This window comes from Haliotis rufescens, unplaced genomic scaffold, assembly GCF_023055435.1.
Source record: "Haliotis rufescens isolate VD_foot unplaced genomic scaffold, xgHalRufe1.0.p SCAF_3, whole genome shotgun sequence".
NCBI lineage: Eukaryota > Metazoa > Mollusca > Gastropoda > Lepetellida > Haliotidae > Haliotis > Haliotis rufescens.
This window is the reverse complement of record NW_025964001.1, coordinates 67,389,191-67,655,625: the sequence shown is the minus strand read 5'-3', so window position 1 is coordinate 67,655,625 and position 266,435 is coordinate 67,389,191. Positions and strand designations below refer to the sequence as shown.

Genomic DNA, 266,435 nt, shown 5'->3' with positions numbered 1-266,435 from the left:
TGTCCGTCAGATGATCTCAGTGAGGTTTACAGTGTGAAATGACAACCAACTGTGACCAGATGTGATCACCAAAATTTGAGTTTAGATCTTGACACATAGGAAAGCGGCAATGTTTCCCACCTCGCGCATTCGTATTTGCATTTCCTACGTAGGATACGGTTTTCCTCACAACTATTAGATATCTTGGCAGTGAAGATGACATCTATTGAAAATTAATAGTGTGAATAGGCGAAACAGAAGTTTATGGCCATGATGTAATAGAGGTAGGGTATTTGAAGGAATAATGTGCTTCACACATTGTACCATTCGGGGGAATCGAACCCGGTCTTCGGCAAGACGAGCGAATGCTTTAAATATGAAGCAACCGCACCGCCCTGAGAAGAGAAAGTCAAATAAACATGATGTATCGTTTATTAATAAAAGCATGGGATTACAAACCAGTATTTACAGCTCATAACATAAAGTAAGTCAGTTATTGTCTGCTACCTGTTTACATTATTTTTTCAGGGGGCAGTATTCATCAAGGATAATACTCAACCACCATTCATGATGACAACAATGCCATGACAATGAATAGATTGTTACTGGAAACAAAACAGTATAAGAACAGATGAAATCTGGAAGAAACAATTAAACACTTCATGTCCCCAAACGTCTGGGCCTGGTCACATTTGAAGTTGGTTAAAAACTTCATCTAAATCACTATAAGGTTAAAAAGGGATCATTGTGGACCAGATAAACAACCGAAAACTTCCATGAAATAAATGAAAACAAAACAAAAGGTTTCCCGTGGAAGACGTGCGAGGTGATCATCACACAGACGCAAAATAAATGTTATTAACAGTTCACATAAAAACACTGTACAAGAATATTACTGTATTCAACATAATTAGCACTCACTTCTTATTACAATTCCTCAGGGCATCTAAATGCAGGGTGAGTGAATAAGTGTTGTTGTTGTCCTCGTTTTGTAACGCCTTACTCCGCCACATTCCAGTTATATTACGGCGGTCTATAAATAGTCGAGTCTGGACAAGACAATCCAGTGATTGATATCATGAGCATTGATAATCAAAATTGGGATACGATCAACCAAGTCAGCGACCCTGACCACCTGATCCCGTTAGTCACCTCTTACGACAAGCATAGTCGCCTCTTACGGCAAGCATGGGTTGCTGAAGACCTATTCTAACCTGGTTCTTCACAGGTCTGAGTGTGAATGTAAGGTGAATGAGCTCTGCAGGTGGTTGGTGAGTGAATGCCACAAGATGCTCAAGAGCTGCAGAGGCAGCATGTACAATTCCGGCTACATCATGAGCATGTGTTTATGAAACACATGTGATGGTACAAGGTGTTCGTGGTGATACAAGGTGTTCATGGCACCTGTCACAAACACATGCAAAGGCAAACCAATTGTTCACCTGGAAAAACACACAACCCCATGTGAATGAAGGTTGTAAACCCCTTTACTGTCAATGGTGGGGACCAAATTCATCCTTTTGCTTTTAGTTGTCTCCTGGTTGACTTGGACTGTAGAATAATAAGCGGAAACAAAACGCTTGTCAATCGGAGTCAGTGAGTTGGGTTTAACGCTGCTTTTAACCGTATTCCAGTTATATCACGGCGTGTCAGCTTACCGTGGGAGGAAAGCTCGAAGTGATGCTGGTCTCAGACGTTTACCACTTTGGTGAAACCCATAAGCACGGGTATGGTGCTAACAAACCAAGAAACAAAATTAGGATGAACCAGGATTCGAATCCTCGATCACGGGTTTCTGGTGTACCCAAGGGACTCAACTCTGCATAGTGAATCTCATGAGTGAAGAAGGGGTTAATTAAACATGTCATAGTTAACCTTTTATTAATCTTACTGTCATATTTTACACATTTATGTGCAGGTTTGTCACTAATTACATTGAATACGGTAATACCAAGCGACTAGATAGTCAAGTAATAGTGGCAATAGTCCATCATGAAAACAGCTATTAAGAAAGGCATGTACAGACTTAGAAATGGCAGTATGCAATAAAGATATGTACAAGAAATAAAATTATCAATGTAAGCCTTGAACTGTTTTTCACATTATAAACATGATTACATTTCCTAATGAAGTTAGAATTAAATTCATCTTCCTCCAATCACCTAATCAATATTTGGTGAACCTGAAAATCAGTATTCCAGGCCAATAATCTGTCCCGAAGACCAATAGCTAATGTTCCATTGTCCCTATAGACCATTAATTAGTAATTCTTTCTGTCCAGGGACCATTCGTTAATATTGTCTCTCCCATGTACAGTTAGTTCGTAATATTGTCTCACTGGGATCGTTCATTGGCTACATCTTATATTGTGTGAAGGTACCGGTCAGGTGTAGCAAACACAAGGCTTCTCCATGACAAAACTGCTTTTCTTCCTCAACTTTAAGTCATGAAGGAATCACAAATGTGATCACAATGGAGACCGCCTTGTAGGATATACACCTAAATATATAAAGATGCTTATATCTGGGAAATATATTATATGGACTGCGCAAATACCACCAAAACACTTCCAGTGTTACCATATCAGATATTGAGCAGTTATGCTTGACGTCAGTCAAACAACACATTTATTACTTGCTAAATGCAAATAGTTGAAAATTGGCAGGAAAACGTGCATGCAATATTCACATAACACAGTGCACCGCTATGATGCAACAAGAACCAGTCATTTCATCAAGCAAAATCTGTTACCATGGTAACATGGGCTGAAATAGACATAAATGTGGTTGAACCTATTTTACAAGAGACAACAAGAACATCTCTAGACTGTTCAAGACTGGGCCGAATGTGGGCTTCAAATGTCTCAACAGGTCATTGAACACATCTACATGACTGAATATTTGTCCTTGACACTGAATCTTGATGGAATGTTTCACTCCAGGAAACACATAGGGGTGAAACGATACAGCAAGGTCACGATATGATACATATCATGATACATAGGTTATGATACGATACATATCATGATACGCAGGTCATGATAGTATATGTATCGCGATACACATATTTATGTCAAATCACATGGAAACTTCTTGACGATAAATATTTCAGAGCTGCAGACACATGTTCGTAGTGGCTCTTTTTAGTAGTGAACTTGAAAAGCTAATTACAACACATTTTGCAATATTGAAGCACAAATGTTGGGGCAAGGGTCATTACACGAGTTGTAAGTAATTTATTTCAGCAAGTGCATCGTCTTGTATCGATAAAATTATAAATGTATCGTGTATCGTATCGTCACATGAAAACCCACGATGCACCAGTACACTGATGTATCATTTCCCCCCTAGAAACACATGCACTAGTCATTAAAGCACGATATACACTCAACATTGGACACCCTTCACGACAGTGTGAAAGATGTCAGTGCATGCCATTACATATGACCACATTCCTGAAAGCACGGATGAAGCTGTGGCAACTGCCTCCATCTTCTCTTTCGATCTCACAGGTACAAATAATACTGATAAAAAGCCAACATGCCAACATGCCAACAAGCCAACATGCCAACAAGCCAACATGCTAACATGCCAACAAGCCAACATGCCCCAGCCCACCAAGCAAGAAAACACAAATAGAATGAAGTGCTCCAGATAACTTTTCAATCATATAATCACAGTTCTTGTAATTATCAGAACTGATGAATACAAGACATATTTTTTTAAAACCAAAAAGTCCAGTACTGCTTGTTTGTAGAATTGATGTACCAGTATGATATTAGCGCCCCATCAACCAAGGACCTTGTGTTGTACAATCGGAATTTGGTGCCGAACTAACGTAACATAACCAAATTAAGTGTGTTATTTTTAGCCAATGACAATGCAGGATTGGGAGGAGATCCATTTGCTGCTGACAGGAAAAGACGTATTCCTGTTTACGTAGACGATATGCCCGATAAGAAAACAAAAGTTTAACGATGTTTTGAAGAAATTCTTTGAGAGAGTGAGTATGGTTTTACCCCGCTTTAAGCAATATTCCAGCAATATCACGGTGGGCTTCAAACATTGTACCAATGTGGGGAATTGAACCATGGTCCTCGGTGTGATGAGCGAACGCTTTAACCACTAGGCTACCCCACCGTCCCAGAAAGTCTTTGAGAAAAAATAGACAAGGTAGGTAACAGTTAATCACGAGAGTGTAAAGAATTGTCTGCCCACGTATTGATATGATTGTAATTTACAATCTGTCAATATTTGACTTAGTTTTCATCCTTAAAATACACCAATTTGGACTCCATCTGGAGCATTGGTAATGAGTGGGTGAGTGAGTATGGTTTTACGCCGCGTTTAGCCGTATTCGAACAATATCACCGCGGGAGCACCAGAAATGGGCTTCACACATTGTACCCATGAAGGGAATTGAACCATGGTCTTTGGCGTGACGAGCGAACGCTCTAACCACTAGGCCACTGGCCACCCCAGCACTGGTAATGAAAGATTAACGAAGCAAATAGGCCATGAAAGCTCTACTTAATTAGAAAGCATCTTGCATCAGCACCTGCTGTAAAAGAAGAGTTAAAACTCAAAGTATATCAGATTCAAGCAGTCCTGACACTTTCTCCGTCACAGAGTCAGATAAACATATTCAACACAAACATATTTACACAATCATGAGCATACAACATATAAAAGCAATGCAAAACGAATCTGTAAAGTCTTGTATTTCTATCAGAACCTATAAATGGTACCACTACCACGGTCACCATGATGAAAGGAGAGGTCAATGAGTGCACTCACCATGGCCGTGCATACACAGGCATACCAAAGAAAACCAGCAGAACGCTTCCAAACTATGGAATATGCACACACTTTAAATAGCAATAGCCACACAAATACTCACAGACACACAATCCCAATAAAGTTTGCATTGCAATGATAAGAATCGGGCAAATTTTCAAAAGAAACTGACACAGTAAATTATGCAGATTGTAACCATCAGCCATGTAACTTTATGGGGATAGTGTCTCTCTTGGTAATTTGTGTGGCTGTTTCTATTCAAGGCGTGTTCATATTCCCAAGTTTGGGAGCCTTCTGGTTTTCTTTGGTAGGCATGCTACAGCAGCTGTCTCTGCTGCGTTCACCATTACTCCTCCATACAAATAAATAGGGGTGGCCGGGTAGCCTAGTGGTTAAAGCGTTCGCTCATCACGCCGAAGACCCGGGTTTGAATCTCCACATGGGTACACTGTGTGAAGCCCATTTCTGGTGTTCCCCGCCGTGATATTACTGGAATATTTCTAAAAGCGGCGTAAAACCATACTCACTCACTCACTCACACAAATAAATGTCCCATGTCACCTGCCCAGTACATTTGTACTGACATATTTATTGATTCTGTGAGAGTACCACTCTTTTACCTACTCAAAGTCTGATTACTCTACACTCATTGAGGACTCCTGGTGTGTGAAACACAACCTGATTTTGGCAGGAAACAAGCACTCTGCTGAAATATTATCTAGTCATAGACTATCGGACTAGTGGTCATGTCTAACACTACAAATCAAACTAATAGGATGAATTGATTCACCGGGTGTTCAAATTGTCTTGACAACTTCCATTTATGAAATAGAAGATGAAATTACAGCCAGGTACTATCACACTGAAATGACTGCAGAGTAGGACCTTTACATAAACCTTCCCTCGCCACAAGTGCCATGAGACAGGAAGAGTTACCTGCCTTGAAAAGCCATGTGTGCCAGGAGACAGGAAGAGTTACCTGCCTTGAAAAGCCATGTGTGCCAAGAGACAGGAAGAGTTACCTGCCTTGAAAAGCCACAAGTGGCTGTAGATACGAATAGTTACCTGACTTGGTTAACACGGAAGCTGGCAAAACTATGATCTAATCTTTACGGTTTACCCTATTTCATGACTGCACAAGCCTTTAGCAAGCAAAATATACAAAATTCTAATGCTACAATAATTTTAAAGTCGACCAGTGAGTTTTACGCCATTGAACCTCTAAGCTACCCCAGTGCCACTTAAATCAACAAGACAAATTGAAAGTGTTTCAAACCTACAGAAATTATTTACTTATGCGCCAATCTCATTAAAATAAGATATTAGTTCTCCCTGCCGCTAAACAAAGATCTGAGGACAAACCTTTACGGGTCCCATCAGACCGAAATTTCGCGAACTTTGCCCAACCAATGGAATGACGACAAAAAGCCAATATTAGCCAATCAGAAGGCAGCTTTCTCATGCCTTCGTTTCAAACTGGCGACTACCCTTGGAAATATATTTTGACAAATCCTCGATTAAAACTTTGAAAACTGAACAAAAGAAAATTCTGGAATGGCTGATACATGGCCTAGATTGTATGGATTCAGTCATAAAGCCTGTAATTGTTGTTAGGAATACCCTGTGTCAATTTTTCGATGGTTGCATGATTCTAAAACACATTCCAACTGTCACTTTCATGATCTAATAAGCTACGCTCTGATTGGTCAGTGAAAGGTCGTGCTGACATGACCTGTAATGGGTTGTCCTCACATCTTTGTTTATCAGTAGCAAGAACTAAGATCTGATTTAAATGACTGCTCATGCGCCTATATATTGTCAGCCATTTGGCAAACACTTCTAGACCCATGTTATCTTGGTCAGATGCAATATCAATACAACACAGAGCAGTTTAGTCCTGTACAGGGCATGTCGCCATGTAACGGAAGGACACAGTAGCGTACAGTCTACACAATGTACACACAACACACATATGATATATACTGAGGGAAACAAATAAGGGAACACCACTTCATCGCATTGTTCCTTTATTTATTTCCAGATTTTCACCAACGGAGCAACTCAAAGCATGCTAAGAAACCTGGAAAAGAATACAGGAATGTGTACTTTCATGTGTTCCCTTATTTGTTTCCCTCAGTATATGATACATGTCTTGATACATTGTCAGCTGAGAACAGAACCTTGCTGGCTATTAATTAACATTAAACAGTATTCATATGTCAGCTACAAACATGGATTCAGGGTTTGGACTATTTGATGCCATTTGTATATCTTAATAACAGATAATTTCCCCTATGAAATTAAATCTAAAAATGATTCAAACAGATCCAAACTTATTGCATATCGAACTGTCAGGTAAAATATGATGGCATCCCAATGAATCATTGCATCCCATTGAATCACTGCATCCCAATGAATCACTGCATCCCATGTTCAGCATATGATTCCTCCTCTCCCTGCTGCTGCTGTTGCTGATGATGGTGCTGCTGATGCTGCTGATGGTGCTGGTGCTGCTGATGGTGCTGGTGCTGGTGGTGCTGATGGTGCTGCTGCTGCTGCTAGCTCTGCTCCCCCTCACTCTCCTCATACAGAGGCTCCAGTGGGTCCCCAGTGATCAGAAGTCCTCTCTCGTACAGGTCCCGGGCAATGTCAATCTGGAAGTTAACACAGACTAATGTAAGTAACGCCAGAGATACCTCCTGAAGCGGTTGGTACCTGACATGTCCTGAAAGAGGAGAGCGGCTGTGCATGTGGATATTGATAGAAACATCAACCAGCCTACAAGGACCCAGCTGATACAAAGTAATAAACTGTTTGATGAGTTTGAAGCTGAAGCAAGGTGAGGTGAGGTGAGGTGAGGTGAGGTGAGGTGAGGTGAGGTGAAATCGGGTTTAAAGTCACATTCAACGTTGCGTAGCACTTATATGTAGAAAATGTAGGCCTAAACCCATGGATTTCATTAAGAATAAATCATATCACTGAACATGTGAAACACCATTTACAAACTGGTTTCAAACTACAAAATCAATCCAATTCAAACCGCCACTTGGCACACATAGTGAACTCCAACAAAACAGAAGTGAACCTACTTTTCTATGTTTACCGCTTCCTGGAAAGTGAGTTGTTTAGTAAAGGATAAACACTGACTCCGACGTCTTGACTGAGAATGTAAGCCCGGGGCAGAGGGATATTGGGGAGGCCCGAAGGCCGAAGGCCCGAACCAATATCCCGATGCCCTTGGATTACATTTTTAGTCAAGGCTGAGGAAGAGGCTTGTATTGAACTTCTACCCGTCAAAATGAAAGAAATACTAGAAAAAATAGGAGGAATTCTGGGAATGCCTGGGGTTTCCTGGTCAATGACTACATTCACAGTTTATCAACATGTTAAAGAACCTACTCACACAGTAGAGTTACGTCACAAAAGGTTTATATATAAGCTTACCCGGTCCTGCAGATTGTCGAGCGGGAGACTGTCGATGGAGATATATTCGGGATACGCATGGATGAGGTATTCCACCGCTGGAGCAGCCTAACAATGGAAGAAAATATCATAAAAATATGGATACAAAATGGTTATTATTAATTTTACAGTACTCACTACCAACCATCCAAGTACTGCCCACATTCAAACATCCAAGTACTGCCCACATTCAACCATTCTAGTACTGCCCACATTCAACCATCCAAGTACCGCCCACATTCAACCGTCCAAGTACCGCCAACATTCAACCATCCAAGTAATGCCAACATTCAAACAGCCAAGTACTGCCCACATTCAACCATCCAAGTACCGCCAACATTCAACCATCCAAGTACTGTCCACATTCAACCATCCAAGTACTGTCCACATTCAACCATCCAAGTACCGCCAACATTCAACCATCCAAGTACTGTTCACATTCAACCATCCAAGTACTGTCCACATTCAACCATCCAAGTACTGTTCACATTCAACCATCCAAGTACCGCAAACATTCAACCATTCTAGTACTGCCAACATTCAACCATCCAAGTACTGTCCACATTCAACCATCCAAGTACTGTTCACATTCAACCAGCCAAGTACCGCAAACATTCAACCATCCAAGTACCGCCAACATTCAACCATCCAAGTACTGTCCACATTCAACCATCCAAGTACTGCCCACATTCAACCATCCAAGTACTGTTCACATTCAACCATCCAAGTACCGCAAACATTCAACCATCCAAGTAATGCCAACATTCAAACACCCAAGTACCACCCACATTCAACCATCCAAGTACTGTCCACATTCAACCATCCAAGTACTGCCCACATTCAACCATTCTAGTACTGCCAACATTCAACCATCCAAGTACCGCCAACATTCAACCATTCTAGTACTGCCCACATTCAACCATTATAGTACTGCCAACATTCAACCATCCAAGTACCGCCAACATTCAACCATTCGAGTACTGCCCACATTCAACCATTCTAGTACTGCCAACATTCAACCATTCTAGTACTGCCAACATTCAACCATTCTAGTACCGCCAACATTCAACCATTATAGTACTGCCATCATTCAACCATTCTAGTACTGCCAACATTCAACCATCCAAGTACCACCAACATTCAACCATCCAAGTACTGCCCACATTCAACCATTCTAGTACTGCCAACATTCAACCATCCAAGTACTGCCAACATTCAACCATTCTAGTACTGCCCACATTCAACCATTCTAGTACTGCCAACATTCAACCATCCAAGTACCGCCAACATTCAACCATCCAAGTACTGCCCACATTCAACCATTCTAGTACTGCCAACATTCAACCATCCAAGTACCGCCAACATTCAACCATCCAAGTACTACCCATATTCAACTTCATTTACATTACCTCTGCAAGTATCTCTATGAACTGTGGTTCGTTTCCATGGTAAACACGGCTGTTCTCAAGGCAGTGGTAGATTCGAACCTGGTCCTCTTCCGTCACCAGTCTGCAATTTAAAACAAGAGTCATCAGAAGATGACAAATTTCCCCCACCCCCAAAAATTTGAAAGAACAAATCATTTGACTGTTACTTTAAGTCCAACTTCGATGTAATCTATCTGTCTGTATACAAGACCTTTTCAGCTATCAAGACAATACCATGGAATTGGGATTCAAAACTTTGTATTTCTATGTCAGGTTTACAAACCAAAATGAACTTGTTGGCATGGAAATGGAAAAATAATATATAAATTCTAAAAATCCCTAAATAGCAAAAGGCACTGGTTGACAACCTGGTCTTTGTGTGTGCAGTTTCATGAAAGAAAACCTGTTACTTTCAGTGAGTGAATGAGTGAGTTGGGTTCAAGGCTGCTTTTAACAGTATTCCAGTTACATCACGGTGTGTCAGCTTAATGTGGGAGGAAAGCCCAAAGTTATGCAGGTCTCAGACGTTTACCACTTCGGTGAAACCCGCGAGCATGGGTAAGGTGCTGACAAACCTAGAAACATAATCGGGGCGAACCGGGATTCGAACCCACAATCATATGTTTCTGGTGTGCCCAAGGGACGCAACTCTGCACAGCGAATCACGGCACCTTAGACAACTGGGCCACCCTTGCCCCCTTAAATCTGCTGTAATTATTTTACATCTGTGAATGAAGCCTGACCTGATGACGCCTCTGCGGATGATCTTGATGTGTGTATCGGGGTCGAGCTCCACCGTACACACGACACGCTGCTGCCCCTTGTCCCATCTCTCCCCCGTCCCATGGATGCTGCACGCCTTCTCCTCTAGCAACAGAACACATTCGTGTCAGAACATTTTTTTAAAGTATTTTTTAAAATTATTTATTTCCCCTATACATGTACACATGCAGCAATAAGCAAGAGTCGTATGCATCACAGAGTGTTCATACCACCATAAACATTTTCATTTTGATAAGAGACCAACGTACCAATAATGTTTCTATACACATACAAGATTATCAGAATGTTCACGTCACAACATGGTGACAAGTTGTCAGGATTTAATCAAGCAAAGTCTCAGGTGTTTACAAGTAAGTAGTTTCACAAAAGCTTCAACCATTAGTCCGACTGAGATAATGTGTCTCATGGGCCAGTAAAATCTGTGTGGTAGGATAGCTTTGGGCTTGTAGTACTACAAGTGTTATAGCACCACTGTAATGGTAAGCAAGACTAGCTTTATTACAGGCGACAGTCAGGGTCCAGACTTGATTATCTACACAAAGCCATCATATAGCTGGAATATTGCGGAGTGCCACTTAAACAACAACAAAACAAACAAAAAATAGGTCTTCAGCAACCTATGCTTGCTGTAAAAAGTGACTTTGCTTGTCATAAGAGGCGACAAGCGGGATCGGGTCGTCATGCTCGCTGACTTGGTTGATGCATGCCATCGTATCCCAATTACGTGGATCGATGCTCATGTCACTGGGTTGTCCAGACTCGATTATTTACACACCGCCGTCATAACGCTGGAATATTGCTGAGTGCGACTTAAACAACAACAACAAAACAAACAAAAAATATTACAGGCTCTTGAAACACATTGAACCCAGAAGAGATAAACCATTGTTAGAATTAGGCTACAGGCAAAAGTCCAACAATTTGCCATCGCTCCATAGCATTCATAGTGATCTAACTGTTGTAATTATGGTAGTTACGATCGTCTTAGCATAACAATTGCTTTGTCAAATGGTGCCGTCTCAAATCTGAGATATGGTCTCCAATGGTGATGTTCCGTTACAATCCACACTATGGAGCAGTTGTTATCCCAAAGTCACTTGTCTGATGGTTGGTGGGGAAATATTTGGTTTTGGAATCTCTACATGGATTAGCAAACCTTCTGACAGCAGAGGGGGCAGGGCGTCATGGATGGCCTTCTTCCCCATCTGATCGCAGGAGGCGTCGACGGGGGCGTACTTGAACATGGACATCATCAGCTGCTCCATCTTCTTCAGGAAGTCCTTCCTCTCGGGACTCTCCTGGTGAGAGGCAATAATCATCACATCATCACTGATATCGTGCCAAGAATACTACTACGAAACAAAGTAGTCCTTCCTCTCGGGACTCTCCTGGTGACGATGCAATAATCATCACATCATCACTGATATTGTGCCAAGAATACTACTGCGTATCAAATTTAACGACCTGAAATTTCAGCCCGTGATCACTACGTCATAGGGTATTGAGACGTGATTGTAAACTTTGTTGTGCAGGGACCTTTTCCACAAGGCGACCGTAGCGCCACGACAGTCGTAAGTCTATGTTAAAGTATGGGAGTTACGATTACTTAAGCACTATGATAGCTTAGTGGTACGGACCACTGAATTCCTAAGGCAGGCAGTTGTGTGGTATTAAATAATACATGTCGTTAACTTTTGACGCGTTTGAATTATTATTCATTAAAACTCAATCAGATTATGCTGTGATTGCATAGATGCCTGCCTATTCACACACAACAGTGAAATTAAAAAAAGAAGAAGTTATAAATGGCAAGTAAAAAAACAAATACTAAACTCCCTTGTAATACTAAATTTATGAAACGAGCCAACAGTTCTGGTATCTGACAAGCGAAAGTATCTTGGGATCCTTGATATTTTTAATTATCCCATGACAAGAACCTATGATGTTCACACTGAATTTCGAACACTGTACGTTTTCACATATACTCTGAGTTTGAGGGGTGGTTTAATAACTCGTCAACAGATAATTACTCACCTTATCAGAGTTGGCCACGCCCATATAGCTGAGGTATTCCCTTGGCAGTCCCTTCCTAAACTCTACATTATCTTCAATCGCCATCTGGAGTGCCTGTGGCATCAGCTGCAATCAAAGATGATGATGGTGGTGAAATGGGGTTTAATGTCGCGTCAAAAATTATTGCACTTATATAGCGACGTGCATGTACATGTGTGTGTTTGTGTGGCTGCTTGTACTAGTCCGGACTGATGCCGATTTATAGTGCTAGCTCACTGAGATACCATGTTACAGTTTAACATGAATACCCCACTCAGGCACATTATACTGACTCCGAGCCGACCAGTCCTTGTTTTAGCCCCTTAATGCCGAGAACCAGACAGGGTAACAACTAGTACCATCTTTTAACGTCTTTTGGTATGACGCGGCCGGGGATCGAACCGTGGACCTTCCGCTCTCCGGGCGGACGCTCTACCATTTGACCACGGAGGTGGTTGCAATCAAAGACATGGAATTCATGACAGGGTCTCGTACCTCAGTCTTGAATAGACTGCTGAGCAAAGTGTTTTCAACTCTTAGTATTAGTTAATGTAATCCTGTTATTACGGAGCTAACAGTCCACCGTCTGGGGTAACCATTGTGAACACCAAATTACTCATCATTGGCTTAACAGAAGATTGTGCTTGTCGCAAGAAGCAACAAACTGGATCGGGTAGTCAGACTTGCTGACTTGATTCATGCATGTCATCGATCCCAATTGCGTAGATCGATGCTCATGATGTCAATCACTGGATTGTCTCGTCCAGAGATGATTATTTACAGGCCGCCATCTCTGGAATATTGCTGAGTGCAGCGTTAAACAACACACAAACAAACTAAACATTATTGGCTTTTTGTCCGGGTGATGACACACATCCACAAGTGGGCTTCACTGTACCAGTACTGAACACACAATCTGCAGCTGTGTTTTTCTGAAGAATGCAAACATTTAGTAGCACCCACCCACTACACACACAACCATGACCCCCCACTACAAGTGTGTCACACAAACCTTCTCCATGAGGTCCCCCCACGTGTTCTTCTGGTAGCTTGACACAGTGATATGCAGGGAGTGCTCGTCGTCCGTGGTGCGGCCCTGAAACAAGGGCAAGGTCACATCACAACAGCATTAACCTAGTCACATACTACTTGAGGAGGATGTTGGTTTTCTACATTGAAAAACAAAGGAATCGCCTAAAGGGAGTGAGATTTGGGTGTAATGCCGTTTTGAATAGTATGTCACTTATTTACTACTCAAAAGAAGTTAAGGACCAGCCAATTCTTTCGCATAGTAGTCATGTATCAGGCCAGGTCTATTCCCCTCCCTTTGCCCTTGACCCACCTGGTGTATGCTGCCCCTGTCTTACCTGTTGTATGGTGCCCCTGACCCACCTGATGTATGGTGCCCCTGACCCACCTGATGTATGGTGCCCCTGTCTTACCTGGTGTATGGTGCCCCTGACCCACCTGATGTATGGTGCCCCTGACCCACCTGGTGTATGGTGCCCCTGACCCACCTGATGTATGGTGCCCCTGTCTTACCTGGTGCATGGTGCCCCTGACCCACCTGGTGTATGGTGCCCCTGACCCACCTGATGTATGGTGCCCCTGACCCACCTGATGTATGGTGCCCCTGACCCACCTGATGTATGGTGCCCCTGACCCACCTGGTGTATGGTGCCCCTGACCCACCTGATGTATGGTGCCCCTGACCCACCTGATGTATGGTGCCCCTGAACCACCTGGTGTATGGTGCCCCTGACTCACCTGATATATGGTGCCCCTGACCCACCTGATGTATGGTGCCCCTGACCCACCTGATGTATGGTGCCCCTGACTCACCTGGTGTATGGTGCCCCTGAACCACCTGGTGTATGGTGCCCCTGTCTTACCTGGTGTATGGTGCCCCTGACCCACCTGATGTATGGTGCCCCTGTCTTACCTGGTGTATGGTGCCCCTGTCTTACCTGGTGTATGGTGCCCCTGACCCACCTGGTGTATGGTGCCCCTGACCCACCTGGTGTATGGTGCCCCTGACCCACCTGATGTATGGTGCCCCTGTCTTACCTGGTGTATGGTGCCCCTGACCCACATGGTGCATGGTGCCCCTGACCCACTTGGTGTATGGTGCCCCTGACCCACATGGTGCATGGTGCCCCTGACCCACCTGGTGTATGGTGCCCCTGACCCACATGGTGCATGGTGCCCCTGACCCACCTGGTGTATGGTGCCCCTGACCCACCTGATGTATGGTGCCTCTGACTCACCTGATGTATGGTGCCCCTGACTTACCTGGTGTATGGTGCCCCTGACCCACATGGTGCATGGTGCCCCTGACCCACCTGATGTATGGTGCCCCTGACCCACCTGGTGTATGGTGCCCCTGACCCACCTGATGTATGGTGCCCCTGACCCACCTGGTGTATGGTGCCCCTGACCCACCTGGTGTATGGTGCCCCTGACCCACCTGGTGTATGGTGCCCCTGACCTACCTGGTGTATAGTGCCCCTGACCCACCTGATGTATGGTGCCCCTGACCCACCTGGTGTATGGTGCCCCTGACTCACCTGGTGTATGGTGCCCCTGGGGAAGTACAGCATGTCCCCCGCCTCCAGCAACACGTCCAGGATGGGCTCCCCTACATCCTCCTCCTTCAGATTGACTGCAAGCAGCAGACACAGCATCAGTACAGGACATCATGTTAAGAGTCCAATTGCACAACACGACCATCGTAAGTCTATGTTAAAGTATGGAAGTTAAGATCATCTTAGTGCTACGACCATCGTAAATCTATGTTAAACTATGGAGTTAAGGTCATCTTAGTGCTACGACCATCGTAAGTCTATGTAAAAGTATGGAGTTAAGGTCATCTTAGTGCTACGACCATCTTAAGTCTATGTTAAACTATGGAGTTCAGATCATCTTAGTGCTACGACCATCGTAAATCTATGTTAAACTATGGAGTTAAGGTCATCTTAGTGCTACGACCATCGTAAGTCTATGTTAAAGTATGGAGTTCAGATCATCTTAGTGCTACGACCATCGTAAGTCCATGCTAAAGTATGGGAGTTAGGATTGACGTAGCACTAAGATTGTTTGTGGACCCAGCTCAGAAACGAACAAATTATGAGACAAGTAAACAAGACAAGGTTTCTCATTCTCATCTGATACACTGAAAGACATGGCAGCCATTGTGACATCTTATTGTCATCTATGACAACTAATACAACAAGGAATGCAGCACCCTCTCACCCAGACAACAAGTTGGTAGCATAGCCTAAATCATTATCTTTAAATTTGTCACAAGTCTTGGGACTCATTTACTATATGTGTTTAGCTCTGGGGTGGCCATCTATATAGGATAGAACTGTATGTTGGAATTCAGAGGTTTACCATATATCATAGTCTTTGGTCATAAGGGGTTGTGCAATATTTAAATACAGTTATTGTTACCCTGTATACATACAAATATCTCTATGATCTCTATTCTTTGTTGTTGTCCTAAGCAAAGATCATCAAAGGAATTTAGTATGGTCTAGCATATCCAGGGGTAATCGAGTTGGTACAATTTTCATTCTTCTAAGACACATAAGTCGACAATGAGATTAGACCAGTAAAGGCCAGGGTAGAATAGGTCTTCAACAACCCATGCTTGTCGTAAGAGGTGACTAATAGGATCGGTTGGTCAGATTCGCTGACTTGGTTGTTGCATGTCATCGTATCCCAATTGCGTGGATTGATGCTCATCATGTCAATCACTGGATTGTCTGGTCTAGACTCAACTACTTACAGACTGCTGCCATATAGCTGGAATATTGCTGAGTGCGGCATTAAACAACAAACAAACCACAAACAAAAGACAATGAGATTGTATTATCATTTTGAACTTAATTAAAATTCTACTTAAAACCAGCTTGAGTAGATACTATAACTTACAACTTGAAAGCCTTGGCAGCACTTCTGACTTGTTTCTGAAAGAGAAAATTTAATAAACTTAATGCTACATGTTAGGAACTATTACCATGACGATAACTGAAGTTACCTACTGATTTCATGAATAGATTCTTCACATGAAGAGGACCTTACAGACACTGGTTTCTACTGTGAATTACTGTAAGATTAAATGCCAGTGTCTAACAGCTGAGTTACCATGACTCATGAGTCATCAGTATTCTACCAGCTGTGTAACCATGGTGTCCTGGAACTGGTGAGTTGCCAGTGTTTCTACCATCTGAGTAGCCATGGTTATCTTGGACTGGTAAATCGCCAGTATTTCCCAGAATAATGTAGGACATTCCCCAATAATTTCCCCACAATTCTGTCTCAGCAAACAAGCACCTTCGCCAGTATTTCTACCATCTGAGTAACCATGGTTACCTGGGACTGTAGCTGCCAGTGTTTCTACCACAAGAGTTGTCATGGTAACCTGGAACTGGTGAGTTGCGAGTGTTTCTAGCCTCTGAGTTACATTACCACCTGAGTTGCCGTGGTTACCTGGGACTGTAGAGCCGCCAGTGTTTCTTCCCCTCCAGCTGCAGAATAAAGGCTTCTATATCATCGTAGTGAGGAGCAAAGCCCTGTGTCCCTGGGGGGGTCAGATACCTGCATCAAAGCAAGCAGTTTTTTATTATTGCAAAAAAACAATCAAGATGTGAATGTGTTCTCCATTCAAGAAGTCCTTGCCTGAACTAGTCTAACATTAACATCGCCCAAAGTTCAGTCCGTGTACAATATGGTTACCATAGAAACAGTGCCTGCTGAAGACATAATGTACCTTGGTGCAAAACAACCTAAGCACCATGACTGTCGTCAGTCTGTGTTAAGGTATGGGAGTTATGACCACCTTAGTGCTAAGATTGCTTTGTACAATGGCACCCTGATCTATGTCCTGCTAAGTCCATGCAGGATATCTGTTTGTATTGTAAGTGCATGTGTGTGATGTTGCGTAGTAGAAGTTTCATAATGTGAGCAGAAAATTCTGTCTCAATAATGGGGTCATGCGAGAAGTCCAAGTTTGCTTTGGTCACCATGGCAATGAAACATTATAGGGTATGGTTGGCAAGGCAGAAATAAAACCAAGATCATCAACCGTGGCAAGTGACACTAAAAAGTTGGTCAACAATTGCCCCGTGCCCTTCAGATATGTTCTTCACCCCTGAGATCGTAGCCATAGATCAGGCATCTTCTTGAGGTAAGAGAGTTAACTGGCTTTAAAAGTCCAGTTTCCACCCTTGCCGAACTAGGCTGGAATTCCTGGGCTCGATCAGAGCGCCGCCAGTGGCTATTACGAGTTATGTCCCGTCTATGCCTCTCCTATGGACCAATCAGATTCCACATCTCGTATCACTTGCATTTGTTTCAAACAAAACGGCGGCGCCCAGTCAAGACAATCTGATTGATAATCAAGATCTATATTGTGATAAAACGAGTCTTACATCGCAAAATGCATCAAATCACGTGAGCACCTTGATTAAAAACATGAAAAGATTTCGAAAATATATGTTGACAACGAGTTAGCAGTGCACATGCTTTGCAAATCCTGCAATCGACCGAAATCTGCTTGTCAGTATACGAACCGGATTTTGATTTCGGTGCGCGATTTTGATTGGACTATGCATAGACTCGTCAGTCCAGCCAAAATGTAACTCCATAATACCAGCCTAGTTCGGCAAGGGTGGTAACTGGACTTTTATAGTCAGTTAACTCCCTTGCCTCGGGAAGATGTAGATCAGGTAGAAGACAGTCCACCACACCAGCTCTCTCATCTAACACTTGACTGAATCAATACTCACACATTAGCCCCCACACAGCAACCGAAGTACTCCTGCAATATGGCCAGGAGTTTCCACACATTCCGGGAATAGGACTGGGGATTTAGCAGCCTCACGGAACAGCCATTCTGCAATACAAGTGAGAAAGTCAATACGGATTTACGCCATTTTTAGCAATATCATGACGGGGGACACCAGAAATGGGCTTCACACATCGTACCCATGTCAGGAATTGAACCCGGTTCTTTGGTGTGACGAGCAAATGCTTTAACCACTAGGATAAGCGCCCACCCCTGTGCAACAGCTGGTTAGTTATCACAAACACTGTATCACCTTCAAATGACAATTCAAACATACATTGTCATAATGATATAGATACATGGTCTAACAGGATTGGGTGGTGAGGCTCGCTGACTTGGTTGATGCATGTCATTGTATCCCAACTGCGTAGATCGATGCTCATGATGTCAATCACTGGATTGTTGGGCCATACTGGATAATTTACAGACTGCCATCATACAGCTGTAATAATGGTTAGTGTGGCGTCAAAAAAACAAACAAACAATATGAGAGCATCACTCACCTGGTAGTAGTCCCACACAACCGGGGCGTACGCTCGTCCAGCAATGTTGTGTGTTTCTCGTACCCCTTTCTCAAAAGTTGTCACATCTAGATTCACACCAAACTGGATATTTTCCTGCAGAATAGAAAAAGTTTACTTGGATTTTGAAAAGAATATTTACAGGAGTGACAAATTCAAGTGTATGCCTTCAAACTAGGCTCCTGATCCCCTGTCTGTACATCCCACACTACCATGCATGTGCAACATGAGGCAGTAACCGTGGCCAATCTCTTCATTTTTCACAGGACACTGATGCTACATCCCTAACAACAACCATCTTTACGAGGCAAGGGCGTCAACTGACTGAAAAGTCAAGTTTCCACCCTTGACGAACTAGGTTGGAATTATGGAGCTATATTTCAGCTGACTGAGTCAATGCATAGTGTACCGCCAACTGGGCGTCGATAGATATTTTCCTAGCCTTTTCATGTTTATATTCAAGGTGCTCACGTGATCTGATGCACTTCACAAGGTAAGACCTGTTTTATTACAATATAGATCTTGATCATCGATCAGATTGTCTTGACTGGGCAACGCCATTTTGTTTGAAGAAAATGCAAGTGACATGAGAGGTGGAATCTGATTGAGCAAAATGGCAGAATTATACCCCCATGGAAAGTGTGGCAAATTCTAAGTTGTCTGCATGTTTAAATTCACAAGAATTTCTAAAAAATATTGCACTGTTACCAGACAAACTGACTGACCTCACGTAGTATCCTGTCAAGTTCGGACGTGGTGAACCAGCCGTCATTATAATGTGGAATGTGGCGCTTCACCAGCAACGGCTTCCTCTCCCACAACTCACTGCAGGATAGAACGGTGTGAAGGACATGATACAAGAGTAGGAAGGTATGCAATCTTTGTGTTGATGTTTACTGGGAACAGTAAACAGAGCATGCGTGAAACATTTGGCTACAACATGTAAGCTCTGCAAGAAACAAGACAGAATCACATCTGTCTATCACGGCCAAAACCTGAATGAGTGAGTGAATGATTGTTGCTGAAGTGAGTTAGGTGGGTTAAGATTTTAACCTTGAACAGCAAACTTTCATATAAATAGTGACAGATGTTGTTTAAGCAACATTTCAGCTTTATAACCAAGTTTGTGACGGACAAGTGAGTGAGTTGGGTTTAACGCTGCTTTCAACAGTATTCCAGTTATATCTCGGAGTGTCAGCTTAATGTGGGTGGAAAGTCCGAAGTGATACCACTTCGGTGAAACCCACGAGCACGGGTATGGTGCTGACAAACCTAGAAATATAATCAGGGCGAACCGGGATTCGAACCCACAATCATAGGTTTCTGGGTGTGCCCAAGGGACGCAACTCTGCACAACCATGTGACAAACTATTTTCACTGTTGGCTTTTAATCAATAAGGTCACAACCACCATCCATTTTCTTAATCTCTAAACAATCATGGTGACCTACCAAACAGAAAGTTAAGGATGACACAGATTGTGTATGATGACACAGCAGAACAAGCATGTCGCTTTCTGAAAGGATGAATCACACCATCCACTCAGGAGGTACACGGACACCAGGCAACACTGGAGTCCTGGAGATATATTCTGCTTCAAGTCGAGGAAAAATCTCACCTAAAGAACCTGTCTGTGGTGAGGGGATGGATGAGACATTCGAATGTTTTCTTGGCCTGCTCGCCACTGTCGTACATGTATGGCAGGCGCCGTGCTGCAGGCTCCTCGTCCTCAGTGCCGTCTGCCTCCTGCAGGGGAAGACTATCTACATCAGACGGGCCAAACAGGAATACAAAGCACCGAGCCCAAAGGTCAAGGATTGTCTACCAGGGTTTTACGCAACGCACAAATGTAGAGAACGGAAACAGTGATGCTCAATCATATTCATTGTACTTACAGCAATTCAACTAAGAGCAGTTATGGGTGTCTGTTATTTCATCCATCAATCATGACCACTGCCCGCATGATCATTGATTCATTCCAGGCTCTTAGTCTAAAGTAACAAGAGTTTGCCACTAACATGGCTATATCCCCCGCCCCTGTTGCAGAATTTATGACATAATTAAATCTAAACAAACCTTAACCTTTTTTAACCGAGGTGGAACTTGTCATGGAAATTGTAAAAAAAAAAAGAGTTTGGAACCTAAGTCCATCTTGCTGCCATGGAAACATATAAAAAAGTTTCTAAATAGCAAAAGGCACCAGTTCAGCATGTACCTGACAAACCTTCAAAGTTTGATGAAAAAATATTGAACGGTTTATCAGTTATGCTCCGGAAACGAAACAAAGCGTGACGGATGGACAGACAGACGGAGCCCGTTTCTATATCCCCCGCCAACTTTGTTGGGCGGGGGATAATTACCGGGGTATCAAAAAGTACAGTACACTACATCATTTCTTTACTTTACAAGACCCCCATATTGCCTGAAGGGACCCTTACAGTTAATTATTGGGGGTCCCCCTTGAGGCCTACTTTGTAAATCAAGGAAAAACCCTGTGTCTACCTTTAAAAGTCACCAGTTTCATTTGTTTAATTATACATTCTGGAATATAGTTCAAATTGATAAACTCATAAAATATCAGGCAAGGTGAGGGACACTGTAATTTGATAACGACCTCACGTTGCCTAACGACACTTATCAACTAAAATGAGGTTTTACTCAAAAACATCTCTGCCCCTAAATGTTTTTTAACACTAATTTGTGGTTGTTATCGCAATTGTGTTTGCAAATCCCCAAAATAATAACGGCAAATTTTAGACTGGAAAGATAATAGTTTCATGCATAAATATTCATTGGCTGTGGAGATTTGGCGGGAAACAAACACTACTTGTTTGAGGCTAAGTCCCAATTGTTTCCATGGAAACACAAGATATTTTAAAAAAATAATTGAAAAATATGAAAAGGCAATCGTTGAGTATATGACCATTGAACATGTATTGTTTCATGCAAAAATATTTATTAGTCTGAGAGTCTGAATTGTTTAAGAACCGTTTGAAAAGGAAATGTAACAAAATAAAATTTAGAAAGATTTGATGACAGCAAAAGGCACAAGTTAAGCTGATGAAGTTTTGGTGAAAAATGTTGAAAGGTTTTGAAGTTATGGTCGGACACAAACCCTGCACTTTTTTTAGACTAAGCCTAAATTGTTTCCATGGAAACGTAAAAAATTAAATTTGGATAAAATTCAAAATAGCAAAAGGCACCAGTTCAGCTGATGAGTAATGCATATGCCAAGTTTGATTGAAAAACATTGAAAGGTTTTCGAATTATGGCTCAGAATAACATAATCTGGTTGTAAAATGATGTCAGCTAAGTTGTTTACTAATCATTCTAAATAACTACTTGATTACAAATACTAAATATATATATAGGGGTTGATTAACTCCAGTGTAGAGATTTAGATCATGTAGAATGACATCCTTGCATTTCGGTAAACCAACACTAACCCCGGATACATTCCCATGGTTCTCGCAATCTCAAATTACCCGCCCTTGATTTCCAATTTGCCAATTTGATTGGCTACACTACAAGGTCTAACTTAGCAACCAGAATGGGAATTACTAACCACAAACCAGTATCAACGTTAGGTTGGCCAATCCCATTGATGATGATCGTGTTTGCAACAAATTTCAACATTGAAACACTGACTGACATGCAAGAGAAAGCCCCCCAAAATCTTTTTGATGGAAAGGATGTCTTCAGAGGTGTGTTCAGGAGGGGGAGCGACCGTGCGAGAGTACAGTGAGGCAATATCACGCCTTTCTGAACGGAAGGCGAGTACTCGCGAATTACCTCTCTGGCTCGATCGCAAGTACATGCATGCGCTCGCGCGGTTAGCCCTCCCTCCTGAACACGCCTCTGGTCTATTAAAAATGGCGGTGGCTTTGGTTTCTAGGTAATACAAGTTACCTCCCTTACCCATATGTCGCTGTTTGATTAGGTAAAATGTTAATAAAAAATCAAGGGCGGGTAATTTGCGATCACAAGAACCACGGGAATGGATCTAGGGGTTAGTGAAGTTCTAGCGAAATGTGAACCATGTAGACATAGAGGATATAAGAGAGACTGAGTTTAAATTAACATCACATCAGCAATATTTCAGCCAAAGAGTGACACAACTCACCAGAAAACGCTAAAAATGTCTTACTGGCAAAGCGGTCACTCCTGAGATTTGTGATGTGTCTGCAGAATCCAGATGACTGCTCTCCATTCTCTTTTTCTTTTTCTCCACATGTTCTGGGGAGCTCATTTTACGTTTTGTTGCCTGCTTGGCCTGAGTGTTCTGTTTGGGGGGTTTTGGGGGCAGGCTGACCCCTTTGACAGGGGAGGTAATCACAGGCTTCGGCAACTGTCCCTTGCTGTTGGTCTTACATTTACCAGCTGATGTTTTCTCTGAAACAAAACAGACAGGGTTGAAATGACGAATGAAAGAATAATCTGTAACACAGATGCCATCAATTGAATGATCAACAGTGAGTAAACGCTATTATATATCAGGGTGACATTTATTAAGTAATCTCCGGTATTTACCTAGACCTGATTAAAGGCTAATATTCAGCCCAAAGTCTGCCACAAATGTCAGTCAACACCCCCAAATTGGAATTACATAAATTCCCAATTCATGTTATGGCTGGGTGGAGAGGGAATGCATTTTACTGAAAACAGGACCAATGTCATAGGGTTTGTTTGTTATTTAACACCGCACTCAGCAATATTCCAGCTATATGACGACGGTCTATAAATAATCGAGTCTTTACGAGACAATCCAGTGATTGATATCATGAGCATCGATTCACACATTTGGAATCGATGACATGCATCAACCAAGTCAGCGAGCCTGACAATCCGATCCTGTTTGTCACCTCTTACAACAAGCATAGTCGCCTGTTACGGCAAGCATGGATTGTTGAAGACCTATTCTTCACTGGATCTTCACTGGTCCAATGTCATACGGGTTTGTTTTACATTACTGCATTGAAAATACTGTAAATCTTGAAATTAACGCAAGTTTGAATTAAATGCGAAAAATGTGTGTGGTCTTGTTCGCATAAATGAAACTTCGCATTTATGTCTACAAAATGACTTTCAACAATCACCACACTTTGGATAGCAGAAATACCAACTTGACTATATACACAAACACAGTTTATTGAGCAGCAGTTGTAACAAGTATATAACAATGCCATTTAAAGAATAAGAATTACACCATAGGCATCCGGTGAGTTATCACTGCTGGGGTCAAGAGTTCTACCAACTTTTGTCAAACTAGGCATCATTGACCTAGTTCGGCAAGGGTAAAAACAGGACTTTTACAGTCAGATAACTCCCTTGCCTCGGGAAGATGGGGTGTCTCACCAGGTGAAGATTTCTTTGTCCTGCTGCTGATGCTGCCAATGCTGTCGATACTGAGAGTGCTCCCACCTGATGCGACGGGCATGCTGTGTTTCATCGCCGTCAGTTCACAGCCATCGTTGTTGGCCACGTATGGGCTGTCGTTCAGTGGGTCCCGGAGAATGGAGGGTCTTCTCTTGCCAGCAGACCTGATACTGCCCCTCAAACTTCCACCCTTCAGGACTTTCTGGAAAGTGAATTGATGTCCGTCCATAATAATCAACCCTAAGCATGGTAAGCAGGACAGTGAATCACCCACACATGACACACTCCGGCGCAGTGGTGACTCAGCATAACACCACTGCCACAGACTAATCTGCATATCACGTGACCGGATTTTTCTCTTGTTGGAAAACAAACACGCTTTTTCAGAAATCAGAATAGAACAGACTAATGCAAGTATTTAGGGGCGCTTTACATGTTGTTTTGCAGAATTATATAAATCTGCTACTACAACTGCGACAGTGAGTTGCATGACAATACATATTTACACATCAAAGTTACCGTATCGCTAGCTCTCCGTATGGCTGCGATGACAGCACGTGGAGCTGTACAACCAATGTAAACAAAGGATAACTATGCAAATGGAAAACGCTTTTCATGATTTAGGATATTTTCTCAATGAAAGTTAACAATTATATGACATATGTTTATCTAGATATGTAGACTTGTCAAAAATGAAACAGATTAGCCAATCAGAAGGCAGCTTTCTTGTGTTTTAAGGCACTAGTTTCAAACTGGCGACTATGTCTAAAACATATTTTGACAAATGCTCAATTAAAAACTTGAAAACCGAACACTCTGGAATGGCTAATAGATGGCCTAGATTGTATGGATTTAGTCGTAAAGCATGTAACTGTCGTTCAGATTACCCTGTGTTAAATATTTTGAGGTTGCATGATTAGAAAACACATTCTGTCTGTCACTTTCCTGATCTGGTAAGCGACGCTCTGATTGGTCTAATGAAAGGTCGTTCTGAAGTGACCCTTAATGGGATGTCCTCAGATCTAAGATTCTGATTTGAATGAGATTAGGACACAACAGTGACACCTGGCCAGTTTCAGCATGAAATCACTTTATTTGTACTGTAGACAATGATCAGATAAACAGCTCGTACAACATAGCAATAAAACCAACAGATATGATGACAGATACAGAGCTACAGATAAGCAGCATATTTGCGGAAAATATCCACAAAAATATTCAAAATACTTTCAATTAACTTGCGTACAGAAACGCATGCATTAAATGAAAAACCCAAATGTATAAAAACAGCATGTGTAAATACCCAATGAAGCTTTTTCGGCATACGTACAACAGAGCTAATTTCCGAGCTATTTAAAACAGTATTTCATATTTTTTTTAAATCTTAAAATGTTCACTAATTTTGGGGAAAAACCCAATAGATGAGTTAAAAAATATTGATTACCCAATGAAAAATGTAATAACCCAATTAAAATAGAAACCCTCGAGTTAAAACTCATTAGTTCAAAAAGTTCTGGAGCTCTGCATATACATTCAAATATATACCATGAATTCAAACAATACAAATGACTAATTCTTAGTCTTACAACACAAATTCCATGGTAATAATGTAAACATTTCTTTACATACAAAGTTAGAGATTAGTAAAGTTCATGATAAGGAATTGAAACGAGCTGACATACCAGGAACTTTTTTCCCTTGGTGGCACTGTCCTTCTTCTGGTCGTCGAGGGAGACGGGTGTGCTGGCGGCTCTTCTCAGTGACATCTTCCTGTCCTCGTCACCATTCACCACGGGGCTTGGCTCCACATCCTCCAACACACTCTTCGTCTACAACAGTGAGCATGCTTAGCACAAGAGCATACAAGCCGTAGACCTTATGTTTAACATGTGATGCTCTCCTAATGTCTGGTCACGTAGACACCAAACCATAGCAAATAATGTTCCGTATTTGACGTAATAAGCGCCCCGCTCTAATAAGCGCTCACAACGATATTTACTAATATATTGGCTAGTGAACAATCTCAATTAGTACCCCTTCCGACTGATCAATGTACACAAGACTAATTTATTCGCGTATAATACGCACTAGTGTGCTATATGCACCCTTAATTATCGGCAATCAAATTCTGGATAAATATATCTGTCGTACATAAACATTTCAGACTGTCAGCATAAACCATGAAATTTATCTTTCAACTCTGTTTTTTTCACCAAAATTATATTCTAATAAGAGCCCCTTATTTCTAATTTTGAGAGTGCATTGGGTGCTTATTACGTCGAATACGGTAATAATTTCCACAGAGTAAACCAAATCATCTAATGGACAGGATGGAACTAGAAGTAGGTTGCACGTAGAAGACTATCACATAATAAAACAAACTGAGCTGTTATATATATATATATATATATCGTTAACTGATTTTTATATTACAAATATTTGTGACATACTTCTCACATTTTCACTTTTGAATATTTCCTAAGGGTAAGTGTTTCTCTGCCAAATTGTCAAGTGCAAAATGTCTCCAAAACTTCAAAAATATAATTTTTTTAACATCCATGCAGAATTTAAACTTTAAAAAATGAACTCATGGGTGGGCGTAACACGTATCATAGTCGCAGGTGTAATTTGATATACAACTAGTCTGCAACCTTATTCACTAGTCCACAGTTTAGTAAACTTCTTTTTGTTCTAGGAATAACATTTGAATAACATGTAAATAAAAAACCATAAAATAACACTACAAATGAAGCCAATTTCAGGCTAGTAGGTTCAAACATTTTTGGCATAGTCTGCAACTACATATGCTGCAGGTTTAAATAAAGAAACGTTGCCATGGTCATGATGTTCACTGGCTCAGTTTCAGTACCTTTACAAAATTGGTACATGTTTAGTATGCTAAGCCTAAACAGCTGCTAAACGTGCTCAATTTTGTATGGCAATTTATCTCTCACCCATGAAGAGATAACCCGTTCAATAAAAATACAGGTTTATTAAACAGTGTTAAGTGACATCATGTGCGAACAGGACTGTTTTTGAACACCTGATTGGTTTGGTACTTTCATGACTTTAGCAGGGTTTCCACGAATGAACATGCAAATGTGTTTTGGCGCTGTTCTCAACATAAATCTTGCTGGTTGGCATCAAAACTACAATAATAATTGAAAGTTTGAAACCGATTAACAAAATATGAATATTTGTCAAATTAGAGTGTTCACACTATTTTACATGTTTACTCTTCCTCATGACATGTGCACCAAAATATTGAATGATGTTGGACTGTTCTCAATCTCATTAAAATCAGATCTTAGTTCTCGCTACCGCTAAACAAAGATCTGAGGACATCCCATTACGGGTCACGTCAGAACGACCTTGGGAGAACTTTGACCAACCAATGGAATGACCAATCAGAAGGCAGCTTTCTCGTGCGTTACAGCACTTATTTCAAATTGGCGACTAAACATATTTTGACGGATTCTTGATTACCAATTTTAAACCTGAACAAAAGAACATTCTGTAATGGCTCATAGATGGTCTAGATTGTATGGATTCAGTCGTTAAACCCGTAACTATCGTTCGGAATACACCATGTTTAAGTTTTCGAGGATGCCTGAGTAGAATTCACATTGATATATTCTGACTGTCACTTTCATAATCTGGTTAGCGATGCTCTGATTGGTCGGACGATAGGTCGTTCTGACGTGACCCCTAATGGGATGTCCTTAGATCTTTGTTCAGCGGTAGCGAGAACTAAGGTCTGATTTTAATGAGATTGGACTGTTCTAAAAAGTATACATGCAGTACTTCACATGAACACAATGTTGGACATGTGCACTGTCAAGTCGGAAGCTGGGATTATGTCACACCTCACAGTATAAAGTGATAAATCACTATCAATATAGCTGTTCGAAAATAGGGTACTCAAGAATGTATTTACAGAAATCAAGTTCCTTTAATGCAACATCTTGACAGTGTCAGATTTCAATGCTTCCCCATTCATTGTAAAGTGCAGAATCTGATATTCTTTGCTTGGAAATTAAATTCTTCATTTGCCTCATAGTCTAAAACATGTACAATACATACACACACAAGTTTAGATGTAAACATGTCAATTGTCATCAGCGGCCATGGAAAATTACAAGATCGCGATTTTTGCTATAAAATGCAGAAATCTTACCTTTTTTCCTTTCGCATGAAACATGGAAAATGCAGACACTTTCTTCATGGTTTATGTTTTATGTCTTCCGTGGGAGAACTGTTACACCGCCGTTATCGATTTTCAGTCATCGCCATCGGCGAGGGAAATTTCAAATATTTTTTTACCTCGCCTCGCTCAGCAAAGTTGACTCACTACTCCTCGACGGTTTTCAAATTTACCACAACTTTCACCTTCCGCGGAATGCAAAAAATCTGTGTTAGAAAAAAATAATGTTTGGCCTCTATTGTTTGCTACTTTTGCTAGCAATCTACCGTTAAAATTGTCAACAGGTGCGTAAGTTGACCTCAGACACCACATGGATGAACGTCCCCTGACCCGGAAACGCTTTAACCGGAAGACGTAAAGCAGTAAATATTGAACTCGTAAATGAAATATGCATTGCCCTTTACCTGTTATTAACTTTATCCTAGTTATCAAACCACTCTAATGTTATAAAGGGCATATATTTGATATTACTATAAAAATCCGTTCAGGATTTAAGGACGACCCCCCATACAGTCGATGATGTTTCGAGTTGTCGGTGCATTCCAAGTTTTTAAATAACCTGAGAATTCCAAAATGGCCGTCTTCCAAACTATAACAACATAGTTTACGTTCTGGATATACTCACAGTTTCATGATGATCAAGTTCTAATTAATGAAATATTACACGAAGAGGAACAGCAACAGTACATCGTCATTCTAGTGTAGCAGGACAGGAATCTAATTCAAACAACGTGCAGATATCTACGGATAGATGTGCCATTGCTATGGAAATTAGGTAAACAATGTCCCCATTGACTGTTGACTTTTGGAATTTTCAACATTATATAATGAAAACAAGTACTTTAAAAATGAAAGATAGCATTAAATTTGATTCAAATGACCAAACTAGAAAAATGGAGAGAAAGGCCTTAGACTGACAGATAGGGCTTATAACGTGCAGGATTTAGTCATTATAGAGACAATGGCCTCAGTTTTGTTTCTTCAAAATGCTTGGTCCATTTTATCCAAATTGTTTGGCTCCATTATTGCAAAAGAACATTTCCTCCTGCACCTAGTGAATAGGGCCCAGAAATTGTGAAGGAAAAGACGGGGTGGTAAAGGGGCATTTTGAAATTTTGAAGTAAAAAACAGGTAAAGGGGGTTGGATTTGCTCAAATAAATCGCACTACAGTAAGTTTATTCATTATTGCAAATGAATATTCATAGAATATTTCCTTACGCAATCAAAGAGATCCCTTGAGCCGTTGAATTCAGGTTCCAATTCATCAAAGAGATCTGCTGATCCTTCTGGGCCTGAACAAAATCTTTTTTCGGATTTTATATTATTTGGTCAGTAAACACAGCTGATGAACTTAAAGGGGCACTGATCTAAAGCAATTCCTTGGGACTAGACTAGTTCGCAACCTGTGCTGCACCATTCGTAAGCCCATTTGTCACATTGATAGTATAAGGGTGTATGGTCACATTGATCAACATAATGAAATACAATTTTGGAAATAATAAGGAAATGTAGGTATCTTTGTGGGTAGCATCAGTAATGCTGACGAAGTTTTGATAAGTCACTTGCTTGGTAATTGTGTGATTTTTATTTACACTATTTTGACTTGCAACACAAAGTAAATATTTCACCTAAGCATTGCTTATTTTTATCGTGTGTTTATTTTTACAGTCAAAATGTGTAAAATTTTCACTTAGGATATTTATCATATGCCTAAATGTTCCGTTTTTCTACAAATTGACTGAAAAATATGTCAATCTGTATTATTATGCTGGGCTGCCACATGTATATTACATAACACACATTTCACCTCACCTCTAACCTGCATTTAGATTGAATAATTACCCCAGACACAGGAAATGCCAAATTGGAACCTTTATTAGGTAATCTGAGTGGTGCTACAACTAATTTATTATACCTGTAATAAATTAATTAACTGAGCATCAAGTGAATGATGACAAATACACAAGTGTAGGGTTATACTAGAAAACATGGATTGCAACAAGGGAGTAGTAATCGTATTATCCATGCAATCCGAGATCCGAAAATGTTTTCACTGCAGGTTTTTTTTATTATTATTAAACTATAACCATCAGGGGTATCTCCAAATAATGACATCTGATGAGCTTCCGCCGTTCTTTATGTCTTTTTGTTAAGGCTAAAGAAATTAATTAACATGCCTTAGTCGAAATCTTCATAGATCACGTGTAACCAATCAGTGTTCAAAAATGCATAAAACAAATATTGTCTCCAAGTTTGTGTAGCTGTCCTTGCAGACGGTAGCCCAGTCTCTTGCCACGCTCAGTTGCGTTTGGCGACTCATGGCAGCTAGTGAGCCCTAGCAGGCAGTGTCAGACAGCCGAGAAGACGCCAGAGATTAGTGACACTTTAAGAAACTGAATAAAAGGATAAACTGAACAACTGTAATATTTTCTTTTGATAATGTACTCAACACAACTATTATACATTCCTTTATTTGTTCCATACGTGGGCAAAGATGCCTTCACTGCTCTCCAAGTTGATTCTATTTTATTTTGTACATGCCCCTGTTTCTGAATTTACAAATTCTACGCTGTGGTTAACTTTCTTATGAATGTACCCCACCCCCTACCAATGATTCCAAACAGTCATAAGCCTTCCAACAGTCCGATGAATGATTATCCCGGTTTAATCCATCTTTTAATATTTGGGATCAATGTTTCGCAATTTTGTTTCTCAACAGCAGAATCTTTTTCAATCCCACCATGCACCCAAACACTCTTCTCACATGCCTCCCTGTGTGAAACTTCTTTTCCCCAAATTTGGACTCTTCTTTTACCTCAGGTCCCCCGATAGCCCATCTTCCAGAGGCAAGAGAGTTGATTGACTTTAAAAGTCCAGTTTGAACCCTTGCCGAACTAGGCTGGTACTACTAGGCTCGATGGTAGCGCCACCAGTGGCTGTTATGAGTTATGTCCCTTCTAAGCCTCCCCTATGGACCAATCAGATTCAACCTCTCATATCACTTGCGTTTGCTTCACACAAAATGGCGGCGCCCATTCAGGACGATCTGATCGATAATCAAGATCTATATTGTGTCTTACATCGCGAAATGCATCTAATCACGTGAGCACCTTGATTAAAAACATGAAAAGATTTGGAAAATATCTGCTAACAATGAGTTGGCCGTGCACATGCTTTGCAAATCCTGCAATCGACTGAAATCTGCATGGCATTTTACGGATCAGATTTCGATTTCGTTGCACAATTATGATTAGACTATACATAGACTCGTTTGTCCAGCCAAAATGTAACTCCATAATACCAGCCTAGTTTGGCAAGGGTGACAACTGAACTTTTATAGTCAGTCAACTCTCTTGCCTCGGGAAGATGCCAATAGCCTCATTCTCTCTTTCCAAAATTTCCAAACAAACCTCCATGCCAAAATTGTATCAATCAACCAAAGTGTGATCAGAACCAAGTTTCAATTGAACTTTAACCAAATTCTCTCCTGTAACCCAATAAAAAGTAATTTTCAAAATGTCAGGAATGGACAAATTAGAACTGTAAACCCAGGAAGAATGCTTCACTGAAATCTTACGATGACACCGCTTGTTGCTACACCTCCACACATACCCCTCACTCCTACTGCTGTCCCTCCTCCTGTTCATCAAGCCATTCCCACACTTACAGCAAGGCCCTCGACTGTCCTATCACACCTACATCCTCTAACCAGTCCAACAGTCTCCCCTTATCCCTGCACAGTTCATACAAATCATCATACACAATCCTACTGTCAGACATTCTTATAAAGTAATAAAAATTACTGAGAAAAGTGACAAATAATGAAAGACTTACCAGCCGTGAAAAGTACTACGGGCGTATTGGCGATTGTAGTAACAAGTCCATATAAGGAATGTCACATGATCAGACATGTGACATCTGATGTCATTTATGTCCCGCCCACAAACACCACGAAGTCGACACCACAAGAAAACGCTAAAGCGCTCGGTTCAAAATAATAATAAAGAGGTATCTACTCTACAGTGGGACTACATCAAATTTCAAAACACAGTAGGTTTATCTCCTAATTGTAAAACTCTCGGCGCCCACAGGGCAGAGTTGTAGACCATAATTTTCGCGTCCAGCTCCTTATTGGGGTCCTCTTTGCTAAAAAATGCCTCCTAATAGATTCTGGCACGATGCCATGTGCATGTCCTTATGGAAACTGCCAAAATTGGGACCCAAACACTGCAGTTGACACCAATTTTCTTATCATAAAAAATCTTGTGAATTGTGACCATTATGCAAAATACAGCTGTATCCCTCATTATAACAAGTCTCACAACCTTCCGTCATGTTCCCTAGATAAAGTACCTCGCTTATTTTCGGTCATTTCTTTGATACCCTTTCATCATGTTTATGATATCATAACTTAATCAGAAGCTATTTCATTTGTCATTAGTTCCTGATAGTTCTCATTTGTTATCAGTATCAATATATGTACCGTTATACCATGTGTACCATTTATCATTTATTCGAAATACATGTGCATGTCATCATGTTTATCATTTGTTCTGGGGCGGTCGGGTAGCCTAGTGGTTAAAGCGTTCGCTCGTCACGCCAAAGACCCGAGTTCGATTCCCAACATTGGTACAGTGTGTGAAGCCCATTTCTGGTGTCCCCCGTCGTGATATTCCTGGAATATTGCTTAAAGCGGCGTAAAATCATACTCACTCGCTATCATTTGTTCCATCCTGCGGCAAGCATGTCCACAAGTCTATATCAAAGCCTAGTTACTACCCTTGCCACATCAAGACCACTTTTCTTGGCTCGACCCTGGCGCCACCCCGTGTAGATAATGAGTTGTGCCCCTTGTAATGAAAACGCCATGTCCAATCAGATCGCTGTTCTTATCTCGTATAGCTTCATAAAGATGACTACTACCACAGGCGATGACCTGGTCGATCAGATAACAAAAAGATTCGCAATTTCATCCTTGACATAAAAACATAGGCAATCGTTGGGGGGTTTAAAAGATGAAAAAGACATAGTCCTGACAACAAAGACGAGCAGCGGTAAATGACTTTCAAAGGAAGGTGAACCATTCGTGGATGTTGATTTTGGGAAACATTCTCTGATTGGACTATCGGTGTGTGCAATAGACCAATCATATTTAGCCCAGGAAAGTGGGCTTGATGTGGCAAAGGTGGACACAAGACTTTGATGAAAAGGCTAGTGGACGCTCATGCCTCGATTGTCGATGTGACGTTAGATATTAACTCACTCACTCACTCTTGCCTCAGGAAAAGTGAGTTGTGAGTTGTGAGTTGGGTTTAACACCGCTTTTAACAGTATTCCAGTCATATCACGGCGTGTCAGCTTAATATGGGAGGAAAGCCCGAAGTGATGCAGGTCTCAGACGTTTACCACTATGGTGAAACCCACGAGCATGGGTATGGTGCTGACAAACCTAGAAACATAATCAGGGTGAACCAGGATTCGAACCCACAATCATAGGTTTCTGGCGTGCCCAAGGGACGCAACTCTGCACAGCGAATCGCGGCGCCTTAGACGACTGGGCCACCCGTGCCCCCGCCTCAGGAAGATGTATTTGTGCCCAATATGTTTATCATTTGTTCCAAATGTATGTGCTATAACCAGGGTATTTTGGGAAAAGGTTTTAATATTAACTTAAAATGTTGTTTAGGAAATTCTGTAAAGTTCTAATTTAAAATACGAAATGGACATAAGAAGGGTGATTGTACTGGGAGGAGGCATCGACCCACGAGGTCAATAGATTTTTGATTCTCTAGGTGACAGAAATAGCTTTGTTATCTGCTCTCAACAAAACTGCACAATACTGGATTGAAATAAAAATTGACAACAAAGATAGTTCTCAGGACTAATCTTATTTTACGTTATGAATATACAGGTATATACACAGTAAACTATGGATATAACAAACTCAAAGGGACTACTAATTTTATTTTTTATATCCGAAGTTTGTTAAACGCATTTCGACTATCAAACATCTTTTATCAGGCCATGTGACATCATGTTACTCGAAAAATAAAAGTGTGCACTGTACATATACAGAATATATCCACTTCAATCACTGTGTTACTATTGTTAACTGAGGGTGTAATTTGAGGACAAGGTGTCAGTGTTTAAGGGTAAATCAATTGCCTCCAGTTGTTTATTGACACAGATGTTTTGATAGGCAGATTGGTGGCACGTGAGGAGCTTAGCTCAGGGATTAACAGTTTGTTAGACACTTAAACATTATCGTTGACAGAGTACACACAGGGCCACAAGGTGAATTTCGCTATATCTGTTATATCGTTATAAGCGTGTTTGTTATATCCATCAACTTTATATGATAAAATATATGGCAAATGGCTGGGGCCAAAAGAACAGTTTGTTATATCCGTCAGTTTGTTATTAGTGTGTTCGTTATAAACATAGTTTACTGTATATAGGTATTGAACAAAGTTTGTTAGAACGATATTTCTCCCAGACTATATTATCTTCTTTGGTCATTTTTCAGAACAAACGGTATGGATAGTAGAAACGATGCAGTAGAATCTCAAGTATCTGAGATTATGAATGGTAACACACCTAGTCAGTCCCCGGACTACGACATCCTCGCTGAACGACTTGCATCGCTTGGAGTCTCCACAGATGCTTCTATGTCCGAAGTAAGTTGATTTTTATCATGCTGTTTGTCAGTTAATAAAAATGAATTTCTCATTCTAGTATTTAACTGAAGTTCATAAGGTAATCAATAAGAGAACACAAGAAAGAACCATTGAAAGATTCACAGTATTAATGCCATGCTCAGCAATATTCCAGCTGTCTGTAAATAATCAGGTCAGGACCAGACAATCCAGTGATCGATATCATGAGCATCGATCCACGCAATTGGGATACGATGACATGCATCAACCAAGTCAGCGAGTCTGACCACCCGATCCTGTTAGTCGCCTCTTATGACAAGCATGGGTTGCTGAAGACCAATTCTAACCCAGATCTACTGGTTACGTAATCTTTAGACAACTGCCGCACTTCTCAACTTCTTTTTTTTTTCTTTTTATATTTTTTTCATACGGATTATATTAAGAAATAGCTTATTTTCCCCGTTAAATTTTGTTTACCCCTGTGGTGATTCTGAGTTAAATTTGGTGCCCTTATATTTATACTAGCCACATTAAGAAACTGTGCACGGAGAAAAGGGCACACCGTCCATATAAGAAATATAGGTTTAAACACAGCAATTATTGGAGACATTCAAACGCTCTTGCACGTGCCATGAGATATGACATCATTGATGGAGGCCTATGGACGTGCAATGTGTTACTGCACGTGCATCCTGTGCAGCTGTACACAGCATGTGCAACTTAAAATTTGCTGTCACTTTGGAAAGCATGATCTGTGGTCATTCAAAAATTCAAAACTTCTCAGGCGCAGACACAAGCATATCACAAGCAAATCATGCCAAGATTGACAGCTGCACAGCGTCATGAAGCCATTGGAATGATCCGAGCGGGAATGATGCAACAACAGGTGGCAACACATTTCCAATGCCATCGAAACATGATATCGGCATTGGTGAGGCGTTATCAGAACACAAATGACGTTGCCGACCACCCACGTTCAGGACGTCCCCGAGTAACAACGCCAAGACAGGACAGATGGATTCGAGTTACACATCTCCGACACAGGTTCCAAACGGCAGTAACGACGTTCCAGACAATTCCTGGACTGCGCCGTATCCATCCTAACACTGTCAGGAATCGTTTACGTCAGTACAGGATTCGACCACGACGCCCTGCCATACGTCCAATCCTGACACACCGTCATCGAGTCAACCGTCTAAGATGGTGTCGAAATCATGTTCGCCAACCTCGAATATGGTGGAGAAATGTTGTCTTTACAGATGAATCGAGGTTCAACATTTCCCACAGTGACGGGCGCCAACGTGTCTACCGGCGTTTGGCAGAGAACGTTATGCACGCAACTGTATTGTGGAGAGGAATCGTTTTGGAGGTGGCTCTGTGATGATTTTGGGTGGGATAACAGCACGGCACCGAACCCCTTTGGTGGTTGTTCAGGGCAATCTCACCGGTGTTGGCTACAGAGATCAGATTCTGAGGCCTGTGGTCATTCCTTTCCTGCAACGTCATGGCCCGGGATTGACATTTCAACAGGACAACGCTCGTCCTCACACGGCTAGGGTCGCAATGGATTTCCTTCACCATAACAATGTCATGTTACTGCCATGGCCTGCAGTTTCTCCAGATCTCTCCCCAATAGAGCATGTGTGGGATGAAATGGAGCGCCGTCTGCGTCGTCTTCCACATCCTCCAGATAACGACCGTGACTTGGCACAGGATTTGAGGAGGATATGGCAGGCCATTCCCCAGGCCTTCCATGCCCATTTGGTGGACTCCATGCGTCGCCGATGCACTGCTGTGATTCACGCACAGGGTGGTCATACCCGTTATTGACTTTGTGACTTTGTCGTATGACCCCCTACTCCATTTTGATCTTCCGACGTCATCGTAACAGATGTTGTTCAGGTCCCGTTGACATTTTCAGCTGCTACAGCATCTGCATCATTTTGTTCTTGCTGTGTTGTATTTCAATCCAGAATATATTTTCTGGATTATGACTTGGCTGAATGTCTCATGGTATCCAGACAGTGTTGGACATAATACCAATCACTGGATTGTCTGGTCCCGATTTTACTTACAGGCTGCTATCATACAGGGGGAATATTGCTAAATGTGGCATTTGACAACAAACAAACCTTTAGTAGTGCAGTGATAATGTCACAATAGCTTACATGAATGAAATATTGACAAATTGGATTGAGTTCACTGGGTCTTTCCTTGGTGTTGTAGGCAGCCAATGTTTTCAGTGCCAATTGTCAATTTACATGTTGATCATCTAAAGATATGCTGAAGGATAATGCAATTTGACTACAGATTTCTGCTTTAGCAATACCAGATCTAGTGTTCATCATTGCATAAATAGGCCTGTCAACAACAGACAGTAAAATAACTAGACTTATGACAGATTACTATTTAAAACCATAAAAATGCTGACCCGTGAAGATTCGGGGTAGAATAGGTCTTCAGCAACCCATGCTTGCCATAAAAGGCAACTATGCTTGTTGTAAGAGACGACTAAAGGGAACGGGTGGTCAGGCTCGCTGACTTGGTTGATGCATGTCCAAATTGCGTGGATCGATGCTCATGATATCAATCAAATGGATTGTCTGGTCGATTATTGTACAGACTGCCGTCATATAGCTGGAATATTGCTGAGTGCAGTGTTAAACAACAAAGAAACAAACAAACATTACATAAATAAGATGTGCATAAGTTGTCACTAGTTAATTTTTTTGTAACATGTTCTATTTGGGATAACACTTTCTGAGTAAAATACAGATTCTCACACTTTTTTTGGAAGTGTGGGTTCGAATTCCAGACGGGACTCAACTCCAAAGAAGTACGCGAATCTGTACTTTACTTAGAAAGTGTTATCCCAAATATAACATGTTACATTTGACCACTTTCTAAATGGCGTTGTGTTTTCATAGATAATTTTTGCCTGTAGGATTGGGATTTTGATTTGGAACTTCAAGACTTCTCAGATGACAGTGAATCTGAATATACATTTGATGAAGAAGACGAAGTGAATGAGAGAGGCACTGACTCCAATGAAAGGTCCCCTGAAAATGTTGCCACTGTCAATACGAACGATGAAAAGAAGGGAGCACATGGCACCATGGATCTTGTCCCTCTAGGTGAGTTTTATCATGGACAATATTTTTGATATGTTTGTAAACGGTAATGGCACAGAACACTATTGCCTGTTATAAGTGGCTGGTAAGTTGGATCGGGTAGTTAGACTGCCACGATTTGGCAGGAATATTGGTGACATATAGAATACTAAACTGTTAAACTCACTCCCATGTAATACCAATTTTATAAAACTTTTGAATAGTTCTGTTATCTCAGCGATAGAAACTAATCGGTGCATGAATAAAAAATCTGTCTATTTAGCTATCACAATATTTCTTCAACAACCAGACCTGTTCGTCACGGGTGGAACGAGCATTCATTGAAACAGCCATCTGCATAATGCTGCTACCCCTGCCTCACAGGGCCATATGACACAGTTAAAACAATCAACTCAACTCGAAAGGGTGCACGGGAATCACGCAAGTTGAGACACCCAACGCTAACACCGTATTCGTGCGTGCGTGATACCCGTGCCCCCTTTCGAGTTGAGTTGATTGGTTTAACTGTGTCATATGGCCCTGTGACGCATGGGTAGCATTATGCAGATGGCTGTTACAATGAATGCTCGTTCCACCCGTGACGAACAGGTCTGGTTGTTGATGAAATATAGTGATAGCTAAATAGACAGATTTTTTATTCATGCACCGATTGTCTTTAAATGTCATATCCAGTTATGTATGACTGTTTAATAATCTCATACCAACTTTGACTGGAGTAGGTCCGATAGTTTTTCAGATATTGTAGTAAACGTCGGTACCTTAAATTACCTTCCAGACTATAGGATACCTTAACTATCGGGCAGTTTGGCATGGACTACAGGACTAGTGCCAATTTCTAATACTGTATCTGACGGCTTTAATAGAACATAAAACATAAAAAATAAAAAGTCTCCCTCCCCACTTTTTAAAAAAAAAGCGTATGATAATTTAGCAGTTAATGTATTATGGCCTTAAGCAACTTCCACTCACTCACTCACTCACTCACTCACTCACTCACTCACTCACCGAACTCCTGTTTGATTCTGCAGAGGATGATGGAGAAGAGATTGACAGTGAGGAAGAGAGAGACCTCCTGAAGGAAATAAGAGAAGAAATCCAGAATAAAGTAAAAGAAGAAATGAAGGAAGAGCTCCAGATGTACAAGGCCAAGCTCAAGGCCATCGAAGGCGGCCGGTTGCCGGGAGACCAGGAGAGGGAGGACCAGAAGAAGGAGGAGGAGGAGGAGGAGGAGGAGAATCTGGACCCCAAGATAAAGGAAGCACTGATGAAGATGAGGAAGCTGGATCGGATTCTGAACAAGAAACTGAAGCGCGAGAGGGAGGTGAAGAGAGACAGAATCCTCTTGGAGAGAAGGTACTTTCATGACATTTATATTGCCTGGCTTATGTCATAATCAGGTTGACGCGGGTGAAAGGGAGTTCATATAGTAATTGCTGATGTTTATTGTTTTTCATTGGGTCAGTCATGGAGAAAGGATGGTTGGGTTCTGGTTACCTGACTAATGATGTGTTTTGGTCAGATGACTGGTAATGCTGTGTTTTTGTCTCACATGATCAGGCCAGACCAATATATTTACTCTTTCTCAAGGATTTTGTCTAGGTTGATTTGATGATAATGTATTAAAAAGAAATACAATCTTAAAAGTGTTAATATTTTTATTTTTTGCTGTACCTAACTTTAGGGTGATCTCTCCCTAAACTCCTAAGGTCCATTTTTCACCTTTTTTAGTCTCATTAAATTTTCATCTAAAAGATCTTTTTAGGTAAAGATTCATTTCATAAGAAATAGTTCTACTTAAAGATTTGTCAGCTGTCCAGTTGTTAACAGGAGTTGGCCATGTGCCCAATAGTGATAACCTTTTTGACCACAAAGATTTAATGCAGATGTACATATAAACTTGATGTACGTGAAGTCGCTTTCTGTTGTAGGATCCGAGAAGAAATACAAAACTTGAAACCAGAAGGGCGTGAACACAAAGATGTGAAGGTGAACACAGAGAGGTTTGTGGCTCTAGCTCTGCCCTCGAGTCACAATGAAGGTAACAGACACTCACTTCATTGTCTTTATTATACCCCGCCATGAAGTCGAAGGGGGATATAGTTATGGGTGCTGTCCGTCCCTCTGTCCATCCGTCATGTTTCTTTTCCGGAGCAGAACTTAAAATCCATGAGAGATATCTTCACCAAACTTGGTACATAGATAGGTCTAGTGGTGAACTGGTGCCTTTTAATAGTTTGGGATTTTTGAAAAAATAAATCAAGTTTCATGGCAACGACTTTGACTTAGACTGAAAATGGTGGTTGTGCTCGTTTCTGGGAGGGCTAACGTCTTGCACACAACCAGACATGTCATATTGGCGTGGAATATGAGTATTTCATGCTTGTTTGTCTGTACATCTAATCCAGAGTGGGGGGGGGGGGGGGGGGGAGGGGGAGGGGGGCACGGGTGGCACTGTCTAAGGCGTCGCAATTCACTGTCCAGAGTTGCGGCCCTTGGGCACGCCAGAAACCTATGATTGTTGGTTCGAATCCCGGTTCGTCCCGATTATGTTTCTAGGTTTGTCAGCACCATAACCGTGCTTGTGGGTTTCACCAAAGTGGTAAACATCTGAGACCTGCATCTCTTGGGGCTTTCCTCCCTCATTGAGCTGACACGCCGCGATATAACTGGAATACTGTTAGAGGCGGCGTTAAACCCAACTCACTCACTCACTAATCCTGAGCGGCAACACTCATCCAAATCAAATAATTTTGAAAACCTCAGAAGTGTAGTCCTACCAATTGTAAGTCAGCTTGTATGAAATAAGAAGTTGTGTGCAAATAAAGCAGATAGTTCATTATGTAAAATTATTTAAGAATTGCCTTTCACTTTATGTGAGTTCATTGGAGTACAGGCAAAGTTGTGACTAAAACGGTCGCCAATGCTTCCTAAGTTTCAATTTGTCTACTGTCTAAAATTCAGAGGTAGCCAAATGACTACCTTGAAAAATATCTTAATTCTATTGCTACACATATGTAGACACAAAAATAAACATGTCTGCTACTAATTGTACTCGCAGATAATTACTCCTAAAGTCAACAACGAACCGAAATACTTAAATATTTATGTAATCAGTATTTTATTTTAGTTGATAGTTTATTGGATAAGCAAGGATATACCTATATAACCTAGTAACATAAATTGCATCATTGTTCGAGTCACAAATAACAAAACTCAAGTACTGTTTCCACTAATATACAATTCCAAGACTAGTGCTATGACTTGTACATATTATAATAGTTATTTAATAAAGATAATTTCAGGTGCTTTTGATTACCTACAATATTGGCTTGACTTCTTGATTTTACCACTGGCTACCTGGAAAAAACTAGTTGTAGTCATATGGCTACTTGGTAAAAATTTAAACTTTGAGGCCTGGAGTATGAACCTTTATAGAGTGAGGGCCTTTCTGTATGAACGTCTGAGCTTGCGACAGTCAGTGTTTACGTCATTTCAAGAACATGGTCATGTGAAAAATGTATGAACATCAAATTGTGTCATATATACACTTTTGAACGTCAATTTCACGGTCATGTGACCGTCCTCTCGTCCAATGGAAAAGCTAAATTAAAACATTAAAGAGAAATTAACCATATTATGGTTGAAGTTGGAGAAATCAGTTGAATCAGTTGATTCTGGAAGTAGAATAAACCCCCTCCTTCAGGGTTTGGTTATTCTACTTCTGGAACCAACAGATTCTCATAATTTTTGTGAAGATTCCGGGGTAGAATAGGTCTTCAGCAACCCATGCTTGCCGTAAAAGGTGACTATGCTTGTCGTAAGAGGCGACTAACTGGATCCGGTGGTCAGGCTCGCTGACTTGGTTGATGCATGTCATCAATCCAAATTGGATGGATCGATGCTCATGATGTCAATCACTGGATTGTCTGGTCCAGACTGGATTATTTACAGACCGCCGTCATATAGCTGGAATATTGCTGAGTGCGGCGTTAAACAACAAACAAACCAAGCAAATCATGATTTCCCCTTCACATATTGTTCTGTCTCAGGTGTGCCAGTGGAGACAGAACCCGCCACCCCCGTGTTTCAAACTCAGCTGAACGAGAATGAGTTTCAGGAGATGAAAGACAAGGCAAGAAGGAACGCAAGACCTAATGGAGGTGGGAATTTAGGGAAACTACCATATCCTGTTTTTAGCGTTGGTATTGTCATCATACATATGTTAGTATATTGACAGTTCTCTTGTGATTGTGTATCAATGAGATGTAAAATATTAATAGAGCAGGGTGTGCACATAATGGTCTTAATTTATAAAACTGTTTAACTTATTATTATTGAACGTGTGACTAATAGCAAAGTCACAGGTCAGGGACATAATACCAAATCAGACTCTCAGGAAAATTTAATGAATTTTAGAAATCTCAATCTGTTTAAAAATGTTTATTGTGTTTTCAGTACTCTGTGTAATGGCACAGGTTATCTTCTGATTTTGCACGATGACCTCCGTTGATATAAATAGTTTTGTCTGGTTTATTGTCCTATCAATAAGTTTATAAGCTTTCAAAAAAATAAAGAAGTTTTTTTCAAAGGTGTAACATGATAACTTAGAGGCTGTTGTGTTTGAGTGTTAAGTAGAGTGTGATGGAATCAGATAACTTTAGTGTATAAATTTTTTAACTTATCCTACCTCACACTATGCATTTCTTCCTTCTTATTTTGATCCTGTGTGGAAACATGCTCGGACCAAGTTTCCATCTTCCAAAAAACAATTCATCCGAACACATCCAAGCATCCCCCTGGTTACCACCCAAAGAAATGATTCATGCACTATAATCCCGTTCATAGTGACCTACACAATACAATCTTGTGATTGCCTCTGCCACAACATTCTCTTTCTCATCGCCACATATTGGAGACGTGCACTGAGATTTGAGCGATTCTAGTTTTTTTACTCCTTTCAACATCATCTAGATCATGTACATAATCTGACTGATAATGGACAAGGACAGTTCTGTTTGCGACGACTTTCTACACAGTGGAGGACCACGATCTGTAGAATCTTGATGACACTCAACATCCAGTTCATTGGGGCCATCTTTGATCCCTGCCTCGGCAAGATGTTCGTTCCTCCGGACCGATGGCTGAAAAAACAGCGTCTCGTGCCGTTTGGTTCTCAGAGAGCCGCTCCTTCTAGGTCAATGGCAACAGCTCCTTGGTCTTCTCTCATCAGCGCATGCCCCCACTTTGAGGGGTCAACTTTAATATCGGCTGCTTGAGTACTTCTTCAGTCCTACATCCAGGGCGACATGCCAGGTCCCAATCTCCCTCCCTCATCTGCCGTCCTGACCCTACATCTCTTCATCCATGCCTCCACAGTGGGTTGGGGAGTGCACTTAAACAATCTGCAGGTGGCAGGGCGTTGGTCAGGCGAAGACAAGCGACTCCATTTCAGCAACCTCAAGTTGAAAGTGATCATTCTGGCAGTGTCCCATTGGGCAGAGCTCCTTCGTGCATCTCATCTCATGATCCAGTAGACAACATCCCGATCTTCAGGTATATCAACAACATAGACACCACCAAGTCGATGTCGCTCCTGTCATTCTTGATCAATTTCTTCTGGCTGATGGACTCAACATTCAGGTTTGAGCGGGACATATTCCCGGGATCTCCAACGTTATAGCAGACTCCCTATCCCAACAGACAGACCATCTCCAACAGAATGGCACCTCCACCTGTTGATCTTCGGGTGGATCTGCCAACTTTACCCATGCCAAGACTTTACCCATGTCCACCTGTTTGCAACCGAGTTCAACGCTAAGCTATCCCAGTTTGTCCCTCCCATCTAGCCATCTCATGGGAAGGCCTCAACACTTATGCCTACCCCCAACCGGTGCATAAAGTGGCATCCACCCGTCTCCTCACTCTGCTTTTGGTTGTGCGCTTTTAGCCAACTTTTAAAGAAGGTTCCATCATCTTCCACTACAGGACAATCTTTCTTCAGCCTCACTCCCATCTGCTCCATCCGTTGCTCGAATGCTCCACCTTTGCATTCGGCGCATCCACAGAGGTCACTCGTCACCAAAGGGTATTCCCCGAGAGTAGCAAAGACCATCACGGAAGCTCAACGTTCCTCTACTAAGACCCTCTACGACCACCCTCTACAACTGGATCATAATTATCTACAGTTGCTGGGCTTCAGTCCTACAAGTTGCCGAACCAGTCATCTTGTTTCTAGCCACCTCCTTGGGGTCTCAATGTCATCCTCTGCCATTTGACTTTGGCAGAATATGAACCGCCTGCTGACAAGCCTGAGTTAAGTTGATCACCTTCAAGACCATTTTCCTCCTGGCCCTTGTGACTGCTGCATGAGCTAGCAAAATCCATGCTCTGGGGTCCAGGTGGAGAGTCTACAGAATGGGAAGCTTTTTCTGGGACTATTGCGAAAAATCAGCTTCCAGGCCAATCAAATTTTTTTGTTTTCCGTACCGTTGCTCGTGTCCATCCTCATCCCTGCTCACCTGAGGATTTCCCTTTATGGCCAGTTCGAGAGCTTTGGATCTACCTTGAGGCTGCCTGACCACTTCCTGAAGTGACTCTTCATTCCACTTTCTGTGGCGGCCACAATGAAGTTTCCCTTAGTGCGATCTCATTTTGGCTTTGCTCGACCATCTTACAGGCCTACACCATTGCTGGATTGCCTCCGCCTGTCTCGTCCAATCCTCACGAGACCTGAGCAGTCGCTTCTACCATGGCCCTACATAGCAACTGCTCCCTCTCCACCATTATGGCAGTCTGATACGGTCTCTGTTTCCCGCTACTTTCATGACCTGTTACTGACGTCCAGGGTCTTCACCAATTCGGCCCCTTAGTCCTGCTACAATAGCTGACGACTACACAACAGCGCAGATAGTTGATGCGATTACCCACTCTGGTTTTCGTATCATGTACATACTGAATACATCCTGGAACTTTACTTCCAGTGTTTATTATTTGTCATTATCAGGTTCTCAGACTGAGTACCCAATTAGATGGTTGATTATCCCGTCTGTAGAGACTTGGGTTTTTAATATCAAAGTCGCCGCAGGGAGTGGCCATTTGACGGTGTCACGAATCTTTAACCCGCTAACCTCTGCTTAATGCATTTGTTTATTGGTATTGATTTGAAGATCCTGATTTTTAGAAGCTGGAAACTTTCTTGAAGCATGTTTTCACAAAGGATCGAAAGAAGAAGGAAGAAATGCATAGTGTGAGATAGGATAAGTATTACAAATGTACAATAATTGTAAAATTTACAAACCTGAAGGAGCCTGGAGTAGACCTGGGAATTAACCTGAAAGTATTACTGATGAGACTTTTCGTGATGATGTGCTTGAAATGCAATCACCAGAAGGTACATGATCCAATGTGGTGTTCCTTCAGACATGGCTGGATCAGAGACATCGTCAGTGGCTGGAGATTCCTCAAGTCAACTTGGCCAGGATGGAAAGAAAAGCAAGAGAAAAAAGAAGAGGAAAGATTTCATAAAAAGGAATAAAGAAGTATGTAATTTGAGTGATAACTATTGATTAATGACTTGAGTGTTTATAAGGTTATTCATACTGTCTATGTGATATAAGTTAGTTGCCAATAATCACTCTAAAATAGAAATTATCCTTAATGTGATGAAATGGACTGATGGTTTTCATTACATATTTGTCAAATTATGCAGCATCATGGATGACAAGTTCACCATAAGGATGTGGCTACTCTCATCAAAAGCTTCAAACCGTGCTCCATGGCCCTCGGACCAATTCTAGGCTAGGTTTAGACATTGTGTTAGTTTGTTTGTTGTTTAACTCCACACTCAGCAATATTCCAGCTATATGACGGCGGGCTGTAAATAATCCAGTCTGGACCAGACAATCCAGTGATTGATATCATGAGCATTGATCCACGCAATTGGGATCGATGACATGCTTCAACCAAGTCAGCGAGCCTGACCACCCGATCCCGTTAGTCGCCTCTTGTGACAAGCATAGTTGCCTTTTACGGCAAACATGGATTGCCGAAGACCTATTCTACCCCGGATCTTCACGGGTCCTACTCAATTGGGATAAGATGACATGCTTCAACCAAGTCAGCGAGCCTGACCACCCAATCCCATTAGTCACCTCTTACGACAAGCACGGGTTGCTGAAGACCTATTCTTCTCTAGATCTTCATTGGTATGACGTTGTAATAAGTGACTTGTTGCAAACTGTGCAAAGTAGAATATTAAGTACCTGCTGAATAATGTGCATGTATATGTTCATTTTAAAATTTGAGTTTGCAGACATACAAAGTGGGGTTTGAATAGCTTGAATCCAACTTGCTGGGCTGCCAAGTTGCTGAACCTAGCTGTGCTTTAATGCCTGACCTATTTCAGTTGGCTGCTAATGCTGACGAGATGATTGCTATGACGGAGGAGGAGAGGGAGAGAGTGGGGGCATTGCTGACTGACCTGGACTCGCTGCCTGACCTCCCCGAGGAATTAGACAGCATGAGAGAGGTGAGCCAGGACCCACTTGCACAAAGCGATCTTAGCGCTAAGATGATCGTAACTCCCATACTTTAACATAGGCTTACAATAGTCTTAGCGCTAAGATCGTTTTGTGCAAGTGGGCCCAGGACTTGCTGGAGAGACACACAACAGAAACACCCAAACACAACAACGAGTATCCTCCTACTTAAGAAATAAAAGACGAGTGGGAGTTGTTTATCCTACAATAAAACACTGCAGGGAGAATAGACCATGAGGGGACCACGACAGGTTTTACTTATGTGAGATACTGACATTATTTACAGTCTTTTTAAAGAAGATGATGAAATGTACAAGCTTTTAAAATTATGGATCTTAAAAATGATGACTCCCTCAATAGAATCCAACCTCGGCCATGTAGGACAATAGATTTTCCCCCAATACCGATTGTCATAACTCTCCCGCGATCACTGGATGCGATCGTTTGACTATCGCATTTATCTCTGCTGCTTTACTCCATCTATGTGGAACACTCTCTAAAATAACGTTGTCCAATATACAACGTCATCAAGTTTCAAGCGCATGTTCAAATCTCCAGAAATGACATCATGATAGAACAATGTTTTATCATGAAATACACTACGCTTCATTCTTCATTGTTCTTTGCGATTTATCGCGTAGCTATCTTATATTCATCAATAAATATCTATGATTGCATACTTTATGAGATGGATGAGTGTGCATGTGTCTTAGTAAGGAGTGTATGGACTCTGCCATGGCCTGCAGTGTGTCATGAGGCTAGATAGTTTGTTTGTTGCTTAACGGCGCACACAGCAATATTCCAGCTATATGACAGCGGTCTGTAAATAATCAAATCTGGACTAGACAATCCAGTGATATCATGAGCATCTATCCACGCAATTGGGATCGATGACATGCATCAACCAAGTCAGCGAGCCTGACCACCTGATCCCATTAGTTGCCTCTTACGACAAGCATAGTCGCCTTTTACGGCAAGCATGGGTTGCTGAAGACCTATTCTACCCCGGATCTTCAGGGATCTCATGGGGCTAGAGCCTCAGTAAGGTGTCTCTCAGCAATACCATTTACCGTATTCGACGTAATAAGCGCCCAGCTCTAATAAGCGCCCACGGCGACATTTGCTAAGCTATTGGCTAGTGAACAATCCCAATTAGCACCCCTCCCGATTGATCAATGTACACAAGACTTATTTATTCGTGTATAATACGCACTCGTGTGTTATATGCATCCTTCATTATAGGCAATTATATTCTGGAAAAACATATCTGTCGTACATACACACTTCAGCATAAACCACGAAATATGTCATTCAACTCTGTTTTTCTCACCAAAATAATGTTCTAATAAGAGCCCCCTATTTCTAATTTTGAGAGCGCCCTGGGTGCTTATTACGTAGAATACGGTATGTGTATTTTTGATATTTAGTTTTCCCAACTTCAGGATCCAAGTGGAGGCAACCCATTCCAGATGCTTCCCCTGAGACCAGGCGAGGGCTACTGTGGGGACGAGGGGGAGGTGAAGTCGATGGCCCAGATCGATGGACAACTCAAGGGGCTCCTACCTGAGGAGGAGTTCAACTCGTTAGTGTGTGGCACACCTTTCAGCACTGCCCGAGAACCACAGGTAGATGTAACACTTGAATCACTATGTTGACATACCAGTCAGTGGAGACTCGCATGCCAAAGAGACCATGAAGTAGACTTTTGAAAAATACATGAAAAAGTGATTTGTCAATTTGATGAAACAATAACGGAATTCTGGTTTTCCGTTTTGTCATACAGAATTTGCAGATGCGTTTATCGGCTAAATGTAGATGATGCATGTTGCATGTAGTTTATCTCCGCGTTAAATACCCAGACTGCCTGGAGTCTCCACATAGGGCTGATCTATCACTGTCTTGATAATCTATGAACTCTCTATCATTGTGTTGATTCCATTTTATTTTATTACTTTCCAACGAAGCAAGCGAATACTCAAGGACACGTCAGCCATTCCTAATGTTTTTCATGTAATTTTGGATAGCTGCTATGAAAACAAGAGAGAAAAAAAGTTTTAAAAAAAAGATCAACTGTTTATCTAAACATAACTGTTTCTGATTATTATCATTTTATTGGCATGGCGTCTTGTATATTCCTTTCGACTTATTTTTATTAGAAATTGGGAATAAATGTTTTGGGAAATGATGACATCCTCAGTATAAATGAAAGAAGTTCTGAGGGAAAATATCTTAGCAATTCCTTTGTTTGAACACATTTCACATGAACTTTTGAGAACAAAGTTGGAATCTGTAGCACTCTTTAAATGTTATAGATTTTATCGAATTATTTAATTTATTTGAATGATTCTTCTGTCCTGTCTCTCTCATGATCAGCTTTTTATATAGTTTGTTATGTTTATTATTTCACAAGACATACCATTCACAGGCTCACATCTTTCCCCATCAAGTGTTAGGCAGTGTTACCATGGTTACCATGGTAACAAGCAGAAACTGCAGTTCCTTATAACTTTAGGAATCATTAGAAATATGAATTTTTTAGAGATATTGAATAAATAGGAAAGAATAATTTAATTTCCTGTTTTAGGGCAAAATGAGAAAAAGAAAGTGGCAATTATTTTTATAAAAATATGTTGACAAGGTTATCGTGAAATATAAGTTATGTTTAAAACTACATTATTAGTTGTAGCAGGATCACGAGAGGTACATGGGGTTTTATGCATCCCGGTTAGGTTTTATACCACTAGCCAGACATTGTAAAAGTATTGAAACAAATTCAAAATTAATAGCAAACAGCTGTTCGATTGAGCTGAGGTTAGTTTGCGCTATGTCACATGACTTCCATTGACTCGGGGGGAAAAGCGTGTGGCTTTTTGCTTTGAAGCGGGGAATAAGGGATATATTCTGCCTCTCAGAAATCCATGTTCAGCTCGTCGGGGGTATAAGAGATTTATTCACCCGCTGAGAAATTTATTCCCCTCCATGCCGGGATACACAGTATTTTATCAAGATCATGTGGACCAATCAGATCTCATCATTCTGACATGGAGGTATAATAAACTCATTTCAGCCAAACAGCATTTCTGATAACTTTGCCAAATATGCAGATGGCTGTTCCATAAAACAACCCAATATTTTTATGTGTATTGACCATTAACTCTTAACACATGTAACCAAGGCTCAGTACATGGATATGGTATAACTGTTTAACACATGTGGTGGGAAATCAGTATGACCTGTGTATGGTATGACACTGATCACTGCTAGGTTTTGCTCACTCAGCAAGTTTTCTTCACAGCACAAATTGTTCACTCGTGTGGACATTAGATCTGTTGGTGAAATAGAGCGCTATGGTGAACGAGCTCTCATAGAAACCAAAGAACAGAGAGAAATGCAGGCCAGGTTACAGAGGATAGAAGAAGATCTAGCCAGATTCAAAAACCCTGAAGAAATGGAGGTATTTTGTACCCAGCAGTTAACCTTGAACTAACCATGACCTTTACCCTTTAACCTTGAACCAACACATTCCTTCGCCTATGACCTTAGCAAGTGACCTACAGCTTTAATCCTAACCTTGACATTCCAATAACCCTTCATCATTGCTCTTAAATGACCTTCTATTATGTATGACCTTGACCTATTTTTTCCATGACCTATTTGTTTTGCAACAAGTAGATTTTTAACAAATATTAGTAGAAGCTTGCTCTTGTGTTACACCCTTCATGGACAACATGCATATGACTTATGAAGTAAACACCATTCCTTCATTTGGAGCTGGGAACTGAAATCGTTCAGGTAGAAATAACCAGACACTATCTGGGCCTACTGAGTCACTTGACAAGTAGGGGCGTTGGGGTAGCCTAATGGTTAAAGTGTTCCCTCGTCTCGCCGAACACCTGGGTTCGATTCCCCATATGGGTACAATGTGTGAAGCCCATTTCTGGAGTCCCCCGCCATGCTATTACTGGAAAATTGCTAAAAGCGGTGTAAAACCTCACTCACTCACCAATTTTACCATTTGACCATTACCTCCAAGAGTCACCTGTATTGGGAAATGGAAAACAGAAATTTTACAATGCTAATAGTGCCTTTGTGTTTGGTCCATTGATCAATTCCCCTCTTTTTCCTTTCCTGGGATGTTTTGCTCCTCTTCAAATGTGAAATACTTTCAGAGCAGATTCTTGATGAGAGTCTGCCTTATGTGGTTGTATCGTCTTTAATGTATTCATGGTATTACTGTGAATAGAACCATAAACAAGCCATTGCTTCTGCCAGTGTGTAACACAACGCACATCACTGTTTACAGGTAAGTAGCCTTGTAGCGATTCCAGGTCCAATAGGTCCCCAGCAACCCATGCTTGTCGTAAGAGGCAACTACATATATATTGAGTGGTAAGGCTTGGTTGACTATCACAGTATCTCCAATCTCATTAAAATCAGATCTTAGTTCTCGCTATCGCTGAGCAAAGATCTGAAGATATCCCATTAAGGGTCACGTCAGAAAGACCTTTCATCCAACCAATCAGAGCGTCGCTTACCAGATCATGAAAGTGACAGTCGGAATGTGTTTTCTGATCATGCAACCACGAAATATTTAACAGAGGGTATTCCGAACGACAGTTACAGGTTTTATGATTATACCGATACAATCTAGGCCATCTATAAGAAATTCCAGAATGTTCTTTTTATCAGTTTTAATTGTTTTAATCGAGAATACGTCAAAATATGTTTTGAAGCGTAGTCGCCAGTCTGAAACTAGTGTCGTGAAGCTCGAGAAAGCTCAACAAACCAAACAAGGCAGAAACTCCTAAAGACCTTGCATAACTGTAAATCTGAAAATTAATGCATTTCAAAATTAATACAACTGCACAAAAATGTGACTCAATATCAATGCAACTCCCCCCACCCAATCCCCAGTTAAATAATGCATATCCTTACCTTAATCCGATCAAGCAGCAAATGGCACCACTTATTGACACTAAGTAGAGCACATCCGTTTTCCTAAAAGCAGCACACAGTTTATATGTTTACTCGGTTGACTGGCATTAAGGAAGTTCAAAGGTAATTGAACCAAGAACAGTTCACTGATTGGTAAGCGGAGAAGGTGTCAACAAACTTGAACTGGAGTGGTCAATGATGCCTAGTTTGACATGAGTGGGTAGAACTCTTGACCCCAGCAGTGATAACTCACCAGATGCTCATTGTGTAATTCCTATTCATTAACTGACGTTGTTATATACTTGTTATAACTGCTGCTCAATAAACCATGTTTGTGTTTATATTCAAGTTGGTATTTCCGCTATCTAAAGTGTGGAGTGAGGCCGTATTATTGTTGATAGTCATTTGGTGACATAAATGTGAAGTTTCATTCATGCGAACAAAGAGCACTCGCATTTTTTCGCATTTAATTCATGTTCGCGTTAATTTCAAGATATAGTATTTGGAGCTTTGTATGTCTTTCTATCATTTTAATGGGTTGAGGATGGATTCTGCATTGTTCTAGATGCTGAAATGTTATTTCCCCAGATTGAGACGCCAAGGTTATCGGATGATGCATTGAAAGGCCTGATAGACCAGTGTGTTCGGTCTTTGTCTCGCTCATCGTATGCTGACGACATGTCTGTCAACGAGTCAACACCAAGGTCAGTGTTACAGCTCACTGGAAGAACAACCTCATCCAGACATCAGCAGACACTATTGGAGTTTTTACATATTTACTTTGCTGCTGTGGAATACGTTTCCAGTACTCGTTGAGGTAGCGTAGTGGTTGAAGTGTTCGCTTGTCAAGCTGAAGACCCGGGTTTGATTCCCCACATCAGCACAATGTGTGAAGCCCATAATTGGTGTCGCCTGCCGTGATATTGCTGGAATATTGCTAAAAGCAGCGTTAAACCATACTTACTCACTCACGCACTCCAGTTCTCAGTGTACTTGATAGCTTGAGCTTGGATCCATAATTGTACAATGACATTTATCAGACGGAGACCTGTTTCACAAAAAAAATGTAGTGCTAGGGATGAAATTGGATGATTGTCCATATTTGAAGACAGTTGCTATAACTGACTATCGCTGACATGATAAAGCCTGCTATTGCTGTAAGATTCTATTGGTTATTTATTTAGTCAATGCATTTCAAAATTTACAGGACACCAAAAATAGATTTAGTTCTTGCCACTTCCCTCTTGATATATAAGACCCATGAAGATCCGGGGTAGAATAGGTCTTCAGCAACCCATGCTTGCCGTAAAAGGAAACTATGCTTGTCGTAAGAGGCCAAGAACGGGATTGGGTGGTCAGGCTCGCTGACTTGGTTGATGCATGTCATCGTATCCCTATTGCGTGGATCGATGCTTATGGTATTAATCACTGGATTGTCTGGTCCAGACTCGATTATTTACAGACCGCCGTCATATAGCTGGAATATTGCTGAGTGCAGTGTTAAACAACAAACCATTTCTTTTACACAAATCAGTTCTGACTATGCAGATAGCAATATGTTGTAGCTCTTGGCCAGTGATTCTGTTTGACCTGTATCCTGGTTCACCAATGGGCACACTGTAGGGTGAGAAGGTAATAAGAATGCAAACCTTAGGTTGTGTACTCCCCAGGGAGCTGAGAATGCAGTTTGAATACACACTCATCCTTTGAGCGTTTGAATACACACTCATCCTTTGAGCATTTGAATACACACTCATCCTTCGGGCAATAAATTTGTACACAATGAGCATGCTTTAGTCCATTGATATTGTGCATAAATATGCAATAATTAATAGTATGATTTTCAATGCTGCCCAGGTCGGAAGTATCGTCAGTGGTGAGCGTCCTGCAAAACCCCCCACACCTAACGGACGAGGTTCTGCAGAGGCTGCTGGCGGAGGCTCACTTCCCACTCAGCTCCCACCTGGAGGCTCTCCAGGAGGACGAGGATGGAGAGGAGGATACAGAGGAGGAGGAGATGGAGGAGAGGAGAGAAGGTGGCAGGGAAGCAGGTATGTTGACAGTGTTGTACCAGTCATGTAGCTGTCACTGGAGGTTTGGAGGTGATAACTAGTCGCTAGTGAAGTCAGTGATGGGTCATGTCAGGTTTTTAAGAAATGGGGGTTGCACTTTGCCCAAGTCACCAGGTGAACACATGGGTACCGACACAAGTTGACCTGTAAGGTTGCTGAACAAGCGATGCTGGCATCCCAGCTCTTGATCCTCAAGTATATATGTAATACATTTTGGTTAGGATGAAACAATATTTGTGTCCCACCAGGAGAAAAAGGACCTTGTCGATGCTAGGATACAATTGTGTTATGAGTGAAGATTGCCATGTGTGATGTCATATATCTCTATTAGAAATATGAATTGAAGCTTGTGAATATTATTTTTGTGTTCCGATGATGCTTCAGTTTCAATATATAATGAAGAATCAAAATGTGATTTTTTACTCATGATGTTCCTTATCTCAAGGTTGGTCACATGGTATTTGGAGGCATTCTGCACATACCCAAAATATGATTCATTATTTGGACGTGAACTCTTGGTCTCACAGGTGATTCAGTATCAAATAAGCAGGCCAACATGCACTGCTTCCATTCTGTCAGTCTATCTTGTTTGTAAATGTTTATTTTTCTGTGCATTTTAATGTATAAATAGACCCGTGAATATCTGGGGTAGAATAGGTCTTCAGCAACCCATGCTTGTCGTAAAAGGCGACTAACTGGATCGGGTGGCCAGGCTCACTGACTTGGATGATGCATGTCATCGTATCCCAATTGTGTTGATCAATGCTCATGATGTCAATCACTGGATTGTCTGGTCCAGACTTGATTATTTACAGACCGCCGTCATATAGCTGGAATATTGCTGAGTGCAGCGTTAAACAATAAACAAACAGAAATGTATAAATGTTCTGCACATAATTCTTATCTCCTCCAGGTACATGGACAAGACAAATCCGTGCCGAGACCTGGAAAGCAATAGCAGAGTCAGATATTTATGAAAACGGACATGAGGATGACCTGGATATAGAGTCTGTTTCCCGAACCTCCTCGAGGAGCACACTTAGATCAAGTGCTGTGCTGGAGAGACAGAGTTCAGACATGTCAAGGTTCAGTAATTTTTCTGAACCTGAAGAAAAGCGGCTCATTTTGCCAGAAATTAGCCAAAGCCCTTATCTTGTGAGCCAGGGTTTGAACAATCAGGTGTCCAAAAATGAAACGCATTATCGTCGAAACCATGACCGACCACTGAGCAGAGATAGTATTGACATTGTGAGGAATAATTTGAACGGTGATGATTATGTAATGGACAGAGATACTGAGGGAATGATTGTACCTCGACCACCAAGTAGTGACCGCCGGTCAAATACTGACCTCTCCTCAAGCAAATGTCGGACGGTGACCCCTCTGCTGCAGTCATGATGGAGCATTTGTGTATGTTATAGAGCCAGTGATTGTATGTGTGTGTCTTACAGTCATAAATATTACTGGATAGTAAACTGGCTTCTCTTCAGGATTGACCAGTTGCTCTTCAGGATTGACTGGCTGCCCTTCAGGATTGACCAGTTGCTCTTCAGGATTGACTGGCTGCCCTTCAGGATTGACCAGTTGCTCTTCAGGATTGACTGGCTGTTCTTTAGGAATGACCAGTTGCTCTTCAGGATTGACTGGCTGCCCTTCAGTGTTGACTGGCTGCCCTTCAGGAATGACTAGTTGCCCTTCAGGATTGACTTGTTGCTCTTCAGGATTGACTGGCTGCCCCTCGGGATTGACTGGCTGCCCTTCAGGATTGACTGGTTGCTCTTCAACATATTGAAGTTGTGTTTTAACATAGACTTTTTATAGATTGACTGACTGGCTGCCCTTCAGGAATGACTGGCTGCCCTTCAGGAATGACTAGTTGCCCTTCAGGATTGACTGGCTGTTCTTTAGGGTTGACTGGCTGCCCTGCAGGATTGACTGGCTGCCCTTCAGGATTGACCAGTTGCCCTTCAGGATTGACTGGCTGTTCTTTAGGGTTGACTGGCTGCCCTTCAGGATTGACTGGCTGCCTTTCAGGATTGACCAGTTGCCCTTCAGGATTGACTAGTTGCCTTTCAGGATTGACTAGTTGCCTTTCAGGATTGACCAGTTGCCCTTCAGGATTGACCAGTTGCCCTTCAGGATTGACTGGCTGCCCTTCAGGATTGACTAGTTGCTCTTCAGGATTGACTGGTTGCCCTTCAGGATTGACTGGTTGCCCTTCAGGATTGACTGTTGCCCTTCAGGATTGACTGGTTGCCCTTCAGGATTGACTGTTTGCTCTTCAGGATTGACTGGCTGCTCTTCAGGATTGACTGGTTGCCCTTCAGGATTGACTTGTTGCTCTTCAGGATTGACTGGCTGCCCCTCGGGATTGACTGGCTGCCCTTCAGGATTGACTGGTTGCTCTTCAACATATTGAAGTTGTGTTTTAACATAGACTTTTTATAGATTGACTGACTGGTTGCACTTCAAGACAAAGTGGTTGCTCCTCAAAATGGACTTAATGCTCAATGTAAAATCAGTTGTTTGTCTGTTGTTATTTCCGTGTGTATTGTGATATGTTTCGTGGAAGTGTAACCGATGGTATGATCACCAAACATCTCACAAAACCCAAGCAACAAACATGGTGGCCCTGGGATCAGTTTGGTTCTTGTATTCTGGAACATTACATACAGCATTTACAAACATGAATCCTTCCAATGATCCTACAGGACCACAATACAGGAGGCAGATCTTGTTATATTGATGATGATACAAACTTTACATACATCAGTATTCATGTTTAATGCTTCTGTCAGTATTCTTCATATTGTACATAAAAACATATTGTTTCACATCGAAATGATTTCATGTTCAATGTCACATTTCCGCCCGTAGTTAATATGAAAATGACACATATGTCTTACCAAATTACTATCATCATCATCATTGTTCATCATCAGAGTTTCTAGGGCCTTGGTCTGACCCACACTGGTGCACATGTTGTGTCTCCTGAGTAGGGCTGGGACGGGTAACTCGGGTACTCGGGTCGGGTGGGTATGAGTAGGACCCGGGTACCCACAGGACTACTGGACCCGTGGTTAGTCACATGATATATTGTTTTATGACAAAAAGTATCTAAAACTCTATGTTTTAACTACAAGTCACTAATGTTTGCAATTTTTCCTGACTACTTCGCCGATTCCTTCTGACTTTTATATGTTTGAATAGAAATAAGACTTCAGTCAACTTCAGTGTATACACCAGATCGTTTCATACATGTATCTAAACACATTTTACCAGAGCTATGGTCAAACTTTTCCCAATCGGACAGTTTGTACCAACCTCTTGATACCTACAGCGGGTACCCGGGAAGTAAATTTAGACTCGTCCCGGCCCTACAGCAAGCAACTTTGTTTAAAATATGCCTTGAATGGGTACCTGGTAGGATGAGATTGTAATATGACTGTTAACCTTGTGCCTCATATGGCAAATTGGGTTGTATACTCCCTAGGGAGCTGAGAATGAACTTTTTTTAAATATGCCCCTCTTCACCCAGCAGTGAATGGGTACCCGGTAGGATGAGATTGAAATGTGACTGTTAACCTTGCACCTCATATGGCAGCTTGGGTTGTATACTCCCCAGGGAGCTGAGTATAAAATTCGAGTGCACACTGGTCCATTGACTGGGGGTAATAATAAGACGCATTAAGCATGCTTGAGGGTGTGGATTTGGTTTTGTAAATATAATCATATGCACATTATTAATATTAAATGTTGAATATCAGATTTATGGTGGTTATACATGATGATGCATTGAATCATACCCTTGTTTTTAATTATGTTGATTACAATGTAATCTATCAAATGACAGTTATCAAAAATAAATTATCACTGCTTCTCTGTTGTTTTGTATAGTACTGTATATGGCCGTTGGCTTGTACATCATGACTCAAGATTGATGTCATTGTGTTGATGACATGAATCCCATCATGGCAATGACAATGCAATATAATACATATAATTCAAAAATTCAAAATTTGGACAAACTTAACCATTCCTCAAGGGCGGATCCAGCATTTTAAAAAGGGAGGGGTCCAATAACAAAATCCTCTCTCAGTTGGGGCGGGGTTGTCTACAACATACTACCTTTGGTTTTGAAAAGAGTGTTTGTGTGTGGGGACCCCTCTCTGGATCCGCCTATGATTTCCTAATGTCATAGCAATACTAAAATACTTAGGGATTAAATAAATGTTATGGCAGCTACATTTAAAATCATATTACCATACCAACTGAAAAGAGTCACAATATTCTCTCTCATCTATCAGATCCTTGAGGGAAGTCCTCGGTTGTTTTGACAACCAAAGAAAACCAACAGGGTTCTGCATGTTAGAGTCAGAGCGAGATGGATTGTGATGTGTATTCCAGTCATGCAACCTTATACAGTATGACCACTTTGGTCTGAGGGGTGAAACGATACAGCAAAGTCACATTGCAACATGCATCATGATACATAGGTCACGATATGTATCACGATACGCGTATTTATGTCAAATCAAGTGAAAACTTCTTACCATAAAGATTTCAGAGCAGGTTCAAAAGAAAAAGCTAGCTGTAACCACAGTTTTGACAAACTCTGAGGTCAAATGAGTAACAAGTAATATATTTTAGCAACTGTATCATATTGTGTATCGTATTGTCGCATAGAAACCGATGTATCAATTCACCCTTTATACCAACAGAACAAGCTGGGTGTATTGTTGGGGTAGATCTGGGATTCAAACCCACCTCCAGGTGGCGCTGATATGACTTACTAAGGGACATAACTCTACATCCTAACACTACTGGATCACCCCTGCCCGTGAGATGTTGATTATTATTATGTTCATGGTCAAGATGGTGATAATGACAACATCATTAACATGTTATAAATAAACAATCTGTATAATCAAACATTTATTTTATGAAGTGGATGGTACAATATAAGAATACATGTACACACATATATACATTGTATACTTGAAGTCAGTTCAGTGTATTAATGATAACATATGTAAACTCATCTAAGCATGAAAGTCATTAAAAGAACGAATGTTGGTTTTGACCACAGGCAGCAATATTCCAGAGCTAGCAGCGGGTTGTACACAATCTGGACAAGGCAAACCAGTGGTTGACAGCATGAGTAACAATCCAAGCGATGACAATCAGCCAGGACAAAAGCTGTAACCAACCCATTGTAGTCTGCGCTTGCGACCAACAGTGCATACCTGTCAACTCTCACGCATTTATCACCCATGTCACGCTCACACGCAAGGTCGGAAATTCTCACGCATTCATATAAAATGTAGATAAAAATATAATTTTTCAGAATACATGCTCCCTAAGGCAATTAAAATGGTCTTAAAATCATTCAAAACCAGTTTTCGCCCCCTTACGCTCCCCCCCCCCCCCCCCCCCCCCCTTAGCCCTGGACCCAGCGTGGCTTGCAGCCCCTGCATCCTGGCTTCTCACTCATTTAGACATCCAGGGGTTGACAGCTATGACAGTGGACACTGTGATCTGACCAATCCGGGGTCAAGATGACCAGTGTACACTACAATCCAAAGCTGTACACAAATAGCACTATTCTTTTAAAGCCAGGCTCTGGCATTTATAGGATACTTGGGTCACAAAAAAGATAGTTATATTTGTGCACAGCTATGAATTGCTGTGCCTTATGAAAACAAATGATTGACCATATAGCACCTTCAATAAACACATTGCACAAATACTGACAAGGTAGCTGTGGATCCCCTGGATCGGTTACAGTTAGTGAGTGAGTGAGTTGGGTTTAACACCGCTTTAACAGTATTCCAGTTATATCACGGTGTGTCAGCTTGATGTGGGGGGAAAGCCCGAAGTGATGCAGGTCTCAGACGTTTACCACTTCGGTGAAACCCACGAGCAGGGTATGGTGCTGACAAACCTAGAAACATAATTGGGGCGAACCGGGATTGGTACCCGCAATCATAGGTTTCTGGCGTGCCCAAGGGACGCAACTCTGCACAGCGAATCGCGGCGCCTTAGACGACTGGGCCAGCCGTGCCCCCGGATCGGTTACATGAATCCATGGCTCAACAACTCGAAATATAACATCTTTGGCAATGCACCTCACCAACACAGACGCTAAATTCTAACAGCAATGCGTTTCTCTCCTAACAAAATCGAAATATTTTCCTTGATGTGCTCGCCTTGGAGACCGTTTCACTGCCGACTGGGTCTCTACTCTCTAGTAATTGCACCTTTAGTTTCAATATAATGTTTTTAGTTGAAAATGTCAAAATAGTTTTGGGTGTTGGTGCTTGAAAATATATGTTCTGGTCGTTGCACACCTCATATCATTAGGTTTTATATTAGAAGTAAATTAAAGTATCAACACATCAAAAGATGATTTTCTCGAGTGACCATTGTTTGTAGTATATGTAGTAATGTCAGTGGCAGCAAGTCATTGAAGGACTAGTAGAATGTGGAGCGCTGTCATGGTTCCATTTTTGAGGCAGTCCTGACATTTATAATTTCTGTTTGTTTGTTGTTTAACTCCACACTCAGCAATATTCCAGCTATATGACGTCAGTCTGTAAATAATCGAGTCGGGACCAGACAATCCAGTGATTGACATCATGAGCATCGATCCACGCAATTGGGATATGATGACATGTATCAACCAAGTCAGCGAGCCTGACCACCCGATCCCGTTAGTCTTACGACAAGCATTGTCGCCTTTTACGGCAAGCAACGGTTGCTGAAGACCTATTCTACCCCGGATCTTCACGGGCCGCTGCCGCTATAGATTATTAATCACTGTATAAATGAAGGGATGGTTTCGTTCCTATGATAATGTACTGTTTTGCAGTTCGGGTTATAATTCAAACAAATATCAAATATTGAGTATGACTATCGTTATTTAAAAAAAGTCAAGCTCTTTGTGTAGGTCCAAATAACACAAATTGCTGAGGTTGAATCCGATAAACGTTTACTTCGATCTCCAGTTAATTTGTTTTCAACACTTTGAATGATTATAAATTGATATTAAATCCCATTGAATCAAATCAGCGAACAAACAACGTATCTTCACGTCTGATTTGTCATACAATTAGAGGACTTTGTGGAATGTTTTGCAATGTTCATACAATACCATGAAACATGCGACGGCCCTCAACAATTAATGAACTTAAAACATATGCATATATGGAGCTGAACCCGTGGCAAGCGAGTGCTTTAACCTCTTGGCTACCTCGCCGCCTCTACATTACAGTGTGATATTTGCCAGATAAAATAAATTAATTTTATGCAGTGAAATGAAATACACTTATAATGGCCTCGATTCAATCATTAAACATTAGCTAAAATAAAACACCCCTCTCACACAAGTTACGTTATCAAGTAACATAATGTTAACATAATAAAACAAGATAATGGTCAAACAAGGCAGCATGCAATCAACAAAATATATTTGTATTAAATAAATATATATAATCGGAATCACGACACAGCAAATATCACATTTGTTAAAAGACAACAATACACAAACCATTAAATATTTAACGTTACAAATCATCGTTCAAATTACAGAAATAAATCACGAAAAAAGTTGTTTAGTGGATTGCTCAAGAATGGACATCTGATATAACAGCACGCAGATTCATTCCCAAACTAGTCATATTTAAAGGTTTCTAATGTATACATGGAACTCGGCCAATGATCCCGGCAGTGTGACATTCACGTAAAGGTTAAAGAAGTATATTGATCTTCAATTTGTTTTTTTGTTTGTTGTTTAACGCCGCACTCAGCAATATTCCAGCTATATGACGGCGGTCTGTAAATAATCGAGTCTGGACCAGACAATCCAGTGATTGATATCATGAGCATCTTACGACATAGTCGCCTTTTTACGGCAAGCTTGGGTTGCTGAAGACCTATTCTACCCCGGATCTTCACGGGTCAGCTAACATCTAGTCGGTTGATAGACTACGTCACATGGTCAGAAGTACACAGGTTTTGTAAATACTGTAAAACATTGACAATTTATCCGGCACTGTGACCATTAACACCGCCCAGATTGAGAAATGTTTGGATGAGCGTATCATGATATACAGAGTTATGGCCCTTTGTATATATTGTCGGTCATTCGTCACCACTCGCCCCTTTCCGTAACCTGCAAGAAGGCTTGTCCAGGAATAACACGAGTTGGTCACGAATGATATGTAGGTGTGTATACCCGTTAGTTCTGAATTTCTAAATTACGGGAGCTTATTTTTTTTATGTAATACTGTTTGGATTGTGGAGGTTTGATGAACTATATCTTTTGTGGAAGATATGTAAGTGTGTGAGTGAGTGACTTCACATCATGTACGAAATTGCATCTTCCCGAGGCAAGGGAGTTAACTGTCTTTACAGTCAGTTAACTCCCTTGCTCCGGGAAGATGACAAAAATGTGAATCGAACAAGGTCTTCAGTGAATGCGTGCCAATAAGGCTATTTCCCTAACGTTAAGATCATAACAACACTCATTCCAGCTCAGAATGTAACAAAATAATTAAAAGCAAATAAAACTGCTAAATGCACAGAACACTGGTATAGTAGTCGCTAAATACCTGAAACAATACCCATACGACTCACAGATGTCTTCGTTACTGGGTCTGGTTTCACAAAGCGACTGTAGCGCTAAGCCTGTCGTAAGTCCAAGTTTGTGAAAGTTGAGCCAGACAGTTATTGTGAAATCCGGAACACCACTACATCTATGTCTTCTAGGCACTCAAGGTAGAGGTAGGGATAACACACACATACATCAAGATTCAGGCGATATGAGAAAACTGCCATTTTGTCAAATAAATAGAGAATCTCACCCAAGTGTCTTTGGATATCAAATATATGAACGAGTGTGAGATTTTATTTGTAGACAGTAATAAGCAGTGTCTTAGTGTAAAAAGTACTGCTAACAGCTTCAGAAGGCGAGCCATTAGTGATGTCATTTGATAGTGGCGTCATGGCAACCAGTGACGTCACAATGGTCTGCAAAGCACTGTGATACAATTTCATTGCAGCGATATCTACAATGTAGATATATAGAATACTAAACGAGCTCCCGTGTATTACCAATTTTATGAAACGAGTAAATATTTGTGGTATCTGACGAGCGAAAGCGAGTTAGATACCACAACTATTCACGAGTTTCATAAAATTGGTTTTACACGGGAGCGAGTTTAGTATTTTATTTATTACTTGCCATTTATAACGTTTTTAGAATTATACTGTTGAGTATGAATAGGCTGACACCTACACGATCCACGGCATAGTCCAATTGAGTTTAACAGAATAATACTTCAAACACGTCAAAAGTTGAAACGTATTAATTTAATACCATACAACGGTCCACCTTTAGAATTCAGGCGTCCGTTCCACAAAATTATCGTAGGGCTAATCGCAACTCACATATTTTAACTTAGACTAACGACTGTCGTTGCGCTACAATACGATCGCCTTGTGGAACGGGTCTTGCACCTCAAAGTTTACAATCACGTCACAATACCCGATGACGTAAATTGTGGAATTTTGTTGCAAGGTCCATCGGCGAAACAATGCCATGTGACGTCAGCCTATCAACAAGGTTGCTGGGGTCATCGAGTGTGCATAAGCTCCTCTCAGTGATCTATCAACTCCATACGCAATGTCGTTGAATAAGCCAAGGGATGTTGAGAGCTTTCAATATTTGTTCGTGAAACGTGTTCAGAGAGTACATAAGCACGCGTTTTGGTATTACACAATGTGTAATACAGCTGTATGTTTATTAAACGGGTGATCTCTTCACGGGCAAGTAATAAATCGCATGATCACACCCAAGCCGTATCTCCTGTGGGAGCCAGGCAATGTCTTCTTCCCGTGGCAAGGGAGTTAACTGATAGTAAAGGTGGAAACTAAAGCCAGTTAACTCCCTTTCCTGGAAAGACGGGACAATGTCAGCACCCTGATTGTTTGTGATATATAACATTCAGAACATTATTTTAGTTATGCAGCACCGTGTCTGAAGGCCGTACTGTTAGATCAAGATTTTTAATCGAGACAACACTAGGATTCGAACCATAACAAATATTTTTTTGTCTGAGTTTGTTAGTAATTCTACAAATTAAACCAGACACTCACAGCCGTTTCTGTTTGCAGCCTTCTAATGCCCAGTAATGCATGGCTTAGAATCAATGATGTTTTGATTTAGTCGTTTCATTGAATTAGTCCTGAATGGCTAGTGAAATATATTTAAAATCTGTATTTGTTTGTAATTTTTGATTATGAGTTATACAGTTGAACTCCGATATTCAGTTAACGGGTTGGGTCAAATGACTTGGAATTTGTACAGATTGTCAAGACTAGGGCTTAACAAATAATTGACACTCTAACCCTTCAACGCAGTTTGGCTTAAATGGAAAGTCTTGTATCACGTGTACGGCTGCCATAGGTCACAGGTGTCCATACCAGTCGATGAACCATGACCTAATTACAAACATTGTACAGGTCTCTTCAGGCCACAATCCTCCTCAGTCAATAGCCATTGCAGAAGGAACAGCTTAAGCAGCATTGATGTTGAAGGTATAGGCCTTGTCATCAGAGTCTAGTCAGAACTTCAACCTCGTATGGCTTTGGGGTCATGGTCATCCCAAACTCGGGGTCAATGTCAGGGTCAATGTTGCCGACCTTGGAGAAGTGGAAACTCTGCAGCAAGTTGGAGAAGAACAGAAACAGCTCCATCCTCGCCAGAATCTCACCTGCACACATCCGAGGACCTAGCAGGAACATAACAGTTTGCAAGTAGTATGACTATCTAGTGTGAGTGAGTGAGTTTGGTTTTACGCCGCTTTTAGCAATATTCCAGCAATATCACGGCAGGGGACACCAGAAATGGGCTTCACACATTGTACCCATGTCGGGAATCAAACCCGGGTCTTCGGCGTGACGAGCGAACGCTTTAACCACAAGGCTACCCGACCACCCCTTATCTATCTAAAATGATATACATTGATCGTTTAAAATCCACTGAAGCGCATGCACCAAACGTTTGTGACAAGTATAACAAGTATCTAGTAATGGGGACACTTCCGTGGGAATTCCGACTTAGAGTTGCTTAGAGGCGAGGCACACACACAACACAATCTACACCGACCAACGATATCATATTACGATAAATACAATGCCATTCGTATCAGAGCCTAAACGAATCTTAACGAAGGAATCAAGGGTATTATTATTTCAGAATGGAGATATTATGCCCTGGACAATCGAGGATGTACCGACCTCCACCAAAAGGAATCCATGGACCAGGGTAAATTATCTCCCTTTCGGGGGTAATGAATCTCTCCGGCTTGAAGATATGGGGGTCCCCCCACAGCTCCGGGTCGTGCAGCACGGAGTAGATGCTGGTGTACACCAGGGTGTTCCGGGGGATGCGGTATCCCCCTACCCAGGTATCCCAGGGGCTTGTGCGGAGTACGGCGGCAGAAGCTGAAAGTAGATCAAGTGTACAGGATAATGTCAAGAATGATGACCATGCATACTATATACTAACTCTGAATTATAAAAATACACAAATTATAAAGAAAACAACAAAAAGAACCAAACAAAAAAGCTCTGAATTATTCATGAGGATTCCTAACCCTTTAATCAAAACTACTGTCACCTCCTGAAACACGGACGGTGGGCTTGGACTATTTTTTAAGGCGTTCGCTCGTCACGTACCCGCTTTCGATTCCCCGCAATGTGAAAAGCGCATTTCTTGTGTTCCCCTAACCTGATATTGTTGGAATTTTGTTAAAAGCGGCATAAGATCATACACACTAACAACGTAAGGATCTTGGTGAGAAAGTAAGTGATGTTTTACACAGTGTTAGGTATGCAGAAATCCTCTACGTATGGGCTTTAACATTATAAACTTGTCTGGAATCGAACCCGTGTCATATGGCGCTCGAAGTTATCATTAAGCCATGACTGATATCTTGTTTTGGTTTTACAATGGTAACAAGAAAGAAGTGAGCAGAGCTCACATACCCCCGTTATCCCCGCTGGTCAAACTAAGATTGAGTTCCTTCCAGTGACAATTGCCCCCCCCCCCCCCCCCCCCCCCCCCCCCCCCCCCCCCACACACACACACACACACACACACACATAAAAAATGGAACAATATCATATAAGAAAATCAATAAATTAATAATTTCCATCTAGCCAGATATGGTAAAGAATTCATAAATTCAAACTAACACAAAGCACAGATACTTATGATGATCTACATGTGTGGAAACAATTTTGGAAAATATATTAGCTTTACAAAACCAGTCATCAAAATTTCTAAGTTCCATCATGTTTCCATGAAAACAGCAAAAGAGAAAACTTTCAGAATCTTATAAAAGATAAAAAACAATCAAAGTGGTTAATGTAACAAGTTTGCTGAAGCTAGGATAGATGATATTGTAAACATGGATCGTACAAAAACTCTAACCAAAATTTATGTTTCACCATGATTCCATGGAAACGGCAAAAATAAAAAAAATCAGAATCTTCAAACTAGCAAAAGGCACAAGTACTCATTGTGGTAAATGTGTGTAGCAAGCTCGATGAAGCTAGGATGCATAGTTAAAAAGATATGGGCCGTACAAAACACCCATCCTAAAAGTTTAAGTTTCTTAATGTGTCCATGGAAACGGCAAAAATTAAAAAGTTCAGAATCTTCAAACTAGCAAAAGGCACAGGTACTCATTGTGGTAAATGTGTGTAGCAAGTTTGGTGAAGCTAGGGTGCATGGTTAAAAAGTTATAGGCCGTACAACAGCTCGGACGGAAGGACGGACGAACGGAACGCTGTATACCCCCGATTTACTTCGTAAACGGGGGTATAATGAGGTGAAATGGGGTTTAACGTCGCACTTATATAGCGACGTGTGCGTGTGCTTGTGCGTGGTTGTACTAGTCTGGACTAATTTATAGTGTTCATATTGCTAGCCCACTGAGACGACATGCCGACCAGTCCTTGTTTTAGTCCCTTAATGCCGAGCGCCAGACAGGGTAACAACAAGTACCATATTTTAACGTCTTTTGGTATGACGCTGCTAGGGATCGAACCCCGGACCTTCCGCTCTCCGGACGGACGCTCTACCACTAGACAACGGAGGCGGTCCACACTGGGAACGAGCTACCAAGTTCTTCAGAATTCAAATAAATGTGAGCTTCATGCAAATTTTAGCGATATTCTAGCAATATCAAGGCAGGGACAAACATGTTTGCTTCATATATCGTATCCATGTTGGGCTCGAACCCGGTACTTGGTGTGACGAGCGAACACCTAAACAACTTGGCTAACTCCAAAACAATCTGAGACTGACCAATAGACGACATGCGCTGTATCTCCATCATCGTGGCTTCAGTGTAGATGAGGGAAGGTCTGTCGGAGACTCGCACTGTCCGCCCGCATCCCACCACCTGGAGGCAACACCATACAGTACGTTACCTTTCTTTCAACCCAAACAATTGTCAAGTCTTTATCAAGTTCTTTAGATCTAAACATGCATTTGATCACTTGTCTACATATTATATTTATTACTTTGTTTGCACACTCAGCAATATTCTAGCAAAATGGTGGCGGTCTGTAAATAATCGAGTCAGGATCAGATAATTCAGTGATTGATATCATGACACCATGATCATCAATCTACGCAATGGGGATACGATGACATGCATCAACCAAGTCAGCGAACCTGACCACCCGATCCCGTTAGTTCCCTTTTACGACAAGCATAGGTGCCGTTTACGGCAAGGATGGGTTGCTGAAGACCTTTTCTACCCCGGATGTTCACGGGTTTAAAGACTTTGAGACTTCGAGATCTATTAGGCAACTGACTAAACTTATTTATGTCGAGTTGTGTTGCATTTAATTTTTAACGACCGAAATAAAACATACACTTTAAATAACTATAATAATAGTCCTGGGTTCAAATCCAAGGTTCTTGGTGTGTCAGCTCCATGACCGTGCTCTTGGGTCACACCAGAGTAAACATCTACTACTACTTATTTTTGAATTTCGTCTACAATTATCCATCAACCTTCAAAGCGGCGTAAGACGCCTCCGTGGTCTAGTGGTAGAGCGTCCGCCCGGAGCGCGGAAGGTCCGGGGCTCGATCCCCGGCCGAGTCATACCAAAAGACGTTAAAAGATGGTATTTGTTACCCTGTCTGGCGCTCGGCATTAAGGGGCTAAAACAAGTACTGGTCGACTCGGAGTCAGTATACTGTGTCTGAGTGAGGTATTCGTGTTAAACTGCGACATGGTATCTCATGAGCTTGCACTATAAATCGGCATCAGTCCGGATTAGTACAAGCAGCCACACACAAGTTAACGCCCTTGCCTTGGGAAGATGATTGCCTGGAGTGAGTGAGTGAGTAGGGTTTTACGCCGCTTTTAGCAATATTCCAGCTATATCATGGCGTGGGACACCAGAAATGGGCTTCACACATTGTACTCATATCGGGAATCGAACCCGGGTCTTCGGCGTGACGAGCGAACGCTTTAACCATGAGGCCACCCGACCGCCCCTGATTGCCTGGAGATAGTTGTAGCACTATAGTATTCCATTGCCGATGGACCAGCGACTTTTTACGCCTCTTCGAGGCGAGGTGAAATTGGGTTTAACGTCTTGACTGGGCGCCGCGATTTGTCTGAAGCAAATGCAGGTAATATGAGAGGTAGAATCTGATTGGTCAATAGGAGGGACTTAGAAGGGACATAACTTGTAATAGCCACTGGAGACGCTGCGATCGAGCCCCGAAATTCCAACCTAGTTCTGCAAGGGTGGAAACTGGACTTTTACAGTAAGTTAACTCCCTTGTCTCGGGACCCGTGAAGATTCTGGGGTAGAATAGGTCTTCAGCAACCGATGCTTGCCGTAAAAGGTGACTATGCTTGTCGTAAAAGGCGACTGATGGGATCGGGTGGTCAGGCTCGCTGACGTGGTTGATGCATGTCATCGATCCCAATTGCGTTGATCGATGCGCATGACATTAATCACTGGATTGTCTGGTCCAGACTCGATTATTTACAGACCACCGTATATAGCTGGAATATTGGAGTGCGGCGTTAAACAACAAACCAACCAACCATTGCCTAGGGAAGATGCCAGACAATCAGTCACATACATGTATTATCTGTTTGGACACTCAGAATACCCCTATCAAAGTGAGTGAGTGAGTGAGTCTGGTTTTACGCCGCTTTTAGCAATATTCCAGCAATATCACGGCGGGGAACACCAGAAATGGGCTTCACACATTGTACCCATGTCGGGAATCGAACCCGGGTCTTCAGCGTGACGAGCGAACGCTTTAACCACTAGGCTACCCGACCGCCCCTTCACCTATCAAAAGGTGAGTAGAACAGACATATTGTCATGAGAATCGGAGGCATTATTACCCTGTCTATTTCTCTCTGGCACTTGTGTTGAACATCCGGGTACTTTATCATGTATAGGATTCCGAAATCTAATGTTCCGGAAGTTGTCTCGGTCCCCGCGAGGATTAGATCCATGATGCACCGCGTCATGTTCCCAGCTGCAGAGAAAATAGGTCATATGATGCAGTGTACAGCTGCGATATATTACAACACAATACCACGTGCGCCACTGCCTCATCAACAGTTCGATTACAATATCTTTACCTACTGGGGGAAACCCTTGACGAAATTATAGTAGTTTGATGCTGTGGCGATTCGTTCATAGTAGTTTCTTGGAATATTCAATTCAATTCACTATTTAGACTATTTTAATTAGGATCCAATCAGCTTGTCAGTCAATCTTATTAAAATCAGATCTTTGTTCTCGCTATCGCTAAACAAAGCTCTGAGGACATCCCATTACGGGTCACGTCAGAGCGACCTTTCATCCGACCAATCAAAGCGTCGCTTACCAGATTATGAAAGTGACAGTCGGAATGTGTTAACGAATGACAGTTACGGCCCGTACGACTGAGTCTGTCAAAATTATCTCGCACTTCCGTGGGATAAACGTTTGAACGGAGGAGGCGTTGCACAGTACGTGGGAAGCACTGCCATACAATCTCAAATATATATATTAGACATTCCGGAATGTTCGTTTGTTCAGTTTTCAAAATTTTAATCGAGAACTGTGTCAACATATTTTTCAAGCGTAGTCTGAAATGGAAGTCGCTAGGTTAAAACGAGTGCCGTGAAGCTCGAGAAAGCTGCTTTTTAATTGGCTGATGTCGACTTCTTGCTAGTCATTTCAGTGGTCGGTCAAAGTTCGCGAAAGGTCGTTCTGACGTGACCCAGAACTCCAGATAAGCTGCGTATCCGCGTAAAATACGCATCAGAAATGTAGAAATACGCAGTAAAATAAAATCCAAGCGTATCAAATACGCAACGAACATTACAGATACGCTACAAAAATAAAACTTGCGCGTATCATCAAAATATCGTGAAGTAACCCTGCGTATTCGATTAGCAAATCAGCAACTTATTTTGAAATTATAAACGGGCATTCCGTCAACCTTGCCAAACTCCACGATGACAGTTACATCATGATCATTTGCCATCACACTTTCTCGTGGAAATATCGTGGTATTTTTGAGTCCTTTAAAGCTCTCGAACCCACACGAAACCAGTTTGCAGGGACTAGATGAATAGTGTTTTGAAATATTTAACTTAAATACCCACATGTGTAAAAACTAGTGGGTAACAGAAATTTGAGTACCCAGATAGAATTACTGATACCCAATGATTTTAAAAATGCATGGGTAAAATACCCACAACACCAAAAGCTTATCTGGAGCTCTGGTGACCCGTAATATGGGATGTCCTCAGATCTTTGTTTAGCGGCAGCGAGAACTTAGATCTGATTTTAATGAGATTGCTTGTCAGTTATCACAACTGTATAATCCCCTCAATCCTTATCGTTAGTGTATATCTGGCTTCACTCACCATGTGCTTCATTACCCGTGTGCTATTTGTTATTCTTACTGTACATCTGGCTTCATCCAATTATGTGTATGCTACTTGTTATCTAGTACCTGTTGTTGTCAAGGTTAATCTGCTGCTTATCACAATGCTATGCATACATACCTCGCATCACTTGGTTGTTGTCACTCCAGCTTGATAACGGTGTAAGAATCTACATCGAAACGTTGCTATATGCAATAAACCTGAAGTTGTTATCAATAAAGTTGTACCTTTTTCTTACTTATTTGCCAACTTCTAGAATGACAATCAAACAGTTAACAACATGGTACGTTTGTTTTGTGTTTGAACATTTCGGCTGACCACACCTGTATAGACCGTGGAGTGGGGATTCTCAGCCTCGTATTTAAGGAAGGTGTCGACATAGTCCCGTTCAACGCCTTCCTGATAGGTCTGTCGATGTTCTTCAATGCGTGAGTCAGCGTACGCAGAGATCTTGTTGGAGCCTTCAATGTACGGCCGCAGCAACTGTCGTAGAAATGATGAAGATGTCAAGGGAAATTATGAGACATACTGCTCCAGCAACGTTAACGCAAGTTTGCCAATTGTTGCGGTCGTTTTGGAACTTTTAAAAGTAAAGCCTTCATGTTTGTAGAGTTGTGAAGTACGTATTATGTGATTATTGATACTTTCATTACAGTGCTACAAAAGAATAGATACATGTCCCCGAGATCAACATCTTTGGTTTATAAATCAAATCGCGGCAACGGAAGGCAATCAGAGAGCAAAGTGCTCTGAAGTATTGGAGGAGACGGAGGGCAAACAGAGAGAATAAGTATGTCTTACCTTTCTGACGTGCATGAAGAGACGGGGGCAAACAGAGAGATAAGTATGTCTTACCTTTCTGACGTGTGGGAGGAGACGGGGGTCAAACAGAGTGATAAGTATGTCTTACCTTTCTGAAGTATTGTAGGAGACGGAGGGCAAACAGAGAGATAAGTATGTCTTACCTTTCTGAAGTATTGTAGGAGACGGAGGGCAAACAGAGAGATAAGTATGTCTTACCTTTCTGAAGTATTGTAGGAGACGGAGGGCGAACAGGGAGAAAAGTATGTCTTACCTTTCTGACGTGTGGGAGGAGACTGAGGGCAAGCAGAGAGAAAAGTATGTCTTACCTTTCTGACGTGTGGGAGGAGACGGAGGGCGAACAGGGAGAAAAGTATGTCTTACCTTTCTGACGTGTGGGAGGAGACGGAGAGCAAGCAGGGAGAAAAGTATGTCGGGTGGGAGGTCCTACCTTTAAGTATTGGAGGAGACGGAGGGCAGAAAGAGAGGCAACATGTGCACAGGTGAGATGTCTTACCTTTCCGAAGAATGGGAGGAACCTAAGGGATGGAATAGCATTGATGGCCGACGTTGCACCCTGCGTACGGAACAAGTTGTCTGTGGCGTCTATGAGAGACTTGAACGTCGGATCATCATACTCAAATCTAGACATAGAACAGAGCATTGGTGTGAGGACACTTCACTGCATTACAGGGATGATACATATTTGAATAACAGTAGTTTTTTATGAAGTTTTTTCTTTTCGACCAGTGATTTATTTGTTTGTTTGTTGTTTAACGCTGCACTTGGCACTATTCAAGCTATGTGACGGCGGGCTGTGGACCACACAATCCAGTGACTTACATCATAAACATGGAACCACGCAAAAGGGATGCGATGCAATCAACCAGGTCACCGAGCCCCACCACCGGATCCATGCACTCGTCTATTACAACAAGCATAGCTTGCTGGGGAACTTTATTCTTACCCTGAAACCCAACGGATATCCGACCATTGAATGACATGTGAAGGACTTCCTAAACAATTGAGAGTACAAGATGGGTTTAACGCCCCCTTTTACAGTATTTCAGCTCAGTCGGGGCGTGGAAGCTGAATGTGGACGGTCAGCCTGATGTGACGCCTGTCTGTGTTTACCAGTCTGGTGGAACCCAATAAGTACAGGAATGGTGCTGACATTCCAAGGATCATAACCGGAGCTAATCTTTGATTCGAAACCACAACCAGCGGATCCTGGGACAGCATATTTCAGCGCCCAAGATCACACATCTACAGTTTTAGAGTGATTTCTTCAGAATTAGAAAGAAACATGGTATTAGTGTGTCTAACACCCATATCATGGCGGGGACAGAACACATTGGCTTCACACGTTGTACCCAGGTGGGGAATAAAACACGAGCCTTCGACGTGACGAGAGTACGCTCTCGTCACCAAGCTCCAAAGAGTGAGTGAGTGAGTGCGGTTTTACGCCGCTTTTAGCAATATCCCAGCAATATCACGGCGGGGGACACCAGAAATGGGCTTCACACATTGTACCCATTTTGGGAATCGAACCCGGGTCTTCGGCGTGACGAGCGAACGCTTTAACCACTAGGCTACCCGACAGCCCCCCAGCTCCAAGCTCAGAACATAGAGAGAAGATCCAGCTACGTATCTTGAATATGTTTGTTTGTTTGTTTGTTTGTTGTTTAACGCCGCACTCAGCAATATTCCATATATGAGGGCGCTCTGTAAAAAATCGGGTCTAGACCAGACAATCCAGTGATTGACATCATGAGCATCAGAAGACGCAATTGGGATACGATGACAAGCATGAGCTGAGACAGCGAGCCTGATCACCCGATCCCGTTAGTCGCCTTTTACGACAAGCATAGTCGCCTTTTACGGCAAGCATGGGTTGCTGAAGATCTCTTCTACCCCGGATGTCACGTGTTCTGGAGTATGTTCCTACCTTGAACCAAACAGTACACTGTATATGACATTGGCAACAGATCGTGTCAAGTTTTTTCGGATCTGCACTGGTTGTCCGTCTAGGTCTGTAAGAACATCCTTTAAACAATGTATCTCTTCCGTGATACGTTCCTCCAAGGGAGATTTACCGACGCCAAGGTCACGCAATGCCCTCAGGGTCATTCGACGTAACTGTCGCCATTCTTCTCCGTCCCCCCATATGATTCCTGTGAACAAAACAACATTTGTTGTCATTGTGTTTTATACGCTATTAATACTATGACCATACAGTATTAACCTATCCACTTCAACAACATTTCGACTGGCCCATGCCATTGTTCGAAACTTAAAACACAGCCTGTCATTGTATAAGGGTGGACGTCATGAAAACGGGGTTTGGATGAGTGAGTGAGTTGTGCTTAATGCCGCTTTTAACAGTATTCCAGTCATATCGCGATGTGTCGGCCTAATGTGGGAGGAAAGCCCGAAGTGATGCAGGTCTCAGACGTTTACCACTTCGGTGAAATACACGAGCACGGGTATGGTGCTGGCAAACCTAGAACATAATCGGGGCGAACCGGGATTTGAACCCACAATCATAGTATTCTGGCATGCCCAAGGGACGCAACTCTGCACAGCGAGTCGCCGCGCCTTAGACGAATGGGCCACGGGGTTTGGGGTTTCTTCAAAAGCAAATAACTACAATTATCATGTTTTATAACGTTATACTGAAGAACCAGAAAATGGAATTCAAATTTGCGAATGAATAATGAATAATAAATGAGCAGTCGCTACTCCCCCCCCCCCCCCCCCGCCCTACCAAACACACACACACACACACACACACACACACACACACACACACACATACACACATATATAACTGTCACGCCTCCCGCTCGGGTGAGTTCTCAGGCCTTGCAGTTTTGAACACCGTATCAGTTCCACACACCGGAATCATTACAACGTCTAGACCTACACTTAAAGTGAGCGTGGACGAGTGGAGTCTCCCTTTAAGGTCGCTCCGTTTGTCTCGAACAACAGACAACTCGACATGTCAGATTATTCCTTGGACTTCGAGTTATCCGGGTTTTATTGTTGTGTAAAACAAAGAAAGGTTACAGTTTGGGGTATGTGATGTACTTCCTTTGGTTCTCATATTGTATCTATAACACGAAAAGCTGGAATGCGATCATGGGTTTATTCTTCGTCATGGCGTCAGTTGGTACGTCATAGCGCGAGCTAGCTGGTACTATTTACCATAGCACTAATCACAATGACAATACACTGCAGGGTAGATATGTTATTAATATATACAATAGCAGAAAAAAATGTATTAAATATCTTGACTCAAAAGTACTCCATCTAATTTTACATTGAAACTTGAGACGTTTGGGTTTATGCCGACTGGGTACAATTGTCATGAAATTGTTAATTACATGAGTGGTTAAAGACGCAGTTCACAAATGAAGACCAGTATATTTTAACCACATGTGTTTTTACCACACCTTACTGTCAGGCAATAGAGAGAGATGACAGGGTCCATCTCTCAAACGTTTTCGAAATTTAAATCTCACGATTTGCCAAACTGTCGATTAGTCGTAGTATTCTTCCCAACATGGCGTGTGTGCTGTGAATATTTAATCATTCGTCTTAACAGCTATACTACTCCACGATCCTGGGAATTAAGTAACATAATGCATTTTCCAAATACAGTAAACTACGGTTATAACGAACACAAAGGGACCACTAAGATTAGTTCGCTATAACCGTAGTTCGTTTTAATCATATATACATCATATATACATCATATATACAGCAAATATTGGGACGAAAAATAGGTTCATTATATCCGTCAGTTCGTTATAAACGTAGTTTACTGTATATTTGATCGCGCTGCACTGCACTACATCGATCGTATATACAATCATGGCTATATTACAGCCACTATTCGGATCAACATGCATATCGCTAGATCCTATAACGTTTCAAAAGCAGCTGGCGCTTGGTGATCGAGTACACACACATACAGAGTATGCAAGTAGCGGCGTTTCCGCTTACCTGCTGGACCGCCAGTTACAGATCCCCAATCCGGAAATGCTTACCTCTCCCTTTCTTTGTTGCTTGTTGCGGACCGTACAACCAAATCGGACGGTAGCTGAACAAGCCCCCTTGCTTCACCAACACCTCATGCACGGGCCCATAGCCATTCACAACTGTCATCATGGAACTCCCGAAATATATCCTGTACACGTTCCCATACTTTTTCTGCATCTCCGCATAATACAAATGCACTTTGGTTCGTCCATGCTTCCCAATGTCCAATAGATTACCTATAACTGGCCAGGCTCGAGGCCCCGGGGGTAGCTCGTGTGACGAGGAACAGAACAGGTAATATGACACAGCTAACACCACCAGTGACACCAGGAGAGTGTGTAGGTCTATAAATTCGAGGAGCACGGTCGCCATTTTCATTCAGCTCACTCGAGTTGTGATTACGACGGATTTGTACCAGGCAGGTGTCAGAACTGGGTCACACCGTCGTCATCTGACCTCGTTCACGTTTGTGTGATCCTCAGTGTTTAGTCAGTTGAAACAACCAGTCGGCTATCGTCGTCTTTTTCCGTGAGTTGGTTTAGTGTGGAAATTGTGAGACAGGTTGTTCGGGGTCATGTAATGTAGGGCCGTGCGTAGTAAAGTTCCCATAGTCTGAGGAGTTTTATAGATATGCATATCAATATCTTTTACATCAACATTTTCGTGGCGGTAAGTATATGTATCATTTTCGCTTTATAGCCTTCGGTATTGAAACGTAACTACTGTTAACAACTATAGGGATTCAGGGTAAGAATATATGTCCCATTAACCCATACTTGTCGTAAGAGGCTACAAAATACGTCCCCAGCAATCTATATGTGTCCTAGGAGGCGAGTAAATACGTCCCCAGCAATCTATATGTGTCCTAAGAGGCGAGTAAATACGTCCCCAGCAATCTATATGTGTCGTAAGAGGCGAGTAAATACGTCCCCAGCAGTCTATATATGTCGTAAGAGTCGAGAAAATACGTCCTCAACAACCAATACTCGCCCTAAGAGGCGACTAAATACGTTCCTCAGCAACCTATTTGTGTCGTAAGAGGCGAGTAAATACGTCCCTAGCAAACTATATATGTCGTAAAAGGCGAGTATATAGGTCCCCAGCAACCTATATGTTTCGTTAGAGCCGACTAAATATGTCCTCAGCAACCTATATATGTCCTAAGAGGCTAGTAAATACGTCCTCAGCAGCCTATACGTGTCGTAAAAGGCGAGTATATACGTCCCCAGCAACTTATATGTGTCGTAAGAGGCGAGGAAATACGTCCTCAGCAATCTATATGTGTCCTAAGAGGCGACTAAATACGTCCTCAGCAGCCTATACGTGTCGTAAAAGGCGAGTATATACGTCCCCAGCAACCTATATGTGTCGTAACAGGGGAGAAAATATATGTCCTCAACAACCTATAAGTCCTAAGAGGCGACTGAATACGTCCTCAGCAACCTATTTGTGTCGTAAGAGGCGAGTAAATACGTCCTCAGCAATCTATATGTGTCGTAAGAGGCAAGTAAATATTTCCCCAGCAACCTATATGTGTCGTAAGAGGCGAGTAAATAAGTCCCCAGCAACCAATATGTGTCGTAAGAGGCGAGTATATATGCCCACAGCAACCTATATCTGTCATGAGAGGCGACTAAATACGTCCTCAGCAACCGATATGTGTCCTGAGAGGTGAGTAAATATGTTCCAAGCAACCTATATGTGTCGTAAAAAGCGACTAAATACGTCCTCAGTAACCTATATGTGTCGTAAAAGGCGAGTAAATACGTCCCCAGCAATCTATATGTGTCGTAAGAAGCGAATAAATACGTCCCCAGCAATCAATATGTGTCGTAAAAGGCGAGTATATATGCCCACAGCAACCTATATGTGTCGTAAGGGCGAGTAAATATGTCCCCAGCAATCAATATGTGTCGAAAGAGGCGAGTAAATACGTCCCAAGAAATTTATATGTGTCGTAAAAGGCGAATAAGTACGTCCCTAGCAAACTATGTATGTCGTTAAAGGCGAGTATATACGTCCCCAGCAACCTATATGTTTCGTTAGAGCCGACTAAATACGTCCTCAGCAACCTATATGTGTCCCAAGAGGCACGTACATACGTCCCCTGCAACCTATATGTGTCGTAAGAGGCGAGTAAATATGTCCCCAGCAACCTATGTGTCGTAAGAGGCGACTAAATACGTCCTCAGCAACCGATATGTCCCCTAAGAGGCGAGTAAATACGTCCCCAGCAACCTATATGTGTCGTAAGAGGCGACTAAATACGTCCTCAGCAACCCATACTCGCCCTAAGAATGGACTAAATACGTTCCTCAGCAACCTTTTTGTGTCGTAAGAGGCGAGTAAATACGTCCTCAGCAATCTATGTATGTCGTAAGAGGCGAGTATATACGTCCACAGCAATCTATATGTGTCGTAAGAGGCAAGAAAATATTTCCCCAGCAACCTATATGTGTCGGAAGAGGCGAGTAAATAAGTCCCCAGCAACCAATATGTGTCGTAAGAGGCGAGTATATATGCCCACAGCAACCTATATGTGTCATGAGAGGCGACTAAATATGTCCTCAGCAACCGATATGTGTCCTGAGAGGTGAGTAAATACGTCTCAAGCAACCTATATGTGTCGTAAGAGGCGAGTAAATACGTCCTCAGCAACAAATACTCGCCCTAAGAGGCGACTAAATACGTCCTCAGCAACATATATGTGTCTCTAGGGGCGAGTAAATACGTCCTCGGCAACCTATGTGTCCTAAGAGGGGAGGAAATACGTACCCAGCAACATATATATGTCATAAGAGGCGACTAAATACGTCTTCAGCAACCTATATATGTCATAAGAGGCGACTAAATACGTCCTATGCAGCCTATACGTGTCGTAAAAGGCGAGTATATACGTCCCCAGCAACTTATATGTGTCGTAAGAGGCGAGAAAATACGTCTTCAGCAATCTATATGTGTCGTAAGAGGCGACTAAATACGTCCTCAGCAGCCTATACGTGTCGTAAAAGGCGAGTATATACGTCCCCAGCAACCTATATGTGTCGTAAGAGGCGAGAAAATATGTCCTCAGCAACCTATAAGTCCTAAGAGGGGACTAAATACGTCCTCAGCAACCTATATGGGTCATTCTAAAAAAATGGCAGAATTTCAACTAAGCAAAAACATCAAAATTGTCTTTTGTAAAATACCTTTTTCATTGACTCAGTACACAAAGTAACTTCTGAGTAACAATGTTAAGCAAAATGACACCTTAATAATCAATGATGTCCTAATTATGATAATTAATTAACACTGAATAGGAAACATATGTCTGTCCTGATACCATGTTAACAATTATATTTTCTGCAACAATATTTTTCAAAGTTCAACACAAATCATGTCAGTTCTTGTTTTTAAATGTATTCTTTAATATTTCAATGAGACGAATTAAAAAGAGATTGGATACATTATTTTATGGACAGATTTGTTCAGCTTTGAGTCAAATGAAAACATTTGAATTCATTCAAATCCAATATGACAAACATACCCTGATTATTGCATCATTTATTTGACACATATACTTCATTATATGATATATGTTTGAATTCAAATATGTTCTTCTGAAAAAAAAATAAAAACATAATCAGTATATTTCTATTTTAAGTGCCGGTAACAGGACAGACAACGTAGTAACAGGACGGACAATTGAAAGTAACAGGACGGACAATCGGCTTTGATTGCAGATAACTATAACGTTCAGGAGTTCAAGATTTTGAAATATCTGACAAATACAAAAAAAAGTATGTGCAATTGATTACACCTGAACATATAAGGTGTAATTAACTGAATATTCTTGTATGTAATCTGAACTATAGAAACCGGTCGGTAACAGGACGGACAATTGAAAGTAACAGGACGGACAAACTTATGTTTGCAGTCAACTATCCTGTTCAGAAGTTCAAAGTTTTGAACTCTGACAAATAAGAAAATGTTTTGCTTATTTAACAGTATCTGATCATATGGATGTTATAAACTGAATGTTCTTCTATGTAATCTGAATGTAGGATACTGGTAGGTAACAGCACAGACGAAAGTAACGACAAAGACAATTACTTTTGCTTTTTGGGTTAATCCCTAGAATTACAAAGAATTTAAATTGATTTAAACTTACACTAAATAGTCATATGACAGTTTTTGTCAATAAGCAACAACATAGTAACCAACTTTATCCATGTCAAAAATCAACATAATCTGGAGAAAAAACTCGTCAGAAGATTTCCTGTTGAAGCCGAATTCTTTTGCAATTGTATTCGCAAATACTGAAATAAACGGTCTGAATGGGTGAATTATAATTTCCTTAAAAGTACAATTCACTTGTATCTATGATTATTTGATTAGTGCCAGAATTAAATGATGCCTTTCATTCACCCAGAAACTACAGGTTGTTTATTGTTTCTTGTTTTATCTTATCTGTAATAGCTTCCCAGTAAAAAATTTCAACACTGAAGTGGGAAGCAGTGCCTTCAATCTTCTTTCGTTCAGGAATGATGGTAATAATGTCCTCGTGCTTGTACGAGCATTTGTCCAGCAGGAGTCTTGGCCAGAAGAATGATTTTTGATCCCATTTTTTGCCAGGCTTGTGCATGCATTCCACATATATATCATAGGTAGAAACATCTATGTATCCAGGATATGGAAAACCATCATATAACACAACAACACATTTTCCAAGACACTCTTCTGTATCAACTGGAACGGATAATAAAATGTCACTCTCACTTTTCTCAACCTCACCCTTCTCCACCACACCACCTGTCTTCTTCACACTTTTCTCAACCTCACCCTTCTCCACCACACCCCCTGTCTTCTCCACACTTTTCTCAACCTCACCCTTCTCCACCACACCACCTGTCCTCTCCACACTTTTCTCAGCCTCATCCTTCTGTTGTTGTTTTTTTATCAGATAACTATCCTCAACAAAGTAGTCTATTTTTTATGTATATATGTTTTCTTCTAAACTGTGATAAATTTGAAAACATATCTCTCAATATTTCATAAAATTAGAATATTTAGTGATTGGATAAGAAAAGTTAGATAAAGATGACCAAATGTCTGTGCTGTTACTTTTAAATCTTAACCAACTTTTTTTTATTCAGCTTGGAAGATTTGTACAACCATAGCCTCTTGAATGCCTGTGTTATTTCAAAGGAATTATTTGTGTTGATATGGTAATTATATTATTGATTGGTTATACTAGGTAAGACAGTTTAAGGTGATGATAAGTCTGTGCTGTTACCACGGAATGTCTGTGCTGTTACTTTTTCATCAGATAACTATCTTCAACAAAGTAGTCTATTTTTTATGTATATGTTTTCTTCTAAACTGTGATAAATTTTAAAATATATGTCTTAATGTTTCATAAAATTTGAATATTGAGTGATTGGACAAGAATGGTTAGATAAAGCTGACCAAATGTCTGTGCTGTTACCAATATTTGTCTCTGCTGTTACTTTTAAGTCTTGAGCAACTTGTTTTTATTCAGCTTGGAAGATTTGTACAACTCTAGCCTCTTGAATGTCTGTGTTATTTCAAAAGGAATTATTTGAGTTATTATGGTAATTATATTATTGATTGGTTAAACAAGGAAAGACAGTTTAAGATGATGATAAGTCTGTGCTGTTACCACCAGTGTCTGCCCTGTTACATGTTTGAAGGTAACAGCACAGACAGTAACAGCATAGACAAATTGACATTAATTACAGTTTTTTTAATGAGACCTCCCTTGAAATGTTGAGACCACATGACATTGTGAACAGTTCATATTGTCTAATATTCTGAAAAAATGGTTTTCGAAAAAAATATTTGTTTTGGCAAAAATAAGCAGTAACAGCACAGACATAAGAAAAGGGTATTCATGATAGGAATAAACTTCCCTGTCAAGCAGAATTATCCAAGGTCTTCTCTCACTTGAAGGACACTACTGGCATGATAGCACAGGAAGTAAGCTGTATTTCTGTTATTTTGAATTATGGGAATCTTGAAGGATTATTTATTTTTCAGTTTTGATCCATCCTGGTAACAGGACAGACACTTTTTTATGTACCAGTGTTTCTTACCAAAAACCCATATAAATAACAGTGTGTATCTTTAAAAGATAATTTTATTCGATGAGTTAGAAAGGTAATGTACAATATATAAACATTTTTTACATAATATTTTTAATTTTAAGCAACATTAAACAATGTTGATGTGCAAACTTAGGGTTACGGACACACCCTTCAGCTCAATTTAACCGCAATTAAGCAGTTTTAATTAAAATAAAATACATAATAAGAATTACTGAAACTTAACTTTCAGACACCATGGTATGTTCTACGAAAAACACTTGTGTTTAAACATATCTAAAATAAATATTTTAATTATTATTCAACTCGGACTAAAAATCTCACTTTTTTTTAGAATGACCCATATATGTCCTAAGAGGCGACTAAATACGTCCTCAGCAGCCTACACGTGTCGTAAAAGGCGAGTATATACGTCCCCAGCAACCTATATGTGTCGTAAGAGGTGAGTAAATAAGTCCCCAGCAACCAATATGTGTCGTAAGAGGCGAGTAAATAAGTCCCCAGCAACCAATATGTGTCCTGAGAGGTGAGTAAATACGTCCTCAGCAATCCATACTCGCCCTAAGAATGGACTAAATACGTTCCTCAGCAACCTATTTGTGTCGTAAGAGGCGAGTAAATACGTCCTCAGCAATCTATATGTGTCGAAAGAGGCGAGTAAATACGTCCACAGCAATCTATATGTGTCGTAAGAGGCAAGTAAATATTTCCCCAGCAACCTATATGTGTCGGAAGAGGCGAGCAAATAAGTCCCCAGCAACCAATATGTGTCCTGAGAGGTGAGTAAATATGTTCCAAGCAACCTATATGTGTCGTAAGAAGCGACTAAATATGTCCTCAGCAACCTATATGTGTCGTAAGAGCCGAGTAAATACGTTTCAAGCAACCTATATGTGTCCTAAGAGGCGAGTAAATACGTCCTCAGCAACCCATACCCGCCCTAAGAGGCGACTAAATACGTCCTCAGCAACCTATATGTGTCCTAAGAGGCGAGTAAATATGCCCTCAGCAACCCATACTCGCCCTAAGAGGCGAGTAAATACGTCCTCAGCAACCTATTTGTGTCGTAACAGGCGAGTAAATACGTCCTCAGCAATCTATATGTGACGGAAGAGGCGAGTATATACGTCCCCAGCAACCTATATGTGTCGTAAAAGGCGAGTAAATATGTCCTCAGCAATCTATATGTCTCGTAAGAGGCGAGTAAATACGTCCACAGCAACCTATATGTGTCCTAAAAGGCAAGTAAATATTTCCCAAGCAACCTATATGTGTCGTAAAAGGCGAGTATATATGCCCACAGCAACCTATATGTGTCATGAGAGGCGACTAAATGCGTCCTCAGCAACCGATATGTGTCCTGAGAGGTGAGTAAATATGTTCCAAGCAACCTATATGTGTCGTAAGAAGCGACCAAATACGTCCTCAGCAACCTATATGTGTCCTAAGAGGCGAGTAAATATGCCCTCAGCAACCCATACTCGCCCTAAGAGGCGAGTAAATACGTCCTCAGCAACTTATTTGTGTCGTAAGAGGCGAGTAAATATGTCCTCGGCAATCTATATTTGTCGGAAGAGGCGAGTATTTACGTCCCCAGCAACCTATATGTGTCGTAAAAGGCGAGTAAATATGTCCCCAGCAATCTATATGTGTCGTAAGAGGCGAGTACATATGCCCACAGCAACCTATATGCGTCATGAGAGGCGACAAAATACATCCTTAGCAACCGATATGTGTCCTGAGAGGTGAGTAAATATGTTCCAAGGAACCTATATGTGTCGTAAGAAGCGACTAAATACGTCCTCAGCAACCGATATGTGTCCTAAGAGGTGAGTAAATATTTCCCAAGCAACCTATATTTGTCGTAAGAGGCGACTAAATACGCCCTCAGCAACCTATATGTGTCGTAAGAGGCGAGTAAATACGTCTCAAGAAACCTATATGTGTCCTAAGAAGCGAGTAAATACGTCCTCAGCAACCCATACTCGCCCTAAGAGGCGTCTAAATGCGTCCTCAGCAACCTATTTGTGTCGTAAGAGGCGAGTAAATACGTCCTCGGCAACCTATGTGTCCTAAGGGGCGAGTAAATACGTCCTCAGCAACCTATATTTGTCCTAAGAGGCGCGTAAATACGTCCTCAGCAACATATATATGTCATAAGAGGCGACTAAATATATCCTCAGCAACCTATATATGTCATAAGAGGCGAGTAAATACGTCCTTAGCAACATATATGTGTCCTAAGAGACGAGTAAATACGTCTCCATCAATCTATATGTGTCGTAAGAGGCGTGTAAATACGTCCCCAGCAATCCATATGTGTCGTAAAAGGCGAGTATATACGCCCACAGCAACGTATATGTGTCTTAAGAGGCGAGTAAATACGTCCCCAGCAATCTATATGTGTCGTGAGAGGCGAGTAAATACGTCCCCAGCAACATATATGTGTCGTAAGAGGCGAGTTAATACGTCCCAAGCAACCTATATATGTCGTAAGGTCAGGAACAGTGACTGCATGTCGATCATTGTATCCCAATTGTGTGATCATGGTGTCAATCACTGGATTGTCTGGTCTTCCAGCTGGAATATTGCACACTGTGGCGTTAAACAACAACAGACACAACAAATTGTTTACGAGCGACTGGGTGACACTTATACCTGTTTGGTGAAACCCTGGGGCATGAATGGTGCTGACAAACATGATTCGAACCCCAGATCTTTGGAGCACTGGATCCTAAGGGACGCAACTCTGCACAGGGAATAAAGCGACTGTGCCGTCCTGCAGCCTATACATGCATGTCAGGTAAACCCAACATTATTTATAAAGTGAAGGCAGTGTTGTTACCGAGTGTACAGTGAATGACGTATTTGTCATCGATATGGGAAGATCTAGCTTAATATAAGTTGTACTCAATATTTCAAATCTCCAAAAGTGGCTTTTCTAATACCACGTTAGATGTGTGAACGTGAAAGCTCGTTAATACGGAAGTGGATAATCTAATATCTAATTATTCGAATACATAAAACCTGACATTAGAGGTGAGGTGAAATGGGTTTAACGTCGCGTCCAAGATTATTGCACTTATATAGCAACGTGCATTCACATGCCGAGCGCCAAACAGGGTCATAACAAGTACCACCTTTAAACGTCTTTTGGAATGACGCGGCCAAGGATCGAACCCCGGACCTTCCGCTCTCCGGGCGGACGCTCTACCACAAGAGCACGGAGGCGGTCTCCTGACATAAGAGCTTATTAAAAGGACCCTAGCATTATATATATTCATAGATGGCATATCGAGTTAAAGTGGGTTTCGGTTTATGTGTGTGTTAATAAAGTAAACACCAACACAGTTCTTTTTTTCTTCATATTTATTCACAGAACAATTGAATTTCCACACCACACTACAATGACTTGTAAATTTCGACCCGTGAAGATTCCGGGGTGGAATAGGTCTTCAGCAACCCATACTTGCCGTAAAAGGCGACTATGCTTGTTGTAAAAGGCGACTAACGGGATCGGGTGGTCAGGCTCGCTGACTTGGTTGATACATGTCATCGATCCCAATTGCGTGGATCGATGCTCATGATGTCAATTACTGGTTTGTCTGGTCCAGATTCGATTATTAACAGACTGCAGTCATATAGCCCGCTGACTTTGTTGATCCATGTTAGTGTATCCCAATTGCGAAGATCGATGTTCATAATGTTAAGCACTTGGTTTTCTGGTCCAGACTCAGACTGGTGTCATATAGCTGGAGTATTACTGAGTGCGGCTTTACAAAACAAACACACAAACAAACTACTGCTGCTGCTACCACCACCTCTACTACTACTACTACTGCTGCTGCTACTGCTGCTGCTACTGCTGCTGCTACTACTACTTCTACTGTTAGCACTACTACTGCTGCTACTACTGCTACTACCACTACTACTACTACTTCTACCGCTAATACTACTGCTCCTGCTGCTACTGCAGCTGCTACTACTACTTCTACTGGTCCAGACTCGATTATTTTACAGACCGCCGACATATAGCTGGAATATTGCTGAGTGCGGCGTTAAACAACAAACAAACAAACAAACTTGTAAATTCAGTACTATCTATAACCAATATTAACATGGTTGCTTAACGTCATGATTCTGCTTCGAAAATAGCCTATAAATTATGCACACAGATTCTGGTTACTCAGATGAGTTGAACAAGGCTGGCGAGCACAGCAGAGCAATCTTCAGTAGAACACGGATATAACGAACCCGGATATAGCGAACAAACGGATACAACGAACCTTTTATAACCTTTCCAGTAGAGTCACCAGCCCATTACGAAACAGCCAGTTCAGCAGCATGACGACAAGTGCACACAGGCACAGCTTCTTCAGCAGACTTGTCCATCCATCATACAGTCCATCCCTTTCATTCTGCCCTGACTTTCTGGTTTGCATGGGATACAGCGTCTTCTCTCGCACAGAAAAGATGGCGTTCCGAGCTCCGGACCACTTCCCCGGACCTTCCAGTCTCCACTGGGGGGGAACCGCGGGCCCGAACACCATCTTGTACCACAGCTTCGGGTCAGTGAAGAACATCCGTCCAAGATTAGGTTTGCAACCGATGTGAGAACCTATTTCGTCTTGGTACTGAATGAAATACACTTGAAGCGTGTACCTTGCAGAGTCCACGTACCTTGTTTTCAGGAATGCCTTCCGTTTTTCCAGCTCGGAAAGCATTACTGAAGGGGGAGGTAACTCTACTCGACCTGCGAATACTCTCGAAGCGAGTCGTGCTTGAATTTCAAGAATTGGGGGAAGAGATCCAAAGGGTTGGACTAAGCCCACAACTGCAAAAGAGTTTTGGTGAATATTTGGTGGGAAGATAAGTTTGTACAAGTATGAAAAATGTCCCTCCATCTTCACAATGGAACTGTCGAGAAATGGGAAGCTGTAGTTGTATCCTGTAGCCAGAATGACCACGTCAATGTCCTTCACCTCTGACCCATCCTCAAATATGGCTCCAGTTTTGGTGAATGTTTTGATGTCGGATTTTATGCTAATAGCTCCAATGAGAATTCTGTTTGGCAGATCATCACTGATGGTTGAAACGCCTGCGTCAAAGCGAAAGTTGGGAGAAAGTCCATAATCCCTGTGTCGGTAGCGGTAGTTGATTTTGTGGTAGTGTATGGGGCGCATCAGACTGACGGGGATGCCCTGGACCCAGCGCTGGATGGCGACCTGGTCGAACGGTTGGCCAAACTCCCCCGCCCTCTGTATTGTGTAGCATCCACGACGGGTACTGATGTACACCTGTGGAGGGATGAGAAGGGGATAATGAAGGCCATAAACATTGCGGCACACATGAATTATTTGAAACGCGTAGCACGTTATTATTGAGTATACGATGGGGTGCAGGGTGCAGGATGCAGGATGCAGGATGCGGGATGCGGAATGCTGGATGCGGGATGCTGGATTCGGGATGCTGGATGCTGGATGCGGAATGCTGGATGCGGGATGCTGGATGAGGGATGCGGGATGCGGAATGCTGGATGCGGGATGCTGGATGCGGAATGCTTGATGCGGGATGGGGGATTGGGGATGCTGGATGGGGGATGCTGGATGGGGGATGCTGGATGCGGAATGCTGGATGCGGGATGCTGGATGCGGGATGATTGATGCGGGATGCTGGATGCTGGATGGGGGATGCTGGATGCGGGATGCTGGATGGGGGATGCTGGATGCGAGATGGGGGATGCGGGATGCTGGATGGGGGATGCGGGATGCTGGATGGGGGATGGGGGATGCTGGATGCGGGATGCTGGATGGGGGATGCTGGATGCGGGATGCTTGATGCGGGATGGGGGATGCTGGATGCTGGATGGGGGATGCTGGATGCGGGATGCTGGATGGGGGATGCTGGATGCGAGATGGGGGATGCTGGATGCGAGATGGGGGATGCGGGATGCTGGATGGGGGATGGGGGATGCGGGAGGCTGGATGGGGGATGCGGAATGCTGGATGGGGGATGGGGGATGCTGGATGCGGGATGCTGGATGGGGGATGCGGATGCGGCATGTAGGGTGAGGGGTGCTGGACGCGGGATGTGGGATGCTGGATGTGGGATGCTGGATGCTGGATGCTGGATGCAGGATGCAGGATGCAGGATGCGGATGCGGCATGTGGGATGAGGGGTGCTGGATGCGGGATGTGGGATGCGGGATGCTGGATGCGGGATGGGGGATGGGGGATGCGGGATGCTTGATGCAGGAAGCGGCATGTGGGATGCGGGATGGGGAATGTGGGATGGGGGATTGGGGATGGGGGATGCTGGATGGGGGATGCTGGATGGGGGATGCTGGATGGGGGATGCTGGATGCGGGATGGGGGATGCTGGATGCGGGATGCTGGATGCGGGATGTGGGATGCTGGATGTGGGATGCTGGATGCTGGATGTGGGATGCGGGATGCTGGATGCGGGATGGGGGATGCGGGATGCTTGATGCAGGAAGCGGCATGTGGGATACGGGATGGGGAATGTGGGATGCGGGATGGGGGATTGGGGGTGCTGGATGGGGGATGCTGGATGGGGGATGCTGGATGCGGGATGCTGGATGCGGGATGCTGGATGCTGGATGCTGGATGCTGGATGCGGGATGCTTGATGCTTGATGCAGGAAGCGGCATGTGGGATGCGGGATGCGGGATGTGGGATGTAGGATGGTTGAATGATGGATACCTGATTTCCCATTGAGTTAAATATATCTACTTTTTCACACAAGTTAAAAGTATACTGCATCCATTATAACCCTTCTTGTCCCGAAAAGCATGCTTTCGCAAAAGTACAAAGAACTTATAACATTTGAACTTGTAAATCTCGAAAGCTTTAATTTTTAACATAAGTTTGTTATGGATTTGTAAAAGTAACAAATCTTTATAGAATTCTATATCCTACTTATCTATATGTACAATAGGAGCAATGATTATCATTGCAGAAAAAAACAATACGACTTACATGTTCTGCGTGCCTACTCAATACACAAGCCACGTCACTTCCGGAATTACCAATCCCAACAACCAGAACTCGCTTATTTTCAAATCCGTGGAAGTCTTTGAAGTCGTGAGTATGCAGAACCCGACCGCTGAACTGTTTCAAACCCTCGAGATGTGGAATATTGGGTTCTGTCAGGTGCCCGTGACATACCATAACGAAATCCACAGCCTCTCTTTCGATCTTTCCCGTCTGCAAATCACGATTGATGATCACCCAACTTCCGGTTTCTTCAAAGTTATCTCCCTTTTCAACCTTCTCAACTAACCTATGGAAGCGGATGTACTCTCGGAGTTTGAAATGGCTGGCATAAAGCTCAAGATATTTTTGAAAATATGATCTGTGCATGAAGTTGGGAAACTCTTTGGGTATGGGGAAATCACTGAAGCATGTCATCTCCTTACTGGTGTTGATAACACACGAACTGTAGACACTGGGGCAGCCATCTTGGGGAGTAGGGGAGTAATTCCACAGCCCTCCAATGTCGTCCGACTTCTCAAAACAGATCGGCAGCAGACCTTCATCAAGGGAAGATTTAATGGCCGCCAGACCCGCTACTCCCCCACCTATCACTCCAACTGTTTTCGGCATTGCGGCTGCAGGATTCTGCTTAGCAATGTACAGACTGAAAGCAAATATAGAAAACGGGCTAGTTGAATAATTCAACAGTTACTTTTTGCATTCTTACAGGACAAATGATGTATGACCTTTCATAAAGCAAGTAATATCACTTCATTGTGAAAGTCCTATTACCTGTCTGCTGGTGTTCGTTAGGTTCAGTTCCGTAGAAACACTATGCAGAGAGACCCGTGAAGATTCCGGGTAGAATAGGTCTTCAGCAACCCATATTTGCCGTAAAAAGCGACTATGCTTGTCGCAAAAGGCGACTAACGGGATCGGGTGGTCAGGCTTGCTGACTTGGTTGATACATGTCATCGATCCCAATTGCGTGGATTGTCTGGTCCAGACTCGATTATTTTACAGACCGCCGTCATATATCTGGAATATTGCTGAGTGCGGCGTTAAACAACAAACAAACAAACAAACAACTAAGTAGAGATACTCCGGGGGTGTTGTTATGGGTATTTGTCTTGACTTAAAAATGTACAGACAGGTGGCGGGGTTTATATAGTACTCCAACCTTGACCTCTTATGTGTAAAGCGTTTTGACAGGTAAAGTTGTGGGATGAAATAACCTTGATCTCTGTTGATTGATGGCTTGTGGCGGCGAATGTTGACTGCTTCTGTTAATTTTCTTTTAGTAAAGTCATGGCGGTTGTCGGAGAGGATTTGGACGTTTTCCTAGTTGATGTTGTGATTGGGGCAGTTGCTAATATGGTCCGATGGCTGATTTAATGTCTGATTTGATGGTTGAAGTTTTGTCCTTCGCAGGTGAAACATCCCGCCCCATCAACACCAGAATCAAAGAGCAAACATTCGCCGCCACAAGCCATCAATGAACAGAGATGAAGGCTATTTCATACCACCCACCTACGATCAACTCATAAAGCAATAATCACCACACCTATGCAAACTTATCCTGTTTAATTGGCTTTTTCCGCCGTGTATATGATAAATGCACGTCGAAGTGCTTAATAGTTGTTCGAATAGTTCATTGGTGTCGTACTTTTATCGTTTTGGATTTTGAATGCAATATTTGTATGTAAACAATAACCTTTATTTGTTGTATTCATTCTTTATTCTAGTCAAGATTCGACTATAATTGCGTACTTTTTGTTTGTCCTTTATTTCAACTTTGTATTTTTTTACCGAATGGCAGCCATCATGTTCTCCTAAAAACGTCTATCGGAAAAGGGCTAAAACGACCATGAACACGTCATAATTGTCATATCAAGTCGAACCTGACATTTACTTAGTTAATTTGAGCTTAATGTTTTGAATATATGAATAGGACAAAAGATTCTTTTGAAGTACGTTATGTATCCAGATCGATGCTTGTCAACATGTCTAATCCGCACGTGTTAATAATAGCTTCCTCCACGTGATGTTTTATGGAATCCTGACCTTGTTCAATTCAGAGTGACTACTCAGTATCTTAACACCCTCAAAACATTGATTGAGATTCACCCATGGTCCAGTGTTTTTGCAGTTTTAGCAGACTGACATTGTCGTTGGCATGTATACTTTTCCATCGAATACTCTTCCCATCCACACAGCTTGTATTTGGAAAACCTGTTGAGTGTTATATTGTACTCGCACTATTCAGCCCAACGAAGCAATTATTCAATAGTAACATGGACACTGTTGAAAACGGTAATGTTTTCCCATGATAACAATGTTATCATTAACATTATATTACGTTCGTACCTTTTAAGTATTTATTGGTTTGGTTTGGGTTGTTTGTTGTTTAACGCCGCACTCAGCAATATTCCAGCTTTATGACGGCGGTTTGTAAATAATCGAGTCTGGAACAGACAATCAAGTGATTGACACCATGACCATCGATCCACACAATTGGGATCGATGACATGCATCAACCAAGTCAGCGAGCCTGACCACCCGATCCCGTTAGTCGCCTCTTACGACAAGCATAGTCGCCATTTATGGCAAGCATGGGTTTCTGAAGACCTATTCTACCCTGGATCTTCACGGGCATTTATATTTAAGTATTTATTAAAACCACCTCGTCCTATAACATGGTAAAGTAAATGACATACACAAGGATATCGAACTGACAGCAGTCTCGCAATAGCGGTTAATACTTACTTATTACTCAATACACTTTGTATTGTCGTCGCTTCACTACCTACCTTAACTGTAACGCTGCACAATATATGTTTATAAATAAACCGATATATGCACATGCACACACTCTACACTTCCACACACCTACACAATCATTATTAAAAATAAAAAATAGTGTGTGCATGTGTGTCACTTGTTCCGTATCCATGTGATATTTTGCTATAAAATATGTTTAAATAAATCAAATAATAGGTGCTTATGAATAGATAGAGACCCCAGTGAAAAAATACAAGAAAGGACAATGTAAACAAGTGCCATAACGTTGTTTGAAAAAGGATTTCAGTAACATCACGCTATAATAGTTTGATGTTTAATTAAAAGCGACGAAACCCTTTCATGATCATAATAATCTCGGCTAAAAGAAAGAAAGTATTTCGTGATGCGGGCCAGAGAATCGAGCCTGGTGGTCCTAGAGCTAAGAGGTATAGTCAGTTTGTCTTTAAGTTACCGTTTACTATTAAAATATTCACAGCATACATAACGAAAATATGGAACTAGCACCACGTGAGCACCTACCTGGCTTGTCCTTCTCGCAGTCAGTGATAGGGTGGCTGTTCAAGTCAGTCTTTATCTGAGCCATCTGGGATCTCCCATATATATACTGAACCGCAAAAGAAACGTCACAATGGATAGATATATGAGAAACCTTATTTGTCCAAACACTGTAAACATACTTTGAGACATGTTAAAAAGATGAAACTTGGCAAAACTGATCATCAAGGTTGAAATTAAAGTGTCAAATGTTCTTAAAGTGAAACACAACACTAGTCTCTGAGAAAATGGCATCACAAGTCAGTATCTCGTGTGTCCACCATGTGCATTGTTGACTGCCGTGCAACGTCGATACATTGAATGGATGAGGCGGTTGATGAAGGCCATAGGCACTTGAGCCCGCACTCTGAGGAACGCCTAACGCAGTTCAGCTGCAGTTGTCGGCCTTGGTCGGACGTCATTCAGCCGTCTTTGAATCTCGTCCCACAGGTGCTCAATGGGTTTTAAATCGTGACTGAGGGCAGGCCACTGCATGGTTCTGATGCCATTCCGCTGGAGGAAGTCATGTGTTGCCCTCGGAGTGTGGGCACGGGCGTTATCATGCTGAAACTCGAGATACAGTAACGGCTCTCGTCTGAGAATACTCTTTTACTCTCCTGGTGGCGCCAATGCTGGTCCTGTGTTGCCCACTAAAGACGGTCCCGGAAATGACGTGGTGTCAGAATGGGTCCTCGGTGCGGCCTGTGACAGTGGTGTCCGCTCGTCAGTCGTCGACGCATGATGTCCGCGCTAATGTGTCGCTGCCCCATGGTCTGTCGAGCAGTTTCCGCATCAGTAACAAAACGATCTTGAAGATGCTGTCGCACAATCTGACGACCTTGACGTCGGATGGTGACCCTTGGTCTTCCGCTACGTGGTCGGTCATCTGTAGTGGTGGTTGTCTGGTACCGTTGCTGGAGCCTGTATATGGTCCTTTCGTGGACTTGAAATACATTGTCTACTTGCCGGGCGGTTTATCCAGCTTGCAATCGTCCTTGGTGTCGCTGATTTCTTGTCAATCTTGGCATGTGGTAGCAATTCAATAACGTTATCCGATTTGGGTGGATTTTTATAGGGCAAGAAATGGGATACCGCACGTGCGTTTCAATTTAGACCGAGCTCACGTGCATCGGGTTACCATGGCCGTTACCGTGATGCGTTTGGGCGATCGGTTTTATTGTCATCTGCTTTGTTTTTTATAATCAAATTTCATTTTTCCGGACGAAGTAATGTTAGATTTTAGAAACTTTGTAAAAAATTACCCAGATATTTGAATGACAACTTTTCATGCAATGTTACTTGGGGTGACGTTTCTTTTGCGGTTCAGTGTAGATGTAAAAACAATAGCCATCAATGTAGGTATATACTTATCTACCTTGCTACACAAGGCAGACTTCGCAGAAGATATATTATTATCTAAGATACTCCTGAACACATTACATCATCTATTGATGTTATGGGTCACCGCCACGCCGCCATTCGGCACACATGGTTAAGCTGACATTGTCCTGTTGTGTTTTGTCCTGAGCAGATAGGCGATAATGCATGTAAACACTTACTATATATTGACAAATGCAAGATTATGCATCAAGAATTTACCCTAACTTATCTTTAAAGTACTGAATGGACACTAGAATTAGAACTGACATTATTTCTAGTTGGTGATCTGGTTGTGGAATTTCCCAAGGTGTGCAATTGACATACTTATTTACATTTGCTTTAATACAAGTTATGATTCAATTATAATAATTATGTTCAGCAAGTTTCTTCTAAATTCCCCGTTTCATTCAAAAAAAATTTAAGTTTTTTAAAAATAAATTGCCTCCTCTATCGCAAGTTTAATTAATTAAATATTAATAACATTTGATTTTGTTGCTTACGCACGTGTTATATAACCTACGTGTATTTCAGTCAAGAAGCATCTTGTTATATTATTGTTTGTTTGTTGTTTAACTCCGCAGTATTCGAGCTATGTGACGGCGGTCTGTAAATAATCAAGTCTGGACCAGACAATCCCGTGATTAACATCATGAGCATCGATCCACGCATTTGGGATACGATGACATGCATCAACCAAGTCAGCGAGCCTGACCACCCGATCCCGTTAGTCGCCTCTTACGACAAGCATAGTCGCCTCGTGTTATATTAAGTGCAAGGATACGTTGTTTCATTTTCAGACATAACAATAATTAACTATAATGTATTCGTAACCAGATACTATAAACATGTAAATATGGCCAGTACCAATTATTTGTTATTCATACGATGATCTTAATTTTATTGACGTCGAATTGGATTTTTTGACGTTTTCCTCTGTCGTTGTATATTGGTCTGTTAAAACGTTTTACTCCAACAAATATATTAGCCTTGTCTTCCGCTTTGACTGAATACTTTTAACTTATAGAACATTATTAATTTATACCGATATATGCCCCCTTTCAATGCCCCCTTTAGAGTTCAGGCTAATCCTTCTGCATTCCACCCTGTGTCGTATGCATAGTATCCAGGGATATAAAAGGTTTCTAGCCTGGCACGGGTTACATGCTTGCCCTACGTCTCTTTATTGTGACCAAATAATATGGCTTGACAACGCTTCGTCAATTAGTATTATCCAAAATGAATTCATTTTGAAATACTCCACTTAAAGTTAGCTTACGAAAACGTAAATAATATTTGTCACCACGTACTTACTGACAGCTAACTTTTTCTTTCAGACCGCCTCCGTGATCTAGTACTAGAGCGTCCGCCCGGAGAGCGGAAGGTCCGGGTTTCGGTCATACCTAAAGACTTTAAAAGATGGTACTTGTTGTTACCCTGTCTGGCGCCCGGCATTGGGGGGCTAAAACAAGGACTGGTCCGCTCGGAGTCAGTATACTGTGTCTGAGTAGGGTATGCATGTTAAACTGCGGCATGGTATCTCAGTGGGCTAGCACTATAAATCGGCATCAGTCTGGACTGGTACAAACAGCCACACGCACGCACGCACGCACGCACACAGACACACACAGACACACAGCCTTTTTTTCGAAACTGAAAACACCGCCTGTATAAGGTTGGACGTCATGAAAACGGGGTTTGGAGTTCGCCAAATATAAATAACTACAATTATCATGTTTTATAAAGTTATACTGTGGAAGGCCCAAAAGATGCGCGCGCGCACACGCACACGCACACACACACACACACACACACACACACACACACACACATGCAGGTCGCTTTATAAGTGTAATATATTTCGGGAGCACGGGTGACCCGGATGCGTAGGGGCGCCGCGATTCGCTGTGCAGAGTTGCGTCCCTTGGGCAAACCATAAATCCGTTTGTTTCATTTCTTTACCAATGCAGCATGTTTTTAATGGGTTTTTTTATTGCTTTCTGCTTATGTGTCATGTGTTGGTTTCCACTTCTTCCTGCGTGTTAATTTGTCAGTAATTCTGTTATTCCATTGAGAGGTTTTCAATCACCAGACATTTATTGTAGTTCATTTTGCGGAGAGCATTTTGCTTTTCCGTTGTCTTGTGTGAGGCATCACTTCGTTTTTAATTGACGACTTTGTCTAAAATACCATTCCTTCTCAAACCAATACATAATTTGAGGATTTATTAATAGTACATTGTTGGACGACCCTTCAAATGGTCTGGATATATTTGCCTTGAAAAGTCCTTAAATTAATTTTTGCTTGAAAAGGGTTGGACTTATTGTTCAAAGTTCAATTATCCTACTATTCCTTTGATTAATTTACTGAAAGTTATTCTTTTTATGTGGTTACTATGGCATTGCAATTTGAAAATAGCCTAAAATGGGATTAAAAAGGACCTCTTGTCATGTTGACAGCCTTCGTCACGGGATCATGTTGACAGCCTCTGTCCCAGGATCATGTTAACAGCCTTCATCTCGGGATCATGTTGACAGCCTCCGTTTCGGGATAATGTTGACAGCCTTCGTCTCGGGGTCATGTTGACAGCCTTCGTCCCGGGATCATGTTGACAGACTCCGTCCCGAGATCATGTTGACAGCCTTCGTCCCGAGATCATGTTGACAGCCTTAGTCTCGGGATCATGTTGACAGACTCCGTCCCGAGATCATGTTGACAGACTCCGTCCCGGGATCATGTTGACAACCTCCGTCTCGGGATAATGTTGACAGCCTTCGTCTCGGGGTCATGTTGACAGCCTTCGTCTCGGGATCATGTTGACAGACTCTGTCCCGAGATCATGTTGACAGACTCCGTCCCGAGATCATGTTGACAGCCTTCGACCTGAGATCATGTTGACAGCCTTCGTCTCGGGATCATGTTGACAGCCTTCGTCTCGGGATCATGTTGAGAGACTCCGTCCCGAGATCATGTTGACAGCCTTCGTCCTGAGATCATGTTGACAGCCTTCGTCTCGGGATCATGTTGACATCCTCCGCCTTGGATCATGTTGAGAGCCAAACGTTTGGAATGGGATTTAAACGATGTGTTGAAACATCACAAAGGAAAAAGAAGGCGTCAGCTGTGTACAATTCACACAGTATGTTGCCATTTAATCTCATTTCTGACAAAGACAAATAATGTCTTGACTTTTCCCCAAGCATTTTATTTTAATCAATGACTTAGACGAGGTGGTTACACGCTAGAAATTACATGATACATGATACACTCTGGTCAGGGATATCTACATGGACAAACATTCATGGTTACAACAAACAAACAAAGTACTGAAATATTGTGATGATCATTCAGCCACATCTGCAAAGCGCATTCTCAGATGGCTTTAAGGAGGTTGGTGGGCATCACATATCAAGCTATAGTCTTTCCAGTAGAGTCACCAGCCCATTACGAAACAGCCAGTTCAGCAGCATGACGACAAGTGCACACAGGCACAGCTTCTTCAGCAGACTTGTCCATCCGTCATACAGTCCATCCCTTTCATTCTGCCCTGACTTTCTGGTTTGCATGGGATACAGCGTCTTCTCTCGCACAGAAAAGATGGCGTTCCGAGCTCCGGACCACTTCCCCGGACCTTCCAGTCTCCACTGGGGGGGAACCGCGGGTCCGAACACCATCTTGTACCACAGCTTCGGGTCAGTGAAGAACAGCCGTCCAAGATTAGGTTTGCAACCGATGAGAGAACCTATTTCGTCTTGGTACTGAATGAAATACACTTGAAGCATGTACCTTGCAGAGTCCACGTACCTTGTTTTCAGGAATGCCTTCCGTTTTTCCAGCTCGGAAAGCATTACTGAAGGGGGAGGTAACTCTACTCGACCTGCGAATACTCTCGCAGCGAGTCGTGCTTGGGTTTCAAGAACTGGGGGAAGAGCCCCAAAGGGTTGGACTAAGCCCACAACTGCAAAAGTGTTTTGGTGAATATTTGGTGGAAAAATAAGTTTGTACAAGTATGAAAAGCGCCCCTCCATCTTCACAATGGAACTGTCGAGAAATGGGAAGCTGTAGTTGTATCCTGTAGCCAGAATGACCACGTCAACGTCCTTCACCTCTGACCCATCCTCAAATATGGCTCCAGTTTTGGTGAAGGTTTTGATGTCGGATTTTATATTGATAGCTCCAATGAGAATTCTGTTTGGCAGATCATCACTGATGGTTGAAACGGCTGCATCAAAGCGAAAGTTGGGTGAAAGTCCATAATCCCAGTGTCGGTAGCGGTAGTTGATTTTGTGGTAGTGTATAGGACGCATCAGACTTACGGGGATGACTTCAATCCAGCGCTGTGCCATCATCTGATCGAACGGTTGGCCAAACTCCCCCGCCCTCTGTATTGTGTAGCATCCACGACGAGTACTGATATACACCTTGAAATGGAAGAATGGGAAAATATTTACCTGCAAGCATTTTCATTACGATTGTACACGACGAAATATATAAGAGTAGTGACGACTTTCAGAAGTAAGTCTAAACAGTAAATAGTAAAGATCTCCAACATGTCTACTCTATTTAATGCATGTCATGAGGAAAAATAGGTAATCTTGTTCCATCAGACATGTCTACATACTTAATAAATCTAACATTATGGGGTACTGGTGATCTTTTTAACTATCCGGGAAGCCAACGAGGACAACCAAACCAAATGAACTTGATGAGTTTTATCAAGAATCAGTAAACACAGGATCTAAACACTTGGCTGTTTATACTTAGTTCTTGCATGTCAGAGCTGTATGCTATATCCCATTAATGCATACAAGCGCCTATATTTGAGGGGGCACAAATTTGCCCTGACAATCATTCTTGGCTTGTCAGCTCCATACTGGTTTGTACCAAAATGATAAACGTCCAATATCATCACCACTTTGGGCTTTCCTGTCCAATGTAGCTGATCTTCCGTTATATAACGGTAATACTGTTCAAAGAAACGTCAAACCAAACTCCCATTCTTAACCTTGATCTATTTTCAACCAAGTGTAGAAACAAGATGGAAGATTACAGCACAACATATGTGTACTTACATGTTCTACGTGCCTACTCAATTCACAAGCCACGTCACTTCCGGAGTTACCAATGCCAACAACCAGAACTCGCTTATTTTCAAATCCGTGGAAGTCTTTGTAGTCGTGAGTATGCAGAATCCGACCGCTGAATTGTTTCAATCCGTCGAGATGTGGAATATTGGGTTCTGTCAGGTGCCCGTGACATACCATCACGAAATCCACAGCCTCTCTTCCGATCTTTCCGGTCTGCAAATCACGACTGATGATCACCCAACTTCCGGTTTCTTTAAAGTTATCTCCCTTTTCAACCTTCTCAACTAAGCTGTTGAAGCGAATATACTGTCGGAGTTTGAAATGGCTGGCATAAAGCTCAAGATATTTTTGAAAATATGATCTGTGCATAAAGTTGGGAAACTCTTCGGGTATGGGAAAATCACTGTAGCATGTCATCTCCTTACTGGTGTTGATAACACACGAACTGTAGACACTGGGGCAGCCATCTTGGGGAGTAGGGGAGTAACTCCACAGTCCTCCAATGTCGTCCGACTTCTCAAAACAGATCGGCAGCAGACCTTCATCAAGGGAAGATTTAATGGCCGCCAGACCCGCTACTCCCCCACCTATCACTCCAACTGTTTTCGGCATTGCGGCTGCAGGTTACAGCTGAACAGTGTGTACACTGAAAGGAAATATACAACATGGGCTTTCTTCATGCACTGTTTTAAACCTTTCTCATAGTTTCATGAAGCTGATTTAATTCTTCTATCTTCATTTTACTGATGACATTTAGATTCTTTATTGACGTGGTTTTCAGTTCTCTGTCGATTTTGACTTTGTAAACTATTTTGAGAAAAACTCGAAAATATCTGTTAAGACGTCACATTTTAAAATGCGTACTTGAATTTTAGCTCATCTTTATTATTAATTATAGTCAACATAACCTGATACTCGACATCATAATTTCACTGTTTTAGATATGTGTGACTGGGTAAAAGAAGAATAAGAATGTTAGACATGACAATGGTTTCTATGATGTTTTCTTTTTACTACTGAGAATGTAGGAACAAGACTTTAAATTAAAAGAAGTTAAACGATTCCAGCAACCTTTCCTGATGGGTGGATCTGCAAACATTACGAACAGTATCGACTAGGCAGTGTAGTTCTTGATATTGCCTTTAAACTTTTGACCAACCAGAAGCTCCATCAAATCTGACAAAGACTTCATGTTTTTGAATTTGAAATTTGCAAACAAGGTAATTGATGTCTTAAATTAATATTCTCATACAAAAATCAGTTTACCAAAATGTGCCACAATATTTCATATTTGGGGAAGCATCAACAATTTCATTTTCCAATAGGAAAACATTTCATCAGCTTGTTCAGTGAAATTGTAAGAATGTTTTGCAGAACGGGGTCTTCGCGGCTCATGATGTAAATTCTGCTTATTATGGCTACCAAGACCAATCTGTAGGTCATATAATCACTGGTGACTTCTCAGTTGTTGACAATAACTGCCTTCGTTAGCTGTTTAAATATGGACCAAAATATTGAGCAGCCTCCTACCAATTGGGATCACAAATTTAAAATCATAATGAATGCTATCGAAGCATATGCCAATAAATGGGCCAAAGAGAAAAGGGACCTGTTGAATGTCTTTCGGAGAGTGTTAAGTCAGAGGGAGAATACACAAACTGAAAACGAGGAAACAGAATTGGAATATACCCATTCTGTCCCAGCCAGCTGTCAGAGAAAACTATGTGAAATGCTGCGTTGTCAAAACAAGGTAAGAAGGCCAAGAGTGAGTGAGTGAGTGAGTGAGTGAGTTGGGTTTTACGCCGCTTTTAACAGTATTCCAGTTATATCGCGGCTTGTCAGCTTAATAAGGGAGGAAAGCCCTAAGTGATGCAGGTCTCTCACTTTTTAAAAAAAAGCGTATGTAGCACTATATACTGATAATGTTCATGTATCGCTGTGTAGTAAGACTCATGCCATTATGTTCTGAAACTCAGGTTTCGCTGTTCTGATGATCATGTACAACTATGTACTTACGATCATGTATGACTTTGTACTAATGCTTCCGTATCACTATGTACTAATGCTCCCGTATCACTATGTACTAATGCTTCTGTATCACTATGTACTAATGCTTCCGTATCACTATGTACTAATGCTCCCGTATCACTATGTACTAATGCTTCCGTATCACTATGTACTAATGCTCCCGTATCACTATGTACTAATGCTTCCGTATCACTATGTACTAATGCTTCCGTATCACTATGTACTAATGCTTCCGTATCACTATGTACTAATGCTCCCGTATCACTATGTACTAATGCTTCCGTATCACTATGTACTAATGCTTCCGTATCACTAAGTACTAATGCTTCCGTATCACTATGTACTAATGCTCCTGTATCACTATGTACCAATGCTTCCGTATCACTATGTACTAATGCTTCCGTATCACTATGTACTAATGCTCCGTATCACTATGTACTAATGCTTCCGTATCACTATGTACTAATGCTTCCGTATCACTATGTACTAATGCTTCCGTATCACTATGTACCAATACTTCCGTATCACTATGTACTAATGATTCCGTATCACTATGTACCAATACTTCCGTATCACTATGTACTAATGCTTCCGTATCACTATGTACTAATGCTCCTGTATCACTATGTACTAATGCTTCCGTATCACTATGTACTATTGCTTCCGTATCACTATGTACTAATGCTTCCGTATCACTATGTACTAATGCTTCCGTATCACTATGTACTAATGCTTCCGTATCACTATGTACCAATACTTCCGTATCACTATGTACTAATGATTCCGTATCACTATGTACCAATACTTCCGTATCACTATGTACTAATGCTTCCGTATCACTATGTACTAATGCTCCTGTATCACTATGTACTAATGCTTCCGTATCACTATGTACTAATGCTTCCGTATCACTATGTACTAATGCTTCCGTATCACTATGTACTAATGCTTCCGTATCACTATGTACTAATGCTTCCGTATCACTATGTACTAATGCTCCGTATCACTATGTACCAATGCTCCCGTATCACTATGTACCAATGCTCCCGTATCACTATGTACCAATGCTCCCGTAGCACCATGTACTAATGCCTATATACCACTGTCTACTGATGCTCATGAATCACAATGTTTTCATGTTCATGCACCATTATGTTCTGGTGCTCGTGTTCCACTTTGTCCTAGTCCTCATGCGATGTAATAAAGTAAAACTCCATTTACTATTTGAAGAAGACGTGAATTAATTTACAAAGATATGTATAAACCAATGCACATACTATTCACGAGAAATTTGATTTGTTTTTTTTGGGAAAGAATATTGAACACAGACACATCGTTTGAATACGTTGAGCATACGAGTATGTGATGATACATAGATAATTTTAAAGCAAGTTGAGTTTGACTAAGACAAAAACATAATCTTACCTTCAATCAGAAATCACGCAGAGTCTCTAGATTTAGCAGCACGGTGGAGTGCCACTCGGCATATATATACACAGAGAAAGTCCCAGTCATCCAATGCAACATAACAGTAATCAATAGTCGTCCAGTAATGTTGCTATCATGTACTATAATGCATTTTTGTCCCACCATGCAGAACATGTTTTAGGGGACGTAATAGGAGTAGGATGAAATCGTAATTGATGATATTTGATGCCATCCTTTATTACTTTTTAATAATTCCAGTTTCTATGGTTCATCACGATTTCCGAGCATTGCCCTACAGATTGATGTAGGGTCACATTTACAAGTGGATCTTTATCTGAAGAAATGTGTATTGGACGCCCCTGTTTCGTATTAGTTTTTCGCTGTACGCAAATTCGTTTCGACCATTCCCAAAGTGCAGTAGCCAATTTGTCAGCACCCATGTATATGCGTGAGTTTGAACAATGGATTTGTCAGGGAAGCTGACATAGCTCTTCTGTTCATCTCGACTGTGGGGTATTGAGATCTGATACTGGCAGATGTTTTTCAAAGAATATGTATTTGATTGAACGCGACAAAAACTAATATCCAAATCTCGATGTGATGTTGTGTTGTCATTCAATGTGCATCCAGTGTGAATCTGAGACTGTGTGAATTTTGAAAGCAATGGCAAAGTTTGTGAAGACAAAATGATAAAAAAAATGACTCACTCAGTATGTGATGTTGTTATCTACATCATGTGTAAAATTATAGCGTTTAGAAAATGTTGGAAGTAAATAATTGATCTATTATTCGAACTACCATCAGGGATTACAGTGTGTTGTTTTCAAGAAATAACATATTAGAATTGTTAGAGAAACTGGTTTTAGCATGATTTGATTTATATAACAGTTATCACCAGTTATGTTCAAATGCCTGATCATCAATCATGGCGTCACCAACATGGCGTCACCCTGTCTATCGGCGAGCGAGTCAGAATTGACCATCGAGGATCTTGACAAATTACTGGAATAATAATCACAGTCCAATTGAGAAGTGTCTCAAAAATCAAGATTCACCTGGATGTTTATTGCCGGGAAGAAAGGGGTATATCAAAAGTTATTTATAGTGTTCTTCAGAAATAACAGAGGTTGCAATCTAGAAATAATACCACTGCATCACTAAACTTGTTAAATCAGGAAACTCAACGAAACGGAAGAAGTACTTCGCAAGAAAGAAGAGGAATGTTTTGAACTTAATAAAAAACATGTAGAACTTAAAGATAAGATTTATCTTGAAAAGTTTGAAGTTAGCCGTTTTAGCACTGATAATTCTTTCGTACGATTCTACACTGGTTTTCGAACATATGCTCTGTTTTGTGCATTTTTCTCTTTCATTCAGCCTAGTGCCCCCAACATGCAAAGTGCATACAATGTTCCAAGTGAAATTGTATCTCTTGCTGGTAGACCAAGGTCAATGCTGCTCATAGATGAGTTTTTTTAATGTATTTTTTGTGGACTGAGAGCTGGTCTGCTAGAACTGGATTTATCTGTACGTTGTATCACCCATTCAAGTACTGTGAGTAGAAAATTGATTACACGGGTTAAATTTGTACATTTTGAATTGATAGATATATGCCTTCATGTTTCAAATAAACTTACCCATCTTCACGAGTAGTCATTGATTGCACAGAAATTAAAACCCAGTACCCATCCTCTATGAATCTAAATTCTAAAACTTGCTCACATTATAAGACTACAAATACATTTAAAGCTCTTTTAGGTATTGCTACACACGGTGCAGTCACTTTTGTATCTTGTTTATATACTGAGTGTATGTCTGATGTTGAAATTGTTCAATTGAGTGGAATATTAGATCTACCGGAGCCTGGTGATAGTATCTGACAAGGGATTTACTATAGTGAAATCAATGTTGGTCTTAACATCCCACCATTCTTATATTCTCATGGTCAGTGTAGTAGGAACCAGGTTGAACACACAGAAATGTATCCATGTTGAGCAAGCCATCCGCAGAGTAAAAGAAAATAATATATTTGACTGCTTTATTCCCCTTAATCTTGTTGGATCCATCAACCAACTTTGGACAGAAGCTGCTCTTCTTACCAACTATGAGGGTCCATTTATACAAGATAGGCTAAAATAGCATCAATTTTACTTGTATACAGGACCATAAAACTGTAAAATATCTACAAAGTCAGAATAAAAAGACAAATTCTTCATTATATTGTTATCATTTCAAAACACTTTGTATTGTGTACATGATTCAAGAAAGTTTGTACATGTCTCAAACAGTGTTAGCAGTTAAAATAGTACACTATTCACCATAATGAAAGATCCATGAAGATCCAGGTTAGAATAGGTCTTCAGCAACCCATGCTTATTGATCGGGAGGTCAGATTCGCTGACTTGGGTTATGCATGTCATCGTATCTCAATTGCATAGATCGATGCTCATGATTTCAATAACTGGATTGTCAGGTCCAGACCTGTTTATTTTCAGACCGCCGTCATATAGTTGGAATATTGCTGAGTGCGGTGTTAAACAACTAACGAACCATAATTAAAATTTGGTTCAAATCTGGACAAGCTGGAGTGGTGTTGTTACTGACATGACAAACATGGGGTTACTGTGTTGTACACTCCTGACTTCTGCTTCATTACATTTAATTACGACTTTATTTTCAGTATTCATTGGAAATATTATCATGGTAAGATACAAGTATCTACAATAGATAAGTATCCTTATGTCGTGAAGATACGGGGTAAAATAGGTCTTCAGCAAACAAAGCTTGCCGTAAAAGGTGACTATGCTTGTCGTAAGAGTCGACCAACGGGATTGGGTGGTCAGGCTCGCTCACTTGGTTGATGCATGTCATCAATCCCAATTGTGTGGATCGATGCTGATGATGTCAATCACTGGATTGTCTGGTCCAGACTATTATTTACAGACCACCGTCATATAGCTGGAATATTGGTGAGTGTTGCGTTAAACAACAAACAAACATCATAAATGTCAGTACCCCTGTAATTATTAGACCCTTGGGCCATAATTTTAGACCACCGAAGTGGAGAATGTGTATATACCAGTATAACTGACAGATACTAAAAGTCTATGTCACTCAACTTGCAACTGTTGATGAATATGTTGAATAAATAACAAGTATATTTAAAATCAATATTCCACATGAGCTTTCAGATGAACTTGTGAGTTGTCATACCTTCAAAATGTTACCAATTAAAAATCAAGCAGCAACATTTGTTCGCAATTCATTGTTGATCAATACTATCAAGGGAAATTCAGATTGGATCATCTGTCTTGGATACTTATTGTGTTGAATACACACACCTGTAGACAAATTTTGTGTTTCATAGAAAATATTTTCTTCAAAAAGTAAATAAATAGTGTAAGCCATTCCTCTACATGTTTATGAAAATACTTGGATGATAATCTGGTCATTATATTAAAATCATTGTGGCCTAATGATCATGATGAAAATAAACTTGTTCTTTATCTTTCAGTTTTATGGTGATTCTGGTATTACTATGGGAAATTGTAAAATAGCTGCAGAGGACAGATAGCTAATTATTCACTGTTAATTTTGTATAAATTAATTAAGGTAATACTAAAAAAAGAATGCATCTTACTTAGCTTGAAGTTTACACCACTTTTCAGAATTAAATATTACTCTTTCCAAATGGGTTTCCTGCTGAGGCCAAACAAAAGGAGTCAAACCATGTTAAACCTGAAACAGCAAGTGACATGACCTGAAAAAAATGGTTACGGCTTTCCTTAAGGGACATCAAACCATCCTTCCTCTGCAGGTAAGCTACATTATTTAAATCTGGAGCTACAACACTTTTGATCTTTAAGAGACCAAAAGGAGGGTCAGGAGAATTTTTGTGTTGCGCATTTACTTTATACTACTGAGAATGTTCGTGTTTGGTGTTTACTTTATACTACTGAGAATGTTTATGTTGCATGTTTACTTCAACTGCTGAGAATGTCTGTGTTGCATGTTTACTTCATGCTGCTGAGAATGACTGTGTTGCATGTTTACTTCAACTGCTTAGAATTTTCGTGTTGCACATTTACTTTATACTACTGAGAATGTTCGTGTTTGGTGTTTACTTTATACTCCTGAGAATGTTTATGTTGCATGTTTACTTCAACTGCTGAGAATGTCTGTGTTGCATGTTTACTTCATGCTGCTGAGAATGACTGTGTTGCATGTTTACTTCAACTGCTTAGAATTTTCGTATTGCACATTTACTTTATACTACTGAGAAAGTTTATGTTGCATGTTTACTTCAACTGCTTAGAATTGTCGTGTTGCACATTTACTTTATACTACTGAGAATGTTTATGTTGCATGTTTACTTCAACTGCTGAGAATGTCTGTGTTGCACATTTACTTTATACTACTGACAATGTTCGTGTTTGGTGTTTACTTTATACTACTGAGAATGTTTATGTTGCATGTTTACTTCAACTGCTTAGAATTGTCGTGTTGCACATTTACTTTATACTACTGAGAATGTTCGTGTTTGGTGTTTACTTTATACCACTGAGAATGTTTATGTTGCATGTTTACTTCAACTGCTTAGAATTGTCGTTTTGCACATTTACTTTATACTACTGAGAATGTTTATGTTGCATGTTTGCTTCAACTGCTTAGAATTGTCGTGTTGCACATTTACTTTATACTACTGAGAATGTTCGTGTTTGGTGTTTACTTTATACTACTGAGAATGTTTATGTTGCATGTTTACTTCAACTGCTGAGAATGTCTGTGTTGCATGTTTACTTTATACCACTGAGAATGTTCGTGTTTGGTGTTTACCTAATACTACTGAGAATGTTTATGTTGCATGTTTACTTCAACTGCTGAGAATTTTCGTGTTGCACATTTACTTTATACCACTGAGAATCTTTATGTTGCATGTTTACTTCAACTGCTGAGAATTTTCTTGTTGCACATTTACTTTATACTACTGAGAATGTTCGTGTTTGGTGTATACTTTATACTACTGAGAATGTTTATGTTGCATGTTTACTTCAACTGCTTAGAATTTTCGTGTTGCACATTTACCCTATACTACTGAGAATGTTTATGTTGCATGTTTACTTCAACTGCTGAGAATTGTCGTGTTGCACATTTACTTTATACTACTGAGAATGTTTATGTTGCATGTTTACTTCAACTGCTTAGAATTGTCGTGTTGCACATTTACTTTATACTACTGAGAATGTTTATGTTGCATGTTTACTTCAACTGCTGAGAATGTCGTGTTGCATGTTTACTTTATACTACTGAGAATGTTCGTGTTTGGTGTTTACTTTATACTACTGAGAATGTTTATGTTGCATGTTTACTTCAACTGCTGAGAATTGTCGTGTTGCACATTTACTTTATACTACTGAGAATGTTCGTGTTTGGTGTTTACTTTATACTACTGAGAATGTTTATGTTGCATGTTTACTTCAACTGCTGAGAATTGTCGTGTTGCACTTTACTTTATACTACTGAGAATGTTTATGTTGCATGTTTACTTCAACTGCTGAAAATGTCTGTGTTGCATGTTTACTTTATACTACTGAGAATGTTTATGTTGCATGTTTACTTCAACTGCTTAGAATTGTCGTGTTGCACATTTACTTTATTATACTGACAAAGTTCGTGTTTGGTGTTTACTTTATACTACTGAGAATGTTTATGTTGCATGTTTACTTCAACTGCTGAGAATTGTCGTGTTGCACATTTACTTTATACTACTGAGAATGTCTGTGTTGCATGTTTACTTCAACTGCTTAGAAAATTGTCGTGTTGCACATTTACTTTATACTACTGAGAATGTCTATGTTGCATGTTTACTTCAACTGCTTAGAAAATTGTCGTGTTGCACATTTACTTTATACTACTGAGAATGTTTATGTTGCATGTTTACTTCAACTGCTGAGAATTGTCGTGTTGCACATTTACTTTATACTACTGAGAATGTTTATGTTGCATGTTTACTTCAACTGCTGAGAATTGTCGGGTTGCACATTTACTTTATACTACTGACAATGTTCGTGTTTGGTGTATACTTTATACTACTGAGAATGTTTATGTTGCATGTTTACTTCAACTGCTGAGAATTTTCGTGTTGCACATTTACTTTATACTACTGAGAATGTTTATGTTGCATGTTTACTTCAACTGCTTAGAATTTTCTTGTTGCACATTTACTTTAGACTACTGAGAAAGTTTATGTTGCATGTTTACTTCAACTGCTTAGAATTGTCGTGTTGCACATTTGCTTTATACTACTGAGAATGTTCGTGTTTGGTGTTTACTTTATACTACTGAGAATGTTTATGTTGCATGTTTACTTCAACTTCTAAGAATGTCTGTGTTGCACATTTACTTTATACTACTGAGAATGTTCGTGTTTGGTGTTTACTTTATACTGCTGAGAATGTTTATGTTGCATGTTTACTTCAACTGCTTAGAATTGTCATGTTGCACATTTACCCTATACTACTGAGAATGTTTGTGTTGCATGTTTACTTCAACTGCTGAGAATTGTCGTGTTGCACATTTACTTTATACTACTGAGAATGTTTATGTTGCATGTTTACTTCAACTGCTTAGAATTTTCGTGTTGCACATTTACTTTATACTACAGAGAATGTCTGTGTTGCATGTTTACTTCAACTGCTTAGAATTGTCGTGTTGCATGTTTACTTTATACTACTGAGAATGTTTATGTTGCATGTTTACTTCAACTGCTTAGAATTGTCGTGTTGCACATTTACTTTATACTACTGAGAATGTTTATGTTGCATGCTTACTTCAACTGCTGAGAATTTTCGTGTTGCACATTTAATTTATACTACTGAGAATGTTTATGTTGCATGTTTACTTCAACTGCTGAGAATTGTCGTGTTGCACATTTACTTTATACTACTGAGAATGTTCGTGTTTGGTGTATACTTTATACTACTGAGAATGTTTATGTTGCATATTTACTTCAACTGCTGAGAATTTTCGAGTTGCACATTTACTTTATACTACTGAGAATGTTTATGTTGCATGTTTACTTCAACTGCTTAGAATTGTCGTGTTGCACATTTACTTTATACTAATGAGAATGTTTATGTTGCATGCTTACTTCAACTGCTGAGAATTTCCGTGTTGCACATTTAATTTATACTACTGAGAATGTTTATGTTGCATGTTTACTTCAACTGCTTAGAATTGTCGTGTTTCACATTTACTTTATACTACTGAGAATGTTCGTGTTTGGTGTATACTTTATACTACTGAGAATGTTTATGTTGCATGTTTACTTCAACTGCTGAGAATTGTCGTGTTGCACATTTACTTTATACTACTGAGAATGTTTATGTTGCATGTTTACTTCAACTGCTGAAAATTGTCGTGTTGCACATTTACTTTATACTACTGAGAATGTTCGTGTTTGGTGTTTACTTTATACTACTGAGAATGTTTATGTTGCATGTTTACTTCAACTGCTTAGAATTGTCGTGTTGCACATTTACTTTATACTACTGAGAATGTTTATGTTGCATGTTTACTTCAACTGCTGAAAATGTCTGTGTTGCATGTTTACTTTATACTCCTGAGAATGTTTATGTTGCATGTTTACTTCAACTGCTTAGAATTGTCGTGTTGCACATATACTTTATACTACTGACAATGTTCGTGTTTGGTGTTTACTTTATACTACTGAGAATGTTTATGTTGCATGTTTACTTCAACTGCTGAGAATTGTCGTGTTGCACATTTACTTTATACTACTGAGAATGTTTATGTTGCATGTTTACTTCAACTGCTGAGAATTTTCTTGTTGCACATTTACTTTATACCACTGAGAATGTTTATGTTGCATGTTTACTTGAACTGCTGAGAATTGTCGTGTTGCACATTTACTTTATACTACTGAGAATGTTCGTGTTTGGTGTATACTTTATACTACTGAGAATGTTTATGTTGCATGTTTACTTCAACTGCTGAGAATTTTCGTGTTGCACATTTACCCTATACTACTGAGAATATTTATGTTGCATGTTTACTTCAACTGCTGAGAATTGTCGTTTTGTACATTTACTTTATACTACTGAGAATGTTTATGTTGCATGTTTACTTCAACTGCTTAGAATTGTCGTGTTGCACATTTACTTTATACTACTGAGAATGTTTATGTTGCATGTTTACTTCAACTGCTGAGAATGTCGTGTTGCATGTTTACTTTATACTACTGAGAATGTTCGTGTTTGGTGTTTACTTTATACTACTGAGAATGTTTATGTTGCATGTTTACTTCAACTGCTGAGAATTGTCGCGTTGCACATTTACTTTATACTACTGAGAATGTTCGTGTTTGGTGTTTACTTTATACTACTGAGAATGTTTATGTTGCATGTTTACTTCAACTGCTTAGAATAGTCGTGTTGCACATTTACTTTATACTACTGAGAATGTTTATGTTGCATGTTTACTTCAACTGCTGAAAATGTCTGTGTTGCATGTTTACTTTATACTACTGAGAATGCTTATGTTGCATGTTTACTTCAACTGCTAAGAATTGTCGTGTTGCACATATACTTTATACTACTGACAATGTTCGTGTTTGGTGTTTTCTTTATACTACTGAGAATGTTTATGTTGCATGTTTACTTCAACTGCTGAGAATTGTCGTGTTGCACATTTACTTTATACTACTGAGAATGTCTGTGTTTCATGTTTACTTCAACTGCTTAGAAAATTGTCGTGTTGCACATTTACTTGATACTACTGAGAATGTTTATGTTGCATGTTTACTTCAACTGCTGAGAATTGTCGTGTTGCATGTTTACTTTATACTACTGAGAATGTTTATGTTGCATGTTTACTTCAACTGCTGAGAATTTTCGTGTTGCACATTTACTTTATACTACTGAGAATGTTTATGTTGCATGTTTACTTCAACTGCTGAGAATTGTCGTGTTGCACATTTACTTTATACTACTGAGAATGTTCGTGTTTGGTGTATACTTTATACTACTGAGAATGTTTATGTTGCATGTTTACTTCAACTGCTGAGAATTTTCGTGTTGCACATTTACTTTATACTACTGAGAATGTTTATGTTGCATGTTTACTTCAACTGCTTAGAATTTTCTTGTTGCACATTTACTTTAGACTACTGAGAAAGTTTATGTTGCATGTTTACTTCAACTGCTTAGAATTGTCGTGTTGCACATTTGCTTTATACTACTGAGAATGTTCGTGTTTGGTGTTTACTTTATACTACTGAGAATGTTTATGTTGCATGTTTACTTCAACTTCTAAGAATGTCTGTGTTGCACATTTACTTTATACTACTGAGAATGTTCGTGTTTGGTGTTTACTTTATACTGCTGAGAATGTTTATGTTGCATGTTTACTTCAACTGCTTAGAATTGTCATGTTGCACATTTACTTTATACTACTGAGAATGTTTATGTTGCATGTTTACTTCAACTGCTTAGAATTGTCGTGTTGCACATTTACTTGATACTACTGACAATGTTCGTGTTTGGTGTTTACTTTATACTACTGAGAATGTTTATGTTGCATGTTTACTTCAACTGCTGAGAATTGTCGTGTTGCACATTTACTTTATACTACTGAGAATGTTCGTGTTTGGTGTATACTTTATACTACTGAGAATGTTTATGTTGCATGTTTACTTCAACTGCTGAGAATTTTCGTGTTGCACATTTACTTTATACTACTGAGAATGTTTATGTTGCATGTTTACTTCAACTGCTTAGAATTTTCTTGTTGCACATTTACTTTAGACTACTGAGAAAGTTTATGTTGCATGTTTACTTCAACTACTTAGAATTGTCGTGTTGCACATTTGCTTTATACTACTGAGAATGTTCGTGTTTGGTGTTTACTTTATACTACTGAGAATGTTTATGTTGCATGTTTACTTCAACTGCTTAGAATTTTCTTGTTGCACATTTACTTTAGACTACTGAGAAAGTTTATGTTGCATGTTTACTTCAACTACTTAGAATTGTCGTGTTGCACATTTGCTTTATACTACTGAGAATGTTCGTGTTTGGTGTTTACTTTATACTACTGAGAATGTTTATGTTGCATATTTACTTCAACTGCTGAGAATTTTCTTGCTGCACATTTACTTTATACTACTGAGAATGTTTATGTTGCATGTTTACTTCATGCTGCTGAGAATGTCTGTGTTGCATGTTTGCTTCATGCTGCTGAGAATGGGTTTCTTGTATGTTTGTTCAATACCCCTGAGAATGTTTGTAATGCATGTTTACTTTATACTAAGGGTGAAACGATACACCGATATTCCGTTGCATCGCGATACTTGACCCACCATACGATATACGATAAACGTAGGCACATTTATCGATACGCCACGATACGGAACGCAAATCTCAAGTACAGCGTTTCCTCGCTATTGTGCCTTTCAATAAACCGCTAACTTGGTATAGCGCGCGGTAACGCATGGCTCCCAAAAACGTTCTTACATTCTAATAAGCTCAGGTTTTACACCGACAGATGTTTTTCCCCATCTCCAAAAACATTATCAGCTGATCCCCGCAAGCACATAACAATGGAAATACCTGTCAGCAAATCCGAACTGAAGTACGCAATTCAATACCATTATCATACTATCTTGTTATTAAAACGTGTTCATTGTATATCTGGACTTGAGTTTGTAATATATTTTAATAGTTTTTTCAAAATTTCATTTAATATTGTTTTCATTAAGTTATGTGGAATCGTGTGTGAAGAGATACAGTGTTACCGATGACTGTCCCACTTTTTTTTCAGATTTAGAAAAATCAGAGAGATTAAATGAATATTTCCAATCAATATCTACCCTAACTGAAGAACGGGAAGAATTACCATATTTTAAGCAACGCACTAAGAGTATTTTTGACAAATTAACTGTCTCAGAAAATGAAATATCTGACGTTATAAAATGTCTTCAAATTAACAAGGCATCTGGTCCAGACAGAATAAGTAACAACCTATGAAAAAAAACAGTAAACAGCATTAGTATTGTTTTATGTATGTTGTTCAATCATTCATTGGCTTTAAATGCATATCGAACAGAATGGAAAAAAATGCATATCCAACAGAATGGAAAAGAGTGCATGTTATGCCATTGTATAAGAAAGGAGATCATTCAGTTGTGACAAATTACAGACCAATATCACTCATTAGTTGTATTGGTAAAGTGTTTGAGAGAGTTGTATTTAAGCATCTTTATAACTACTTTCATGGCAATAAATTGTTATATAAATACCAGTCGGGCTTTCAAAAAGGCCATTCCACTGTCCATCAATTAATTGAATTGTATAATCAAATTTGTATATCTTTAGATAATAGAGAAAAATATTGCATGGTTTTTTGCGACGTGTCAAAAGCATTTGATCGTGTCTGGCATAGAGGGCTTATGTACAAATTAGAAATGTATGGTATAAAAGGGAATTTACTTGAATGGCTGTCTAGTTACATAAGCAATCGTACTCAATCAGTGTTTGTAAGCGGGTCTCTATCCAAGCCAAGGATTTTGAAGGCTGGCGTTCCACAGGGGTCGGTGTTAGGTCCCTTTTTATTCATTGTATTTGTTAAGGACATTGCTGATGAATTAGATTGCATAACAAGACTCTTTGCTGACGATACAGCACTCGGCTTTTCTTCACCAGACAATCAACTTGCTGAATCAACTCTCAATTTAAATCTGAGCAAGCTGTGTAACTGGGCAAAACGCTGGTTGATTAAATACAACCCAGATAAAACAGAAGCGGTTATATTTTCCTTAAAAGATGAATCAGACCTTATTACCTTATACTTTGATGAATGTAAAGTTAAGAATGTTCAAAATCATAAACATTTGGGTATAACGTTTGCGTCAAACGGAAAATGGTCCTGTCACGTAGATAACATAATTAAATCAACATCAAAAATAATAAATTCAATGAGAAAATTAAAATTCATATTGAACAGAAATACATTAAATAAAGTATATACAATCTTCATTAGACCCCATTTCGAATATGCGTGTGAAGTGTGGGATGGGTGTAATATAGAATTATCAACTCAGTTAGAAAATCTCCAACTAGAAGCTGCCAGAGTAGTTACTGGGCTCCCAAAGTATACTTCGCACACACATCTGTATTATGAAACAGGATGGGAAACGTTAATAGAACGAAGGAGGAAACGTAAGCTATGTTTGTTCTACAAAATACAAAGTAATATTGCCCCAACTTATCTTAAAGACATCGTACCCACCACTGTAGGTTCAAATGTATCATATGATTTCAGAAATTCATACAATATTGAGATTCCATATACTAGATTAAAACACACAACGTGTTCTTTTATTCTTTCAACTGCAAGGTTATGGAACACTATTCCTGCAGCAGGTAGAAATTGTACATCTACACTCCAATTCAAGACATACATACATATAAAGCAAGTCAATGCACCTCCATATTTTTCCTATGGTGTTAGAAAGTTGAATATTTATCATACTCGATTAAGATACATGAAGAGCCAGTTAAATTATGATTAATACAGAATAGAGATAAAATGTGATCCAATATCTCAATGTGGTAATCCATGTGAAAACGCACATCATTATTTATTAAAGTGTCCATTGTACGTCCACCAAAGAAAAACTATGTTAATAATAATTCGGGACATTTTACAGAACGCCGTGAACAAAAATGTTAAATTAGATTTAAGTTTGATGTTAAACGGAAATTAATGTTTGTCCATTATCGAAAATCAACACATCTTTAAAGCAGTGCAAATGTTTATAAGTCATACAAAGAGATTTGAGGAACACTTTAATATACATATACTAGTCTCTCTCTTGTACATTTCTTGCTATCTTTACACTCATCTTCTTTTCTGTTTCCCTTGTATATGATTTACTGTACAAGCTTTGTAAATACCATGGCGAGGGAGTCCTAAGTTGGATAACTTGTTCCCAATCCATTTCAATCTGAATAAAATATGTTTAAATCAAGAGATACAGCAACTACGGTCAGATTACCGCTTTTGACGCATTGAAACGAACTTTAGTTGCTAGAGATTGGATACATATATTACAAATGCCATAGTTTGACTCGTTAAAAGTCATATTTATGGCAATTTGGCTAATATATGTCAACATAACGTTTTCGCAATCGAAATACATGTAGCACGGGAAGTCCCTACGGTGACTGGTCAAATTGTTCCATGTGTAAAAATATCCTGCAACAGCAATCACCAGTACCAATATGCTACACTTGTGGTTCTTATAATTTTAAATACATATATAGTAAAAGCTGCAACTAAGGTAACACGATATTGGAATATATTATTCCTGATAAAACAATAATTTCAGATACAATTTCTTCGACCATTGCATCAAAATTCTTTGACGTTGTATCACTGGTGGAGCACATTAATTATTTTCTGGTGTTTGAACTTTGAATTGTTTTTAAGGAAAGTAAGAGAAAGTTCCACTTTGAAGCAGAACAACTTCAGTAGTCTTGTTATTATAAAATAATTTTGACTGTTCCAAAATCATGAAAGGTTCGATCTTGACTTGCTTTAAGTCTTGTTATTTTATCATTGCGTATCGAGAAACGTATCGTATCGTGACCAGCATATCGATATGCGTATGGTATCGTGACCTTCCTGTATCGTTGCAGCACTACTTTATACTACTGAGAATGTTCGTGTTTGGTGTATACTTCATACTACTGAGAGTGTTTATGTTGCATGTTTACTTCAACTGCTTAGAATTGTCGTGTTGCACTTTACTTTATACTACTGAGAATGTTTTTTGTTGCATGTTTACTTCATACTACTGAGAATGTTTATGTTGCATGTTTACTTCAACTGCTGAGAATTGTCGTGTTGCACATTTACTTTATACTACTGAGAATGTCTGTGTTGCATGTTTACTTTATACTACTGAGAATGTTTATGTTGCATGTTTACTTCAACTGCTTAGAATTGTCGTGTTGCACATTTACTTTATACTACTGAGAATGTTTATGTTGCATGTTTACTTCAACTGCTTAGAATGGTCGTGTTGCACATTTACTTCATACTACTGACAATGTTTATGTTGCATGTTTACTTCAACTGCTTAGAATTGTCATGTTGCACATTCACTTCATACTACTGAGAATGTTCATGTTGCATGTTTATTTCAACTGCTTAGAATTGTCGTGTTGCACATTTACTTTATACTACTGAGAATGTTTATGTTGCATGTTTACTTCAACTGCTTAGAATTGTCGTGTTGCACATTTACTTTATACTACTGAGAATGTTTATGTTGCATGTTTACTTCAACTGCTGAGAATTGTCGTGTTGCACATTTACTTCATACTACTGAGAATGTTTATGTTGCATGTTTACTTCAACTGCTTAGAATTGTCGTGTTGCACATTTACTTTATACTACTGAGAATGTTTATGTTGCATGTTTACTTCAACAGCTGAGAATTGTCGTGTTTCACATTTACTTTATACTATTGAGAATGTTCGTGTTGCATGTTTATTTCAACTGCTTAGAATTGTCGTGTTGCACATTTACTTTATACTACTGAGAATGTTTATGTTGCATGTTTACTTTATACTACTGAGAATGTTTATGTTGCATGTTTACTTCAACTGCTTAGAATTGTCGTGTTGCACATTTACTTTATACTACTGAGAATGTTTATGTTGCATGTTTACTTCAACTGCTTAGAATGGTCGTGTTGCACATTTACTTCATACTACTGAGAATGTTTATGTTGCATGTTTACTTCAACTGCTTAGAATTGTCGTGTTGCACATTCACTTCATACTACTGAGAATGTTCATGTTGCATGTTTATTTCAACTGCTTAGAATTGTCGTGTTGCACATTTACTTTATACTACTGAGAATGTTTATGTTGCATGTTTACTTCAACTGCTTAGAATTGTCGTGTTGCACATTTACTTTATACTACTGAGAATGTTTATGTTGCATGTTTACTTCAACTGCTGAGAATTGTCGTGTTGCACATTTACTTCATACTACTGAGAATGTTTATGTTGCATGCTTACTTCAACTGCTGAGAATTGTCATGTTGCACATTTACTTTATACTACTGAGAATGTTTATGTTGCATGTTTACTTCAACTACTGAGAATTGTCGTGTTGCACATTTACTTTATACTACTGAGAATGTTTATGTTGCATGTTTACTTCAACTACTGAGAATTGTCGTGTTTCACATTTACTTTATACTACTGAGAATGTTTATGTTGCATGTTTACTCCAACAGCTGAGAATTGTCGTGTTGCACGTTTACTTTATACTACTGAGAATGTTTATGTTGCATGTTTACTTCAACTGCTGAGAATTGTCGTGTTGCACATTTACTTCATACTACTGAGAATGTTTATGTTGCATGTTTCCTTCAACAGCTGAGAATTGTCGTGTTGCATGTTTACTTTATACTACCGACAATGTTCGTGTTTGGTGTTTACTTCATACCACTGAGAATGTTTATGTTGCATGTTTACTTCAACTGCTGAGAATTGTCATGTTGCACATTTACTTTATACTACTGAGAATGTTTATGTTGGATGTTTACTTCAACTACTGAGAATTGTCGTGTTGCACATTTACCTGATACTACTGAGAATGTTTATGTTGCATGTTTACTTCAACTGCTGAGAATTGTCGTGTTTCACATTTACTTTATACTACTGAGAATGTTTATGTTGCATGCTTACTTCAACTGCTGAGAATTGTCATGTTGCACATTTACTTTATACTACTGAGAATGTTTATGTTGCATGTTTACTTCAACTACTGAGAATTGTCGTGTTGCACATTTACTTTATACTACTGAGAATGTTTATGTTGCATGTTTACTTCAACTACTGAGAATTGTCGTGTTTCACATTTACTTTATACTACTGAGAATGTTTATGTTGCATGTTTACTCCAACAGCTGAGAATTGTCGTGTTGCACGTTTACTTTATACTACTGAGAATGTTTATGTTGCATGTTTACTTCAACTGCTGAGAATTGTCGTGTTGCACATTTACTATATACTACTGAGAATGTTTATGTTGCATGTTTACTTCAACAGCTGAGAATTGTCGTGTTGCATGTTTACTTTATACTACCGACAATGTTCGTGTTTGGTGTTTACTTCATACCACTGAGAATGTTTATGTTGCATGTTTACTTCAACTGCTGAGAATTGTCGTGTTTCATATTTACTTTATACTACTGAGAATGTTTATGTTGGATGTTTACTTCAACTGCTGAGAATTGTCGTGTTGCACATTTACTTCATACTACTGAGGATGTTTATGTTGCATGTTTACTTCAACTGCTTAGAATTGTCGTGTTGCACATTTACTTCATACTACTGAGGATGTTTATGTTGCATGTTTACTTCAACTGCTTAGAATTGTCGTGTTGCACATTTACTTCATACTACTGAGAATGTTCATGTTGCATGTTTACTTCAACTGCTTAGAATTGTCGTGTTGCACATTAACTTTATACTACTGAGAATGTTTATGTTGCATGTTTACTTCAACTGCTTAGAATTGTCGTGTTGCACATTTACTTTATACTACTGAGAATGTTTATGTTGCATGTTTACTTCAACTGCTTAGAATTGTCGTGTTGCACATTTACTTCATACTACTGAGAATGTTTATGTTGCATGTTTACTTCAACTGCTTAGAATTGTCGCGTTGCACATTTACTTTATACTACTGAGAATGTTTATGTTGCATGTTTACTTCAACAGCTGAGAATTGTCGTGTTGCACGTTTACTTTATACTACTGAGAATGTTCGTGTTTGGTGTTTACTTCATACTACTGAGAATGTTTATGTTGCACATTTACTTTATACTACTGAGAATGTTTATGTTGCATGTTTACTTCAACTGCTTAGAATTGTCGTGTTGCACATTTACTTTATACTACTGAGAATGTTTATGTTGCATGTTTACTTCAACTGCTTAGAATTGTCGTGTTGCACACTTACTTCATACTACTCAGAATGTTTATGTTGCATGTTTACTTCAACAGCTGAGAATTGTCGTGTTGCACATTTACTTTATACTACTGAGAATGTTTATGTTGCATGTTTACTTCAACAGCTGAGAATTGTCGTGTTGCACGTTTACTTTATACTACTGAGAATGTTTATGTTGCATGTTTACTTCAACTGCTGAGAATTGTCGTGTTGCACATTTACTTTATACTACTGAGAATGTTTATGTTGCATGTTTACTTCAACAGCTGAGAATTGTCGTGTTGCACGTTTACTTTGTACTACTGACAATGTTCGTGTTTGGTGTTTACTTCATACCACTGAGAATGTTTATGTTGCATGTTTACTTCAACTGCTGAGAATTGTCGTGTTTCATATTTAATTTATACTACTGAGAATGTTTATGTTGGATGTTTACTTCAACTGCTGAGAATTGTCGTGTTGCACATTTACTTTATACTACTGAGAATGTTTATGTTGCATGTTTACTTCAACAGCTGAGAATTGTCGTGTTGCACATTTACTTTATACTACTGAGAAAGTTTATGTTGCACATTACTTCAACTGCTGAGAATTTTCTTGTTGCACATTTACTTTATACTACTGAGAATGTTTATGTTGCATGTTTACTTCAACTGCTGAGAATTGTCGTGTTGCACATTTACTTCATACTACTGAGAATGTACCAAAATAAACAATTCGCTGAGAAAAAAAGTTTATCGGATTATTTTAAACAAAATACTTGAACAGACTTTTGCAGAATAATTGAAACTTTAATAACGGTAACAACAACGATTCTGTGTAATCTGATTATATCTCTGGTGTAACTTCACTTATAATATATAGTTTTAAATCAAACCGCTCCCTCTTCCGGTTATCTAATTTGCATATCTAATTTGCATACTTATGTCATTGGGGTATGACATACATGTTTTTATGTCATAAGCTTATGTCATGGTTAAATGCCTAAGTTAAATGATAAATAGAGGATTCATCACGAGTGTTTTTAATATGGGAAATATCAACCGAGTCTTAGTTAATCGGTATTTGCCGAGCCTTTGGCGAGGCAAATACCGATTAACGGGACGAGGTTGATATTTCCCATATTAAAAAAACACTCGTGATGAATCCTCTATTTATACTACTGAGAATGTTTATGTTGCATGTTTACTTCAACTGCTAAGAATTGTCGTGTTGCATGTTTACTTCATGCTGCTGAGAATGTGTGTCTTGTATGTTTGTTCAATACCCCTGAGAATGTTTGTAATGCCTTTACTTCAACTGCTGAGAATGTTTATGTTGCATGTTTACTTCAACCGCTGAGAATGTTCGTGTTTGGTGAATACTTGATGCTGCTGAGAATCCCGGTTACAAGTATCCCGGTTACAAGTATCCCGGTTCATTGCAGAGATGCATAGGGTTGGTTGGTTGGTTGGTTGTTTAACGCCGCACTCAGCAATATTCCAGCTATATGACGGCAGTCTGTAAATAATCGAGTCTGGACCAGACAATCCAATGATTAATATCATGAGCATCGATCCACGCAATTGGGATCGATGACATGCATCAACCAAGTCAGCGAGACTGACCAACCGATCCCGTTAGTCGCCTTTTACGACAAGCATAGTCACCCTTTACGGCAAGCATGGGTTGCTGAAGACCTATTCTACCCCGGAATCTTCGGATAATGTTAGTTCGTGTAACACTTAAATTTCTGACTTCTTGGATCACATATTATTGTATTCATAGATACTTTCTTTGTACTTACTGTGACACTGTGATGTTAGTAGTTCACCCCCAGTGATGTAACGATGTCATATTAGAAGGACGTGTGTCCCATTTTCAATATCGGTTTGTTGAGCTGAGTTTGTGTATCACCTACGAACTACAACGTCTATAAACGTCTCTCCTCACGAATATTCATGCATTCAGCGCTTCATTGGTTCATTCTCATCAGTTCCTTTTACAATACTCCTCCAAATAATAACTTTACTAGACACACTCACCATACGTAGTTCAATAACCAAGTAATAAAAAATACGAGGAATTCATATTTGACAAAAGAATGTATCCCGTGAAATTATAGGTCCATTAAGATTGATTGAGTGATTGTGTATGTTTTTACATCGCTTTTAGCAACGTTCTAGCAAGATCACGACGGGGGACACCAGAAATGGGCTTCAGACATTGTACCCATGTAAGGAATCGAACCCGGGCCTTCCGCGTGACGAGCGAACGCTTTAACCACTAGGCTACCCTACCACTCCTCCATTAAAGAAAGTCATGAAGTATGGCAGAGACAGTGCTTGCACGTACTGTCATATTGGACGTAGCTCGTTTCAGCATATTTCAAAGAGTAATTGAATTGTAGGATATTTAACTTTCTTCTTTCGATAAATATGTATTACTTCCCCATAATATAACAATACCTTTACTTAAATACATAACCTCTGTTCACAATTTACTGACAGATCAAGCATCTGTGCGACTTTCATTATCTATTTAAATGTCCCTAGTTTAGCTGTCGTTGATACTAGTATATGTATTTTCAGGAAAATGATTTCACACTCGGACGGACATACTTTATTTGTATGAGAGGCCATAGGGCCAATAGTACAATATATCACGTACAGGATATCGGTGAGCGCCATTTGTTCTAAGCTTTGAATCTTTTTCTATATTCCCGTTCACTATGTAGTCGTTTGAAAAATGAACATATTTCTTGCTTATAAAATACTGCTATGTCCCCGCTTTGTCTGCCGAATCGACTAGTTCTTGAAGTTATACTCTGGTGACTTAAAGTTTGGGAACACATCATGAAAATTGGATGCATGTTTTGCCTCATCATATTATATTCAAAAACAAAATGTCAATAGATGAGAACAATACAACCGATTTTACAAGAGTATCGTTGTGTGGATACAGTGCACAGTCGTCAGCTTTGTCCTGGCAACGGTCACCCCCCTATACAATTTCTTGCCCTGACGCGTCGTGACGTCTGCTCGTATGGCAATACTAACGTTGACTTTAAAAAAAAAAAATTAAAAAAATAAAAATAATAATAATTTAAAAAAATAATAAAATTGACTTGGTGAGGTGAGGTGTTGTGAAATGGGATTTAATGTCGCGTCCAAGATTATTGCACTTATGTAGCGGCGCGTATGAACGTTTGTGTGTGTGGCTGCTTGTACTAGTCTGGACTGATGCCGATTTTTAGTGCTCGCCACTGAGATACCATGCCGCAGTTTAACATGAATACCCCACTCAAACATAGTATACTGACTCCGAGCCGACCAGTCCTTGTTTTAGCCCCTTAATGCGGAGCGCCTGACAAGGTAGCAACAAGTACCATCTTTTTACGTCTTCTGGTATGACGCGGCCGGGGATCGAACCCCGGACCTTCCGCTCTCCGGGCGGACGCTCTACCACTAGTGTAGACTGTCTGTATTTACATACCAGAGTGTAGCATGCCAATTATTTTTACGTATAAATACCCTGTGGTAATTAATAATATTGTGTTTGTTATTTAATGTCTTACTCAACAATATTTCAGCTCTGTGACGGCAGCATTTAAATGATCGGACCAGACAAACCTGTGATTGATATTATAAGCATCGTCCCACGACATCGGGGAACGATGATACGCAATTAACCTAAAGTCGCCGAGTCTCATCACCCGATGCATTTAAATGCCTCATACGACAAGCATAGAGTTCGCTCGTTTAGAAACAACAGTAGTATGATATCCATGTACCGTTATGTAGTAAAACTCATGCCCTGATGCTCATATAGGCCACTATATGTGTTCTAATGCTCATGCACCACTACACATTGGCATAGAAAAGCATAACAATGCAAGAAATATATTGACGTTTTGAAAAGTCCGTTTTTATTTGAAGAAAAACATTTCGCCGCGCCAGTTACGGTTTATTTTTTAGCGGTACGCCAATTTGTTTTCGGCCCTTCCCAGAGTGCAGCATCCAATGTGTCAGCGCCCATGCAAATGCGTGAGTTTGAGCCATGGTGTTTGTCAGGGAAGCTGAGATAGCTGTTCTATTCGGCCACACTCCATCCCGACTACAGGGTATGTAGATCTTGTACTGGCAGATGGTTTTCAAAGAATATGTATTTGATTTTGCATGACAAGAACTGATCGTCGATCCTCGATGTGTGTCTATGTGCGGCCAGTGTAAATCTCAGACTCTCTACCACTAGTGGGAGTGGCATAGGGCTAGTTAATCAGTGGCAATTTCTAAAAGTCAATACGACCATGACTCCAGTGTCACGTTACTTTCCTTGGTTGTTATATATTTCATGTAACACGTGTAAATGTTGAAGGCCTAAACTCAACTCGCCTCAAACGTGACAAACTTTGGAATAAATTGTGAACACACAATGAATAAATTATTTCATGAAAAAATGACAGAAAGACAAAATGAGAAAAATTTACTCATTCAGTATGTGATGTTATCTACATCGTGTGTAACATTATAGTGTTGGGAATTGATTATGATTTTATCTTTGATCAATCATGCATGGATTACCATGTGTATCTTTCAAAAGTAACACTAATAACATATTATGGTTGTCAATGGTTCTGTTGAAATACCTTAACATCAGTATGGCTGACTAATGAGTGAGTGAGTGTGTATATTTACGCCTATTAGCAATATTCTAGCAATATCACGGCGGGGACACCAGAAATGGACTTCACACATTGTACTCATGTCGGGAATTGAACCCGGGTCTTCGGCGTGACGAGCGAACGCTTTAACCACTAGGCTACCTATTTATTATAGATTTAATAAGGAAAAATGAACTTGGTGATTGTTTCAACATTTATCACAGTGTTAAGGGTTTTCGGATGCTTAAAAAACATCTATAGTTTTCTCATTAATCACATAGACAACTGTAAAATGTCTCAGTCACTTATAAAAGACAACTTTATCTTAAGAACAAGCCATCATCTGAGTATTTACAATGTGTAATTGACGCCATACCCCTCGTTATAACGCTAGCCGTCATGATAAACATGGCCGTCCAAAAACATATGATGTTTGAAAACCTATGATCTGAGATACATAGAAATCTGATATAGATTAGGGTATTAACATGAGTCGATTCTGGACACTTTCAAAAATTAATCATTGCATCAAAAATAATCATTATTAGTATATCATGTTGACATCATCATGATCATCATAACAACCATGTTAACCTCACTTCTTGGATTTGATTAGGAATATCTTTCATCACCAGTCGTCTAAGGCACTACAGTTCGCTGTGCAGAGTTGCGTCCCTTGAGCACGCCAGAAATCTATGATTATGGGTTCGAATCCCCGTTCGCTCCGATTATGTTTCTAGGTTTGTCAGCACCATACCCATGCTCGTGGGTTTCACCGAAGTGGTAAACGTCTGGGACCTGCATCACTTCGGGCTTTCCTTCCACATTAAACTGACACGCTGTGATAAAACTGAAATACTATTAAAAGCGGTGCTAAACACAACTCACTCACTCACTCACTTTCACCAATGTACATGTGTCGTCTTCAGGATAGATATGATAAATTGTACTTCTTTTTCAGATGGTGGTTGCGGCACGGAACTATTGGAAAGTTTTTTACATGGGAAATATGAAGATGTCTTGAAACATGGCATTGGAGAAAAACTCTTGAAGGAAAACCCAGGGAATAAAGACACCTTAGCTGCAATTGTTTCACACAATGTGGAGACATATATTCTCAATTCTGACAGAGATAAAGATATTGTGTGAGTTTTTTATACAGCTTTTAACGTTAATCTTAAACTTAAACGCGAGGTATCATGTGTGACACACATTTGCTCAGACATAGCGGAAGGTTTGGGGTTCGATCCCAAGCCGCGCCATACCAAAAGACGATGAAAGATGGTACTTGTTGTTACCCTGTCTGGCGCTTGGCATTAAGGGGCTCAAACAAGGACTGGTCAGCTCGGAGTCAGTATACTGTGTCTGAGTTGGGTATTCATGTTAAACTGCGGCATGGTTTCTCAGTGAGCTAGCACTATAAATCGGCATCAGTCTGGACTAGTACAAGCAGCCACACAAACACACACACAAACATGCACGTCGCTACACTTATTAAGTGCAATAATCTTGGACGCGACTTTAAACTCCATTTCACCTCACCTCACCTCAGACATGGTGTATTTAAAGGGAAACAACACAACAACTATCAAAGTAGACACAATTTATGGATAGCAACTTCATTAATACTGTAAAGGCGATGTTTCGGTATAAATTGTGTTTGCTTTGTCATCCGTCAACGTCTAAGTAATGCCTATCAAACAATTCACACCAACTATCAGTGACTACCTCTATGGTCTAGTGGTAGAGCGTCTGTCCTGAGAGCGGAAGGTCGGGGGTTCGATCCCTGGCCACGTCATACATAAACATGATAAAGACGTTAAAAGATGGTACTTGTTGTTACCCTGTCTGGCACTCGGCTTTAAGGAGCTAAAACAAGGACTGGTCAGCTTGGAGTCAGTATACTGTGCCTGAGTGGGATATTCAAGGTAAACTTCGACATGGTATCTCAGTGGACTAGCACTATAAAATTGGCATTTGTCGGGACTAGTACAAGCAGCCACATACACACACGTGCATGCAAGTTGCTATATAAGTGCGGTAATCTTAGACACAACATTAACACCAATGACGTCTAGCTGGTGCCGTTTAATGAGCCCATGTAATCACCAGATGCCAATTAGCGGCAGCGACCCAACAAACTGAGCCTCGGACCAGTGAGGGGGCAGTTGGAGGACCTCGTTGACCGCGAGGTGGAATCCCCTTGAATCTTTGCATTTGATGGGATGCGTCTTATCCACTCAAAGGTGTTAAAAATCCAGATTATTATTTATATCCTTACTTCACCATGTTGACTTAATGAATCTGAGTTCTTAAAAAATATTTTGCTATCATTTCCAGTAAATTAATTAAAATGACTTTTTTAAACAGTTGTGTTATTTCACTAAAATGTATTTCAGTAAGCTTCCACTGCCAGTGGGGTGGTCGGGTAGCCTGGTGGTTAAAGTGTTTGCTCATCACGCCAAAGAGACGGGTCTTTGTACACAAACTTTTCTACGTGCTGAAAATCTACTTTTCTCTTGATGTGTATTAAGGCTACTGTGTAACCATGGTTACAGGCAGCTGGAGGTTCTGCTGGTCGGAGCGTCATGTCTGCAGCTGTTTGTACAGAACAACTGGACAGGACCGTTGACCGACAAACAAGCAACGGAGTATCTTGCCCCCTCTGTCTGCCAGTCAAACAAGGTACTCAGAAGTTGATGATGGTGATGGTGATGATGACTTGGAGCAACCCTCAAATATTTTCTTAGCCTACAAATGTCATGTACAAGAATCCTACTATACTTATAGAGTTGTCTTGTATAGAGATGACACAAAAATATATGGTTGGTTGGTTGGTTTGTTGTTTAACGCTGCACTCAGCAATATTCCAGCTATATGACCGCGGCCTGTAAATAATCGAGTCTGGACCAGACAATCCAGTGATTAATATCATCGATCGATGACATGTATCAACCAAGACAGTAAGCCTCACCACCCGAACCCATTAGTCGCTTCTTACGACAAGCATAGTTGCCTTTTACGGCAAGCATGGGTTGCTAAAGATCTATTCTACCCCGGATCTACACGGGTCACAAAAATACATGACACAAAATAAGAAAGAAAAAAAAATAAATCCCTATCCTGGCAACAATTAATTTAATTATTATTTTTTTGTCCTATTTTATAACAAATAAAAAATAAGAACAAAATATGAATTGTTACCAGGATAGGGTGTAATTTCCATAAATAATTTGAATAAATTAAACTTTTTAAAGCAATACTCAAACACATGGTCAGTTAGTAAAGTTGCCTTCCTCAGGAGTATCTATACAAACCTGTCAAGATGATCAATGAGATTGTCCTTAAATATGATAGATGAATGTTGTTTATAACTATATAATTACAGCAAATTAGAGATTTTTGTTTTGTTTTCAGGCCTTCATAGAGTACATACTGGGTGACTTGAGCCAAGATGGTGCACCAGTATACAGTTTGGCTAGACATATCACGTATCTGTTTCTAGCCAGAATTATCTTCCTTGATTGTCGTGACCATTTGAAAAGTTTGCAGGTAAGACAGAACAAAGTGCTGTTTGCCAACTAACCACAGCCCCACCCCCACTCACCCACCCGACCAACCACACATCCACCCCCACTCACCCACTCGACCACCCACACATCCACCCACAAATTCCCCCAACTAACTACACCCCCAACCCCACTCACCCACACATCCACCCACAAATTCCCCCCACTAACCACACCCCCACCCCCACTCACCCACCCGACTAACCACACATCCACCCACAAATTCCCCCAACTAACTACACACCCACCCCCACTCACCCACCTGACCAACCACACATCCACCCACAAATTCCCCCCACTAACCACACCCCCACCCCAACTCACCCACCCGACTAACCACACATCCACCCACAAATTCCCCCAACTAACTACACACCCACCCCCACTCACCAACCCGACCAACCACACATCCACCAACAAATTCCCCAACTAACCACACCCCCTGCCCCACTCACCAACCCGACCAACCACATATCCACCCCTACTCACCAACCCGAACCACCCGCACATCCACACACAAATTCCCCAACTAACCACACCCCCACCCACACTCACCAACCCGACCAACCACACATCCACCAACAAATTCCCCAAATAACCACACCCCCTGCCCCACTCACCAACCCGACCAACCACACATCCACCCACAAATTCCCCCCAACCGACCACACACCCACTCACCCACCCAACCAACCACACATCCACCCACAAATTCCCCCAACTAACCACACACCCAACCCCAGTCACCCACCCAAATACACATCCACCCACAAATTCCACCCAACCAACTACACATCCACCCACAAATTCCGACAAACGAACCAAACACCCACACACCCACTTGTCCGCCCCACCAACCACACATGTGTGTTCCACTATATCATGTGTGTTCCACTGAAGGAAAGACTTGGACCCGTGAAGATCCGGGGTAGAATAGGTCTTCAGCAACCCATGCTTGCCTTAAAAGGCGACTATGATTGTCGTAAGAGGCGACTAACGGGATCGGGTGGTCAGGCTCGCTGACTTGGTTGAAGCATATCATCGATCCCAATTGCGTGGATTGATGCTCATGATATCAATCACTGGATTGTCTGGTCCAGACTCAATTATTTACAGACCACCGCCATATAGATGGAATATTGCCGAGTGCGGCGTAAAATAACAAACCAAACCAAACCAAAACCACACATTCACCCACGTAGTCCCCACAACCAACCACACACCCACCCAACCACATACTCCCCCAACCAACCACTCACATAGTTCCCCCAACCAACCACACACCCACTCACCCTCCCAACCAACCACACACTCACCCACATAGTTCTCCCAACCAACCACACACCCACTCACCCACCCAACCACTCACATACTCCCTCACTCACTCAGCGACTCCCTGCCCACTTGCAGACCTCCCAACCAACCATACACTCACCCACGTAGTCCCCCAACCAACCACACACCCACTCACCCACCCAACCACTCACATACTCCCTCACTCACTCACCGACTCCCTGCCCACTTGCAGACCTCCGACTGGTGGCTGATGAGGTTCGTGTCGCTGCATCAGGATCTGCTGGAGGAGAAGTCCCCGACTCACAAGGCCACAGTCCTGGGAATCATAGACGAAGGTCAGTTGATTGATGGAATAAGGCTTCCATGCATATCCTTGTACACATCTGCCAAAACAATATGTCTAATAATAATAATAATAATAATAATAAAAACACAGTATCTTAAACGACATGATGTTGTAGCTCGATCATTTTATTACCGTCGTTGCCATGAGAGTTATCATATCTTAGTAAGAGCTCTCATCCTATCAGTATGCATTCCCACAAAAGACCATGAAGATCCAGGATAGAATAGGTCTTCAGCAACCAATTCTTGCCTTAAGAGGTGACTGCGCTGGTTGTAAGAGGCGACTAACGGGATTGAGTGGTCAGGCTTGCTGACCTGGTTGTTGCATGTCATCGTATCCCAATTGCGTGGATCGATGTTCATGATGTCAATCATTGTATTTTCTGGTCCAGACTCAATTATTTACAGACCGCTGCAATACAGGTGGAATATTGCTGAGTGCAGCGTTAAACAACAAACAAAAAACATTCCCACAAAAACCTTGACTTGTCTGTTGCAGTGTCTAAGAGGGAACCGCTGATCACGAGTGATGACAACAGGTGAGATGAACACCATCCTGGAGGTGTCACCATGGTTACAGGATACACAGCCAGTCTTGCTGCATTAGCATGACTTGTGCAACAGAAATGTTTTGTGCCTCATACTACTTTGTTTAGTGCAACACGTTGGTTAAGTAAAACATTATTAGGGGATTTCGGGGGCACAAATGGCCCAGTCGTCAAAGGCGCTGCAATTCACTGTGCAGAGTTGCGTCCCTTGGGCACGCCAGAAATCTATGATTGTGGGTTTGAATCCCGGTTCGCCCCGATTCTGTTTCCAGGTTTGTCAGTACCATACCCGTGCTCGTGGGTTTCACCAAATTGTTAAACGTCTAAGACCTGAATCACTTCGAGCTTTCCTCCCACATTAAGCTGACACGCCGTGATATGACTGGAATACTGTTAAAAGCGGTGTTAAAACACAACTCACTCACTCACTCAAAAAAATTTAAGCCATAATTTTTTTTCAAGAGTTATTTCCCTTGTTACATGTGTTTTGGATTTTGTGCATGCACAGTTACGGCCCTTGATCCATGTTATTTTTTATTTATTTAGTGCATAGTCTCCGCAATGGGGAAACTACTGAAGTTACATGAGCGAAGCTTATCTAATAGATACTTATCAAGTCAGAGTTTGAAAATCAGTTTTTCCAGGACATCAAGCCAGCCCAGTGCCTATCTTTTCTTAAGGTCCAATAGGACTCTCTGTTTGATAGTAAACATTAACCTCCATGTTATTCACTACTATATGAACAAGCAAAACTCTAATGTGCCCCATAGTGTGAGAGAGTGATAACGCTGTTTTCTTGTTGATCTCTTCACTAGGGCTGGGACGATACACCAACTGTGCGTATCACGATACCTTGCTCGCGATCAGATACGTATCACGATACTTGCATGTGCACTTCTGTGGTGCATAAGCCATGTTTTTCATAGACAGGATGGCCAAATACCTGGCACACTGACAATTTACAGTTGGCAGTGTCAGGAATGGCACAGTGGACTAAAATATTTATGTTTTCACTACTCATTTTCACTGGTAATTAGTGTTTGGTGTAACATTTATTGAAGAATACATTTAAGGTAAGAATCGATACTTTTAACTTAGTGTGCGACTGATCGATTCTTGTATCGAGAAACTTAAAATTGCGATGCATTGGTGTATCTTCCCACTACTACTGTTCACTGTATTAACCACTTCATCCATGATAGCACTGCGGCTGTATTGCAGGGACGTGGCCATCTTGTTCCACCTGGAGGCCGGACATCTGTGTCACACGTTCTATGAGTACAGGAGAGCTACAGCGTGTTTCGGCGCTGCCCGGAAACTGTCTGGCTTGCAGGTCGAGCTGACAGGTATTTATTTTTCTGATTCCAGTCCACAGATCACAAGGGAATTAAACTTTAACCAGTTACAGTATCATGTGTGTTTCACTGAAGGAAAGACTTGGACCCATGACGATCCGGGGTAGAATAGCTCTTCAGCAACCCATGCTTGCCGTAAAAGGTGACTTTGCTTGTCATAAGTGAGTGAGTGAGTATGGTTTTACGCCGCTTTTAGCAATATTCCAGCAATATCACGGCGGGGGACACCAGAAATGGGCTTCACACATTGTACCCATGTCGGGAATCGAACCCGGGTCTTCGGCGTGACGAGCGAACGCTTTAACCACTAGGCTACCCGACCGCCCCGCTTGTCATAAGAGCTGACTAACAGGATTGGGTGGTCAGACTTGCTGACTTGGTTGATGCATGTCTTCTGATTCCGATTGTGTGGCTCGATGCTCATGATGTCAAACACTGGATTGTCTGGTTCACACTGGATTATTTACAAACAACTGTCATATAGCTGGAATATTGCTGAGTGGGGCACTACAAACAGAAAAGATTTGATGACAATCTTTGTGGCCGGATTCATTTGCATGATTTAGGAAGCGAAATATACCTTTAAAAAATATGTTACCAGATGCATTCAGATGTTTGAGTAAAAGACTTTTTTTTCTTACATCTTTTGGCCTTTTTTGTAACAGTGTGAAGTCTATTCAATTCTAACATGTGCATAACTGACCTTAGAAAAAATACAAGTTTGGTGGAAGTCATATGAACAGAATGAATATGACCGATAGGGTTCAGTATAATATCCTTTAGGTACAATGATGCAATCAGCACATGTAAACCTAAATTAAATTGATTAATTCTGAAGCTCATGACAACAATTTTCAAACTTTGTATTGCGGGTTGTTCCAGGAGCTCTTGGCAAGAGAACCAAGTTCCAGCAGGAGGCCAAGGCTCAGCTCATGTTGAAGGTGTCGAGGCCGGACACTGAGTGTTCAACCGGGACATTTGAAAGCAAAACAGATGAAGTTATCATTCCAAAGGTAAATCAGTGAGGATATTTCATGTGTCGAGTAAAATATCATGTTTCTCTTATAGAGTGACTGGGGGACAGGAGATATTTTCATGAGTGGCATAGATGAGAGAAACGTGATATTTCACGAGACATATGGAATATGTCCCTACCTAACACACAGGGACGGTTCACCACCCCTTGTATATTCGACTTAAAAAGTGTTTTCGTGTTTGCAAAATCTTATACAATATATACAAAAGTATAAAAAAATATTTAGGGTCACGGGGATTTTTTGTCATACATTTAGATATGATTATATACAAAAACAATTTTAACAAAAAATATCCTTGAAAACTAGGAGACCGCTGATGGAAGCAAAAGAATACACTCTGGTCAAGTAACTAAAATGGAGCTTTGCAAAACGAACTGTCTCAATTTACAAGTTAAATGAAAAATTAACAGTTTACAAGGAAACATTTTTCAGAGAATAACAAATTGGAAGAAGTGATATGGACTCCATAAATGACCATCTGTCATTATTTTGCCTTGTCAATGTGGAACTAACGTGAAAAGGAAGTCAACAGTTTGTGTAAGGGCTTGACACTTACGATAAAGGGAGACAATTTAAGGGGAGGTAACTCTTGTATGACAATAGTTCTGTCAAAGTGTTATGTTCACTGCAGTGAAATAGCAAGTGTTAAGTGTTATATTCACTGAAATGAAAATATCAGTTTTCTCAAGTTCAGAAAACTCAGTCTTTCACACAGAAGTATCGAATAAATTATGATACATGGCATGTGTCCTGAGTTGGCACGGGTGGCCCAGTCATTTAAGACGATGCAATTCGCTGTGCAGAGTTGCGTCCCTTGGGTACGACAGAAACCTATGACTGTGGGTTCGAATCCTTGTTCGCCCGATTATGTTTCTAGGTTTGTTAGCCATGCTCGTGGGTTTCACTGAAGTGGTAAACGTCCTAGACCTGCTTCACTTCGGGCTCTCCTCCCACATTAAGCTGACACACCGTGATATAACTGGAATACTGTTAAAAGCGGCGTTAAACCCAATTCACTCACTCACTCACTAAGTTGTGTCATCATTATGAATGGTACAAAACATGATCATAAGTCAGGAGAGCAATGATGCCTCAGCTCAATCACTGATGTGGAGCAGTTTAGTTGATGAGACAAAAATGCTGCCCTACTTCTCCTATATATGTTATTGTGTCCATTTGACGTATAATTTGAAGGGAGATAACTCTTCTTGGCATTGCTTGGTCCCCAGCAACCTATGCTGGTTGTAAGAGATGCCCAAATGGATCAGGGGGTCAGACTCGGTGACTTGATTGATAGCGTGTCATCGTATCCTGAGGGCAATATCAATCACTGGATTGTCTGGTCCAGACTTGATTATTAACACACCGCCGTCATCATGGTCATATAACTGAAATATTATGGAGTGCGGCATTAAATGACAAGCAATGATTATATGTTTAAGAAGCATGATCATTTGACTTTGTTGTGTTGTCTGGGGTCCCGTGCCATAATTACTGATAATACTGGAATCTTCATAAAGCTACAATCATTAACTCATTTGGATGGGTGACGACATTTCGGCAGCTAGGGTCCTGAGAGTTTCTAGGGCTTCGGTCCTGCCCCACACTGAAGCACATGTAACACATGTGGTGTCTCCTTGGGCAAGTGACTGTTTGAAATGTGCCTCTGTTCACCCAGCAGTGAATGGGTACCCGGTAGGATGAGATGGCAATTTGGTTGTAAACCTAGCACCTGTATACTCCCAAGGGAGCTGAGAATGATTCTTGAGTGCACACTGATCCAGTGACCGGAGTAATAATACTGCTTTGAGCATGTCCCTGAGTTGTATGGAAATATGCGCAATATGAATGGTCTATTATTATTATTACCATTACTTTTTTCTTTTTTTTAATTATTATTATTATTATTATTATTGGAGCGGTCGGTAAGCCTAGTGGTTAAAGCGTTCGCTCGTCACGCCAAAGACTCAGGTTCAATTCCCGACATGGGTAAAATGTGTGAAACCCATTTCTGGTGTCCCCAGCCGTGATATTGCTGGAATATTGCTAAAAGCGGCGTTAAACCATACTCACTCGCTCACTATTAATATTATTATTATTACTCCCACAAAGCCACAGTCAACAAGCTAACACCAGTCATTCTTGACATTTGTGATGTCAGATTGGCAAGAGTAAAGGGGTTTTTAATGACTGAAGCGAAGGTTGTGAAATGTAGCAGGATCATGTAACAAGCTGAACTCTCTATTGTGCACAGAATGTCCCCCTGGATGATGACACTGTGCTGGACGGCGTGCAGCTCGCGGAGGGGGAACGCGAGTTCTGTGTCCGCCTTTCACAACTGGACCAGGCTGTCGTCCTCGGAATCATGTAAGTACGCAGCTTTCAGAGGCACCTCCCCCAGATTTTATGTGAAACTTGATCTTAAAGCCTGATCAGGGCTTGCTCCTTTCTCAAAAGACTAAGTTGCCCTTCTCCAGGCTAACTGGCCCTTCTCCAGACTAAGTGGCCCTTCTCCAGACTAACCGGTCCTTCTCCAAACCAATTGGCCCTTCTCCAGATTAACTGTCCCTTCTCCAGACTAACTGTCCCTTCTCCAGACTAACTGGTCTTTCTCCAGACTAACTGGTCCTTCTCCAGACTAAGTTGCCCTTCTCCAGACTAACTGGCCCTTCTCCAGACTAACTGGTCCTTCTCCAGACTAACTGGCCCTTCTCCAGACTAACTGGCCCTTCTCCAAACTAACTGGTCCTTCTCCAGACTAAGTTGCCCTTCTCCAAACTAACTGGTCCTTCTCCAGACTAACTGGCCCTTCTCCAGACTATCTGGCCCTTCTCCTGACTAACTGGACCTTCTCCAGGCTAACTGGCCCTTCTCCAAACTAACTGGCCCTTCTCCTGACTAACTGGCCCTTCTCCTGACTAACTGGCCCTTCTCCTGACTAACTGGCCCTTCTCCAAACTAACTGGCCCTTCTCCTGACTAACTGGACCTTCTCCGGGCTAACTGGCCCTTCTCCAAACTAACTGGCCCTTCTCCTGACTAACTGGCCCTTCTCCTGACTAACTGGCCCTTCTCCAGACTAACTGGCCCTTCTCCAGGCTAAAAATCTTAGAACTCGTCACCACTAGAATCTCATTTCCTGCACTCTGAGGTTAAATCTTAGCTTCCATTTGCCTCATTACGTGGCTATTTGATGATCAAATAAAGATGTTGTTGCTGTATAGAGCATTACAAAATGGCCGCCGGTTGTGTTATTGTTCCGAAATGATCTTTGACTTAATCATTCACACGACTTCATCCCCGCTATGTATATTCTCCTCAAAATTACACAATTCACCAGGATTGTCAAATTTGAAAAATTAAACATACACAGAGAAGGGGTGAAATTTTGTCCAGCCAGACGGGCCATCTACTTTACGATTCAGCAAGCCTTTCGTAATTTTTACTGGCCATGGGCCAACACGCCAGCATTAACAATCAACCCCTACTGAAAGTTTTATTTGTTAGTCAAAGTAGTATGACTGGAACAGTTGTTATGAGTTGTTTAACAAATTGAAACGCAACGGCAGGCAACATTTATGGGTCAGCTGCCCGAATGTCTTGCTGGGTTTTATAATCATTTCAAACTCTGATACCGACAGCACTCTACATTTTAGTGGCACTTCTTCCATCACTTGCTGCTAGTGACAATTACTAGAAACCCAGGGGGCACGGGTGGCCCAGTCGTCTAAGGCGCCGTGATTCACTGTGCAGAGTTGCGTCCCTTGGGCACGCCAGAAACCTATAAAAGTGGGTTCGAATCCCGATTCGCCCCAATTATGGTTCTAGGTTTGTCAGCACCATACCCGTGCTCGTGGGTTTCCCCAAAGTGGTAAACGTTTGAGACCTGCATCACTTCAGGCTTTCCTCCCACATGAAGCTGACACGCCTTGATATAACTGGAATACTGTTAAAAGCGGTGTTAAACCCGAAACACTCACTCACACTACTAGAAACCCATTTGCAACAGCCTCTACTGCCACATCATTCAATTCACTAAACAGGGTTTGAAATTCCTTGAACTTAAGTGCTAAATGACTTGGTAAATATAAGGTCCTGGCACATTTAGAACATTATAGAAATCACAATCTTGCTTCATAAACACAGGTTTTAGGTTTCGTGTTTTTGTGTAATATCACAGTCTTCTCACAAGACTCATATTGTATTGTGACAAGGTGTGTCATTACCATGGTTTCAGCCCTTCAGAAGTGTTCATCGGTATGTTTTTTATCCCCCGAAATGGAAGGGGGATATAGGAATGGGTGGGGTCCATCCGTCCAGCTGTCCATCACGTTTTGTTTCCGGAGCAGAAGTCATGAGAGATATCTTAACCAAACTTGGCACATATATAGGTCAAGTGGTAAACTGGTGACTTTTGATAGTTTCGGATTTTTGAAAAATTATTTCGAGTTTCCATGGCAACGACTTTGACTTAGACTGAAAATGGTGGTAGTGCTCCTTTCCAGAGCATGTCTTGAAAACCGTTCAATATTTCTTCACCTAACTTGGCACATAGATAGGTATAGTGATAAACTGGTGCCTTTTGGTAGTTTGTATTTTTAGAAAAAAAATATTTTGAGTTTCAATAGCAACAGCTTTGACTGAAAATAGCGGTAGTGCTCGTTCCATATTTTGAAAAATGTACAATATTGCTTGCCTTGCACACAACTGGACATATTAGTGAGGCAGAGGGACATTTCATGCTTGTTTTGATTGATGCAGGGAGGACTACAAAAGGAAAATGGCAATTGAACGTCTGACGGAGGAGGAGATCCTGACATATGTCATTGTGAGTAGTGGGTGTGGGTGTTTCCAGACACTGCCTAACTCTCATCTTCCCGAGGCAAGGGAGGTAACTGACTATAGAAGTCCAGTTTCCACCCTTTCCGAAATTTGTTTGAACTCCAGAGTGACATTTTGGCTTGACTAATGAGTCTTATGCATAGGCTAGCCGAAATCATGTAACAAACCAGATATCTGTTATGTAAACAACATGGTGAAATATTTCAACGTGCAGATTTCAGTCGTCTGCAGGATTTGGAAAGCATGTGTACCGCCAACTGGGCATCGACAGATATTTTACCAATATTTTCATGTTTTTAATCAAGGTGCTCACATGATTTGATGCACTTAGTGGGTTTTACTACAATATAGATCTTCATTATCCATCAGATTGTCTTGACTGGGCACCGCCATTTTGTTTGAAGCAATGGCAAGTGATATTAGAGGTGGAATCTGATTGGTTAATATGAGGGACATAGAAGGGACATAACTCATAATAGCCACTGGTGGTGCTGCAATCGAGCCTGGAAATTCCGACCTAGTTCAGCAAGGGTGGAAAATGGACTTTTATAGTCAGTTAACGCCCTTGCCTCGGGAAGATGCCTAACCCTTTGTGTTACGACATTCACCTGTTAGTTACCATGGTGATGTTGTCAGTTTAGATGATTTGGGACAGTGATGATGTGTCATCCATTTTTCAGAATTTCTAAATATGGCAATATTTGTTTCCAAGGGTATTATAGATCATATGAGCAGCTGGTGTGTTGGTACAACGTGTCTGGCACTTCGCTCCAAGCTCCAGTGGGATAGCCGACGAAGGGTGGAGCGGTCCATGAACCAGTATGAGGTAAGACAGACTTGATGTCACTGGTGTGGAGACAGGGCCCGAAGTGTAGGGGAGAGAGTGTCTGCCGGGAGATGTTAAAAGACGGTTCCTGCCTATTGCTCGGCATTGAGGGGATCGAGAGTCTGCCTGGAGAGCAGAAGGTTGGGGGGTTGATTTGCAGGCCGTGTCATATCAAAAGATGTTAAAACATGGTACTTGTTGTTACCCTGCCTGGCACTTGTCATTAAGAGGCACAAACCAGGACTGGTAAGCTCGGAGTGTACTGTGTCTGAATGGGCTGTTTTAAACTGTGGCATGTTGTCTCAGTGGGCTTGCACTATCAAAGAACTGGCAAAAGTCCGGACAAGTACAAGCACCCACCCCACACCTATCTACACATTGGGGCATGGGTGGCCCAGTCGTCTAAGGTGCCGCGATTCGCTGTGCAGAGTTCATCCCTTGGGCACGCCAGAAACCTATGATTGTGGGTTCGAATCCCAGTTCGCCCCGATTATGTTTCTAGGTTTGTCAGCACCATACCCGTGCTTGTGGGTTTCCCCGAAGTGGTAAACGTCTGAGACCTGCATCACTTTGGGCTTTCCTCTCATGTTAAGCTGACACGCCACGATATAACCGGAATACAGTTAAAAGCGGTGTTAAACCCAACTCACTCACTCACTCACTCACTCACTCCCACCTATACATATCTATGCACGCTGCTATTTTCACATCACCTACAGGTGAGGAGTGTTCAGGGTTGGCTTTTGAAACTGCCAACTCTAAAAATTACCAGTCGGCTCTAATTTTTGTCAGTCCCAAATTTCCACAAATTAAAAAACATATGAAATTTACCTGGTTTTACTTCTTTCCACATCACGTTCAGTGCAATGACTTCATCCCTGAAGTAACTTAATTAGATTTACATGTCATTCACACAAAGTTCAGTCACAATTTTCTCTAAGTTGCTACAAATATATATTTAACCTCGAAGCAAAGCAAAATGTTATTTCCCTGCACTACAAATAGACAAGGGGAAACCCTGATGGTAACAGACAAGTTGACTTCATTTGAAAAATATACTTATATGAATATCGCTGATGTTTTGCTCAACAACAAAGATTTATAAGTACTTTATTTACCGGTCCACAGGGACTGGCAGTCACATGAAAACTGGTAGTTACCGGTGAACAGGAACACTGGTGTTACGAGTTTGTTAGGGGGCACAATTTGCTGTGCAGAGTTGTGTCCCTTACCTGTCAGGATCCACTGTTAGTGGGTTTGAATCCCATATTAGTTATGATTTTCCAACTTCAGTCTGTATGCTGTCATGTTGTGATGTTATAAAGTACGTTAAAAGTGAATCCAAAGTCGCCTAACATGCTTATGCCTAGAGTCATTGAATTTTCAGGAATTGGTGAGTCAGACGGATCGGCCAAGCCCTCCAGTTATAAGAAGACAGAACCTGTTCTATGCCTCCAAGATGCCCAGCATATGGTATCTTCAGGTAGGACTTTGAAGAAGAGATGTGTTGTTTAAGGAGGAAAGTGAAAAAAGCCAGACCACTTGATTATTTAAATATGGTAATTGGTATGTATAAATTTGGTATGTAGAAATATGGTATGGTATTGCATAAATGTAGTATATGATGCAAGGTGATAATATTGCAGTGGTTGTTTTCTAGAAGTATGTGTTGTAGTAGGAAAGTAGTATATGAAGGTGTTATTGCAGTAGTAGTTTCTAGAAGTATATGCTGTAGTAGGAAAGTAGTATATGAAGGTGTTATCATGCTGCGTTTTCTGGAAGTATGTGTTGTAGTAGGAAAGTAGTATATGAAGGTGTTATTGCAGTAGTAGTTTCTAGAAGTATATGCTGTAATAGGAAAGTAGTATATGAAGGTGTTATCATGCTGCATTTTCTAGAAGTATGTGTTGTAGTAGGAAAGTATTATATGAAGGTGTTTTTGCAGAAGAACCTGGCGACCCTGCTGTTGTCCCTGGGTCTGGTGGGAGCCGGACTGGAGATCTATGAACGGCTACAGATGTGGGAAGAGGCCATTGCGTGCTACCAGACGATGGGGAAACTCGAGAAGGTGTGGAACTCTCACCTAAGTTCATAATCTATAATTTCAAAGGATGAGGGTAGATACTGAATGTAATAGTTGTAATGTTTTTATTGAAAGCACATGAACATACTCAACTAATGGTGAAGTTTCTTATACATTTATAATTTTTCTTCCCATTGTTTTATCGTATGATTAACAACTCCAACTTGTCGTTTATTTCTTATATGAGATATCAACATTATGTAAACCTCTTTAAGGATGTTGATAAAATGTTTATAAATATTCACCCAAATTTTAATAATAATGACTCCCTCAATCGAATTTGACCTTGGAAATGTCGGACTAGTCCATTTTATGAACAGGTGGGTTAAGTTTGGTATTTCCCGCATATTCTCACAATCCTCACATGGATTACCTGTACTTTATCTCCTAATACCGATTGTCTTATCCCTCCAACTTTTGGATGCGATCGTTTGGCCATTGTGTTTATCTGCATAGCCCAGCTACATCTATGGGGAACAACTTACCAGACACTTCCCTCTCAAACATAATGTTGTCCAATGTATGACATCATCAAGTTGTGATTTGCCAGAAATCATCAAGTATCGAAACACAAGAAATAATGTCACGATAGAACACGGCTAATAATCTCTATGTACAATAATAGATATGATCAGTTGTCAAGTTGGGTAACATTATTGATGTGTTTTCTTGCTCTGATTATCCAGGCAGAAAGTCTGATACGAGAACAGTTGAAGGTGAAGGAGACGCCCAACCTGTACTGCTTCCTGGGTGATGTGACTCGGAATGCTGACCACTACCATAAGGCGTGGGAGTTGTCCAACAGGCGGAGTGCCCGGGCCATGCGATGTCTGGGCTACCTGTACTTCGGCAGACAGGAGGCATGTACACCTTGCCAGGGGTAGATTTAACAAGTTTGTATGTAGCCAGCAGGGCTTGCTCCTTTCAAAAGTTACTGGCCCTTCTCCAGACTAACTGGCCCTTCTCCAAACTAACTGGCCTTCCTCCAGACTAACTGGACCTTCTCCAGGCTAACTGGCCCTTCTCCAGCCTAACTGGACCTTCTCCTGACTAACTGGACCTTCTCCAGGCTAACTGGCCCTTCTCCAAACTAACTGGCCCTTCTCCTGACTAACTGGCCCTTCTCCAAACTAACTGGCCCTTCTCCAGACTAACTGGCCCTTCTCCAAACTAACTGGCCCTTCTCCTGACTAACTGGCCCTTCTCCTGACTAACTGGCCCTTCTCCTGACTAACTGGCCCTTCTCCTGACTAACTGGCCCTTCTCCAAACTAACTGGCCCTTCTCCTGACTAACTGGCCCTTCTCCTGACTAACTGGACCTTCTCCAGGCTAACTGGCCCTTCTCCAGACTAACTGGCCCTTCTCCAGGCTAACTGGACCTTCTCCAGACTAACTGGCCCTTCTCCAGACTAACTGGTCCTTCTCCAGACTAAGTGGCCCTTCTCCAGACTAACTGGCCCTTCTCCAGGCTAACTGGCCCTTCTCCAGGCTAACTCGCCCTTCTCCAGACTAACTGGCCCTTCTCCAGGCTAACTGGACCTTCTCCAGATTAACTGGCCATTCTTCAAACTAACTGACATTCTCCAAACCAACTGGCCCTTCTCCTGACTAACTGGCCCTTCTCCTGACTAACTGGCCCTTCTCCTGACTAACTGGCCCTTCTCCAAACTAACTGGCCCTTCTCCAGACTAACTGGCCCTTCTCCTGACTAACTGGACCTTCTCCAGGCTAACTGGCCCTTCTCCAGACTAACTGGCCCTTCTCCAGGCTAACTGGACCTTCTCCAGACTAACTGGCCCTTCTCCAGACTAACTGGTCCTTCTCCAGACTAAGTGGCCCTTCTCCAGACTAAGTGGCCCTTCTCCAGGCTAACTGGCCCTTCTCCAGGCTAACTCGCCCTTCTCCAGACTAACTGGCCCTTCTCCAGGCTAACTGGACCTTCTCCAGATTAACTGGCCATTCTCCAAACTAACTGGTCCTTCTCCAGGCTAACTGGACCTTCTCCAGGCTAACTGGACCTTCTCCAGATTAACTGGCCATTCTCCAAACTAACTGGTCCTTCTCCAGACTAACTGGCCCTTCTCCAGGCTAACTGGACCTTCTCCAGATTAACTGGCCATTCTCCAAACTAACTGCCCCCTAAACTAAATGTTGGAAGCCAGAACTGAGTTACCCCGGGTGCTCCGCAAATCTTTGAACTCCCCATCACCAAAACGTCTTGCCTGCACTCTGAGATTAAATCTTAGCTTCCATTCCCTCATTTTGTGGCTATTTTATGAGCAAATAAAGATGTTGTTCTTGTACGGAATATTACAAAATGGCCGCCAGTTGTGTCATTCCACCGAGATGATCTTTGAGTTAACCATTCAAACAACGTCACCTCCCCTAAATATTTTCTCATCAAAATTACATGATTCATGAACAGTGTCCAATTAAAAAACAGTTAAATATACACAGAGAAGGGGTGAAAGTTTGACTAGCCACAACATGGCTGAACCCACTTGTAAGATCCTAGCACTGGGACGGTTCTGAATGACCGACACTATTTTTGCACAGGTTTGCCATTTGAGGATGGTGTTGATAGATTGTCTCCCATGTTTAACTTTGTTCCAAGTGCTGCATGGAAAGATGGGCGCTGTTGCCCATATAGTGTTAGGCACTGCGAGTTGCTGTGTAGAGTTGTGTCCCTTAGCTACCAGGATCTGCTGTTTACTCCAGTTGTGATCATTGGTCAGTCAGTAGTGGTAACTGACAATGACTGCTTCAGGGTGGTCTGAGAATAACAGCCGTTGTTTTACCTGCCTGAAGTCTGCTTGGTCTGTGAATAAAGCCCCCCAAATTGCCTGGGAGAAAGACACAAAACTCCACTCACTCCTTTACTCCTAATACAAGCACACACGCACGCACGCACTCACACATACACAGACAAGCACACACACGCAGACACATACAAGTATGCACACACAGATACACACAAAAACACTCACACACTCACATACACTCTCACACATACACACATGCACACTCTGACACACACGATCACATACACTCACAAATATACACACTCACACAAACTCATGCACACACGGACGCTCGCGCGCACACACACACACACACACACTTACTCACTCACTCACTCACTCACATATATATATAATATGTGTATTTTCTGATCATGTAGCTAGGTCTTTACCTCTGGTTATTTCTTCCAGTATGCGCAGTCCATGGAATGCTTTGAGAAGTCCTTGGAAATAAATGCCCTACAGGTATGTCTTCAAAACCAGGCTAGTACAGCCTCAAGCAGACCAAGTCAGTTCTAAGTTAGGAACCTATGGACAGGTATTGAAATGTAATCAGTTTGTATCTACAGGGTACAACTCTACTGTGTTAAAAATTGTATAATGACACATTTATTTTCCTACAACATACTGCATTGTGTTGATGTCACAAATCTTATGCAACATTTTTTTTTAATACACAATGCCATTTAGAAAGTGGTCAGATGTAACAAATGTTATATTTGTGATAACACTTTCTTAGTAGAGTGCAGATTCTCGTACTTTTTTGACATTTGTTACATTTGACCACTTTCTAAATGGCATTGTGTATTCATCGCTTTTGGCCATGGGAGCCGTACCAATTTACACTTGTCAGAGGTGTACACAAAGTATGTGATCTAGACAACCAATTGTTGGACTTTCATTTGGTGGGAGCCTCATTGGCTGCCATATCGGATATCAAGTCTACCAACTGTGTTGAAGACCCGTGAAGATCTGGGGTAGAATGGGTCGTCAGCAACTTCAGTAAAAGGCGACTATGTTTGTCGTAAGAGGCGACTAATGGGATCGGGTGGTCAGACTCGCTGTCTTGGTTGATGCATTTCATTGATCCCACTTGGGTGGATCGATGCTCATGATATCAATCACTGGATTGTCTGGTTCAGACTAGATTACTTACAGACCGCCGTCATATAGCTTGAATATTGCTGAGCGCAACGTTAAACAACAAACAAACAAACAAACACTGTGTTGATGACTTCCAGATCCCAGTGTGGTTCACGTACGGCTGCACGGCCATGACGGTGGAGAAGTACGAAGAGGCCGCTGGAGCCTTCAGACGATGTCTCCACATTGAAGCCGATGTGAGTCGTTGGTCTAAATCTTTGGTTTGTAATGACTTCAAGAGAGTAGTTTCCCTCTATTGGTTTCTTAAAGGGCAAGTAAAGTCAACATAGCAACTTTGCAAATTTTAAGAATATACTTGACCAAAATGAAATTTATGAAAAACACAGAAATAGCGTAAAACAGACGATAAAAAACAACAGGTGAAATCCTGCCCCAAACGAAAACTTTCAACGAGTTCAATGAACAGATCTTGTTCTGAACCCACGATCTCCGTAATGAGAGAGTGATAACTTCCTGGCCTTGGTCACATGGTCCTGGTGCCCATGCTCAGACCAGGGGTGTATTCGTATGAGCTGTTTTGTCTGTCCCCGGGAACACAGTTCAGGAAGTTTCCACTACCTTTCGGAAACAGAGAGAGATAAGCAATTAGGCTTAAAAAATAATAGTCTTGGTTCTCAGGCATGGCCCGCATTATCATAGAGTCTACCACCCGTTTCGTTGTTATTTCCATTGTCAAAACAATAAAAAATGCCTAACACTTCAATACAATATAACACAGTTACTTTCCTTTACATCTCGTGTTATGGTCATGGCGGCAAAACAAGTTTGTTTGATTGTTTATGTGGGGAGGCCATTTTTCTCAGGTTGATTGTACACCTCTATTTGTTTGGTTACATACAAGTTTGAACACCTACACTCCCCCCCCCCCCCCGATAAAAAGAAACACTGCCTGTCCGCCCGCACTATATTTTCTTAAGTCAATGCCTGAGAACCAATTCTTTTATTTTTTTAAGCTTTAGTATGAATCAGGATAAATATAAATGATACTTTTACTCTTACGAATACATCTTTGGAAGACAATTATGGTGCATGTGATCTCATCACTTTCACTTGGACATTTAAATTCTTTCTACTTATGGTTGGAATTTTTGCCACTCGGAAATTGGCTTAATATATATACGACAATTTATATCTTCAAAATAATAACAATAATTTTTCACTTTACATGCCCTTTAACCACAATGAACGGTTCAGTTTTTTCCTACTTTCTTGTGCCAAGTTATGTAGATATTGGGTGCACGGGGGTATTGTATAAGGTTGTTGTCACGTATTCTTTTAAACTGTTAGGATAATATATGGTAAAGGGTGGGGGCACGGGTGGCCCAGTCGTCTAAGGCGCCATGATTCACTGTGCAGAGTTGCGTCCCTTGGGCACGCCAGAAACCTATGATTGTGGGTTCGAATCCCGGTTCCGCCCCATTATGATTCTAGGTTTGTCAGCAGCATACCCCTGCTTGTGGGTTTCACCGAAGTGATAAACGTCTGAGACCTGCATCACTTCAGGCTTTCCTCCCACATTAAGCTGACACGCCGTGATATAACTGGAATACAGTTAAAAGCGGCGTTAAACCCAACTCACTCAATTCTTTGAACGGAGTGACTTTTCTTTAGGCGCACCAGAAACTGATGACAATGAGTTTGACTGCCAGTCCTCCTTGATTGTGATTCTGGGCATGTTAGCACCATACCTGTACCTTTTTCACCACAGTTGCAAACGTGTAAGACCTGAATTACTTCACGTTTTCATCCAATCTCATTAAAATCAGATCTTAGTTCTCGCTACCGCTAATCAAAGATCTGAGGACATCCCATTACGGGTCACGTCAGACCGACCTTGCGCGAACTTTGACCAATCAGAAGGCAGCTTTCTCGTGCTTTACAGCACAAATTTCAAATTGGCGACTACGTTTCGAAACATATTTTGACAAATTCTCGATTACAAATTTGAAACCTGAACTAAAACACATTCTAGAATGGTCTAGATTGTAAGGATTCAGTCGTTAAACCCGTAACTATTGTTCGGAATGCCCCATGTTAAAGTTTTCGAGATTGCATGATTAGAAATCACATTCCGACTGTCACTTTCATAATCTGGTAAGCGACGCACTGATTGGTCGGATGAAAGGTCGTTCTGACGTGACCCCTAATGGGATGTCTTCAGATCTTTGTCAAGCGGTAGCGAGAACTAAGGGCTGATTTTAATGAGATTGGTTTTCATCCCAAATCAAGCTGCCCTATGTAGATACTGAAGTTTCATCCATAAAAACACTGCTCCTGGAATTATGTGTACCAAGCTGTTAAATCAAGGACATCATTTTTGCGTACCGGTAATGATATGACTTGATGAAACATTTGTGTAACAGGACATGATAAACTTGATAGATTAATTTTTTATTATCAATCTCTACCCTTGTTACAAAAAATTTCGATCACCTCCGTGGTCTAGTGGTAGAGCGTCTGCCCGGAGAGCGGAAGGTCCTGGGTTCGATTCCCGGCCGCGTCATACCAAAAGACGTAAAAAAGATGGTACTTGTTGTTACCCTGTCTGGCGCTCGGCATTAAGGGACTAAAACAAGGACTGGTTTGCTCGGAGTCAGTATACTGTGTCTGAGTGGGGTATTCATGTTAAACTGCAGCATGGTATCTCAGTGAGCTAGCACTATAAATCGGCATCAGTCCAGACTAGTACAAGCAGCAACACAAACACACACACGTACATGCACGTCGCTATATGAGTGCAATAATCTTGGACGCGACGTAAAACCCAATTTTACCATCATCTCACCTCACAAAACATTTGACAATGAGGCAGATGCGACCATCTGGTCTCTGGTGCTGCCGTCCACTGTGCCTGGATCTGCTATTGTGGGTTCGAATCCAGGATTCACAAAGTTCTGCATCCCCCCGAGGCAAGGGAGCTAACTGACTCTAAAAGTCCAGTTTCTACCCTTGCCGAACTAGGCTGGTATAATTGGGGAAGATTGTAGCGCAACCAGTGGTTATTACGAGTGATGTCCCTTATATGTCCCTCCTATTGACCAATCAGATTCCATCTCTCATATTACTTGCATTTGCTTCAAGTGAAAGGTGTCGCCCAGTCAAGGCAACTTGATCGATGATCAAGATCTATATTGTAATAAAGTAGTTTCATATTTCGCGAAGTGCATCAAATCATGTGAACACCTTGATTTAAAATATGAAATGATTTGGAAAATGTTTGTTGACGCCGAGATGATGGTACAAATGCGTTGCAAATCCTGCAATTGACTGAAATCTGCACGGCAGTTTACGATTTCGTTACACAATTTTTATTGGACTATGCCTAGACTCATTAGTCCAGCCAAAATATAACTCCATATTTCCAGCGTAGTTTTGCAAGGGTGGAAACTGGACTTTTATAGTCAGTTAACTCCCTTGCCTTGGGAAGATGGTAGCATACAGCTAAGTGCCATCTGCCACTGAATTAGATAAATTGTATCAAATGATTTTTTTTTTTTTTTTCAGAATTTCGAAGCATGGGGTAATCTTTCCACTTGTTTGGTGAAAATGAAAAAATTGTAAGTGCCAAAATCTTCATCTCTTGTTAAGAAATGAATTCAGTTTAGGCTGTGTTCACACAGTGCTGATTATGGCTCCCGTTTGAGATCAGACAGCGCTACGACACGAAAAGTGAAACAGTCTTATTGCTATCCTTAATGATCTGGAATGTCCTATCATTGTCTGAGCGCATTCGTATACGTTCGTAACAGAGTCCTACGGATCGGGAAAGGTCCAGAGAGGTCGACCAAGCACTCCCGACAGTATAGTGCGTCCCGTAAGATTCAGGAAACTCAGTCGGATTACAAACGTGATTATGTTGTAACAGATTCTGCTGTATGGGATCAAAATCGTAACAATGTCCTGTGTTGTCTGGACAGTGTCCTGTGGATCATGATACTGACGTGATGAACGGGCATGATTAGGAGAAATTGTTCATTGCCTTTTATTGTCGATTGAGTCCAGATTGCGGCCAGATCTTGAAGAATATGAACAGTCTTTGTCGGTCACCGTCTGATCTCTATCGGATTGTATTCGGGAGAATACGGGATTCGGCCATTGTTTACCATGCGGAAGATACAAAGCGGATCAGATTCGGATTGAGAACGGGATAATAGGGAGGAATTCGGCTTGAAACGGCTGAATCGGGACGCTTCCTGAACAATATCTGATTATTGTCGTGATTCAATAAATGTTTTTACAAATTGGTGATTTTTCTGCCACGAATCACAGGATCTTGATCAAACTTTTGATGAATTTTAATCGGGAATGGTCCGATCAAGGACGGCAGTAAAAATCCTGATCGTGTGACTGAGGCCTTGACATGGACAGATCAGATAGTGGCTGTTGTGTTGTATAAACCTGGACACAATCAGTCCAGTGTAGACAGAGGTTCTGATCAGTGAGGACCCGTGAAGATCCGGGGTAGAATAGTTCTTCAGCAACCCATGCTTGCCGTAAAAGGTGACTGTGCTTGTCGTAAAAGGTGACTAACATGATCGGGTGGTCAGGCTCGCTGCCCTGGTTGATGCATGTCATCGATCCTAATTACCTGGATCGATGTTTATGATGTTAATCACTGGATTGTCTGGTTCAGACTTGATTATTTACAGACCGCCATCATTTAGCTGGAATATTGCTGAGTGCGGCGTAAAACAACAAACCAAACCAAAAAAAAATATCTGATTAGTGAGATTACTGCAGGAATTACAACTTAGATATTAACATTGAAGATATTTAATTGAAGATGCACATACAACAAATTGTTTCTGCTATCTCCATGATAACACATCATTTTTTCGATATCTTAGACTATTATTTTGATTCTACAGAATCTCTGCCTAAAAGGAAATAACGAAGGCGAACTTACCATCCTTACCAATAATGTACAATTATACATTTTAATTTCATATGCATCAACATTATCAATGACACTCAAGACTTTGAGTAATGTGAAGTCTGATACAGCTGAACTAGACACTTACAGATGGCTGAGTGTAAATTAAGGAGTTTCGACTAAATTTTAGTGTATTGTTTACAGGGTGTGGATGTTTGACTACAGTATAACATGTTGTTCACAGACTTTGTAGTTTCAACTGATTTTCTTTTTCCAGACCTGCTGCATTTAAAGTTTTGAAAGATGCAATCAAATACAACTTTGAGAACTGGCGTCTGTGGGACAACTATCTAACTGTAAGTCATAGACATTGTGTAATTGCTTGAATATTATGTTTTGCATGAAAATATATAAGATTATTTTTCCTTGATGGTGCATGACATTTTGAATTCAATACATCAGCACCAGAAATTAATCAGTATTGATTATCTGCCCACACCGGGTCCATGATGTAAAGCATGTGAAAAAGGCAAAACAGTGAATTAAATGAATGAATCACTTTAAATAAGTGATGACACCCAGTGTTTGCAAACAGGGTAAGCATGTCCTACACTACTGTCAGCACCCGACAGCCTCCGTGGTCTAGGGGTAGAGCGTCCGCCAGGAGAGTGGAAAGTCAGGTGTTCGATCCCCGACCGCGTCATACCAAAAGAAGTTAAAAGATGGTACTTGTTGTTACCCTGTCTGGCACTTGGCATTAGGGGGCTAAAACAAGGACTGGTCAGCCCGGAGTCAGTATACTGTGTCTGAGTTGGTTATTCATGTTAAACTGCAGCATGGTGTCTCAGTGAGCTAGCACTATAAATCGGCATCAGTCCTGACTAGTACAAGCAGCCACACAAACACACACACGTACATGCACGTCGCTATATAAGTGCGATAATCTTGGACGCGACGTTAAACCCCATTTCACCTCACCTCACCTCTGGTAGCACCCGCTACTAACACAATTTTCCTAAAGAAGTAAGTGTTTTTAAGTGTTTTTTGCCTGACGCCACACCCAAATAATACTCTTGCCATACGACGGTGGCCTGTAAATAATCAAGTCTGAACCAGACAATCCGGTGACCAGTATCATGAGCACCCATGAATATCCAGGGTAGAGTAGGTCTTCAGCAACCCATGCTGGCGACTGTGCTTGTCGTAAAAGGCGACGATTGGATCGGGTGGTCAGGCTCAATGACTGTTTGATGCATGTCATTGTATCCCAATTGCGTAGATCGATGATTCATGATGTTAATCATTGGATTAACTTGATTATTTATAGATCAACGTCATATAGCTGGAATATTGCTGAGTGCAGCAGTAAACAACAAACAAACAGTATCATGAGCAACACACAGTGTTTTCATTGTAGAGATAGGTTGCCAGTAGGCATGGTAGATTTAATCATACTGAATTTATTTTGGAATTGAATGCACAGCCATGACAAAATTATCAAATATATATTTTATTTCAAAATGTCTATTGACATTGAATGAGAAAGAAGTATTTTTCAACAAATATTAGCTTTCGTTGTACTTCCATGGCCCTCAAATCAATTGTTTCAGTCAGAGGTTGTTATTGTGATTTGAAACCTCTTATTGACCAATCAAGATCAATAATTTTCCAGATTCATGGTAGATTGTACATCTCACCTTAAACTCGACTAAATGAGGGGACAATTTAGATGGCTGTTAGTCCACATTTTGTACCATAACTCTCAGATGTGTCTTTTCAAAATACATAAGTGTGTGAACCGCCTCCGTGGTCTAGTGGTAGAGCATCCCCCTGGAGAGCGGAAGGTCCGGCGTTCGAACCCCGGACGTGTCATACCAAAAGACGTTAAAAGATGGTACTTGTTTTTACCCTGCCTGGAGCTCGGCATTAAGGGGCTAAAACAAGGACTGGTCAGCTCGGAGTCAGTATACTGTGTCTGAGGGGGGTATTCATGTTAAACAGCGGCATAGTATCTCAGTGGACCAGCACTACAACAGAGCTCCAGATAAGCTTTTGGTGTTGTGGGTATTTTACCCATGCATTTTAAAATCACTGCGTATCAGCTATTCTATCTGGGTATTCAAATTTCTGTTACCCACTAGTTTTTACACATGTGGGTATTTAAGATAAATATTTAAAAACACTATTCATCTAGTCCCTGCAAACTGGTGTTGTGTGGGTTCGAGAGTTTTATAGGACTCAAAAATACCACGATACTTCCACAAGAAAGTGTGATGGCAAATGATCATGATGTAACTGTCATCGTGGAGTTTGGCAAGGTTGACGGAATGCCCGTTTATAATTTCAAAATAAGTTGCTGATTTGCCAATCGAATACGCAGGGTTACTTCACAATATTTTGAATATACGCACAAGTTTTATTTTTGTAGCATATCTGTAATGTTCGTTGCGTATTTGATACGCTTGGATATTATTTTACTGCGTATTTCTGCATTTCTGATGCGTATTTTACGCAGATACGCAGCTTATCTGGAGCTCTGCAGTGCCCTTGGCAGGTTAATGTGAGAAAAGTTAAATTCTATTGTTTATAATGTTATTGTTTTTCTAACGTCAGCATTAGTGAGGACTAGTACAAGCAGCCACACACATGAACATGCACGTAGCTATATAACTGCAATAATCTTGTATGCGATGTTAAACCCCATTTCACCTCACCTCACTGAAGTGTGAATGATATCAGGAATATCAGGTGAAAACAAGTTCCTTGTTGCATGTTGTATGTAAGACATTAGACACCAAAAAAGCGTCCTGCTCTGATAAGCGCCCCGGCGATATTTGCTAATATATTGGCTAGTGAACAATCCCAATTAGCACCCTTCTGATTGATCAATGTACACAAGACTTATTTATTCGTATATAATACGCACTCATGTGTTATATGCACCGTTAATTATGCGCAATTAAATTCTGGAAAAATATATCTGTCAAGTATTATGCGCACAGTTTTTTTTCTTTTCTATCATATCAGGCTGTCAGCATAAACCACAAAATTTACGATCGTTCACCAAAATTATATTCTAATAAGGGCTCCCTATTTCTAATTTTGAGAGCACTCTGGGCGCTTATTACGTCGAATACGGTATTTAGGAAGTTTTGCAAATCTGGAAATATACGAGAACGTGAATGAAATGCGAAAAATGCAAGTGCTCTTTGTTCGCATGAATGAAACTTCACATTTATGTCACCAAAAGACTATCAACAACAACACGGCCTCACTGCACACTTTAGATAGCGGAAATACAAACTTGAATATAAACACAAACACAGTTTATTGAGCAGCAGTTATAACAAGTATGTAACAATGTCAGTTAAAGAATAGGAATTACACAATGAGCATCTGGTGAGTTATCACTGCTGGGGTCAAGAGTTCTACCCACTCATGTCCAACTTGTTGACACCTCCGCATACCAGTCAGTGAACGTCGTTGGTTCAATTATTTTATTGCCTTTAAACTTCCTTAATGCCAGTCAACCGAGTAAACATATAAACTGTGTGTTGTTTTTAGGAAAACACTGTTAATTGTTTTTACGGAAGTGTTCTACGCAGCACTAATTAGCGGTGCTATTTGCTATTTGATTGGATTAAGGTAATGTGTCATTCCACTAGGGATGGGGTGGGGGGAGTCGCATTGATATTGAGTCGCAATTTTGGCTACGGGGACAGCAGTCGTAACTATTTGGAGATGCATTAATTTCCAGATTTACAGTATTACGGCCTACAGGGCTGTAGGAGAAAATGTTAATTGCATAGTGTTATAAGAACAAGTCAAATCATTTGAGTGAAACACAATCTGGGGGACAGCAACCAACCTGTTGTTAGCCAGGAAACAAGGAACCTTGAACGCATGGACTCAAGTATCTGTGTGGATAATACACAAGGTCGGTGTATCGTGACGACTCTGACACTCAGCCACCATGTTACCCTTGAGTGTGTTATTATTCCCTGCTACGAAGTGGAAGGGGAATGTAGGAATGGGTGCTGTTGTCCATCTTTCCATCTGTCCGTTCGTCACGTTTCGCAGATCTTGAAAACTGTATATTTCTTCACCAAACTTGGCACATAGATAGATCTAGTGGTAAACTGGTGCCTTTTGATAGTTTGGGAATTTTGAAAAAAATATTTTTTGAGTTTCCATAGCTACAGATTTGAAAGATCTTGAAAACCGTACAATATTTCTTCACCAAACTTGGCACATAGATAGGCCTAGTAGCTTGCACACAACCAGACCTCTCATATTGGCGGGGGATATAAGTATTTCATGCTTGTTTGTCCACAGATCGGTACTGATATTGGAGAGTTTGAGGATGTTATCCATGCCTATCATCGACTGATGGACATTAAACAGAAGTGGACTGATGTACAGGTCAGTGTTGAAATTGTTTATAGACACTGAATTGCAAGACTCAACACGTAGGATGTCTTCAAAAACATGTTCCAATCTACATGTCGCAGATATTCTGCCAATGTCTCTGTTTTCCATTTTGTGAGATGAAAGTGACTGACACATAATAAATAACACCATCAAATCAGACCTCATGATTTTATTTCATAGACAGCAAGATGCTAGGACTGTTGTTTCATAGACGCCAAAATGCTAGGACTGTTAATTCATAGACAGCAAGATGTAGGACTGTTGTTTTGATGAATCATTAGAGTGTAATAATTCCTGAAAGTTAATGTATACAATATTTCAGGTTTTGAGAATCCTTGTCAACGCGGTAACTGAGAACCTGAAGGATGCGGGAGACCAACCCTCAGCCCGACTCCGCCCAAAGCTCCAGGAACTGTTTGGTCGTGTCACAGCAGCAGTAAGTCGTGGCTGATGGAAGTCTAGAGGGTTGTGACATGACATCCTCATTTCAAAGGAATTGAGTAAATAAATGTAATCATAACAACAAACGACACTGAAGGAAGTATGTATAAGATAGCTTCACGATAAATCGCCAAGGACAATGAAAAACGAAGCATGGTTTATTTCACAATAAAACATTGTTCTAGCATGATGTCATTTCTGGACATTCGAATATTGGCTCGCAACTTGATGACATCATATAACTTTAAGAGAGAGAAGTGTCCAGTGAGAAGACCATAGATGTTACTGGGCTATGCAGATAAACATAGTGGCTGACCAATTGCATCCAAAAGCGGGAGAGATATGACAATCGGTATTGGGAGAAAAGGTACAGGTGATCGACGTGAGGACTGGGAGAATATGCTGGAAATACCAAACCCAGGTTTTGAGGTCGGATTATTAAGGGAATCATTATATAATTTAGGCTGAGCCCCTTTATTCTCCCTGCAGTGTTTTATTGTACGATAAACAACTCCCACTCGTTGTTTATTTCTTAAATAAAAAAATAAGTGCTGACCTTGACATTTCCATCCCCAGGTGACGACAGAGTCCGAGATCTGGCGTCTCTACAGCAAGCTTGTCAGCAGTGTGGAGCACCCCGATCAAACAACATCCGAGAAGGTAGGTGCCTGGGGGAAGCCATCTTCCTGATGCAAGGGACTAAACTGACTGTAAAAGTCCAGTTTCCACCCTTGCCGAACTAGGCTGGAATTATGGAGTTATATTTTGGCTGGACTAACGAGTCTATGCATAGTCCAATCAAAATCGTGTAACAAATCGACATCCGGTTCGTCAACTGTCGTGCAGATTTCTGTCTGTTGCATAATTTGCAAAGCATGTGTACCTCCAACTCTGCGCCAACATATATTTTCCAAATCTTTTTATGTTTTTAATCAATATTCTCACGTGATTTGATGCACTTCGCGAATAAGACCCGTTTTACTGCAATATTGACTTTCATTATCGATCAGATCGTCTTCATTGGGCGTCGCCATTTTGTTTGAAGTAAATGCAAGTGATATGAAAGGTGGAATCTGATTGGTCAATAGGAGTGATATAGAAGGGACGTAACTCATAATAGCCACTGGTGGCGCTACGATCGAGCCTGAAACTTCCAGCCTAGTTCGCAAGGGTGGAAACTTGACCTTTAGAGTCTTCTCCGTGGCACTATGAAACAGTAAATATACCATATAGTAAGAACAGGGCAGGTCATGTTCAAAGAATAGTGGATCAGTTGGACGATTGGCAGAGTATTGATTGGCTGGGTGACCTAATGGGTAGACTAGCTGTCAGCTGTTGCAGTGTGTCTCCTATATCTTGTGTCTTTGTATGTGACCTCTGTGTTGTATATGAGACAATATCAAGACAATGTCGTGTTGTATAGTATACAAATACTTACTCTTCACAAGGTCATTAGACCGCCTCCGTGGTCTTGTGGTAGAGCGTCCGCCCGGAGAGCGGAAGGTCAGGAGTTTGATCCCCGGCCGTGTCATACCAAAAGACGTTAAAAGATGGTACTTGTTGTTACCCTGTCTGGCGCTCGGCATTAAGGGGCTAAAACAAGGACTGGTCGGCTTGGAGTCGGTATACTGTGTCTGAGTGGAGTATTCATGTTAAACTGCGGCATGGTATCTCAGTGAGCTAGCACTATAAATCGGCATCAGTCCGGACACACATGTGCATGCACGTCGCTATATAAGTGCAATAATCTTGCGACATTAAACCCAATTTCACCTCACCTCACCACCACAAGGTCAATATGCAAAAACTATGCACTGGCCTCGGTCAGTATCAGTTTCTTGGGCCCATAAAAGATGATAATGCCCTCAAGAATGGTCAGTAATTGATAAATATCACATGCCACCTCTGTGTTGTATGTAAGACAATATCCTGTGTGAACCCTCTGTTGTATATCAAATGTGACCTCTGTGGTATATATATATAATATTGTATGTGACCTTTATTGAAGTAAAATATTGTATGTGACCTTTGTATATATATATATGACCTCTGTGTTGTATATATATATGACCTCTGTGTTGTATATATACAATATGGTATGTGACCTCTGGATCAGTGACCTCTGTATCCATGGCCTCTGTATAATGACCTCTGTATCCATGACCTCTGTATTCATGACCTCTGTATCAGTGACCTGTATCCATGACCTCTGTGTTGTATATTGACAATACTGTATGAAACCTCTGTATCAATGACCTCTGTATAATGACCTCTGTATCAGTGACCTCTGTATCCGTGATCTCTGTATCCGTAACCTCTGTATTCATGACCTCTGTATCAGTGACCTGTATCCATGACCTCTGTGTTGTATATTGACAATACTGTATGAAACCTCTGTATCAATGACCTCTGTATCCATGACCTCTGTATCAGTAACCTCTGTGTTGCAGGCTGTGCAGTACCTTCAGAAGGCTCACCGATGTGTGATGCAGACCTCAGGTTGGGAGAAGGATGTGGATCAGTGTGTGATTGTTGCAAAGCAGTCTCAGCAACTTGCTACAGGTAACTATAACAGCTGCCCTTGTGCCAACCTAATGATGGGTCATGTTTGTACTGAAGCTGTATTGGTCTGCTGGTAACAATGGCAACTGTCTTAGCTCCCACCATATGGTGAAGCATGTTTGTACTGAAGCTGTATTGGTCTGCTGGTAACTATGGCAACTGCCTTTGCTCCCACCAAATGGTGAAGCATGTTTGTACTGAAGCTGTATTGGTCTGCTGGTAACTATGGCAACTGTCTTAGCTCCCACCAAATGGTGAAGCATGTTTCTTCTGAAGCTGTATTGGTCTGCTGGTAACTATGGCAACTGCCTTTGCTTCCACCAAATGGTGAAGCATGTTTCCACTGCAGCTGCATTGGTCTCCTAGTAAATATGACAACTGTTTTGGCTTCCACCAAATGGTGAAGCATGTTTGTACTGTAGCTGCATTCGTCTCCTGGTAACTATGACAACTGTCTTGGCTCTCACCAAATGGTGAAGCATGTTTGCACTGTAGCTGCATTGGTATCCTGGTAACTATGGCAACTGTCTTGGCTCCCACCAAATGGTGAAGCATGTTTGCAGTGTAGCTGCATTTGTCTCCTGGTAACTATGGCAACTGTCTTGGCTCCCACCAAATGGTGAAGCTTGTTTGCAATGTAGCTGCATTGGTCTCCTGGTAACTATGGCAACTGTCTTGGCTCCCACCAAATGGTGAAGCTTGTTTGTACTGTAGCTGCATTGGTCTCCTGGTAACTATGGCAACTGTCTTTGCTCCCACCAAATGGTGAAGCTTGTTTGTACTGTAGCTGCATTTGTCTCCTGGTAACTATGGCAACTTTTTTGGCTTCCACCAAATGGTGAAGCATGTTTGCACTGCAGCTGCATTTGTCTCCTAGTAACTATGACAACTGTTTTGGCTTCCACCAAATGGTGAAGCATGTTTGTACTGTAGCTGCATTGGTCTCCTGGTAACTATGACAACTGTCTTGGCTCTCACCAAATGGTGAAGCATGTTTGCACTGTAGCTGCATTGGTATCCTGGTAACTATGGCAACTGTCTTTGCTCCCATCCAACATGTTTGTATCGTATGCATATTTATTGTTTTCAGAACATCTCAAGTTTGCCGAGCGTGGTGCTCCGTCACAAGCAATCAACTCTCTGTCATCGGCCAAACTGATGCTGAGAAGCCTCCTGGTCAAGTTAAAGGTAGAAGCATTTCTTTCTAGGGTCAACTGGATGTGTTCTGTATTCCAGGGTTGTCTGTGCTAGAATCAGTTATGGTAAAATGCTTACAGTTGGAAAGCTTTACCATTGGATAGCTCCTGTTTTAGGTTGTGTTAGTCCATATTTATTAATCTTAAGTTTCGCCATCAAATTTCGACCCGTGAAGATTCAGGGGTAGAATTGGTCCTCAGCAACCCATGCTTGTCGTAAAAGGCGACTAACGGGATCGGGTGGTCAGGCTCGCTGACTTGGTTGAAGCATGTCATTGTTCCCAATTGCGTGGATCGATGCTCATGATATCAATCACTGGATTGTCTGGTCCAGACTCGATTTTTTACAGACCGCCGTCATACAGCTGGAATATTGCCTAGTGCGGCGTTAAACAACAAACCAACCAACCAACCAACCAACCATAAAATTTCACAAGGAAATACATCTTCCAGAATAACAGGACTGTATTTTGAGGCAGCCATGATAAAGCGGAAATATTGCTGACTTGGCATATTTGCATTCAATCCCACTGTCAGAAGTTGAAATATTTTGAATTTGTTCAAGCTGATTGTTCTGCAGCTTATGTTCTCTTTGGTATTTCAGCAGGCAAACACAGACCCAGTGACACAAACGCTGGCCGAGAAACTGCAGAAGCCATGTGATGACCTGAGTGCCAGTCTCGACACAATAGTCCGGAGAATCGATGAGCTGAAGGGCACATGAGAGGGGACTGTGATACGGAAATATTTTTTATTAAAATGTCCAATGTATTCTGCTGTTGATGTTTTCTGTCAACTGATTTCATTCATCATTTGTTTGGGGCGGTCGGGTAGTCGAGTGGTTAAAGCTTTCACTCGTCACGCCGAAGACCCGGGTTCGATTCCCGACATGGGTACAATGTGTGAAGCCCATTTCTGGTGTCCCCCGCCGTGATATTGCTGGAATATTGCTAAAAGCGGCGTAAAACCATACTCACTCACTCACTCATTCATCATTTATTTAGTTGCCATGCCATTCAAAATTTCTCTTGGGAGAGTGTCACACAATCATTAGGTCCTCTATACATTATGGATGGGGCATTATCAGTTTTTACAGTGTGATGTACAGAATAAAAACTAGTGTTTATTAGTCTGAAAGGTACAGGTTACTTCATGCTACTTGGGACCCGTGAAGATCCGTGATAGAGGCGTAAAACGACAAACCAACCAAATCATGCTACTTGAGGCGGCACGGGTGGCCCAGTCGTCTAGGGCGCTGCAATTCGCTGTGAAGAGTTGCCTCCCTTGGGCATGCCAGAAACCCATGATTGTGGGTTCGAATCCCTATTCACCCCTATATTGTTTCTTGGTATGTCAGCACCATACCCTTGCTAATGGGTTTCACCAAAGTCGTAAACTTTTAAGACTTCGGGCTTTCCTCCCACATCAAGCTGACATGTCAGGATAATACTAGAATAGTGTTAAAAGCGGCATTAAACCCAACTCACTCACTCACTCATGCTACTTGAGCACATAATGGCTTGTGTGTCATCGTGCCTCAACTATGTGGATTGTCACGAAGATGTCTGGCCCAGTCTAAATAACTTACAAGCTGTTGTGAAATAGCTGCAGTGATACTGAGGATGGTGCATACAGAACTCTCTCTCTCTCTCCTCTCTCTCTCTCTCTGGAACATTGCTGAGAATCTCAAATGCTCACGATGTCAATCACTGGATTGTCTAGTCCAGACCATAATATTGCTGGAATATTGCTGAGCGTGGCGTTAAACAACACACACACAATTATTCACAGTTGCATCAAACCTGCCAAAAGTAACGTGAACCATAGAAACATATAGAGAAGTCTGTACCTTAAGAAGAGATGTTTCCAATGCTTATCAGTTAATGACAAAAATAACAATCAGTCAAGTGTTACCAGTGTCTTTATTCTTATAACAATATGCTGTACGTGAATTACAAACTTTACACGCTAACCTGCATGAGAAAAATGGTGCATCTCGAGTCATGGACCTATGACGTCACACGTGGTGCATTCATGAGCGTCGGTTCACACAACATACCAGTATGTTCGTTTGTGCATCAAAGCAATCTAATATCTCTTGAATATGAGTAATTCTTCAAATATTAACTAACATATGGTATTCACGTTTCTTTGTGGGCGAGACCGCCTCCGTGGTCTGGTGGTATAACGTCCGCCCGGAGAGTGGAAGGTCCGGGGTGAGATTCCCGACCACATCATACCAAAAGACGTTAAAAGATGGTACTTGTTGTTACCCTGTCGCTCGGCATTAAGGGGCTAAAACAAGGACTGGTCGGCTAGGAGTCAGTATACTGTGTCTGAGTGGGATATTTATGTTAAACTGCAGCATGGTATCGCAGTGAGCTAGCACTATAAATCGGCATCAGTCCAGACTAGTACAAGCAGCCACACACACACGTACATGCACGTCGCTATATAAGTGTAATAATCTTGGACGCGACGTTAAACCCCATTTGATCTCACCTTTTGTCGGTGAGTATATAAACGCTACACAAGGAAGGTGAGCTTCAGTATCTAGACAACCTCAACACTAGCTATTGATCACTTAAATCTCTTTGCCAGTGTACACATTGTTCCTACACCCAGCACCAGCTGTTGCTGTGGAGTGATGCTGGTTGGTACTGACATTCAAACATTCAAAATAATGAGTTAAAATTGAGAAAGGTGAACTGTCTGTCACGGACCAGCGGAACAGCCCACCCCGTCGTAGTTTCATTCTCACTTCAGTGTTGCTATAACTGTATTTACCGAGAAGCTACAGACCACTCTAACCACGTGGCAACTTTAACCAGCTGACTATATCAAAATATTGATTTCCTGGTCCACGTCGGCTTTGAAAATATCTCAATCACCTGAGGCCTACGCCACTCAACACCACATGCGTCATGGAGTCACGTGATAATTTGTCGTCTGCGGTTGGACTTAATCGGCTGCTAGGACGTGTGGGCGTTTTATGAATGAACCTCTTCTTACAATGTTGTCATCAACGTGAGAGTAGACTCGGACCATGTATGTTCAACAGGCTGGAGATCAGGTATGGAGCGATATAATAATTTCAGGTGGACGCCTAACCTGGCCCACTATCACCGCTTGCTTGATGGGGATGACATTCCAACCGGCAGAGAACAGGGCGTCGTACCGTTATGCACTGTCCCATACTCTCCCTATAATATCAACCATCTCCCCGATGAGGTCCTTGCCCGGATTTTCGGCTACCTTCGCCCGATTGAAGACCGCCTGCCTTCCCTGGCTCTCGTTTGCCATAAATGGAGACACATCCTTTTAACGTCTGGTTTCCTATGGAGATCCCTCCATATCGACCCGTCACAATATTCCTACGGGCATTTCAGCCTTGTGTGCTGCATATTTCGGCTATACGGGTATCATGTTCAGAAACTTACATGGCGGGAACATTCGCTGGTTTACGAGAGCGTCTTCTCACTGATAGCTCGACTAAGGAATCTGAAGTATCTGAGACTGCCTATCCTATGGACCAGGGCTGTAGTTGAGAGTCTCCAGACATTAACAAACCTCGAACATGTTCAGATCAACGGCGGTTATGCCTTAAGTGATACGGACCTGGAAAGAATCGGAATGTACTTCCCTCGACTCCGTGAAGTTTCTATAAATGCCTGCTGGAGTATCTCAAGCCAAGGGGTGGAGAGGTTTATAGATTCCCTGCGCAATCTGGAGACAATTAAACTTAAGATTAACTCTGGCTTACCGCTAAACGACGTGAGAAGTGAACGCGCCATGAGGGAAGGGGGACGAATAGTGACGAGTTTAACTGAACATGGCTACTCCAAGTTAATTGGGGTGTTGTGTCTTCATTTTGTGCCCGTGGAGATGGATCAGTTGTGGGACTCGGTCAACAGGATGAGCAATCTGAAGAAGCTGAGTATAAGTAATTGCGAGGTAAGCACATGCAGCACCATGCTATACACTCCTGTAAACACCACTGTGACTGGACGTATCGTTAAAACATCTTTGATAGGAAAGAATTCCGTTAGAAAACGTTATGTAGTGTTTAACCAATGAAAGGCTCCAATCGTGAGACTTGCATTGTATGAACCAATCTGCTGACATGACATGGTCCAGATGGAATGGGACATTCGCATGACATGATAGCATTTAGGATTTTCATGTACAGTAAACTACGGTTAAACGAACACGGTTATAACGAACTAACGGATATACCGAACTAACTTTTTAGTCCCGACTATATGCTGTAGTTCTGCTGTATAATGCTTATAACGAATTACGGTTATAACGACGTAAATTAGTAGTCCCTTTGAGTTCGTTATAACCGTAGTTTACTGTACTTCACTTGTGACAATTAAGCTTGGAGGGATGCCCTGTGTTACCATGACCAATCATTTTGTGTTATACTAATTGTGTGAATGTATTCTGTCGAACGAATTATCTGTGAAACCAGATTCGATTAACAATTGCCACAGCTGCGTCTAACAGTTTGTTGAAATAGTACAGTGCCAATACACAGCTGTTGCTTGCTTGAACTTCAACATTGTAGTCGAATATTTGCAATAAACACAAGTAATACTAAATGGGATGGAAAGTATAACATACCAGACCGACCTACCTTACGAATATAAACAAATCATGATGTATGTGTTCGAGGCGAAAAGGTTCTTGCTTCGGACAATGCCAATGAAATATTACGTCTCAGTAGTGTTGTTTCAGAAATGAAATACAAATCATTGATTTAACTGCTGGTATTTGTGGCACTATAGTCGTCTTACATAAGCTATAAAATAGCAATATAGCAGTAGAACGCAGGGTATCCAGAGCGTCAGAATGGGTCATCGATTCATGGGGCGCTGACAATTGCGCAAACGGTGCAGGCGCATGTTAAATTTCGTCACCTTGGCTCACCAATGGTGCTGGAGCCTCTGACGTGTACAGAAGCTGACGCAATGATTGCTGGGGCGACTTACTTATATCTGAGCTGCGTCAATAAGTGCTGGTGCACCTGGCGTTTTTCAGACCTGCATCAATGTTTATTTGAAGGACTGACAAGTAGTATTATCGTGCTGCTGACGAAATAATTACCTGATGGAGTTGACGTGTAGGCTTATAGGAGCTGCAGCAATGACCTGTAGCCTTATAGGAGCTGCAGCAATGACGTGTAGGCTTATAGGAGCTGCAGCAATGACTGCTGGAGCGACTGACGTGTAGGCTTATAGGAGCTGCAGCAATGACTGCTGGGGCGACTGACGTGTAGGCTTATATGAGCTGCAGCAATGACTGCTGGAGCGACTGACGTGTAGGCTTATAGGAGCTGCAGCAATGACTGTTTGGGCCACTGACGTGTAGGTGTATTGGAGCTGCAGCAATGACTGCTGGGGCGACTGACGTGTAGGCTTATAGGAGCTGCACCAATGACTGCTGGGGCGACTGACGTGTAGGCTTATAGGAGCTGCAGCAATGACTGCTAGGGCGACTGACGTGCAGGTGTATAGGAGCTGCAGCAATGACTGCTGGGGCGACTGACGTTTAGGTGTATAGGAGCTGCAGCAATGACTGCTGGGGAGACTGACGTGTAGGCTTATAGGAGCTGCAGCAATAATTGCTGGGGAGACTGACGTGTAGGTGTATAGGAGCTGCAGCAATGACTGCTGTGGCGACTGACGTGTAGGCTTACAGGAGCTGCAGCAATGACTGCTGGAGCGACTGACGTGTAAGTGTATAGCAGCTGCAGCAATGACTGCTGGAGCGACTGACGTGTAGGTGTATAGCAGCTGCAGCAATGACTGCTGGAGCGACTGACGTGTAGGTGTATAGCAGCTGCAGCAATGACTGCTGGAGCGACTGACGTGTAAGTGTATAGGAGCTGCAGCAATGACTGCTGGGGCGACTGACGTGAAGGCTTATAGGAGCTGCATCAATGACTGCTGTGGGACTGACGTGTAGGCTTATAGGAGCTGCACCAATGACTGCTTGAGTTACTGACATGAGGGTTTATAGGAGCTGCACCAATGACTGCTGGAGTTACTGACGTGAGGGCTTATAGGAGCTGTTTCTAAAACCAAGCATACATTTAGTGGGAAAAGATCTATGCGTGTGCGTGCGTGCGTGCGTGAGTTTTGAGTATTCCTAAAGTAAGGCCAACCGGTATCACCAGCTGAATATATCCGACATCCAGACACATGTTCATAAAGTCATACCTGTAAACAACACGTGTGTACAAGTTTGGGGTCATACCAGTAAACATCACGTGTGTACAAGTGTGGGGTCATACCAGTAAACATCACGTGTGTACAAGTGTGGAGTCATACCAGTAAACATCACGTGTGTACAAGTGTGGGGTCATACCTGTAAACATCACGTGTGTACAAGTGTGGGTCATACCTGTAAACATCACGTGTGTACAAGTGTGGGGTCATACCTGTAAACATCACGTGTGCACAAGTGTGGGTCATACCTGTAAACATCACGCGTGTACAGTGTGGGGTCATACCTGTAAGGGGCGGTCGGGTAGCCTAGTGGTTAAAGCGTTCGCTCGTCACGCCGAAGACCCGGGTTCGATTCCCGACATGGGTACAATGTGTCAGGCCCATTTCTGGTGACCCCCGCCGTGATATTGCTGGAATATTGCTAAAAGCGGGGTAAAACCATACTCACTCACTCACTCACTCACTCACTCACTCACTCATACCTGTAAACATCACGTGTGTACAAGCGTGGTGTCATACCTGTAAACATCACGTGTGGTCAAGTGTTGGGTCATACCTGTAAACATCACGTGTGTACAAGTTTGGGGTCATACCTGTAAACATCACGTGTGTACAAACAACTAATTCTCGAGTCAGCGAGTGGATGGGTAGGTTAGCATGACATTAATTGTACGTGAAACACCAATAGCGCGTCTTACTCATAGTTCATAAATCACCAGAGAAAACCACGGATGTGCTTGTCTGAGTTCGCTCACGACAGCTTCTTTCATTACATGTGTACTTAACCGCCTCCTCAACCTGCACTGTAATGACCCATATAGTCTGCAGGCTTTATACTCATTAGAAGCTGCTCCATGGAAATATTGAACCTGCTGTCATGAAATCTCGGTGTCACATTCCCGCACCACATGGTTATCTACAAGTTCACCAAGTCGGCTTGGTCCGGAGGGTTGTAAGCCTTAACCCATACATACACCCGTGGAGGTTTCGGGGTAGCATAGGTCGTCAGTATCTCATACATGTTGAAGCCAACTAACGATGGCCCCGTGTATGCCCTGTGACCTGACAGTAGGTCAGCGTGACCCGGCGGTGCTCAGTTGTCAACCACTGGTTTGGTCCTCTTTGATGTTGGTTGGTTTGTTGTTTAACGCCGCACTCAGCAATAGTACAGCTTTATGACGGCGGTCTGTAAATAATCGAGTCTGGACCAGACAATCCAGTGATTGACATCATGAGCATCGATCCACGCAATTGGGATCAATGACATGCATCAACCAAGTCAGCGAGCCTGACCACCCGATCCCATTAGTCGCCTTTTACGACAAGCATAGTCGCCTTTTACGGCAAGCATGGGTTGCTGAAGACCTATTCTACCCAAGATCTTCACGGGTCTGTTTGATGTTGGTGAAATAAGGCGTAAAACAACATTCACGGCTTAAGACCTTCCCGTTTTCCACGTGGTGGTGGAGTAGCTTCGTGGTTGACACGCTGACTGGACCTGGGTTCGACTCCTATTTATACAAGTTGTGAAGCCTCTTGGTATTCAGTTTGATAGTACCCGTATGTAGGATATTGTAAGGAAATACCATCTCATATACACAAACATATAAATCACCTAGAATTACGAAATAATCAGCTATTCTAAATTTTGTCAGAAATCCAGCAGTGAATGGGTACCCGGTAGGATGCGATGACAATCTGGTTGTTAACCTTCTTGGGCCTAACTGGCAGCCTCGGCTGTATACTCCCCAGGGAGTTGACAATGATTCTTGAGTGCACACCCATCCAGTGATGGGGGTTATAAAAGCGCTTTAAGCATAGTTATTATTAATATTCAAAGGCAATCTATCTTGAGTCACATTTAAACACGGATTTTATAACGTACGTATGAATGTGGGGCGAAGTAATATGTTCACGTGTTACACCAATAAAACAGCCCCTTTGCTGTTCTGCGTAATAAAATAGTCCTCCACGGACGCCTAGACTAAACAACTACCAAGGCCATCGATTCATTCTTCATTCATTTCGTTTTCTATTCAATTCCACGGATGAATATAAACAAAACCTGGTTGAGTGATATATGAATACGCCAAGGCTGAACAAACCTAATATGCTACGAGGTGAATACAACGGATCGATTCTCAGAACCATATTATGAAAAAAACCGTAATAAATGTATTCGTGCAATTAGACATGTCTGCACTGATGGGTAGCAGGTTGTTATCAAGTGCCGGTGACGTGAGGTTATGTTACAGTGAGGAAAAAAATACATACAAATCATATATACCAAACAGGAAACGCCTACAGGTACCATAAAAACAAAGACATGAATGAATGAACAGATCATTTAATGAATGGTGGAACGATAAAAAAAATATAATTATTGAAATGAAATATGACGCATATTGCATCAGGCTTGGGCCAATCGATACGTAAAGGGACGGCCGTTAGCCTAGTTGTTAAGAGCGTAGACAGGTCACGCCGAAGACCCGGGTTAGATTCAATGGGTACAATGTGTGAAGCCCATTTTTCGGTGTCCCCTGCTCTGATAATGCTGGAATATTGCTAAAAGCGGCGTAAAACCATACTCACTCACCCAATCGATTGGTAAAATAAGGGCGGATTCGTTTAACGAAATGTGTTTTGAACAAAAGCTGTTTCACCATATATACTTCGTCAGTATCGAAAGGACTGGGAAATGAGCTGGAACGCAGAGCTAGGTTTGACGTCACACTATAACAGCTGTTGCGCCAACAGGACCATATGGCGTCTTTTGTAGCTATCATACTGGGCGTCCATAAACAGACTATAAACTGGGTCTATGTGTGCTCAGTGCAGAATATATACGCCAGTGCACGGCACGGTGTCATTTGTTGGTGTGGATGTTGCAAGCGGTGTTCTTACTGGTGTTGTCGCTTAAGACGAAGAGGACACTTCTCATTTGAGTAGGTGGGTGTTTAAAGATCGACTGAATTCGATTAAATGAACCCATCGCTGTGAATGATTGAAGGTTCATTTCGCCATCGTGTCATCGTCATGCTGTAAAGAAAAAGCTTTCAATTACTAGTATATTTGAGTGTGATTTTTAAAAGAAATAAAGAGAGGATATTCCATGTGTCGAGTGAAACATCACGTTTCTCTCATTAAATGTCCTATTTAATATATAATTTTTGTGTAGTTTTACAAACGTAAAACCTTGAAACGTTAATTCTCCCTACCTAATACACATAGACGGTTCACGACCCCTTGTATTTGCGACTTAAAAAGTAGTTTCATGTTTGCAAAATCTTAAATAATTGAAACAAAAGTATAAAAATATATGTAGGGTCACGAAAATTCTTTATCATACATTTAGATGTAATTATATGCAAAATCAACTTTAACAAACAAATATTCTTGAAAACTAGGGGAGCTCTGTTGGAAGCGAAAGAATACATGCTGGTCAAGTAACAAAATTGGCGCTTAGCAAAACGAACAGTCTAGATGACGAGTTAAATGAGAAACTTACAGTTATAAGGAAACATTTTCGAGAGAATAATAAACGGCAAGAAGTGACATTAACTCCATAAACGACCATCTGTCATTATTTTGCCTTGTCAATGTGGAACTAACGTAAAAAGAACGTCAGTAGTTTGTGTACGGGCTTGTCACTTACAAGCTCCTCACAGCGATAACCCGTTCACGGAACTCTCTTATATTGTCGCGATGTTCCCGAGAGTGTAACGACGGTGTCAGGCGCTGGGAAGGAGCTTGAGTCACTTACGACGAAGGGAGACAATTTAAGGGGAAGTATATGTTCACTGCAGTGAAATATTAAGTGTGCAGTGAAATATCAAGTGTTATGTTTACTGCAGGGAAACATCAAGTGTTATGTTCACTGCAGTGAAACATCAAGTGTTATGTTCACTGCAGTGAATTATCAAGTGTTATGTTCACTGCAGTGAAACATCAAGTGTTATGTTCACTGCAGTGAATTATCAAATGTTATGTTCACTGCAGTGAAATATCAAGTGTTATGTTCACTGCAGGGAAACATCAAGTATTATGTTCACTGCAGTGAAATATCAAATGTTATGTTCACTGCAGGGAAATATCAAATGTTATGTTCACTGCAGGGAAACATCAAGTGTTATGTTCACTGCAGTGAAACATCAAGTGTTATGTTTACTGCAGTGAAATATCAAGTATTATGTTCACTGCAGTGAAATATCAAATGTTATGTTCACTGCAGTGAAATATCAAGTGTTATGTTCACTGCAGTGAAATATCAAGTATTATGTTCACTGTATTGAAAATATCACTAAGACTTTTTCTCAACTTCGCAAAACTCAGTCTTTCACACTGAAGTATATTACAAAAAAGAATCTGCCCCTGTTAACTCTTATCCTCTCGTAAATTGAATTTAATATTAATGTATTTAATAATGATCAATGAAAAGCACACTCACTTTTGATCGCACCTCAATCAGTTCAAGTGGTTGCCATGTACATTTCAATATTACCACCGATTTGGAAAACCCATTCTTTGATTCTTAGAATTGTTTCCTGCTAATTTTGCTTGACGTACGAGGTGACAAAATGGATCGGTTCGGGTGGTCATACTCTGATATTTGGTTGATGGCGTTTCAACATACCTTGACGTCGTGGATTGTTGCTTATAACATAATCACTGCATTGTTTTGTCCGGACTCGTTTTAAATACACCAACGTCTTATAGCTGGTATTTTGCTGACTTCTGATATTTGCCAGTTCTTTATAGGCAGTTTTATATGGGTGTTGCTTTCATATTTGCAAGTATGCAGATTTATGTATTAACCATCAATAGAAGTGTTTGTTCTGATCCATAGATAAAGGCACATTTAGATAAAGAGATAAATTGGTATGTTATTGTTTAGTCAGACGGTTGCATGCATTGTTTTTTCTTAAAGATATGATTCCAGGCAACCACAGCCAAGTCTGTCACTGGAACGACAGCTGATACTAATATCATGCTGTCCTCAATGTCCACTGTTGACCCTAAGGGGAGCCGGGTTGACCATTAGGGCGATTTAGTTGATTGGCTGGTCAAGCTGTCACGATTGTGTGTCATCGTCCCACGATGGCATTGGGCGTTGTTCATAATATCAACCACTAGTTTATTTGAAAAAGACACGATTATTTATTGGCCGACGTGATATATCTGGACTATTGCTGAGTGTGGCGTGAATAACAGAAAAACACCCACACTCACTTATTTGAGATAACATTTGTAAACAGCTCTATGAATGAAGCTGAGATAATATCGATAAGGTCACGATTAGCGTATCAGCCAATTGTATGCTCAGCTTTGTTATCAAACACTTCGGAAGAGTGCATTGTGACGCAGTGCTACGTGGGTGGATGTTATTTGCTTAAACTGTTGGAAACGGCGACGTGACCCAAGACCTGTTGATCTACTCTATGTACGAAGTAATAACCACCGTCCTACACAAGTCACCATTGGAATATTGCTGACTGCAGCGTAACACGGCAGACAAACACACAAACAAATACACAACACACAAACAAAACACAAACAAACAAATATACAGACAAACGCACAAACAAATACACAAACAAACAAATATACAGACAAACACACAAACAAATACACAACACACAAACAAATACACAAACAAACAAATATACAGACAAACACACAAACAAATACACAAACAAACAAATATACAGACAAACACACAAACAAATACACAAACAAACAAATATACAGACAAATACACAACACACAAACAAAACACAAACAAATATTCAAACACACACAAATACACAAACACAAACAAATACACAAACAAACAAATATACAAACACAAACAAACAAATATTCAAATACAAACAAATATACAAACAAACAAATACACAAATAAACAAAAATACAAACAAATATACAAACACAAACAAATACACAAGCAAACAAATATTCAAACACAAACAAATACACAAGCAAACAAATATTCAAACACAAACAAATACACAAGCAAACAAATATACAAACACAAACAAACAAATATTCAAATACAAACAAATATACAAACAAACAAATACACAAATAAACAAAAATACAAACATATATGCAAACACAAACAAATATACAAATATACGAACAAATATACAAACACAAGTAACAGATCATCACCCTAGCTCCACCACTTCAACAGATTCGGGTATCATCATTCCACCAATGGTTCTTACTCACTTTTATTTCGAAAAACCCGGTTTCATCACTATTTGATACTGATTCATAAACACATTATTCATGCTATAGTTTGAATCGTACAACGGAGGTTTCTTATGATTATAGAAAGGGCTTTGTCGCTTTTATTATTTATTATTATTATAACACCTGAAGGGAATACCGGGGAAAAAAGGGTTGTGCAACGATGATTTCCTCTCATGGGTCATCATAGTCCCCACAAACCGATCCTCCAATTGTCCATATGCAATGTTTCTTGAATATGAATACGGTTGTTCAGGACCCGTGAAGATCCGGAGATCATGGGTCTTCATCAACCCATGCTTGCCGTAAAAGGCGACTATGCTTGTCGTAAGAGGCGACTAACGGGATCGGGTGGTCAGGCTCGCTGACTTGGTTGATGCATGTCATCGATTCCAATTGCGTGGGTCGATGCTCACTATATCAATCACTGGATTGTCTGGTCCAGACTCGATAATTTACAGACCGCCGTCATGTAGCTGGAATATTGCTGAGTGCGGCGTTAAACAACAAACCAACCAACCCATCTGAAACAGCATTCAATGCACATGGCTGGTGAGCACTTGAATCCAGGTCAGAACCTGTGCTTACTGCAGATCAATCACAGTATGCAATTGCTAAAACAATCCAGCGGGACGTTCTTGAATTATATGGTGAAGAAAAATTCCTTATCATGTTTGGTAGATCGCATTTTGACAGCTGCTTTAGGATCCACAGAGACTAGTTCTAAGTGGATGACTTCTAGAGGAGTGTTCACATTAGTAAGTTAAGGTTACACACAACCAAATGTTTTCCCATAGACTTCTATAGTAACGTTATATTTTTTTTTTAAATAACTAAGCATTCAACAGCTATTACCTGTACGCGTGTGCACAGTTTGGCCTTAGAGCAGCAATAAAAAAATAAAAAATGACTAGCTTAGCCAGCTCCTTTTCCGAGTACAGGAAGCTAAACACACCACCCCCAGTTTCGCACCAAATGTCACCTACTTGAAAATAGCTGTGGTCACATTCAGCATAAGTCATCATGTTGAAAAAGACAGTACTAAATATAGAAAAACATGGTCAGTTTTAATAACTGGATTGATGTACATTTGAAAGACATAAAAATCTTACAGAATATCCTCCAATCACAGCCTGCAGATATCTCTCGATCTGCACTGAAGGCTCCTACGAAAACCGCACTGTCCAAACTGGTTCTGATTTGGTGTAGTAGAACCTTGACACTGTCATGCATTGCATCTATCTGTCCACAAGGAGGTGATGAATAGGACTGGTGGCGGAGATCTTGTTATAATACTGATGACAGCATCAAGGACATACCATACGAAGTATTTGCAAGTACATCAATATAGCTGCACATAAAACTGAAACTACCTGGACGGTTTGCCTCTCTCATGTGTGACAGACCAGTATGACTTGGAAGGTCAATGAAGCCAGGTCAAAATTTTAGGTTTTGAAGATCTAGGCCAATTGAAAACAGATCTAAAACAGCATCCAATGCGTGCACTCCTTCAGGGAGCATATGTTTGCGGACAGGTGCTTGATGAACGTCCCACACTACAGAGCCCTGCAGTCCTGGGTTGGCAGAGGACATGGAGTAATACGTGTGTACCCAAGGGGACAACACTTGGTCAGGCTCAAGAATAGCGTTATAGTGAGTGAGTGAGTTGGGTTTAACGCCGCCTTTAACAGTATTCCAGTCATATCACGTCATGTCAGCTTAATGTTGGAGGAAAGCCCCAAGTCATGCAGGTCTCAGACGTTTACCTCTTCGGTGAAACCCACGAGCACGGGTATGGTGCTGACAAACCTAGAAACATAATCGGGGTGAACCGGGATTCGAACCCACAATCATAGGTTTCTGGCGTGCCCAAGGGACGCAACTCTGCACAGTGAATTGCGGCGCCTTAGACGACTAGGCCACCCGTGCCCCCGAATAGCGTTATAAACTAACACACTAAAAGAAGGTTTGCACAGGCTTTTGTAAGTGTCACATAGACGGTATTAAGTACACTGCTATACGCCACTGTGAAGAAAAGCGTTCCCAGTAACTGAATTGTGGAACTTTAAACGGATTTTTTGACCTAATATTCCTTGTCATACTCGATGTAAGTATGTATAATTTGTTCGGATTCATGGCAATAATGTCAATATTACTTATACATATTTTCAGATGTTAAGATATGAATCCACTCCAACATTATTATGGCAAATTCATTGCAAAGTTATGTACAATTTTATTAATTAAAAATGCTTTCTTCTTGTTCTCTGAAACACTGCATTTGCAAAATACTAGGTCGAATAGTTCTCAGTAAACCTTTTAAGAATTTAATTGAGCCATAATACTCATAGACTATACACAATACTAAACAAAGACATACATTCCAATGTGTTATTTAATCATGTGTTTTGTTTGTTATACAAGATATATTTAAATCTTATCAACTTATCCAAGTCCTGAAGATATGAAATCATATCGATCTCTGCAGTAGAAATAGACAATATCTGAGAGTCCAGACTTTTTCGGAATGGTTCAATGTATAACCATAACTAATACCAAAAACAAGCAATGAGAAACAAAACATTCGATAGTGAAACAGCGTTTCAGCTGTTACGCAGAATATAACTTACGTAGTAAACCATATGTTGTCAAACTTCACTGAATAACATTTATTTCATTATTTTGCTGACAAGATTTGTCGATGGTATGAAAATGACTAATACCGCAGCACAATGACACCGACGACCGTCACACCCACAACGCTGCTACGTCAGCAACAGCTGACGGCGACCCACGTCATACGGTACATAATACACGTCCATATAGAGAGGGTAGCAGGTGGTGCGTGCACTTACGGTACAGGTGTATGACGGAGCTATGAATGCTGTGTCACCCCGCCTACGTAAACTGTCGATGCAGGCACAATATTGACGTCTAGCTGAGCGTTCGTCTTTATCAATTGCAACGCTTAAAACAGGTGAATATTGAAAGCTGTTGTTTGGGCAGGTTATGCTGTTTAGAAATTCGTTTTGTGGGTCGAAAATGTAACTTTATTCTTCTGGTATCAGCCCACCACATATAGATATTGTTATTAAAGATCTCGGGGATGGCGTCATTCGTCTGAAACACTATATAATACTGTAACAAACGTTCGGAGGGACCTGTATTATCTTTCACGGGAAATTGATGGACAGATTAGGTGATATGTTTAATGTGTTTATGCACAAAAGGAGCATGAGTAGTTTAGTACGAAGGGGTCATTTAAAGAAACTTTACGTAGAGACAAAATTCAGACGAGACAATGTTGGTGCAAACACTGACAATTTCGGCCATTTTGAATTCAAATTTATTTTTTTTCACTTTGGCAAACTCCAATGGCGTGGCCAAATATGTTTCTGCTAACCTAATATGACACCAGTGCCGTAGCCAGCCGGGATTTTTTTTTATAGAAAACAGTTTTAGTTGAATCAAATTGGGGACAAGTGATACTTGTACAAATATTAATGTCCTTGCACATCACAATAAATGATAGGAAAACACAAAACAGTGTCAAATAACGAATTTCGGTACCAGCATTTCCATGTGAAATATGTGAGGTTGGTGTTGGAAAATCCAAGATGGCTGTTACTGACGGTATACGGTCTCATATCAGGTCAGTAACAACCATCTTGGATTTTTACTGACGGTATACGGGCTCATGCGGGGTCAGTAGTTCTGCTCTCTGATTGGTCAATCTCACTTTGAGGCATAATAATCATATCATTATATACTCACCCACTTTTACGCGAATACGACACAGGTTGGTTAAGAATTTACTTATATTCAAGATATTGGATTGGTTCGATGCACAAACGAACATACTGTTCGGTTGTCTGAACCGACGCTCATGAGCGCATCACATGTGACGTCATAGATACATGACAAGAGATGCACCATTTGTCTCGTGCAGGTTTGCGTGTAAAGTTTGGAAATCGCGTGCAGCATATTGTCATAAGAATAAAGGCACTCTGTGGTAACACTTGACTGATTGTTAGTTTTGTTTTTAGTTGGTACACATTGGAAACATCTCTTCTTAATGGACATGCTTCTTTATTTGTTTCTATGGTTCGCGTTTCTTTTGGCGTTGGGTATATTATAATCAGGTTTTTAATAATGTTGTTTTAACCTTTAAGATTTCTTTATTTGTTTTGTAATCGAATTATGTTTCCCTTTTTAACGTTGAACCTTTCCCTTCTGTTTAGCATCTGCATGGCATCCGGCTTGTATCCAAGTCCCTTCAGAAGCTATACCTCTTCAACCTGTGGAACGTCCTTTTCATCAGCGTGGACGGCAAGGACCTCCGTTACATCAACATCGACGACGGTTTGGAGACAATGGAACATCTGGAGTTGTACACACCCAAACTCCGACGCGCTCGCATCAACGGCAGCAACGCCATGAAAACAATCAGCATCAAAAGCAACAAACTTTCTTTTCTGGAACTTTCCAACTGCGAAGAACTGGATATGCGTTCGTTGAGGGAGACTCTCAAATCCAACCCGTCCATTTTATGTCTTAAGATCGGATGTCTTTCGCAGGACAGTTTGCTTCTGGACGAGCTGATCATCCCAAGTCTGCATGAACTGTGTCTCTTGTCGGACTTCGCGTGTGAAGCCATTCACATCAGAAGCCCCACTCTCCGCCTGTTCCACACAGAAGCAGAAAATGACATTATTACACTCAATCATATCTACATCACTGCCAACCACATATGCAAGATAGCGTTAGTGGGGATGCCAGCCTTGAAAACAATGACGATTCAGTGCGTGAGTGTGGACTCGATAGAGTTGAACCTTTGCAGTGACGAGCAGATCATTCTAGATTCCTGCGTCATCCATGCCATGGGCGCGATAGGGTTCTTGAGACTCTTTGACTGCAAGCTAAACTTGCTGTCAGTCAGTACCCCGCAGGCCGAAACAGTTGTCCTCTATCGTTGCCAGATGACCAACTATGTTCTTCAGATGGCGCTGAACGGCTGCCACAATATATCTCACCTCAACTTGGAAAAATGCAAGAGTATAACCCAAGTGTCTGTGGATGCTCCTCCGATGATGTTCCTCAACATGTTCGGGTGCCGAGAGGTCCATCGCCTGGACTTGGACTGTCCGCAGCTGTTAGCTCTCAATCTTGGCCAATGTCCAAACGTACGCTTGTTCCTGAAGGGCGTGGAACAAGACTTGACCACGTGCTGTGACCATCCGAAGATCGTCAGTCCCACGGGATCCATACGATGGAGCCATCATTTCCCGCCACTGCATATATGTGGATTGTGACGTGTATTTAATGCACCATTTCCGTGATCTCAAAATATGCACAAGTGATGTTTACTTTTCACAATGCTAGTTTATACTGATAAAAAAATAATGTAACGACCAAAAGGAAAAGGAATGTTTGGTATGAATGTTACAATGATAGAGAGATTATTCTGTAAAGTTGCACATAATACTAACTGACTTAATGTATTGATATGATGCATTTTACTTAACAAAGTAATAACTTTAAATCAGCACAATTTAGACCGTTCCGTTATATTTTGCCATCAGTAAGTATGCAAATTATCACTGCTGGGGCAATTGCATACTATATCCTTAGAGGCGTGTAGCACTCTTAAATCTTAAATATTCGATTTAAACAAAATTTCGTAACTAATCGACTTTTGAATACTTATTTCATACTATTTACATAAACGTTAACTATTGTTTTATTTCGTGCAGTACTCGAAATATCCCCATAAAATTATGAATAGTATGTTTTCAACATGACATGAAAACACCTTACAAAGAAACAGAAGTGCTGCCAATGTCTCCAGTCCCTATCATCACAACTTTCTACAGATTCTGATTTACAAACTGTTTTGTCCTGAAACCGGTAATCTACTATATATTAGATCATGTGTTATATTAACGAAGTACGTATATATGGTATTTAGGGTGTTTCCCGATCTCATGCACTAAGGTTACCAAAGGGTTTTATTGATATATATATATAGACAATTAAAATTAGAAAACAATTAAATCATTGTTTAATACTCAGGCGCGAGGCATTATCAAATTCGTGTCATTTTCTTACAGTACTATGCGGCGAATTCAGGGTTACTAAATGTTGCCATGATGTACAGATGCATAACATAGAACGACTGAAGTGATAGTTTTCAAAAGTTAAAAGTTGATGCCACTGTCCCTAAAAGGAGTTTTTAGATTTTGCTGACTCAGCACAATGAATCTAGGATAGGAAGTAGATATTATTGATCTCCTACTCTAATCATACTGGGATATCGATCAATATCTGAGAACATTTGTGATATCGATATGCAGTGGATGGATCTCTAACACTAACACCTCATGCTTGATACAACAATCATGATTGCAAGCTTCGTTCAAAATAGGCAATCACAATGATGTCCTCACATGGCACACCTGATGTGGTGCCATCTTTACAACCAGGTGGTATGTACACTGAAGGTATAACTATGGATGGTATGGTAGTTCTGAGAAATATGAACATTGCAGCTGTGAGTGTGAGTGGTTTCCACGGGGATTTTGTTGGTGGTTGGATTGGGAAGTCGTATCAGAGTGAGTGAGTGAGTTTGGTTTTACGCGCTTTTAGCAATATTCCAGCAATATCACGGCGGGGGACACCAGACATGGGTCGAAACCGGTCTTCGTCGCGACAAGCGAAAGCTGTAACCACTAGACCACCCGACCGCCCCTCCGATGAGAGAGTCGCTGTAATTATTCAGTTTGGGACTGCTATTATCCTAGGTTAAAAGATACGAATGGATGTGTGTATTTATTTGTGCGAGTGTGCATGTGTATGCTGTTACCTACAGACGTTGGCCTACAGTGATACTACACTTGGTCTCCTACTGTTCCATAGTGGGCTTCGAACGGTAAATAGAAGGAACAATACCCTTTCCATATAAATAAGACACCTCTGCCAAAAGCAAAGTCCATTAGGCGATTCCGGCTTTATCGTGAGTATGTGCCCCCGATTCACATCCAGACAATGGTGAGACCAAGTGTTCGTTTTGAAACGTTTTGCTTCAGTACAATTAATAACTATTCAAGTTGGGAAACTTCTTTGACCTTTTGTAAAACGCCTGATAACTCGTATTTTATCTCTTAAACCTACATTAACACCAAGTACAGAGTTGAGTATACATATTTGAATAATATGTTCAACGCTTCCGAAATGTCCAAATGCATCCTTTTGCTCGCATTTTGCCCCACCACTGAAAGTAAATAATTTGAGGAGTCTTTCAATAAATTGTGAGTGAGTTGGGTTTAACGCCGCTTTTAACAGTATTCCAGTTATATCACAGCGTGTCAGCTTAATGTGGGAGGAAAGCCCGAAGTCATGCAGGTCTCAGACGTTTACCACTTCGGTGAAACCCACGAGTACGGGTACGGTGCTGACAAACCTAGAAACATAATCGGGGCGAACCGGGATAGGAACCCACAATCATAGGTTTCTGGTGTGCCCAAGGGACGCAACTCTGCACAGCGAATCGCGGCGCCTTAGACGACTGGGCCACCCGTGCCCCCGCTTTCAGTAGAGGACCACCACAACATCCCTCTTAAACCTCACGTCAACTCTGTACTTGGGCAGTTCTTGTGCGCCAATTTTTCCCCTTATCGTGTAACGTCTTTCCTTCATCATACGACCTTGCTCAAATAACGACTTCCCAATATTTTGTGGCATCTTCCTTACTTTCTCGATATCATTTTATTTCATATCCTTGAACTTGAATTTATTATGCATCAAGAACATTGATAATTACTTACCAATTGTTTATCAATTCAATATGCATTGGTGACGTGTTCCATGCGTCGTTTCTTCTTGTGATAAAAACCTAAATACAATCATGTGATGTCAGCCTCTGCACCATGTGACCAGGTCACGTGGTTACTTAAGGAATATGTACCGGTGAAGCAGCAGTTCAAAACATGACGAGAGTATTCAAGACAAATATTGTCCAATAGTTTAATTTATTTCAATAACTGTATTATAAACTTTATAGTTCATTGTTTCACTTGCATGTTGCGTTTATTGATTGTAAATTTCATTGGAAAAAGGCGAAGCAAGCTCAATACTAAACAGGGCACTACTTTAGAAAAGATCCCAGTTTTCGCGGCACATATTTTAAGAGATCTGACAGGAAGATAATCAGTGAAATCCTGTATATTAACAACATGTGAAGGACGGGTAGAAAATAAACACCAACACGTGAGAATAAATTATAAGCAACAAATCCTTTTCATAATCATAAGAAATATACGAATCATAATATGATTTTGACCATATCATAAGCCTGTGTTTATGAATCACTATCAAGCAGTGATGATACCAGGTGTTCGCTAAAAGTCGAGCATATCTTGCCCAAACCGGGGGCACCCGTCACAAACACATGCAAAGGCAAGTCAAATGTTCACCTAACAAAAAGCCGGGAACATATGGTACAAGTCAAGATAGGGAATTGCATCTGACATCATTTCTGTCACATTTTGAAATATAATCTACATGTCTGCCATAAAACTTTTGGAAGTTTTACTAAGGCCTTGAACGTTTTAACCCTGATTGAACAACTTTTGCCCAAGAGTCGTTTGGCTCTCTTTGAAATCTTCTTAGAAACGGTATACTCGATTGTAACTAAAGAATTGTGAAATGTAGACACCGAAATGTGGAGCTGCGGGAATTATTGCTCGACGAAAAGGGAAAGTATATATTAGAAAGTTGAAGTCACGCCTATTTTCATATAGCCCTGTATTGCTTGAAGTTCAGAACGGTTGTGGGCAATATTGTCTTTTACGCATGCGCAGGTCATTGTGAAACCTTGGTGATAAGAAGATTGTTGATGGTCGTTCATTCTTCACCAGGCGAACGCAATTTGACACTCGGTTCGTCAATGTAATTATGAACCGTTGATTGGGAAGCTGAAACACTGCGAAAGGTTAAGTTTTGATATTTGAAGCTAATGTGACAAGTAGAATATTTTTTCTCTACTGGATATGTATTCAACGACCCTAGATAAATTACTATAAGATGCCTATATACGATATTATATCGTGTTTATTGACAATGTGTTTTGTTTAAGTTTGACCTATGTTTCAACGCTTTATTTATTTCAAACGCATGGATATAGGTCCAGCATGTGATCGTGTGCCGTGAATATTGATGTAAAGTGAAACCTGAATAATGCGGACCTCGTTAGTCCGAATACCTCGCCTTTCGGACGTTTACTTTTGAAACTTCTATAAATATGTAGAGGCATCACTTCTAACCCTGGTAATCCGGACTATTTGATTGGGAACGATACAGTCTGGATTAGCGAGGTTTCTGTGTATTTCTGGTGTGGCAATATTCATTCAATGTGTGAATGACTTTTATTTTTGCATGTTTGATATTGCCGCCTGTCACAAATGTGTTTTTATTTTAGTGGGTAATGTCTACAAATATGAATGCGGTTAAGATTCACAACTAACGTATGAACTCTGTTCAAACAATGCTGTAAGAACTGCTGGATTTTATGTGTTTTGTATATATTATGGATATCTGGTGTTGTTTGGTCGAAACAGATTTATTTTCCTAACTTTGTTGACATGTATGCTTTAATGCGCACAAAACCTCTATTCAGGATACAAATAAAATCAGACTTTAAAGACGAGTGTTCTGTGATTATTGACTCAAAGTAATAATGAGTGGTACATACAGTACTACTTTTATAACTAACACGGTTATAACGAACTGACGGATAAAACGAACATATTTTTGGTTCCGGCCGTTTGCTTTTTATGTGCTGTATATATGCTTATAACGAACTACGGTTATATCGAACTAAAATCAGTGGTCCTTATCAGTTCGTTATATGCCTAGTTTACTGTACAGTTGAACACCTGTGTGTCGTACTCGGAGGGACCTGAAAATATGTTCGACTTAGCTGATTGTTTGATACATTAGAAAACAGATTATCTAAGTCAATACCAATGGAATGACACCTATTGTTCAATTATTGTCGATGTGTGCGTGTTAACCGCACTTTAAGTTAAAATTCCCATTGTATTTTGCATCTAGGGCTAATCTAAGGTATTTTTGAGTCAGACAGGGTAATTTTGTACTTTTATTTGTCATTTTGAAGATAAGTTTGAGACAACAAAAAAATCGACATATCCGACTTAAAGATCAAATAATGATAGAAGATAGGGAAAGTCGCTGGGAGTGGACAATCAGATCGGCACAATGGTGTTCAAGACGATTAATTATCAATAATTTCGGAAGACGAAATAAAAAAATACGAAGATAACTTTTTTAACTTTTAGGTTGGCCTATAATAAGGGCTGGCGTTGTAAATTCACAAAGAATATATCCCCCGTTGATTCAAGATTGGACATTTAAGGTCTGACATCATGCACGGTGTTCAACATCGTCGAAAGTGAATTCACTTGTACTATCGCCATAAGACTACAATAATTGTACCATTAGTGTAATGGAACTGCAAAATAATTTTCCATTATTGCAATAGCCGGAGTCGAACCGGAGGAGAATGTAGCCCGAAGTCTACTTACTCGTCACCTTGGCAAATAACAGACAAACAAGAGTTATTTCCCTTATATCAATCGGCTACCATCGTCTACATTATAATCACGATGATGGATAGTAGTTTTATGTGAAGTGCGTGTGTGTGCATGCGTCCGTGCGTGTGCGTGCGTGCGTGCGTGCGCGTGTGTGTTATATAATAGTGGTGTCCTGAGGCCTGGATTTACAAACATTGTTTATTTCATTGTTTGTTGTTTAACGCCGCATTCAGCAATAATCCAGCTATATATGACGGCGGTCTGTAAATAATCGAGTCTGGATCAGACAATCAAGTGATTGAAATCATGAGCATCGATCCGCGCAATTGGGATACGATGACAAGCATCAAGTCAGCGAGCCTGACCATTCGATCCCGTTAGTCGCCTCTTACGACAAGCCTCTTCGATTTTTAGGGCAAGCATGGGTTGCTGAAGACCTATTCTACCCCGAATCTTCATGGGTCGAGAAGAGATAACTTCTTGCCAGGTTTACAAACAATATGGCTTACAATATGGCCTGTGAGGACCTGGAGACATTTGGATTCCAAATGAGATATCTTGCGGCATATGACTTCCTGGGGCATTGAACCAAACTATACGTATCTTTATGCCATCCTGTGGCTATACAGTAGTAGTGTTAGTAGATACTGTGGTCAACAGGACCCCTTTCCACATCACGATCCTTCTGCTATGACTCTCGCATCCCACATTCTTTAACACAGGAGTAGCTGTGGAGCTGACACCGTTTCTCGAAAGCGGTCCATGCGGCCGAAATTAAACATGATTAATATCACACAAGATACAGGAAGTTAGCGGTGAGGTGAAGTGGGGTTTACGTCGCGTCAAAGATTAATGCACTTACATAGCGACTTGCATAGGTGTGTGTGTGTGTGTGTGCGTGCGCGCGTGCGTGTGTGTGTGTGTGTGTGTGTGTGTGTGTGGATGCTTGTACTAGTCCGGACTGATGCCGATTTTATAAGGATAGCTCACTGAGATACCATGCTGCAGTTTAACATGAATACCCCACTCAGATACAGTATGCTGACTCCGAGCCGACCAGTCCTTGTTTTAGGCCCTTAATCTCGAGCACCAGACAGGGTAAAAACAAGTACCATCTTTTAACGACTCTTTGTCTGATCGAAACGGACCTTCCGCTCTCCGGGCGGACGCTCTATCCAATAGAAAACGGAGGCGGTGCCAGCAGCTAGGCATCTGACACGAGTTCATGGATACACTTTGAAGAACCTATTGTTCTGTTCAAGTGACAAGAGGTGGAACGGTGTAAGGCGCCGCGATTCGCTGTGCAGAGATGCGTCCCTTGGGCACCCCGGAAACCTATGATTGTGGGTTCCAATCCCGGTTCGCCCCGATTATGTTTCTAGGTTTGTCAGCACCATACCCGTGCTCGTGGGTTTCACCGAAGTGGTAGACGTCTGAGACCTGCCTCACTTCGGGCTTTCCTCCCACGTTAAGCTGACACGCCGCGATATAACTGGAATACTGTTAAAAGCGGCGTTAAACCCAACTCACTCACTCACTCACTCAAGTGACAAGATACAGCTGTTACAATAATTAACAACCCAATCGTCTGTGTCCTAGTCGAGATACAGCTGGGTTGTTAACATGGTAAACATGTCATTCGTTGTGCCATTAGTAGTCCCATGCGGTTTCAAATTCACCCTACCATGAAGAAGGAGAATTACCGAGTCTTATTCATAATTCAGAGGTTTCAAAGCACACTAACCACCTCTGATTTAACCATCTTTTTTGTTTGGCATCATAGTATACATTAGAAAAAACACAGTTTGTTTATCTACATTTAAAACACAGTATGTCACTGCTATTTAACGGGAAATCCTCATTCACCAGTAGCTCAGAGGCCCTGCACAGAAGCCTTTAAGCGGATCATCAGCTGTCGTTCAGGTTCAGGTTCAAATCTCCCCTATGATTCCAGGGCCCCGTTCCTCAAAGCGATCTTAGCGCTACGATGATCGCAAGACTATGCTAAAGTATGGGACTTACGATCACCTTAGTGCTAAGATCGCTTTGAGGAACGGGGCCCTGGTCTGCAAAAGACTTTTACGACTTATGGCACTTTGGTTTGGGTTGTATACTCCCCGGGGAGCTGAGAACGAAAATTTAGAGTACACTGATCCATTGACTGAGGTAATAATAATGTGAGACTTGAACTCGGCGCTATACGTTCATATTTCCTCCAACCTCCGGCACCCGTGAAGATCCGGGTCAGAATAGGTCTTCAGCAACCCATGCTTGCCGTAAAGGGCGACTAACGGGATCGGGTGGTCAGGCTCGCTGACTTGGTTGGTGTATCGTATGTCATCGTAGCCCATGATCGATCTTCATGATGTCAGTCACTGGATTGTCTGGTCCAGACTCGATTATTTTACAGAGCGCCGTCATCCAGCTGGAATATTGCTGAGTGCGGCATTAAACAACAAACAAACAAACAAACAACATCCAACTTACACGCCGTGGTAGATCCCACCCTCTCACTGAGACCGTCACAAACGAGTGCTGAAGCGTCGTATTTCAACAGATAATCACGACACAGAGTATTTGTATAGTTTATTTAAATTCACAAACCAAACATAACGGTTAAAGGGGGATAAAACCTTTGCTCATTGAAGTCTGCAGGTCACAATGTCATCGTGAACAAACGAAACCATGATTTTACAGAACAAGACCAAACTTGATTTTCTGGTACAAAAAGTGTGCTTATTATTTTTTTTCAACCCCATTACATGAATAAAAAAACCCATGATATTTCTGTATTACTGTTGGTGTGCCATGATCCCCGCTGACATGGCCCTGTAGTCTGCACGAGCTAACAACTAATAAAGGTGCAATACATTTTTTTCATTACATCCAAATTGAGATTCAAAACGACCAATTGCATGCATAACCAATTTTCTCTCAAAATATTTAATTGAACAAAATAAAAAACAGATATATCACAGATTGCGCTTGATCATAATCAGTACATATATTGCGAAATAATCACAGAATCACAGAATCTCAGAGAGTGACATTAAGTTATAAAAATATACATAAGCAGTGACAGGTATTGCGCATTGCATATCGCTCCAAATGTAATTCAAATGATCATTTTCTTTTGATTGTATTGCCCCGATGTGATCATTTACTGGCCGTCAAGATATAGCTGGAATACTGGCTGACCCACGTCGCTATATATGTAGATATATAAATAGACCTTCAACGTTTAGCCCCCATTGTACTTGATCATACCTGACACAGACACCCCCGGCACACCCACACCCACACCACATTATGCAATTTTTTGTCGATGTTATCGGTAAGCGACCGCCTCCGTGGTCTAGCGGGTGGCAGAGACAGCGGAAGGCTGAAGGTCGGGGGTTCGATCCCCGGCTGCGTCATACCAGTAGACGTTAAAAAATGGTACTTGTTGTTACCCTGTCTGGCGCTGGGTCAGTGCTACAGATTAATATACTTATGATCAACAAATACTGTGTAAACAAATACTGGAATGTTTTGAAAATAACTAATAGCAAACATCAAATCTGTACACATATGGAAATGTTAAAACAAGCATGTAATAGTTATCACAATTTAAAAATAATCCGCAAACAACAACAGGACGGTGGTGCTTAAAATGTATTCGTGAATGGATTTGTTAACTTCATTTAAATCAAGAATCCTTTCAAAACTGGTGTCTCAATCATTTACCTTAAAGGTATTTCAAATAAACGGGATTATCCTTTTTATCAAAAGAATCAATCATTAAAAATGTATGTGGCGTGGATTGATTTATCTTCATACAGATACACATTGGTAAGGCACGGACTGTTAAATGGGGTTTGATGCTGTTAATTTTAGACTGAACACGCATGGTGTACTCATATCCTCGCCAATATGACATTTCCGGTCTAAGTCAAAGTCGTTGCCATGGAAACTCGAAAAAATTTTTTTTCAAAAATCCCAAACTTTCAAAAGGCTGGAGTTCACCACGAGACCTATCTATGTGCCAAGTTTGGTTAAGATATCTCTCAGGGTTTTTCAGTTCTGATCCGGAAACGTCACGTGACGGACGGACGGACGGACGGACGGACAGCACCCATTCCTATATCCCCCTTCCATTTCGTGGCGGGGGATAATAACCAACGACCAACGAGGAATTACGGACCATCCAGAGAAACACAACCTATTGTTCAGATGACGTAATTGTATTATACATTCGTATTGTTTGTATTGTGACGTCACATCACTTCAATTGATATAACGAAATAATCATATACCTACATATCAATGATATGAGACATTCTGCATGTGCGATAAAGCTAACATGGATACGGTCATATCGCATGGGGCGTAATAACCAAACCCGTACTACATCCATGTCGGGATGATATGGCTTGTTTTTGAATGGGCGATCGATATCAGCCCTGTGGTAAGAAATTAGAGTTACGTCCCTTAGTGCGTCGTCTGCTCACCTGTTCGGCCAGCCTTCCCGTGACAATGACTTCCAAACAAGGTAAACATGGTTTGCATTCACTTCCAAATAGATACATTTTACAGTTTGATGTTATGGTAAATGATAAAAAGGTTATCATACGGCAGTTTTCATAGGATACCCCACATCACCCCTCGACCTCTCGGGTTGAGGTGAGGTGAAATTGGGTTTAACGTCGCGTCCAAGATTATTGCACTTATATAGCGACGTGCATGCACGTGTATGTATGTGTGTGAAGCTGCTTGTACTAGTCCGGACTGATGCCGATTTATAGTGCTAGCTCACGGAGATACCATGCCGCAGTTTAACATGAATACCCCACTCAGACACAGTATACTGACTCCGAGCCGACCAGTCCTTGTTTTAGCCCCTTAAAGCCGAGCGCCAGACAGGGTAACAACAAGTACAATCCTTTAACGTCTTTTTGTATGACGCGGCCGGGGATCGAACCCCGGACCTTCCGCTCTCCGGGCGGACGCTCTACCACAAGACCACGGAGGCGGTCCCTCTCGGGTTGATAAGGGGTATGATATGAAAACTGCCATGTTAAAACCACTAACTGTTGGACGGATCATCAAGTGTTTCACGCTATGAAAGTTAAAACATGGGACTATCCCCGTATTGAATGACTTCAAAAATTGTATGACTACAAACATGGCTTAAAATAGCACACCAAGGAATAATTGTACATTAACATCCATCTTTGTACGTGAGTGAGCGAGTTGGATTCAACGCCGCTTTTAACAGTATTCCAGTTATATCACGGCGTGTCAGCTTAATGTGGGAGGAAAGCCCGAAGTGATGCAGGTCTCACACGTTTACCACTTCGGTGAAACCCACGAGCAAGGATATGGTGCTGACAAACCTAGAAACATAATCGGGGCGAACCGGGATTGGAACCCACAATCATAGGTTTCCGGGGTGCCCAAGGGACGCATCTCTGCACAGCGAATCGCGGCGCCTTACACCGTTCCACCTCTTGTCACTTGAACAGAACAATAGGTTCTTCAAAGTGTATCCATGAACTCGTGTCAGATGCCTAGCTGCTGGCACCGCCTCCGTTTTCTATTGGATAGAGCGTCCGCCCGGAGGACGCCACAATCTGGCGTACCCAAGGGACGCAACTCTGCACAGCAAATCGCGGCGCTTTAGTCGACTGGGCCACCCGTGCCCCCTTTGGTACGTACATGAACACAGATCATGAACATAATTATATTACATATTGTCACATAAATCCATATTAAGTTTTCAACAAAAATATATGTTTTTTTCCTAACTGCTGTTTTGACTATGTTTAACCACGTTGGGATTCCGGTTCAGAATTATCTCAGCAAGTTATGCTTGACGTGCAACGCAACGCTGTGTGGAGCGTTGCTCACAATATTAATCACTGGATTTTCTTTGCCAGATTGGATTATATAGAGGCCGCCGTCATATAGCTGGGCTTGGCGATGAATTAAGAAATTAGGAAATGGACAGTCAGTTATATATAAAGTGCATGTACAATGAAATTAGTTAAATGATTTCCCCTCAAAAACATTGTGCATTGTATATATGAAGCGGGGGTGATTGGCGACCATTTCTAAGCAGAATTATGTGGACAAGTATTTAAGGCAATTGTTGTTTTACTTTAGTTTGAGAATCAGTTATCAATCACCATGTTTTCAAATAAAATCACATGTAGCATTGAACATGTTGTAGAAATAGAAACATCAACAGTAAATACTGTACAATAATAACTATATAACAATAACAATCATATAAACTATAGACATATTTGAACAGCCATTATAGGTGCCTCACAGAGGAAGCACCTACAAGTGCATCGGGTGACAACTTTAAGCCACGACGGGCTTTACCCTTGGGACGGGACATGTACTCGTGTCGTCATTGTCAGAGAACGTGAGGGAGTTGGTTGTTAATGAGTTATTCTCTTCATTTTTTGTTTCCATGCCTTTGAACGGAGCTCGAGATAAGCTGCGTATATGAGTCAAATACGTATTAAACAGACTGAAATACGCAGACAAATCACATCCTAGCGTATCAAATACGAAACAAAAATACGCTATTGAAATAATACTAATGCGTATGTTACACATACTAGATAAAACGATTGCGTATATTACAACTGTTAGATAAAACGATTGCGTATATTACAACTGTTAGATAAAACGATTGCGTATATTACAACTGTTAGATAAAATAAGTGTGTATCAGCCGATCGCGAAATTCACTTACCGACAGTTACCTTCGGAAAAGCTTGTGCGACAAAAAACTCGAATATCGATAGATTCCAATTAAAAAGCACAACGTGCCAAGTCAATGTATCTTAAACAGTCGCTGATTTGTCATTAAAAACATAACGCCTTTCTTACAATGCTAAGTTTTGCAAACAACAATGGCTGTCTGGAAAGGGAGTAGCAAGCAGACGCAAGCGGGTACACTAATTTTCATTAGTTTTAAATGATTTACCGGAATCTTTTGAATCAGGTTAAAATACCAACATATCAGGAAACAGGTGGGTAAAAATTTGGGTACCTCATCAATTTTATACTAAGGATGATCGATATTTATGCGGGTTTATTTGTGACCTCATCCATTGTATCATGACGTCATATCATTCAGAGTGACGTCACGCCTGTCCCAACTTCGAAATTTAACGTAAAGAGAAGGTGCTACGTAACATTACTGAATACTTCGCCATTTCACATTGTTGAAAACATTTTCAGACATGCAATAATCTGGTACCAAAAGAAACTGCCGGGTTTTGAATACTCAATAGCACCCGTAAATCTGAAAACACACAAAGATTATTTCCTCATTTGACAACGACTGCTCTCCAGCCTGGATCTCATTTTTGCGTCTGGACGCTGCTCCCTTTTGAGAAACTGCGCCATTGACTGATCGTGAACTGTTTGAACAACCTGAATCAAATTTCACTCGCATTGACCCGGGCCTTTAAATGTAAGCCCACTTTGGTAAACAAGCATCTTTCAGTCTGCCAATTAGAGGAATATACGTTCATATCAAGGAAACGTACAATGTCGACACGCCCCTATTTTTTCAATTTGAATGGGGTTATTTTCGTTTACTGAATATCAACGTTTCATCATACCTTTACCGGGAATTAAACCGTGGCTTCATCTGCCCACCATAAATACGTATAATTTAAGTATATATTCTGATCAGAACTTCTCCATTCCTTCCAAAGGATGAAAACCTTGACCTGAGCATTTGTTGCAGTCGACGTCGGTTTTCTTCTTGCCCCTAAATCGGTCCTTGATCCACGCATACACGGGGGAAAGGGAGCCAAAGTTCCCCTGGGGGCCACAGATAGCCAACAACGGGGCGAACAGAAGCAGCGAATAGAACAGAGAGAACCCAATGGTGCAGAACATGAAAATACCAAATTGCATAAAGAACAAAATGACCGCAAATAACATGAATAGGGAGGCTCCCAAAGTAGTGCATGCTCCAGAGAGGACGGATATTCCTACGGTTTCCAACATATCGCGTAGTCGGCCGAGTCTGTGTTCGTGACGTGACAGATGGTATCCTTCCGCCAGGTGGACGACGTAGTCAACGGCAAGTCCCACAACCAGCGAGAGATTCAGGGACTCCAGTACCTGAAAAGAATCAGTGAGTGAGTATTGTTTTATGCCGCTTTTCGCAATATTCCAGCAATATCACGGCGAAGGACACCAGAAATGCCTCAGACACTATCATCGCAAAAGCCACGTTGAAGGTTTATTAGCCGCCGGGTAAAGCTTGAGTTTTGCTGTAATCCACTCACTCCAGCTGCTTATTGGTGGCACTGTGGCACAAAACTAATGTACCGAAACATTTCCATTATCAAGAATCGTTCATTGTAGGATCTCAAATGTATCATACGTATTTGTTTATGAACAAATTCCAAATAGTGAGGATATCATGTGTTTCCCAAATGGTGAGCGAATCACGCCGCACTCAGCAATATTTAACCTATATGACGGCGGTCTGTAAATATTCGAGTGATTGACATCATGAGCATCGATGGCACCTTCCATAACGGATTTATGTGGACACCCAACTACGATGACGACAAAGATGACAGCACTGACGAGAAAGATCAAGCACCTAAGCCTTTCTTCTATCGCAACCTTGTGGCCAGATATCCCCTGCCGTCGTTCTGTAAGTTGTGTGCGTCGTTCATAACATTTTAATTGTACTGTTATAATGCTGACAAGAAAGGTGTTTTGTGCACAGTGTTTGTTTGTTGATTAACGCCGAACTCAGCAATATTCCAGCTATATGACGGCAGTTTATAAATAATCGAGTCTGGACCAGACAATCCCGTGATTGACATCATTGATCCACGCAATTGGGAAACGATGACATGTATCAACCAAGTCAGCGATCCTGACCACCCGGTCCCGTTAGTCACCTCTCACGCATCATTTTGTGACTGATGCGTTAATTGTTTTGATTGATCGCAAGTCTTAGTGTCACATATGACGTGTTTCAATCCCGCTAATGTCCCTACCAATGATTGAGCGCATGTCTAAGCCACATATATGACGTGTTTGTCTTGCTAATGTCCCTACCAATGATTGAGCGCAAGACTAAATGTCATATATGACGTGTTTGTCTCGCTAATGAACCTACCAATGATTGAATGCATGTCTAAGTGTCATATATGACGTGTTTCCATCCCACTACTGTCGCTACCAATGATTGAGCGCATGTCTAAGTGTCATATATGACGTGTTTCTGTCTCGCTAATGACCCTACCAATGATTGAATGCATGTCTTAGTGTCATATATGACGTGTTTCTGTCTCGCTAATGACCCTACCAATGATTGAGCGCAGCTCTAAGTGTCATATATGACGTGTTTCTGTCTCGCTAATGTCCCTACCAATGATTAAGCGCAAGTCTAAGTGTCATATATGACGTGTTTCTGTCTCGCTAATGACCCTACCAATGATTGAGCGCAAGTCTAAGTGTCATTTATGACGTGTTTCCATCCCACTACTGTCGCTACCAATGATTGAGCGCATGTCTAAGTGTCATATATGACGTGTTTCTGTCTCGCTAATGACCCTACCAATGATTGAATGCATGTCTAAGTGTCATATATGACGTGTTTCTGTCTCGCTAATGACCCTACCAATGATTGAATGCATGTCTTAGTGTCATATATGACGTGTTTCTGTCTCGCTAATGACCCTACCAATGATTGAGCGCAGCTCTAAGTGTCATATATGACGTGTTTCTGTCTCGCTAATGTCTCTACCAATGATTGAGCGCAGCTCTATGTGTCATATATGACGTGTTTATGTCTCGCTAATGTCTCTACCAATGATTGAGCGCAAGTCTAAGTGTCATATATGACGTGTTTCTGTCTCGCTATTGACCCTACCAATGATTGAGCGCAAGTCTAAGTGTCATATATGACGTGTTTCTGTCTCGCTCATGACCCTACCAATGATTGAGCGCAAGTCTAAGTGTCATATATGACGTGTTTCTGTTTCGCCAATGACCCTACCAATGATTGAGTGCAAGTCTAAGTTCCACATATGACGTGTTTCTGTCTCGCTAATGACCCTACCAATGATTGAATGCATGTCTAAGTGTCATATATGACGTGTTTCTGTCTCGCTAATGACCCTACCAATGATTGAATGCATGTCTTAGTGTCATATATGACGTGTTTCTGTCTCGCTAATGACCCTACCAATGATTGAATGCATGTCTAAGTGTCATATATGACGTGTTTCTGTCTCGCTCATGACCCTACCAATGATTGAGCGCAAGTCTAAGTGTCATATATGACGTGTTTCTGTCTCGCTAGTGTCTCTACCAATGATTGAGCGCAAGTCTAAGTGTCATTTATGACGTGTTTCTGTCTCGCCAATGACCCTACCAATAATTGAGCGCAGCTCTGAGTGTCATATATGACGTGTTTCTGTCTCGCTAATGACCCTACCAATGATTGAGCGCAGCTCTCAGTGCCATATATGACGTGTTTCTGTCTCGCTAATGACCCTACCAATGATTGAGCGCAGCTCTAAGTGTCATATATGACGTGTTTCTGTCTCGCTAATGACCCTACCAATGATTGAGCGCAAGTCTAAGTGTCATATATGACGTGTTTCTGTCTCGCCAATGACCCTACCAATGATTGAGTGCAAGTCTAAGTGTCATATATGACGTGTTTCTGTCTCGCCAATGACCCTACCAATGATTAAGCGCAAGTCTAAGTTCCACATATGACGTGTTTCTGTCTCGCTAATGACCCTACCAATGATTGAGCGCAGCTCAAAGTGTCATATATGACGTGTTTCTGTCTCGCCAATGACCCTACCAATGATTGAGTGCAAGTCTAAGTTCCACATATGACGTGTTTCTGTCTCGCTAATGACCCTACCAATGATTGAGTGCAAGTCTAAGTTCCACATATGACGTGTTTCTGTCTCGCTAATGACCCTACCAATGATTGAGCGCAGCTCTAAGTGTCATATATGACGTGTTTCTGTCTCGCCAATGACCCTACCAATGATGGAGTGCAAGTCTAAGTGTCATATATGACGTGTTTCTGTCTCGCTAATGACCCTACCAATGATTGAGTGCAAGTCTAAGTGTCATATATGACGTGTTTCTGTCTCGCCAATGACCCTACCAATGATTGAGTGCAAGTCTAAGTGTCATATATGACGTGTTTATGTCTCGCCAATGACCCTACCAATGATTGAGCGCAAGTCTAAGTTCCACATATGACGTGTTTCTGTCTCGCTAATGACCCTACCAATGATTGAGTGCAAGTCTAAGTGTCATATATGACGTGTTTCTGTCTCGCTAATGACCCTACCAATGATTGAGTGCAAGTCTAAGTGTCATATATGACGTGTTTCTGTCTCGCTAATGACCCTACCAATGATTGAGCGCAAGTCTAAGTTCCACATATGACGTGTTTCTGTCTCGCTAATGACCCTACCAATGATTGAGCGCAGCTCTAAGAGTCATATATGACGTGTTTCTGTCTCGCCAATGACCCTACCAATGATTGAGTGCAAGTCTAAGTGCCATATATGACGTGTTTCCGTCTCACCCCCAGTTTCCAGCCCGCCAGTGGGATGATGCCGACGATGGTGACGGTCACACAGCTGATGGTGGCGGTGGCGAGGAACCCGAGGACGACGTTCTGTGTTGCGAAGGTGAGGATGACGAAGGCGAGACAGATGCCGATGATGATGCCCTTGACGGCGGAGTCAGCAAGAGTCTGCATCACCATGGACCAAGTTATATACCAATCAAAACAAATTAAGAACAGCCCCAATGGAAGGTTGTGTGGTGGAATACCCCTAAGTCTGTCTTACAGACCCTGATACAAATATATCAACTACAGCCCATGCAAGTCTATAATGTTTGGCAAGTCTAGATTACTGCAGTATCAGGAAATGAAGAGAATCACTGGGCTCCCTTTTTATTATATTTTTATTAAGATAACTGAACAACTGTTTTTTTCTGTACGATATGTTCATTTCAGAGACTATATGTTAGTCTGGAAGACCCCAAGCCATGACAGATCAACGAGTCAAATGAAAAAATCGGGTGATCTTTCACTTCCTTTTAGTAGTAAATGTTCGACTGATCTCTTTGATTGGCATTCTATAGAAGTTGGTGTGTAAATAAGAAAACCAACAAGTTTATGGATAACAACTTCTGGTTATTGCATATTGCGAAGTTAGGACGCAGATTCTTAAACACTCACTCCAGATGGATAACGGTGCAAGAATCCACATCGAAACGCCACTATATGCATTAAACCAGAAGTTGGTATCCATAAATTTTCACGTTTTCTTATATTAGAATCATCACCCTTTATCCCAGGATGATCAACGAATACCATGTTTTAATAATGTGTCCACAATATATGAAGTTAAGACCGCTGTGTTTGCCACAGTACTCATATATACACCCTAGTGTTTTCAAGTTTGTCCATTTGATACAAGACTATCGCAGAAATGTCACTTTTCGATTGGCAAAGTGTGTGTACATTATGAATGACAGAAAGAATGCATTATGGTCAAGATATGAAGATATTTGAATTATGTATACACATAGGCAACTAGTGGGGTGGGTGGGTCGGGATTGGTGGGGAAACAAGTCTCCAGTCTTGTTAAGCCGCGCATTGTGCGCTTGGGCGTATACCGTGTTACCCTTTGTATCCGGTCTGAGGCCTATAAATAAACTTTGACTTGACTATACCAAGTATAACCATTTAATTAAGTGTCACGATGTGGCAAGATGATACCTTTTGGACTCGAAGCCAGTGCCAAGCGTTGTTGCCTTCGGGTGTGCACTGAAATCCTCCACTCAGGGATGGCGGCAGCTTCGCTATCTACATAAATGAAACGGACAATGAGATCGTTAGTTGATGTTTTTTCACGTTGGGCAAACATGTAAATTCCGTATTAAACAGTTATATAAGGCAGAGAATTCATGGATGTAAACATTTTTTATTATGAGGAACATCTGATGAAGGAGTAAGCATATACAGTACTTCCAGTACACTTCCAAATTCAGTACCACCGAAACACAAAAGTCTAATGCCTCTAGCTACCTTGATATGATAAGTGCTTGGGACTTTTGATCTTTGTCGGTGCCTATTATCTAGATGGCTTCCATTTGCCCATTGCTATTCCCATTCCTTTACCAATCGGTGATAATATAGTCCTGGCTTCCAGTTGTCCATAACTATCAGCACTAATTACTGTAAAGTGTTGGCTTCCATTGTCTATAGCTAACCACCTATCAGCGCCAATCATCAGTTGGCTTCCCTTTTTAAGTTTCCACCTTTTGTTATCTTATTACTTTTGTTGTTCTTACATGTACATATATATGCTCTCTGCCTCATAGCATCCCTTCACCCGATGAAGGAGTAAGCATATACTCCGAAACATTGCGCCCTCATTCTAGAGAATGTGACATCCATAAATTCTCTTCCTTATGTGCATCACTTCTAAATGCCTTTCAAAGACTCAATTATTAAGGCGTTCTGTTAGTTTATATTTTAATATTTTATAAATACCCACATAACTATATCTCGTGATCTGATTATAGCTATATAGGGTTATTGCATATTTGTTTTGAAAGACCACTTCCGCAACACACCGGGAGACATGCACTTGTCAGTGGGGATGTCGGTTGAGATATGTAAATTCCAAACATCAGCACAGAAAATAATCATTCTCGGTTTTCCACCGAAACAGATTCCATGCGCGTAAAAGGCGAAAGTGATCAAAAATATTAATCATTGAAAATCAGCGATGACACCAGGTGTTCGCGAAAAGGGTAAAAAAACACGTTTAATTTCTTCCAAAACATCTATTTTCAGAAGACTTATAGCATAAAGCTTCAGCTCGAATACAAACTTATGTGAGTCGCTGTATAGTTATTTTAACCAAGGCGCCAAGTGCATATTTTACCACAGCGACATTTAGGTCAATCAGTATCGATGTCAACGTCTTGCTATAAAATTTCCAGTTGGTTTTACGTATTTTACTTTTTAATCACATGTGAAGAAACCATCTTTCTTAAACCATAATAGTTATTATATGGAGAGTATATTCATTATGTGGAGTTCGTTAAACGGTGCAAATATATCAACAGTGAACAATCAGGGTAAGACTCCATCTGATAGGTCTCTTAATTGAATGACCCGTGGAACGTATTTTCTTTGACGTTGTCATGTTGATTTTCTAAATATTCCAAATATTTCTTACCCTAGGAACGTACGTTCCAAAGTTCCTTCATGACATGAGGGTGTAGTTGACAACCTACTTTCTGTATTATCTGTTGCATCCATACGTACCTGCTTGTGTCAACGTCATTTACGACAACCTGCTGGCCAAAAGAGCTATTTTCCTTGTCTGTCGTATGCTTAAGGCCAGAGAGTACTGACTATAAAAGTGGAAACTGGACTTTAAAAGTCAGTTATCTCTCTTGCCTCGGGAAGATGTGCTTAAAGGGGAAGTGTACACGCAAAAATCACTTTCTTTCTTTTTCTAAACAAAACGCAATTTTAGAATTAATTAGTATCTGTGTTTGAAAATATACACTCATTTTTTTCACAGTGAAAGTAGGAAGCTCACAATAGTGTGAAAATGATATGCCGTTATGAGGCCTTCGTTTTTCGAGCTAAACAGGCCTGAGTTATCCCCCTTAGATTATGACGTAATTGGTGCCAATTCAACTGGGTCCCTGACTATTCTCAACGCAAAAGATATCAAGTACCAGTTTGCGGTAAAACAACATGGCCTACGACACACTCCGGCGCAGTGGTGACTCAGCATAACACTATGCTGGCTGGCATCTGAGACGCTAGAATCACACGCCTAGACCTACACCACGTGAAGCGGCTCTAACAAAGCATGATGACGTCATAATGTTTATCAATTGGCACCAATGACGTCATATTGCAAGGGGCATAAGCCATGGTGTTTTTGTTGGGGAAATAGAACACTTGGTAAATGTGAAAAATATAAATCGTTTTAATGCGAAAAATATGTTAATTAATTGTGATATTTTTATATTTTTGTCTATGACACTTCTAGGTTAACACTTTTAATGTGGAAAAAGTACAAGAAAAATAGGTTAATTTCCGTGTGAACTTGCACTCATTTCAATTTAATCTAAATATGTGCCGAAAATGACCAGTCTGAAGTCCTTGTGAGGGAACTATATTCTTGCGCAGGTAGGACAGGGCGACGTGCTCACCCGTTTCCCGGACACTCGGTGTCATCACTAACCTTTCAGTGATTCTTGAGTGTAGGTTGTTTCGTTTAAATCCTATTCCGCTTCTTGTTTTGGGATACGAATATACTGACTTGTTTCTAGTTTATTAACATGATTTCTGAACTGATTACCGCTGATCTGGCAAAACTTTCCCAGGCATCGACGACAGGAATCCCATCCACGAAGCCCACTTTCCCATTCCGTAGGGTCGTGTGCACAACAATGGCGGCATACCTCAGTCTTGTTCCGTAGTAGCGATCTAGAAACCAACGAAACTCTGTTCAAAAGCATACTACGTCATCATTTTTCCATTCTAGTATGGTACATTAAGGTGAGGTGAAATGGGGTTTAACGTCAAGTCCAAGATTTTTGCACTTATATAGCGACGTGCATGCACGTGATTGTATGTGTAGCTGCTTGTACTAGTCCGGACTGATGCCGATTTATAGTGCTGGCTCACTGAGATACCATGCCGCAGTTTAACATGAATACCCCCCTCAGACACAGTATACTGACTCCGAGCTGACAAGTCCTTGTTGTATCCCCTTAATGCCGAGTGCCAGGCAGGGTAACAACAAATACCATCTTTTAACGTCTTTTGGTATGACGCGACCGGGCATCGACCCCCGGACCTTCCACTCTCCGGGCAGACGCTCTACCACTAGACCACGGAGGCGGTCCTTTAACAGGAAGGTCCCCATGTCATATAAAAAATAATTGAATGAGCGGAGAGTGAGAGGATGAATTCTGTTTTATACCAGAAACACTCAGCGACATAACCCCGGCCTACACCTCAGGGACTCGATAACCGCGTGTATAGCATAATATATTCGTATAGAATAACAAAAACAAACCCTCTATACATATAGACTAGGGGTAACACCAGCCATCTTGGTCCCTATTCAAGATTTCGCACTTGGTTCGAGCCACAGCTCGATATTGCATACTATAAAAGTGTCAATTATTTCAACCTATTGGTACTTGCTAAACAAACCATGGGCTACACAATCGTGTTCATTTGTGGCCACCTTGCCTCGTATTTACCTTAAAACAACCATCAGATCACAAACTTCTCTGTCGAGGTATCTTCCCCAAGGCAAGAGCGTTAAATGACTTTAAAAGTCCAGTTTCCACCCTTGCCGAACTTGGCTGGAATTACTGGGCTCGATCGTAGCGCCACCAGTGGCTATTACCAGTTATGTCCCCTCTAAACCTCTCCTATGGACCAATGAGATTCCACCTCTCGTATCACTTGCGTTTGCTTCACACAAAATGGTGGCGCCCAGTCAGGACGATCTGATCGATAATCAAGATCTATATTGTGAGAAAACGGGTCTTACATCGCGAAAAGCATCAAATCACGTGAGCACCTTGATTAAAAACATGAAAAGATTTGGACAATATCAGCTGACAACGAGTTGGCGGTGCAAAATTTAAACAAGATAAGGGTCCGCACATTGCCTGTATCCAAGAAACCAAATTCTCAAAAAAATCTAAATTTACTCTACCAAACTACAACTCAGTTAGAACAGACCGAGCCAAACCTAAAACCACTAGAGCCGCAGGAGGATTAATAATACTAATCAGAGAAGACATTAACTATGAAGAAATCAAAATAAACACACCAAACCTAGAAGCAAACGGCATCCAAATAACTCTCAAAAACCAAAAAATAAACATCATTAACGTATACCACTGGGCAGAACAAAAAATTCAAGCTGAGGACCTAAACAAATTACTGCAAATAAGCAATAAATCAACTATATTCCTAGGAGACTTTAACGCTCACCACCCCACCTGGAGCATAGATGAAAAAATAGATAATCATGGCAAACTAATCTCTGAATGGATAGAAACAAATAACCTTGTACTCCTAAACAATAACCAACCAACTAGATACGATAAGAAAAACCATAAAATGTCGGCTATCGACCTAACCATATGCACCCCAGATCTGGCCCAAAGTACTCAATGGGAAGTTCACGACGCCCCACTAGGTAGTGACCACTTCCCTATAAACATTACCATAGGCAATACAAACGTTCCTACCCAAACAGAAAACCTAGAACCAAAATTCAACTATAACCAAGCTAACTGGGACAAATTTCAGGATATCTGCAACCAAGCCAACCTAACCAAACTAGAAAATAAGGACCCAGAAATCTACTGCAAAAACCTAACAGACTACACAATTAACGCAGCCAAAGCATCAATACCTTATAAAACAAATAACGTAGGCAAACCCTCGGTACCATGGTGGAACGAGGAAATAGAACAAACTAGACGCAAACGTAAAACAGCCTTCAATAGAGCCAAACGCGACCATAACCATATAACGGTAGCTCACGAACTAAACCACAAGGTCCAAAAACTAGTCAAAATAGCTAAAACCAAAGATTGGAAATTATTTTGTGAAGGAGTAAATAATCGCACAGATGCCAGAACAGTCTGGCGAAAAATCCACGCCATTAGAGGCTTAAAACGTCACAAAAAAACACCCAACATAAACAATTCAACCAACCCTACCGAAAAGGCAAATAACCTAGCAAACCACTTCTCGGCCATAAGCAGCAACAATAACTTCAGCGAAAAATTCCAACAAAAACTTAAAGCAGAAGCCAAACCTACTAAAGAACCAAATAATGATAACCTCGAAATAAACCAACCTTACTCAATGGAAGAACTCCAGTACGTACTCCAAAATAGGAAAAAGGGAACTGCCCCAGGACTAGACCTAACATCCTACCAAATAATCAAAAAACTCCCCCCCAACCTACTCCAGGCACTACTTAAGCTATATAACCTAATCTATCAAAACGGACAGGTACCAACTCCCTGGAAACAGGCACTAGTCATCCCTATCCCTAAACCCGATAAACCAACTAACCAGGCAAATTCTTATAGACCAATATCCCTAACCTCAAACCTATGTAAAGTAATGGAATCTATGGCCAAAAATAGACTACAACACTACTTTACTCAAAATAACATCATAAACACAGATCAAAGCGGTTTCACTCCTGGCCGCTCAACCTTAGATAATCTCGCCCGACTAGAACAGGACATAAAGACAGGACAACTCAACAAACAATACACAACAGGCATCTTTCTGGATTTCTCCAAAGCATTCGACATGGTTTGGCACAACGGGCTAATACAAAAACTTTAAAAAATAGGACTAAAAGGACAAATAATAAACTACATTCAGGACTTTCTAAACGAACGTAAAATAACAGTGGGGATAGACCATACTCTATCGGACCAGTGTCCCCTAGAAAATGGCACTCCCCAGGGCAGTATCCTCAGCCCCACACTCTTTAATATAATGATAAACGATCTCTTCGAGGGCCTATCCCCTAAAGTAAACACATCCAAATTCGCGGATGATGGAGCCCTCTGGATCCGCACAGCTAAGCTTAAATTTCTGGGCCGCATCCCAATCAAACCCTCTGATCCAAAACCTAATAAACCAGAATATCAGCCCCAAAAACCAAGCTCTAGCTCGTAAACACCCCTTACTTACCCCAATATCCCAAAGAATAACAAACTACCTAAATGAACACCAAATTAAAAATCTTAAACAAAACTGCAAACAATCAAATATCTTCACCCCTAAACTTAAAATACCCAAAATAGACACAACACTAGCTAGCCAAATAAATAAACAAACCGACCCAAACATAGCTAAAACCACCACACTAGCATACATACACGAAAATTGGCCAAATTGGTGTCACATTTACACGGACGGATCTTCAGATCCGACCTCCAAACACACAGGTTTCGGAGTCCATACCACACAACCAACTAAAACTACACAATCCTTCCGACTCCCAAACAACCAATCAATATTCACGGCAGAACTAATGGGCATGGCCTCAGCCCTCCATAGTCAAAAATCCAAAAACCACAATAAAATCCTAATACTTACCGACTCCCTAAGTGGACTGCAAGCCCTCCAAAACAAAAATACCAAAAACCGACCTAAATTAATAAATCTAATACTTAAAAGCTCCAACGACCTAACTAACGCAGGCAAACAAATAACTTTCTTGTGGATACCCGCCCACGTAGGAATATACGGTAATGAAAACGCCGATAAGGCAGCTAAACTATCCCTCAAAATCCCAGAAATAAGCTTAAACTTACCCATCTCAAAATCAGAAATTAAAAGTGTAAATAAGCAAAAAATCACCAAAAAATGGCATAACCTATATCTAAACTCAAATAGCCAAATCAAAAAAGTACTCAGCAAACCACTAACCAAACCAAAAATTCACCATCCATCAAAAAAAATCGACAGAGTAATCACTAAACTCCAAACAGGACACACCAACCTAAATAACCACCTAAAAAAAATTAAAAAAACATACTACAGGTAACTGCCCACACTGCAAACAACTAGAAACCCCAGAACACGCACTCATCTACTGCACACACTACCTAACACATCGAACCGCTTTACAAACCACCCTCAATCTAAACCAGGCTCTCACTCTAGAAGCAATACTAAACCCACAAAATAAACTAGAAAACTTCAAGGCCTTAGGCGTATTCTTAATCAAAACGGAACTAATAAAACGCATCTAAAAACACTATAATCCACCAAATCAAAATTACATAAACACACAAAAATCCACCATACCCAGCTCCCTTAGTTCTCCTCCCCTACCCCATCGGCATCTATTCCAAAACTAAAAATTCCCAAATTCTATATAAGCAACCCCTAAAGCCCCCTCTTGGGTTGCACACACCACTTCCGCCCCTTTCGGAAACACATTAAATGGCCTGGCCGGGCCCGTGTGCGAAATACGCATCAGTCGGAAAGCGCACGTTAAATCTCCAAAGTAAGTAAGTAAGTAAGTCTACCACAAGACCACGGAGGCGGTCGTACCCGTTGTATACAATGCAAAGTGATATTGCTTCATTTAGTTTTAATATACTATTTAGTATGATATAGTTGTTTGTGGATATTTTTTCTATGGTTTTCACATCTCTATATAATGAGGAATACGGGTGGTCAAGATGTACAAGGCGGCGTAATTCGCTTTGCAGAGTTGCGTCCCTTGGCCATGCCAGGATACGCTGACCATGAGTTCGAATCTCACATACGCCCAGACTATGATACTTGATTTTCAGGACCAAACCACACTGGTAAACATTAAGCGCTGTATCCCGTGGCAACCCGTGAATCAACTGAAATAATGTCCAAAGCGTCAATTAATTCTTTCATCCTTTTTTTTATCGCATCCGTGATCTAGTGTAAAGAGCGTCTACCCAAGGGTATTCTTGTTTACCTGCAGCATTGTATCTCAGTGGCAATAGCACTATTACACCGGCGTTAGTCCGGACTAGTACATAAAGCCACACACTTATACACGTGTATGCACGTCGTTATATAAGTGGATAACCTTAAACCCGACGTTAAACCCCATTTCACCTCATCCTTTTTAAATGTTGTAATCACATAATATTAAAACGCTTACTTTATTTCTGTAAGAATAATATTTTATTTTTTTAAAAACGTGTACCCCGTTGGTCTAACCATATACGATTATCGTGATATTCCCATACAAATACATGTCCAGTATAAGAAATATTTATGTTTGTTTTGAAATATTCTTTTGAGTATTTTATTTAACTAAACTCCGTTATGTGCAATAAACCAGAAGTTGGCATCCATAAAGTTGTACGTTTTCCTATTTAATCACCCTTTATCGCAGGATGATCAACACACGTGTATCATTCTTGCTGTAATAACTATTACCTTTTAAATGTCACGATGTGGCAAAACAACATGACATGTACCCCGTTGGTCGAACCATATACGATTGTCGTGATATTTCCATACAAATACATGTCCAATATAAAAAGTTTTTATGACTGTTTTGAAATATTCTTTTGAGTATTGTTTTAAGTAAAATTGATGCCAAACAACGCTCGTCTTGCCAAATTAAGACACGTGATCAATCTATATAAAATTTATCTCTATTCAAGACATTATTTACATGGCATAAACAGTTATTTTTATTCCGTCTTGAAAGCTACAAAATTATGTTTGACAATCGAAATATTTCATACAATGAACAGTGCGGGGATCCCAAGACTGGTTTAGTCTAAGATAGGGCTATCTATTTCTATTTATTTTTTATGTAGTATGATGTCACCCTATCTGTGTATTGGTTGGCATGATACCAACATGTCTACGGTTTCCGTATTTATATTTGTGCTGGAACAGTTTGGTTACTCGTGAACACAACGACACGAAAAGATGTTTTGTATAGCAAATTCTCACACGTACAACAGAGTTGCAGTGACCTCGATTGAGTACAGTGGAGTTATTCCCTTTTCTTTGCTCATATGTAGACCTCTGTCGTCTTTGACGTCGTTGTGACAACTCGATATCCGTCCCTTATAATAAGTTAGTTTTCGTATCGAATATGTAACGTTAACCACAAGCTAAAAACATTTGATAGATCATTATGTCGTTCAGATATTAGGCACTATTGTGTTCGCTATACATGTACATATACATACAGTAAATATTTATCTACAATACCTAAAGATATATATTTAACAAACGATTTAATCATCTACATAGCGACATTCTTATATTTTAATATTTTAAAACATTTTCATTATGAAAACAACACGAAGGTTTAAGATATAGTGAATCACTCTGACCCAAGACTGGCAGCACGTTTCAAGGGGAAGATACAGTAAAATACTGCCAATGATCTGTCCTAGATTGGCCCTTGGATGTAAACTTTGCAAATGGTTTCAGGACGAAATATATAAATGACACTGATTGCTTAAAAAGTTGAAGATTTGGGTCAGATCATAACATAGACCAAAGAGTGAGTGAGTGAGTGAGTCGGATTTTAACGCTGCTTTTAACATTATTCCAGTTATATCGCGGCGTGTCAGCTTAATGTGGGAGGAAAGCTCGAAATGATGCAAGTCTCAGATGTCTACCACTTCGGTGAAACCCACGAGCCCGGGTATGGTGCTGACAAACCTAGAAACATAATCGGGGTGAACCGGGATTGGAACCCACAATCATAGGTTTCTGGCTTGCCCAAGGGACGCAACTCTGCACAGCGAATCGCGGCGTCTTACACGACTGGGCCACCCGTGTCCCCAGACAAAAATGGATCCACCCTGGAACTGAAAGTTAGCCCAGGTACTTTTTCACAAGTTTTGTTTGTTTGTTTGTTTGTTTGTTGTTTAATGCCGCACTCAGGAATACTCCAGCTCGATCAGACAATCAAGTGTTTGACATCATGAACATCGATCCATGCAGTTGGGATACAATGACACGCATCAACCAAGTCAGCCAGCCTAACCACCCGATCCCGTTGGCAGCCTCTAACCCGGATCTTCACGGGTGAATTCTAACCCATAATTTAGCATAGGTTTCTGGCCTGCCAAAGGGAGGCAACTCTGAACAGCGAATTGCGGCACTGAAGACGACTTGGCCGCCCGTGCCGCCCGACAAAGCATATGAATTCTACAAGGAATTATCCATTTTTAAATAATGTTCTTTGTCCAGAGTAAACAAACTGTTTACAGCGGTTAAAGTAAGACTTTGTCCCAATTAACCATGATGTTTTAAATAGCAGTAAACACTCACCGAATAAACATCTAATAAAAATATAACTAGACAATGCCCCAAGTATTTCAGTGTCCACATCTGTACATGTGTATGAGCGTTAGGCTAGTGGTAAAAGCGTTCGCTCATCACGCCGAAGGCCCATGTTTGATTCCCCACGATTTGTGAAACCCATTTCTGATGTGAGTACGTGAGTGAGTGAATATTGGTTTTCGCGTCAGTCAGCAATAACCCAGCTATATGAGGCTGTTCGAATGACGCCATGACGTCACGAGTACATTGTGGACACGGGCATCCAGGCCTCATTAGTCGGCTCTTATTACAGCCCCTCACGAGAGCTTTCTTGTTCTGCTTGATATCATGTCACAGATTTAGTAACCCGACATCCCTCTTCAAGAAGCATGTGTCCAATAACGGTTTTAATGAGATAGCTACATGTACGTGTATGCAACGTCTGAATCAATAGACATAAATATTCTCCGACCTTACAACGGACGCTAATCAATTCTTCTCCCGTGCTTTTAGGTCGTAATCGAAAACCCGAACGGAGACCATTTGTACAAAAATAGAAAGGCAAACTAGGAGATCGGGTATAATCAAGAGCAATATTTCGTACAATAGCAAAAATATTGTATTGATTTGTTTCAGTCGTGAGATACGGACATATGCACTTGGCTAAATAGAGGAGGAAACGTGTGCGACCTTCACACCAGGAGCATCCATAACGCCTACAATAAACGGCCCATCTATCCCTGAGGATGTGTGCTTTAGGCGGAGACTTTGGATAGAGGCCCCATAGCCACCCGAATAGAACACACGACCTCTGATGCCGCATCTGCAAGGTTTTGTACTCTTATCTTCATGAATGTTTTTTGGTGTTAAGCTCTTTTTCTGCAAGTACTTGATCACTCCATGTTCCTCAAAAGTGACAATTTTTTTGCTGATTTCACCGACTCGTCACACCAAATTATTTTGATCAACTGACTGAAGTTGTTATGGATATACCTCTATGGCGCTAGGGGCGGTCGGGTAGCCTAGTGGTTAAAACGTTCGCTCGTCACGCCGAAGACCGGGGTTCGATTCCCGACATGGGTACAATGTGTGAAGCCCATTTCTGGTGTCCCCCGCCGTGATATTGCTGGAATATTGCTAAAAGCGGCGTAAAACCATACTCACTCACTCACTCTATGGCGCTATGTAATGTCCACAAGAAAATATTTCAATTTTACGCAATTCATTCTATGTGAGGCTCAGAATTTACAATAAACCCCTGTAAATTCCTATCTCAGGCAAACAAGTGGCAAGCAACACGTGAATGCACGCTAGAAACCTTGGGGGACTTACGACTGTTGTTTTGTATGTATATAGCTTTATTGAATGACCTCCAATCACTGTTGTGCCATTCACAAAGCGTTTATAATATGTCTGTAAGATGGAGGGGTATACACAAAGAGAATCTCACCCGAGTGTCTTTTGTTATCAAATATATCAACAAGTGTTAATAGATATTATATAAAAAGACACGAGGGTGAGATTTTATTTATCATCCAACATCATTCTTCCAACTTTTTCAGTTTGTAGACAGAAATAAGCAGTGTCTTAAGTGTAACAAGCGTATAGTCGATGAAGTCATCTATATCCCCCGCCATTTTAACACGTTGTGGTCCCAAACCAGGTAACTGACCCAACATTTCTCTTAGGCCATGTCAAAATAGCTGCAATGGAAATTCTAAAATAAACATTTATAAAACTCCTTAATATCAAATGGCACCAGTTCAGTATGTGTCTGGTAAACATACAAAGTTTTGTAAGAAATTATTTAACGGTTTTTGAGTTACGCTCCGGAAACGAACAGCACCCCTATAGAACCTAAGTCCAACTTGTTGCCATGGAAACGTAAAAAATAAAAATTTATAAAACTCCTAAATAGCAAAAGGCACCAGTTCAGTATGTGTCTGGTAAACATGCAAAGTTTCGTAGAGAAATATTTAACGGTTTCTGAGTTATGCTCCGGAAACGATTTCGGGACGCACACACACACACACGCACACACGGACGGAACCCATTTCTATATCCCCCGCCAACTTCGTTGGGGCGGGGGATAAAATGTACTGCTGACAGCTTCAGTAGCAGAGCCATAAGTGATGTCATTTGTTTGTGACGTCATGGTAACAATGATGTCACAATGGTCTGCAAAGCATTCCGATGCATTTTCATTGCAGAGATATCTACAATGTAGATGTCGCTTGATCTCACCCAAGCGATATCTCCCGTGGGAGCCAGTTATGGATGGTAAATTACGATTTATTTACCTGTCCCTCTCAGACTGGCTTAATAATGCAGTTTATTAAGATGTACCACAGCGGAAATAGTTCTTTACAAACATTGTCTCTTCACCCCACTACCGCATTATTTTACGCTATTGATTCTCAGCTGACCGATTCGGCCATCAAGGTATTACGCATAAAAAGAAAATGTTTCAAAGGTATGCTTTGAAACATTAGAAATTACTATTTGGATGATATGATATAACATGTTTGTTTTTCGTGCTTGTAAATGAATCCTAAACTGAAATGTGCAATCAGAATGATTTAATAACAAATACTACTTGTCTTTTACTATATATTTTTTTAATATTAGCCAAAAGACACATTTACGTAACAAATACCAAAGGAAAAAAAACATGTTTTTAATTACATAGAAATACACTGAAAGACATTATAATGTCGCGTTTTGTCTTGCAAGAAGAAACAGTCTGGTTGATTTAAGGTTATCGTACAATTATTGCAACGTACACAGAGGTCATCACGCGAATGTGTTTGGGGGGTAAAAGGAATTAGGAATACACATTCAATTTGTATTTAGCGAGCATGTGTGGTTTAACGCTGTTTCAGTGCTTCAGTTACGCGTGAGCCTCGTTTCGATTTGTTTAGCGGGTCGCGTTAGAGTGAGTGAGTTGGGTTTAACGCCGATTTTAACAGTATTCCAGTTATATCACGGCGTGTCAGCTTAATGTGGGAGGAAAGCCCGAAGTGATGCAGGTCTTAGACGTTTACAACTTCGGTGAAACCCACGAGCACGGGTATGGTGCTGACAAACCTAGAAACATAATCGGGGCGAACCGGGATTCGAACCCACAATCATAGGTTTCTGGCGTGCCCGAGGGACGCAACTCTGCACAGCGAATCGCGGCGCCTTACACGACTGGGCCACCCATGCCCCCGGGTCGCGTTAGAGGCGTATTGGGACCACGCTGGGACACCGTGGGATACGTCCTTTATGCTATAGCAACCTATGCTGGTCGTAAGGGGAGACTCACTGTATCAGGTGGACAGGCTCGGGGACTTGGTTGATGGCGTGATGGCTTACCCCGGTGGTGTGGATCCTTGTTCACAATATCAATCACTGGATTGGCTGTTAAATACTATTTAAGATCATTTACAGACTTTATATAGCTGGAACATTTCTATTTTCGGTGTCAATAAAAAAAAAACATATGAGAAATGTGAAATAACGTGGCTCTTGGACTTCTGTCTTTAAAGGGAAACCCACGATAATAAACGTAATCTCATATTCGAACTCGATCAGCGTATCCTGGCACACCCAAGGGACATAATTCTGTGGAGCTAATGACTGCGGCCTACCCATCCCACCCTCCCCATTGCTATGATATAATGACACGCGACAGTCAGTGTTACCCCGAAACAAATATTATACATCACTTCGTTTCCAGGGTCAATATATCCTACCTGTTTTGTTGATGATATTTTTCGTGTCCGAGACATCCATGGAAAATCCAAGGTGGTCAGCGAAATTGATGAACTGCGTTGAACTTGTGCCACTGTAGCCGTCATACAACCAGTACGATAGTCCAGTCTGGAACAACCGTACATTTAGCAAGATTATTAATCTTGTTTAAAACACATCTGTGACGTCATTATATTGTTTGAACGCTCCATTATTTTTCAGGAATGGAGAGTTGCTTGTCAACTGTACATTATCTTGAAGCAGCATTTGAATTTTTCAAATATTTTCAACTACTGAATATTTTGTCAAAGTGTAAAAGTAGGGATGAGTTTTAAGTAGGGGAATATCCTCGTAACTCTCCATTCCTTAAAAATAATGGGCCTCGGTCCCTGCGGGGCCTCTGCTCCATTATTTTTAAGGAATGGAGAGTTACTCGGACATCCCCCTCTACAGAACCGCCGTCCACATCACGCTTAATACTTGGAAATATTTTGCTTCCTTATCTAAAAACATCGATTGAAACGCCAGTTCTCACAAAAGATATATCTATACTAGTTCTAGGGCGTGTCCAATCGAACTCGTGACATCAGCCGTGTGCGCTTGAAGTAACTTTTTGCACTCTTGTTCATGAAAATTATCGCACATTGATTAAATTATCACAACATAAACAATAGCTTCTTTCTGGTCTCCGAAATATTTATTTCCGACCCTGAAATATTTTTCCATCTGAATGTCGTGCCAAGAAGGAAACGTAATATTATACATGTTTTCATCAACGGAAGAAGTACAGACGTATAGATACGTAGGCCCTATCGACTCATGTTACCTGAAACCAGACCCGTGAAGATCCGGGGTAGAATAGGTCTTCAGCAATCTATGCTTGTCGTCAAAGACGATTCTGCTTGTCGTAAGAGGCGACTAACGGGATCGGGTGGTCAGGCTCGCTGACGTGGTGGATACAGTCATCGTATCCCGATTGCATGGATCGATGTTCATGGTGTCAATCACTGGATTGTCTGGGCCAGACTCGATTATTTACAGACCGCCGTCATAAAGCTGGTATATTGCTGTGTGCGGCGTTAAACAACAAATAAACAATAAACAAAACGGAAACCAGAAGGTATGTTCCTAGGAAGACCCCAACCTGCTACAATCTCTTATTGACGTTTGTATTATCCATGAAACGTACAGGATACACGCGACAGTGATTCTCGCTAAGGACCCCTCAAACCGTTCACATCACGCTTACCTCGAAGTACCTGTAGAAGTTCTGCATGTTCTGAGATGTGTCGTACAGCTGGGGGTTCGCCATCATGAAGGCCAGCATATTGGTCTCAGAGACGGGCAGACTGCTGTTAAGTGCCTATAATAGAAAACGAAACCGGTAATACTAGTATTGAAACCAAAAATTCATTTCGACGTCGCAACAATCACTACATTTTTGTATATAACTTCAGTTATTTAAAAGGTGATGGTTAAGCATGATAGCATAATTTTGTTTTTTGCATATGACCGTGACTTAAACAGGAGGTGAGGTGAAATTGGGTTTAACGTCGCGTCCAAAATTATTGCACTTGCATATAGCGACGTGCATGCACGTGTGTGTGTGTGTGTGTGTGTGTGTGTGTGTGTGTGTTTGAGTGTGTGTGTGTGCGGCTGCTTGTACTAGTCCGGACTGATGCCGATTTATAGTGCTAGCCCATTGAGATACCATGCCGCAGTTTAATATGAATACTCCACTCAGACACAGTATACTGACTCAGAGCCGACCAGTCCTTGTTTTAGCCCCTTAATGCCCAGCGAAAGACAAGACAAGGTAGCAACATGTACCATCTTTTAACGTCTTTTGGTATGACGCGGCCGGGGATCGAACCCGGGACCTTTCTCACTCCGGGTGGACGCTCTACCACTAGACCACGGAGGCGGTCCTTTAACAGGAAGGTCCCCATGTCATATACAAGATAATTGAATGAGCGGAGAGTGAGTGGATGAATTCTGTTTTATACCAGAAACACTCAGCGACATAACCTCGGCTTACACCTCAGGAACTCGATAATCGCGTGTATAGCATAATATATTCGTATAGAATAACAAAAATAAACCCTCTATACATATAGACTAGGAGTCACACCCGCCATCTTGGTCCCTATTCAAGATTTCGGACTCGGTTCGAACCACAGCTCGATATTGCATACTATAAAGGTGTCAATTATTTCAACCTATTGGTACTTGCTAAACAAACCATAGGCTACACAATCGTGTCCATTTGTGGTCACCTTACCTCGTATTTATTTCAAAACAACCATCAGATCACAACCTTAAGCTTCTCTGCCGAGGTATCTTCCCCAAGGCAAGAGCGTTAAATGACTTTAAAGGTCCAGTTTCACCCTTGCCGAACTTGGTTGGAATTACTGGGCTCGATCGTAGCGCCACCAGTGACTATTTCCAGTTATGTCCCCTCTAAACCTCTCCTATGGACCAATGAGATTCCACCTCTCGTATCACTTGCGTTTGCTTCACACAAAATGGTGGCGCCCAGTCAGGACGATCTGATCGATAATCAAGATCTATATTGTGAGAAAACGGGTCTTACATCGCGAAAAGCATCAAATCACGTGAGCACCTTGATTAAAAACATGAAAAGATTTGGACAATATCAGCTGACAACGAGTTGGCGGTGCACATGCTTTGCAAATCCAGCACTCGACCGAAATCTGCACGACACTTTACGAACCGGATTTCGATTTCGGTGCGCGATTTTGATTGGGCTATGCAAAGGCTCGTTAGTCCAGCCAAAATGTAACTCCATAATACCAGCCTAGTTCGGCAAGGGTGGAAACTGGACCTTTATGGTCAGTTAAGTCTCTTGCTTCGGGAAGATGCTGCCGAGGTAAACAAGAAAAACGTTGCCGAAAATTACGACACTACATGGGCTTGAACTCAGCAAATCGTGGCACCTAATGTGAATTAATTATTATTTTTTAAAAATCATAAAATGAAAATTTAAAAAAAGATGTTGAGAAACGATAGTGAAAGAGACACGATGCTGAAGATGTAATGTCGTACTACTAAATATCAGTAAGAACAGCCGAAGATTGTTACAGATTACAAGTGGTCAACACTGGCATTAGTTCATTGATATGTCGAGTAGGAAGCTAAACAGATACATACAGCCATGTCAGTGTCGAAGTCTGTGATGAAGCAGTCGACGTCGAGGAAGCCGCTGACGCTGTCACGACGTATCAACAATCTTGCACTCTCCGCGTCGCTCATGTTGCGGATCCTGGTGCACAGGTCCTGGGATGCGAAAACACGGCAGGTTATGGAAACAATTTCTTTGGAGGTTTGGATGAGCGTTCTTAAACCTTTTGTTTGTTTGTTTGATGTTTAACACCGCACTCACCAATAAAACAGCTATATGACGGCGGTGTGTAAATAAATTGGACCAGACAATCCGGTGATTGACGTCATGAGCATCGATCCACGTAATTGGGATACGATGACATGCATCAACCGAGTCAGCGAGCCTGACCACCCGATCCCGTTAGTCGCCTCTTACGACAAGTATAGTCGTCTTTTACGGCAAGCATGGTTCGCTGAAGACGTCTTCTACCCCGGACCTTCACAGGTCTAAACTGATACTCACGAAGAGGGCATTCTGTGCTGGTTTAGGGTTGAGATCAAATCCATCATCCCACACTGTCCTCCCAAAGCATTCGTAGTCCGTCTTGTGACACGACGCACGATCCTGCTCCTTCAAACCCCACACCAGGTAGACCTTTATCACTTCGTCCTTGACACTAGGCTTGAACGAGTTGAGATTACGATCAATCGCCTTGCCATAATTGTGTGTATCCTTGTATATCTTGATCTGGTATTGGAGAAATAGATCAATAATGCAGACATGGTCAACCGATATTGCAACATATTTATACACATAGAGTGATCAAGAGGGCAATCGCTGCCACCAGACATTGTACCCAGGTAAGGAATCGAACCCGCCCTACGAAGTGACGAGCGAACGCCTTACAACTTAGGCTACCTCACCACTCCTTAAATACAAGGGGCGGTGGGGTAGCCAAGTGGTTAAGGCGTTCGCTCGTCACGCCAAAGACCGGGGTTCGATTCCCACATGGATATAATGTGTGAAGGCTATTTCTGGAATATTGCTAAAAGCGGCATAAAACACTACTCACTCACTTAAATACAAAATAAGAGAAACATTCAGCTCAGGTACTTACAGCTTCTTCTTCGGGTTTCAAAGTCGTCGCAAAGTAGATGAAGACACTCAATACGATTAGGCACACTACGAAGAGGACCCATTTGATTATTTTATGGCTAACGAAGGCGAAGAAGGGGTCGCGGAAAAAACGGACGATCGGGTGTTTCCGTTCTCCGTCCTTCAGATCATGGTTCGGCGAGATTTCGGGCGTCTTCTTTTTGCAGCAGCGGAAACAAGGCCAGGTCCAGTTCTCCCAGTGCTTGTGGTGGACTACAACAACGGTCGGGAAGAAGACGATGACGGAAATGTAGTTGACGAGGACCAGGATCCCGGAGAAGAGGCCAAAGGAGGACACAGCCAACAGGGGAGATAGGGCATTTACAAAGAATGCAATCATAGTGGTCAGCGACGTCGCGAACATGGCTTTGGACGCTCGTTTGTAGCAGGCGGAGACACGCTCTTCCAGCGTTGGATGGTTCTCGTGAGCCGTTGCTCTCCATGTATCAAAGTAAACGAACACATCATCTGCACCTATACCCAGAATGATGAAGATAGAGAGGACATGGAATATACCAAAGTACTGGTAATCAAGCACAATTCTGTATACCATATTGGCTCCAAGGAAACTCGTTAAGACACTGAAGACAGCTAAACCCGTGATGAGCAAGGATTGGGTCTGGATGAGCATAAAGAGGAAAATGAATCCAAAGCTTCCCCCAGCGAGAAGCAAATCGAATATGACTTGCCGCTGAATGTCGTAACTGAAAAGACTTATTGACGTGTAGATGAATGTCATTCCTCCTATACCCGTGTCCGACTTGCTGAGCAGCTTGTCGCGAAAATTTTCAACCAAGAACGTTTCTCTTTGACTTTGGTCTGTGTGTCCAAGGTAGATAATGGTCCGTGTTATTGATGTGGAAGCTATATTCAGAGTTGCATTTATCACTGCATCTTTTCCCAGATGGAACTGCAGCAACTGTGCAATTCCCGGATTGCTCATTGCAGCAGACAGGGTTCCAACAATATCACTATAGTTCACATCTTGTGTTAGAGGTGGCAAACTTCCGTCAAAGAGCCTGATAATTGAGAAAGGTTTTTCACACTGTCCAGCGATGGTAAGTTTGCAGAAGTTTCCATACTTTGCGTTACCGACCAACTCATTTTCAAAGGCAGCAATTGCTTTGAGATTATCTTTAGTGAAAACGTTACCAGCTTCGTAGTACAAGTACAGTGTTTCCGTTGTCTTTGTTCTCTCTCCCGAGTCCGAGTTTAGGCTATTCTCTATGATTACTCCACTATCGTCCGCCATGGAGAACGCCTCTCCTCTGAGGTAAGTCTCATCTTCTGTCAGCGTTAGAGGGACCCCGGTAAAGCTCAGTGGGAACAGGTTGTATCCGCTCTGTACTAGAATTGCTGACACCACTATGAGAAGAATATGTCCACCAAGAGTCAGACCTGCAAAACAATAACGAAATATACAATATTATCTCAATAAATCAGATCTTAGTTCTCAATATCGCTAAACAAAGATCTGAGGACATCCTATTACTGGTCACGTCAGAACGTCCTTTTATGCGTCCAATCAAAGCGTCGCTTACCAGATCAGGAAGGTGACAGTTGGAATGTGTTTTCTAATCATGCAACCTCGAAAACGTTAACACGGGGTGTTCCAAACGACAGTTACGGTCAGTACGACTGTTTCTGTCAAAGTCGTCTATCTTTCTCTTCCATGGGATGAACATTTAAACGGAAGAGGCATTGCACGGTACGTGGGAAGCACTGCCATACAATCTCAAACATATGTTAGACATTCGTTATATGAATGTTCGCTTGTTCAGTTTTCAAAATTGTAATCGAGAACTGTGTCAATATATTTTTCAATCGTAGCCTGAAATGGAAGTGGCTAGGTTGAAACGAGTGCCGCAAAGCTCGAGAAAGCTGCTTTTTAATTGGCTGATGTCGACTTCTTGTTAGACATTTCAGTGGTCGGTCAATGTTCGCGAAAGGTCGATCTCACGTGACCCGTAATGGGTTGTCCTCAGATCTTTGTTTAGCGGAAGCGACAACTTCGTCATTACTCGCCCCTTTCCGTAACCTGCAAGAAGACTCGTCCCCCTATCGATGAATGTTATGTGCGAAAATACGACAAACCAATCAGAATGTGCGTATGATTTCAAGTTCTTCGTCACAGAATCCCTCAGAAATAATATTTGATTTTACATATGTCTTGCATCTAAAGGAGGCACGGGTGGCCCAGTCGTCTAAAGCGCCGCGATTCGCTGTGCAGAGTTGCATCCCTTGGGCACGCCAGAAACCTATGATTGTGGGTTCGAATCCCGGTTCACCCCGATTATGTTTCAAGATTTGTCAGCACCATACCCGTGCTCGTGGGTTTCACCGAAGTGATAAACGTCTGAGACCTGCATCACTTTGGGCTTTCCTCCCACATTAAGCTGACACGCCGCGATATAACTGGAATACTGTTAAAAGCGGCGTTAAACCCACCTCACTCACTCACTCACTCTTGCATCTAAAAATATACCCAAGACACAGTTAAATGTGTTCAAACATACTGTATAATTCCGCATGTCTAGATCTGCTTTAAATTGCATCTGAAATATATAATTATAATATACGGGGAAATATGACTGAACCATTATACAACGAGTTGACAATTGTTTTAGGTATGCCCGTTTGCGCCAAGACGGAACCCAGTCGCAAAAATGGCCACGAGAGGGGCACGAGTCGCTATTCGGCTTGTCCCGGAATAACAAGAGTTGGTCACGAATGATCTGATTTTAGTGAGATTTCATACAATATAAAGTCCATATTGGTTACCTTGCAACAGTTGCAACAGTCCAAGTTTTGGAATGAAACAGCGTATCAGCTTAGTGTGAGGAATGCCCGAGTCGTCTAAGTCTGAGACGTTAGCGGCTTTGATGATGACAAACACATAACCATAACCAGGGTGACTCCGTGATTTGAACCTGATACCACAGGATTCTGGCACGTGTAAGGGACGCAACTCTGCGCTGAGAAATTTTTGTCCCTCGTCGGTTTACGAATATCGATCTTCATCAGCATCTTTAGGAGGGTCACAGTTACCCTTATGATTAGGCCGTGAAACCTGGCTGATGAGGTGTGTCCCAACGGAACACTTTTCTTCTGACCTCTGATTTTATAGCTCACTGACCGCCGTGGTGAAACGTTGCTGAATATGGGGTAATCTCACCTTTCACTCATTTCGTTTTGAGTGAGAGTGAGTGCGTTTGGTTTAACGCCGCTTTTAACAGTATTCCAGTTATATCGCGGCGTGTCAGCTTAATGTGGGAGGAAAGCCCGAAGTGATGCAGGTCTCAGACGTTTACCACTTCGGTGAAACCCACGAGCACGGGTATGGTGCTGACAAACCTAGAAACATAATCGGGGCGAACCGGGGTTCGAACCCACAATCATAAGTTTCTGGCGTACCCAAGGAACGCAACTCTGTACAGCGAATCGCGGCGCCTTAGACGACTGGGCCAACCGAAAACCAAATGTGTGCGAAAAGGTGAGCGTTGTCTGCCCCATCCGTCACAAACACATGCAAATACATGGTAACACGAGACATTGCTATTATCCTCGGACATGCCAACAACGTGACAATTGTCAATGTATTATCAAGCATGGTAATATAAAAATGCGTTTAGTTCTTGCTGGGTTCTTCTTAAACCTTTTCCAATTTAGATAATAATAGTTTGCTTGATAATCGTGTTTCCCTGGCAACAAGGTTTTCTGGTACAGTTTTATTGAACATGATATTCATAGTTCAATTATTTTCCTTATGTGTACACTTGCTTCAAAAATATGAAGTGATTTATGGATCGTTGGTTGATAATGACATCCATTATTAACAACTGTCAACTGTCAACTGTCATCGATCTTTCGGTGAAGCAATGACTTGTTTATTAGAGTGATGTACTGCCTTCACGGAACATCCCCAACGGCTATGCGTCGCATTAAGCAAAGCCCTTCTTACTTTAGAGATCGAGATGTTTTACGATTATGGAACAGGTTTGGAAGGTTTTTAGATATTTGAAGCTGAATTGAGACATATGGAATTGTTTTCTTTGTTGTTTTCCGCCGCAGCGGTCGGTGATATTACTGCTTCCACACACTGCCTTGTAGTGAGTAAGTGAGTTGGGCTTAATGTCGCTTTTAACAGTATTCCAGTTATATCACGGCGTGTCAGCTTAATGTGGGAGGAAAGCCCGAAGTGATGCAGGTCTCAGACGTTTACCACTTCGGTGGTATGGTGCTGACAAACCTAGAAACATAATCGGGGCAAACCTGGATTCGAGCCCACAATCATAGGTTTCTGGCGTGCCCAAGGGACGCAACTCTGCACAGCGAATCGCGGCGCCTTAGACGACTGGGCCACCCGTGCCCCCCCCCCCCCCCCCCCCCCCCCCACTGCCTTGTAACTAGCTGACGTTTTAGAAACATGATGCCGTTTATGTGGGCGGGGGATGCTGATCATCTCCATGGGATAAAAAAAACCCATCTGTTAAACACTGGGTCACATTGGGATTTCCTCTCGCACTGATCCTTTCAAAGCGGTGTAAATTTATATTCAAAGCAGTGTTAACCTAAAGAAAAAATCGATGCAAATAAACAGGTTGAAGGAGTCGCCATTTTTAATATCCAATAGTTAAATAAATTTGTATAAAGATAATTTCATGATTAAGGTTTTTCATAATGACTGTCGAGATATCAGAATCAGAATCAGGTTACAGTAAACTACGGTTATAACGAACACGCTTATAACGAACTGACGGATATAATGAACTTATTTTTGGTCCCGACTAATTGCTGTAGTCATGCTGTATATGTACTTATAACGAACTAAAATTAGTAGTCCCTTTGAGTTCGTTATAACCGTAGTTTACTGTATTTGTTTTTACATTGGAATATCAAATCACAATACACTCTCGTCTTTTAAACGTTAGCAAAAACAGATTCAATTTACTCTAAAATGACGATTTATGTGAGGGAATGACTTATTATCGAAATGGTTATTGAATAAGTTTATGATGGTATGCTGTTAGCTTTTGACCGTCACCGTGGTCTAGTGGTAGAACGTCCGGCCGGAGAGCGGAAGGTCCGGGGGTCGATCCCCGGCGGCGTTCAAAAGACGTTAAAAGATGGTACTTGTTGTTACCCTGCCTGGCGCTTAGCATTAAGGGGCTAAAACAAGGACAGGTCGGCACGGAGTCAGTATACTGTGTCTGAGTGGGGTATTCATGTTAAACTGCAGCATGGTATCTCAGTGTGCTAGCTCTATGAAATCGGCAATAGTCCGGACTAGTACCAGCAGCCACACACACACACACACACACAAACACACACACACATGTCTCTATATAAGTGCGATAATCTTTAACACGACGTTATACCCCATTTCATCTAGCCTCATTGAACGTTTTTCCTCGTCCCCAGATTAACAAACTGATAATGGTATGATCAATTATACATGATATGATCCGGAGGTTGTACTCAGGTAACTCGTCGCCCTTAGATACCAGTTTTGTTAGCCGATCTGATAATTCACCACCGCTCTTATTCTTCATCAAACACAAAAGACGGATCGATGGCAAGCACGTGTCATTGAACTGCAGTAGCATGACGTAATACCGCCATGTTAATCGACCACGTACCCGACGTCGATCAATTAGAAACATAGAAAACCCAGATACATGTTTCGAGAGTTGCCTAATAACTGACGGTGAAAATACTAACTGCAATATGTTTGTTATAAAACACATCTGTGACGTCATTCCATTGTTTAACGCTGCGTTATTTTTCAGGAATGGACAGTTAAACTTTGTCAATTATATATAATGTTGAACCAACATTTCAATTAATTTACACTTGGAATAGACGGAACTATTTTTTTTATTTTTTTTTACTCGTAAATTATTCCCGGAAAACATGTGACGCCAGCGGGTTTTGAACCCTCGTCGTTTGATTTCTGGACGTTCAATGGTTGACCTCAGCCACGGTGACACATGACGATGCGGTTTGAAATTAACTATTAAATATTTTCAAATGTTTGCATAATCCTTAAAAGCTAAGAAAATAATACGTATATAATGTGTTATAGTAGGTTACCTTCAACAGTGGTCGTATTTAAAGTCATTAGAATCTTTGAAAAAGAAATCAGGTAAACATATATATCCTTGTTCAGGGCTGTTTTTATCCTATAATCCCCGTCAGTATGTATTTACAACGTGCAAGCGATTGATACAATACTAGTTGAGGACCCTACGAAATTATGAAGGGCCGTGTACCATGCATTGTAAATATCAGCTCGCGACGGTGTTTGAATTGGTGCACGTGCAACAGCGGCAGAGAAAGTAGTCCACGTGCTTCACGCAAGGTCGACTCCCTCAGTATGAATACAGTCAAAACAGAGTTCCACAAGATCTTGTTTTGTCAAAGGGTTAAGTAGGGTTGTGTTTTAGGTTCGGGAATATCTTCGAAACTCTCCATTCCTTACATTTGGATATGATTGTTAACAAAATCTACTCCAAGAAAACATATTCTTGAAATCTACTAGACCGCTGTCGGAAGCGAAAGAATACACGCTGGTCAAGGAACAAAAATGGCGCTTTGCCAGGTTAAATGAGAAATTTACAGTTCATAACGAAACATTTTCAAGAGAATAACAAACGACAAGAAGCGATATTAACCCCTTAAATGACTATCTATCAATATTTTGCCTTGTCAATATGGAACTAACGTAAAAGGGAAATTAAAAGCTTGCGTACGGGCGAGATACTTACGTTAAAGGGGAGATCATTTGCGGGGAGGTAACTCTTGTTCCGTCAAAGTGTTATATGCACTGCAGTGTAATATCAGGTGATATATATGTATATATATATATTTAACCAGTGTAATATCAGGTGTTTTATATATATATATATATATATATATATATATATATATTTTACCAATACGTGTCATAGCCGGTGCTCCGTCAAGTAATAGAACTTTGGCGCTCGTTAATATTTGATTTTCAAACTACGTTTTACGTTGAGAACAGCAAACTACACCCAAACACTGTATGAAGTATTTGCTTTTGTTGCATGCAATTGTTTCCTTTGACCTTTCAGCGCATGTGTTTGTTGTTTCCAGGTATACAGCACAAGGACAAATATGGACTTTCGATCTCTGTTGGAATAAGGGTAGTTCGCGTCTTTGTTGCCATGCCACACACACGTCAAGCCACACTTTTTCGAGACTTCAACAAATTACAAACGATTAGAATGTGAGGTCAGTACCGTTAAACATTTTCAGATGCAACATGATCTATTTACGAAAGAATTTAATTGTGGAGGTTATACTTAAACATGTTGTCTCGAGAAGAAATCTTTTCATTCTGCCTATATTTATGGATCTTTTGTTGCAGAATTGATTGGAATCGTTGTGTACAGAGTCAGCAAGTGCTCGAAAAAGTATGGTGGCTCGTCAGTGCCATGTCGTATCGTAGTAAATATAAATTGTCAATGCAAGAGAATAACCAGCCTAGATTTTCAGCCGAAACAGATTCCATTTTGCGTCAAGGGCAAATGTGGACATTGTATGAATGAACCACTGAAACTCAGTGATGACACCAGGTGTTCGCGAAAAGGGAAAGCATGTCCTGCTCTACCGGCAGCACCCGTCATTCAAACAAGTTGCATAAAAAAAGAAAGAAAAGACGATGACTTTGGCGTTCTAATCAGACAAATAAATGAAATATGGGTAATGCGTTTTTTAGGATACTTTGTAGAAATAGGGTAGAATAGGTTCCCTGTATCTAACGCTGGAGAGGTCCGTGTTGTCCGATGACAAGGATAGTTGCTCATGCTTTCAACCACTGGTTTGTGTAATCAAGACTTGGGTATTTACAGGGGCCCAATTATAGCTTGAATATAACTGACGGCTGCATTAAACAACATTCACAACATTAAACAACATTCACAAAATCAAAACAACAATATTAAGCTACATTCACAACATTTAACAAAATTCACAACATTAAAAACCATTAAACAACATTAAGCAACATTCGCAAAATATAACAACATTAAACAACCACATAAAGCAACATTCACAACACTCACAACATTAAACAACATTTACTACATTAAACAACCACATTAAGCAACATTCACAACATTAAACTGCATTCACAACATTAAACAACATTCACACCATTAAACTGCATTCACACCATTAAACAACATTCACACCATTAAGCAACATTCGCAACATAAAACACCATTTACAACATTTAACAACATTCACTACATTTAACAACATTCACTACATTAAACAACAACATTAAACAACATTTACAACATTAAGCAACATTCACAATAAAACAACATTTACAACATTAAGCAACATTCACAACATTAAGCGACATTAAACAATAGAATTAAGCAACATTCACAGCATAAAACAACATTCACAACATTCAACAACATTTACAACATTACAGTTACATACAGTCGAGGTTGGGCGACAAACAACCATCCATCTCACACAAAGGCTTCGGACAGATTGGAGACAGATTTCCCAAGTCGTTGTTACTGAATATGCTTTGTTTGTTTGTTTGTTTGTTTTTCCCTTAACGCCGCATTCTGCAATATTCCAGCTATATGATAGCGATCTGTAAATAATCGAGTGTACACCAGACAATCCAGTGATTGACATCATGAGCATCGATTAGCTGACGATTCAGCCAGTTCAGTCAGTTAGGGACATACACACACACAAACAACCTCAGTGAGTGAGTGAGTAATGGTTTTCCGCCGCTCTTTGCAATATTCCAGCATTATCACAGCGGGGGACAGCTGAAATGGGCTTCACACATTGTACCCATGTCGGGAATCGAACCCGGGTCTTCGGCGTGACGAGCGAGCGCTTTAACCACTAGGCTACCCGACCGCCCCTACAAACAACACCATCCCACCCACCGACCACCACCAAATATTTACTGGTTTGCTCCAAACAACGACAGGATGGAATGAGATATGTTCTTGGTGTTGAAAGCGCTGCTATACACAATGGAGTACAATGGATCCTTTAGACAGCATGGACAATTGGATGTGTGCTTTGTACATGTTTCCAAGGAGACAGCGCCTCTAAAACACCACAACTTCATGACAACGCCTCGTTATAACAATATCGTTTCGTTTCGCGACAGTTCATGAGGCCGTTAGGTGGCGCAGAAGAACCTTCGTAGAACTATGTGATGTTGACGTCTGCATTGCCAGGAACACAATCAGTTGTCGTTCTTGACAAGGCTTATTGATTAAGTTCACCTGCACCTTTCCAAACACTTGGTCCAGCTTTTCTATATCTATTCTGACACTTCAGCTATTCTGATAGAAGGTCATTGAAGCGGGGTGGGAGGGTAGAAAAGGTTGTTAATTGGTGTGCATTGTTGTGTAGGCGTTTTACTGAAATACTTTAAAATTCCAAATACGCCTGATTACATTTTTGGTTTGTCAACATCCCACCTGTGCTCGAAGATTTGGCCAAAGTGATAAACAAAGTCCTACGTCACAGCATGTTTTCCTCTCCCGTCAAGGTGACGCCGTGATATGTTTTGACATACATATGCCTGTAATAATATCAGTGGCGTTAACCCAACTCACTCACCAAGGTGTATAGTCAGGTTATTGGTTATATTTGTCAAAAGAAACGATTGCGACACTGAAATGCTTTTAATGGGAACCACGCTCTAAGGTCTGTTGCCTCTTTCAGCTGGGGCAGGAGCAGCAAATCAATCAAGTCATCGAGTCTGACAACACGATCCTTTTCCTCGCCTCTTACGACAAGCACAGATTGCTGGGAGCTATATTCCTACCCGGGATCCTCATAGGTATGTCTCAACACATGGGTAAACATGTACATTTTAAAATTGGAGATTAAATTGAAATATAGCTTATTTCTTATGACTTGAATCACATGTGCTGGGAGTGCCAAATTGACCCGGGCTTATATCTCCTTTGAAACAAATGTTATCAACTAGAAAATACATGAAAAAAAACCCATACATATGATGGTTTTAGAGTCCTTTTGTCAGTGAGAGAAGGTGTTGGAGGGGTTTCTAGGTGATTGCCATGGCATGGGTTGAAGGTACATCAGCTTGCTAGTCTCCTTGCACCAAGCGTATCTCGCAAAGGGTTGTTGTTAAATGGTACGCAAGATATAAGCGTGGATTTTGACTACACAGAATCTTGATTGGGATGCCGGTGTCATACTTGCCATAGTCCTACAAAGATAGCACACCCCGGATATTATATAGTGGAGAAAATAGACCCCCAAGCCCAGGAATCAGTCCGAATCGTTATTTATAAGGAATCGGTGTCCCGGTTTAGGCAGGAGCATTTTATGTTCTTGGGTTAGTAAACGGTCCTACGGACCAGTTTCTATAAGACCAGAAGTACTTTTACACCGGTTCATAGAATATTCCCGACTTCATATGGGTCGATGAAAATTGATGCATTGACCACGGAAGGACAACTTAATGATTTTTCATCCGTCATGTTATCTTACACATGTGGGTTACCTTGGCAAATCAATAATTGTGTAAGCATCCTTATATATTATCATTTTCTGGCATGCCTAAGTGACAAAGTTCTGATAGAGCGTTCCCTTGTCAATCATAAATCGATGCCTGCTGTCATTCGAGACTTACAAGATTTCAATAGTACATCTTTCTAATTCAAAATAAAAACACAAATTACGGGATCTACAATGTATACACCTGTCAACTGTTAGCGCCACCTCATCTTTAGTTTCAGCTGTCCCTAACGTCCATATACGTTATGGACATATGTCCCTGTGATACGCTGGGATGGCACCGATCCCTGTTGCAAAGTTGGTATAAGACACTGTGTTCCTCTAGATGAGGGCGGTCGGGTAGCCTAGTGGTTAAAGCGTTCGCTCGTCACGCCGAAGACCCGGGTTCGATTCCCGACATGGGTACAATGTGTGAAGCCCATTTCTGGTGTCCCCCGCCGTGATATTGCTGGAATATTGCTAAAAACGGCGTAAAACCATATTCATTCACCCACTCACTCCTCTAGATGAACGCAAGGACTGGATCAGATCATTACATGACTTACTGGTGTTTATTGATTCTTCGTGCGTCACCGGGGTATAATACTTATTTATACAGTCACCACCTAATTGTTACTAGGGGATCGTTATACATAGGTGTTAAGTGAGTGACAATCACCTCCTAACTGGCGATAGGGGATCGCACAAAAGAAATTAAGTCTGTCTGTTTACCCGGCTGCATTTTCAACAGTTAACCCACAAATTTGATAAATTGAAAATGGCCGCCAACGAAACTTTAAAAATTAATTTTTGTCATATCTTTGGTACTTAACATGGGAAAGTCCGCAAATAAAACATTTCTCTGTACGTTTTCATGTACAAGGAATCCATTGAAACCACACGTTAACCCACAATATGTCAAGAAATCAAGATGGCCGCAATATTAGGGCAAATTCGATTATTAACTGCGTCTGATGCAAACAGAGTCTTATATACATGAGTGACTTAATTTTATCATAATATATGGTTGTAATGTGGGAGAAACTAACTGTAAATGATACAGCTATAGTTAAATATGGTTGTTTGCCTTCACCGTTAACATTTTTGATTGAAAATTCACACAGTCTTGTCACTAATCAACGTGGTATAGGAATGAGCTGCATAGTAGATGTGAAATGTTATCTCTATAACTTTTCTCATATTAAATATCAATCCATGCATAATGCACATATAACAATGCAGAAATATGAAACTTTTATCTTTTATTTTAAATTGTTGTAATTTTACATAACTAACTGTGTGTGGAGGACCACTTATTGACGCCAGAAACCTATGATTGTGGGTTCGAATCCCGGTTCACCCCGATTATGCACCATACCCGTGCTCGTGGGTTTCACCGAAGTGGTAAACATCTGAGACTTGCATCACTTCGGGCTTTCCTCCCACATTAAGCTGACACGCCGTGATATAACTGAATACTGTTAAAGCGGCGTCAAACCCAACTTAGTCAATCCATCTCATCTTTATCAGGCTTAAAAGCCACACATTATTCTTTTTGAAAGGGATTTGTTTTTTGCTCAGAAACAATGTAACCCATTTCACACAATGGCTTTCTGAAATGAACGAAACGATAATGCATTGTTACCCCCAACAGTCAATTATAAATGGGCGTTCATGTTTGAAATTGCAAAGAGCCATTATTACAGTGATTGTGGTGGGAACAAAATCAATCATTAATAAAATCAATAGAAATATATTTTTTACACGCAATACTTAAAGAAGACTGTAATAATCGATATTGTCGTGGCGCGGGAATTCCGTTTGGCTTAAGGTAGACTGCAATTTAACAAAACCTAATGTGCCATAAACCGATCGATTGTTATGTTTCAGAATACAGTGAAACGTCTTCAACTCCAACATCATTTTCTCGATTAAATGATGCGGAGTGGATTTAACACACATCTGGGGACCCGCAAACAATGCCTGTTAAGACAGCGTGCCGGACAACTCGCTTTTGTCAAGGGGTATTTGTCTGCCATAACTATGGTCTCTGCACCAATCTGCTTGACTCGAACTATGGGTAACTCGACGTTTGTCAAGGGGTATTTGGCTGCCATGACCACGGTCTCTGCATCCATCTACTTGTCTCGAACTACGGGTAACTCGACCTATTTACAATGGTCATCGGAAGTTCGAGTTAACAGGTGTTGCTGTGTTATATTGGTCTCATAGAAAGAGTATTTAACTGACGCCACAGTTGCGGACATAGTTTTTCACTTACCGAACGCAAGCTTGTGTCTTCTGACAATAAACCTGCAAAATGCTATTGTCTTCACAGGTTTCAGCTCCTTCTGTGACGTGGTATCGCTCTGCTGGTGTTCCCCCTGTCCACCCATCCTCTTGCCGTTGATATCTGTGTCTCCCCCCACGCCCTCCTCTAACGTCACTCCGTTTGTGTTAGGGGCAGAGTTGTCTCCCATGATTCAAGTTGGCGCCAACGTAATGTGAGGGATTTCGTAGACGCTGGGTCCAAAGTACCTGAAATTAAAGCATCCGGTTTGATCTGGAACTGCAGTGGTCTCATCGTTCAGGAAAAAACCCACTTAAATTCCCAAATTCCTAAACTTATCCCATCGTGGACGTACGTCACTGCCATTCCAGACAGTCAGCCGATAATCTGTTCTAACAGGAAGGCGCCGCGATTCGCTGTGCAGAGTTGCGTCCCTTGGGCACGCCAGAAACCTATGATTGTGGGTTCGAATCCCGGTTCGCCCCTGAGACCTGCATCACTTCGGACTTTCCTCCCACATTAAGCTGACACGCCGTGATATAACTGGAATACTGTTAAAAACGGCGTTAAACACCACTCACTCACTCATTTAAACAGGAAATAATTGTATGGAAACGTAACCAAAACGTTGGGTTAAATGTGGAAAGAGCGTAGAAAGCATTGTATTTAATTATCAATATAGTTTATGGCACTTAAATTCCTTATTTCCATTGATATTTTGTGTAAATCAAATTGATTATTGTTTATTTGTTAATTTGAAACACCGATTACGTCGTTCTAATACAGGGGAATGCAAGTCTCAATCAAGATAATAATTAACTGAACATGTTATTGTCATGTTTTTGTACCAATTGGAACAAGGACAGTTAAAACATTGACGTAAATCACTTTAATAGCTCCGGGTTCTCTCGTTATTGATCAAGATTCTCGCGTGATTGGTCTGTGTTCACGCGTCAAGGTCAAGGTTCACGTGTATGCCGGCCGAGATCAAGCTAGGGGTGCTAAGTGTTTGCCAGTCACGCTGCTACCAATTTATCTGGTGTTAGTATAATGCACACAAACATGAAATATTTGACGAAAGCTACAAATCTCGCGAGAATAGTTCTAACGGTTATTTACCGTATCGAACCCTCATAATGGGCTTAATATCCTCATAATGCCCGATGCAATTCCCTATTTTGACTTGTACCATATGTTTCCGTGTTTTGTCGGGTGAACAATTGACTTGCCTTTGCATGTGTTTGTGACGGGTGCCACCGTTGGGGCAGGATACGCTCACCTATTCGCAAACACGATCACTGTTTGAAAGTGATTCATAAACACATGTTATGACACAGTCGGAATCGTATTATCGACTCTGCTTAATGCAGAGATTTCTTTTGGATGTAAAAAGGTTTTTGTCGCTTTAAATAATTATATCTTTATGTCGAACAATATTCCAACACCACCAGCCAACATTTCGCATACAGTAAAGTACGGTTATAACGAACTCAAGGGGACTACTTATTTTTGTTCGTTATAACCGTAGTTCGTTATAAGCATATATACAGCATAACTACAGCAACTAGTCGGGACCAAAAAAGGAAGTTCGTTATATCCGTCAGTTCGTTAAAAGCGTGTTCGTTATAACCGTAGTTTACTGTATTATGTTCTTGTTGACAACCAACGCTCTATGCATGGACGTGTGACAATTTGAATATTGTATCTATACAGTAACTGCGGGGGAAATGATTGGATAATTTGTATCACACAAACCTAATCGATAAAGTGGACAGTCCCCAGCAATTTATTTGGTTATTGGTTTACTCAAATGCAAAATGATAAATATATAAAAAAATTAATTTATATATTTTTTTTATCCTACCATGTTTTACCCATGTTTACCCATGTTTTACCGATCAATTTGTCAAAACAACTAATACAAACACCCGCATCACAAACAACAATCAAGCGGTGTTGTTATTTCTGTTAATTCTACAAAAAGAACAACAGTGCATACATTGTAACGGATGTGAAACGACCTTTGGCGCGGGAATTGTGAATAATTAAAACAACACTTAAAGTCGGGAACTAGTTTTCATGACTAACTACTGTTTTGGTACAATAAGCCTATTCCACACGATGGATGTCTGTCGGGGATTAATCCCTCAAGTAGACAACTGAATGTCGTCGATGAATTTACTAATTATTGACGGAAGTAGCAGACACGGAAATCAACCAGATGAGCAGACAGAAAAAGACCTTAATGCAGAAGCAAGCAGACCGGAACCCGCCTCGATGCAAAATGAGTAAGTTGGGTTTAACGCCGCTTTTAACAGTATTCCAGTTATATCGCGGCGTGTCAGATTAATATGGGAGGAAAGCCCGAAATGATGCAGGTCTCAGACGTTTACTACTTCGATGAAACTCACGAGCACGGGTATGGTGCTGACAAACCTAGAAACATAATCGGTTTGAACCCACAATCATAGGTTTCTGGCTTGCCAAGGGATGCAACTCTGCACAGAGAATCGCGGCGCCTTAGACGACTGGGCCATCCGTGCCCCCTGATGCAAAATGATAATAAATAATTTTAATTGATATTTAATTTATTTGTTTTGTCCCCCGCCCGTTTTACCGATCAATTTAGCAAAACAACTTATACAAAAGCAAGGCTCGAGGATCAGAACCCTTACCTTTCATTCTATATTTAAGTGGCAGCACATGTCTTCTATATCACGACGGTTGTGAACAATCGATTGGGACAAGGCAAACGTGTGTCTGATAGCATGATCAACTATCAACCTCATCAGCTGAGTCACAGAACCTGTCCACCCGATCCTCTTTAGTTTGTTCTGTCGACAAACACGTGAGCCCACTTTCCCAAGCGTCGCCAACTGGCGGCAGTGATGACGAGTGTTTATGGTATTTAACAATTTCAACACAATGTAGAATAAACTGCATTAAATAGAAATTTCATCTACTGCTGGTTCATGGAGAAACAAGTTCAAACGTTATATGGGAAGTGAGTGAATATGGTTTTACGTCGCTTTTAGCAATATTCCAACAATATTACGGCGGTGGACACCAGAAATGGCCTTTACACATTGTACCCATGTCGGGAATCGAACTCGGGTCTTCGGAGTGACGAGCGAACGCTTTAACCACTAGGCTACCGAACCGCCCCTATATGGGAGGTAGTTACATTCGTCACCTAAAGGATCTGTCATATACCACGCATTTCCATATTCACGTCCCTATTACGCTACATAATAGCATGGACGTTTGGACCTCATGCAACCACTTTGGTGTTGAGCAATTTAAATGTTAATTGGAATTATTTCATTACTGAAATTCGAGGAGAAATTCAATTATAAAAATTGCTTATAATAATAACCTTAATGAAATTTTAACCTGGCCTCAAACAAGAAATAGAAAAATTGAAAATATCGGAGATACTGTCACCAAAGGTGATAATGAAAGATGGAGCAGAGAATTGTGGGATGACCGAAATAATATAAATGACAATAAGCTTAAAACATTCAGGCAATATAAGACGAAAATGTTGTTGAATCGTATGTTTTAATTAAAAAAATATAGACCACCGTTGAATTTTAGCTGTGTTTTAATGTGGATCTTAACCCTTGTCCTAGAAGCTGGTATATTGTTGAGTGAGTGAGTGAGTATGGTTTTACGCCGCTTTTAGCAATATTCCAGCAATATCACGGCTTGGGACACCAGAAATGGGATTCACACATTGTACCCATGTCGGGAATCGAACCCGGGTCTTCGGCGTGACGAGCGAACGCTTTCACCACTAGGCTACCCGACCGCCCCTTAAGTGTTAAGAAGTCACAGCTAGTAACAAGATCCGTGAAGGTGCCCGTAGAGGCCATCGTCGTGAAATGTATACTCGGAAATCAATACAAGATCAATTATTTCAATGCCAGGTAGGATCGATATTTGTGTCAGCATGCATCCATTTCCTAGACAGAATTATTCATGGTAAATAAGCCGTTTAGTTGAGGTACCCTCCATTGCTGTTTTATGGGAACCAGAAGTATGGTACCTGGACGTACATTATCGACGTATTGATTCGTTGGTCCGCAAAACCCGCCTGGTGTGTTCTATTGACAGTTAAGTGAGTGTTGTACTCTGAAACATAATATGTCTGTTTCTAAAAGTGTCCCCTCCATATATAACTTGGGCACTGATGATACCACCTCAAACAGCATCCAATGACCCAAGCGGCACGAAGGTTCAGATCTTAAAGGTGATAGTGGAAAAATGTAATGCGATTTTGTTGAGAGTATCATTTTGGCATCAAGTCAAATTCCAAGAGAAAATTAACATTCGTAGAAAGTATTTAAATTTCCGAGTGAAAGTTCCGAAATCACGCTCCGATATCGGCTTCTGAAGAAAACCTATTTTGGGGCGTGACCTAAAGCTCTCGGCGCACCGGCGAATCAGTGCGTGACAAATGGACTTGGTTGACGCGTCGATCAACCATATTATCTTGTCATAATGTGCAGCTGTATCGATACGTGGGGAGGCGGTCACTCGCAACGCAAAGAAGTGTGGAAATTTCTGTTAATCCTACGAATATAACAACATTACATATATTGTTAACCGTGTGAAAAGACCTCTGATGCTGACCTAGTGAATAATTGAAATAACAATTTTTGTCGGTAACTGGCTTTTTTGTGACTAGCATCCTGTTTGGGAAGTATAAACCGATTCCACATGATGAATGTATGTCATGGATTAATCTCTAGGTAGATGAATGAAGGTATCGTGTATGAATTTACTAATTATTGGTTGCAGACACGGAAATCAAACAGATGAGCAGACAGAAAAGCCCCTTAATGAAATTTAAAAATCCGAGACAGAAGCAGACTGGACCCCGCCTTGTAATTACGCAGCGCGTCGAAAACTTAAACCCAGTGGAAGATTTTTGCGCTTGGGGACGATTTTGCCTGCCATTTTTATAGTCTGTTATCGGTTTTTCTCCTTTTCAAATTTACTTTTGGTCAAGAATTGTGATTCAGTATTCCCTAATGTTTAAAATCTTAAAAGTCTTTTTGTTGAGTTGACTTGCCCCTTTAAGGATGGTTTATGATTAATGTGATAGCTGAAATAACTGACATCATCTTAATCCGGATAGCGTTCAGATATTCAGGGCATTATGTCGGAAAACGACGACATGCATTGCTTTTAACGTTTTCCGTCGTGTTCTTCGTCATCTGATAATGGACACATTAAGCAGTATTGTGCAGTGTTTGGGTCTTTTGCCACGCAAACACATAGCATTCCCATTTCCTTTTTTATTGCATGTTAGTGCTTCTCTTTGGAAGATCTGTATGTCGTGCGGACTCATTGATATTGATATTAATATTCTACGTCATGGTACTAAGCAACGGGGCCATCTTTGGCATGTAAAAAGTAAACTCTACGTAACAAACATGCAAGGATGTGTTTTTTATATCTCGAATTAAAATCAATCCCAACAAATGCCAAGCTTAGATATATAATACAATTTTCATCAACACTGAGAGAAGAGTATGCGAACCAAATATTTATACTGTGGTCAGTGCCTATCTGTCCTCGGCATTATCCAGCAATTGTCATCATTAATCGATTAATGATATTTATACAATGGACAACAATGATCTCTTTATAATGTTAACATGAATACCTGAGCCAGATACGACATGATGGAGCGAGCTAACGAACTATCACACACACACAAACGATTGAGGTGAACACCATCACTCTTGTAACAGATTCAAATTCAGGCGCAGATTCAGACTCAGACTCAGATTCAGATTCAGATTTAGATTCAGATTCAGATTCAGATTCAGACTCAGACGCAGATTCAGACGCAGATTCAGACTCAGGTTCAGACTCAGACTCAGACTCAGATTCAGACGCAGATTCAGACTCAGACTCAGACTCAGACGCAGACGCAGATTCAGATTCAGATTCAGATTCAGACTTAGACTCAGGTTCAGATTCAGGTTCAGATTCAGAGTCAGATTCAGACGCAAAGTTTTTTTCCCCCATCTACTGGTTTCTACCGGGACCCTTTGATTACAAGTTCTAAATGTTAATAGAGAGATAGTTATGTTTAAGTTAGGTAAGAGGTATTTCTCAAAAGAGAGCGCAGGTTTGATATACTTACAGAGATTTCCTTTAGACCTAGATATGATATTGCATAGACATTCTTGAAGAAACTGGTTCTTTAAAGTATATTTAACACGGTTTGTGTCGTAACTATCTTGTAATGCTAAGCCACTTGGTTGTAACTGAATAAGGATTGTAAATCACGCTACATAAACCACAACAGTTAAGTGTATTAGTTATACATTCTAAACACTTATTATTATGTCCATTACGTTTTGAATCATGATAAACATAATTATAAACGAAGTGTGAGAGCTTCTCACAACCAGTTGCTGTTTTATGCCTGAAATTTATCCTTCTCTTTTATACCCTAAAACAAAGTGGCATTCTTCCAAATTCGCCTTAAATCATGAAGTTTGAGGTACTGCTCCTAAGCCTTGTTGCCATTTGAAAAAAATTAAGTGCAGTAAAATACGTTTATAACGAACACGCTTATAACGAACTGACGGATATTACGAACTTAATTTTTGATCCCCGTCATTTACTGTATAGATTTTTATGTGTGCTTATAACGAACTACGGTTATAACGAACTTAAATTAGTGGCCCATTTGAGTTCGTTATAACCGTAGTTTACCGTGGTTTCGAAATTTTCATATCCCCATATTTCGAAACCATATAGGAGTATTGGTGTTACCAATACATCGAAGGCTGAAAACAAACCGTCGAATGGAAGAGTTATATTTCTTGCTTGTTTGAGTAAGGTAAACATCGCTTTTTAACCATTTTCTGACAAACCTTTGATTGCACTTAGTAGACGCCGGTTTCTATAGAGCTTAATTCCCAGGTAATTGTAATCGCTCACGACTTCAAGTACATTTTCTCCACATACAAATGTCAACGTAACTATATTAGTCTTTGTGTTAGTTGCTGCAGCAAACAATACCGGATCAATATCATGACCGAATGAACTGCTTCAGGTAACATCTACCATATTTCATCTTATTTGGGTGAGGTGAAATGGGGTTTGACGTCGCGTCCAAGATTATTGTACTTATATAGCGACGTGCATGCACGTGTATGTGTGTGTGGCTGCTTGTACTAGCTAGTGCGGACTGATGCCGATTTATAGTGCTAGCTCACTGAGATACCATGCCGCAGTTTAACATGAATATCCCACTCAGACATAGTATACTGACTCCAAGCCGACCAGTCATTGTTTTAGCCCCTTAATGCCGAGCGCCAGACAGGGTAACAACAAGTACCATCTGGTATGACGCGGCTGGGGATCGAACCCCGGACCTTCCGCTCTCCGGGCGGACGCTCTACCCTTGGACCACGGAGGAGGTCCATCGTTTTTGTGTTTTTGTTGTTTTTCTTTGCAGGTGGAGTTTCATCTTAAGCTCAGTAGCTTGTATCTAAGCTGAGTCAACTACAAACGAAATGTTTGGGCCCAGACTTTAAAACTGCGCCCCATTGTGTTTTAAAACGAATATATACACAAAGAAAAAAGTTAAGTTCTTAAGCTCGGTTTTAAACAGTTCTTCCATGCCATTGTGTGACCATGGCACGAAGGCGATTATCAAACGCCACAAGATGGCAAATAATAGGCATGCGTGACGAAGGGATGTCTTATAATGCCATTGGTCCGAATTTGGGGTATCATCACACTGTCGTAAGCCGTTTAGCCGAGAAACCGGTGATGTACAGGACCGCCCCAGATCCGGAAAATCCCCTGTGACGACACATCGCGAAGACGGGGACCTTCTTCGTCTCATACGCCGTACTCATCTGAAACAGCTGTGGTTGCCCAATCGTTGTTTCAGCAGCAGAACCGTCAGGAACAGGCTGAAAGCAGCAGGACTGAGGTCTAGACAAGTCATAAAGCGTCCCTTGTTGAGAGATCACCTCAAGTCTGCTCGTTTAGCATGGTGTATTGCGTGATAGAACTGGAATCTGAGAACTCGGAGACGGATCCATTGGTCAGACGAAATTCGCTCTCTGCTCCACGTCACAGATGGAAGAACGAGAGTTTGGAGACACCGGCACACGGCCTACACTCCGGAACATTCAACCGACTGTTGCATACGGTGGGGGCTCGGTAATGGTTTTGGGGTGTACCTCTCTTGATTGGAGGTTGGATTTGGTCACCATAAAGGGAAACTCAACAGGGGCTCAGTGAATCCGGGGTCGTTTTGAGGCCAGTCGTTGTTCCTCATTTTGACAACCACCCTCTTGCTACTCGACCTCAGTACATGGATGACAATGCCAGGCCTCATCGTTCGCATGCACTCGCGGATCACATGAGGGCCAATGCAATAACGACTCTACCCTGGCCAGCAGTGAGCCCAGATTTGAACCCCCTTTAACATGTTTGGGATATTCAGGGGCGGCGCATACAGACATGAGATCCTCCTGTACAAGATTTACGCCAATTGGAATCATCATTGCATCAGGAGTGGTTGTTGTTGACCCGTCAACAGATCCAACGTCTGACTGGAGGCATGAGACGTAGGGTGGAATGCGTCATCCGGGCACGTGGCGGTTATACCCGCTACTGATCTGTTTCACGTGTCATGTCAAGTAGAGACTTTAAGGAACATTTTCACATGAAACATCAAACGTAACTCGTTTACTTAATCCTGCAACCCCATACGTTTTTGAGGTGTTGTCTAAGGTCAAAAGCAGTACCTGCGTTACTAAGATGTTTTTACCAGTAAATTCCAATCACAACTCAGCAATATCTTCTTTATTTGTTGTCAAATGTTTGTTCTTTCCGATGACATTGGTATCGCCCAGCTCCTGTGGTCAGTCATCCCATGCCATGATTTTTGGCATGTCATGGTTCAGAAATAGGGGTGTGCTTAACTTTTTTCTTTGTTCATATTTCTTAACGTTTTTCGTTATTTATAAGCAGCAAACTCCCTGCACTTGTACGCAGCAGACGTAATTCAAAATTAACGTACGGCTTTTATTCGTTTCAACAAAATCAATAATGGTAGTCTCATGTTACTGGAGTTTCTGCTTCATCGATCACTTGATTGACTGGGTTGTCTACAGGCTGACGTTGCATGGTAGGAGTACTGCTGTGCTGTGTCAGGAAATGAATACTCACTTTTGATATATATATTGTTGTATAAATGGCGGGTGCTACCTGTAATAATATCGGGTACGATCATACGTACGAAGTGTGCGTATATTTCTGCTACGTTGTTGCCCAATTCAATCGTGGCGTACCATCGTCTTTTCTTACTTTTTTATGCAAATTGTTTGAATGACGGGTGCTAACGGTAGGGCAGGTCATGCTTACCCTTTCCGCTAACACCTGGTGTCATCAACAGTGGTCCATTCATATAATTTCCACAGCTATTTGCCCTTGACGCCAATTGTAATTTTTATCTGTTTTGACAGAAAATCCAGGCTGGTTTTTCTCTTGCATTTATAATTTAAACTCAAATGACGATACTTATCTAAATCGATTAAAATCAATAAAAACTAAGCAGGATGTATTTTACATAACACAGTGCATTCGCACCTTTGTACAAAGCTCGGTGTGTGATAGAATATCTAACGAGATACGGAACAACGTTTTAAATTTCCCAAGGGAGTAATGTCATACATCCACTCACCAGAAAACTCTGCCAAACAGTAGAGTCGATTATACGATCCAGGCTATATCATGAATATGAATCACTGTCAGACAGTGATGATAACAGGTGTTCGTGAAAAGGTGAGCGTTTCCCGTCCCACTGGTGGCACCCGTCACAAACACATGCAAACAGTACACGAGTGCCATTTTATATCCATACGCTAATCCTGGCATCAAAAGCAATCTTAATTTGAACTTTCTGGATCATGCATATCTTTGCAATGATTCGGTGTGGCATATTGTGCGTGTCGCGTCTATTCTAAGTAAAAATATAATTAAGTTCGATTTGAAAAGTATTGTGTTGACGTGGTGTGTCAGCGTGGCAAAAGGTCAAACTAGAGATATGTACTTTGTACTTTGCGTGAAAGAAGTAACAGACGTTTGATGTTTACATTTTCTTATATTTATTTGTTTCGATAATATTGTCTGTAAGAGCCATATGTATATTGCTAACGAGATCGCAACCTCCTTACGTGTGTGTGTGTGTGTGTGTGTGTGTGTGTGTGTGTGTATACCGGGACCTCAACACCAATTAATCAACTGGCTTCCAATCATCTCTATCAGTCTGCTTGCTGACTCTGTGTCCATTACACAATTCACTGGTTTCTAATTCACTGGCTCCCAATCATCCCAATCAGTTTCCGTGGTTGTTTACCCTGTCCCATTAGTCATTCACTGGCTCCCAATCATCTTAATCAGCTCTGTGTCCATCAATCAATTTACTGTATAAACATTGATGTTAATAAGTATATATACCTATGTTGTTCAGCACTAGCTGTCACATATACACTGACGGATCCTCAGACCCGATCTCCAACCACACAGGTTTCGGAGTCCATACCACACAACCAGTTATATCCACACAATCTTACCGACTCCCTAACAACCAATCTATATTCAAGGCCGAACTTATGGGCATGGCCTCAGCCCTGCATAACCAACAATCAAAAAACAACAAAAAAATCCTAATTCTCACTGACTCGCTTAGTGGGCTACAAGCCCTCCAAAACAAAAATACCAAAAAACGACCTAAATTAATAAACCAAATACTTAAAAGCTCCAACGACCTAACAAAAGCAGGCAAACAAATAACCTTCTTGTGGATCCCCGCCCACGTAGGAATTTACGGCAACGAAAGCGCCGATAAAGCAGCTAAATTATCTCTCAAAATACCAGAAATAAGCCTAAACCTACCCATCTCAAAATCAGAAATTAAAAGTGTAAACAAACAAAAAATAACCAAAAAATGGCATAATCAATATCAAAACTCAAATAGCCAAATCCAAAAAGTGCTCAGAAAACCACTAGCCAAACCTAAAATCCTACACCCCTCTAAAAAAATTGACAGATTAATTACAAAACTCCAAACAGGACACACGAACCTAAATAACCACCTAAAACAACTTAAAAGACACACCACAGGCAACTGCCCCCACTGCAAACAACCCGAAACCACAGAACACGCACTCATCCACTGCACCCACTACCAAACACACAGAACCACACTACAAACCAACCTCAATCTAAATAAGGTTCCTACTCTAGATGAAATACTAAACCCTCAAAATAAACTAGAAAACTTCAAGGCCCTAGGCGTATTCCTAATCAAAACAGGCCTAATTAAGCGCATCTAAAAACTAATTAATCTACCAATCCAAAATCCAATAAACATACATACACCCACCTCACCCGGCTCCCTAAGTTCCCTCCTCCACCCACCTCGGCATTTATTCCAAATTTTAAAATTTCAAAAAATCGATATAAGCAACCCCTAAAAGCCCCCTCTTGTGTTGCACACACCACTTTCACCCTTCTCGGAATACACTAAATGGTCTGGCCAGGCCCGTGTGCGAAAAACGCTGCAGTCGGAAAGCGCACGTTAAATCTTCTATATCAGTCAGTCAGTCAGCACTAGCCGTGTGCGAAATACGCATCAGTCGGAAAGCGCACGTTAAATCTCCAAAGTAAGTAAGTAAGTAAGCACTATCCATCACGTGCTTGATAAAGGTGTTAGGATCTACACCGAAACGTCGCACTAATTGTAATAAAGAAGTTGTTCATGCATAGAACTTGTCTTTCTTCTTTTGGAATAGGCCCGTATACAGCCTCAGACATATCCAGGCCAACAATCCTGATCTTGTCCTTTTTGATAAATCCAATGAAATAATTTATATCATTGCATTTGACAAGATTGAGGAAAAACATGGCAAATATGCAGACCTCGCTTTCGAAATGTCATGCTTGCATCCCAAGTACCAAGTTGTCCGACTCCCATTTGTTTTCGGTGCCTTAGGTTTGGTATCTGTTGACTGACATTGGGAGGGTACCCGGGTTTGCTACCAGGAATACAGCCCTTCTGACAATCTGGGTAATGCAGAAGGCTGCAGTGTTGGGGAGTCTTCACATTCTCCGAAAAGTTCTGGGTGGGTTCGACTGGGCAGCGCTTCCTGGGAGAAGCCCCATTCGCTGTCTGGGCTGCGTGTAGAGGGGGCAAGGGCCCTGAGCTGATGATGAGCCCAACCAGCCTGATTATTATTGTTATTACTATTATTGTTATTATTATTATTATTATAATTAGTAGTAGAAGTAGTAGTTCTGTAGTAGTAGTATTCGATCATACATGTATGTATGATTTGTATTCGCTTCACCAATTGTTAACTTCTAATAAAAGTGAGCTTCATGTTTCATTAATTTAAAGTTATTCACATCTTTGACATTGATTTCGGATTTTTTCGCACTTTCGTTGCAAGATGTTGACATAATCCTGATCGGCTTAAGAACACCATGAACACCATTTTGAGGTCAAATATGTAAATCACCATTACCTGGCAACATTCCATGGAATTTGAACGTATATTTACAAAATGTTCTTCTTCTTTAATCGCCTTCTCAAAATATTTCCCCCGGCCACATGTGATACCTCACTCGTTTCACACAAGTAACGGATATTTGATTATTAAGAACCGTTTTTTACTAAAAGAAATCGACAAAAAGATACAAAACCATCACAAATTCATGCGCAAATTAACGTTAATATATCAATCAAAATCGGCTTGTTCTCTTCATTGCATTAAAGAAACGTACGGAATTCTGTATGGAACAAAAGGTTAGGAATGTGCAAGAATTTGTCAATATCATGAAAGGCAATATTCCAGCAGTAATAAATATTTTAAAAGAACGCTGGTAGCTGAAATAATACAGATGTTAATTACATGTTAATAAATATAAAAATTTAAATTATTATTAAAAATATAATATTATCTCATCTTTTCATGTTAACTCTCTCACATATTTTAAAAGAACAGGTTCAAGGATAAAATGACAAAAACACGTTTTAGCTTTGCGTATTTAAAGCTGTCTGCATTATTCCTACTATATGACGGAGCCTGTAAATAACCCAGGCTTGTGTCATCCGAGTATAACCACCCGATCCAGTTCAGTGACCTTTTTACCAAAAGCATAAGTCGCCACGTGTAGTAGGACGGGTGTGATTATCACCTCAAGCTGGACTAATATAATCTGTTTCATCGTGTATCAGATATAGAGTGAAGCCTTACCTTGTCCACAGCCGATTCCTGTAATGAAAACCAAGGCGCTAGTCTGAAATAATCGGTAGCACTCATCAATAACAGTGAGGTAAATGTTTACCTGAGCTCTTTTCCCTCAGTACTGTGTGTTGCCTGGTTGTCCCGCACACCAACATAACCATACGGAGACACGTGGCTCGCAACACACTCTCTCTGTCACTTATGCATCACCGATCGCACAACTTCGATTCCATCCGGAACAGCGGAAACAATGGTAGCGTATCGGAGGCAAGCGTCGCCATGAGAACGGTGTGCGCAGAGCTGCGGAATTAATTTTACATCATTAAATATAAATCTCAGGTAGTGGAACGAGGTAGGTGTAGACACGACTTGTGTAACGACCGGGGCCGATGCCAGAATCCTATGGGGAGGAATATAAGACAGGATGATGCTTTAATTGATTTGTCAACACGTTATGTAAATGACGAGAACGCAAATCACGTGGTCTAAGGTAAAGTTCATGTCGAAAAAACTTCAGATGAATCGATACATGACAATATAAATATAACTATACCGTATTTGGTAAAATTTTAGTTTAATTTCTGGCTTATTTCTGATTATCGTGTACTGTTTCATAAAGATACAATATGTTACTTTTATATTATCTCCGATGTGTGGCAGAGTTCCTTTATGAGGAGATTAATGTCGAACGGGCCGGAGGTTGAAATACTTGACATGCCGGTGCGTGGTTTTGGCTCCACCGTTGCTCATGCTGTCGATCACTCGCTGTCTTGCACATGATTCTGTACTTATGAAGGTGTCAATCACTGGATTGTCTGGTCCAGACTCGATTATTTACAGCCGTCATATAGCTGGAATATTGCTATATTTTGTTCAAAGTTATTTATGTTTAAATATCAACTATCAGTATACGGTAATGTATCGTATTGTCTCAAGTGAGCTTATTGCATTGTCTGGTTGGTAATCGTCCGTCATCTTTGTTGGCGTCTGCAAACTTTTTGCTTGTTTGTTGTTTAACGCCGCACTCAGCAATATTCCAGCTATAATACGGCGGTCTGTAAATAATCGAATCTGGACCAGACAAACCAGTGATTGACAACATGAGCATCGATCCACGCAATTGGGATACGGTGACATGCATCAGCAAAGTCAGCGAGCCTGACCACCCGGCCCCGTAAGTCGCCTCTTACGACAAGCATATTCGCCATTTGCGGCAAGCATGGGTTGCTGAAGACCTATTCTACCCCGGATCTTCGCGGGTCGCTTCTGCTAACCACTTGACTTATGAAGGTGAAACTTTGCAGACGTAGGCTTGTTCCCACCAATGATAACATTCTATTTGTTTCATGATTTATGAAATTGATTTTCAAAAAAGGAGCCCCCTTGAAACCGCTATCCGCTATGCTTATTCAATGAGAAACCATGTCTGTATTTGAATATAAGTGAATAAGTAACAGATAGGCATACAGCTTTTTAAAAACAGTTTATGTTTTGTGGCAAATCCGTGATTGATGAGTAAGCTGTATATCCCATATTGCACATTTGCAGACTTTTCGGACGGGTTTCGGCGGCACGGGTGGCCCAGTCGTCTAAGGCGCCGCGATTCGCTGTGCAGAGTTGCGTCCCTTGGGCACGCCAGAAACCTATGATTGTGGGTTCGAATCCCGGTTCGCCCCGATTATGTTTCTAGGTTTGTCAGCATCACACCCGTGCTCGTGGGTTTCATCGAAGTGGTAAACGTCTGAGATCTGCATCACTTCGGGCTTTCCTCCCACATTAAGCTGACACGCCGTGATATAACTAGAATACTGTTAAAAACGGCGTTAAACCCAACTCACTCACTCACTCACTCAAACGGGTTTCTACGTAGCCTCCAAAAGAGTAACATAGACCAGCTTTTGATAACCGATGAAGAGATGAGGGGATACAGTAATTTAATCAGCGTCTGAATCCTACTCGTAACGAGTATTTCAATGTATGAATAACCTTTGACCTGACCTTAACCTTGAAAAAAGTGTTATCGTTGAAGGGTGTTGTTTTCTTCTCATTAACTAAACGCAGTGCTCGTGAGTTTAGCGTCATGTTTCACAATAAAAAACATTCGATCGAATATCAATCAAAGTCTGCTCCCACCTTCATCACAGCTAATTAATTATTCATGACCACATTCTAGTTAAACATCGGATCAAACAAATGTTCACGTTGTTGCGTGCCTTGTTTATACTAAGGGACCTTGACCTTCAATGACATCAAATCAAACGTAAAAACAATCCCTAGGGGTATGTGGTTGATCCATTGGGTGTGAAGGCGTGACGTCAGTAACATCTGCCATTTTATAAGCGTCGTTGAGAAAACCAGCTGCATCGGAGGCAGCGATGAGATGTGAGCGTGTACATGAATCTGAAATTACATTAAAAAATAAACTTTGACAGTGATTAAGCTATGACCGTGAGAACTTAAAGGGATCATTTGATAATGCAGTTCATGTTCACTTTTGCGACTTTTAATTTTAATCACTCTGTCACCTCTATCACTGAATGAGCTAAAATTTTACATCGCATCGGCAATATTGCAGCCATATCGCGATGACAACAAGGTAGTTACTTTTAGAAAAAAAACCTGTCGACGAAGGACAATAAAACAGTAAGATAAATATCACAGTTTAGATATAAAACAAAGCTAAGCAATACTGAAACAAAGAATGTTTCAGTAGATTAGTTCCTATAAATTAAAACCAGGCTATAGACCACCAGCAACCAAACCTAGACCACCTAACTGGGAATCATGGGGACTTACAGTGATTTGGCTTCCTGCATGATTCCTGGCAGGATGTATGCCATCACTTTGGTCATCAGTGGTTTGTGTAATACGAACCATTATTAAAACAATTGACGTTTACACGATATACGGCTTTTCCATTGGACGAGAGGTCGGTCACATGACCGCGAAATTGACGTTCATAAGTGTATGAACAACACAATTTGACGTTCATACGTTTTTCACGAGACCGTGTTCTTGAAATGACGTAAACACTGACGGACTACTTCCACATTCCTGGGGAAACCCCTGGGAATTCCTAGCACGAAAACATACAAAAACATTATTTCTGATCATTTAGAACTTTTAATCTTGGTCCCAGCATTTCAGTATACATTGAGATACGTAAGAGAGATTGACTGCATGATTGTTCACGAATTTCCTCGCTACGGGCCATCCTAATGAACAAACGAAAAAATGCACATCCAAACTATCGTCAGTATCGACTCGATCTGTGTCTAGGCTGACAGTGACCGTCTCCAGCAATCTACGAATTTACCTTCGTGTCTGTTTGACGCATCTTTAATCACCTTTCACTAATCGGTCAGTTGATCAATGATGACTAACACATGTAACCGCCATAGGTTCATTAACAACTTCGGAAATCCTCCCGTCACGTTTATCGTGTTGGCCATTTTGACGTCTTGTACTTGATGTAAATGTATTACGACGCGCTGTCATTGTGACAGACTTACTGAGGTAGTTCATTACAGACCTTTCTCATCTAATGGGGATATTATATGAACACATGTGTTGCGTAAGATGTTTCTGAAGAGCAAGTTCTGCATCTATACGCTCATGTCACCTCTCTTTTGGGGGAACTATTTTCTTCCGCGATATAGCTGGTTGTTGTATGGCTGTCAGTGTAAACATGAAGTCACACGTACTAAATAATAAAATTGTGTTTAGATCTTGGCCTACATCCTTTGAGGTAAGAAATTGTAAGAAATTGTAATGAACTTTCATAGAGTGAGGTTCATACTCCAATGAACTCACACAAAGTAAAGGTTTTATTAAAGGTTTAGTAAAGGTTAAATTCTTAATTGAAGCAAAATCAATACATTAAAACACAAGTTGACATTATACACTTCCACATACATGGATTCACGTGCCACTGTCAGGGGGACAGTAATATTACACTACCTTAACCCCCTGAGTGGCCCAGTCTTCAACAATCTCCATTGTGTATAACATCACACTAATCTAAAACAATTCAAAATTCAAAGTTATCAAATAATTGCATTTCTTTTAAAAATTTGAGAATTAAACGAGCATCGATATTTATAAAAAAAAATCCTTTAAAGAAGTTGAATGATAATAGGTATCCCTTGTGAGAGAAATGTCTATCAGTCAAGCAAAATATGCTTGACTGTGATTCTCTCATCACAAGGGACACAAAACGGAGGATCCTCACCTTTCAAGGGGTATTCATGTGTGTAGCGACTGTGGCCTTGCGACATCGTCGCAGAACAAACTCGCCATGTCTGGACTGGCACCCAAGGTGTAACCTAATTTGGATTTAAATTCATGACGTTTGTTTGAACCTGCTTGGATGTCCCATCTTTTCTGCATCAAACTACGAATATACTCCTTGATGCATTGCATAAAATCACTGTAGGGAATGGAAAGATGAGACATTGGCTTATCAAGAGCATCTTTCAGCGTCAGCCCGTGTGTTACCAGCAATACCAACATGACTAGGCAACTAACAAAGGACGATGTCGTATTGGCCAGTAGCAAGATTATTCTAAATCTTGAGCTGTTATCTGGTAATCTAGAAGGAATAGTTTTTGAACCAATGAAGGTAGCATTGGCAACTTTGCTGCCATCCTTGGATCCATCTGAGAAGACGGAGCGGTGAGAATTGTATTTAGAGCGTAACTGGACATATTTTCGTTGAAAAATTAGCTGGTTTGTATCAGATTGTTTAAAATTAGTAAGTGTAAGATCTACTTCTGGTTTGACTAATTGCCAAGGAGGCGTAGACAGTAATCGGTAGGGTGCAATAATATCAAGGTCAATATGAGCTGCTGTTGTAGTCTGATCCCCAGCGGTGGAACCAGCTTCGGTTTAGTTTGGAATAATTTCTCATAGACAGGATTAAAAATGCAATCATATGCTGGATTTGACGGGTTTGATTTTAATTTTGTGATATTTCGTAGTGCAAGTAACGCCGCACTCAGCAATATTCCAGCTGTATGACGGCGGTCTGTAAAATAATCAAGTCTGGACCTGACAATCCAGTGATTGATATCATGAGCATCGATCCACGCAATTGGGATCGATGCCATGCATCAACCAAGTCAGCGAGCCTGACCACCCGATCCCGTTAGTCGCCTTCTATGACAAGCATAGTCACCTTTTACGGCTGAAGACCTATTCTACCCCGGAATCTTCACGGGTCGTACAACTTTTAAACGACGTTGTTTCAACGGAGGCTCATCGGCCTCTACATACAGACTATCAACAGGAGAGGTTCTGAAAGCTCCAAGACAGAGCCTCAAACCCTGATGATGAATTGAATGATGAAAATGTAGTCGAATTTTGAGCGGATCAAAGATCTGTACAAATAGAGGAGGGTCGTCTGATCCCCAGTGTGATGCGACTTTCAGCAAGTCTAATGCTTTCAGACACTTTGCCTTGAGATATTTTATATGTGGTAAGAATGTCAGGTGGCGGTCAAAAATAAGCCACAAGAATTTGGTCTCCTCAACAACTTTGATGGGTGTGTCAGATAGAAATAGTTCTGGGTCTTTGTGCTGCCTATATTTTCTGCAGAAGTGTATACAATTATTTTTAGTTTTAGATCTTTTGAAGCCGTTAGCAAGCGACCATTTGTAGATTTTATTGAGACATAATTGCGCTTGTCTCTCAATAGTGTGCATGTTTTTCCCGCGACAAGAAATGTTAAAATCGTCCACAAATAAATATCCATCAACTGGATCATTTAAAACCTTTGAGAGGCTGATTATCTTGATACTAAATAATGTTACAGACACAATACTGCCTTGTGGGACACCCTGATCCTGATTATAATGGTCAGACTGGGTTGAGCCAACTCGGACTTGAAATTGCCTGTCTGTCAAAAACTGTGATACAAAATGAGAAAAACGGCCTCTATACCAAAATCATGTAAATCCTTTAGAATGCCATGCTTCCAAATAGTATCAAAAAGGATTCTAATCGTACTAAAGGGTCGATGGTACTTCGATTTTTTCGGCAACCACATTGGATATCTACAATTAGATTATTGGTTTTTAGATACCAAATTAATCTGTTATTCACCATTCGTTCCATGGTTTTACACACGCAACTTGATAAGGATATAGGTCGATAGTTAGAGCGATCTGTATGATCCCGGCCAGGCTTTGGTATTGGGACTACAATGGCGTTATGCTATGAAGGAGGAAAATTTCCTGATGTCTGTATTTGATCAAATATATCTAAAAGTGTCTCCAGATATGATTTAGGTAAATGTTTTAAAAGCTGGTAGTGTATGTTATCAGCTCCCGTTGCTGTGTCATGAGCTTGCCCAAGGGCGGTATGTAGCTCATGTAATGAGAAGACTTCATAATAGTCTTCACCATTATCAGAAGTGAAATTTACTTTTATCTTTTCCTGTTTCTTAATTTTTTTTAAACTCCGGGACATAATTAGACGTTGAAGAATGTTTTGCTAATGCTTCTCCAAGCTTATTTGCAATATAAGTCTTATCCGTTAATAACGTGTCACCTTCCTTAAGATGGTGAACAGATTATTTTGAACCCGTGCCGTTTATTTTTTGTACCATATTCCACACCATGGATATGGGTTTGCGGGAATTTATTTTGGAGACATAGTCCCTCCATGTCTGACGCTTATGTTGTTTAAAAGCACGTCGTGCCTTGGCATTTGTAATTTGAACCTTATCTAAATTATGGACTGTAGGAGGTCGGCGGAAATATTTTTCCACTTTACACTTTACACTTTCGTGCTTGTTTGCAGTCATTGTTAAACCATGGTTTACGAATATGTGGATTTGCAGAGGTCTTGGGAATTCATCAGCAATGTCATTCAGCAGGTCCGAAAATAACTGTATCGGATCTTGAACCTGTTGAAAAATGTCAGGTATTATTTTTTCAGTACATAATAATTCATATAATGACCAATTAGCCTTTCCAAAATTCCACCTTGCTGTGTGTGCAATGATTTGAAAGGCCATAGATATGATTTGGCCAAAATCTCGCGTTCTCGCGATCTCGCATTATCCTGTTTTTGGTACATAGCATTTTTTGTCAAAAGTCGACAACGCGAGAATGCGACATTTGGACATGATGCAAAATCTCAAAATCTCAAAATCTCGACTTGTCAAAATAGGTCACAAAAACACGAAATCGCGAGAACGCGAGAATGCGACATTTCATTATCTCGCGATCTCGCGTTCTCGTGTTCTCGCGTTTTAGACGCTGTCCGTGCGCATGCGTAATATCATACGGTCAAGGCGCATGCGCACGTTTGTAGTCCTTTGGTCATGCTTCTTTCATGATCTTTATTCTCCAAGTAGCATTTAGCAAAATTATGACTTGAGCTTGAAAATGCTATGTAATTTACACACACAAAGTCTGAGTCATCTCCCGTTGTTACAGTTTCCTATGTACTTTATAATAAAACCCTAAACATGCTCAATATAATTTAACAAAAGAAATTTTGTACATGAACGTCCAATGATGGTGAAAACATTAATGTGTCCGAAAGCTGGAAACAAAACTATCACCGTCAGTGAGAGTAATATTGCTTAAAGCCGCACCAGCAGTATTGCAGCTATTCGCGGCTACATAGTCAGTTACAGAAATAATCACAGGCCAGTGAGTTTCACAATGAGGCAATTTTATACACGGCTAGAATATTCATTAAAATAAAATAGTCACAGACCAATTTGTAGCATTCGGATAAAATGATATTGTCCGATGTTTTTTTGTTTGTTTTTTTATACGATACCATATTCGCTACTTAAATTAATAGATTTTCATCCGCTCCCGCCTGACAACAAAACATCCTGCCTTACATTATTCTAATGCCCTCAAATTCCTAGCAATAGAAGTATCGTTAATATGAGTGCTCCTACTTTCTTTACCTGATAAAATACTCCGTACACGTAGCCCTACTGAACACACATGATGCATGTGAATCGCACCCGTCGACAGCAATTGTACACATTATGCCTAAAGTAGGTCGATAAGAACAAAATAAAACGTTAAAAATAAAATGCCTCCTGTTTCCCATGTTTTTAAAAAATCAATCAAACTGTAACTATTAATTTATTGCGGCCTTAACATCCAAATGACAGGCATGCTTATACTGGAAAAGTACCCCCAATATCCAGCCTGAGCTTGAAGTATACTATGTCAAATTAAAAACTTCACATTTTTAAAAGTAATCCCATATATATGATATACGACGGACAAATGTATCAGAGAAGGTAATTTTTAATCATTAATGTCCAAAGAAGGATTTTAATTAACGGTGGTAACCATAATTTGTTCCAAGCACCTACGGTATTCGGTAATAACATCAACAGTTTAAATCATAAGTCTCAAGCACGAGAATCTGATGGCACAAAAGTTCAGTAGCATGTATGGGCACCATGTGCGTTGACAAATGCCACACAACGCCTCCGCATGGACCTTGTGATGCTTGTGAACACATGATTGGGAAGACGACGCCATTGTTGCTGCAAAATGGTGCGAAGATCTTGCAAATTCTGTGGTTGGTTCTGGAGAGTGCGCAGACTTCTGCCAAGAGTATCCCAGACGTGTTCGATGGGATTGAGGTCGGGAGACCTTGACGGCCAGTCCATGACGTTGACTCCCGCATTCTGAAGGAAATTCCTTGTCAAAATTGCTGTGTGGGGTCTGGCATTGTCGTGTTGGAAGATCAAACCGGGTCCATGTGCTGCCATAAAAGGCAGAAGTTCTGGTGCCAGTACCTGGTCGCGGTAAGCAGCAGCGTTGAGGTTGCCACGGATGACAAGAAGCCTGGAACGTGCATTGCCACAGAAAGCACCCCACACCATGACACTTCCGCCTCGAAATCTGTCAACTTCCTGTACATAACGTGCACGTTTTTGGTTGGTGATTGTTCAGTAATGTGATGTGTGTATGTTGCATCAATAATATGTAGGTATGATCGCCGATAATGTAGTAAATAACCAATAACACTTTGGCCCGTCTTGGCCCGGCCCGGCCCGACTTTTAAGCAATGCCCTCAACTGTTGAACTGCATGGCAAGTATTTATAAAACGACCGGGGGAGGAAATATTCTGGGGGGAGATTTTATTTTGTGACACCGGCATGGCTCTGAATAAGTGAGTGAGTTTGGCTTAACACTGCTTTGTGAGTGAGTGAGTTTGGTTTAACGCCGCTTTTAACATTATTCCAGTTATATCACGGCGTGTCAGCTTAATGTGGGAGGAAAGCCTGAAGTGATGCAGGTCTCAGACGTTTACCACTTCGGTGAAACCCACGAGCACGGGTATGGTGCTGACAAACCTAGAAACATAATCGGGGCGAACCGGGATTCGAACCCACAATCGTAGGTTTCTGGCGTGCCCAAGGGACGCAACTCTGCACAGCGAATCGCGGCGCCTCACACGACTGGGCCACCCAGGTTTCTGGCACATCCATGGGACGCAACTCTACACAACGAATTGCGACAACTCAGACGACTGAGCCACAAGATGACTGTATAGGTAATTGGCAGAAGAACGCGACATCGCGAGATCGCGACATTGGTCAAGTGTCGTGATCTCGCGTTCTCGTGTTTTTGAAAATAGTTACATATAACTGTATACTAGGCAATTAGCACCAAAACACGAGAACACGAGATCGCGACACTTGACCAATGTCGCAATCTCGCGTTCTCGCGTTCTCGTGTTTTTGAAAATAGTTACATAAAACTGTATAGGCAATTAGCACAAAAACACGAGAACGCGAGATCGCGACACTTGACCAATGTCGCAATCTCGCGTTCTCGTGTTTTTGAAAATAGTTACATAAAACTGTATAGGCAATTAGCACGAGAACGCGAGATCGCGACACTTGACAAATGTCGCAATCTCGCGTTCTCGCCTCGGACTTTTTCCACTTTTATCAACTCGTGTTGATATATTTGATATCAAAAGACACTCGGGTGAGATTCTCTATTTATCATCCAAAACTGGCTCCCACGGAAGATATCGCTTGGGTGAGATCAACCGAAATCTACATTGCAGATGTGACTGCAATGAAATTGCATCACAATCCTTTGCGGACCATTGTGAAGGCATTGGTTACCATGACGTCACAATCACATGACATCACTAATGGCTCTGCCACTGAAGCTGTTAGCAGTACTTTTTTACACTTAACACACTGCTTATTACTGTCTACAAACTGAAAAAGTTGGAAGAATAATGTTGGATGATGAATAAAATCTCACGCTCGTGTCTTTTGACATCAAAACGTCGAGATGAACCACAAGTTCATAGAAATTTATGCTTTGCAAATTAATGCAGTTTATTTCAAAATGGCTGCTCCAAAATCACGTGACTTTTGACAATGTCACAATGCAAATTTTCCAAGTCTTTTGATTATACAAAATATATGTAGATTTGTACACATATATCTAGTAACATAATAAAGTCAAGAACACGCTCCGTTTCTTGCCTGTGAACTGACTGAATTTGACAAATATTGTCTAACAACTAATAGTCAAATAACCAACATGGATGCCTAATGGTATTTTTCAGAAAGATTTGTTTGTTTGTTTGTTGTTAACGTCGCACTCAGCAATATTCCAGCTATATGACGGCGGTCTGACTTCAAATATATCAACACTCGTTAGGGTGGCCCAGTCGTCTAAGGCGCCGCGATTCTCTGTGCAGAGTTGCGTCACTTGGGCACGCCAGAAACCTATGATTGTGGGTTCGAATCCCGGTTCGATTATGTTTATGTAACGCGAGATCGCGAGAAAATGAAATGTCGCATTCTCGCGTCCCGCGATTTCGTGTTTTTGTGGCCTAATTTGACAAGTCGAGATTGCGAGATTGCGAGATTGCGAGATTTTACATCATGTCCAAATGTCACATTCTCGCGTTGTCGACTTTTGACAAAAAGTGCTATGTACCAAAAACACGAGAATGCGAGATCGCGAGAACGCGAGATTTTGGCCAAATCTCGCGTTCTCGCGATCTCGAATTCTCGTGTTTTGGGCATATTTACCTCGTTTCCAAAGGTCGAGATCGCGAGAATACGAGATCGCGAGAATGTCCCTTACAGTATTCCATAGTATACTGACTCCGAGCCGATCAGTCCTTGTTTTAGTCCAGTCCTAAATGCCGAGCGCTAGACAGGGTAACAACAAGTAATATCTTTGAACGTCTTTTGATATGACGCGGCCGGGGATCGAACCCCGGACCTATCATTCTCCGGGCGGACTCTCTACCACTAATCCAGGGAGGCGGTCTTATATGATTGTAGAAATATATACTGTTTAAATCATATGCCGCAAAAGTTGTGTGGGTCTGATTGAGTAGGAGATCGACGTAAAACTATATAACGGGTCCTCTGTCTTTCTGTAATCCCACCCCATGCCATAACGCTGCCACCCCCGAACCGATCTTCTTCCATGAAAAAATGATTGACGTAACGTTCACCCCGACGTCGGAACACTCGAATCCGTCCATCGCTGTGGCTGAGGTGAAAACGAGACTCGTCAGTGAATAAAACTTGTCCCCACTGCAAGGCCGTCCAGCGTAGACGCTGTCTGCACCACTGTAGACGTGCTTGACGGTGGTTTCCTGTCAAAATGGGACGTCTGGCGGGTCTTCTGGCGACAATCCCTGCACATTTGAGGCGACGACGTACGGTTTGTGAAGATATTCGTCGAAGGCCAGGGATGCGTCTTGCAGTCACTGTTGCTGGCTGGAATCGATTTCGTAGGTGTGTTGATCGAATCCAGTTGTCTTGTCGATTATTGGCCTGGCACTCCGAGGATGGTCACTGACTGCATTTGTCCGTTGCCAACGTTGCCATTAACACCAAATGGTGTTTCTGTGGTGGTTAAATTGTCTTGCAACATCACGTTGACTCGATCCTGCTCCAAGCATACCAATGGCTCGCAGACGCTCATTTTCGGACAGGCGTGGCATTTTGTAATGTTGAATAATTGCGCAATGTTGTTGTTTTTCTGAGTGGTTGTTGTCAGCACGATGCTAAACAATGCATATGGAATCCCGTTACAGGAACTTTTGTTGTTGAGTATATGTTTGACATGTTTCCCATACAATGATCATCATGATCAACAGGACAATAATCATCAACAACATCGTCATCTCCAAGTTTATTTTTTTCTTCTGACGAACACTGTTGACAATCTGTGCAGTGAATCTCGGCATATATTTTTGCCTGCGACAATAAATGCCCGTCGTCAATATATACCGTCACACGCCTCTTTTTCTTAGCTCGACCGTGGCGCCTCCCCGCGTAGAACGCGAGTTGTGTCCCTTGTGTTCAAAACGTCATATCCAATCAGATCGCTGTCCTTATTTAGATTGGTTAACAAAGACAACTACAACAGCAGGCAACATGGGAGAATAGATAACGAAAGGGTTTGAGATTTCGTCCCTGACAGACAAACAAAATGACTAATTGCTAAAGTAAAGAGTGCCTAATTAAAAAAATTCGACGTTGACATGCACTGGACATTCGTGAGTGAGTTACTCGTATGTAATATGGCCCATTTTATATTGCTGCTTCCAAATATTTGATGCAATGTACTGCCTTTTATGATTGTAAGCCTAATCATGTGTTTCAATATGATCTGTTAATTATTTATTGATTTTGTGATCAGTTAAGATCTCTACGTGCCGATTTCCGAGTTGACCTTTGCGTTTCAACAGGGGAAACAACCCTTATCCATGGTGAGGGAGCTTCGTTATTATTAATGAACCTGCCTTTGTTATACATGAATAACACCAACTGTTTATAACAACTGGGTTTGATAATCGAAATTAGCACCTCAGATTGATGAACCTACGTTATTCATCGGAAACAATATGACCGACAGATAGGCCGCATGGATGTCAGCTTCATTTACTACACTATCAGGGGGGTGAATCTCTTCACTGAATTAATACTTGTGTTGGGTCTAGGGCACATTGATCCATTGACCGGGGTGATAATGCAGCGCTTTGAACATGCTTTAGCGTGTGGATAGTATGCCTTATATCGATAACAATCGAATGATATTGATATTGATAATGAGGGGCGGTCGGGCTGTGTACTTCCCTTCCACATCAAGCTGACACACAGTTATATATACTGTTCAAAGCTGTGCTAATCCCAGCTTGTTCACCAACTCACTGAGTCATATCATCAGGGGAATCCTGGATCTTGTTACAAATTGTAGGGGCGGTCGGGTAGCCTAGTGGTTAAAGCGTTCCCTCGTCACGCCGAAGACCCGGGTTCGAATCCCGACATGGGTACAATGTGTGAAGCCCATTTCTGGTGTCCCCCGCCGTGATATTGCTGGAATATTGCTAAAAGCGGCGTAAAATCATACTCACTCACTCACTGAGAGAGAGAGAGAAGAGAGAGAGAGGGAGAGAGGGTTGTGTTTATGTTTTTGATAACTATACTTCCTTTTTTAAACTAAACTGAGGGCCAAATGTAACTTCACCCTACTTTTAAATCACTTTTAAAACCACATAACATACATGCATGCAGTGAAATGTGTTGAAAAGAGCAAACTCTGAACGAAGTCAACATTAAGAGGGGGCACGGGTGGCCCAGTCGTCTAAGGCGCCGCGATTCGCTGTGCAGAGTTGCGTCCCTTGGGCAAGCCAAAAAACATATGATTGTGGGTTCGAATCCAGGTTCGCCCCGATTATGTTTCTAGGTTTGTCAGCACCATACCCGTGCTCGTGGGTTTCACCGAGGAGTAAACGTCTAAGATCTGCATCACTTCAGGCTTTCCTCCCACATTAAGCTGACACGCCGTGATGTAACTGGAATACTGTTAAAAGCGGCATTAAACCCAACTCACTCACTCACTCACTCAACATTAAGAATGACGGCTATTGGTATGACAATTGCCCGAATGGAGGTGGGTAGGTTGGTTTGTTGTTTAACGCCGCACTCAGCAATATTACAGCTATATGACGGCGGTCTGTAAATAATCGAATCTGGACCAGACAATCCAGTGAATATCATCATGAGCATGGATCCATGCAGTTAGGATCAATGACATGCATCAACCAAGTCAGCGAGCCTGACCACCCGATCCCGTTAGTCGCCTTTTACGGCAAGCATGGGATGCTGAAGACCTACTCTACCCCGGAACTTCACTGGTCGAATTGAGGTGGGATAGCAAAACAGTTTTCAACGTAATTGGCATACAGAGCATACATCTAAAAGCGCTCGAGTTCAATGACACGACACATCAATAGCGTGTATGACCTTCCCCTTTTACAATACACGCAAACACTCTCCAGCGCACAGAAAAAGTCAGTCGTCTGATGACGTCACGTGCAATACGTCTCCATTCTTCTTGGAGGGCCTGGATTAGTTCTTGTCGGTTGGTTGGAAGATGTGGTCGCTGTCGAACACGATGATCAAGGACATATCTGAGGTGATGTGTCTTGGGAGCGTGTAGGGCACGGCAAGACGTTGACGTTGCTGGCTGCAAGGACGTTCAGTACAAGTCGTGCTGTATGGGGTCTGGCGTTGTCGTGTTGATAAAGGACACCACGTGGCAGTTGTTGTAGAAATGGTGGGACAGTCGGGCGAAAAATGTCATCCATGTAACGCTGAGATGTCACATGACCAGGGGTGTTCCTCCTCACACCATAACACCCCCTCCAACATACGGCACGACCTCCTGAACGCAACATGCCGCCATTCGTTCTCTCCTTCGGCGGTAAACACGCGTCTTCCATCAGCTCTGAACAGACAGAACCGGCTTTCATCAGTGAAGACGACCCTCTGCCAGTCACGTCCTGCCAACGACGTTCAGCCCGGGTCTATCTCAACCTCTGACGACGACGTTGCGCTGTCAATAACTGTCCTCTGTAAGGTCTGTAAGCCTCAATTCCTTGAGCCGTGAGTCGCCTGGCCAATATCAGTCAACTAACCATATGCCCTGATGATGTCAATTCCGGGGATGCAATGTACGCATGTACCGGTCTTCATTGGGCGTAGTTACCATGGGTCTGTCTTTTCTTGGCCTGTCTGATGTCTCCCCGGTCTGTCTGTAACGCTGCAGTAGGCTTGTTACAGTAGCACGGGAGCAACCAAACGTTTTAGCAATGTGGTCAAGGATAGTCCCGATCTGTATCAGGCCCCGGCCCCGCACGTGTTATTCGGGTGTCATTCGTGGCATTTTTGTGCTGTGTCTTTTCATTAGTATCGCATTTAAAAAACAAACAAACGTGCCGTTGGCGCGTATGACTTTCTGCACAGAGCATTGTTGTGTTCGGATGATGGGTTTTGCGTTGATTTCGTTTGAACTTGTGAACTTCATTTTTGAAGTGGTAAAGTGTCATTTGGCCATAAGCTTAATTTACTTAAAAGTGTCTCTGCCCGTCGGCTGCAGTGTGACGCTTATTGGGTGTTTGGTCGATCAATGATCAGAGTGTTTGTACACTAAATCTGATAAATCCAAGATACAGATTTGGCTGGTTTCTTGGGCTGTTTATATTTATGACATGAGTGACATGTGATTAGACGGCTGCTGGTTATTAAAACTGTTATCAGCCAAACGCTCTTGGCCTCCGTTAGCCGTGGTTTCGTATCCCAGTTTGTGTATTGCCTCAATGCTATGCAATAGAAAATACATGTTACATTCATTGTTCCAAATTGATAAATGCGACCAAAGCGAGTCGTTTGTACGATTTCGAATATATCATGGGCATGTCTTTATGAATCACTTTCAAACAGTGATAATACTAGGTGTTCGGGAAATGGTGAACGCATGCTGCCCCAACGATGGCACCCGTCACAAACATATGCAGAGGCAAGTCAATTGTTCAGCTGAAAAAAATAACACGGAACATATGGCGCCAGGACAGAGTGGTGACTGGCCCAGGACAGAGTGAGGACTGGCCCGGGACAGAGTGGTGAATGGCCCAGGACAGAGTGAGGACTGGCCCAGGACAGAGTGAGGACTGGCCCAGGACAGAGTGAGGACTGGCCCGGGACTGAGTGGTGACTGGCCAAGGACAGAGTGAGGACTGTCCCAGGACAGAGTGGTGACTGGCCCGGGACAGAGTGGTGACTGGCCCAGGACAGAGTGAGGACTGGCCCAGGACAGAGTGGTGACTGGCCCGGGACAGAGTGGTGACTGGCCCAGGACAGAGTGGTGACTGGCCCAGGTCAGAGTGAGGACTGCTACAGGACAGAATGTGGACTGGCCCAGGACAAAGTGGTGACTGGCCCAGGACAGAGTGAGGACTGACCCAGGGCAGAGTGGTGACTGGCCCAGGACAGAGCGAGGGCTGGCCCAGGACAAAGTGATGACTGAACCAGGACAGAGTGAGGACTGGCCTGGGACAGAGTGGTGACTGACCCGGGGTAGAGTGGTGACTGACCCAGGACAGAGCGAGGACTGGCCCAGGACAGAGTGGCGAATGGCCCAGGACAGAGTGGTGACTGGCCCAGGACAGAGTGGTGACTGGCCCAGGACAGAGTGGCGAATGGCCCAGGACAGAGTGAGGACTGGCCAAGGACAGAGTGGTGACTGGCCCAGGACAGAGCGAGGACTGGCCCAGGGCAGAAAGAGGACTGACCAAGGGCAGAGTAAGGACTGACCCAGGACAGAGTGGTGACTGGCCCAGGACAGAGGGGTGACTGGCCCAGGACAGAGTGAGGACTGCTACAGGACGGAATGTGGACTGGCCAAGGACAGAGTGAGGACTGGCCCAGGACAGAGTGGTGAATGGCCCAGGACAGAGTGGTGAATGGCCCAGGACAGAGTGAGGACTGGCCCGGGACAGAGTGGTGACTGACCTAGGACAGAGCGAGGACTGGCCCAGGACAGAGTGGCGAATGGCCCAGGACAGAGTGAGGACTGGCCCAGGACAGAGTGGTGACTGGCCCAGGACAGAGCGAGGACTGGCCCAGGACAGAGTGGTGACTGGCCCAGGACAGAGTGAGGACTGCTACAGGACAGAATGTGGACTGGCCAAGGACAGAGTGAGGACTGCTACAGGACAGAGTGGTGAATGGCCCAGGACAGAGCGAGGACTGGCCCAGGACAGAGTGAGGACTGGCCCAGGACAGAGTGAGGACTGGCCCGGGACTGAGTGGTGACTGGCCAAGGAAAGATTGAGGACTGTTCCAGGACACAGTGGTGACTGGCTCGGGACAGAGTGGTGACTGGCCCAGGACAGAGTGAGGACTGGCCCAGGACAGAGTGATGACTTGCCCGGGACAGAGTGGTGACTGGCCCAGGACAGAGTGGTGACTGGCCCAGGACAGAGTGAGGACTGCTACAGGACAGAATGTGGACTGGCCCAGGACAAAGTGGTGACTGGCCCAGGACAGAGTGAGGACTGACCCAGGGCAGAGTGGTGACTGGCCCAGGACAGAGCGAGGGCTGGCCCAGGACAAAGTGATGACTGAACCAGGACAGAGTGAGGACTGGCCTGGGACAGAGTGGTGACTGACCCGGGGTAGAGTGGTGACTGACCCAGGACAGAGCGAGGACTGGCCCAGGACAGAGTGGCGAATGGCCCAGGACAGAGTGGTGACTGGCCCAGGACAGAGTGGTGACTGGCCCAGGACAGAGTGGCGAATGGCCCAGGACAGAGTGAGGACTGGCCAAGGACAGAGTGGTGACTGGCCCAGGACAGAGCGAGGACTGGCCCAGGGCAGAAAGAGGACTGACCCAGGGCAGAGTAAGGACTGACCCAGGACAGAGTGGTGACTGGCCCAGGACAGAGGGGTGACTGGCCCAGGACAGAGTGAGGACTGCTACAGGACGGAATGTGGACTGGCCAAGGACAGAGTGAGGACTGGCCCAGGACAGAGTGGTGAATGGCCCAGGACAGAGTGGTGAATGGCCCAGGACAGAGTGAGGACTGGCCCGGGACAGAGTGGTGACTGACCTAGGACAGAGCGAGGACTGGCCCAGGACAGAGTGGCGAATGGCCCAGGACAGAGTGAGGACTGGCCCACGACAGAGTGGTGACTGGCCCAGGACAGAGCGAGGACTGGCCCAGGACAGAGGGGTGACTGGCCCAGGACAGAGTGAGGACTGCTACAGGACAGAATGTGGACTGGCCAAGGACAGAGTGAGGACTGCTACAGGACACAGTGGTGACTGGCCCAGGACAGAGCGAGGACTGGCCCAGGACAGAGTGGTGACTGGCCCAGGACAGAGCGAGGACTGGCCCAGGACAGAGTGGTGACTGGCCAAGGACAGAGTGAGGACTGGCCCGGGACAGAGTGGTGACTGTCCCAGGACAGAGCGAGGGCTGGCCCAGGACAGAGTGAGGACTGACCCAGGGCAGAAAGAGGACTGACCCAGGGCAGAGTGAGGACTGACCCAGGGCAGATCGAGGACTGGCCCAGGACCAAATTTTAAATAAAAATGTATTCTGTGTATTCATTGATTTTAGCATTTTGTCGCATTGTCAAGCTTTGGTTAATTTTGACACTTTTGTAAGGGCGACAATGCGACAATGCGACCAAGCGACAATGTCCCCTCTGGGATTCACTAGTGAGATAAATTGATAAGACAAAAATGTCACTGGGAAATGTGTTCACAACATGTACTTAAATATCAAATCTTGTTTATTACATACTGATGTCATAAAAACGCCAGTTCCTGGTATTAAGGGCGTAAGGCAGGGAGAAAATGATTATAGGTCTCCCTTCTTATTTTCACTATATATTTAAATTATCTTAATTGTATTTATCTAAACATTATATATCGCGTCTTAATTTTGAAAATACCTTTTTAAATCCCCCTTTTGGTTTGTTTTTAAAAATGTTGATTTCGCTCTATGCAGGTGATACAATATTAATCTACCATGACTACGCGAAATACTCGAATGTGATTGAACATTAAATCAGATATAAACAGATTTGGATTGAAAGAAAATGCGTCTGATTTTACGACCGCTTCACTGCGCACTCATACATGAGAGTCTGCCATCTTCCAGATTCCCCGCAAAACTGTCACTGCTGGTAATCCATGTTGTACACTTTAAAACCGCTTGGCCACATATCCTTCGTCCCAAATGATGAAAACAGTTTCCAAAGAATCCCAAGTTAGTCGCAATCACACAAATTATTGCGTTAGGTCCACCACTATCACTCTTCAAATGCTGGGGGAAAGGCACGTGAAATCATCAAACTAACTTATCATAAAAATCAACACTAATTGACCGCCTCCGTGGTCTAGTGGTAGAGCATCCGCCCGGAGAGCGGAAGGTCCGGGGTTCGATCCCTGGCCGCGTCATACCAAAAGGCGGTAATAGATGGTACTTGTTGTTACCCCGCCTGGCGCTTGGCGTTAAATGGCTAAAACAAGGACTAGTCGGCTCGGAGTCAGTATACTGTGTCTGAGAGGGGTATAAATATTAAACTGCGCGCGGCATAGTATCTCTACCATAGTGGGTTAGCACTATAAATCAGCATTAGTCAGGACCAGTACAAACACACACACACACACACACAACACTAACTCGTCGTCCTATCAGAAAGGGTTCAGACTCGACTGTCACTCAAGTATCCTCCACTGTCACTTCAAATTTCAATCTTGCACAAAACATAAAAAAATCGTCTCTTTCAAACTGTTGCGTAACTGTCACCAACCACTTCCAAGAAAATAAGTAGGTCAGGCCATTCCATGTAGTGTTGGTAGGGGGTACAGTACTACGGCACACCAAACAGAAAGCTGATTTCTGTCGTGTTTGGAGGGTTGGTTTAACCAAGCTGTGTCTTATTACAACGTTAACAATTGTTGCATTGAACAAATAGTTGTTTGTTTTCTTTGACGAATATGTTTTTCACGTTGCGATGGAACAATGGGTTCCAATGCCAGCTCTAGCACAATCCAATGTTCAGTGAGTAAGTGAGTTGGGTATAACGCCGCTTTTAACAGTATTCCAGCTATATCACGGCGCGTCAGCTTAATATTGGAGGAAAGTCCCAAGTTATGCAGGTCTCACACATTTATCACTTCGGTGAAACCCGCGAGCACGGTGCTGACAAACCTAGAAACATAATCGGCGCGAACCGGGATTCGAACCCACAAACATAGGTTTCTGGCGTGCCCAAGGGACGCAACCCTGCACAGCGAATCGCGGCGCCTTAGACGACTGGGCCAGCCGTGCCCCCTCCAATGTTCAGACACATGGGTTGACTGTTATCACCGAAGGTATATTTGCATCACGTGTTTCAAATATCATTGATCCCATTTCACAAATATTTAGGATTATTACAATTCACGAGTTGAGTGTGAACAATTTCTAGATTGCAGAGTGACACCTACAGAGTACAAAATGAAAGTTCATAAAATGACCACATCATAGTGAAATGACAAATGCACATGTTAATCATCCACTACATTACCTATAGACGGAGTGGTCAGAATCTGGAATATGGGTATTAGAACACTCGTCAGCAACATCAGCCCTTTCTTCAACATCACGACATCCTCATCTTCGCCACTCCAGGCAAACTACAACATCTTACCGCAGCGGACAACTACTTCTCCGATGGCACATTCTTCATGGCCCCCGAAATATCTGTAGTATCAACCCAAGTCATGCTAAGATTATTATTTTTTTATAATAAAAGGATAATGGTTTTAATTATGTGTGAAATAATCAAAGTTTGATGCATTTCTTTTAGAATTTCAACAAAGATTGTTGTGCTCAAGCTCTTTTTTCAAAATTAAATGAGCATTAAAATTTAGATTTTCACTCCTCTATGAAGTCAACTTTCGCAATCGAACCATATTTGCTTCATGTACACCAAAGAGATCTAAGAATATAACATTATTAAAAACTGGAGAATTACAAATTATGAACAGTATGTTTGTTGTTTAACTCAAGCACTGAACAATATTTCAGCTATATGACGCCGGCCTGTAAATAATCGAGTCTGGACCAGACAATTCAGTGATCGATATCGTGATCAACTATCCAAGCCATCGGGGTACAAGGAGAGGTTATCAACCAATTCACCACGCCTGGCCACCCGATCCGTTTGACTCCTTTACGACCGCGCAGCATGTGTTGCTGGAGACCTGCTGTACCCCGGTGTCCCATTAGGGCTTGTGCATGCATTTAACTGAGAGTCTGTGCATATGAAAACGTAATGAGTTCACATTCTGATTTCCCAGATAGTAATACTAGTATATGGCTGCCAAGTCTTTGATAATAATTTTTTTTAAATATCGTCATTCATTGGGGCGGTTGGGTAGCCTAGTGGTTAAAGTGTTCGTTCGTCGCGCTGAAGACCCGGGTTCTATCCCCCACATGGGTACAATGTGTGAAGCCCATTTCTGGTGTCCCCCGTTGTGATATTGCTGGAATATTGTTAAAGCGGCGTACAACAATACTCCCTCACTCACTCGTCATTCAAAGACAAGATTTCATGTTCATCCCATGATTTATGCACTGTTAGTGAGTGATACACAAAAAAACTCAGATCAGGAGGATTTTTAGTCTGTCTCCCAGACCCCAGGGGAAAAAATTAAAAAGGAGTCCAACTCTAGTCTAGAATGTTTTGGCAAGTCTAGATTACCACAGCCATGAAAATTCCCCGTATATTATTTTAAAATGGTCCAAATGTTGCGAAATTCATCCGATTGTTAAATAGTCTAGATAAATTAACAACACAAAACAGGTACATGTGTATATATGAAGCACTGCTATAAAGAAACATATTTGTGAGAAACTAGTTAATATGCAACAAGGGGGCACGGGAGGCCCAGTCGTCTAAGGCGCCGCGATTCGCTGTGCAGAGTTGCATCCCTTGGGCACGCCAAAAAACATATGATTGTAGGTTCGAATCCCGGTTCGCCCCGATTATGTTTCTAGGTTTGTCAGCACCATACCCGTGCTCGTGGGTTTCACCGAAGTGGTAAACGTCTTAGACCTGCATCATTTCGGGCTTTACTCCCACATTAAGCTGACACGTCGCGATATAACTGGAATATTGTTAAAAGCGGCGTTAAACCCCACTCACTCACTCACTCACTAATATGTAACACCTGCACTATGATATGTACTATCGGTCCGTGGCCTCTAAAGTGCTTGAATAAAGACTGATAGTCGATAGCTGTTGATAACTTATTCATGCCTGTCGTTCAAACGATAGAAATCGGCCTTGATAACTGTAAGATCACGTCAGTGCATTGTCACAAACTTCAAGATGACATCATTCATTGGTTATATCACAGACGTTCTTATGTGACGTTCCAACTTTGGTCTGAATGATCATGACTTCTGTGTTTGCCAAGCCTACAATTTCATACAAAAACTGGGGCGATGTGGTAGCCTCGTGGTTAAAGCGTTCGTCCGTCAAGCAACAGGTCCGTTTTCGATTGCCGACCACTCTCACTCACTCACTCACTCACTCACTCACTCAACAGGTCCGTTTTCGATTGCCGAACACTCACTCACTCACTCACTCACACGTGTTAATTTGCAAAAGGTAACGATAAAAGTGAGTGAAATATCAAAATATGGAAAAACAGACTCCATGTCCTTATGGGCCACCGTAGATGACAGCTGACCTCACAAATATCAACTGTTAATGTTTGCTGCAAATAAAGATGAGATGGTGCGATCTGCCGATCAGTTTACAAGCCATTTGACCGAAATTAATAATGTAAACAATATCGACTGAAAATTTAAATAATATCGATAAAATATATTATGAAACATAAGCCCTCATATACAATGGACACTTTTTGTTACCATAGTATGTAATCACAGGACTAACTTGTGTACTTCAGTGTGGCTTTGTTGACATGGTAGACCGCCTCCGTGGTGTAGTGGTAGAACGTCCGCCCGGAGAGCAGAAGGTCCGAGGTTCGATCTCTGCCGCGTCATACCAAAAGACGTTAAAAGATACCCTGTCTGGCGCTCGGCATTAAGGGGCTAAAACATGGACTGGTCGACTCGGAGTCAGTATACTGTGTCTGAGTGGGGTATTCATGTTAAACCTCGGCATAGTTTCTCAGTGGGCTAGCACTATAAATCGGCATCAGTCCGGACTAGTACAAGCAGCCACACAAACACGTTCATGCACGTCGATATATAAGTGCAATAATCTAGTACGCGACGTTAAACCCAAATTCACCTCACCTTGCTGACATGATATTTCCGGTGTAAAGTGTTCAAGTCTTTGCGTTTGGGAAAACATCAAAAAACACTTTTTTGCAGCTTAATTTGTTGTTTTTGTTAACAGTGCGCACCATACCCACGAAATGACAATAACATTAATTCCGAAGCTGAGGACCTATTCTACTCCGGAGTTCCCCCAGTTCAACCCCATGGAAGAATAGTTTCATGTGTACCAACCCAAAGACCACTCAGGCGTCACACCAATTTTCTTGAATCAAAAGTTCGAAACAAAAGATTTTGTGTTGGATTTACAGTAAACATAACAATATGCTCCCTCCCAATACCGTCGGTGAGTTTTATGCGCTACAGTGAATATTCCAACAATCGACAATACAATACCCCAAGACGACACTCGTCAGTCGTTGTTACACTTAAAAGACGCTTACATTGTATATTTAATTTATCGCTGCACTTTTTCATTCGAGGTGAAAGCGCACAGACGAGTCAATGTAGTATGCGACTATGACTACACAAAGGCTGTATGCGCGAGGAATATCGGTAATGGAGATTTTCAAAGGACCTTTGTCAACTGGTTGATTTATTCGTATTATGCCCTTTCAATACGCACGAGGTATTGTGTATTGTGCCTTCATCGATTTGGAAAAGGCATTTGATTCGAAAGATCACTGTATGTTGTGGAGTAAATTGTCAAAGTTGGGAATAAGAGGAACATTAGCTGTAATTAAAGTAATGTATTGACATATACCACCATGAGTTTGTATAGATGGTTTAACTCGGATTCTTTCACAGATAACCTGGGTTTAATGCAAGGCGAGGGTTTGTAACCAATTGTGTTTTCATTTTACACAAATAATTTTGAAATGGCTTTCAATCAATCACTCACTCAATCAATCAATCAATCAATTTCTTCCAGAATTTACAATATCTCTGATATTTGTCAGAGCAAATACAGGGTGCTAGTATTTACATCAATAGGTGCATCATTATTTGTTTGTTTGTTTGTTTAACGCCGCACTCAGCAATATTCCAGCTATATGACGGCGGTCTGTAAATAATCGAGTCTGGGCCAGACAATCAAGTGATTGACATCATGAGCATCGATCCACGCATCAACCAAGTCAGCGAGCCTGACCACCCGATCCCATTAGTCGCCCATTACGACAAGCATAGTCGCCTTTTACGGCAAGCATGGGTTGCTGAAGACCTATTCTACCCGGATCTTTACGGATAAGGTGCATTATTAACATATAACATATAAATATATGTTCACAATCAGTCATGTACACACGTTAGAAGTATTGCGCTATAACAGATATAAAGAGGGGATAATCTTATACATGTTACAAATTTAAGATATATTCACAGAATGATAGTGATATGCTTTCCCCAGTACGCTGGTTCATAATTCCAGATTGTATATGAAATGAACCCCAGGAAAGTGCAAGTTTATCATTCTCTTCCAGAAGGTGTTAACATAACTTTCAACATCCAGTTTGTCAATGAGGGTGGAGAAGAATTCCTTTTGATCATTGATAAAATACTCATAGTGTAAAAGTACATGTCTGTCATAATCACAGGCATGACTGCCACATTTAGAACATACTCTAGATGTGATTATACTCTGAAAGCTCTCAACCAGAGTACTGGATGCATAACAATACGATGTCAAGTTAGTGCTAATTTCCATAATACATGTAACATCAGTGTGTCATTGTGATTGTCATTGTCGATAACCTCTCAGATGTATTAGATTGTTTAAGTGAGTTGGGTTTAACGCCGCTTTTAACAGTATCCAGTTATATCGCGGCGTGTAAGCTTAATGTGGGAGGAAAGCCCGAAGTGATGCAGGTCTCAGACGTTTCGGTGAAACCCACGAGCACGGGTATAGTGCTGACAAACCTAGAAACATAGTCGGGGCGAACCGGGATTCGAACCCACAATCATAGGTTTCTGGCGTGCCCAAGGGGCGCAACTCTGCACAGCGAATCGCGGCGCCTTAGGCGACTGGGCCACCCGTGCCCCCGAATATGATAACAAATACACCTGGGTATTTGAGATTACAGATATAGACTCGGAGACTTTTTGAGTAAGCAGGAGATACATTCAAATTGCCTACATGTAATAAAGCAGAACATTTTTTACCAAGCCACGCAGGCAATAAGAAGGAGGATTCATATTTCTTGTAAATGTGTTGTTTGGATTTCTTGTTGATACCAACACCGTAAAATATTTTTTGCAGACAACATATATCCAAGTTTAGTGCTCTCATCTCACGTGTTCTCACGTGTTGAAACATGAAGATACCAAGATTTATATTTGTCCAAAAGAATATGTCACGTATGTCCTCTAGAAAAAGAGAACGAATTTCATTTTATTCTCAAATGTCCATTGTATATAACCTAAGGAAACATAAAGCCATACTGTTGGAAAAGAACAGTTATATACCAATACAAAGGTACAGCTGAGTCTTGTCTTGGCAAATTTATTTATTTATGCTGAATCAACTACAACAGAAATATTTGGGCCGAGACTATAAAACCGCGCCCCACAGTGTTGCAAAACGAATATATTTCTCAACGTACTTATATGTATAAACAGCAAAATCTCTCTTGTACACAACACACATAATTCAAAATTAACACACCGTTTTTATTAGTTTCAACAAAACCAGTAATGGCAGTCTCTTGTCACTGGATTTTCTGGTTCAACGATCACTTGATTGTCTTGTTTGTTGACAGGCTGACGTACTGCTGTGCTGCGTCAAGCAATAAATACTTACATGTTCATGCATATTGTATAAAAGGCGGGTTCTACCGGTAGGGCAGGACATGCTTACCCTTTTCGCGAACACCTGGTGTCATCACTGATTTTCAGTGGTTCGTTCATATAATTTCCACAGCTATTTGCTCTTTACGCCAAGTGGAATCTTTTTCTAATAATCTAGGCTGGTTATTCTCTTGCACTGACAATTGATAATAAGAGAGCATGCCAATTAAGAAATAATGAATTATAGTCTTGTGTACTCCCCATATGTACGTCAACCTCAATCACCAGTATCAACAGTTTAAACATGTATTGCTTTGAACTGATAAGCTGTAAGCTTAAAGTAAATAAAGAATTGACATTAAGGTCTGGTTAGGGACGTTTCCTCGGCTGCATTATCTCGTAGTCGGGTGGGATTACTGGAAACGAGGTCCTCGTGAGGATCATAGTCCAGGGGTGGGGATGGGAGGGGGTTGATCATACCGGTGAAATCTTATCAGTTTGACAACAACTGAGCCTCATAACTATATGTGCCTTCATGTTTAGACAAACGGTAGAATTTAGCGGTTGCATATGTCACTTGAAGAAGTGGGTAAGTGGCTTGTATATTTTGGCATGTGTTCTTGAAATAATAGTTCAATTCATGGTCAGAAAGTGTTTAATTGAATTGTGACAATCAGGTGTGAAATGAATATGCGTAGTGCGGTTGAATCTAAGAATAGTTGTGATGACATTGATTTATTTACAGCGTGATTAATTTTGTGTACGCGGTTGTCAGGAAGTAAAACACAATCGTCTTTCCCTCTAACACTGCTCAACGACTTTGCAGGCCGGTTCAGGGTGAGGACACCCAGGACAGCGCACGGACTGACCCAGGACAGAGTGAGGACTGACCCAGGACAGAGGGAGAGGGCTGACCCAGGACAGAGCGAAGACTAACTCGGGACACACAGAGAGGATTGACCCAAGATAGAGCGAGGACTGACCTAGGACAGATCGAGGACGACCCAGGACAAAGCGAGGACTGAATCGGGATAAAGAGCGGACTTACCCAGGACAGAGTGAGGACTGCCCCAGTATAAAGAGCGGACTGACCCAGAACAGAGTGAGGACTGACCTAGGATAGAGAGTGGACTGACCAAGGACAGAGCGAGGACGACACAGGACAGAGTGAGTACTGATCAAGAGATACTGACCGAGGACAGAGTGAGGACTGACCTAGGATAGAGAGTGGACTGACCAAGGACAGAGCGAGGACGACACAGGACAGGGTGAGGACTGATCAAGAGATACTGACCGAGGACAGAGTGAGGACTGATCAAGAGATAGTGACCGAGGACAGTCTTTACTGATCGCTCACTCTTGTCATTCATTGAAACGTCTCTTACTGTTAGTCGTACCGTTTGGGCAGAGTGCCATGTTCAACCCTTTCAAGACCCTTCCACCCGGTAACCCTGTACACCCTGTGTATGGGGCGTGGTATGTTGCGGCTGGGTAACACCGCTAGGTTCAGTGTGGATGTGTCCATGACTGACAGCGTGCGTTCCTCGTTTTGGAGAGTATATTCCTTGATGATAGAATAGTGTCGCCATTCGTCACCAGGTAGGTCGTGTCACTGGTACTGTTCAGGTATGTGAGATATTCGGGTGTTAGATTACCCTGAAATTACTGCCCCGTATTGAAGTGCGACTTCCTTCTTCTTTTGGTGGGTGCCTTGTCGATACCACATGCACTTAGCGTGTGTGTGTGTGTTTGTGTGTGTGTGTGTTTGTGTATCTGTGTGTGTGTGTGTGTGTGCGCGCGTGTGCGTGCGTGCGTGCGTGCGTGCGTGCGTGCGTGCGTGCGTGCGTGCGTGCGTGCGTGCGTGCGTGTGTGTGTGTGTGTGTGTGTGTGTGTGTGTGTGTGTGTGTGTGTGTGTGTGTGTGTGTGTGTGTGTGTGTGTGTGTGGACTAAATACTCTTTAACTGCAAAAAGCCAGGTTTTCTTTTTAATTAGTACTATTACCCTGTATGGTTAAAAACAATATTGCAACGATGTATTTTTGATTGCAGTCAATGTCTGGGTATGTGTTGACAGTCAGAAGCATGATGATTTTGTCCAAGTATTTTCTGGGACAGTGCGCCCGCTTAACATATCACATTGCAGCTCCCTTATAGATATTATACAAGAAAGATAAAACGTTAACCATGAACTGTAATACTTTCACTTAAATAATATGTGAAATTCATCATCAATTTCAGCACCGTCACAACTGGTACAAACACTATCAACAACATCAATATCTTTAGATTTACGAACATATTTACTTTAAAATTATGCAATGAACTTCGAAATGTACACAAGGTCTTATTATTGTCTGGTTATCTTTTGTGTGTTTGTACGATTTTTTATCGAGATGAATATGTTTCAGCTACAGCTTCAAAACCAGATATTTCCCTTTTTAAATATTAGCCTAACTTTTTATGTCCCCTCTCCGCACAAACAGCCCCACCCACATCCCATACCCACCCCCACCTCCTCGACTCCCGGAATGTATGTTCTTGAAAGTTATGATACTCTCTCTGTAAGTGGTATAATTTATTAGACGAATATGAGTCCTTTTCAGTCGAGACAGGGAGTGAAAAATGCAATTATTTTTAACTCCCTGTGTCGACTGAAAAGGACTCATATTCGACGAGATATTTGACGAGACGTGTCACTTGTATAATGCCGAGTGAGACACACTGTACATTCTAACAATGTGTTATTGCAAACTTAAGACCAACTTGGCGATGCGTCAAATATATTAATAAACATGATCAGCAATGTGAAACGGCCATACTAACATGATGTATACACGTTTATATATATATATGATTTAGTCAATAACCTATTCACGAAAACCTGGTATCATCCCTATTTGATAGTGATTCATGATCACACATGATCATGCCATAGTTGGACTCTTAGTATTCGACTCTGCTTTATGCAACGATTTCTATTGGATATAAAAAGGGTTTTGTCGCTTTATTTATGCTCATGACTAGGAGCTAAGGTTGGAAGAAGCTAAGTCACGTAAGCGTTCCGTGTTGCACAATCAAAACGTATTAGAAGTAGGAGGTGAGGTGGGGTGAAATGGGGTTTAACGTCGCGTCCAAGATTATTGCACTTATATAGCGACGTGCATGCATGTGTGTGTGTGTGTGTGTGTGGGGGGGGGGGGGGGGGGGGGGGGGGGGGTGCTGCTTGCACTAGTCCAGACTGATGCCGATTTACGCTCTACCACTAGACCACGGAGGCGGTAATTAGAAGTAGGATATTATGTCAACTAATCA

At 41.4% G+C, this 266,435-nt stretch overlaps 10 protein-coding genes across 17 annotated transcripts in view; 5 read left to right on the top strand and 5 right to left on the bottom strand.

The window, feature by feature from the left end:
• Window positions 1-7,280: 7,280 nt before the first annotated feature.
• LOC124123858 (ribosomal oxygenase 1-like) lies at window positions 7,281-28,868 on the bottom strand. The gene is made up of 18 exons (XM_046487044.2): window positions 28,424-28,868; window positions 25,929-26,075; window positions 24,226-24,448; window positions 23,018-23,262; window positions 20,489-20,616; window positions 19,597-19,696; window positions 18,854-18,967; window positions 18,292-18,398; window positions 16,994-17,101; window positions 16,436-16,470; window positions 15,067-15,161; window positions 13,512-13,595; window positions 12,482-12,586; window positions 11,604-11,745; window positions 10,408-10,531; window positions 9,647-9,746; window positions 8,220-8,306; window positions 7,281-7,429 (listed from the first exon to the last, which is right to left on the bottom strand). The coding sequence occupies exons 1-18, from the start codon at window positions 28,469-28,471 to the stop codon at window positions 7,334-7,336; spliced, it is 2,088 nt and encodes a 695-aa protein (XP_046343000.2). The 5' UTR covers window positions 28,472-28,868; the 3' UTR covers window positions 7,281-7,333.
• Window positions 28,869-29,033: 165 nt separating this feature from the next.
• Window positions 29,034-57,661, top strand: LOC124123857 (fibrous sheath-interacting protein 1-like). 4 transcript variants are annotated; one of them, XM_048403332.1, is made up of 13 exons: window positions 29,036-29,225; window positions 34,978-35,128; window positions 38,052-38,241; window positions 39,267-39,591; window positions 40,167-40,276; window positions 42,288-42,398; window positions 45,658-45,776; window positions 46,643-46,765; window positions 48,218-48,400; window positions 50,071-50,229; window positions 52,299-52,414; window positions 53,568-53,761; window positions 54,696-57,661. In XM_048403332.1, the coding sequence occupies exons 1-13, from the start codon at window positions 29,215-29,217 to the stop codon at window positions 55,178-55,180; spliced, it is 2,277 nt and encodes a 758-aa protein (XP_048259289.1). In that variant the 5' UTR covers window positions 29,036-29,214; the 3' UTR covers window positions 55,181-57,661. The 4 variants fall into 4 exon arrangements, with proteins under 4 accessions (XP_048259290.1, XP_048259289.1, XP_048259291.1 ...); XM_048403333.1 differs by lacking the exon at window positions 50,071-50,229 and having other exon boundaries at window positions 29,034-29,225; XM_048403334.1 differs by lacking the exons at window positions 29,036-29,225; window positions 34,978-35,128 and adding an exon at window positions 35,642-35,689.
• A 5,836-nt stretch (window positions 57,662-63,497) lies between these two features.
• LOC124123854 (cytochrome P450 2B19-like) lies at window positions 63,498-76,091 on the bottom strand. Its single transcript, XM_046487040.2, has 8 exons — window positions 75,633-76,091; window positions 73,529-73,754; window positions 72,098-72,224; window positions 71,103-71,262; window positions 69,238-69,374; window positions 67,161-67,257; window positions 65,084-65,290; window positions 63,498-64,575 (listed from the first exon to the last, which is right to left on the bottom strand). The coding sequence occupies exons 1-8, from the start codon at window positions 76,000-76,002 to the stop codon at window positions 64,397-64,399; spliced, it is 1,503 nt and encodes a 500-aa protein (XP_046342996.2). The 5' UTR covers window positions 76,003-76,091; the 3' UTR covers window positions 63,498-64,396.
• A 9,594-nt stretch (window positions 76,092-85,685) lies between these two features.
• LOC124123855 (flavin-containing monooxygenase 5-like) lies at window positions 85,686-92,065 on the bottom strand. Its single transcript, XM_046487041.2, has 3 exons — window positions 92,048-92,065; window positions 88,730-89,390; window positions 85,686-87,028 (listed from the first exon to the last, which is right to left on the bottom strand). The coding sequence occupies exons 2-3, from the start codon at window positions 89,354-89,356 to the stop codon at window positions 86,021-86,023; spliced, it is 1,635 nt and encodes a 544-aa protein (XP_046342997.2). The 5' UTR covers window positions 89,357-89,390; window positions 92,048-92,065; the 3' UTR covers window positions 85,686-86,020.
• A 4,777-nt stretch (window positions 92,066-96,842) lies between these two features.
• On the bottom strand, window positions 96,843-99,144 carry LOC124123856 (flavin-containing monooxygenase 5-like). Its single transcript, XM_046487042.2, has 2 exons — window positions 98,512-99,144; window positions 96,843-97,860 (listed from the first exon to the last, which is right to left on the bottom strand). Exons 1-2 carry the CDS (start codon window positions 99,136-99,138, stop codon window positions 96,853-96,855), a joined length of 1,635 nt encoding a protein of 544 aa, XP_046342998.1. The 5' UTR covers window positions 99,139-99,144; the 3' UTR covers window positions 96,843-96,852.
• A 23,885-nt stretch (window positions 99,145-123,029) lies between these two features.
• Window positions 123,030-157,820, top strand: LOC124151518 (tetratricopeptide repeat protein 27-like). Its single transcript, XM_046524034.2, has 24 exons — window positions 123,030-123,140; window positions 124,642-124,825; window positions 126,239-126,365; window positions 127,098-127,232; window positions 128,778-128,880; window positions 129,390-129,429; window positions 130,660-130,784; window positions 131,676-131,806; window positions 134,085-134,197; window positions 136,591-136,657; window positions 137,384-137,497; window positions 138,885-138,980; window positions 139,443-139,565; window positions 140,267-140,440; window positions 142,794-142,847; window positions 143,624-143,722; window positions 147,051-147,103; window positions 148,697-148,775; window positions 152,755-152,841; window positions 153,173-153,286; window positions 153,868-153,951; window positions 155,742-155,853; window positions 156,944-157,041; window positions 157,654-157,820. The coding sequence occupies exons 1-24, from the start codon at window positions 123,077-123,079 to the stop codon at window positions 157,771-157,773; spliced, it is 2,496 nt and encodes an 831-aa protein (XP_046379990.2). The 5' UTR covers window positions 123,030-123,076; the 3' UTR covers window positions 157,774-157,820.
• Window positions 157,821-159,480: 1,660 nt separating this feature from the next.
• Window positions 159,481-176,915, top strand: LOC124151517 (F-box/LRR-repeat protein 15-like). The gene is made up of 2 exons (XM_046524033.2): window positions 159,481-161,003; window positions 173,776-176,915. The coding sequence occupies exons 1-2, from the start codon at window positions 160,125-160,127 to the stop codon at window positions 174,844-174,846; spliced, it is 1,950 nt and encodes a 649-aa protein (XP_046379989.2). The 5' UTR covers window positions 159,481-160,124; the 3' UTR covers window positions 174,847-176,915.
• A 10,736-nt stretch (window positions 176,916-187,651) lies between these two features.
• On the bottom strand, window positions 187,652-237,509 carry LOC124151516 (protein dispatched homolog 3-like). Of its 2 annotated transcripts, none has more exons than XM_046524030.2 (11): window positions 237,301-237,509; window positions 223,894-224,150; window positions 211,033-212,468; window positions 210,438-210,662; window positions 209,963-210,088; window positions 208,041-208,154; window positions 206,794-206,920; window positions 195,564-195,691; window positions 192,950-193,036; window positions 191,744-191,914; window positions 187,652-188,280 (listed from the first exon to the last, which is right to left on the bottom strand). In XM_046524030.2, exons 2-11 carry the CDS (start codon window positions 224,090-224,092, stop codon window positions 187,840-187,842), a joined length of 3,054 nt encoding a protein of 1,017 aa, XP_046379986.2. In that variant the 5' UTR covers window positions 224,093-224,150; window positions 237,301-237,509; the 3' UTR covers window positions 187,652-187,839. The 2 variants fall into 2 exon arrangements, with proteins under 2 accessions (XP_046379986.2, XP_046379987.2); XM_046524031.2 differs by having other exon boundaries at window positions 237,210-237,508.
• Window positions 237,510-253,659: 16,150 nt separating this feature from the next.
• On the top strand, window positions 253,660-254,693 carry LOC125384423 (protein PBMUCL2-like). The gene is made up of 3 exons (XM_048403489.1): window positions 253,660-253,828; window positions 254,043-254,290; window positions 254,571-254,693. The coding sequence occupies exons 1-3, from the start codon at window positions 253,660-253,662 to the stop codon at window positions 254,691-254,693; spliced, it is 540 nt and encodes a 179-aa protein (XP_048259446.1).
• An 8,926-nt stretch (window positions 254,694-263,619) lies between these two features.
• The window catches only part of LOC124151514 (protein dispatched homolog 3-like), a 22,373-nt gene continuing 19,557 nt past the window's right edge, over window positions 263,620-266,435 (top strand). The window contains exons 1-2 of one of the 4 annotated variants that reach the window (XM_046524027.2): window positions 263,623-263,713; window positions 263,951-264,723. The gene's annotated coding sequence lies outside the window, so the exon portion shown is untranslated. Of the gene's footprint in view, window positions 263,714-263,905; window positions 264,751-266,435 lie in introns of those variants that run through there. The other 3 variants (XM_046524029.2, XM_048403331.1, XM_048403330.1) reach the window with 3 other exon arrangements.

What these genes read in the sequence shown, in the direction of transcription:
- LOC124151516 (XM_046524030.2), bottom strand. Translation starts at nt 224,092, where the DNA reads ATGGGAGACAACTCTGCCCCTAACACAAACGGAGTGACGTTAGAGGAG. An exon ending in AAGACACAAGCTTGCGTTCG is followed by an intron (nt 212,469 to 223,893) that starts GTAAGTGAAAAA and finishes ATTGTTTTGCAG; the next exon opens with GTCTGACTCTTGGTGGACAT. An exon ending in ACTTCTACAGGTACTTCGAG is followed by an intron (nt 206,921 to 208,040) that starts GTAAGCGTGATG and finishes CGGTTGTTCCAG; the next exon opens with ACTGGACTATCGTACTGGTT.
- LOC124151518 (XM_046524034.2), top strand. Translation starts at nt 123,077, where the DNA reads ATGGTGTTTGTCAGGGAAGCTGAGATAGCTGTTCTATTCGGCCACACT. An exon ending in CCTGGGAATCATAGACGAAG is followed by an intron (nt 128,881 to 129,389) that starts GTCAGTTGATTG and finishes TGTCTGTTGCAG; the next exon opens with TGTCTAAGAGGGAACCGCTG. An exon ending in CCAGCATATGGTATCTTCAG is followed by an intron (nt 138,981 to 139,442) that starts GTAGGACTTTGA and finishes GTGTTTTTGCAG; the next exon opens with AAGAACCTGGCGACCCTGCT.
- LOC124123855 (XM_046487041.2), bottom strand. Translation starts at nt 89,356, where the DNA reads ATGCCGAAAACAGTTGGAGTGATAGGTGGGGGAGTAGCGGGTCTGGCG. An exon ending in TGAGTAGGCACGCAGAACAT is followed by an intron (nt 87,029 to 88,729) that starts GTAAGTCGTATT and finishes ATCCCTCCACAG; the next exon opens with GTGTACATCAGTACCCGTCG.
- LOC124151517 (XM_046524033.2), top strand. Translation starts at nt 160,125, where the DNA reads ATGGAGCGATATAATAATTTCAGGTGGACGCCTAACCTGGCCCACTAT. An exon ending in TGAGTATAAGTAATTGCGAG is followed by an intron (nt 161,004 to 173,775) that starts GTAAGCACATGC and finishes CCTTCTGTTTAG; the next exon opens with CATCTGCATGGCATCCGGCT.
- LOC124123854 (XM_046487040.2), bottom strand. Translation starts at nt 76,002, where the DNA reads ATGAAAATGGCGACCGTGCTCCTCGAATTTATAGACCTACACACTCTC. An exon ending in GCCAGAGAGAAATAGACAGG is followed by an intron (nt 67,258 to 69,237) that starts GTAATAATGCCT and finishes TGTTGCCTCCAG; the next exon opens with GTGGTGGGATGCGGGCGGAC. An exon ending in ACAGCGCATGTCGTCTATTG is followed by an intron (nt 65,291 to 67,160) that starts GTCAGTCTCAGA and finishes ATCTACTTTCAG; the next exon opens with CTTCTGCCGCCGTACTCCGC.
- LOC124123857 (XM_048403332.1), top strand. An exon ending in TCATAAAAAGGAATAAAGAA is followed by an intron (nt 45,777 to 46,642) that starts GTATGTAATTTG and finishes GACCTATTTCAG; the next exon opens with TTGGCTGCTAATGCTGACGA. An exon ending in GTCAACGAGTCAACACCAAG is followed by an intron (nt 52,415 to 53,567) that starts GTCAGTGTTACA and finishes AATGCTGCCCAG; the next exon opens with GTCGGAAGTATCGTCAGTGG.
- LOC124123858 (XM_046487044.2), bottom strand. Translation starts at nt 28,471, where the DNA reads ATGAAGAAAGTGTCTGCATTTTCCATGTTTCATGCGAAAGGAAAAAAG. An exon ending in TTGTGTGGGACTACTACCAG is followed by an intron (nt 18,399 to 18,853) that starts GTGAGTGATGCT and finishes CTTGTATTGCAG; the next exon opens with AATGGCTGTTCCGTGAGGCT. An exon ending in GCTGCCAAGGCTTTCAAGTT is followed by an intron (nt 15,162 to 16,435) that starts GTAAGTTATAGT and finishes TGCTGCTTGCAG; the next exon opens with TCAATCTGAAGGAGGAGGAT.
- LOC124123856 (XM_046487042.2), bottom strand. Translation starts at nt 99,138, where the DNA reads ATGCCGAAAACAGTTGGAGTGATAGGTGGGGGAGTAGCGGGTCTGGCG. An exon ending in TGAGTAGGCACGTAGAACAT is followed by an intron (nt 97,861 to 98,511) that starts GTAAGTACACAT and finishes TTCCATTTCAAG; the next exon opens with GTGTATATCAGTACTCGTCG.
- LOC125384423 (XM_048403489.1), top strand. Translation starts at nt 253,660, where the DNA reads ATGGCCCAGGACAGAGTGGTGACTGGCCCAGGACAGAGTGGTGACTGG. An exon ending in GAGGACTGACCAAGGGCAGA is followed by an intron (nt 253,829 to 254,042) that starts GTAAGGACTGAC and finishes TGACTGACCTAG; the next exon opens with GACAGAGCGAGGACTGGCCC. An exon ending in GAGGACTGGCCCAGGACAGA is followed by an intron (nt 254,291 to 254,570) that starts GTGAGGACTGGC and finishes TGACTGGCCCAG; the next exon opens with GACAGAGTGAGGACTGACCC.